This window comes from Strigops habroptila, chromosome 5 (assembly GCF_004027225.2).
Source record: "Strigops habroptila isolate Jane chromosome 5, bStrHab1.2.pri, whole genome shotgun sequence".
Taxonomy (NCBI): Eukaryota; Metazoa; Chordata; class Aves; order Psittaciformes; family Psittacidae; genus Strigops; species Strigops habroptila.
Window position 1 is genome coordinate 67,992,756 of NC_044281.2, and position 242,632 is coordinate 68,235,387.

The 242,632-nt window shown below is 45.3% G+C and overlaps 5 protein-coding genes and 1 long non-coding RNA gene across 23 annotated transcripts; 2 read left to right on the plus strand and 4 right to left on the minus strand.

Moving 5' to 3' along the window:
* The first annotated feature begins 1,767 nt into the window (after positions 1 to 1,767).
* Positions 1,768 to 64,254, plus strand: FBXW4 (F-box and WD repeat domain containing 4). 2 transcript variants are annotated; one of them, XM_030486122.2, is made up of 10 exons: positions 1,790 to 2,153; positions 7,938 to 7,970; positions 14,754 to 14,849; positions 17,647 to 17,832; positions 19,010 to 19,142; positions 21,707 to 21,801; positions 49,391 to 49,456; positions 62,795 to 62,935; positions 63,103 to 63,244; positions 63,487 to 64,254. In XM_030486122.2, the coding sequence occupies exons 1-10, from the start codon at positions 1,903 to 1,905 to the stop codon at positions 63,601 to 63,603; spliced, it is 1,260 nt and encodes a 419-aa protein (XP_030341982.1). In that variant the 5' UTR covers positions 1,790 to 1,902; the 3' UTR covers positions 63,604 to 64,254. The 2 variants fall into 2 exon arrangements, with proteins under 2 accessions (XP_030341983.1, XP_030341982.1); XM_030486123.1 differs by lacking the exon at positions 7,938 to 7,970 and having other exon boundaries at positions 1,768 to 2,153.
* A 2,102-nt stretch (positions 64,255 to 66,356) lies between these two features.
* Positions 66,357 to 78,942, minus strand: DPCD (deleted in primary ciliary dyskinesia homolog (mouse)). The gene is made up of 6 exons (XM_030486124.1): positions 78,845 to 78,942; positions 78,523 to 78,603; positions 72,471 to 72,595; positions 71,515 to 71,648; positions 67,704 to 67,806; positions 66,357 to 66,558 (listed from the first exon to the last, which is right to left on the minus strand). Exons 1-6 carry the CDS (start codon positions 78,906 to 78,908, stop codon positions 66,454 to 66,456), a joined length of 612 nt encoding a protein of 203 aa, XP_030341984.1. The 5' UTR covers positions 78,909 to 78,942; the 3' UTR covers positions 66,357 to 66,453.
* A 29-nt stretch (positions 78,943 to 78,971) lies between these two features.
* On the plus strand, positions 78,972 to 91,581 carry POLL (DNA polymerase lambda). Of its 3 annotated transcripts, none has more exons than XM_030486125.1 (9): positions 78,972 to 79,001; positions 80,409 to 80,552; positions 80,816 to 81,113; positions 81,749 to 81,917; positions 84,997 to 85,320; positions 85,875 to 86,048; positions 87,021 to 87,149; positions 89,200 to 89,368; positions 89,757 to 91,581. In XM_030486125.1, exons 2-9 carry the CDS (start codon positions 80,438 to 80,440, stop codon positions 90,119 to 90,121), a joined length of 1,743 nt encoding a protein of 580 aa, XP_030341985.1. In that variant the 5' UTR covers positions 78,972 to 79,001; positions 80,409 to 80,437; the 3' UTR covers positions 90,122 to 91,581. The 3 variants fall into 3 exon arrangements, with proteins under 3 accessions (XP_030341985.1, XP_030341988.1, XP_030341987.1); XM_030486128.1 differs by having other exon boundaries at positions 78,978 to 79,001; positions 80,819 to 81,113; XM_030486127.1 differs by lacking the exon at positions 78,972 to 79,001 and adding an exon at positions 80,256 to 80,286.
* Positions 91,582 to 108,152: 16,571 nt separating this feature from the next.
* On the minus strand, positions 108,153 to 118,336 carry LOC115608780 (solute carrier family 2, facilitated glucose transporter member 5-like). The gene is given in 14 exon segments (XM_030488103.1): positions 108,153 to 108,389; positions 108,621 to 108,748; positions 110,266 to 110,341; positions 110,890 to 110,991; positions 112,372 to 112,482; positions 112,608 to 112,795; positions 113,118 to 113,250; positions 113,331 to 113,476; positions 113,747 to 113,871; positions 113,952 to 114,112; positions 114,529 to 114,627; positions 115,512 to 115,670; positions 115,672 to 115,733; positions 118,204 to 118,336. Coding segments are annotated over 14 exon segments (1,860 nt in total).
* Positions 118,337 to 123,402: 5,066 nt separating this feature from the next.
* BTRC (beta-transducin repeat containing E3 ubiquitin protein ligase) lies at positions 123,403 to 240,639 on the minus strand. Of its 15 annotated transcripts, none has more exons than XM_030488907.1 (17): positions 240,452 to 240,635; positions 225,780 to 225,896; positions 223,939 to 224,007; positions 212,809 to 212,916; positions 192,072 to 192,149; positions 180,257 to 180,346; positions 148,857 to 149,088; positions 144,111 to 144,297; positions 139,739 to 139,835; positions 138,795 to 138,932; positions 138,210 to 138,328; positions 135,592 to 135,841; positions 134,781 to 134,899; positions 131,597 to 131,707; positions 130,903 to 130,981; positions 127,373 to 127,566; positions 123,403 to 126,377 (listed from the first exon to the last, which is right to left on the minus strand). In XM_030488907.1, the coding sequence occupies exons 1-16, from the start codon at positions 240,497 to 240,499 to the stop codon at positions 127,405 to 127,407; spliced, it is 2,004 nt and encodes a 667-aa protein (XP_030344767.1). In that variant the 5' UTR covers positions 240,500 to 240,635; the 3' UTR covers positions 123,403 to 126,377; positions 127,373 to 127,404. The 15 variants fall into 15 exon arrangements, with proteins under 15 accessions (XP_030344767.1, XP_030344782.1, XP_030344769.1 ...); XM_030488922.1 differs by lacking the exon at positions 225,780 to 225,896 and adding an exon at positions 227,950 to 227,993 and having other exon boundaries at positions 240,452 to 240,592; XM_030488909.1 differs by lacking the exon at positions 212,809 to 212,916 and having other exon boundaries at positions 240,452 to 240,634.
* On the minus strand, positions 232,993 to 234,493 carry LOC115609122. The gene is made up of 2 exons (XR_003991757.1): positions 233,695 to 234,493; positions 232,993 to 233,054 (listed from the first exon to the last, which is right to left on the minus strand). It is a non-coding gene; the product is annotated as an uncharacterized LOC115609122 (long non-coding RNA).
* Positions 240,640 to 242,632: the final 1,993 nt, after the last annotated feature.

Below are 242,632 nucleotides of genomic sequence, written 5' to 3' on the forward strand. Positions count from 1 at the left end.
GCTTTGCGGGATAGAGTTACATCCTTTCAGGGTGACCTACATTCTTTGTTCCTAGATGTGAGACTTTACATTTGGCTTGATTGAAATACATACGATTTGATTATGCTTAAACTTAACATAGGGTTATGCAGCCACAAGCATCCTTTGCCTCTTGCCCCATGCTTTGTGCCTTCTACAAAGCTTGGCTAATAATGATTTCAGATTTTTTTCAGGTTGCTAGTAAAAATATGTATATTTTTAAATGCTAGTGTAGGGTCCATAAGCTGTCTCTATGGGACCCTACTAGAGAAAGACCAACTTGATAATAAATCTGTCTTTACAATACCAACTGAAATGAAGTCATTCACATTTTAATAATTTCATGTTTCAGACATTGCTGAAATCTATTACAAAAGAGTTAAGTTTAATGTCATCAAAAAGATATTAAGTTGATATAAAACTGCATTCATACCAAGTTTCCATAATCTCATGTTAAGCAAATTTGTTATATTACCTCCCTTTCAGTTGGCTACTTAAGTCCTGTACCAGATGTGCTGTTATTTCACCTGAGCTCAAATTTAGGTTGAGAAATTTTTAATTACTTGGGCCATCTGATTCACTCATTATAAGTGCTGATAGAACATTTGCTGCCTTCTGGAACTTCCCTGACTTCCAGGGTGTATTGAAACTTGGTGTAAATGGACCACAGTTCCTCAGCCAGCAGTTTTGAATCTCTCAAACATGAAGCTTCCAGAGTTGCTGCTTTAGTTTTACGAATATTTGAGTGCTTGAGATTACACAGACAAGATGACCTTCTGGAAAGGATGCAAGTACTGTCTAAAATCCTGCATGCTATGGTAACCTCATTATATACTGAGATTTATTTTCCTACTCCACTGTGCAAAAGGAGATGCAGACTGCGGTGGGTAAGTGATACCTGTTCAAAGCATTCTAGGCAGATGATGATCTTATAATTTATCTATTTTATAATTTTGAGGGAGAAATTTCCCCAAGTGTTTCACGCTTCTGTGGAGTGGAAAGTACTATAAGAAGGAATAACACAACACTAGACTCATATTTTCCTGTTCCACTGTCTGTGGAGGGCTACTTTGCCATTTTGGACCAGAATCCTGCGTTGTCAGTGCTCCAGGCTCCTGTGGATGGCAACAATGACTCAGTTATTATGAACTGTTCTTTCGGGGCGGTATGCTTGTATATATGTACCCAAATGCGTGAAGTGAGAGCGCTTTTCAGACCCTGCTATGTGGAGCCCTGGAAGGCAGAACTGACTGTGTCAAAGGGTCCCTGTGAAAAGCCAGTCTTAAATCCACTGTAGCAGGGCCTGCTCTTATGTGGGGATGCGTAGCCCAGGAATTTGGGAGTGTCGAAAACTGCCATGCAGCACCAGATGACCCCTGCTGTCACTTCGTGGGTGACAGGCACTCCTGACTGCTCAAGGATAATTAATGAGCATTAATCACCTTACTGTTCCCCTTCCTGCGAAGGAAGGGGTGCAGTGCCTACTGAGGTCGCTCCAGGTGGTGGAGCAGATGCTCTGGTTACCTGGGATCACCGTACTCACCATCAATTATTCACGTTAATAATGAACACGTGGATCAAGCGATGTTACTAATCCCGACTCGGAAGAACGCGGACCCGAGTGCCGGGCTGCTGCGGGAAGAGTAGTTGGGCAGGGGGAGTCCCAGCGCCTCCCGTTAACGAACTAATTCTCTAACGAGGGTGGGCTCGGCAGCCCTGTGCCCCCTCCCGCCCCGGTAGCCGTCTCCTCCCCCGGAGTGGGGGAGTGACAGCAGCGGCTCCTGCCCCATGTGACTGGGGAGCGGCTGCCCCGTCCATGGCTTGGCCTCCCCCGGGCAGCAGCAGCTCCGGCTCCCGGGGAGGAGGGGCAGGAGCTGCTGCTCCATGGGGAGGAAGGGCAGCCCCCGATCCCCCCAGGCGGAGGGGGGATCCCGGGCCGCCTCCCCCTCCTCCCCGCTCTGGGCCTTACCCGAGGAGCTCTTGCTCCTCATCTGCTCCTACCTGGACGCGCAGGCCTTGGGCCGCCTGGGCCAAGTCTGCCGCCGCCTGCGCTTCCTCAGTAGCCGCGATCTCCTCTGGAGGCGCATAGCCCGTGGCTGCCTCAACTCCGGCTTCACCCAGCTCGGCACCGACCTGTAAGCGCGGCCTTCCCGGCGGAAGGGCGGGGGGGAGGCGGCCGCGGCGGCTGGGAAAGGCCGGGGATCTTGCGGCCTAGTTGGTTGCTAAGGGGCGTTCTGCGCTCCTGGCGTAGTCGCTAAGGGGGACTCCCCGCCGCCGTGAGGGGGCGGAGGGAAGGGGAGGCTATTCTCGAAACGCGGCTGCGGTGCCGTTAGTTTGCGCCAAGAGGGGAGGCGAGGGCACGGGAAGGGTCGTGGCGCTGTGCCCGCCGTGGGGCCGCCCCTGGGAGGGGAGGGACCGTGCGTGGTGGGCCCTGATCCCATCCCTGCCCTGGAGGGTTGGGGGGTTTCTGGGGAGGTGCTTCTTGTTCCGGCGAGGAAGCGGGCGAGTATGGCGGGGGCTTCCCAGGTCCCGCAGCGCCAGGCTTGGTGGAAGTGGCCCATGAAGTGTTGGGGCCTGAGGCCTCTCCAGATCATCTCTGTCCCCCAAACTTCTCCTAACAAAACACAGGGTCGGGGGCTTCAAGCTAAGGGAGTTGGGAGCATGAGGAGATGGAGGGAGCTGTCCTGTGCAGTTGGGGTAATTCCTGTGTGCCCATGCTCCCTCCCCGGTTCCGGGCAGTGGTCCCTGCCATGGGCTTGAAGACACCTCTGGGAAGAAGCTACAAGGGAGCAAGACCTGTGCTGGCGTCTTGAGTAAAGGCTGGGGAGTGGGCTTATGTATGTTACTAGGCGCAAGAGCCTTCGTGGTGTGGGGCCCCAGGCATACATTTCTTAGATCCTGTTAGTGGAGCAGCTTGCCGGTGTAGCTGGTGATGGCTGTCATAGAGAAGGAGACTCTCAGACTCTTCGTGGCTTCTGGGTTTTAAAGGTTTATGGGTAGGGGTTGTTACTGTTTTTTTCCCCAGTTCAACAGCACATCACAGGTTGAGAATATGTGCAAGCCCTCTTGGCTTTGCTGTGTGTGACACCAGCATCTTTCTGGATGAAGTGCTGTTGGGGCTTGGGCCTCAGCAGTGGTTGGTAAAGACCCAGAGATTGCCTTCCTTTCTCAAATTTGCTAGCTTATGAAACGCCATTCGGAGGCAGCCACACAATGTGAGCTTTCCTTGATAGTTTAAGGATACCAAGAGGAAGTTTGTGTTTGTAGGATGTATGAGTCCCTTCCTATGGTTTTGCTTTATCTGCCAGCCCAGCATCTTATTTGTCATCCAGTGATTCAGTATTGTTTCTGTAAATACTACGTTGACATGAATTGAAAGAAGGGATCTCAGGTTTTGAGCCCTATTTTGCTGTGTCATATTATTATCTCATCAATGGCACAGACTTCAGAGAAATAATTATGGCTTCTGCTAGCAGAAACAGAACTTCGGTGGTGCTGAAAATCCTTGTGTTGGGTTTTCAGGCCAGGACTTCAACCGATTCAGTCTTCACAGCTTGAAAGTTAAGCACATATTCCTTGGAAGTCAGCAAGAATAAGTGCAGCAGAATGGCTGTGCATTGGACTCTGTCTACTGTGATATATGATTTTGTCTCCTGAGGAAATGAAGTTCTGTATTTTTCATTAAGAATAAGGTGATACTATGCTCCTTCAGTTGCAGGAGGGATCAGGTGTACAGCAGAGCAGGTGCAGCATGTATAAGGACCACCACTTCCTCCTGCGGAGGAATGCAGGTCTATAAACAGCTATAGAAGAGGTTTGCTAGGTCAGAGGGTTTAAGTGAAGGAAAGGCTGCTTGAGTATCATAAGCTCCCAGGGATTTCAATGCTGTTAGGTTTGCTATGAACAGGGTTGGGTTTTTTTAGTAATTCTAGGATGTGCTTTTGTGCTGAGTCCTAATTTCAAGTTTTCTTTAAGCAACTGTAATACTGAGTGCTGCTTTTAGTACTGGTCAGCGCTACCCTGGTTCTAGGGAGTTCAATCATGGGTAACTCACAGAGTGACATTACAAGCTGGTTATGCAGGAACCTTGAGATATATCTGGAGGATGAATCCTTTAATTACTTTTAACTTCTTGGAAGGCTTGGACGATCTTCGGTTCTTTGAAATGGCATGCCAGGTCTTAGGAAGAGTGCCTGAAAGCCAAACACTTGTGTTCCCTGTGTGGAGTTCCAGCATCTGGGGGCAGTTGCAGAAGTTCTGATGTAGTAGTGTAGACAGTTCTGGCAACAGTTAGAAGACAAAGGCATATCGCTGCATCTTAGGGGTCTGGATATCTGTACATCTCCAGAAGAACCAGCATGAGTGCATGTGTTGAGTTGTACTTTTGTAAAATTTCTGCTTAGCCGAAGAAGAGTTTCGTCTTTGTGGCAGCTTGAAGGTTTTAAATAGCCATGTCTCTTCCATGCCACTTGCACCTCATGCATGTCTCCAAGATGAAGAGCAATCTCCAAGATTGCTGCTCTTGCAACCGAGGGAGTAAGATGTGTTATTTGACTAGCCAATACAGGTTAGGAAGGGAATGAGGTAAGCTTCTGGGCACGCAGTTTTTCTTGATAGTAGTTCTAAGCAGGAACTTGTTAGGAGGTTAGATTTGAGCTGAGTAGCCATTTAAGCTAAAATATTACTGGGTAAACAGAATGGTGATGAGGGTGATGGATAGCTGAACCTTCTTGATAACTGTGCTTTCTTAGTGATATGACATAAATCTTGAGTTTGTCAAGCTTGGCTTTGACTTGCTCAAGAGCTGAAGCTTCTGTTGCACATTCTGGATAATGTTGCATGAGGTGAATACTGGTTTTTGCTTTTAGGAGGTTTTTGTACAATACTGTCCGCAATTGAGAAAGCAAAGGCTGGAACCGTTTATGGTAAATGTACTTAATGATGTAGCATGCATGGTTCTAACATTAGATCTTAAACTGATGGTCCCTGGGAGGCTGGCAGAAGTTAAAAACTAGCCTAGGGAGTATTTACTGTTTAAAACAAAAAACCATCTCAGAATAGTTTGATCATTTCTGCTGTTAAATGACTTCTGATAAGCCATCTGTTAATGCTTTGTAAATAGAGATAAATTTGAGCCTGGAGTGTAAGATAGCTGTGAAACTTATCCCCCCACCCCCATTTCTCCATTTTTTAAAAGGGTGATTAACTTGAAAATGACACCATTCCTTTAAAATGTTGCTTCTGTTAGGTATATCTTCAGATAATTGTAATGAGAAGATCGGAGGGAACAGGCTTTAGCTTGCATGTGAAACAACTGTTTGCAGAGTCAGCTTGCTTATAAAACTTTTTATGCTGAAATAGAGAGGTAAATTTATTACTGTTTGCAAAACCTTGTGAGCAGCATGGAAAAGAGAAATTGTGGTATACCTGGAGTGATTTGATTTTAATTTTTAAAATTACCTACTTCTCATCCTAACTATGTACCTTTAAATATTGCCAGTTTGGTTATCTCGGGACACAGGCTTAAGCAATTTTAAATGGAGTTGCTAATGTTGTGAAAGGAAGATGTGGACTTAATCCCAGACACTGGCTGTTATGCTGAAAAAACATATTCACGACATTGACAGTCTTTCGTATTTGCCCTTTCTGATAGATTCAGCTAATAGGGAGCTGCAGATGTAAGCAAAGTTAAGTATTTAAGGTATTGACTTAATTGTGCACTTGCAGAAGAGGAAAGAAATTGGATTTGATCGATGCGTCTGTATGCTTCATTCCTTTGGGGGGGATCACTAGGTTCACATCAGTGTGAATTACTGTAGGATAGGGAGAGCAGGGCCTGACTTGGAAGGGTTCTTAAAGCACATTCTTAGAGTTAAAAATGTGCCATTTTTTCTTTGAATCAGCAATAAGTAAATGCTTAATAGGATGCTGTGTCACTATTATGGAAGTGTAGAGTGGGTTTAGATGGATGTGGTTCTTGGCACTTGTCCTACAAGTCTCTGTATGTCAGGCTGCCACTTTTTCTGTATAGTCATGTTAATTTAATGTATTGTTAATTTAATTTAATTCCTGTACTGCAGCAAGACCTTGTCATGGGGATGGTAAAAGGATAGTCCCTACGCTGAAGATTTTTTGCTTCACTTGCTTGTAAAAGCAGCTGAAGCAAGAGTCGAGCCGTGTCTTCGTGACATAAGGCGAAAGGAGCATTTTTGTTCCAAAAATGCATGGCAGCATATCACAGAAAAGTTAAGGCTTAAGAATGCCTTCAGCAGCTAAACTGTAGCTGAGCAGTAGCACAAAGGCTTTGGGGTTTTTGGTGAGCGTAGTGATATTACAGTTGTGTCTGGTAGCCTGTGTCTGTTTTGCCAGCTGTTGTACAGGCCCAGCAAGAGCAGTCTCTACTTGCTGCCTAAATAGCCAGGGTGAACAAGGGTTGGGAGGGGAAGAAGAGGCAGAGAGATGTCAACCAAGATGCCCTCTGTGCAGCAGGTCAGTGTCAGAGCCAGGAATAGCAGAGGGTGCTTTTAAGTTTTCATCCAGCGCCTGCCTGCTGGACCACCTTGGACTGGAGAAATCGGAGAGGCAAAGGGCTCATTGCAAGGTGGTTCTTTATTTAAAGCATGCAAGAAGGGAATAAAGTTGCAGCTGGGCTAAACTTATTTCCCCTTAGTTACAAAGGAATTTTAGAGGGCAACTTAAAAGTTGCAGCCTAAATAGCCTGACAATGTGCTCTTTGTAATATATTAATAGCTGTTGTCAAAATATAAACGTTCCACTGCATGTCTTCTCTCTCCCTGTCTCCTGTCCTGCCTTGCCCACTAGGAACATGGTATATTCTCCAGTTCAGAGATAGAGATTCATTAACTTATGATTTTATCATCTTTGAGTATTTAAGAGTTTGTGCAAGCAATTCTGTGAGTTAATAAAAGCTGTGTTTTCTCCAGATCTTGGAAGAATATATACACCTGCAGGAGCAGGAAATGGCCAACCTATGCAAGTCAAATCCTAATGCAAACTGCAGCAATCATAGGAGACCTCTGCCTCCAGTGCTGGCGGGGGAGGGAGTGTGAACGCCTGTAAAGCTGCTTCAGTTTCCTTCATCTTTTAAAACGTGTTTTACCAAAGTTTCATTACTTCGTCAGAAATGAAGTAGGCAATGAACTGGTGCAGATGATGCAAAGGAGAATACTCTGGGGAGGATATTGCAATAACGGCAAAAGCCTGGAAGAGGGCACACAGCTATTGCTTTGTGCTGGAAAAGTCAGTGGTTTTTAGAAACTCCTGTTATATTCGTTCCTATTGTGTCTACAGCACTTAGTTCTGGGCAGGTCAGATCTGCCAGGACAGCTCCACAATATTGAAACTGCTCCTTGTTCTGGGAATGCGAAATTGTTTGTAGGAGTTTCATCAGGCCTGCCTACCCTTCCCTTAAAATCTTCACGAGTTCAAAGGGGAGGAAGAATTTTATCTAGTTCAGGGCTTAAAAAAATGTGTGCTGTGCTTGCTGCTATTATCCCTGTAACCTGCATAAGTGAGCTAGCTATGGATTGTTCCACTCTATCAAAATACTACCCTGACAATCTACTCTTTCAAATCAGAATATATGTGACAACCATTGAGCAGCTGCAGATTTTCTCAGGTCTTCCCAGGGCCATGCCTGTTTTGAAGCAGCCCAGATTTCATCTCCAAAAAGCCTACGTAAGTTCACGTTAAAGGCCAAGCCCTGCCTGGAGTTTCCAGCCATGATCCCATTTCAACCACTTGTAGGGGAGAGGGCATTTGATGGCAGGATGGTCTGGCGAAGCCTTGGTGGTGATGTTTTTTTGGGAAGCCTATGTGAAGGCACGTATCTTTACTGCATGTACGGAATTTTTTCTGCATCTGTGATTCTGATTCGAGTTTTTGGCTTCTTCATGCAGCTGGAATCGTTCACCAGAGCTTGAGGTGGAGAGGTAAATCTGCACAGACTGGTAACTGCCTGAGATAGCATAGACACACTAGAGGAGGCAAGAAACAGCGAGAGAAGTCTGCAGAGCTCTGTTCCATCTTGGAGTTATTTGAACCCGTGTCAAATAGGAAGGGGGGGAGCACAGAAGACAGGCTGAACCTGGCAGTAAGCTAAGTGTGGGTCACGTGCTAAAGGAATTCAGGTGGAATTTTTGTCGTGGAAGAGCCGTTTTGAAAGCTGGCTGACTTGTTGAGGACAGCAACAGGAGCTCCTGACAGAAATAGCTTTTCCCTCTCGGCTGTCTGTTGGTGGCCTGTGACTTGTAACTGCACTGAGACCCTGCCACTCAACAGGTGTGTCCCCATTACACAAATAAGTGCAGTTGGTCCCTGTGTTGGCCATCCCTGCCACAGGGCCAAGGCTGAAACTGGGGCTTAGCTACTGTGACCTATTTGTTCCTCTCTATGACCCTTCCAGTCAGGCCTGAGGCAGGCTGGTGACAGCTTTTATGCACACAGCAGATTTTGTCCACAGAAGAGATTCGGTCTCAGCAGGTCTCTGCAGATTTGCATTTCCAGATGAGCTTTTCAGCACCTAAAATGTAGCAAAATGTGAAGGACTTTGATGGGTTAGGATGCCCCATGCAGCTGGGAAAATACACAGTATGACATGTTGGTGTTACCTTCGGTAACATGGTATGTGGTGTTGCAGGCAGCATTGTTTTGGCACATGCTGAAGTTGTAGATGGCTAGTAGAAACCTCCCTAGGATGCAGTAAAGCACAGAAGCTCTTGCTATTGCAGAAATAGCATTTCTGATGGCAAAGGACTTTGGCTTGGGAGGGAATCAGTGAAGGCAAAAGCTGTTGGAGGTGAAGCTTTAGGATGAGATGTGCTTAGTCTCTGGCTGAGTGATTCTTTCATTGCTTTCTGCTGGGGCCCAGGCCAACAACTGCCATGGTGGCTGAGGTCACCTGGGTCAGTGGTGCTGTGGGGGGATAGTCCCAGTCTCTCACTTCAGCAGCTGGGAAGTGGGTTCCAGAAGGAATATTACATTTCTTTTAGTAACTCTGCCAAGAAAGAGAGGAAATCCATAATTTGAGCAAAATACTTTTAACTTTTCTTGTAGGGTGGGGTGAGGTAGGAAGGGGGAAATGAAAAATCCTGTATGATGGGTTGCTTGGGATGGCTTTTATCCTGGAACACTCTCTCGGGCTGTAAGAAATGTTCAGCTTCTCTTTCGTACTGTGACAAAGTCTTTGTAAAGGGAGCTTCCATCACGAGTGCATGCAGTTGGAAACATGCGTTATCTCAGGTCATGTATCGCACTTTATGATTTGGGGTCCTGATAGAATGCTTTTGGGGTTAGTTAACTAACAACAAAGATAGCCTTGCTCTGATAGGCTTTAAGAACATTTTTGTAGACTCATAGAGCGGTTTGGGTTGGAAGGGATCTTAAAGATCTTATAGTTCCAGCTGTGGTGCCATGGGCAGGGGCACCTTCCACTAGACCAGGTTGCTCAAAACCCCATCCAGCCTGGCCTTGAACACTGCCGGGGATGGGGCAGCCACAGCTTCTCCAGGCAACCTGTTCCAGTGTCTCATCACCCTCACAGTAAAGAATTTCTTCCTAATATCTGATCTAAATCTACCCTCTTTCAGTTTAAAACCATTCCTCCTTGTGCTGTCACTATATGCCTTTGTAAAAAGTACTCACTGACTTTCTTGTAGGTCTCTTTTATGTACTGGAAAGCTACTCTAAGGCTCCCTGGAGCTTTCTCTTCTCCAGGCTGAAGAAGCCCAACTCTCCTAGCCTGTTTTCATAGGAGAGGTGCTCCAGCCCTTTGATAATCTTTGCTGCCTTCCTCTGTACTTGCTCCAACAGGTCCATGTCCTTTTTATGTTGGGGCCCCAGAGCTGGATGCAGTATTCCAGGTGGGGTCTCATGAGAGCTGAGTAGGGAGGAGAATAACTTCTCTTGACCTGCTGGTGACACTCCTTTTGATGCAGCCCAGTATATACTTGGCTTTTTGGGCTGTAGGTGCACATTGCTGGGCCATGTTGAGCTTCTCATCAACCAACACCCCCAAGTCTTTCTGCTCATGTCTGCTCTCAGTCCGTTCTCTGCCTAGTCTGTAGTTGTGTCTGGGCTTGTCCTGACCCAGGTGCAAGACCTTCGCACTTGGCCTTGTTGAACTTCATGAAATTTGCACGGACCCACCTCTCAAGCCTGTCAAGGACGCCCTGGATGGCATCTCTTCTGTCCAGTCTGTCAACTGCATCACACAGCTCAGTGTCATCGACAAGCTTTCTGAGGTTGCACTTAATCCTGCTGTCCATGTCACTGACAAAGATGTTGAACAGTGCTGGTCCCAATACTGACTCCTGGGGAAGAGCACTCATCACCAGTCTCCATTTGGACATCGAGCTGTTGACCGCAGCTCTTTGAGTGCAACCATCCAGCCAATTCCTTATATGCCAAGTGGTCCATCCATCAAATCCATGTCTCTCCAATTTAGAGACAAAGATGTCATGTGGGACAGTGTCAGATACTCTGCACAAGTCCAGGTAGATGATGTCAGTCGCTCTTCCCTTATCCATCAGTTCTGTAAACCCATTGTAAAAGGCCACCAAATTTGTCAGGCATGATTGTCCTTAGTAAAACCACATTGGCTGTCACAAAGCACCTCCTTATTTTCCATGTACTTAGCATAGTTTCCAGGAGGATATGTTCCGTGATTATGCTGTGCAGTGAGGTGAGACTGACCGGCCTGTAGTTACCTGGGTCTTCCTTTTTTTCCTTTTTTAAAAATGGGGATTATGTTTCCCTTCTCCAGTCAGTGGGAACTTCACAGGACTGCCATGACTTCTGACTAGCTTTAATTTAATTGAGTTTCCACATTCAGTGTTTGCTGTTTGCTTCATCCTGTGTTTCTTGCCGCCTTTCTAGGATGTTGGGCTGTGCTTCAGTTGTTCTCTGAGGCAGGACTCTAGGTCCTGGTAAAAATAGTAGTCCTTCCTCAGTGAGTCAGCCTTCATCAGTCTTGAAGTTCACTGTTGGGTTGCTTCTGTGTGAACATGAATGCCAAGATCTTGATTTCACAGTGCACTTAAGCACGTACTGAATTTTAAGCATGTGGCTTTGTATTTTGCTGGATTGCATATTAAGAAAGGTCAAGATATTAATTGGCTGGTGGATAGTGGTCCCTCCACAGCATTGTACAAAGCATTTGTGTTCATAAGGTAGTTTTATCTCCTGACTCTTTGGATGTTTAATCCAGTTGCTGAAGTGAGAGGTACTTAGTTAAGTCAACCACTTGGTGTGGATGTGTGAGGTCTGCTGATTATCTCAGGTCATCATGGAACAATTCCTTAAGATTTGCATGTATAGAAAGTGGGTTGATCATGATTGAAGCAAAATAGTCTTTGCAGGGGAGAAAAGGGTCTTTTTTTATCAAATGATTAAGTTAATAAGGTGATGCAATTTTTAACTGTGTAAGATTTGAGAACTGCTCTGGTGCATTGCAGTGATGCTCACCTCATTGATGTATTCTGGGAGTTGCTCCGGGAGATGCTGTTGAGGAAGCAAATCAAATTATATCTCGGCACTTGATTCCATCACTGGGCTTGATTTAACTTCTCTTCTGCTATAGGGGATCAAATGTATCTGACAGAAACGTGAAAATCCTTGCAGTTCAGCCTCTGCTGCCCTGATACCAGCAAAGGGGAAGGATGCCTCAGTCCAATTTCTACATTCCCTTCCTCATGGCCTCCATATGTTCCATCCCCTTTCTTGCCTCTATTGTGAATAAATGTCTGAGAAATAAGGGATCAGTGCTTCTAGGATATGTTTAAATTAGCTGGATCCAGAATTGCAATATGGCAGAGGCAGGCTGGATGAATAATATCTCTATTAACAGTAAAACAAACAAAAAGACAAAACAAACAAATAACCCTCCAAAACCCCACCAGCCTGCCATCATATAGTTCATAGAATGGTTTGGGTTGGAAGGGACCTTAGAGATCATCTAGTTCCAACCCCCTGCCATGGGCAGGGACACCTTCAGCTAAACAAGGTTGCTCAAAGACCTGTGCAACCTGTCCTTGAACACTGCCAGGGATGGGGCAGCCACAACTCTGGGCAACCTGTGCCAGTGCCTCACCACCCTCGCAGTAAAGAATTTCTTCCTAATATCTCAGCTAAATCTACACTCTTTCAGTTTAGAACTATTCCTCCTTGTGCTATCATTGCATGTCCTTGTACAAGGTCCCTCTCCAGATTTCTTGCAGGCCCCCTTTAGATACTGGCCTCCAGGTTTAGATACTGGGAAGCTGCATCAAGGTCTCTGCAGAGGCTTCTCCAGGCAGAACCTACCCAACTCTCTCAACCTGTCCTCATAGCAGAGGTGCTCCAGCCCCTGATCTTCATGGCCTGCTCTGGACTGGATCCAACAGGTCCACGACCTTCTTATGCTGGGGGCCCCAGAGCTGAATGCAGTCGGCTATAGTTCTCTCCACCCAACCCTTGTCCCTTCCAGGCAGGAACTTTTGATTCATGTGAATGAAAGAGGTGTCTCTTACAGGAGTAACTGCAGTAGGGAACTGGTACTGTGGGCCAAGCCACTCTGTGACTCCCTTCTGAAATTCCTCTTTCAGCAGCAGGAGGATCAAGGCCTGCCCCCCAACTAAAAAAGTGAGCAGCAGCGTAAGATGGAGGCTGCTTATTTTGACCTTGGATTCACCCTTCTTGGAACCTTGGAAATTACATCTAGGCTTAGTAAGGTTTGTGCATTGAGCTCAGGATGTCTGGTTGGGCCAGTACGTGTTGGGAGGGGGTTGTGGCACGAGTGTGTTTTCCATCACTGTGCAAGCTGGTGACTTAAAATCTGTACATGGGGAGAACTTCACTGAGGGTTGAGCGTGGGGAGGAGAAGCCTTTTGGTATAATGAATGGAATTGGATATAGGCGGGGAGCCTGAGTCCTGTCTGGGAGAGTAATAAGCAATGAGGAGAGGAGGCTGCTGGACCTGACCTGACTTTTCAGTGCTGTGCATTCCTCATCTCAGGCTCTATCTGGTCCCACGAGCTCCTGCAAGTGCTCCCTTTAAAAAAAAGGAATTCCTCTTCTTGCAGCCTAAGCTAACTCTATGGGTTTATTGATTTATTGATTTATTTATTTGTAAGGGTTAGGAGAAATAAAGACCTCGTAACTTCCTAAATTCAGTTTTATTTGGTGGAGCTCTACTGAGCATAAACTTAAATCGCAAAGCTTTCTAGGGGACAAGAAGCTTTTCTCTGTGTGGTTGCTGTTTTTGTTTAAAATGGGTCACATGCCCAGGAATGCAGTCAAATTATAATGGTGACTAAGTGCCGGAAAGCATAGAAAAGGGGAGGGAAGGGTGAGCAGAAAAAAGGAGCCTGAGGCTATGGAAGGAAGGCTGGGAAAATGAGAATCTGGCCAGACCCCAGGGCCAGGTTAGAGATTCCTACACCCATTAACAACCCCAGGAGATGTTTATTTACAAGGAGGTAATCTTTGTTTTAAAAATGACAGAGTGGCCAAAAATCCCACTTTTGGGAAGTGGGTCGAGGGCATAATAGGGATGGGTAGAAAGGAACTGGTTCTGATCTCTCAAGGATCTTCACTTCATCCCTGTAAATCTGGGAACATTGGATCTTGAGAAATGAATGGGGGATAAACTCTTATAGTCTAGTTAGTGGTTCACAACCCCTAGTTACAAAGGATAACTTCAAGAGTTTCTTCTTGTACTTTTCTGATCTTTCCTACCTAAGCAGCTCCACCAAGGATATTGAATAATTGAGTTTATGATATGAGAAAGATGGAAGTTAATACTGCCTTTTCCTTCCCTCCCTCTTTAGTCCACCCTGGATCATGAAAGCAAGACAGATGTTGAACAGCTGCTTGAGCTGAATATGTTCATGTAGAATCTGAGACCTTTGTCCCACGTCTCGGTGGTACCTACCTTTTGTCACTTTGTGAGCTGTGTTGATCTTGGCTTTTCTCAGCTTATCCCAATAACTTTGGTTTATATCCCAGCAACTGCTTATGAACTGTAGTCTCTCTTTTAATAAGTTTGACTGTGAATAGAGAATTTTCCAGCAATGTGGTGGAATTCCCTATCCTTTGGTGAGTTGCTGCAAAAGAAAGTCTGTCTTGGCACGTGTGTGCATCAGGTGGTTATACAGATGAATGAATTTTATTTTTAGTTTGAACATATCTTGAGTTCTAATTATTGTATCGGGCTATGTGATTGTCAGGCAGGTCAGGGTCTGAAGCAGTTTCTGTACTGGTCTTCTGTCTAGACACACTCTCCTGGCTTTTAGTTTCAGTGTTCTCCTGATTAGTGTTTCCTCCATCTGTTCTTGTGTGGTGGTGTCCTTACGTTAACCGGTTTAATTTAGTGTCTATTAGAAAAGTGATGTCCTCTTTCTCCGGTTGTTCTGGTAGTTTGTTTCCATGTCATCTTGCTTTGATTACATTTTGTCTCAACCTGTGTTGCATTCAGTGTACTAGATCAGGTCTTGATCAGATTTAAGGCTCATACACTAATGATCATCAGGGATGGCTTTCCATGCTGATAAGCACCCGCTCTGCTCAGTGTTCCTTTCTTGTCAACTCTTAGGAGTGTACTTGCTCTACTGTGGCTCAGGCACCACCCGTGTTTGACTGCTCATCATTTGTGGAACCTGTGAGCAGCTTGAGTGTATTTGTTGTTCATACAGCATCAGTCTCAGTTGTTAATCCCATCTCTCTTCTTCTGTCTGCAGAGCACCTGGCATTCCAGTGAAGGAAAGGGTGAAAGTATCTCAGAACTGGAGGCACGGACGCTGCCGGAGGGAGACAGTGCTGAAATGGAAATGCAAGCAAGTGGCTCCTTTGTCTTCTGCTTTGTTCTGTGTCAGCTGCTGCAGGGTCTTGGGTTTTTGTCTGTGCCCTGAAATGAGATGTTTCCTGCTCCTTGTAAGACCCCATGGATCACAAGTGATGTTGCTGGCCTGTTTTGGGTGTTGCTGGCTAGCTGTATGTGGGGTAACTGGAGTTTCTGTCTTGCCCTAGAGATTCACTCTGATAGTTGAGAGTTACTTTCTTACTAAGAGCTTGAATTTATCATTATTCTGATCTGTGCAGTTCTAGCTGGATTTAGCAATCTTTACTACAGGCTTTAAGCTATTATGTTCTTATCTGTTGCTGTATACCATGAGCAATTTTCTGTCCTGCTCTCACAGTGAGCATACCTTGATCCCAGATGTGAACTTGTCCCATCAGAATACTTGCTTTGTCTCCTCTGCTTTATCATGGCCCCTGATTTGGATGTACAAATCTGAAATGCTAATTGCTGTTCTTCTATGTTCTGCTTCCTCCTTCACTAAAAAAAAAGTGTATTTGACATTAATGAGAAGAGATTGTTGTTAAATTCTTTCTCGCAAAGGTGTACTCAGCTTTCAAAGCAAAGCATAAGATAGGTCTCTTGTCTGAACAGCACATCTACATTTCCAGCCTTCACATCATCAGACAGAAGAAAAAATGAGAAAGACTATGGTTTGTTAGCTGCTGAAGAACAGGGACCTTCTACTGAGCTTTTCATGCTTTTTGTGCTGTGTAGATTGAAGTGGAGGATAATGTGCCACGGCTTGTCTGAAGTCCTGGGAACAACTGTAATGAGCAGAGTGGGTTTTGGTGCAGGTTGTATACCTGCCTTTGAAGTGCTTGCAACCATCTGTGAAGACAGGCTCTGTGGATGTTAGAGATCATTACTAAACCAGCTTCCCAAGTGAAAAAGCAAGGACTGATTTAATGAGGCCGCCATCCAAATGGCATCCTCTAATTTTCATTTGTTCTGCTTCAAATTTGTTGCTTCTCCTTATGAAAAAGCCATAGAAAAAGGTAAAAAGCTAAACTGCAGCAGGAGGAGAGCCACAGAAACTGGCTGTAGCCTACGTAAGCTGGATATTCGCTTGCTTTTAGAGGACTGCGTAGGAGTGGAGGAAGGAAACGGAAATCAAAGCTTGCCTAAAACCAAAGCTGTTGCTCCAGAGATGCCTCTTACTTTTTCCATGCATATGATCAAATCTCAGATGAACATTATAACCTATCTTCGACTGCTTTATGTGACTAAAAGCCTGTTATTGGAGATAAATGCAGGCAAGCAGGAACCTTCTATTTGATAAGCAATCTTGCCCTCTTGCTTGTTTGTAGTTCCAAATTGTGATGTTATGAGGAGTGGCTGTGTGTAATGGCTCTGCTGACAAAGAAAATCGTGACCTCTGAGGATGAATGATCTGCAAAAAAGAGGGAGACAGTTTTTTGAGAAGCCCCCCTGCCTTCAAACCAGTTTGTTCCTGAAGAGTTTGAAAATTGACAGGCTGCTCTGTGGAAAGGCTCTGATTTTGCTCAAAGTTTACATGGTTATTGGTGCACTCGGCAATGTCTGCAGAGTGGAGACAATTTCACACATCCATGCCCTATAGGACATGCCCCATGACTCTTTGGATATGGCAAGGCCAGATGCAGAAGGCATATTTGCTGATTCTCTGGTGGTTAAGAACAAAGAGCTCACTGCCTAAGGGTGCATTGTAGCCTGTTTTCTGTATTTTGATTTTGTTTCAAGAATAAATAAACAAACTTCTTGTGATGACAGACTTGATTCAGACATTGCTGGAGTGTCTCCTTCTCTTCTTGGTCTCCCAGGAAGTGAAGCATATTTTCCACTTGTAATATCAATCTTCAAAATACTTTGGAACAGCTCCTTTAGCAGTCCACTGCCCTTGGCCTGGCACCTGTCTGTAGGAACCTGCCACTGTGCCATAGATAGCATGGGGCAGAAGGGGTGTATGTGCTCTTCTGAAAGACAGGCAACAGAAATCAAGAGGTTGCTCTGCAGTTGCTTTTGCCTGAGAGGTGGGAGAAGTGTAAATGTAGAAAAATACCTCCTCTAAGTGATGAACACAGTGCTTGAATAGCTTCAGGGTTATCCTGCAGCTTTACATATCAGCATACAGGGGATGCAAGAGGTGGAAGGCTTTCTGCTTCTAGGAAGGTGTGTGTTATTTGATGTGACCTGCTCAGATGCGTGTGAAACACTGGCAGCTTTGTGGTCTCTGCTGAGCGTCATTAAATAATGTGCAGAATCAAGACTGACTGACTGCATCAGGAGCCTCATATTGAAGGCTCTGTTAGAAATGCTCAGCAGAGCTCACAATGCCTGATAGCCTAGTTTCTTAAAAAGTGCAGGGCTCATGAAGAGGGGTCAGGGAGCCTTAAGTATTTCCTATCTGAACTCAGTAGACACTTGGCCATTCTCTTTCAGAGATTCCGTGCTTCCTTTTCCTAAGCTCTTGGTTAGAAAAATGCCAGCTATGTGATCTGCTTTGTATGTTGCTGGAGAAGCTTCACTTCTTAGCTGTGCTACTATATTAAGCCCTGCTTTTGCATGTGACCAGCAGCTCCAACTTCCCCGTTTTCTTGAGTGGGCATTTGCTTTTGTCGATATGTTTACATATGCAGTCTGTTTGGTTTTTTCCTTTCTGTGTGTGATGTGTGAAGTTGTTTTATTTTCTTCTGCCTGCTCATGCACCCCCTGTCCTGGTTTCAGCAGGGATAGAGTTAATTTTCTTCCTAGTAGCTTCCTAGCTTTCTTCCCAACCTGCTGTCTGTTTGCAGTTTGATGCCCTGGATGGAGCTGGATGGCGAGTACCTCTACCTATCTCAAGCAGAGAACATCCAGGCCTACAGGCTCTGTCCCGACGGTGCAGGTTTGCAGCGTCACCCTCAAGCTATCTTCTCTGGCCACCAGGAGGACGTATGTCGCTTTGTTCTTGTCAGCTCCCACATCGTCAGTGGAGGGGGGTAAGTTGGGTGAACGAGGAATCCCAAGGAGTGTGGCAGTGAAGTTGGAAAGGCTTTGTGTAACTCCAGCCCAGAGCAGAGGGGTCAATATTGCTACACAGTGTCCTCATGCTTGGCTGTGTTCAACTTCCCCTCATGAGTTGGTTCTGTCCTGAAAAAGCTTCTGCTATAGCAGCAGAGGAGCCGAGTCTTGTGCTGTTGACCTTATCAAGTGTCCTTTTTTCTTTTGAACTTGTGTATATGTCTACAGGATTGTTGAATCAGGATTGACTGATGAGACAATCCCGACTGATGTGCAGTTTTCATTTCTGTCCCTGTTTTAGAGTCAGGGTAGCCTGACTCTGTTCTGTTACTCAGAACTGCTGGTTAACTGGGACCACAGTGGTGCATAAAGCTTTCTAGAGACAAGTGTATGTTTATTAGAAGTACTGATACAATTGTGGAGAGGGGGAACACTGCCAGGCATTCCGGCACACACACACTTCTCCAATTAATTTTGCATTTGACTGGCCTTTTTCAGTTACAGCAAATGACAGAACTGTTATTTACAAAGTTTTAGCTATTAATATACATGACACTTAGCACAGAATTGGGAGATGCAAGCATGGCTGTCTGCCCTGGATATCTTGAGGCTCTCCCCTATGAACTGTAGCCCAATATTCAGGTGAAAATAAAGGCATGCATTTAAAATTCCAGTAACTGTATTAGTTGAAAAAAAGAACTCTAAATGTCTTTCTAGTTAATCCAAAGCACAATACCCTGCACGGCTGCTCTGGAATGAATGAAAAGCTGAGGCTTGGACATGGGTGAGAATGACCTCTCACTTGTTCCCTTATTCCAGTCATTGAGCATCCAGCCAGGATTCTGGCAAGCTCAAAGCAGTAGGAGGAGGAATGGCTGCTCTGCTAGTTTCTGCAGCTTAACACCAAGTGGAGGGTGGAAAGACAGCCAGGAAAATTTTCATGTGCAGCAGATCAGGCTTTGACTGGCCAGATGTGGGATTGTAAGAGAACAGGTGATGTGTGAGGAGTGGAGAGTTAATAATGCTGCATGACTTTCAGCTCCCATGAGAGATCAGTTCTGGTCTTTCTGTGGTACTCCTAAGCACTAATGGAAGGTGCATGTCCAAGGGAGATGCAGCTGATACAGACTCCCTGCCTGGGGATTTGTTTTTCAGAGATGGAAATATTGTCCTTCACAAGATCCGTGGCTCGTACAGCATCAAGTTTTCTGCACATGAACAGGAGGTGAACTGTGTGGACTTCCAAGGTGGCCTCATTGTCAGCGGCTCCCGGGACAGAACAGCGAAGGTGAGCAGTGATGTTCCAGCAGCTGCAGGTGCCACTGCAGAGGTGACCTCAAAGGTCCTGTGCCATGAATGCTTAAGTGTCAGCAGAACTGTTGTGAGCCCTGCCTTGTGTGTCTGCAGGAGGAGTGCAGGGCATCTTGCTGTAAGCTCGTGTCTCTGAAAAGCTGCTTACTGTGCCAAGCTTTTAAGAAAGAGATTTGGCACTTCATGACATCAACTGCTGGTTTAAACTAGGAGGTGCAGAAGGTGGCAGCTCATGTTTTGCTTCTTTTGCTGTACATCTGTCTAACACTGCAGTGGAGATCTATGCCAGTTACTCTGAAATTTGCTGTATCTATCTCAAGCACATCCTTGCTTTGTGATGCAGTTCTGCCTCACATGTTCTCTATTGTATATTCAGTCTCTTTAAGGGATAGCGTGATGTCTTTTCCAAATCTGCAGGGTTGTGTTTTATTTATCTGTGGTTTGTGGCAGTGTGGTGGGGGTTTTTTTTTATTGTTATTATTAGTGGTTTGGGGTTTTTTGTTGTTTGGGGTTTTTTTAATCATTCTTGGTTTGCAAACCAGGAGTGAAGTTAGACTATGAATACTGTTAGCTTCCATTTTTCAGTTCCAGCTGGAATCACTGAATCCTGTCACAGAATTTTTGACTATTTATTTTTGAGGCAGGACCTTGTTGATTTTTGTCCTTCTGGATCTGGTTAGGAGTGCTCTGTTCCTATGTGGACCTGGAGAGTTTTTCTCCTGCGCTGTAACCAGCTCTGTTTTAGCAGTTTAGGAAACTCCATGTAGGTGTCTTGCCCTTGTTCTGCTTGCATGGTGCAGTACCTGTAGCATCTTCACAACCACTTGTTTCATTGTTGGAAGCGGTTGCTATACGTTGAAAGCTTTGGCTGTTGCTCATGCGAGGCTGATGGATACTCTTGGTCCCTGGTACATACAGTAGAGTATTAATGGAGGGAACAGGAAAATCTGCTATTCCTGTTTTACAAAAGGGGAAGGTGGGGCAAAGAAAGACTTAAATGTCTCTTTCAAGGATTTATAGAAGTATGGTAGTGGGCAGCTTTCTGACAGGCTTCTGAGCAACACGACCCTATCTATTGTGTTCACCCTTCTGTATGGGTGTACTCCTGGATAAAATCACTCCCAGGCAGAGCAGTGTTCAGATGCAAAGGGCACTGTTGGGGATACTGCTTGCCTTCTGGGAGCAAGGCCTCAATGCTCCTTTGTCTCACACTTAAGCAGGGCTGCTTCTCTATGTTCTGTGGAGCCCCTTTGCTGGGAGAGTGCCTTCTTGCTGCTTCCTTGGCAGCCAGAGGACAGACCTCCCCGACCTTGAGAACAAATTCCTGAAGGCCAGAGAGGAATTTAAGGCTGTTTTTCTTGGAGCTAGTGTGAGATCTTGCCCACCCAGTGCTCCCCATAGCATAGGCTCTAGGGATGTTCACTTCTTATTTTTTATCATCTCTTTTGTAGGCTGCCTTGTTTGCGTGAATGAGACTCTTGGAGGGTGGAAGGGAATCCCTACCAGCCTTTTAAAGGGGCTCTAAGTGTCTAAGCTATTGAGGGCTCTGCTGAGTGTTGATTAGGACTAAGCCCTGAAGAGCTGCTAATGTACATTCCTGTGTGATAGGCACCAGATAGTGTGCTCTGAGCAATATTTTTAACCTGTAGGAGATAGGGATGCCTTAAAAGAGTTAAGCTTTTCTGCTGCCTTTGCTGACACTAGGTGCTAAATTCCCCGCTGACAAGAATAGCCTGCAATCCTGGGCATTATCAACAAACAAACAAATAGGGCACTCCCAGCTTTGAAGTCTTGAAGTAAAACACTGGGGGTGGGTTACAGAGAACTGGGGGTCTCCAGCCGTGTGGGCCAAGAATGAAGGCAAGGTGGAGAAAATGAGGACCACAAGCAGAGGTCCCAGCAAGAACCTGGGGGGGTTTATTAGGACCTAGAAACAAAGGGGTGTGTGGTGAACTGGTGGAAGGGGATGTGCATGTATGCACTGATGGGGGAAGGAAGAGATTCTCTCCCATTGTCAGTGGCAAGGGGAGTCTATTTGAAAATAGCCTGGGGTACATGTAAGAAACTTGGTTGAAAGGGGGTGGGTTTATAAAAAAACTATTTTACAGGATAGCAAATGATTGGTTTTATAGATAATATGAATGGAAATTTTTCAGGGCTGGTACAAAGTCTTCCCAACTGTTCAGTCGAACAGCAGAGATTTAAACAAATCCCACTTCTTGTTTATGTAACTACAGAAGATAAGTTGCTGTGGTGAGTGCTGCCCTAGAGAGCATGTGGTGATAGGGGTGCTCTCTCTGTTACACGTGGGATGGAAAGTCATACTCATAAGCTGAATCTTTGTGTGACTTTAAGTGCTTTTTTTCTGCAAGTAATAGAAGGCTCTGCTCCTCAGAAGTAAGTCATGGGAATTAGGGAGAGCCTCTCAGGGAAGGTGAGCATGGCAGTTTTTGGCAGCTCTTCCAGCACAACATTAACAGTGTGCATCCTACCATCTGCATCTTCTGGGTGATGTGGCATAACATGCATCTCTTTCTTTAGGTTTGGTCCCTGTCCGCGGGCAGAGTTGGGCAGTGTCTACATACAGTGCAGACAGAGGATCGAGTGTGGTCCATTGCTATCAGCCCATTGTTAAGGTAACTGACATCTCTTTATTCTCAATTTCCACCAGAGAGAAGTAAAGGATTTGGATAGGCTGTGTCCACAAATCTCTCCAAGGCACCAGTGTGATGCTTCCAGGGACTTGATTTGAGTGGAGGCTGATCAGGTGCTTGTGCCTGCAGTGGGAGCTCAGGGAAGAGCATGTGGTCTTTGTTCCCATAACATCAGAGTGATCCACTCATAAAGAGGCTGTCAAAACGGCCCTAAGTTCCTTTTACTATCTGAGGTGGGACTTGTTTGTTCTTACTTGCAGAGCAAACTCTCTGACTTGCTAATTAGAAGCCATGAACCGGATCCACTTGAGGTGTTCTGTGCTGAAAAGATGCCAACTTGTATTTCCATTCTCTGGCAGAAAAGACGCCAACCAAAAAGGTCCCCAACTGGGAGCTGTGTGCAGTGGTTAGGGCTTGGTTTTCTTTGAGCATGTGGAACTGGGAAAGATTGAGGTAGAGTTCAGGGTTGAAGTGTTCTAGCCTGTATTGCCTGTAGCCCTGTGCTTCTAGTATGGGCATAATGCTACAACTGCAACTTCAGCATGGGAGGCAAAAGCAGTACCTACACCAGTGTCTTCTACGGTGTTTTTCAAAGTCCTCCCATTCTTGAAGTGAAAATCTGAGAAACTTGAACTCTCACTGTAAAAATCTTACACTGACCAGCAACAATCTGTCTCTTCAGTTCATGGTTAAGCTGGTCTTCTACATGCAACAGAGATTCTTCCTCAGTCTGCCTCAAGGAAGAGGGAAAGAAGAGCTATTGTTGCTGCCCATGTGCTGGCTGCAACTAGTTCATTTTAGGCTTGTGCAAAACCAAAATACTTTCCCACAACTGCTGTCCTCATTAGATTTCCAGGCTCGTTTTTCAGTCAGCAGAAACTTAGTGGTACAGAGCTAATGGCATTATCAGGGAAATGACCCTCGAGACCTGCTATGATTTTGCCATTCACTCATCCCATTGCCGTTTTTGTGTGCATTAACGCTGCTGCAAGTTGTTAGTAGCCCTTTGCTGTCTTCTGTGCTGCAAGGGCTCCTTTTCTAGCAGACAGGCTCTGGCTCTAGCACCGTGGCTGGTTAAAGCCCAGTGGCATGCTGCTTCCTACTCCTAAGTGATGACCTACTGAGGTGGCCTCTTGTCAGGACAGTGTTCCTCTCCCTGGTGTGCACGCTTGTGCACGCTCTCTGTCACAATATTTACCCACAGTCTCCCCACCCCCCCTTTCCTCCCTGCAGAGTGATAAATGGGAGGTGGTGGAACAGCTACCCCATGGACAAGTGGGCTTACATTGTGCACTCCTGTTTTCTTATGAGACTGTGGACTGTACCAGCCTCCCCTGTTAGCCCTCCCTAACGCCCCACCCCCCCACCCCTCTGTGTTTTGGGGGGGGGCCAGGGTGGGTGGAGAATTAGAGCCAATTAGCCACGTCATTAATTCTTCAATTTGACGGCTGATATAGCAGGGCCTGAAACACGCTGCTGACCCCATATAATGGGAACCCTGCTCCTTCACGTATGGACGCTGGGAGAAGTTAATTAAAATTCCACAGAGAGAAGGTGTCGGCTAACCTATAAACCTGTCGCTGCTCAGAACAAATCGCAGCCATCCCAGAAAAGAGAGAGGATCAGAGCAGGAGGGCATGTGGTGGGGGAGGGCCAGGGCAAGGGGCAGGGGAGATGAATTTTTCACTAATAGGTTTTATTGCTTGCTGTCTAATGAGGGTGAGTATCAAAAAGATAATATCTGGTTTCTAGCAAGGTCTGTTTTGGGGAGCTCTGTGGTTTCTGTTTTATCTGCAAGAGCCCATATTTCACCCGTACACTTTCCCTATGCACTTGTGTGTTAAGCTTTTCCTCCCTTGCAGTCCCCATCCTTCTTGCCAGAGCTTGGATGCATTTGTTTCTCAGTGAGGCTGAACATGGCCTATAACCTCCACTTCCTCCTAAACATCTGATGTGTCCTCCCAGTTCTCCCTTCTCACTTGTGCTGGTGTAAACTGAGAGCTCCTCTGTATGAACAGATAGTTCTGCTGGTGTCAAACTGCTATAGAATCAGGCTCCAACCACTTAAGTATTGCAGCCTGTTGTTGCTGAGAACCCACCACTGTGGACACATACTGCTCAGGAACAGCCCAAAGCAGTTGTGTGTGGTGGGGCAGGAGCAGGAAGGGCTCCACTAGCTCTAGCTATTCAAAAGTGCTTTGAAGAGGCTGCAGCTTCCTGACCTGAAGGTTTGCCACAACTAAGACTTTCTAGAGTAGTCAAAGTTGTAGACCAGAATTTGCTTTTCAGTGATATCTTCTTCTCTGTGAAGCTTTCTTAGAAAGTATCCCACGTGCACCTGACCCACAGCTGGGTTTTCTGCTGTAGTCCTCCTCTGCTGGCTGCTGCTCTAATGGACGATGTCTGTACACCCAAGCTAAACTTGTGCTCTTAAAATGCAGCTCCTCTGGCTTCTGGGATCTTTCTTGGCTGTTCTGCTTTGATTTGTCCATAGTTTCCCTGTGTTACTACAGAGATCCTTTTACAGATGTGCTGAGCTAAGGAGGAGGCTGCTTTGTTCTTCATGTAGTGATTGGCGGGCTGGATGTTTGGAGGGTCTGCAGCTGAATGATGCCCATAAGGAAGATTAAGTAGGGTAAAAGGCAGTAAAAGGGTAGTACTGGATCTCCTCTTCTTACTGTGCAGGGGAGAACTGCACTTAGTCCTTTGTCTAATCTCTTCAGCCATGGAAGTGCCTTGACATCCATGTGTGTTACTGGAGCTTCATTGCTTTGGGGATCCCTAACAGTGCCCTGCAGGGTAGTGGGGATAGGGCGGGCATTGTGCTGCTTCTGGGTTTTCAAGAGGTCTTCTGCATAGCTGTGCTGGTTGATGTGCTTGGGCCAGCAGGTCCCACATTGCTTGTCACATCAGGGACTAGAGAAGAGTCTGAGAGTATATAGGATACTTAAAACAAGGGTACCTCAACTTGTTCTGGTTTAATTGGTCTCCAAAGCTGTCCTTCTCCATGGCTTAGTAAAATGCTGTGCTTACAGAGAGGCTGTGTACCCTAAAGCATGTTTCTCAGCTGCTTGTAATCCCCTTCCCCCCCGAGTTCATTTGCCTTCTGAACCCTGCATCATGCAGATGTTAAACTTTCATTTACTGGTGCTTACTGCAGTGACTTATGTGTGCTCAGGGACCAGGGCAAGCCTGAATGCAGCAGACCAATTCAAATGTGCAAAGAGAGGCAAACCCAGGGGTTTCGTGTGGAGTAGTGGCACCTTCATGCTTTGTGATTCCCTGAGGTGGCAGTAGCCAGGGAAAAGAAGTTACCACTGTACACAGTTTAATTTGAGGGATAGGTTTACGGAGAGGATGAGGTCTGATTGCCTGGCATTTATGGCTGCAGAAACATAAGGCTTATAATATATGTTGTACTACTGAAATGTTCCTTTATTTAGGGGAAAAATAGTTGCAAGGTTTTTTTCCCTAATGATAGAGAAGCTTTTAAACTGGAGGGGGAAGGAAGAAGTGGACCTTGATGTTAAATTCATTATTAACCTTGGATTCAGAAATTGTTTGGTGTTGGATTAAAGTCAAATCCAACTTCATTCAAATCTGAGATAGCTTCTCCTGCAGGGTCTGGCCATAGACACTTGCTATTTAGATTTACAAATACTTATCATGAGAGCTGGTCTTCCCATGTGGTACTCAAAGTATATCAGATTTTAAACCAAGAAAAGAGATGATGGAGGCACAAAAGTGGTTTTCAATGTGCAAGTATAGATAAAGAGCTAGGAAACCTTTGGTGCAATTTGGGGCAACATCAGGCAACCACGATGTGCCCTATTGTGGCAGAGATATGCTTTGGGTGTGTAAGCCCAAAAGATGGGCTCTCCTTTTCCAAATGTGTCATTGGTTTACTGCAGTGACCTCTCCTTGTGAATGTTGCCTTGGTGAAGTGCAGGTTTACTCCAGAGAGGAGGAAAATTTGTGCCAAAGACTAGGTATCTGCATTGGATGTTTAAATTAAAGGAAAATGAGTAGTTCTGTGAGCAGTTGAATTTAAAAAGCCGGGCTTGCTCTCTCTCTTCTGCTTATGCAGCATTGTAGTTGAGACCTGACTCCTATTTTAACATGCTAATTTGTATCTCTGTTAACATAATTGCTTATCCCATGGAATATTATGGGGAAGTAATATCTGGGGAGACCTCTGCCCCTGTGGACAACCTCAGACAAATTGTAAAACATACCCAAAACTTGCTGGGGAAAGGAAGGAAGAGAAGGGTTACTGACAGGCACCTTGACTGAATGGGCCTCTCTTCCACTGGGGACAATCAAAATGATTAATTTCGAGGGCTTCTTTTTAATGGTTATCTGGAAACTTTTTGTGAAAGTGAAACAATCTGATCTTGCAGATTGCATTAGAGCAAAACAGTCCACTTGAGTCAGAGAAACTTTGCAGTGGTTTTAACTATAATTGAAGCCCTAACGTATAGCAGTTAAAATGTTTGATAATGTTCCCCCCCCACCATTCGCTGCTTCACTTTTATCAGCAGTTATCCCCTACCGCATATCAAGATGAGCTGTTGGCTGTGGTGGTGCTCTGTTGTGACCTAGCTTTGTGCAGTTAACCTCTCTGAGTCTGCTAGGAGTTAGGACAAGTAGCTGGGGTTTATTCTGGTTTGTGCATTGCCAGCAAAATATCAAGCAGCAATAGCTCTGCTGTCCTCGGGGATCCCTGTAGAGCCTGCTCGGCTTGAATAATTGAGAGGGGACTCTGACCTGCAGCTGTTTCTTAAGCAGGGGCAGGAAGAACCTGCTCAACTGTGAGATCCCCGGGTGGACTTGCAGAGTTAGTGGTGGCATTAACTACCATCTCTTGCTGACCTCGGGGAGTGATCTGGATGCGGGTTTCTAGGTATATGCAATAGTCATAACTGACTTGGTGCTCTTTCACCCCAAAGCTGAAGAGCAGGAAATGAGTATCAGTTTCTCCCCTCTGGAGCTAAAATGACACCTGTGTCTTATCCATGTGCCCTGACTGTTCCCTTGATGTTGGGAGGAAGACAACTTTGTTTTACCTTCTCTAATTGTGTGATAATGACTCTGGTCTTCTTCACATGGGTGAACACATGGACACACATGTGTCTCTTCCCACTCATCTAGAAACAAACACTTGTGCAAACACTTCTATAGGTTGAAAAACTGCAATTTACCTTTCTGCACTTGAGTTTGTTTCCTTTGCCCTCTAAAGTCCACGACTGATGACTTGCTCCCTTTTTGTCACTTTTGGCCAATAGCCTAATGTTTAGATTCTCAGTGACTGAATTGGCTCACTGGTGTTTGTGGGCAGGTGAGCAGGTTTCGGGAGGCAGTAGCTAACTGAGTTAGAACCCAGACATCTGTTTCTAATCCTATCGAGCTGTGTTGCATATTGAATTTTTGTTTTTTCTTTCTCCCCCTGCAGTTTTTTCTCATCTTTCCCTTGCTTGAGGGGAAAGTCTGTCTCTGCAAGCTTGGAGGAAGCATCTTTCTTGTGCTGCTTGGTTTGCACAGGAGAATCCAGGTCTGCTTAATCGATGTGACAGAAGAAACTTAGTTGAGGGGGCTGGCTGCCTTACAGTTTGAGGTTTCCATTTCCAGTTTGCGATCATTTTCTCTTTGCTTTTTTGCAGGGGGAGAAGGGAACTTCACCAGACCTTGGCTGCTGTTTACCTTTGCTCAGTTGTGCAGCGTGCCTTTGTTTTTCCACCTTTGATCAGTGTCCTGCCAACAGATAATTTAGCAATTGCATCCCAGGGTGGAAGTGTGGAGTTAATGTTAAAATTAGGGTTTTTTTCCTTTCCTAACTTCTCTGGCTGATGGAGCAGAGAAGGGGAGAGGGGAGGTGAAGGGGGCCATAAATTCTAGACCTGGTGATTCTGCTCCTTGTAGAGAAACCAAAGCCTCTGATGTCTCTTCAGCACTTTCATTAACATTTAAATTAAGGGTTTGTTTTTCAGGCGGCTTCAGTCACAGCCCTTTCATAGCCTGACACATGGAGGTTGTTCTCTCTCTTTCTTTCTCTCTCTTTTTCCAGCTTGCAAATCAGTGTACAATAGTAATCACTGCCATAATTTTTTCTGATCTCTCAGGAGGGCAGCGACCTGACAAGCTGTACCAGAGGTTCAAAGAGAATCGGGAATGGAGTGCAAAGGTAGATGAGCAGGAGGATGCCAGGTTTCACTCCTACAATTAGAGTGGTGTCTGCTCCCTCCCCTGCCTTTCAAAGGGCTGCTTTTGGGGGCGGGGAGGGCCAGAGAGGGATGGACCTCTCTTGCACGGTGAGAGCCCCAGGTGCAGATGCCTCTAACCAGGCTCAGCTTCCACTCTTACTCCTCCCAGATGAAGCCGGAGGTGTCACTCAGAGGATGTGAGCTCATGCCCTGAGGTAGCAAGTGGAGCTGTAGTGTCCTAAGATAGCAGCCTAGCCCCTCTAAAGAAGTGTTTATTCACTCTGAGGACAGCAGGAGGTTGGTCCTCAGCCTGCCATTGACATTTGAAAGGAGGGCGATAGTGGAGGATATTGCCCTGAAGTAAGAAACTCACCTCTGTCTTCTGTGCTGCAGCGCTGAAGTAATGTCTGCTCTGATCACTGCAGCTTACTGTGACATTAGAGCAGACAGCTGGTTTGAAGCGTCCATTCGAAACTTGACTCACAGCAGCCTAAACCAGACCGTGCCTTTCTGTTGCTAGGTAATTTCGGGTGTAAGAGCTAGTTGGTTTAACATCAAGAAGAAAAAACTGTCTTCCACCTGCTTCAACAATTGTGCAAGAGCCAAAGAACAAGGGGACAGTTTTAGGAATGGCAGCGACTTGCAGTGGAGAAGCAGTATAGTAGGATTTATGTGAACACGTGAGTCTTTGTCCCAAAGCTCTTTTGGAATCTTCCACTTCTCATTTCTCACCCAGTTGGTTATGGCTGGTAGGCTGTTATCTTCTGCAGGCTCTCTGATGGGAGTTGGGGGACTCAGTAGCACTGAACTGCTGTCTTTGATGAGCTGAAGGTGAATTAAAAGACAGATGAAATGAGCCAACACATGAGCAAAGTATTTAGCATAATGATGCCTGCATCTTGGTGGTTGTGATTTTCACACTGTTCATGTCTTCACTCTCCCACCACCCCAAATTTGCTTGCTTTTCGCTGAGAGCTTGATCCCCGTGGGCTTTGAATGGTGCCAACAGGATGAGAGCAGCAAGCTGGCAATAAGATCGGCAAGGGTATTCCCTGCATGGTGCATGAAGAGGTGTACCATAAGTTTCTGTTCTTCAAGGTTGGTCTTAGATGTGTCAGTGGTGGCCATGATTTTACCATGTGGCTCTTCTGGAGAACCTAATTCAAAATCATGCACTTGCAGAAGCCTCCTATATATACTGAAAATGTTTCTCTTCTGGGGTTTGTATTGTTTCGCTTTTTTGTGTGAACTACCAGAGACTAGTCTGTCACTGTTGTCAGGTTGAAGTATTGTGTCTAACTGTTCTGTTACTGAGTGTATGGTGATGACTCAGTGAGTGATACAGAACAGCTTTTCAGGGGCAGGTGATCTTGTCCATATTTCAATTACTCTGGAGCTGTGTGGTGGGATTTGCTTCTCTGATCCCATCTTGACCCATGCTCTATTTTGTACCACCCACCTAATTGCTCTGTCACTGCAGGTAGGTCCTAACTCCTCTCACTGATAGATTTCTGCATAGTCCTAAGAACTGACACTTCAGTGTCATACTGGTATCCTCATCCTGTATAATGCAAGGGGGATTCAGAATGTCTGCTCTGCACTGCTAAAATCTATCCACTCTTCCAGGTGCTTCAGCTTTTGGAGGCTCATAGGTTCATGCCCACTAGGTTTCTCTTCTTCAGGGCCCAGTGCTGGATGTTGCTGAACATCATGTTTGTGAACAACATGTTCCGTGAAGCCCACAGCCTGCACAAACCAAAGCTATTGGGAATGGGAAAGAGGATGCTTGGTACAAGTCACATAGAGTTCTTGATCGTGACTTCTAAGCCACTTCCAGCATTGCTCAGTCTGTAACTTTTCAATGAGGAAAGCTTTTAACTTTAGCTCTCCTGAGGCCAGATGCCAGCACGGAGCCCACCTTGGCTGTCCCAGTGGTACTTGGGGCAAGTGGGCTGCGGCACTAACTGGGGTAACTCCTTCTAAATTCTCTTTGGAAGCTCCACTGTATTTATGGGTGGGGAGGGCGGGGGGGTGCCTGCCCTCCCACCTTCTCCTGTGTTGTCTCAAAAGGCCCTGGTGCATCTTTGATTAGGTGTAGGTCAAAAGAATTTCCACATCGTGACCTTAATAACTGGGGTTGATTGGCAGGCGGTCTGCAGAGAGCGAGCAGCCTGTCCCTTTCATCTCCCTTGGTGCCGTGCTGGGACAATGGGCCAGCATATTTTCCTTGTTGTTCCTCATTTGAAAAGGGTCTGGTATCTCTACTAGGTACCTGTGACATGGGGGTCTTGATTGGGGTCTCATAAAGGGCCCTGTCAGTGTGTCCAAAGGCCAGGAACACAAAGGCGGTCAGTGGGTGGGGGTCTCAGCTGACCACTGAAGAAGGGAGGGGAGGGTCCTGGAAGCAGTGGAGGGAGAAGCAACCCCTGATGGGAGACCTTAAAGGGGGAGGGGGGGAGGAGGCGGCCCATTTTTGTCCCGAACTCATCAAGCACATCTGCAGAATTGTCCCAGCCGCTGCCTCCCAGTTTCAAAAGAAAATGATCGTTTGATAAACCGTCCTGATTCACCACTTTCTCACAAGGGAGGGAGACCCACCTTTGACCTCTATGATTTCACATTGGGCCCAGCTCCCCCCCATCCGATTGCTGGAGAAACTTTGAAATGCATCCCTTGCTCTCTCTCCTTCTCCCTCTTTCCCTTTACTCTCTCTTCCCCCCTCCTTTTTTTTTCTCCCCCTCCTCCTCTTCCCACCACCCCCATCTTCCCTGCTCTCCCTCTTTGTAAAAGAGCAGGCGTACTGCTTTGGAGTTTAGGCAAGTAATTAGTAAAATCTTTTCTGCAGCACAATAAACCCGCAGCCCTTGGCCTGCATATTCCCACAATTTACATACTCGTGGGCATTCGGGAAAACAAGTGGCATTCCCAGTGCATCACTGCCTATGAAAATAATTTGGAAGGCAGGGAGGGGAGGGTGCTGGGACCCACTCGCTCCTGCGAGCTATAGGAATGTGCATGAATATATTAAAATGTTTTCACACAATGCTTGTATTTTCCAACGGGAAGAGGCATCTTCTGGATGAAAGGCGGCTGGCCCAGACACAGGCCTCTTCCAAACGCTCTTTCCCACTCAAGGTTTGTTTGCATGGACCAGATAGAGGAGGGGGCCTGGCAGGGGGGGTTGGAGGAAACAGCAAGGGTGCTGTCTACGAAGAGTAAATCTTTGTGTGCCTCCTACTCTTTCCCTGTTTGTGGTCCCAGAAAGTTGGGTTTTGAGGGAATTGTGTCTATGGAAGGAGGGAAGAGAGGAGGTCATCAGGACTTTCTGCAAAAGCTTTTGGAGGCATTGCAAATGTAGAGAGGAAATAGCTTGTAATGGAGCATATAGCTCTGACTGACGGGATTCAGTGGATGCAGCAGGAAATGGCTGAGAGGAAGCTAGCTATCTTGGGCAATATTAGCAAAGTGGCTATTAATAACAGAAAGTACTCTTGCAGTATGTTTCCAGCTTCATCTTATTGTCAAGAACAGGCTGCTCAATGTCAACCTGGGCTACGTATCCAGCTGGTCCTCTCCTTTTACCAAAATGGTAGTTGTTCTAGGCTGTGCTACAGGTGGAACCCAGCAATTCCCACTCTGTTTCAGTTGGGAACTGCTTAGCTGTGTTGCCTCCAAAGAGATTCTTTGGGCACTTTGAACTTGTAGAGTGTTGTGTTGACAACAGATGTGTGGTGAAACTTGTGTCTACACAAGTGTAGGTCAGGGATTTCCTTTCTAATGGACAGGAATTGAAGGAGAGAATTGAAGTGAAGGGAGGGAGAGGCTGAACATAAGTAATGAATAGCTTGGCAGGGTGGTGCATGTAGGGAAGACCCTGGGTTCAGCTCCAGGAATGCTGGTTTGTTTGAGAATACTGGGGCAGGCTGCAAAGGGGCCTTGTTGGAGGAAATGGAGGTAGGTTGGTGGCTGGATTTTATTCTTTTAAAATAATATTCTTTTGGAGAAAATGCCCTTTGAAATTTCTGTGAGAAGTGGTGTGGCAGCAGCACGGTGATCTGAGTGCCTGTCTTGTATGTGCTATTGATACAGCCTTTGTAGAAATCTTGTCTGGGCAGGTGTCCCGTCCAGATGGGTTCTGCCGCTGTGGATGTACAAGCCTGCCTGCAGCCAGCCAGAGCCATGGTAGCACAAATTTATGGATGCCATGAAGAGCTGTTCCAAAGCCTGCACTACCCAGCTCAAACTTCTGCTCTCCTGGAGGAACTTTCCAAAACACACAGGCTCCCAGAACAAGGCATAACCCATTTGGAGAGGAGTGGGAAGAACTTTACGGAGACTTTCTACTCATCTGAGCCAGCTTTCCTTGTCCTTTCTGACCAGGCTCTTTCTGTGACAGGTGGGAGAGAATGTATTCCCCAGCCCTGCAAGAAGCTAAACAATTCTGCATCTCAGAACCTTTGCAAAAGGGTCTACTTGCATGGCAGCTGTTCCTAAAATGGATCTGCAGAAGCAGCAAAGCTCTGTAATGCTGACTCTCCCAGCTGGCCTGCATTGGTAATACTGGTGTTGGTCATGGTGCAAAGGTCTCTAACCTTTTGTTCGAAACAGCCAACAACCACACTGGCAAGAGGGCTTACTTTTTATTTTTAATTATTGTCTTCCCAATTCCCTGCTCCTCCCCTTCATCTTTCTGCATTTCTTAAAGAGGCAGTGGAGGGAAAAAAAGCTTTGGTTTTTGTTTGGAAGGGGGTTAGGAAGGGCGACGTGGCCCCTGCAACCTCTCATAGGGGTGTCTTGTCAGGGCGCGGCATGGAGGGCACAAACAGATCATAACCTTTAAATGAAAATGTGATGGAGGGGAGAGATGAAAGCAGTGAAACAAATTAGATACATCTAGAGGGGGTGCTCAACTGGAGAAAATTAGCATTTCTTCCTAATTGGAGTGCAGGGCATTCCATTACAGGGTTTCATTACAAGGAGGGAAGCACTGGGCCTCTTTGGGGGATTCCCCCCTGCCCTCAGTTCTTCTAAAACTAAAAAATATATTTGGGAGAGAACTGAGAAAGGACTGAATGTATCAGAGTGAAGGTTTCAGACTGCTGCAGGAAGAGGAATAATAGTAAAGCATCAGTTCTCTATTTGTTAAGGGAAGGAAGCAACGACTGTGTGTACACGAAGTCAGGTGCTAGTCCTAGTTTTCCTGAAGAAAACTAAGAAGTTTATAGGAGGCTGCAGGTGATGGTAACTTTTTGATGCTAGTACTTGCTGAATCAAATTTGTGGACTTTATCCAAAATGCATTAGTTTGAAGTATAGGGATACATGTTTTATGACTAAGATCAGTGGAGTTAATTCAAGCCTGCTTTACACTGCATATCAAGTCCATGCTGTGCAAAGTACTTGTTAAAGACATATCTGTCTGATTCTTTCTCTGAACTAGGGCTGTTGCATCCAACAGGAATCTGGATATATCCCTGGGAAGGCAATGACCAACTTACAGCACAGAATGTCTTGTGGCTGCAGTGGCGTTTGTGTGTAGATTTGTGGTCCAAATAGCCTGTGCCAACTTGAGAAACAGACCTGCATGGTTGTTCTTTCTAAGTGCATCTTTACTTATAAAGGAGTGTGAAGAATAACTTAGAGGGAATTCCTGGGACAAGGTTTTGTATTGCATCTCTAGATTAGGAGTAGGGGGAGACAGTTTGTTTCTTCCAAGCAAGGATTGGATTATTCATCAGTCAGTGCTCTCAGGAAGGAAGAAAAGAAGAAAAGCAGACTTGCTTCAGGTGTGTGGTGCACCATGTATGTTGCTCTGCCAATCTACAGTGACAGAATTTCCTGTTCCAGCTCAGGAGAGAGAATGTATAGGAATGTAGATTGTAGGATACTCCTGAATGACGGGTCCTATCTGCACATAAGGGTGGTTCCTAGCAGAGTGGCAAGATGTTTATAGTAGCAGTGCCTTCATCCTGGGCAGGCTCTGTCGTCTGTGTGCCCTCAATAAGGTTGGAGATGATATGAATTTATAGAATTCATAAATGTAAATCTCTGATTTAACCCTTGCTGCTGAATTCTGGTATTTTGACACAGAGCATAGCACTGCCCACAGGAATATCTTCAGGCCTAGAAAAAACACTGTTAAAAATGAAAGCAGGGCTCAGAGATGGGCTTCTCCTGTCTTGGGTCAGGCACACATCAGGATGATGATGTCTCCCCTCCCAGCCTTCTCCAGTCACTTCAGTTCTCACAAAAGATGCTTGGCAGATGGTTTAAAATGAGCAAATGCATCACTCTAGCACTAGATTAGTAAAGCAAACTGCTTTTGAAACACTGTGGGAGGTAAAGAGGAGATGGGAGCAGGACCAGAGGGGCTGGAGTTTGGAGAGGAGCAAATGACTAGGAGATAGTCAGGCTTGAAGGGAGACTGGTTCCTCTGAAGAACAGGAATTTCTTAGCATGTGCAGTTGTGCATCTGGCTTGTATGCTACTATGCTTTAAAATACAGCATGCCAGAGTGCTTCTTGCCTGTAGCTGAGCTTCAGCTTCCCTGAGTAGCTGGCATCCTGCGTCTGTTGTGAGTGGAATCGAACACTGGAAATGTGTGAACAGAACTGTGTGGCTGTGACTCTCTCCTTGGCTCTGTTGCATCTGGTTTCTTTTCAGAGCATTGTGAGACTGCTCCAGACTGGAAGGCAGATTGGAAAGTCTGTTCTCTCTGTGTAGTGTTGGCCTGTAGTGTGTTCTGTCGTTCATTATCAAGGATTTGTCAGATCTTCTCTACCTACCCTTCCACCTGCACAAAGCACAACCGCTGCAAACACTTTCTTGCTCTGAAGAGGTCTTGTGGGTTCATGAGGCTCCATTCACCATCTCTGCACATGCCCTGCGTGTGGGATGTACTCTTACTGCTGTGCAGCCATCCTGATACTTCACAGATGCAGGGCTAATTTGGGGCCAGGTATTAAAACCAGCTTTTAATGTGCATTGCCCTGTCTAATTAGTAAATCCTTGTTCTCTCTCCTCTGAGACTGAGGTACATATTCCTCTAAGTCTAGCCGTCCATCAAAGAAGACTTGAAATGAGGCCCTGCTATGGTTGATAGACACAGGCAGCTAATGAAGAGAGAGAACCCATTTCCTTTGAGAAGAGAGACTTGTATCAAGGTGATTGATAGTCCCAGAGGTTTATTAGTGTGGGGGCTGCATAGAGGCTTCCAAACTGGAACCCAACAGCTTGGTTTTTTTCAGGGGGAAAAGAAGTCTGGTGGTCACATGTGTGTGTACCTCTTCCCCCAGTGCACCCTCCCCACCCCAAAAAAAAAAAGGGAATTAAGAAGCAATTATAGACTAAGCTGGGCCAAGCAGCTACTATTGCTGCGCTTGGTCTCTGCCTCCTGGTATAGCTGTCTTGAGCTTTGCACCTGCGCTTTGTTCAGTGACCTGCTTCGCCTGTCCAGGCTGATTTAGTCCAGGCCGAGGGAGCAGGATTATCTGATGGAACAGTTTTTCTCTTGCTTCTTATTTTCTGTCTTGAACAGAGTATTGATTAGTGCATGTGGCCTAGAGCACATTTTTCTTTCCATATACTCTTCCTGGATTTTTTTTCCTCTTTGACAGTGGAGAAGCAAGGGAGCCTGCTCCAGAAATTAGAAAAGCAATAATATTTCTCTAGCATCTGTCTTCTGATGGTCTCAGAGCAATCTGGGAACATGGATTGTGTGCAGACTGCTCCACGTAAGTTTGTGGCCTGGCAGAGCAGGCATATCATGTACTTCAGCAGTATTGAGTACAGGTGAACAGTACTGTTCCCACTGTGCAGTGCCTCTGTCCTCTGCTTCCCGAACTGTGGTTTGCAAGACCGTGATGGTCCTCAGGCCTGTACTGGCTCTCTAGCCCTCACAGTGAAGCCAGTGATACGGTCTATGAGTGACTGAGACTGGTTTAAGCCTTAAAGCTTGGAGCACCTGCCTCAGAAAGGGGAAAGAACCAGCAGGGTCTGAAGAGGAGATACACCAGAGGAACACTGCTCTGTACCAAAGAAATGGCTGCGTTACTAGTCTGTGTCTTGGTTTTGTGGTCTTTCCCCATATTTGGTCCCAAGTCAGACACTCTGCAGAACTTATTGATGTGCTGATATTTGGCTGTCTCCATTAGGCAGTTCTGGTAAAACCAGCTTGAAAAGAAATGTGGAGAGTAAGATGGTGATGGGTAAGCTTGAGTTACTCACTAAATCCTACAACAGTAGAACTAGAGGCATTTAAAACTACTAGGAGATTACTTTAAAATGGACAAAAGATAGTATTTCTTCACACAGTGTGTAGTGAACTTCCTATACCAGAAGGTTATGGAGGTGGGTGATGCCAGCAGTTTTGAAAGGGATTTGGTAAATTCATGAATAGCAGGTCCATAATAAAGGACTATGTGGGAATACACTCTAAAAATCCTTAGTGTAGCAGTTGTGGATGCTGGGGCAGTACAAAGTGAATGACCACATAAAGTGGCCAAGTTTACATGTGCTTCCTAAATGGCATCTGCTAGTACTACTGCTGGAGACAAAACAGTGAGCTAGGTGGGCCATGATTTGACCAAGGTGGGCATTTCTCATGTTCTTCTGGCCAGTGGGTTAGTCCAGCATTCATCTGCCGCAGTTTTGGTGTCCAGCAGTGGTCAGTGGTAGATGTCTTATGAGAAGAATGAGAAACAAGGCAAGCACAGAAAGATCCATTCCTGCCTGTTCCTTCCCAGCTTCCAGTGATGGGGAGGTTAGGGTTTCCCTGGCTGGAGTCTGCATCCAGACCAGTGTTTCTTTCATATTTGCAGAGGCTAGCTCTGTGAGAAGCTCATCTCTTCTTTCTGAAACTGTTCTGGTCTTTATAGGCTCCTTTCCAATTCAGTGTTGTGTTCTGAGGAAGAAACACTTTGTTCTGTTTTTAAACCTTTTGCCTGACCATCTTATAGGAGTATACTCTGGATACCCTCTGCTCTGTTTAGGATTTTAGTGTTTTTCCCGAGCCACCCCAACTGTTAATAGCATTGTGCAAAGCAGCAGCAAGCCATGATTGTTGAGTACTTGCTGACCAGTTGTTACTTAGAGTGGACTTTGCGTGTAGCATCTCTGAGATGTGGTAAGCTCCTAATTTCCTCCCAGTGCAGCTCCTGGCTGGAGTCCGTAGAGATGCAGCCTAATCTGAATTGGTGGTCATGTAACTGGATCTTGCCTATCAACACAATGAACGTCAGTAACAGCTTTGACTGGGAAACTCCTAACTTGCTGCAGAATCAAATACACTTTAGTAATGTGTTCATTTCAGTGGAGGACATGTGAGCTTGGTTCTGGCGTTTCTTCATGTGGGTGTTTGACTTGCCAAGTAAAAATGGTTCTTTTAATAACTGTTTTTTGGATGAGACTTCCTAAATCTCAGAGCGCATGGGAATAGGGCAGGCCATGGAAAGGAAAGGAGGAAACTGTGGTTTCACACTCCTGCCCACAAAGCTGCTTGTGCATCTAAAGCTTCCAGACTTCTGTTCCTTGAAGTGTAGGACTAACTGCCAGCAGGTTGTCCTGCTTCACCTAGACAGCGACTTACTGAGGTGCAGGAGGCAGTGTGGTGCTTCATATCCCTTTCTCAGTTATTTCTTGACTTTGACAGAAGATGTGTTTTGGGGAATCCTCTGTTCCATTGTAGACTTGGGAGACATGTGCCTAAAGGGGCTTTTTCACAGTCTTTTCAGTGCAGTCCTCTCTCTCCTACTCCATTTTCTGTCATCTTTTTTTTTTCCAATATACTGACATTAAGTATCATAATAAATTATTTTTTGCCTTCTTGTCTTGTTCTTTCCCAGTCTCTGCAGCATCTATTTTGCCTGATCCCTTTCCTATCTTCATCTGGCTAACCTCAGTTATCACTAAAATTCAATATTACTTGATCTGCCTTGCAGCCCAGCCTGTTTACAGGTACTGAAGATGATAGCTTGTTCTGAGAACCTCTGTTTTAGTGTATGTTAATGTCAGGATGGTTTGAGCTCTGGCTTCTGCAAAAGTTTTTCAGCAGTTTTTTGGATAATTCAGGATCTAGGGGGGGTGCGTGGTAACTAAACATTCTTATGCCTTAGATATGAGTTGTCTGATCATTTAATGATATCTTGTGTGCCTTTATCTGCATTCAGAGCTGGGGCTTTCTAGCCTGACTGGTGGGTTTTCGCTTTCTGGTGCTTGCTGACAACCAAGTACGCCCTGAACCTGCAGATGGAGAGCAGGGACTTTATTCTATATCTTCGCCGCTGAGGGGCAAACAGTTGATATGCTCCAAACACTTAGCATGAAAACCCTGAAGCAAATCATGTTGCATAGAGTGGAGAGCTGGGGAGGGGGAAGCTGGCCAGGGCTTTAAGTGCAAGTGAACTGAGGTGGTTGTAAGCGTGTCCGTGTTGGGGCTGGAATGATCAGAGTAGAAAAGCTCTAGGAATCATTTCATGGCTGAGTTAAACACAGATGAGGCTTTGCTCGCCTCCTCCACAGAGCACCTGTGTCTCCATGCCTCAGTGTCCTGGACTTCTCTTGTGCAGCATGTGCTACACATACACGCTTCTCCCCTTTCACCTTTCCTTGTCTTTAGCTTTTTAAAACCCTCTGAACAACTTGTTTAGACTTAATTTGGAAATTGTTTGAATATCATAGAGCAGAGAAGGAAGACCAACCACTCTGGTTTTAAGTGATGTGGTTCCTTTACCCTAGAAGTGTGTACAAGTACAGCTCCTGCCTCTGCATGATGTGGAGAAAGAACTGCTGCCCTTTGTGGAAGATGTTGGAAGTTTTTTTTGTTGAGAAGTCCTCATATCCCTCACCACCTTCATCATTTTTCAAAATTCTCCTAAATTGGGAAATCTGAATTTGGTGTATGTGTGTGTGCGTATGGCAAAAGGAGTAAGAGAAAAATAACTCGTGGCTTGTGGCACCAGAAGACCAGATTCCTTCCCACCCCTGCTTTTAAACTGAAACATTCTTGGGTTTTAGTTGTTCTGGCAAACCTGAAAGGCTTTTCCCCTCCCCCTGACCTCACTGGCATGCATGGATTGCTGGCTTATTGAAAAGTCATTCATTTTCAAAAGTCATATGTACTAATGGAAAAGTTTAGATAAGCTGCCATTATATATATATGCATTTTTAAAAGAATACTTGTTAACTGAAAACCCTGCCAGTCACGTCTGAAATATATTGGGATTGGCCTTGGCAGTCCTGAAGCTTATAAAATGGAAAGGAGATATTTTTGAAATAGGGGAGGTTTTCTTCCTTTGCATCACGATTCTTTAAGCATTTTCTACACATGGGCATGTATTTAGACTTTTGTCCACAGCAATGACAGCTGGATTACTTACTTAAATCAATTCTGCATGTCCCTTTGTAGCGTGTGGGGTTGTAAGAAGAAAAAGCCCTGGACACTGTAAGGTTTGTGATGAGGTACGAGCATAGGTAACATACCTGTTCCCACTGGTGCTGGGAATGTTTGCTGTATTTCTGTCTAGTCTTGAAACTGGCGTGGTCAGTTTGGGTCTGATTATATTTATTCTTGGTATCTGCTTCTCAGATGCTGGCATTGATTTCATGGCAAGCATATTTTGTTCAGCAGTGTCCAAGGTTGCTTTTAAGGAAAAAGTTTTGAGCATTGATGAGCTGAAGGCACACAGTATCTAGCTGAACTCGTGTCTGTGGCAAGTAGTTAAAGCAGCTTGTGCGAGGCTGCAAAGAAAATGGGTTGAAATTAAAAACTGGACCTTTCTGTGGGAGTCCTTAGTAAAATGTGAAAGATTTATATGATGTGAAGAGAAATCAGAGTATTGTGGGGTGGAACTGGGCAACCTCTCCAGTTTGCAACCTGTGTTGCAGCACTGGGCCATGTTTGTATATTTTGGGCAGCTCAGAAATGAGTCTGTGCCCTGGGAGTTATGCTGCCCATTTCCTTGATACATATGGAGTCTGTGGTGATCTCCTTTCTTTCTTATCAGAAGGTAGTGATTGTCATCTCCTAGGGCTTGCTCAGCACTCCTATGTGACTGGTGCTCTGATGAAAGTGATGAGTATCTTTTCACTTGCCTTCCTGCCATTCAGTCTAAATTGCAGAATGAGGATCAAGCTTTTAGATTGTGACAATTCTGCTTTCCAGTGGGATGCTGCAGTCACAAAGGACACAAAATGAGTTTTTTCAAAACATAACATAACAAAAAAAGACCCCATTGCACTGGAGCTGTGACCATCAAGTCAGCTGAGCAGGTTTAACTTGTCTACAGGCCTGGAGCTGACCAACCAGTACAAGGATTTCTATCCTGAAGGCAATGGTGATATTTCAAAGAAAGCTAACAAAGATGCTAACAAGTCCTAAGAATCTGCAGAAGCACTGAGCCACAGGATGCTGGTTTCTGGCTTTTGGAACAACTGATGCCAGTCTGATGTGGCAGAGGAGCAATACACTGGGAGCCAAGTGGTTTCGTTAACCAACAGGCAGCAGATTTCCTGGTAGGTTTTGCAGAACCAAAGGCTTGTAGCAGAAAGGGAGGTGGAGTGAGGCCCCAGTATGATAAGAAGTTTTGCTTTCCTAATGGGAAATGGCTCAGCAGAAAAAGAACCTGGAGCCTTTGTTGCTGTTGTCCTGGTTCTGCTTGTTCTCTAGCTTTTGGGGCAGATGCTGGAGGAGGTAAATGATTATTCCCTGATTCTTTTTTTCTCAACACTAAGAGTTCTCACTCTGTCCTTGGCACAGTTCTTGCTATCCTGTCTGGGACCTGCACTGTCCAGTTTCCTCTATCCAGGTCCATTGCCTTAATCTCAGCGCAAAGGTACTAGACTAGAAATCCTGCCCTGGGAGCGTAGGCTACATCAGGCCTTCAAGAATCTGTCATGCATCACACCTTTTCACATGCTCCTCTTGTGCATCACTGGATCTCTTTTCTCCTTTACCCCATTCTTGGCATCCTGCACTTCCCTCTTCCATGGGCTGGGGGAAAGATACTTGTCATGAGTTGACCTCCTCAGCGTGTGTCCCACCGCTGACCATGCCCCTGCTCTGCCAGGCAGGCTGTCCCGCTCCAGCCCCCTCCTCCTGTCACCCCAGATTGGAGCCCCTCAGAGGTCTTTGTCCGCCTGTTGAGAGCAGCCCCTGTTCCGCCATTCCCACATGCGCACCCTCCCCAGCAGCCCCCTCCCCATTCAGCAGTTTGGGCTGAAAGAACCTTGGCTAATTACGCCAGGCTGAAAATTACCACTTTGCTGCGTTCTCCTGCTGCTGGGCCCATTTGTGTGGGGCCTGTAGTTAGAGGGAACAAAGTCCCCCCCGTGGAGCCAGGCAGGCCCCAAGTGTGAAGCTACAGGTACAAGCAAGAGGGGAATGAAGAGAATAATTACCAGCTTCTCCAGGTGAAAGCCCCGTTAAAACTTCAATAAGCCAATTAGGGGCCAGGGTGTGTGTGTGTGGGGAGAGTCTCCCCCACCTATAACTGATTCCCACCAGGCAATTAACAGAAATCATTTCACGGAGGGGAGAATAAGAAATGGCTCTTAGAAATTGTCTTGAGTTGGGGGGGGCCTGAAACAGCACGACTGCTGCAGTGGTCCTCGTGTGCTCCAACCTCCCGGCTCACTGTGTGGCCTGGAAGTGTTGGTGGGGCTAGAGGGAGGAGGGAAAATGGCAAAGAAAAAGGAATCGCTGGAGCTTTACACCTGGGCAGGCTTTGAGAAAGCGAGGGTTGGAGTCCAGAGCTTCTTGTAAGGCTGTGTGTGGGCCCCTGGCGCTGAGCTTGAGGGCGCTGCTGGGAACTGGGTGAGGGTTAGGCTCAGGGTGTCATCCCTATTGGGGTGAGGGGGAAGGTTCGTGGTGTTGAGCCTAGTAGGGAGGACATAGGTGCTATGTTGAATGTGAAGGCTTGAAGTGGGTGTGCAGGTGGATGAGAACTGAGTGCCAGGCCTTCAGAGATCTGCCTGAGATGTGTGGTAGTCTGTAGATGGCCTGCCTTATCCCAGATGGTGTCCAATGCCTCATATCTTTGGGACCATGTTTCGTTGTTGCTCAGCCAGCAGCTTCACCTGTTTCTTCCTTTCAGTTGGTTCCAAAAAGTCAGTGTATTTGCTCAAGATGAAGATTTTATGAAGTCACCTTGCATTCTGTTGGTGGGTACCTAGCAGGAGTCCTGCCCATCTGTATTTGAATGACTGCTCTGTTGTGCAAAGCCAAGAGTAGAGTGTAGGATGAAGTTCCTGCAGATGGCTTGAGATTGCCCTAGTGATGCTGGAAGGGAGAATGCATAGTGTAATTAAAGAAGTCCATATACCAGCTGTGGTTACTTCACCTGCACTTGCAAAAGAGGGGGGAAAAAAACCCCCAACAACCCAACCCTAAACTCCTCAAAACCTAAATGCAACCTTAGTAACAGCTTTCTTTTCCTTTCTAATGTTATAGCTTCTGAGAATTAAAAAAGAACCTCCTGTGAGGTTTTGTTCTGGTTACTGATAAGCTGAAATAACCCTACTGTAGAGGTGTTTAGCCACGTAGTCTTGGACTGACATGGAACTCTTTAGACTTTTGCCTTTTCTTTTTTCCCTCTTCTCTTTCTCCCCAGAAAGCTTTCTGTGGTAGGAATAGAGAGCTGTACCTCTTGCACAGCCCAGCTTTGAGACTCAAAAGTGGTTTCTTAGCAGAGTCACATTTCTTTATGATTCATCTTCCAAGATGTAACCCCAGTGGATGCCTGCAAAGAAAGCTGTGTTCACAAGAAAGGCCTCGAAAGCATACACGGGCAAAACTGTTTTGGCCCGGGCTTTTGGGCTTTCTGTCCCCCTTGGTCTTTGATACACGTTATTCAAACCAATGTCTGGCTTACATACTGGATTACAGTCCTCCCTCTCACAGAGTCTCTTTTTTTCCTGTAATAACAGTAATAACTTGAGCATCAGTTGGGGAATAAACTGAGTCTGGAGGAAGCTAGGGATGCAGGAGTTATCATAGAGATCTTTGTCTGTACAGCTGCTCCATGAGTGGTAAGCCCATAGGCTGGGGAGTGAGGACTGATGAAGGATACACAGGAACCTCAAACAACTTTTACAGAGCTAGTCTGAGTGTGGTCCTGTCCTGGACATTTGCTGAAACCAGGCTTTAACAAAGTGCAGTGTGGGTACCCTCGCACCTAGAACAGCAGCCAACAACACGGATACAAAATGTTTAAGTCAGTTTGATGGACCTTGTCTTCGCCTTGCACAGAAGGCCTGGAGCAGAACATTGTATGGCAAGGATTCAGGAGGAACATGGTACATGAGACTGGAAGGATAGGAAGGCTCTTGAGAACTGAAGAGTGTGTAAAGACTTAGTCTGGAGCCAAAAGTCAAAAGGATATTGCAGACCTGTAGTAAATTGGATGCAACCTGCATTGTTTTAGATTTTGGACAACTATACCATGTGTCATTGGCTTCTGCAGCTTTTCCAATCTTATCTTCTAAATAGCCTTCCACTGCCCATGTTCCCTGATCTGAAAAGATGTAATTTCGACTCATTAGCAGCGGCTGGACTTTTGTTGCAACTCCCTTACCTGCTGATTTTTGTTCAGTTTGAGGTTACTGAGTTGTTAGCATATAACCCAGCTGTCCTGACTTGCTTTTGTGATACTGAAGGTCATCCTGCCAGTTCTCTGGTCATCCTGGAAGAGGCACAAAGTAGGACTAAAGGGGCAGTGAAGAGGCAGCACCAGCCCTGCATGACCACCCCAATGCTGGTTTTGTCCAGCATTGCCTGAATCAAAGGCAGGTGGGACTTCTTACATGTTCGTGGTGCCCACTTTCTCATGGAGAAGAAAATGCTAAACTGATGCTGTGAATCAAATGCCCCTGGGGAAGGAGCACCTGCTTCTCCACACTGTCTCCCTCCCTTTGTGTGTATCTGGTCTGTTGGAGAAGCTTCACACTGGAGGTGCTGAAACTCCCTGCGCTGAGTTTCTGACCCCCTCCTCTCCCCTTCACAATGTTGTTACTGTTGCATCTGCTCTTCAGCGGGGGCTCCATCAAGTTTGTGTGACCTTAGCACTGTATTCATGCTGGAGGAGTTACCTTCCATAATGATGTCAACTGATGAGGTTAGCAGGATGGTGGCGGCCGCGATAAGACATGACATGTTCTAATGATTCGCCTTAGCGAGCTGCGTGTGTGTGTTGGGGGGGGGGGCACAGAGGGGCTTAGAGAGGGGAGGTGGGGGCCCCACAGGTGCCGACAAAGACTTTGACCTTTGCTGCTATAATATCAGTGTTTCACAGGCAGGGCGGTTCGGTAACCCACTTTCAGCCCATCAAAAATTGATTTAATTGCAATTTTTTCCCCCAGTTAGGAGCACTGGAGCTTAACTAATTGGAGTAATAGAGAGTAATAAGGCTCTGATAAAAAGCCTTCCTCTGCCTCCTTTGTATCTTGTGTCATCGCTTGTCAGAGGTCAGAGAGCTTGCATATTCTATTAGGCAGAGTTGCCTTCATTTGTACAAATTAGTTTACCCAACAGTAATTAAAATGCCAGTGCGGGTCGGGGAGAGCTGAATACAATTGATGGGCACGTTGGTGAAGGATTTGACAGCTCCGGTGGCCTCCCTTGCCAAAGCGTGTCAGTGCTGAATCAAAGGCTACACAAACCCACAGACCCGTGTGTTTAACCCGCAGCACCGTCAGCACCAACTGCTTTCTCCCCTCAACTCTCCATCCTGGACTTGCTTTCTCTTCTCATCTCACTTGAGACTTTTTAACAGATATTTCCCATCTTTGAGCTGTCCTTTCTGTTGATAGCTTTCATAATGCTGCTACCAGCCCCCCGCGTCCCTGTCTCCCTTGGTGCTCCCCCTTCTCTCCCCCTGCCTTCCACATTCCCAGCTGCAGGGCTCTGTCAAGTAATAACTTCTTTGTTTCCCAGTCCGATGAGTCTCTGTATATAATAGTCTCCAAAATGGAACAATGATGTCCAATTCCAGGGGGCGGGGGAGCGCGAGAGGAGGAAGGAACAGGCTCTTGCACGCGTCAAGCAGATTCAAGATTTGAAATCCCCAAAGAGCAGAATGGGACTGGAGAAGCAATCTGTTTACAGTACAGGGGAAGGGCGCAAGCTTGGGGCACAGGGGAAGTTTAGAGAGAAGAGGTTGGAAAGGGCCTGTTTCACCCAGGTTCCTTCAATGACTTTGCATTGCAGGATTCCCAGCTCAGGCAGTGCCTGCTCCGAAGGCTGGGTTGACAGTGAATGTGCTGTAGAATGGGATTTGTATCTCTGGAGCTGAGGCTGTCTCCAAGCCTCATGACAAACAGCCTCTTCACAAAAAGACTGATGGACAGCTATCTCTTTCCCTCTGGTTCATCCACATCTGGCAATGTTCAGTCCAGGACAGGATAAAGAGGGATGCTACAGGTGGGGTGAAATGGTGTACTTGGCACCTTGCGAGCAGGCACGGGATCATTGCAGCTGGACTGTAGCCAGAGCACTACTGCTGTTGCCACATATGCCATGGGATTCAACAACCACAAGTCAGTCAGATGGACAGAGTTCTTGTGTCTCTTCCAACAGCACTGCCAGGATGTGTGCTCTCTCTCATCCCCTGGCTCAGCTTCTATAGCAGGGGGATGATCTCTAATGAAATGTCTCCTCTGTAGCATAAAGAAGGTCTGGCTTCAGGAGAAGCAGGGGGTTTTTTTGGTTTTTGGTGGGGTTTATTCCCCCCTCCCCCTTCTCAGTAGGGAGTTTCAAATGGGAAAGAGAACATCAAAGTATTGGATGAGTTGGAAAATGCCTTGCTTTGGACAACAAAAACATGTTGTGTATGAAGTATGTGTGTCTCTTGGTCTGGTCTGCAAAAGCCTCACCTTCCTGGTACACCAGAGGTGGAAATGCTATGTTGGCTTGCTTGTTTTTACCTCCTAGGAGACCCCAGCAAAGACAACATGCCCTGTTATGGAAGCTCTGCAGTGGTGCTCCTCATTTTCCCATTAGAGTCTTTTGGAGGGAGTTTGTAGTCATGGTGCCCAACAGCTTTCACAGAGCAGAGAAAGCTTAGCAGGGAAAAGACCTTGCATCTCCAAGGCCATCTGAAGCTTGGACATAGCATTTTTTATGTAGCATGTAGATATATCTGGGCAGTGTCTGTGTACATCAGTAGTATCATATATACATCGGAGAGATGGGTCATCACTGCAGTAATATATATAGGGTATCTTCTGCTCTCTTCTTCCCAGTCTTGTCTCTCCTCAGTGGCTCTGACTCCTGAGAGCATTGTAGGCAAAATAAATGACACTCACTAAACCAGTAACTCAGCTTGAGTTGTTTCTCTTAGGCAGCTGGCGAGAACAGTTGTGGAGAGGTTGCACTTCTCTAGGTCACAGGATTTTGGTGTGTGCTCTGTGCTTCCTAAGACACAAAGCTTGCGGAAGGTAAACTGAAAGAAGCAAGCCTGGTAGAAAGCTTCAGTTCTGCTGAACAATGTTTCACAAGTGTTGGAGCCAAACTTTACATGCTTAGTTCCAATTGAATATTGTTTTAGACATACCAAAGCTGACATGTATTGCCTTTTTGCTTGGAATGAAACTGTCACCTTTGAGAGGTTCCCAGTTATGAGAGGCCTGGGGGTTGAAGATGTATTCCTGCAGACCAGACTCAAGGTGAGGGGCCCTGGGAATCCAGACTTCCAGGTCAGTTTGCTCCAAGGCTTTGGGAATTTCTCATTGGCACCACTTCTTGTGCATGTCTTGTGAATGCTGCTTTCTAATCCAGGCAGTGAAGGTGCCCTGCTCTTCTGAGAGAAGTCTTATCTTTGCTTGCTAATGGGCTCCAGCCTGTTAAAGATAAGGCCTGTGAACCTGATCCTGCTGAAGTATGAGACAAAATTCCTGTTGACTGAATGGAGTCAGCTTTACCTAGAAGAAACTTGTTTGTGGCCCTGAGGCCTGGATGTGATGCTGGAGACAAATCTCTGCATCTAATGCTATTTTTCTTCTTTCTTTGGAGGGGTGGGGGGTAAGAACCGAGGAGGGAAAGCTGAAGTCCAGAATTGACAGCATGAGCAGGGATTAGACCTTGCTGTTCCTCCCACCTTTTTCTCCCTGTTGGTGTGCCTCCATGCTAATTTAGACCTGTGGCAACCATCAAAGCCTTGTGCATACCTTCTGCACAAAGGGGCCTGTCTCCCACGTGAGGGCGTTCTCTGCTGGGGCAGAGTCAGTTTGTCCCCCAAAAGAAAAATCTTAAGCACCCAATTGCCTGCTTGACTGAGTCCCTGACTGCTATTATGTTTCTAACCACGGTAATTGGCTTTAGTAGTTATTAATGGATTATGTTTGGGGAGGGAGGGACAGAACCCAACACCTAGCTTTGTAGCTGAGGGACTCCCTGACCAAAGTGCTGCTTTCCAGACATGGGGTTTGACTGGTGAGCTGTCAGAGTGGGTGTCTTTTGCTTGTTTTCCTCTTGAGATGGGACACATTGGCCAAAGGGATATCTTCCCTCTTGTCCTGCATTATGGTGGAGAGAAAGCAGGTATTGAGCAGAAACCCTGTTTCCAAATATGAAATGCTGCAGGCTTTCTTTGTTGGTCCTCATGGCTGTTGCCTTTGGCTTTTCCTTAGACTGTCAGATTTTAGTCAGACTTCCATGGAGAAGAATGTGTGCACCCTGCAGCATCTGAGCAGAGAGCCCTGTGCTATAGGTGCACTGGGCCAATTGCATGTGCACTGCTAATGAACCTGGGATTTTGCATGTTAGACAACCTGGCTGAAGAGACTTTGAAATAGCTCTAGTGCTGCAGGCCTTGTCTAGGCCTAATGGGCAGTTAAGGATCACAGGACTTGTGGAGAACTCCAGATATGTGAGTTTAGATAGGAGAGATAAAGCCAACAAAAAAGAGAGCTTTCGTAGCTGTAGGTCTTCCTTGGTTCCCATTAGCTCTTTGGGGTAGCTTGATGTATCTGCTTGCCTCTCTTGCAGAGTGTATTGGCAGTGCTGCTTTGGCCTTATGATTTGGAGAAACCAATTGCTCACCTAAACCACAGAGCTAGAAGTCCTGACTTCTGGCCCTGCTTCCACATGGCTCTTCTCTGGCTTTGAGTGAGTGTCATATTCACTACTTTGCTGCTGGGTGCCTTGTAACATCAGCAGTAGTGCTTCTTACAAAAGTCAGGAATGCTGCAAGAATCCATTCCTGGTACAGTAGAGGCTTGGAGACACCTACTGATTTCCAGAGAAAGGGTGTTTTAGAGGATCAAAGAAATGTTTAAAAATGCTATTCTTAAAGATGTGACATTGTTTCCTTAATTTGCTTTCCTCTTTTAACTGCCAGACCCATGTCATGCTGCAAAAGATGTTTAGGCAAAGCATAGAACTGGCTTTTATTTAAAGCAGGTTCCTTTTCCTGTATTCGTGCTATCCTTGTTGCAATGACTTAAACATAGTTTTGACATTTTATTCTTGGTAGCTGCAATAAATGTGGCTTTGTGAGAGGTCATTTATAGCTTACTTAAAAACCTTTGTGTGAGCTGCTTTCTCTTATTTGGACTGAGGATAGGAAGTTGGCATAAAACCAGAAGTGTGGTGTGGAGAGCCACAGCACTCATGTTCCTGCTGCTGATTTTGAGCGTTTGTTCCTGTCCTATCAACTAGTTTTAGGCCATTGGCTGTCAGACAACCTCTGGAGCCAGCATGTGCAGCAGGGACATAACATCACCAGAGAACTTTGGAACGGACCCTGCTGGAGAATGTGATCTGAGCCAAATGTTGCTGCAGGAGGGCCGTCCTGCCTCTGATAGTGCTTGAGTGCTGGGGAGAGCAACCTGATCCAGTTTCGAAATTGGCCCTGGTTTGGGCAGGCTGGACTGGAGACCTCTATCCTATGATTCGTTAGGCCTGTGATGCTGCAGCCAATTCATGATTGTGCTCAGAAGTTGCCAACAAACAGAAGCAAGTCATGAGTATGAAGTACCAAGGGATTTTCCATGAGATCTTTCTGGAGCTTACAGCACTGACATATATTCACTCATATGAAACATGCTGAGTACTGTGCTAACTGTTTTGAAAATGTCATTGCAATTTACAGCTGCTCCTATTTTAGGTTTTCCCTTTGCATATGCAAATACATTTTTGTGTCCTGCCAGTTCTCTGCAGTTATGACCTGCTGCATCTGGGAAGCTCAGCTACTGAGAGCTCTGGAGCACTTCTCCCTTTGCTGCTGCCTGCCCCTTGTGAATTGTGATGGAACATATTGACATAGTCTTGGACCAGAATTCAGTCTGTCTTGTAGCCTGTTTTCTGTCTTGCTCATGTGCTATTTCTTCAGAACATGAGGATTAGTAAGTGTTTTGTTTTGCTTGGTTTTCTTTAAACAGCTCATTTGTGACGGGGACAGCCTGCTGTGGACACACCTCACCTCTGAGAATCTGGGACCTTGAGAGGTAAGTGAGTTTCCAGGTGATGGGGAGGGACTTGATGGGGAAAGTGAATAACATTGAGAAATGCAATATTGGAGATGGTACAAAATCATTCCTTTTGTCCATGAAGGCCAGGGATGTTTAAATGTGAGATGTAGGATGGATTGGGGGATGGAACAAACTGGTGTGGAAAGATGCCTGGGGGGGGGTTGTTTGGTTCAGTAGGGAGCAGCTTGACTTCCCAGTGTTTCCAGTTCTCCACAGCCATCCTGGTTTCTTCCCATTACCTGTGTACAGTCAGAATATGCCCATGACACCTTCCTTTTCATTGGTCTCTCAGTTGATGCTTCAGCCTGGGCCAGAGGGGTGAGGAAGGTGGTCTTCATCTTTCCATTCACTCACTTGTCTGTGGTGCTCAGAAGCCAGAGGCAAACACAGGCTCTATAAACATCTTGTCTTGGCTGGTGTTTCTAGTAGCTCAGGGAGGTGAGGGGTGGCAACAGGTTATCTATGGAAGTGACTTAGGCAGGTTGTCTTCTCCCTGTCTTAATAAGCATTGAGGAGGTTAATTGCTGTGGCCTCTGATTTGGGGCCTTTGGGTAGTTCCTGTTTGGTGAAGGTGCTGACCTTAGCAACTGGGAAAATGTTGGGCTCAAATCCTGACATGAGACTCAACTGCTGACAAATTTGAAACTCTCAGCCTGGGGGTCTTTGCGTAGTGATGGACAGATAGCAAATATTTGGCAGGATTATTGAACAGCAGCTCAGCTTTCCAGGACTGGTATGCTCTGAGTAGGAGTGGCACAGCACAGATTATCAAGGGAGTGTCATCAGGATTGAGGTGAGCTGGTGGGCTCGGGGAGGGGAGAGAGGGGCGCAATGGCAGAAGGGGCCTGAGGGGTGTTAGCAGAGCTGTATTTGGGGAAAGGAGGTAGAGGAGGATTGGTGTGCACGCAGGGCTTGTCTGAGGCCAATTGCCTTCTAATCTATAGTTTAGATAGTTCAGATTGTCCGACTCAACTGTATCAAATACAAACCAGTTCAGTTTTCTCTGAAGTAACAAAAATAAAGACTTTGCAAAGGATGCATCCCACAAAGGACAAACTAGAGCAGGAAAAACAGCACCAGTGAATTCAGCTATGTTGCATGTTTCTTGGTGACCTAGTCTAATGGTGCCTTTGGAGTAACCCAGAAGGATGCAGGCTGTGCTGTGATACCCCTGCCCATCAAGTCTTCCGGCTGTTCTTGAATAGAGGCATCTGACAGGGGTGAGGAGATAGGCAACCCTCTCCCCCCTGCCTCAGCCTCTCTGACAGCCTTTCCCAAGGAAGCCTGAAGAGATAATAAAGCTGTGTAGAAAATAGGATTAAGGTAATGAACAGGCACAACGGAGTTTGATCTTTCAATAACGTCAAAGCCTGAGTGACAGGCAAATAAAAAAGCCAAGGCAATCTAGGCCACTGGGCCTCTGTTGCAATGGCTGAAGTGTCAAACTTATTCTTCCCTCTTCACCTGTCACAGCTGGAATGCACCATGCCACTGGGTCTTTTCCTCTCTGGGGGCCTGTGTGTGAGCTGGAAGTCTCGTCAGCACGTGCAGGGCAGGAGGCTGAGTAGGGAGCATGGCTGGGAAACCAGCACATGAAGCTTGCCGTGGTCATTCCTAGTGAGGGAGTACAGACTTGTCCTTCCAGGTCTTGAATTCTCCATAAACTATTATTCCCAGAAGACCTTTGGATTAATTTTCAAAGGCTCCAGTAGTTTCTAGAAGAGATCTCACAGGGAAATGCTATTTCTTCCTTTGAGGTTTGTGCATGTTTTCTCCCTGGTCAGACTCCAGAAGTGGGTGCATGGCATGGAAACTCAAAATCTTAGAGCTACCAGGACTGAAAAGCTTCTCCTGTGCCCAGTGTGTCCTAATAACATCTGGCAGACAGAGCCAGGCCCCCTGAGTTTGCTGCTTACCCATTCCTTGTGGCCACAAAGGGCCAGAGCCTGGCCTGCAGAGCCTGAACATGGCAAGGATCTTATCTCCAAGAGCAGAATCCAGGCAACTTCTCTGTCAAAAAAATTAGGGGGGGTAGAGTAGTGCTTAAGACATGTTCTTTAAAACTACAGGATCCTTAGCACCGCTTAGATGTTTAATGCTGCCCAAGACCAGTTAGTGCAGTTAGCTGGGTACTTATTCATGGAGGGTGTGTATAAGTAACGTTGCAGCAGTTTCTGTGGCATTGTCTTCCCTTGGTGTAGGTGGTCTTTTTCCCCAACAGCTGAGAGCTGGAACATGCTACAAAAGGATTTAAAGCTTAAATAACCTTTTGTGTACTGATCATCTTAGTTCCAGGCCAGATAAGTCCTTGGCTGGTGCTTGTAGCTGTTGGTCATGGTATGTTTCGTATTTATGACCTTTGCTGTTCCCTGACCCTGGGGCAGCCATTCTCATCCCTCCAAGAGGAAGGGGATAAAGTCTTCACCTGGAAATATGTCCTGGGCTTTGAAAAGGGCTTGGTTGGGTTTGGCAGTGAGGAAATTTTTATTGGGGAAAGGAAACGCCTCTTGCTGCATCCCACCCCCACAACTGTCTTTCATTTCTGACTCTGCTGAGATGATGGTGTTGGATCAAAGCCGCAACAGGCAGCAACAAGCAATTGTCAAGAGGAGTCTAAAGGAGGGGAATGACCGCGTAATGCCAAGACACTGTCTCTGATGGCTGAAATTCCAGCTGCTGCTACACCTGGCCCTTTCTCCTGTAATGAAGGAGGATTTTTTTTTTCTTATGCTTTTGAAGCTGGCTAGCTGCACCTCTGCAGGACATACCTCATCCCACAGATGCTACATTATGCCATCTGATTGCTTTTAGATGTGGGGAAGTGGCTGTGCACTTATTGCCATTCAGGATTAAGGTGTGTTCGTGGAGGGGGGCTATGAATAGGTTTGGTGATTAGAGGTCTCCACAGAAAGGAGAGCGATTAGCAGTATGGGACACTGGATACTAACCCGTGTCCTTGCATCTAGTATCAGGCCTTGCTGACACCTTGGCCTCTTGGCAGCCCCCTTGCCCTTCTGTGCCAATGAGGAATATGATGGCAGCTGCCCCTCGTGCAGGTCAGGTATCTCTGCTCCCTTTTGCCTTTCTCTGCTCAGACCTTCCAGTTGCATCTGCCAGTGCTAGTGTATGGCTCAGCAGAACAGCCAGTTAATGGCAAGCAAGAGAAAAGGACACTTTCTTCAAATCATGTTCTTTCTGTCTTTCTTTTCCCACCTCCTGCCTCCTTTGGGAGTTTATCTCCCTGGGAGATGAGGGTGATGCACCACTGGGAACAGCTCCAAGGTCAGCATTTGTCATTTGCCTGCAGAGAATTGTTGCTCCCCAGCCTATCGTGGTGGTCTGCATGTCTTTAGGTGACACATGCCCCTGCCTCAAGGATGCTTCTCCATAAGGTAGGATACTCCAGAGGCCGCTTTGCAGCAGCTCTACCAACCCTGGTATTTGAAATGGACCAGTGATCTGTCTGGCATGATAGTCCTTATGCTATAAACATTTTGAATGCACAAGTCCTACATTGTCCTTTCCTGTGACACAACGTGACAGATACAGGGCACGAGAGCTGTTTTGAAAACTAAGCCAAAGTTAGCTGTGCCCTGCAAGCCACCCAGATCCTCCACCTTTTAAATATCCAGTCTTTGTCCATCTCCTCTCCCCTTTTGAAAGCATTTTTGGCAGAGTGGTTTTTTTGTATTTTTTTGTTGGTTTTGTTTTTTTTATTTTTTAAGAACCCTCTAATTTCTTGTTCGGTTTTTCTCCCTCTCCCGGGTCCTTTGAAAGTGGCTTTACGCCGTCACTGACACCAAACTGACACTTTGCGTTTCCCCACTTCTTATCCCTTTATGGCAACAGATGTTGAAATTTTGTATCCCTTTTATCTGTCCCTCTTTGCCCTCTTCCTGTAATTAGGTTTCCCTTGTTAGCAGTACAAAGTGGCCCGGTTTGCTGCCTGGCCTTTTGAGCCATTGTGTCTGAGCACATTTTTTTTCCTCCTCTTTCGGAAGAGTTCCTTCCCCCTTAAGTAATAGGCAGGGTGTGGGCCAAAGCTGTGGCTTTTTCTTGTTTCTTTGTTCTCCATTTATCTCTGCCACCTTTTTCAAAGGGATGAGGGAGAAAAAAAATAGAGAGTGGATCGAAGGGGAAGATAGTTGCATTTCTTGACCGTCAGGCCCCTCTGCTCTTCAGGTGTTCAAGGCAGGTGCCTTTGATGTCTGCAAGTTTTGGGGAGGTGGGAGGTAGAGGATTCATGAGAGTGGCTTGGGAGTGGAGGAGAAGGGAGATTCAGGTGTTTGGCTGGTGCCCTCAGCAGAGGGGTGGGGATGAGGCTTCCAGGGTAGCCAGGCAGCTGCGGAGCAGGTTGGTAATCCGTGTTTACCTCCAGTGCTATCACATTGTGCTCTTTCTTTCTGAGAGCCAGCGTGAGCATTACTGTCATAAGCAGCTGGCTGAAGTTTGCTAACTTGCTGCTGCTTGATCTCTGGTATGTGCTTCCATGGCACCCTTGCTAGGTTCCATCTGTGCGGTGGGGTGCGCAAGAATTAGTTGCTGTCTTTCAGATTTCAGCGTATGTTGATCTGCATCCACTTTGGTGGCTCTTAGAGCCATTGAGTGAGTGAACATGAGTAGTTGTCAACAAGGAGGGAGAGCTTTAAAACTTGGGTTCCCTGTGCTGTTCTTAAACAGCAAGTGCAATTTGACAGTTGCAGTATATAGCACTGAGCACCCTGGTTAGCTGATCACTACTGATGCTTTCCTGTTTAAATCCAGTCCTTCTTGGCTTTGCAACTTGTCATGCTCAGATCTTTTTATGTGTGGAAGTAGATAAATGAAATGAGAATCTGCAGGTCTAGTTCTTGGTTATAAAGCTTGCTATATGTTTTCAACAAAAGCTTTTAATGTCGAAGCTTGGCCCAAGATGCACAACGCTTCTTAGCATTGTGTTCTAAAACAAGTTCTGTAGGAGATCATTCTCTCCACAGCTTTGAACTCCAAGGTTTAAACAAGTTTGAGACCCTCTAATTTAATAACAAAAGGAGTTTGGGATGAAGGGCGCCAATGGATTCAGAACTGAAGTTGCTAAATCGAAAGGAAATGTAACTGACTCTAAGAATTGTGGGGAGTCTGTTTCACCAAGGTATTTAAACTGCATTTATCCAGTCACAGAGAAGTGAGTGGGTATCTCTGGTAACAGGAGAGACAAGCAATGGCAAATATTATCCTGGCAGTGATAACAGTTTTACAGGATTTGGGGGGCAGAAGAATCATAATACCACACTGTAGATGCAGAATCTCCTCTTCTACCCTCCTTTTCTATAGATTCATTATGCCAAGTATCTTTTTTTTATACCAAGGAAGCTCTCTTCAGGCTTTGTGGGGAAGAGGCTTCCTGCTCTTTTCAGGCTTGGGTTTCTTTCTCAGCGTCTCTGTCTTAGCTGAACACAGTTTTAAATCACAATAACCAATCCAAAACTTGTCTAAGAGTAAGCTAAACAGGTTCCTAGGCTGTGCTTACATCAGGTAAGTGAATGCAAATGGGTGCCTTCTGCTGCCTCCGCTCACTGCAGTGGGATGTTCCACAGGTAGTTGCCCTTCCTCAGATGGCTGCTTGTTCTCTGTTTCTGAGGTTCTCTTGCTTCTTTTTTGCCCTCTTGTCCACAGATGGCTTTGGTTACTCTTTTTAAAGCATCAGTTTTGGTTATTCCACTTTATGTGTCCTTGGGTGAATCAGGAACACAAATGTCATGCCTTCTTCCTGAAATTCAAAGGAAAAAGGGGTTGGTAAAGTGTCAGGCTGGGGTTGGTCACAGGGGAATTCTTGTCTTCAGGCAAACTCTTTCTTGGTCTGTTTGTATTAAATCAGTTTTACACAACGGCTGTCTTTGTATTTCTAATTTGGTCCTTGGGAACTATTCCCTCTGCAGTAAGGTAGATAGGATGGAGACTTTGGATGTAGATCTAGGCAAAGGGAAAAGCAGGTCCTTCTTCGTGGAGCTGACAATCCCACTTGTGACTTGAGCAGCAAGACTAAATATAAATAGGGTTCCTGCCTTCGGGCATGAATTAGTCACTTGAAAAGGCCAGGAAGAAATTCCTACGTCAGTTCTGCAACTCTGAACTGCAGGGTTTCATTCCCTTGCCCCGAGATCTTGGTGGTTGTTGGAGGCAGAACATCAGTCCTATGGCCAGCTACTTGAGCCATTGCTGGAGAAAGCTTGCTGCAGCCTCTTAAGTGGTGTTCTCTTGGATTGTTCCTTTTAACAGACTTTGTTGTGTTCAGAGCTCTGTCTCTTAACTATAAATGGATAGCTTCAGTCTTCTGTGCAATGTATTTCCCATGGTATGCATGTGTTCTCAAAACCATCTGGGGCCTTGTGGTCCTTTAGTGATTTCTGGGGTTTCTTTTGACACCATCTGTCTCTCACATAAGCTGGGCATCTTCTGCTTTCCTTCTGTTAAGAGGGCTCTGATGCATCTTAACCTAAATGTAAAACCATTGTAAAAAGGAAGAACATACAGGTGTTTATCCTAAGTCCTCCCCTCCCTATGGCAGTCTGGTCCTGTCTCACTGCAGAAGAGCATGAGGCCAGCTACTGCCCTTTGGATGTGTGCATGGTCCAGGGCATGCTGTGGCCTTTGCACTCCTGTTCAGGCGTATTTATGACAACTTTACAAGGCCCTGAACAATCGGAGAGTGTGGGGTGGGGGCTGGACACTCCAAGCACATCAATCAGTTTCATCCCTCTGAGCCAAAGCAAAAGCAATCTTTATTTTTCCCTGGGTTGAGAGAGAATCAACAGTGGCATGAGAGAAGAATGGGAAGGAGTGAATGAGGAACCCCCTCTGCCACTGGCTAGCAGTGGCTCATTTAAACAGATGGCTTTGTTTTGATTTGGACTCTCCATTTTTTTGTCTCCCCACTAAAGGAGACCTGCAGAGTTCTGTCCAGAAAGGGAGCAATACAGCCGCCTGTTCCCACACAAGTGGGGCGAAAGGCGAGAGGCTTTGAGAATTCCCTGCTTCTTTTCCTCGCCTCCCTCTTTTTCTCTTCCCCCAAGAAATCACAGTTTGAGAGAATTCCCCCCTACTCCTCCCGTTGGAAAGAAAGACAGAGAAGACATTCTTGACATTCTTTGCAGAGAAAAGGGGTTAAATGTCTGAATTTGGGGGTCACCATGTTATACAAATTGCAATCTAATCGTTTTTACAAGAACACACGTGTGCTAAGAAAGAGAGCCATGGGCAAGAAAGAAAAGGGGACAGACAATCTTTTTTTGTCTTATCTTCTTTTTTTTCTTTCTTTTCTCCCCCCAAGGTTTTGGACTATTGTCATGTCCTGTCTCTCTCCCCTCCTCACCCCCGAGAGGGAGAACATTGGTTTTATAGTTAAATTGGTTCGTAAAGCAGAAGGGCTTGGTGCCATTTCTGTTTGTTTTCCCAAATAAAAGCCCCAGCAGGGTCTCTTTTGCACCGTTGTGGCTTTATTTGAAGAAACTGGCTTTTTCCCATAGCCCAGCGTGTCAGTTTATCCTCTGAACTTAACCTTACGGGAACCCGAACAACAAAAACTCACAGGGTCCCAGAGCTGGAAAGGTAAAGAAATTGTATCTTTTTATTGGACCATTTAAAGCGTGTGTGGGCCAATTCAGAGAAAGCAGAAGAAAAGAAGGCAAAACTCCCTCTTCTGTCTCCCCCTGACACAATCTCAAACCATCGTTGGTGTCATTGCCCCCTACTGCCTCGAGTCCCTTCAGCTGCGCTGAGGAAGCAGAGAGAGGCATTTCTTCTGAAAACCACTTACAAAAGCATCTCTGAGCCATTTTACGTGGAGGTGCTCCCTCAAAATTCCCCAAGCCAATCTCACATCTCCCTTCAGGAATTAGTAGCCTTGGCTAAGTGCAGGAGTAACCTTGGCATAGGATAAGTCTATGAAGAATATTTTTGCCAAGGATCTGTGCTTTACCCTATGTACATTATAGACACTGGCCAGGCCTTTCCCTTCTTAGCATAAGCTGCTGCATCCCCTGGGCGTCTCAGCTGCTGTTGCAAAGACCTGGAAGAGGCAACAGCTCAGCTCTTCCCTTTGGTTTTGGTGCACTCTTCAACTTGAATGACAGAAGTTGTGCAAATGCTGCACTCTGGATAATGGTTTTTAAATGGATTTTGTTTCCTTCCTGTGCTTGATACTCAGCTTAAATATCCCAGTGTTTTGAGCTGAATGGTGCTCTTTGCACTTTTTTTAAAGTATATGCTCCTCACCTGGCTTGTTGTAAATAGTTATTGGGGCTAAAATAGTGGTTTAGAGCTCTGCTCAGTTTCTGAATAGCCACCTGCTTATGTGCAATGACTTCTCTTTGATGGATGATCACAGTTTACAGATGAGGCTTGCAGAGCAAATGAGTATGGCCTTAATTTCACATGTCTCTGTTTTCAGCAGATGCTCTGGATTCAGCAGTTTCCTAGAATTTGCATATTTGTGTAATATCAGGTTTAGGGAATTGGGGTCACCAGAAATTGAGGGTGGGGGGAAACAAGTTTATTGTTTCATTCCAGCTTTTGGGGCGTAGTTCATGGGTATTGGAGACAGCTGGCCAAGACCTGCAGCAAATGGGCAGGGTACAGGGAGGGAGGCGCAGACTTCTTTTGGACTCCAGCTATCAGCAAGGTCTTGGGGAAATCTGAGCTTTTATGGTAACACAAATAATCAGTGTAGCTTGGGAGGCTGTATATAGCTTTAACTTGGTGATAGCAGCATCCCATGGGTTATCTGGAAACTAACCATCTGGGTTCTGCCATGACCGATCTTATTTTGTCTGCATATTGCTGGGGTGAGGAGGAATAGAGCCTTAAGCTGTCTTTAAAATGGCAAAAACAACCTAAATCAGATTGTTTCTGACATTCCTTTGAAGTTCTCTTTGCTTCCAGGGTAGAAGGCTCCTATCTTCTGGAGGTATCATGATAGCAGTGCTCATGGCTAGATGGCCAGCATGAAGAGAGTGAAATGTGGAAATCCTGAACAAATAGCTTATTTTGAAAAGTAATTTTTTAAAGTCTTGTTTTCTGAAGAACATGGGAATTGATGGAGATGAATCAAAGGATTCCTTATAGTTCCTGAACAAAATGCCTTTCATTTTTGGACTCGTGGGTTTGATACATTTCCCAGGCACAGGGACTTCGTTTAAACATCTTGTTCTACCGGCAACAAGTCCAGAGCCTGTTGCTAACACAGCTTTCCTGTGCTAGGGACAAAACAGGCTGCTGCATTTGCACTGGCTCTGTTTCCTGTGGGCTGGTACTGGATGACTGCCAATATGATTTCAGTCTGTCTAGATGCTTAAGAGAAAGTGGAAGATACTGGGAATATCTGTGAGTTTCCTGCTGAGCCCTGGATGCTCAGCAGGACCTGTGTGTCTGTAGGCTGTGTGTTGGCCCAGGTGCTTTGTGGTTAAGGTGCTGAAGCCAAGAGCTCTGGCTCTAGAGTGCTCTTTCTAGGAAACCTGTCATGTTTGTGATCCTGGTGAGAAACAAGGTTCAAGGTAACTATCACATCTTTTTCTATCCCTCATTGAGTAGATATTTTCTGCCCATCTAAGTTGTTAGAAAACAATGAGTGATGTGCTGGTGTATCTACTGCTTTTCTATCTCCCCTTGATGGCTTATCTTGATCCTTTATGGATTATTAAGGATTAGCTGTGGGTTTTACTCCCTAGGATGTGGAAGCTGTTGGGGACTGGGGTTTGATGGCAGGGAGTAGTTGGGATAATGAAGACCAGACAATTTGTGGGTACTAACTTGTGATCCTAAGGCTGGGAGAGTTGTGGTGGCAGAGTTCCTTTCCCAGCATGGGCTCAGCATGGCCGTGTGCGCTGCAGGGACATGGAGCTGGCCTGGCGTGGTGGTAGCTGCTCCAGAGACACCTTAATCTGCTGAAACATGGGGGAAGTATTGTGTTCTGCATCTTCATCAGTTTAAGTGTGCCTGTGCCAGAACACTCGGGTCTTTGGTTTGTGTGCACAGTGTACAGCACAGTATGATTTTCCCCTGGCGTCAGATATAAGTGCTTCACTGTAGCAACTAATGTGTTGTTTCTGTAAACTGCTTAAGGACCACTGCTGTACGCAGGGGCTGGACCTCCCAGTTGAAAGCTGCTTTGGCTGACCTATTCTTGGAGCAGGAGAATTGAACTGATTAACAAACCTGCAAAGCAAGGTTTGCTTTGCTGCAGTAACTTGCAAGTATCTGTGCTCCTTTCCTGCTGGTAGAGAAAAACTAATCCTTTCCCCCCTCACCCTTTTGTTTTCCTTCTTTTTTGTTGCCTAGGCTGTAAAGGGAAGTGGAGGGAGGAAAACACTAGTGACTCTGGGATACTTGGGTACCACTGCAGTGGGGTGTGAAGGCATGGAGGAATGCTGGGAATGAGGCACGTGTGTGGTGTTCCGTGTTGCACAGGAAGCTCTGAAAGTGGGAATCCAGTCTGGTTTCTCCTGTCCCTTTGATGCTGAAATTTTTTGCTTGGAGAAATCACCAGCCTGCCATGAAAAATCGCTGCCATCTTGCACCGTTACAGACTGAGGTCTGCTCCGGGAGATGGAAGACAAGCTGTAGCGTGGCCAGGCTCACTCTGGGTGTGATGAGTGCTTTTTCAGAGGTGGGAGGTTGTGAGGACATCTGCTGTGATTTGTTTCAAGCATCTGAGGAGAGGAAGAGGGCTGGTTCCAGTGAGTAAAAGATCACTGATGTGCTTCTGCATCCTGCTACCTTTCCCCAGCATAATGCTCCTCTCTCCCTGAGCTCACTTAGTCCTTTACATATTAAAGGTGTATTAGCAGGGAAATGGTGGAGGGAAAGTAACACCAACAGGCTTCAGCTAGTGAGCAGGATGTGCTGCTGGGATGCATGGCCCATGTGCAGCTGCCCATCCTCGTTTTCCCTCCCAGACTGCCACATGTTCAGGACACCAGCCCGGGAGCTACCCTGCGAAACAACCCAAACCAATGCAGTAGCATGCAGAAGTGGGGAGAGAGGTCCAGGCTGCTTGTGCTGCTGAGGGCTCGCTGAGATTGCTCATCTCCTGTAACTCTGCTCCTGCCTGAGCAATGGGCAGAGGACTCTGCTGGTTGGACAGTCTGGCCCCTTATGCATCTCACAGGTAGTCCAAGGGTGCTTGTTTGGGAGAGCAGCTGACTCCTCATACTTCTGTTGTATGTCTCACAACTCTGGGTCACACATATAACCTATCAGATGAAGAAAGCTTTGTGGAAACCTTGAGAAGGGTTGTGTGCATGTCCATCTGTCCTGCTGGCTTTGCAGAATGGCAGGTGGAGGAGATCTGTGTGCTTGGAGGGGCAGGGAAGTGCCAGAGCTCTGTCAAGAGCCAAAGCTCCATCCATGCCTCTCTCCATGGTGGAGCTGAGGACCCATCTGCCCCAGCCAAACCCCACAACTCTTGCGCCCAGTGCTCAAACTGCAAATGCTTCAGCCTCTCGACCTGCACACAGGTGCAGAGTTGCTGCTGGGTCAGTTTGTAAGTAACCTTCCAAGGGTTAATGTATTGTGAGAAGGTTGCAAAGGGCTGAGGGCTGGAATCCCCTCGATCCCTTGCCTGCAGAAACACAAAGTCCAATAAGCCAGCACCCCTGGATTCGTGTTGGGGGGGATTAATTCATGCACTTGATGTTAAAGCTTGTCCGAGAGGTTTGCACGGGGGGGCCATCGCTAGGGCTGGTTGGCCTCTCTAAATGGTTGCTAGGGCCCTGGCATCAAGGGCCAATGTAGCTGCCCACAGCCACGGTCACGGAGGGAATTACACAGCCACAAAGAAATTGTTATTCTACATAATCTGCTCTTTGGAGAGTGACTGTGGGGAAACAGGCTGGCCCCAGCATGCCGCCAGCTCTGTGATCATAGAAGCGTGCTGGCTGCAAAGATCGGCCAGGGCTCGCCTTCTGATCTGGGGACACCAGGGCTCGAGGCGCTAATCTGCTTTATCAGCGATTTCTCTCTCCTGACACAAAGGTGTTTACTTGTTTTACATCTCCCGGGACTCTATTTCTCCTTTTGTGTGGTCTTTATCCCCCGACGAGGGCTTTAGCCCAGATTACAGACAGAATTAAGGCATTTGGCGATGTGCCTCAGAACTGTGTGATGCTGGATCAAGGAGCAGAAAGTAACAAAATAATGGGGGGAGATGCTGGGAGTGACCCCACTGCGGGATCCGTGCTGTTGGCTTTCAGGACCGCTTCATTGTCCTGAGAACCAAGAGCCTGTTGGAGAGGGGTGGCCGTGCGGCAGGGTTTGAAAAGCAGGTGCTTCAAGGTTTATTGTGTCCAGCAGTTTTGATTTGGAGAGTATGAAGAGGAAGGAAAGGAGGGTTTGCAATAGGTGGCCCTTTCAAGCAGCTGGGCAGATTGCCCCCTCCAAGAGTCTACTATGGCTGGGTGTTGCTGGCTGCTGGGCAAGTGGAGTGATACTGGGGACAGGCTGTGCCATGTGCCTAATGCAATTTCATATGGCCCAGGGAAGGGTCTCAAGCTCCTTCTTGCAGTCTAGTAGGGTTTGCCCTTACCAGGCATCATCCACCTGGTTTGCTGCTGGTTCTGCACATGAAAAAGCAGCAGAGTGATATGGTGAGAAAGCATCTGGCTTAGAGCTTCATGGAGATCTTGCTTTTGCTCTTTCACAGCAAGCGAGGAATTAAAAAGGAGGAGGTTATTAAAAAGAAAAGCTAGCCTTTGCAAAGTCATCTCCAGAGCAGCCTTGCAGTGGTTGCTCTTGACCTGTCATGTTCAGCCCCAGATAACAGGGGTTGCAGTAGCCAGTGTAACTGGAGGGGACTGAGGAGAGCAGCCATGGCAGACTGGGCCAGGAGAGTCTGACTTGCCTGTGGATCTGAGCTGTGTGTCAAAGACGTGGGGAAATAGCGCAGTGGGCAGTATTTTGAAGGACGGAGTCTGAGATGGGTTGGGACTGACCAGGTAAGTGGCTGTTGCACAAAAGTGCTGGAGTTTGACTAAGGTGATAATTGTCTCCTATGGACTACTGGTCACTTCTCCCAGGGAGAATGACCCTGTTCTGCCGGGGGTCAGCTGTGCCTGTTCTCTTATAGTTGTGACTCCAGCTGGTCACCCTCCATGACAGTTAGTGGCCCAACCAGCAGCAGAAGCTGGGGGAGGGAGAAGACAACTGTGCAGACTTTTGCATTCTGTTAGATCACAGAAACAAGATCTAGGAGACTCCTGTGATGCCATCTCTGCTGTGGCCAGCTGAATTGGAAGGGCACTTTGCCCTGAATGACTCTTCCCCTATTGTGTTTCATTGCAGTGGTCAGCTGTTGACTTGTTTAGGGACTGACTTCCACCGTGGAGCTGGAGTCCTTGACGTCTTCTACGAAACGCCCTCCCTTCTCCTTTCTTGTGGGTATGACACCTACATCCGCTACTGGGATATACGGACCAGCACCAGGTGAGCCTACCCTGCTGGCATCTGAGGCCCACATGGGGATCCTTGGCTTTCCTTGTGCAGTATCTGGGGACTCACCTGCAGCTGAATTAGCTCCTTCAGACAAAGTGAGGCTCAGCTCCAGTGGTGGAGGAGTGGACGCTCAGCTCTGGTTTGTGTTGTCCATGCAGGAAGTGTGTCCAGGAGTGGGAAGAGCCCCATGACAGTGCCCTGTACTGCATAAGGAGTGATAAGAACCATATGATTGCCAGTGGCTCTTCTTACTATGGTGTGGTGCGCCTCTGGGATAAGCGGCAGACTCGGTGCCTGCAGGTGAGAGCTGGCTGAGGCCTGGCAGCAGCAGAGCTTCTGAATTGTTCTCTGGCAGCCCAGTGCCCATGTCTCTCTAGAAGAAGGGAGAGGGGCTGCTGGGCTGCCTTTGGGGTGAGCCCACTGTGGGGAACCTAACCTCTATGCAGGGAAAAGTGGCCATCTTGGCCACTGCGTCTGTAATACTGGTTGTGGTCTTTGTGCTGACCCTTCTTTGAAAGGTTGTTTCTCGTGTTTTCTTGCAGAGCTTTCACCTGTCCTCACCCACCAGCAGCCCAGTGTACTGCCTCCGTTTCAGTACCACCCATCTGTACGCTGCCCTGGCATCAGCCCTGCACGTCCTAGACTTCACAGCGCCGTGAAAGGGCACCACAGCTGCTTCTGGTCACCCCAAAGCAGAGTTAACACTTGGCTCAGGGAACCACAGGGCAGGAGAGGTGAGAATGGCCCCCAAGGCTTTTGAAGGGATCTTTTTTTTTGCCTACCAGAAAGCTACAATGAAGAGTGCACAAAGGGCCAGACTTTCTCAACCTCACCTGCCTGTTAGTGGAAATAACAGCCTGTTGTCCTTTACCTTTTAACCTTTTTATTTTGTGTAAGTCAGGGTTTGGTTTCTTAACATTTTTATTTTTTTCTTTTTTATTCTTTTGTTTTCTGGGGATACAGCATTTGAGGGGCAAGTTGAGCCGGGATGCCCTATCAGCTATGTGTGTTGGTCAGGCTGGGGTCAGCCAAGCTCTGAGCCATGTGAAGGAAGCCTAGGCTGTGTGTGGGGTGGATGGATTTGGTGGAAGGGAAAGGTGCCTGCAGCCGGGCTCACCTTTCACCTGCGCTTGCTCTCCTGAGCTGCTTGTGTTGTCATTTGCAACCAAGAGCAAGAATTGAACTAAAAGGCAGAGCCAGCCCTGCTTTCAGTGTATGCCTCCCCAAGCTGGCCGTCAGGTCAGCCTGTGCACTTGGCAGGGCTGAAATGTTCACGTTTTGCTAAATAAAAACTCTGAAGGGAAACAAAAGAGACTGTATGTGTTGTTTCAAGTTCAAACTGGGCTGGTTGCAGAGGCCTGGCTGGGCGGAGGAGGTTGGACCTATTTTCAGACGCTGTCTTACAGTTCTCTCTCCCTAACTAGACCCTGTGATGCTGCTGCATTGAAGGCAGTTTTTGGTATCCTGGATCTCAGGTCGCTTTTTCAAACAAGAATTCAAAAAGTAGGATCTGCATTTTGCTTGCTGTCTGCACGATGAAACAGCAGACACCAAGGCCTTGATGGATCTTGTGGGCACACGGAAGTGGGCTCCACTCCTTTTTGTGTCAACCATCTCAACCCAAATTGGGACCGAGAACAACTGTAGCTTTCAGCGTGCTCAGTGCTGTCTGGATGAATGTGGATGTGTGGGGATGAATGTGCTGTGGGTGAATGCAGTGGTGTCTGGGGTCTGGTCCTGTTTGGGGGAAGGTGTGTGAACCCTACTTGCCTGTGAGTTTGGGAATCCTGGATAGGTAAAAGGAGAGGTTTTGTATCGCAAAGGGGGAGCACTTCTAGGGCGAAGCACCCAGCATGGTGCTTTGTTAGAACTTAATGGGTAATTTCCACTGTCAAGAGGCTGCTTTTCCCTTGTGATGCACAAAAATTGGAATGAGATGTTTGCTGGAGCCCCTGCAAGAGCAGGGAGGGAGTGGAACCAACCAGCTCCTCACCTGGGAGGGAGGGATGGAGATATTAAATGTCTTTGGCAGTGTCCCCAGGGAGAGGCTGTGAAGGAACCAGAGTAACTATGGGGTGGGAGGAGAGGTTCTTTATTACAGTGGGACTTGGGCAAGGCCCAGAGTAGGAATGAGCATGTCAGCTGAGCAGGTGAACAAGTATCACTGGTGCAGGAGACTCCTCCCGTGACAGGCCTGCCTGCAACACTGCTGTTGCTAGTCCTGCTGTTTCTTTCCTGCAGCCGAAGTTGGTGGGTCCTGTTCTCTCCCAGCTGCTTTTAGGTGCTTCCTGGCTGAAGCCTGGAGAAGAGCTGCAGTCCAGTGGTGGTGCCAGTGCTGGTGGGTAGAAGGATGCACCCTCACATCCTAGGTGACATTGGGGAATGCTGGCTCTGATGAACTCTGCCAGTCAATGGTGCCTCCATTGTCTTAGGAAAACCATGCCAGTGGGTCCTGGAGCCACCCAGCAGTGAGGCTCTAACTGGGGATGCCACCCAGGCTCTAAGCTTTCATTGTTTGAAAGTAGTACTTGTCAGGGGAGCTACACTAGGAGCCTGTGACTGGCTCCCTTAAAAGTAGGGTTGGTTTGGGTAGGAGCTGTTCAAATATGAACCAGGATGGAAGGACATTCAGAAATCAAAGCACAGGATGCTGGTGCAGGGGAGGGACAGCAGCTGGTTGGAGGGCTAGTCACTAAAGCAGCACTGCAGGGGCTGTCCCTGTGCTGTGCATGGGGTTTGTGTGGCGAGGTTTGTGTTTGTGCCTTCATGGATGGAGTGTGCTAATGCTACTCAGGAGCTGGCCAGCAGCCCCTGTCGCTGCTCTCCCCTCTGTGCCATGCAGATGAAAGCAGCTGCATTTCAGTTCCTGCGCTCTGCTCAGCAGCCCCTGTGGCTGCTTTCCCCTCCATGCCATGCAAATGAAGGCAGCTCTGCACAGCACACTGCGCATGGCTGGCATTAAGGAAGCAGTTGGGTGTCCTCCTCAACACCCTGTTTCATAGCCTGTGCCCAGTCAGGTCTAAGCATTGATGTGTGCAGAGATACCAGAGCATCCTTCTAACTGCATGGAGGACCTTGCACTACAGCACAGGAAGGAGTTGCTTCCAAGCACATCCCACACAGGTAACGGGTGTGAGGAGGGGGGTGTCTTGTTTTCCAAATGTTACTGCCCTCAGCGATGGTGGCAGACAGAGGGAATTCCCAAGGGGAACTACCCAGCTTTCATGTCACTTCTGCTCACAGAGGATGGGGAGTGGGCTGCTGGCTGTGGATGTGGTGCTCTTCCTTTGCGTGCTGCAGCTTCCCACAACTCATAGAAGGATCATAAACATCTGTGTAAATCAGCGGGCCAGGCAGTAAAGAGATTGACCACCCTGCCATCTCCCTGGGCATACAAAGATTCCTCCAAATGTCTCTATTAACAACAGGACTAATTTTTATTAGAAAAGGCAAAATAAATACCATGAAGCCATGCCAGAGAGCTGCTTCAGCCTCTTAGCAGCCACTTCCTACTGGGTCTTACAGTCGCCATCTCCACTGTTAGCTGCCTTTACCTTCTTCAGCTCCTTCTGCAGCTGCTCTTCTGCAGCCAGGATCTCCTTTGGCTTCTGGTACTGTGGGACAGAAAGAAATGTCTTTAGCACTCCTCTTGAGCCTCTGCTCCAAGCAGACCAACTGGAGCCATGTGCTGCCAGCACAGCTGGGGCCCTCCTGCCAAGTGAGGCCCTTCTGTTACCAGCTGCCTCCAAAGCCCGTTTGGAGAGGTGGTGCCATCAAGCTAGGCACATCTGCCAAATCTGGGGTGTCTTACAGTGCAAGTAAAACTTCACAGCTGGATGTGGAGTCCTGGCTCCCACCAACCCCTCTGGAATATCCTGGCAACCTGTGTCAAGCAGATCCCTGGTGTGCTCCCTGACTGTATGCTTACATGTGTAATATGTGTGTGTGTGATAAGCATGTATATAAAATATGCTTGCTTTTTTTTTTTTTTGAGGCAGATGCAGAAGAGTTGCAGTTCCTCTGTTCTCAGAGGCCTCACCCAGCTGCAGTTCAGTGGTGGGTGCAGGTGCTTTTCATCAAGGGTTTGGCCTGTAGCAAACAGAAGCTCAGACAGACTCAAGGTGCTCCTCTTGGCCTATTTCCTCTGCATGTGCACCCCCAGCTCTGCTGCAAGGATTCCCTCAGAGGGGATGCTCTCTGGGTAGCTGGCTTCTATATTTAAGACAAGCACCTGCTGCTCAAAAGTGTCTGTCTGCCTCCGTCTGCTCCTTGCCACAAGAAGGAAGTGCCCGCTTTGCTAGTTTCTCACTTCCACCACGTGTGTGGAAGTGTGTCCTCTCTGACACAAAGCAGCAGGCGATTTTAAACTTTAAGACTGAGACCTCTAAGTGCAGCAGGTCCTTGGACTCTTAACCCTTATTATGCTCTGGGGCAAGAGAAACTTCTTGTCACTGAGAGTGGAGGCATGCTCAGGTTTGAGCAAGGGAATACATGGAAAATGGGCCACGGCAGACACTCTTCCATCTGTAAGTCACCTTGAGCAGCAAGCAGGGCCCCTCCTGCAGCCTGGGCTGTCCTGGCTAGTGTCAGCACTCCCAGTGTAATCTGAAGCTCCCACTGACCATGTATAGAGAAGGAGGCTCATCACTGATCAGCACATCACCCTTCTCTGCCTCGTTTCCCCACGTGTAACAATTTTAACTTCTTTGTGGACATAAAGAGAAGGGCAAAGTGCTGTTCTGCATGGCTAAAACCTCACCGTGATGATCAGGGTGTTGTTGGCATGGGTGAAGCTCAGAGCAGCTGAGTCCAAGGGGAGCTGGTATCGGTCCAGGTCAGGAATAGAGAACTTCTTGTAGTACCTACAAATGAGAGAGGAGACAGAAATGAGGAAGGTGGGGTTCCTATTCCCTGTTAGCAGTGCTGAACTACAGAGTGCTGTTCTGCAAGGCATAGACGAGGACAACCAGACCTCTCAGGGTTGGCAGGAGAATGCTGTGCCATGTTGTGTGCCTGCTGGTGCCCCCAGGCACTACAAACAAAACCTCCAAACTGGAAATCAGAGCAGGCAAAGTCCTGAAGGGTTGTGGTGTGTAAGAGCAAGCTTGGTCCTTCCAGCTTGCCCTTGAGTAGTGCCAGACACGGTTAGAGACAGGTGTCCCTTGTCTTTGTCCCTGCTCATGGCCTCTCATTCCCTCTAAGTATCAGCTCCCATTAGCTCTTGTCCAAACAGCTGTTAAAGCTCTTGTGCCCTGTGACACAGGGCAGTAACTTTCCTGTGTGATGAGCCATTTTGTGTTGCAATTCTTTCTAAACCTGTTTTTTTTGCCCTCTTGCTATGCAGAGAGGGTTTTGCCACCTCCCTATCCAGCCTGTGTCTCTCTACTGGCCAAATCTTGGGCTTTGCTCAGTATGAAGGAAAGGGAATATGTCTCAGAATGGGAGGCGCTATTTGCTGTCTAGGTAACTAAAAGATTTCCTAAGACTTGGGGACCGGAACCTTGTAGGCCTGTGTCTGTTTGCCTGAGACCTTTCTTGCTTGGCATGGCTTGCCCTGCATCTGCTGCTTCTCTCTGGGGCTGCACCAAGTACACTGGTGGTCCTATTCCCACCTAGAGGCATGGCTGGGTTCTTAATCTCTCACAGCACTCTCGTGGGCAATCATCTTCCCCAAGAACTTGGCCTGGAGCTAGTACCGAGTTGCCCAGAGCAGAGTGCGAACAGGCAGCGGCTGCTGTCATACCACGAGGGGTTCTTCTGCATTCAGCTGGCTGTGTGTGAGGCTTGGCTTCTCTAGCTACCTCTGCCCAAATTGCAGTTTATTTTCCAAGTCACGGTGAAAACAGCTACAAAGGGCAAATGGCTCTCCTGGTGCAGTGGGAGGAATGTACGCAGCTTGTTACCGCAGGGCTCAAACCGTTCTGTGTTGTCACTGCTGTCGGTATTTGGAAAAGGTGGCAGACATGGATAATAAGGGAGATGTCAAAGGTTAAACAGCAGAGATTAGATGAACACAAAGACATGTTAAGGAAGTGTTAACTTCTTACCGATTAGACAAAAAAAAAAAAAAAAAAAGAAAAAAAAAAGAAAAAAAAGCAGTACACAGAAAAAACCCCACTGTTTCAAAGGGCCTTGGGAGTCATCAATGAAACAGCAGCATTCTGCTGCCCCAGGACTAAGGAGAAGGGGAGAAGAATGGCTTTGGCTGGCCTCAAACTAAAATCTGTGACAAGATCAAAGGAAACCAGATCTGCCTGGCCACCCCCTCCTCCTCCTAACATTACCACTGCCTCTCGCTACAATAATTGAATCAGGTTTGGCGTTCGGGGAGGTGGCTTTCTGGGTTTGTTTTTAGAGTTTAGTTTAATGGATTTATTTTACAGCAAGAGGTTTTAAGCAAATCCCACTTGAGCAGCCCTTGCCGTGGCCAGAGGGAATGGGAGTGACTGGTGGAAGTGAAGAGCTCCTGTCTGAGCTAGGGAGGCAGCAGATGGGTGGTTATCCCTGCTGAGGCAGGCAGATTCTCTGCCCTCGCCTCTCACCCCATGGCCAAGGACAGTACTGCACTCTGAGCATGGTTCCTGACCCGAGATCCACAGTGCGTGTGTGAAGTCACCTCTATTATTTTTCCTACTGGAAACTCACTTTTTGTCGGCCTGTAGGGAAAACTGCTACTGGTATGCTGAGAATTTAGAGCTGAGCTACTCAGTAGTGACTTGGCAACCCACGCCGTTGCTGTGCCTCTGGCTGGTGGTCAGCACAGCTCTGCTGCTCAGAAGCAGCGTGGCCGACTTCCAAGGGCTGGAGAGGCTCCGAGGTTTCCTTCCTCTCCCGTAGTGAGCTGCATGCTCTCTGTGCACTCCATGCCTTTGTTGCTATCTTGGAATTAGTTGCTGAGTGTGCCTTATCCTGGCCAAGACCCAAGAGAAATGGTATAAGATATCCTGGAGCTGGTACTAAGTGTTCTGGTGCTGGAGTCTGTCCCTGCTCTCTACTGACAGCAAAGTCATTCTTGTCCCCAGTGAGGTGACTTTCAGCTTTAATTCCAGAATTCCTTAACTGTCATATGCAGGCCGTGAGCCACTGCTGGGTCCTTCAACTCTCTCTGACACTAGCCTACAAGTGGGTAGGTGTCAACTGCTTGTGGGGGACTCTACTGTTTTCCTGAGAGGGGTACAAAAAAGCTTGAAGTCAGGTAGGATATGGGTGAAGCCTTAGTGGTACATTTTACCTTTACAGCACCTACTTGGGCAAGGAAGTTCCCACATACACGCTACTATTATTGGACTGGGAGTAGCTAAACCTGTCTGTGATAGTATGTGGTTGGACTTAGGCTAACATAGTCCCTTCCTGTCCTAGCTCCATGCGTACCCATGTGTGGCTGATGGCAGTCTCCTTCATCTTTCCTACACTGGTCTCCCTACTAAAGCAACACTCTTCCTGTGAATCCCTCTGCGTGCATCTAGGCCAGCATCTTTCTGATTTAGAGCTGTAACTGCTTGCTGTTTTCCTGGGGTGGACTCTCCCTTCCTCCTGTCTAGCCTCCTCCTGCTTTTGAGCATGCAGGTGTGCTCATGTGCAGAGCTCAAACATCCCCTTGCCTCAAGATGTGCGGGTTCTGCGATCTGAAAGGCGTTTAGCAGTCAAAGCGGAGCAGTTCTTTGCCAACAGCACCACCTACAGCCAGCTACAAAGAGGGCAGGGTGGGAAGCGGGTTGAGTTTACCCACGAATCTGATCTGTTCTGCAGCAATGTCGGGAGCGAAGGCGAGCAGAGAGCAGCCTGCCCATGCTGGTGTATTATCCCAGTTTGTAAATAGCTTTCACTTATCTTCCAATACCCTCCCTTGTTCTAATACTCGTTTCTTGCTATCTTTTCCCAATAATACTGTTCATTCTGCCTTATCTCACGGAGGCTGCAAATGCTTTGGGGCACAGTGTATCTCATGCCATGTACTGACAGAGAGTAAGATAATACTTAAAAGCCTTTTTTCTTTCTAATTCTTTCTTCCCTCCCATCTCAGATTTCTTTTGGCAGAATATTGTGGTGCTTCCTTTCCAGATTCAGCCTTTTTCTTGCTACCCCTAGATCATGTCATTGGCACTGCGACTACAGGACAGGTTTATGCAGGGAGAGCTGTCTGCCTGAGTGCCTACAACTTTGCTGTACCTGGTGAATCCTGCAGATGCAATGACTAGATCAAAGCATCATGTCAGGGAGAGGATGGAATGGTCTAGCTGCATAAGGTCTGCAAGGCTCTTAATTTATTTTCCTAAAGGAGTAACATTTGACAGGGAAAGAACAGGGCAAACACCATGCTACTGGAACTGTGAGGTAAGTTTGCAAAGGCCAGCACAGAGCTTGAGGGACTCTACCGTAAACATGTCTGGGGCAGTTGGGAGTGGAAATTGGATGCCAGGAGACAAGCAGCTGCAAGGTGGGACCCCTCAGCCCTTGTATACTGGGGATAGAAGGCAAGAGAGGACACCCCCCTATGCAGTCACTGGCCTGCCCTCTGTGCCAGCCCACCCCGAGGGACTGTCAGCACTGGCAGTGCTGTCCTTACTGACTTCTTGTTGGTGGTCCGGATGACACAGCAGCGCTGCTCCTCCTCCACAGAGACGCTGTAGACCTCCTTGGGGTAAGGCAGGTTACGGATCCGCCACTGGAAGCTGCTTAGGGTATCCTTCCTCATGAAGACAGGCTACAGCAAACAAGTACCTTTAGCAAGGCCCCTCCACCTATCTCCTCTCCTCCCTGTCCTCTTCTTCCTGTACTACCTTGAGAGGCTCCACGTGGGAGTAGCTCTTCTTTCATACAGGAGCACTAGGGAGTAATTCTATAAACTGCCTGAGCATCACTTTTCCAGAGAAAGCACTGCTCTGCCTTTACCCAGGGCACTACCTGCCCTGCTTATAGGAAACTGAAAGTGTTCAGCGAGGCAGTCTTTCAGTACAGGCTTACAGGGAAACTGGACCTCTCCCTCCCAGGCAAATGAATACTGAGCTCTGCCTACTCTAGGGACCTGCTGGATTCAAACCTGGCTCTCCCCCAATTTGCTGTGCAGGGTTGTGCTTGCATTTCAGGTCTGTAGAAAAGACGGTGAGAGGCTAAAACCTCTGCCCCCTAAGTTATAGGGATGTGAAGATGAAACAAGCCATGCTATGCTAAGGAGCAGCCTGCAACACACTGCCGGTGTCAGCCTTTCATTGTCATGATCTCTGCTTTCCATCCACTGACTTGTCCTGGCACTGGCGTTCCTTTCAGCCTACTCTTTCAGAAGCCAGAATATTAGCTGGCCAACACAGCAGTAGAGTTTCTCTACTTAAGAAAACTACAAACCTCTTGAAGACCTTAAAAGAACCTAACCTGTGCTTTTTTTTCTACCAGCCCCACAGATTTGGGCTGATTTCTAGTAAAGTGCTGGGCAGGTTAAGGCTGTCTTTTGGGGCTTTGAGTGATCTACTGATGTAATCACAAGGCTAGGTAGTTTTAGGTGCAGTCGTGCTTGCAGACCCTTACATACATTGGAGCTGCTTTCCTTTATGAGCTCTGATTCCAGTGCTCCCAAGAGCGGCGAGGTTGGCTCTCCCACTTCAACCTGCCACTTGCCAGAGCCCCCGAGGGTATTCTTCTCTCTCCATCTTCTACCTGTTGAAGGGAGAAGAAGGGTTTTCATTATTCTGCTTTATAAGAACTCCTCCAGCAAATGACTAGCAAAGCTGCGCAGTGCACTGAGATGATATGGAGATACACGTATTCATTCCAGCCACTTTCACTTTGGTGTGAGTGGATCTCTTAACTGGCCTACTCCTGAAGTGCCTTTTTTTGCTAAGTGGTTGTCGTGGTTTGAGCCCAGCCGGTAACTCAGAACCACACAGCCGCTCGCTCACTCCCCCCCCCCCCCCTTCTTCCTCCCTCCGCTCCCGGAGGGATGGGGAGGAGAATGGGAAGAATGTAACTCCCACGGGTTGAGATAAGAGCAGTCCCGCAACTAAGGTATAACACAAAACCACTACTGCTACCACCAATGATAATAACGATTAGTGAAATAACAAGGGGAGAGGATACAATTGCTCACCACCCGCCGACCGATACCCAGCCCGACCCGAGCAGTGATCTGGGCCTTCCGGGTAACTCCCCCCGGTTTATATACTGGGCATGACGTGCTGTGGTATGGAATACCCCTTTGGCTAGTTTGGGTCAGGTGTCCTGTCTCTGCTTCCTCCCGGCTTCCCCTCCTCCCTGGCAAAGCATGAGACTGAGAAAGTCCTTGGTTGGAATAAACATTACTTAGCAACAACAAAAAACATCGGTGTTATCAGCGTTGTTCCCAGGCTGAAAGTTAAAAAACACAGCACTGCACCAGCTACTAAGCAGGAGAAAAATGACTGCTATAGCTGAACCCAGGACAGTATCCACCCCTTGTTCCATACCATTCACGTCATGCTCAGATCCCACATCTCTCAGCACACCATCACCCCTGTCCCATATATACACATATATATACACCCACACCCACACACAGAGAAAGATATCGTTCCCTAGTCCATGGACCAATCCCTGTAAAATTGCTGAACTCATCCAGTCCATGATGTCAGGCTCCATCTCTTGTAATAGTCTTTCAGGGCAGGAGGGACGGTACATAGTGTTGGATTGTTGCCTGCTGATGATACCGCCAAACTCATCTGGTCACTGCTGAGCTCGTCTGGTTTCCTCAAAATTCATTCTTTGTTGAGGTGATGATCGGAGGGAAGTCAGGGTCAATGGCTGGTGACCTGAAGATATCTAGCTGGTGGGCTATAAAAGTGTTATAGAGCAGGCAACAGCGTACAATTGAGTTCATTGGCTGTTTTCCCCCAAAATCAAATCCCCTTGAGGTACACATCGGACTTCCCCATCTTCCCGCATTACCCACCAAGTATATCCAGGTCCCTGAGCAAAAGCAACCCCACGAGTGGGTTTGCCTTTACCTGAAGCAGGAATAACCCAGACTGTCTTCCCCAACAAATTCTTTATGTGCACCACAGGAACTTTATCCCCCTCTACAGTACGTAAAAGTTCTGATTGGGCTGGGCCAGCCCTGTTGGCAGATCCCCTACTGTTGACCAACCAGGTGGCTTTTGGTAAATGTGTATCCCAGTGTTTGAAAGTCCCACCACCCATTGCTCTCAGTGTAGTTTTTAACAGCCCATTGTACCGTTCGATTTTCCCAGAGGCTGGTGCATGGTAGGGGATGTGGTATACCCACTCAATGCCATGCTCTTTGGCCCAAGTGTCTATGAGGTTGTTCCGGAAATGAGTCCCATTGTCTGACTCAATTCTCTCTGGGGTGCCGTGTCGCCACAAGACTTGTTTCTCAAGGCCCAGGATAGTGTTCCGGGCAGTGGCATGGGACACAGCGTATGTTTCCAGCCAGCCGGTGGTTGCTTCCACCATGGTAAGCACATAGCGCTTGCCCTGGCGGGTTGGTGGGAGTGTGATATAGTCAATCTGCCAGGCCTCCCTATATTTGTACTTCAGCCATCGTCCTCCATACCAGAGAGGCTTTAACCGCTTGGCTTGCTTAATTGCAGCACATGTTTCACATTCGTGAATAACCTGGGCAATAGTGTCCATCGTTAAGTCCACCCCTCGATCACGAGCCCATCTATATGTTGCATCTCTGCCTTGATGGCCTGAGGTGTCATGGGCCCACCGGGCTAAAAATAATTCACCCTTATGTTGCCAATCCAAGTCCATCTGAGCCACTTTAATCTTAGCAGCTTTATCCACTTGCTGGTTATTCTGGTGTTCCTCAGTGGCCCGACTCTTGGGTACATGAGCATCTACGTGGCGTACCTCGTATATTTTCTTTCTCGAGCAGTAGGGCGCCTTCTGTTGATAGCTGAGACATGGGTTGGTACGCGTGGAGAGCTGGATAGATCGGATAAATCGTCTCTCAATTGTTTGAACTCCTGGGACAGTTTTTCCACAGCTGAAATGATGGAAGGGGTGAGATTGTCTTCGAACTCTCGGAGTTGACGAATCAGGAAATCCACTGTTGGTGATACTCCGTCATTCCAGGTCATTGATGCCAATGTGTGGGCATATGATGATGGCGCACTCCGTGTAAGTTTCCGCCACATGGGTTGTGTACATTCGACTTCATCTGGGTCTACGGATGTGTTCCTGGAATCCGGCCTACGATAGATCATCTCTATAATGGCTGATTCCCTCAGGGACTGGATGCCTTTCTCTATCGTGGTCCAGTTGGCTGAGCGATTCGTAATATCGTCTTTGTAGGGAAACCTTTCCTTCACAGCTGCCAGGAGCCGCCTCCAAAGACTGAGGGCTCGCTTCTCTCTTGCAATCGCTTTGTCAATTCCTCCTTCCTTAGCAAGTGATCCCAGCTGCTTGGCTTCCCTACCTTCTAGTTCATGACCGTCGGCCCCATTGTCCCAGCACCGGAGCAACCAGGTGACAATGTGCTCCCCTGGAAGACGGGTGAAATCTTTTCGCATATTCCGTAGTTCGGTTGAGGTCCGGGGTCGAGAAGTGACCTCTTCTTCTTCTTCCTCTTCCTCTGACCCACGTAGTAGTAACTCTTGTTCAGGTGCTGTTGCATATAGTAATGGCACTGGGTCTTCATCTTTCTTCGCTTCGCGGGTTGCTCTTTGTGCCTTTCGTCTGCTTTTGCTTACAGGGGCAACAGACATTGTCACAAACTGGACATTTGGTTTAGCTGCAGTGTTTGTCACTGTGGTTGGAGTGGCTGCAGTGTCTGCCACTAGGATTGGAGTGGTTGCAATGTCTATTGCTGGGGTTGGTGCAGCTGTTGTGCTTGGGAGTTGAGTAACACCAACAGCTGCATTATCTGTTGCTGTCGGGGTTTGAGTAGCTACTGTGCTTGTCACTGGGGTTGGTGTAGCTGCAGTGCTTGGAGTAGCCATATTGTCTGTTGCTGTCGGGGTTTGAGTAGCTACTGTGCATGTCACTGGGGTTGGTGTGGCTGCGGTGCTTGGAGTAGCCACATTGTCTGTTGCTGTCGGGGTTTGAGTAGCTACTGTGCTTGTCACTGGGGTTGGTGTAACTGCTGTATTTGAAGTTGGAGTAGTTGCGCTGTCTGTTGTGGTCAGGGTTTGAGTAGCTGTTGTGCTTGTCACTGGGGTTGATGTAGCTGCTGTACTTGGAGTAGCTGTGTTGACTGTTGTGGTCAGGGTCTGAGTAGCTGCTGTGCTTGTAGTTGGCATAGCTGCGTTGTCTGTTGCTTTGCCATCAGATCCAGAGACATTTTTTTCCCTTTGAAGGTGCTGGATAGTGTTGAGCAGGGCTCTGTAGGCATAGGCCAAGCCCCAGCACGTTGCCAAAATTTGTCCCTCTCTGGTGTAACCAGGACGACAGCACACCTCGTTTAAGTGTTTTACTAGTTTTTCCGGATGTTGCACTTGTTCAGTGGTGAAGTTCCAAAGCACTGGAGGGGCCCGCTGGCCTAGGTACTTGCCCATACTATCCCACACACCCTGCCACTCATAACTGTCCAGCCTCAGGGAAAATCTCCTGGTGGTCCTCCTATATCGTCGTCTAACCCTAGACCAGATTCGAACCTGATACTGCTGAATTTTTGACATTAAACGAAATAGGATGTTCCTACGACGGGATGGCCGTGGGTAAAACACACTCCGTATGTTTGCCAACATGCTGATCCCCAGCACAATCAGCAGGCAGGTTTCAAGGGTACTCAAAGGCCATCTAAAACCTTCAGAACTCTCAATTGCTGTTGCAAATAGGCTAGTGGGGGAACGGGGGGTGAAAGAGAATGCTTCCTTCGTAAGTTTACCCCCCGAGGAGAAAAAAAAAGATATGCAATTGCTAAAATATTTCATTATATACCTCCCAATGTATAGTGGTGATGGCCACGCTGGAAGCACAAACCAGACCAGTTTCATGATCAATGAGTCTATTGTATTACAAGTCATTACCATGAAGTACAGTGAAACAAGAACCTTAGCCCAGGCCCCCCAGCCGATAAACGCTAAAACAGCAAATAGTGGCTGTAAGTAAGGTACAACATGCTGAAACTCTGAGATCAAGCGCAACACGTCTGAGAGCCAAATAATCACCATTGTGACGATTAGTAACAATGAATGCTTATCACAAATATGATTAAACACACTCTGGTCAGATCTGTCGTTATCTCAACCTTTCGAGCCCCACGTTGGGCGCCAAAAAGAACTGTCGTGGTTTGAGCCCAGCCGGTAACTCAGAACCACACAGCCGCTCGCTCACTCCCCCCCCCCCCCCTTCTTCCTCCCTCCGCTCCCGGAGGGATGGGGAGGAGAATGGGAAGAATGTAACTCCCACGGGTTGAGATAAGAGCAGTCCCGCAACTAAGGTATAACACAAAACCACTACTGCTACCACCAATGATAATAACGATTAGTGAAATAACAAGGGGAGAGGATACAATTGCTCACCACCCGCCGACCGATACCCAGCCCGACCCGAGCAGTGATCTGGGCCTTCCGGGTAACTCCCCCCGGTTTATATACTGGGCATGACGTGCTGTGGTATGGAATACCCCTTTGGCTAGTTTGGGTCAGGTGTCCTGTCTCTGCTTCCTCCCGGCTTCCCCTCCTCCCTGGCAAAGCATGAGACTGAGAAAGTCCTTGGTTGGAATAAACATTACTTAGCAACAACTAAAAACATCGGTGTTATCAGCGCTGTTCCCAGGCTGAAAGTTAAAAAACACAGCACTGCACCAGCTACTAAGCAGGAGAAAAATGACTGCTATAGCTGAACCCAGGACAGTGGTGCTGAAGCCGTGATGGGGTTCATGCTGCAGCTGATGTGGTTTCGGACAAGACCTATAACTGACACCTTGTTTGTTTGTGGTTGCAGAAGCCACCAGAAAGCCTATTTCACCCCAGCATGTGCTACAGACTCAGTGCCTGGCCATGCAAGATGGTAATCCCATTTAGTGTATCCAAGTCTGTTGTGACAGAATCACAGAAATCAACTAGGTTGGAAAAGACCTTCAAGATCATCAAGTACCCCAGGACTGCTAAGTCCACCACTAAACCATGTCACTGAGGGCCTCATCTACAAGGTTTGTGAACACTGCCAGGGACGGTGACTCTACCACTGCCCTGGGCAGCCTGTTCCAATGCTTGAATGCCCTTTTGGTGACGAAATTTTTCCTAATCTCCACTCTAAACCTCCCCTGGCGCAGCTTGAGGCCGTTACCTCTTGTCCTATCACTTGTTACTTGGGAGAAGAGATCGACCCCCTCCTCACTATGACCTCCTTTTAGGTAGTTGTAGGGAGCGATAAGGTACCCCCTGAGCCTTCTCTTCTCCAGACTAAACACCTCCAGTTTTCTCAGCAGCCAGATGAGCTGTTTGGGAGACATCTTGGCCTAAAACAAGGTGCTAAGCCATGGAAGTCAGAGAGCCCTGGGCCCAAACCGAACCATACTTATGTCCCTACAACATTCTGCTGCAGGCATGCGTGTGTCCAGAATATTAAGGGGCAATTTGTTCCTGACCAGTCCCAAGAGCGCAGCCCCGCTGCTGGGGCCAGTCGAGAGCACCACTTACCCACTAACTGACCGGTCTTCACGTCGTACTCCTCAGCCATCTCCTTCCCATCCTCGAACAGGTAGTGGATCTTCCGCTTCCCTAAAGGCAAGGCAGGGGTGAGGATAAGTAGGAATACACCTATCCCTGGATGTATGGACTATCCCACTGCCTGGCGCCGCGTCCCCGCGCTGCTGGCCCTGTGTCCTCTCCGGGTGCCCTGTTCCGGGTGCACGGCTGTCCCCGGGAGCGCTTCTCCTTCCCCCAAAACCCCTTTCCGCCCGCTTTGGGGTCACCCCAAAGCACATCGTGTGGCAGGAGGGGGCTCTCCCGCCGCGGTTACCGTCCTGCACCAGCGCTGTCTTGCTGGCAGCCCGCAGCCTCTCCAGCCAGCTCGGCACCGCCATGGAGGCTGGGCCCCGTCGCCACGGCAACGCGGACCCTTCCGGCCGCCACCGGGAAGTGCTTCCCGGCGCGGCCCGGCGCGGCCCGGCCCGTAGGTGAGCGCGGTCCCGGGGCCTGTCTCCCCCTTCACCCCCCGTCTACTTGTGGGGGGACCCTTCCCCTCTCGGTCGTGGGGATCCCCCGCTGCTCCCCCGCTGGTTGGGGGGGGGGGGTCTCGCCCTCTCGCCGCCCTCCTCAGGCCGGGGCGCCGGAGGGTCCCGTTTCCTCCCTGGGCCCGGCCGCGGGGTTCCTGGGAGTTGTGTCCTTCCCCCGGGGCTCTGGGCGCCGCTGGGCTGCGGGTGTTGAAGCCTTCGCGGCCTGAGGATGTTGGCAAGTAACCTGGCATGTGCGCTTGGTCTTAGGCAGCGAAATACTACCTGGAAAAGCGTTCTTTTAAGTCCTGAAAAGGACTGAGACAGTTAGAAGCTTGAGAGGGGTTTACTGTGGGGCGTATTTCTTTAAATATTACTGTTTTCAGAGCAATTTTTTGGTCAAAATGTCCTGAAAACAGGAACATCTGTGTGAAGCTGAGTTATAGAAGCGTAGCAGGGTTTCTTCTCCCTTGAAGCTAAACTCTTCCTTGCAGAAGCAAGGACTTGAGTCCCGTTCTGTGTTGGTCTTCCAGGGGATTGTGTTTAATGCTGGGGTGAGGAGGAGACTGCAGGGAGAAGATACAGTCAGATGGGACGATTTTCAGCTCTTCCAGGCTTAATGTGGTAGGTTTGTGCTGGTCTGTGTGTGAGAAACCGCTAAGCAAAACATGAGGTGCTGCACGGAGGGGAAGCCAGGCTGGCGTTGACTTGACGCTGCAGCTATGTGGAAGGTGCTGTTGGGATATGCAGTGATTCAGGGGGGTTAGGCTACAGTAGCCTGGGATGGTAGTTAAAGCTCCAAAGTTTGCCTTTGCAAGGCTTGTGATGGTAAAGCTGCAGTTGTACCCATGTTGAACTTGGCTAGTTAATCTTTATTAGTTTGCTGTTTCCGGCTGAAGCCATGGTGGGGGGTTTCCTCCTGTGGCTGTATGAAACACTTGGTGTCAATCAGCTGCTTTACCTCTTCTCATCAGTGACTGGATTTCAGCCCTGGCAGGAGAATTGTTTTCCTTCTGGGCACATGCTTCAGAAATATCAGGGAAATTAAGTTGCTTCTGTTGGCTGAACAGAAAGGAGCTCCAAAATGCTGAAGTAGTTGAATACTTCCTATTGTAGGAACTCAGCTTAAGTAGTCTTGGCAGTGTCTTCTTAAATGGCTTTTTGGTGATTTCTAACTTTGATTTTTCTGACCTTGGGGGCTGCAATTCTTGTTTCCAGGTATCTCCCTTGGGGCAAGTGTTTTTGGAAGGTGAGAACAAAAAAAAAACAGAACTCCAAATCAGCAAAGAGAATGAGCAAAATGAGTGAAGCTTAAGTCGTGCTTGTGTAACACTGGTCTAAGCAACCTCCCTCTTTCTTATTGGTATTCAGGAGCTGCAGCTAAACTTTCCACCAGGCCTATGGAGCCACGAGGCATTGTCAAAGCCTTTCCCAAGAGGAAGAAAGTGAGGGATGACTTAGGGAAAAGCATCCCTCCAAAGATCCCAAAAGAGGAAGGAACAGAGATACCCGAGGGTAAGTTCTGCATGCCCATGACATGGAATATAATATTCCTACCTCAGCTTGTTAACTAGAGCTATCCTCAAAGGCTTTTTCTGGCCTCTGAGTGTGTTTTCTGTAGAGATCATGGCCAGCCTGCTTTGGTGTGTGCAGGTGGTGCCCCCCAAAGACTGCTTTCCACTATGGATGCCATCAAGTCCTCTGTCAGATATGTAGCCCCGTTGGTTTGGGACACTGTTTCTCTTGTCACTGAGCTCCTGCCTGTGTGTTTTCCTCAGCAGAGTGGCTGAATCCAGTTACTGCCTACGTGCTGCAAGCTGGCATTGGCCAAGCCAGGGCGGAGATCTTCCACAAGCAGATTGTCCAGAATGGAGGTGTTGTACACAACCAGCTCTCCTCGGAGGTGACACATGTCATTGTGGCTGAAGACATGGACTGTGATCGGGCTTTTCGGCTCCTTAAATTAACCAAGCTGCCTTCAGGGCTGCAGCTAGTGAAGGCATCCTGGCTGAGTGCTTGCATTAGAGACCAGAAGCTGCTGAGTACTGCTGGCTACCATGTCTTTATCCCTCGCAGGTATGCAAATGCCACGTGTCATTCCTCACTACAGCACTTCTGTCCTAAACTGAACGGTACTAAAATTTGACCTCTGCTCAAAATCTCAGGCTGCAACTCCTTGCAGCTCCTGTGGGCATGACTCAAAGTCACTTTTCCCCATACAGAGTGTGAAATTTAGTGACTTTGTGACCAGTTGCCATTCTGTGGCATAGCAAAATACATATAGCCCAGAAGTATTAACAGGAGTCCTGTCACTTGCTACAGGTGCTAAAGGTACCTCTTCCTTCAGTGATACAAGGAGATTTGTTTAAAAAATGCTGGAATTAAGTATGTTTCTTACTTATTGCAGAGAGAGAATTGACATCTAGGCACAAGAGGAAATAAGAAATGGAGCACCAAGCAGCCACAGGTTAGGATTAAAATGTTTTGGCAGAGTTTTGGAGGAAGAGTCTTAAGAGTGAGGTAGATAGGAGTTGCAGGTCAGCGAGGTGGATGAAAGTTGGGGAATTGAGCCAAAACCAGAGTAACTGCTCTATGACTCAACTCATGAGTTGTTTGCTCCATCCCAAAACATGCAGAACCATCTCTCAGTCAGTTTTCTAAGGGCTGAGAAGTTTTCCGTCTCCTGTACTAAGGCATCTGATTCATGGCAGGTACCTGGAGGAGGGAGAACTCCAAAAAGAGGAGCAGCAGCAGGTCCTGGGCAGTGAAGAGGTTCAGCCTCCAGCAGAGGGGGGAGCAGTGAAGCCAAATACTGAAGCACAGTTGGAGGATTCCTCGCAGCGAGGCCTGGGCACCCTTGGACAGCAGCAGCTGGCTGAGGTGAGGCTTCCCACACACGCCCTTCTCATTGTGAACAGATCCTGCATGCTGCTTTTCCTGGTTAAGAGCATCCCTGCAAGGGTCCAATGCCAGATTTTTTCAGCAAAGGAAAGGTTTTTGGATGTTTCAGTGGGTTGGTGCTGGTAGGCTTGGGCTGTACACATGGGTACTGCTTCTCTTTGTCACTTTTAGATGTTAAAAGTAGAAACAAAACCCTTTGAATTCCTGTCCCCATCAGAATATTTCCAGCTGGAGTAGTCCTGGTGCTCTGATCAGGCCAAGGCTCGCTCTGGTGATCATGTTTTCCCTGCATCTTTTTGCGGAATATTTCCTGGCTGACAGCATCTCCCTTTTAGGAAGCTGTTTCAGATATTTCATACCATGAGCCTGCCTGAGCCATGCTGACCCATTCTCCACTCCTTGGCCAGCACCCTGTTCAGACACATGTGCAGTGGGTCAGGTTGCCACTCTAACAACTGCCGTGCTGTGCTTAAAATATCAGTGCTGGGTTATTAGTGACCTCTGCTGTGAGTCAGCTTCTCCAGCCTGCTGTTAGCTTACTTCCTTTTCTGTCTATTTTTGCTCAAGTTTGCTGAATTCTTTTTTGGCATAGGCATCATTCAAATCCATCTGCAGCAAAGTTACCCCAGACCTCTTAGAGCAGCAGCTGCCATGCAATGCTGGTATCTGTTCTCTAACACAGTCCCAAATTTTGTTTTATAAACCCCTGTGGTTACTCCCTACCTGGCAGCACACTGAGGGCTCCTTTGGTTTAGGTTTTCTCTTGAATATGTGTGTGGGGGGAATATTTTCTCCCCAGGCTAACTATCCAATGTGCTGTAGGCAGAGCTGGCTGCTTCTTAACTGCATCACCTTTGCACTTACCCCATCTTTGCTGTGTCTTCTAACTCTAAATTTCATGGCAATTGTTATTGACAAATCTCAGACTTAATGGGGGAAAGGATCTTTTGTACTGCTGTGGATTCTGTGGTATCTGCCCTGCTTTGTGCTCCCATTTACTTTGGGTGGTCAGGCAGCCGCTAGTCTGAAGCCTTGTTGCCTTATTTTCTCTTAAATCCCCTCAAGCAATGATATTTCCTGTTAGTCAGTGCACAGAAGCAATATTTGTAGACACTTCAGTAAAATCACTTGTCCCAAGTTCAGGACTGTGTGAGTTTGGGGAGGAAGGAGAACTCATGGGATATGCTTTAAAGACAGTACCAACCACTTTTAGCTACAACAGTAAAGCTGAAATCTCAGCTTAGAAGGAGGCTCCATTTAAGCACAGAGTCTTTCCTAGCTTGAGTGGATGCTTTTTCTCTAGGAGGTGGTAAGTGTGCCAGTGTTTCATACTGAACAGCGGCTCCTCTGCGTTTGAATGTAAACTCCTGTGAAGAAACCTTGTTACCAGACTGTATCAACAGCTTTGTGACTGGCATCTGGGTGCAGTAGCTTTATGCAAGGCAGCTTTTACAAGCAGTGCCAGTTACTCACTGGCTGAACCCTGGAGCTGTTACTCCAGGCTGCCTCCTTCTCAAGTGGCATATTGCCTCAGCTACTGGGCTTCAGCTGCTATCCTGGCTCCTGTGCTGTGCTCCAGACAGACCATGCACGTCCCAGCCTCACCCAGCTCTAGCAAGTCAGTGGCTGTAGGATGCTGGAGTATCTTAGAAGCTAATGGGACTAGTTGGTTTTGCACGTGTGGTTGTAAGGAGCCCATCGGCTTTGTTGATGAAGCTTAGGGAGTCAGAGGTTTATGTGCTCTTTCACCTTATGTGACACTGCTGGCCAAGAGGATGGGGATTGCATGCTCCAGCTGCAGAGTTCTTTGTGGTGTTGTTGGATAACATGCTACTTAGATGCTTTTAAGGGGCGTACTAACCAATCCGAACACTCTGAGGCTTTGCTGCCCTTAGAGGGATCAGTGTCTTAAGGGAGTTGTGTTTCAAGGGTTTCAGGGAGAATAAAACTACTTTAGTCAATCAAATCCTCAGTATGACCCAGTTTTCAGAGTTGCAAAACAAGCTTACAGGGAAACATCCTACCTCTTCTGCCTAAAGGCTTCAGCTCTGTATCTTGCAGGAATTGTGCCTCTAGACCTGCTTAGCCAGCAGAACCACAGGTTGTAAGTATATGGCTCTGATGTTAGGCTGATGCTCTGCAGAAACTCATAGCAGGTCTTGGTGTGCCGGATGTAATTGCTGGATTGATCCCAAACAGCCCTGTGCCATTCAGGGTTACTTCCACAGCACAGAAGCTCTTGGATCATTGTGGGCTCCTGTGTTTATACATCAGGAGAGAGGAGGACCCCAGTGAGCAAAGCCTCTGTGGGCTTCCCACTTCTGTTCCCTTTTGTTCATTACCTGAAGCCAAGGCTCATTGTTTCTTAAGTCTACACAGAGGCATCCTAATGCTGAGGGTATCAGCAAATGTATACATTGGTTCTTTCTTCTGTCACTGAGGAATGTGGAGTCCTTTGTGTCTTTCCTTCCTCTGCCTTTTCTCTTGCAGATAGCCATGGGGAAAATGAGGGGGTTGTAATTTACTACCCTGTTAAGATTTTTGTGTCTGTAATGTGAAAACAGAGTTCAGTGCCTATCTCCTGTCATCCTCATCATGGGGTGGAAGGTGTGGAGTCTGAATGTGAGAGGTGTCTATGCAGCCACCAGACCAGCACAAGGTTTCCCAGGGGGAGTAGGGAGTCAGGATCTCCCACAGCCAGGGATTTCGGCATTGTCATACAATGCTGCTGGCAGCAGTTGCTCACTTAACCAGTGTCTTACCTCAGTTAGGTCTCGGGGGCTTAACTTTGTTGGTGCATGTGAGCTTGGATCACAGATGGACAGCAGTGTCTCATCTCTTGTGCTCTGAGTAGCTTCAAAGGGTGCAGTCATTGAGGCATGAAGAGCTATGGTGTGCATATAACCAACCACTTACAGAGATGGCAGTTTGAGCACTGCATGCCTGGGAGGTTGGTTACTGCTCTGACTTCCTGCTCTCAGGAGCAGCCTGTGCCAAGGAGACATATGTGAGGCATGCATTTATTCTCACATAGCTGCTTTTCTACCTCTCCCTAAAGAAAGACTCTGGTGATGAAGACAGTGAAGGAGAAGATGCTGGTGTCACCCAGGGAGATCTGGAAGCATTGATTTCTGGCCATTACCCTGTGAAATCATCCGAGGAGACCAGTGGCAGCTCTTCCACAGTGGCCCAGCCTGGCAGCAAGTGGGTTTGTGCCCAGTCCTCCAACAGCAAGAAGGAAAATCACAACCAGTGCATCACAGAGAAGCTGGAAGTACTGGCAAAGGCCTACACTGTCCAGGGGGACAAGTGGAGAGCTCTGGGCTACTCCAAAGCCATCAATGCACTCAAGAGCTACCACAAACCAGTCACCTCCTACCAGGTAAAACACCTTCCCAGAGTGATGGAGCAGGGAGATAGACCCAGCATCCTAGCTCTGTTATGAGCCAGATCCCTTCCTCTTTCTGTACATGGAATAGCTTGTCTTGGGAATTTCTTCCTGTGCGGGGACTTCAATGGAAGTTGTGTAGCAAGTGCGAGTTGGGATTCATTGACCACCTGCAGTGTTTTCAGAACAGCAGAAAAGTGCAGTCTAAGCCTTTTAGGGCCAGATCTGAGCACTCATGAGATAAATAAGCAACTGGCCACCATTCAAGATAATATATCATACCAGCTGGATCTGAGTCTTACTGACTGTGACAGTCCAGCCATTCAGTGTATTAATGTTTCAGTCCTGTTTTGCATGCATGTCCTTTTCCACTTGGCACTGAATCAATGTAGCCTGTGTAAGCCTGGGCTAGAGAGGAGACCATCAGGTAGAATTAGTCCATTTACCAATCACTGATCAAATGGCTAAACCAGGCTCTGGGTGGGTAACAGCTGCCCAGCTTGTCTCTGATCTTCATTTTTCCAGTAGCAGCTCTGGTTTCTTGCTAGGAAGCCTGTAAAATCCCTGGGATTGGGAAGCGGATGGCAGAGAAGATCCTGGAGATCTTGGAGAGCGGGCATCTGCGCAAGCTGGATCACATCAGTGAGAGTGTGCCCGTGCTGGAGTTGTTTTCTAACATCTGGGGAGCAGGGGCTAAGACAGCTCAGATGTGGTACCAGCAGGTGAGTTTAGTGCCTTACACAAGAGGTTCTCAGGCTATGGTTTGAAGACTGCTGCTGAGTGTAGGAGACTTACTTGCACAAATAGTTTCCAGTTGCCAATATCCACAGATGGGATTTGAATCTGCTTTTAAGGGAGAATGAAGCTGGCTCCTATCGCGGGTGTGTTTGGGGTGAATGGAGTGCACCCAGTTAAGACTTGAGTTTCGGTGGGGATAGAGGACAAAGTTGAATGATAGGAGGAGTGGGGGACACCCTGCTTCTTCCCTTAGCGTCACTGCTTGGAGCTCTCACACTGCTCATGGCAATGGCACTGCTAAGAGCCAGGCTTGAATCAGGATGTCTTGGCCATGAAAGCTCCTGATCCAGTTGCTGTCCTGTTGGCTCAGCTGGCTCTTGTAGCTGTCAGAGCAGCCATCCACCTTGTCTGGAGGTTGTAGAAATTAGATTGAAGTGATGGTGCCAACAGAAGCAACCCAGCCCACTGGGTGGATTCCTTCTTTAAGAACAGTTTGTGTCCTGAGCACACAGCTAATGGAGCCTGATTTCCTGTAGTGTTTGGTTTGTGACTGGATTCTTTGCTGTCTTAAACATAGGATTGTATTCATGCTGTAGGCTTTCCTTTGTTGGGATATTCTGGATGTTGTTCCGTTACCTGTGTTACTGTTTTCCTTCAAGCTGTAGGAACACAGTGCCTTAAGAACAGCAGCCTTCTGTCAGGTTTAGTTAAGATTCCTAGTCACTGTAGGATGGGGACTAGAGGTGTGTGTGAGTAATGGGATTGCCTAAATCCCTTCTTTTGGAACCAGGCCCTAAGTCTGGTTCCAAAAGAACAGGGTCTACATGTGAGCTCAAAAGCTGTGGCTGGCCTGAACTTGAGTCAGGTTAAATACAGTCTGCCCAAATCTTGGTTGAAAGTATTTGAAGAGCAAAGTCTTGGTAGATGTTTGCATATCACCGCATGTTCTGCACTAGGGTTTCCGGACACTGGATGATATCCGCACCAAGGCGACCCTCACCCACCAGCAGGCTGTGGGGCTGAAGCACTACACAGATTTCCAGGAGCGCATGCCTCGGGAGGAGGCTGCAGAAATAGAACACACTGTGAGTACCTCAGCCCTGGGTCCTCAGCGTGCAGTACCTGTGCCTGCTGGGACCTGGCAGGAGGGTGTGTGCTGTGGAAACATCCCTCACTGCTATAGAGCTCTTCAGCCTCTCCTCGTGAGCAGGGTCGGTGCTTGGGGGATCCTTTTTGGTCATGGGCACACAAGGTGCCTACTTTGCCCCTTAGGAAGGTTCAGTTTGAATGCCTGGCAAGGAGAAGGATGACACTCACAGGTTTCAGTTCTACACACTGCTTTGAAAAAGGCTGTATGTGGCATGGTGGGATGAGTAGGTTCCCAGCTCTTCTTTCCTGCCTCTCATCTTTTCTGAGATGTGTGCTTTCAGCCAAGGCCCCTGAGATGTTTCCCTGGTGCTGCTTCTCCAAAGGGAGCTGTGAGCCCCCTGTGATCTGGTTGTCAGTGGGGGGACAGAGCATGGTTATCATTGCTGGAAGCAAAGGGGATCCAGGCTGCAGATGGATGTTGCTTGCTCTAGTTGGGGTGAGCGCTCAAGGATTATGGGGCGCTAAGTCAGTGTACCCTAATGTACCAAGCAGAGAGCTTGGAGAGCACACTGTCATTGCTACCCCTGTGCTCTCTGATCACCATGGAAGCAGCAGCCAGCGTGACCCTGTCACTCGGCCACAGGGCCTGGCCACGAAGAATACACTGCTGCCAGGCTCCTGCTGGGGTGTCAGTCCCGTGTGCCAGATTAGCTGTCCTGGTGGTGAGTGGTCCTTTTCCCAGGCAGGCTGGGTCGAGGAGCTGGCTCTTGGGGGTGGGTCTATTGTTATCTTGATGGGATTATTGCGCTCCCCTCCATACACACGCACACACCTCTGATCCAGGCCCAAGAGAGAGAATGAGGGATTAGTCACTGTCTGTGCTGCCTGTCACAGTGAGATCTGAGGAGCTTTTAGGCTCTCAGGTGGGGCTGAGAGTTTTCTAGAAATCTTCATTTAAAGCCAGAAGAGGGGCAAGGACACCAGAGGAGGGCTTGCTCCGCATGAGAAAGGCTTGTGGCTTCTTGGAGCACCTCTGGGGCAAAGGTTAATGGGTTTATCTCTTGCTAATGAAGGATGATCCCCAAGAGTGACAAGGGGCTGTGGGCATGGACACTACCTTCCTGAACCCCAGCCTCTATGATGGCCTCGTCACCGGGGATTGCTGAGCCCTTAATTATTTGCTGCCAGCAGGGTGATTGGCACAATCAGGCCAAGAATACTCCTGTCCAAGGTCTTGGGAGCCTTTCTTAAGCATTTAATGAATGAAGCCATCAGAATTAGCACTGGCCGCACAAAACAGGAGCTGGGGTCCAGCCCGGAGGTGTCTGCATTAGGAAAGTTCTGGTTGTATGTGTCTGATAGCTGGCAGCAGTGTGTTGGCATCTGTTAGGTCTAAAATGTTGGGACATTTGTGTTTTTTCCGGGTCAGGAAGCCCAGCTCACGTGCAGGGGCAGAGCTCCTGGCAGGAGTGAACTCCAAGGGACACTTGCAGATTTTTCTGCTACCTTGGGCCCTGCTGAGGAGGCTCCATGAACCCATTTCTGCTTCTGAAACGTGACCTGTGACCATGTTGAACTGATCCTCTCTCTGGGCAGAGCTGGTTAGCTTTGCCCACTCTGGCCCAAAAGAGAGCTCATACACCTCTTCTCTCATGCTGTCTCAGAAACCAAAGGCTCTGAAAGGTTGTGCTGTATTTTGCCTCCTCAGCATTGCTGCATCTCGCTTCTGGTCCCTACCCAGCTCTAGCCCAAGTGCCTCCAAGAGCTGATGACTGGTGGTAGCACCATGGAAGATGATTGTATTGTGTGGCAGTGTGCTGGGCATTTCAGGACTGGGTGGATATCAGCCCAACTCACGTGGCTCCTGACAGCAGGCCAGCTTGTAGGTGGTACAGTTGCCATGCCTGCCAAGTGTCTGCTCTGTATCAGACCCAGGAGGTGCAGGGCAGGCCGCAAGGCAGGCACAACAAGATCCTTTACTGTCTTGATGGAAAGAGCATGAAGAGACAGGTCTCTGACTATGCATCCCTCTTTCTCTTCTTCGAGGTCAGACAAGCTGCCCTGGCCCTGAAACCTGGGCTTGTGTGTGTGGCATGTGGCTCCTACCGTCGGGGGAAGCCCACCTGTGGAGATGTGGATGTGCTGGTCACTCACCCAGATGGGAAGTCTCACCGTGGGGTGTTCAGCAAGCTGCTTGACAGCCTCCACAGGAGTGGTAAGGGACCTGGGGGCCGGCATATGCTGCTCCAAGCCGTTCTTAGCATGGGCAAGCCAAGGAGGCAATGAGGTGAATGGCATTCATTGAAGGGCAGGTGAATATTTTTCCAAAGGACTGGAAGTCTTCTAAGTCCTTAAGAGTACTGCCCCTGGTCTTGGCCCTGCTCCAGTGGCAGCTCCACACCCAGTGTTAAGGAGAGAGTCTTGCTGCAGCTCAGCATGGCTTCTCCTGTCTGTGTGAGGCTGTCAGGGCTGAGGCTGGGTTGTCCTTGGGGTCCCACAACACATTGTGAGACACCTCAGCTGCTGTCTGGGCAGTGGGTAGTTTGGGGTGGGGATGTCACTCTCTACTGTTCAGCTCATGTCTGCATCTTCTGTCTCCCCAGGCTTCCTTACGGATGACCTCGTGAGTCAGGAGGACAACGGTGAGCAGAAGAAGTACCTGGGAGTGTGCCGCCTGCCCGGGCCAGCCCGGCGTCACCGCCGGCTTGACATCATCGTGGTGCCCTACAGGGAGTTTACCTGTGCCCTGCTCTACTTCACTGGCTCGGCTCACTTCAACCGCTCCATGCGAGCCCTGGCCAAGACCAAGGGCATGAGCCTGTCAGAACATGCCCTCAGCTCGGCCGTGGTGCGAGGCCCTGGAGGTGTCAAGGTGGTATCTGGTCATACTTTGCCCACTCCCACAGAGAGAGATGTCTTCATTCAGCTGGGGCTGCCTTACCGGGAGCCCTCTGAACGGGACTGGTGACACCTGCTTGTCACCCAGCACCCTGGGCCCATTGCCATGCTGCTGTTATGAAGGGTGCTGGTGTCCCCAGTGCTGCTCTGTGGTGACTGCAAACTGGAGGACATAGCAAACTGGGGCTCCTTGCAAACGTGGGGCCCTGCTGCTGGCTGAACTGTCTGGCTTCACCCAACAGAGGCCATGGGCTGGAACCATGCTGGATCACCGCCTGATGCCACAGGAGCCCCTGGCTACCAAAAGCGCTCACTGCCCATCAGCTATTCTGGCCCTGCTCTCCTTGGGGAAGCTTCAGAAGGCTGGGCTGCAGAGCCTTGTGATGCAGCCCCTCCCAGTGCTTGGGAATGGGAGAAGTGGGGTGTATCTTCCTCTGTGTCTGAGCACAGACACCCCAAAAGCTCCGTCCTGAGCTATGCATGAAGGCAGCAGGGGTCTGGCTTGGCTCTGGGACAGGCCTTTCCTCTTCTCACTACTGCAGGAATCACAAAGGGTTCCCCTGTGCTGCTGCTGTGTCCTTCCTCCATCTGAGCTGACTTGGATCCCCTGGTGGGTCTCACTGCATGGGTCACTCACTGAAGTTGTGACTGCCACCAGCTTCCCCTGGTGCCCGGTAAGCTTTGAAGGAGGTGTAGGGACCTGATGTGCTGCTCCTGCTTGTGCCAAGGATTGTCCAGTGCAGAGAGCTGTGATCCCCCTGGTCTGGCCCCAAGGGCTCCTTTCCTTTCAGTGCAGGAACAGAGCAGACCTCACAGCTCAGGAGCTGTGCTCAGGAGGGGTTTGAATGTAATGGCACAGAATGTAACCCAGCTGGGCTGTGTGTGCATGGAAGGCAAGGAGGCAGAGAGTTTAGTTCTAATTTGGGGTGAAGTAAAGCTTTCCCACTGTGTTTGTGTGGAAGCCATGGAGTCATCTGGTCTTTGATCGGAGAAGTGTGTTTTTGCGCATGCATGTAGATGTGGCTGGCCTCATCAGTTCCATGGGAGTAGGTTTTATTTCTCAGGAAACCTCAACTATTTTATGTTCTGAAGATGAATTTCCCAGAGACTTCCAGTGCTCTGTCTCTGTTATGGGTATTGCAGTGGTTCCTCCTGGCAGAGATGCTGCTTTACAGCATGGGCTGCCAGGAACACCACGGTGGGCATTTCTGTGCCAGGACCCCAGGGCTCCCTCTGGCTGCCCTCTGGGCCTGGCCTGGCCTCCTGCTTCCTTCTCTTGCAGTGACAAGCTGCGTGTTTGCTGCTAGGGCAGGCACAAGGGCATTGAACCCAGTGGGTTTGCACAGTTTCTTGCTACACTTTCAGCTGTGGGTCCTGGGCACCAGCAGTGGGGCTGGGGAGGCCTTGACCCCAGCAATGTCATTTGTCAGCCCAGCTTTTGCTGAACACGTGGTGGAAATGAATGTCTTCTGGCATGTCTTGGTGCTTTGAAATTTGAAGTGTAATAAATCCCTTCTCTTTTTTTCCTTGGCATCTTTATCTTTTTGTTCTCTGCCCTGCAACTGTTGGGACTTTGCCTTCTGGCTGACCAGGAGCCCCTCCTGTGCTGGCCAACTTCCCTGTTTTCAGTACGGACAGGGAGAAGGCATTGGAGACCTTCCTGCAGTTGGGTGGCCACTTCTGGCTCTCAGGACAGGGAGTTGCTGGCCACCATCCTCCCATGGCAGAGCAGGACCTGGCTCTGTCCTGGCATCCAACTGGCCACGTGGCTGAGCTGGGGCTGGCTGTGCCCAGAGAAAAGAGCAGTTCCTAAGCTGTGAGCCTTGGGCTGAGTTCTTGCTTCAGGTGTGGAGTCAAGAAGGGATTGCTGTCAGCTTTTCCATATTCATCAAACAGTAGGGTATATGGGAGTTGGCTGCTGCTGTGTCTCCTGTTCTGTGCCTGGAACACAGCTCAGTCTCCTGAGCATGGAATTGCTTTGGTTGGTCCAAGGGGAATCTGAACAGCCTGGAAGCCAAGAGAGCAAGTGGAGGTGAACAGCAAGGATGATTGGCTCAAAAGGGAGATGGAGAAGCTGGAGAGGGACAGAGGCTGCTGGAGAAGAGCCAGTGAGGACTGGGCTGGGTTATCCAGGAGTAAAGGGGAGTCAGCCTCAGCCCAAGGCCTGGGAGGTCCAGGGGGAGCACGCTCTGACACGGAGGGCTCTGCAGCCCAGGGACCAGCCCCAGAGAGGAGGGTGTCCCCGTCCTTGGGGTCAGCTAGGCTTGTCCAGGCATGGAATACTCCTGCCCCAAAAGGGGGTTGGGTGGGGGCTCCCTCTCCCTGCAGTGCTGCTGGGTTGATCCTGAAGGATTTTTCCTAGAGCTTTATGGCTGGCAGCCCTGGGCGTGGGCCTATTTCTGCCTGTGCTGGGGCAGGGAGTAGGGTGTAGCAGCTATTCCTGGAGGGCTCCCTTTCACCAGGGCCACATGCTGGGGACATCACTGGAGGTGTGGGAGATGTGGCACTGCTTGCCCCTAGCTCCTTCCCGTTTGTCACCCCACATTTCCAGGGCCACAATTCACACCCTGGTGCCAAATGGGTGCTGCAGCAGCGCATCAAAGCCCTGGCCCTGCTGTTTGTGCTGGGGAGGAACACAGGGATGCGTGGGGCTGCTCAGGAGCAGGATTGTTTGCCCAGTCCCTTGGGGAATGGCAGTGAGCGTGGCCCTGGTGCATACATACCATGTGGAGGCTGCTGTGGCTAAGTACTGCCAGCCCCTTGCTCTGTGAGGGAAGGGGCGTGATGCCTGTCCCCTCCTACCTCACAAATCCCTGCCCGGGAGCTTTGGAGGGCTCAGAGAGCCCTCCTGTGGCCAGCTGCAGCCAGGTGGGCTAAGGATGGATGGGGACCGTCTCTGGATGCAGAAGGGTAAGAGATGAAGGAGCACGGCAAGGAGATCGTCCAGAGCAGTTGGAGGTGACATTCTTGGATGCTGAAGTCTGCCACTTCTCCCTCATCCTAGTGCAAGGGAAGAAATGTGAAGGGCTGGACTGTGCTGCACGCTGTAACTCAGCCCTAGGCTGGGCAGTGCCCCCTGCCCTGGACAGAGGGGACAGAGCTTCCCCACACAGTTTCGTCTTTGTGCCCTGAATCCTGCCCTCCATCATCCCAGTCACCTGCAGACCCCAAGCCAGGGGCTACCTCCAGCCCAGCATTCCCTGAAGCCATGTGCTCCTCTGAGACCTCTTTTGCCCTTGCAGCAGGGCAGGACCTGGCCACCCTCAGCACACCTTCTGCATCTTCTAAATCCCGGCATGCCACACTTGTGAAAAAGGTACAAGGGATGGGCTCCTGGGGTGCATGGAAGGAGGTGGGGGCCAAGTTGCCAGGGTAGGTGCAGGGTGAGGATGAGCAAAGATGGTTTTTAGCATCTCTAATGAGGTGTTGCCTGGTTCCTGCTTCCCAGGAAGGGGCTTTGGCTCTTCCCCCTCCCCAGCACACCCCCTTCCTCTCTGTGAGTCTAATCATCCTGAAAACTAAACATAAACCTAAATGCAGCAGCACTTAGAGACTGAGTGGAAAGTCAGGGAGGCGGGATGGACACTTGGCTCCTGTTGCAGAACCCCACCGTCTCTGCACCCCCAAGCTATGTCCAGACTGGGGGCTCAAGCAATTCCTGTCTCCCCTCCACCTCTCCCAGCCATCCGTGCCCGTGGGGTGAAAGGAAGAAAAACACCAAGACAAGTCACTGCAGCTCTGAGCATTAGGCAGCTATTCCCCCCTGCTCCTTATCCTGACCCATCCTTAGCCATCATGCTTATCCTCACACAGAGGTGGGGGAAAAGGGGTGCAGAGGGGCGCGTTTGCCTCCTAACGCTGCTGCTTCGTATTCATGAGTAAATATTTGCTAATGGCAGCAGAGCCGGGTGAATGTGAGGGAGCTGCTCCCCCCGCTGGAGCAGGCAGGGAAATGAATATGAATTTATCATGATTAGGTGAACCCAGCAGGGAGAGTGGGAGAGGGAGGGCTCGGCGGGGAGGGGTGGGCGAAGATGGATCTCTGCAATAAAATTAAATAAGGACACCAAATAGAGTCACTGCTCAGGCGCCCGCCCGCCCTCCCGCGAGCAGGGCCTCCGCCGCCCCCCGCGCTCCTCCGGCTTTGCTGATTTCTCTCTTTCCTCAAATTTATGAGGCCAATTATGAAGATGAGGTTGGAAGTTCTCGGAAGTTCACTAAATGCAAAGTGCGGTCCCTGCTGTTCCCATCAAATTAATTAACCAAGCGCTATTGATGGCCGGGACGATGTTGGCGCTGTGTGGAGCGCGAGGGAAGGGCTGCTGGGGTGCTGCTGAGGGGGCCTGGCTGGGGGCAGAGCACCCTGTGGGGCATCCTCAGGGCCAGTGGATGCAGAGCAAGAAGCCTGCTTGGGCAGCCAGGGGGCAGGAGGAGTGTGGGGTGCAGCAGAGAATGCATCAGGTCCCACATCGATGCTCTGTATGGCAGCCCCTGTTTCCAGCACTGGTGGTCTCTGGCTGGAGAAAGATCCCCCTACGTGGTGGCAGGGATACCCTGGTGGAGACACGGCATGGCTATCACCAGAATGCTGCGTCATATCCTGCGGTGGACACCATGGCAGAGGCTGGTGGTCAGCATGAGCCTGTGTCTGGAGGAGCAAAGCCTGCAGCTAGTACCCTCTGGGGCACCCCAATATCATCTCCCCAGCTGGGCAGGGGGATGCTGACCCCAATGCCATGGAGGTGCTCTGCTCATGCTTGGGAGGCAAGTGACTTTCCCTATGGCTTAGCAGCGATGGTGCTAATGATAGGCCCACTGCGTCTTCCCCTGTTCCCCGAGTCCCAGCAGCCCTCCCTGCCTCGGTTTCCCTACTTTCACTATGGGAAAATACCTGTCTGTGACTTATAGGTAAGATCTCATGAGCACCCTGATTTGACACAGGCTCTTGGCCATCCCTTACCTTTGTGTGGAGCAGCCCAGCTCCATGCAGGGCTCAGGGAGAGGCTGGTTGGTTTAAGTGGGGGAGCAACCATGTACCTAAAGCCAGGTCTTATGGGACAGCTCCTGTGCCTGGAGCAGCCATGTCCTGCTCCACCCCTGCCAGGGAACAGCTTTTGGGGAAAGTACAGAGTGACCCCCATGTCTGCCCTGTCCCATGCTGCTGAGATGCCTCCTCTGTGCTCACATCTGGGATGCTGCTCTGGAACTGCTGAAGGCTGGGGGATGTGAATCCCCAGGCTGCTCAGGTTCACTGGGCAAACAGCCCTTCCTTTGCCTCTCTCTGGGGGGACATTCTCTCAAAGCAGGTTATATGTTGCTCAAATAAGTCTCTCAACACTGTTCTCCAGTGAGTGCTTGAGGTTGTAAAAGGGTCCTGTAGTGAGGCCCTGATATCTCCACTTGCTACAGTGTTAGTCTGTGCCTCAGTTTCTTCCTTTCTTGCATTTCCTAAGGCTGTTTGCTCTTTAGAATCCTGGAATCATAGAATGGTTTGGGTTGGAAAAGGTCTTAAGATCATTTAGTTCCAGCCCCCCTGCCATGGGCAGGCACACCTCACACTAGACCAGGTTGCTCAAGGCCCTGTCCAACCTGGCCTTGAACCTTTGGTCAGGGTCTGGTTTTCACTGGGTACAAACAGAATCCCAGTTCCTGAGGATCCAGCAAGGATGCTACCAGTTCCTGGTAGCATGAAGGGACTGCAAGATGTGGCCAAAGGCTCAGTCCTCATCCCCAAACCAGTCTTGTTTCACGCTGAATGTATGTGCCATAAGGCTTCCTCCTTTTTACCACCCTGGCACAGGGCCCTTCCCCTGTAGCACCCTGGGGTCCTGACCTAAATGCTTTTGCAATCACTGCCTGGGTCCAAGCAAACCAGCTTGTTCAAGGGTGAAAGATGCAGGCTATGTCCTCAGACCAGGGATATCCCAGAGGGGAAAGGACATGGAGGTCTCAGGGAAGGCCAGAGCTGAGCATCCCTGCATGGGCCAAGCTCCTGGCACGGCTCTGGCCATTTGCCTCCGCTTTTCCCACTCCTGTTTCTCTTCACTGGCTTTACTCCTGCTCCCAGTGATCAATGGGCTCTGATCGGGCTGGAAAACAGCACAAACAGAGACATTTACAAACCTGCTGTCTCTCCAACAGGGCTATAATTCAGGCTCCCGTCACTGCAGGGAATGGGAGGTAGGCGCTCCTGCTCCTGCTCCGGCAGCAGCGCCGACGTTTCTCCTCTCGTGGTAAATGTGTTACTTGGGGATAATTTACCTGCTTATGTCAAGTTTTAAAAAGAAATAGACTGGCTGCTCTGCAGCTCCTGACACTCACAGAGTATGTGCACGTGTGAATACCCGGAGAAAAAAGATCACCTAAGCTGAAAAGAGCAGGTGTTTACAAACGCCTGGACCCTGGAGCTGCAGTCCCTGTGTGGAGTCTCCAATGTCTAGTACTGAGGCTGAGCTCTCGCCACAGATGACTGTCCCTCCTTGGGGTCACCAGGGTCTGCCCACTGCACTGGGGGCTGCTCAGGGATGGGTGCCCCGTGTCCCCCGCAGCATCCCCTGCCCGCACTCCTTCTCCAGGGCAGTGGTCCTGGGTGGTGGGGATGCTGGCGCAGCCACCCTGTCGCTGAGGACTTCACTGGGGACCCTGGACGGCTGAGAAGCTGCTCACGGCCGGCCCAGGCAGCCCCGATGGGGAGTGCTTTGGCCGCCGCCACCCTTGCAGGCAGCAGAGGGAGCTGGAGGACCGGGTATGGGCAGCGACGGGCAGGCTGCAGGAGGCCGGGCCTGCGCTGGGCCCCCCGGGCTGGGCAGCTCAGCCAGCCCCATTTGGGGAGACCCTCTCCCTCTACTCAGGCTCCCCCCAGCATGAGGACTGCCCCCTCAGCCCCGCGGTGCCACCCCTCTGGCTCTGACCCATCACCCTGTGGGAATCCGGCGCTGCTGCGGACACCTCCTGAGCTGGTCCTCCATCCCTTCGCTGGGCTTTTAGGGGCTCAGCCCTCCTGCTTCATTTTGGGGGACCATGCAACTTCTCTATGGCTGTAGCCTGCTTTGTTCTTTGTCGCACCCCCCCCCTAACCAGCCAGGGAGAGTGGTATAGTGCTTCCCATCACCCTGAAGACTTGCTGGGGGCACAGCAGGGTCCCCAGGGAGCCTTGCAGGATATAAAAGGATATAAGCCTCCCTCCCTGGGCAGCGTCCCACAGCCGAGGGGGAGTCCTGCAGTTCTGGGTGCCTGTCACTGGCCATCCCCCAGTCGCCTTGCCCATAGGGAGCTGATTTATGTCTGGGCCAGCCTGTGCTGACCTCCTACTTTGGCTCAGGCATTATAACTAATGGCAGGTCAGCAGAGCTACAGCGAAAGTGAAGTGGCTGGTAGAGGGGCGGAGGAGGGAGGACACAAGGCAGGGGGGCCGCTGAGGTTCTGGATGCAACGGCACAGCTACCCAGAGCCAGGGCCAGCGGGGCTGGAGCAAACATAGCTCCCAGCCCGTCCCGCTTCATGCTGTCCCTCTTCCACACTCCTGAGGGCTTTTCCTGACCGTGCTCTCCTTTTTCAACCGCAGGAGGTCCTGGGTCAGCAGCATCAAGCCTGGAGGGGTGGCTCCTTGTGTTTCAGCAGTAAGCCCAGTTTGTTTTCCCAGCTGGACTGGGTAACCAGCCCAGTAACGCGGCCAGACTAAGGGAACTGAGCTCTAGGGACAGCTATATCAGCTGCCATCCCAAGCTCTGCCTGCAGCAACTGCTGAGGTGGGACCTCAGCACAGCTGGAAACCTTGATATTGGTGTATCCACCAAGCAGCTGCTTCCCATCCTGGGATGATGCTAACCTAGGTGGTATGAGTGGGTTGAAGGAGCCTATCTATCTGGACACTGAGAGCTCCCCACTCTCCAGCATTAAGGGAGAACATGCTTTAAAATTACAAAAGCACAAGAACAACTCTCTACAGCTACCTGAGGATGGAGACAGAAGGCAGCTGATCTCTTCTCCCCAATAACAAGCAATAGGACAAGAGGTAACAGCCTCAAGCTGCACCAGGGGAGGTTTAGACTGGAGATTAGGAACAATTTCTTCACCGAAAGGGTGATCAGGCTTTGGAACAGGCTGCCCAGGGAAGTGGTGGAATCATCATCCCTGGAAGTGTTCAAAAACCCTGTAGACGAGGCCCTCACTGACATAGTTTAGTAGTGGCTTTGGCAGTCCTGGGGTAATGGTTGGATTTGATGATCTTAAAAGTCTTTTCCAAGCTAGTTGATTTTATGATGTTATCATTCTAAGAACAAGGTTTCTGACTCCTGAAGGTCTGCAGGAGCATTTGCACAACACAGTGATTCTCTTGCTGTCCTGCCCTTGGACTGGACCCAAGTGTCCCCCAGGGGTGGCACTGCCATGGCTAATGTCATTGATGTGCCCTAGGCTGGGGTTTTCCTGCCCCAGCAGGAGCCCAGCTTTGCCCAGGCAGTGTAGGGGAAACTAGGAATAAACCCAGCCACGGTCCCATTCTTTGGAAGGCTTCCACCCCTTGGCTGCACTGCAGGAGCTCCTTGCTTGCCCAGTCTCCTGATTCTCCCAATTTGGCTTTATTTTGCCTCTTGCCAGTGCTTTTTCCACACAGCATGTGCTGGTTTGGCTGGAGACTCACCCACAGGGTGGCATGTGTGATCCCAGCAGCAGAGCAGGGTCCTGAGGCTAGGACAGTCCCTGGGGTGAAAAATGCATCCCCACAAGATGTCTGCAAAAACCTCTCCCTTCAGATCACCTCTAGACAGGGCTGGTGCCAGGTTTTTGGCATATGTTTGTGCTGCTGTTGACTGCAGTTAAACACCTCTGGTTTTACCCAAATTTCAGGTTGACGCTGCATGTGTGACACAGCCTTGCTGACACCCTGCCTTTGCTCTCTGCTAGGGAAGGATGGGAAGGTAGCAAACCATATCGTGTAAGACATTAGGACTTTGCCAGAGATAAGCAATATCTATCTGTCTGTAGTGGGAAGGGCTCTTTTTTGGTGGGCTCTATTGAGAAGGGCTGGGCTGTCCTGGCTGCGAGCTTCTCCTGCCACCGCAGGGCCGCCCCACAGATGAGTGGGTCTGGTGCAGTCCCATCAGGCTCCCTGCTGCTGTTTGCAAACTGAGGGGTCCAGACTGACACATTTCTCTTTCCAACTGATAACACACATCTCTGTTCCCTGTTTCTCAACCAAGGAGTATTAACTTTACAAGGCTGCAGTGAAAGCTTGCACCCTTGCACGCAGCCCTCCCCAGCAAGTTTACCAAGTCCCTCACACAACCCCATTGCAGGTTATTTTGCAACATTATGGGTGTGATTTTTGTTTTTTGTAGGGTCTTTCTTAGAGCTAAGCCAGGTTCAAGCAGCAGCAGCCTGTAGCTTGCACCACCCTGGACGTTGGCCACTAACAGGTCCACGTGCAGCATTCAAAGCCGATCCCAGCTAGGGAAGCATGTCCTCTGGTCTGAACCCACTGCAGCAGCAGGAGCTCGGTGCATTCCCAGCTGGCTCTCAGCTGAAGTGATTTGTCTGAAATAATTTCCATGGCCTCTGCACTTATTTGGCTGCAGGATCCAAACATACAGGTTGAATCTATGCTGCTAGACAGCACCAGAGGCTGAGCTTCCTTCAGAAGAAGCTGTTGGAGGATGTTGATCAGCTCTCACTCTGAACAGGCCTAAAATTAGATCTGGGATGTAGAAGTTGATGCATACAGACAGGTGAGCCCAGATCCAGGTTAGCAGCTTTTACTACAGAGCTGGGATGCTCCTACTGAAAACGGTTGCCATTCGGGATCGGTTTTGCTCCAGCAATATTTCAAGTTTGTCAAACCCCCTGTAAAGGCCTGGGCAGGTAGAAGGAGCATGGGGAGCTGTAAATAAGTGGGACGTTTAAAAAACTCCCTGAAATGGCCAATAAATCCCTCAGAACATGACAGGAATCACTCATGATCCCTCCTGAAGAAAAAGCAGCTCTACACTGAAAAGTACTTCCCAAACCATGGCCAGAGCAGCACAATGCGGTGCCTGGACAGGGAGCAACCTGCATCCGAGCATCTTCCTCCATCACCCAAGGACAGTGACATCCCCCGGCAGGTCCCTGTGTTACCCATTCCCTGTGCTTTGCGGTATCTGGCCTGGAGCTGTGGGGATGCACACTGCAAAGCAAAAGAAATGGAGGGTCTGAGACACAGACTGCCTGGCATAAGGTAAATAATACGCACTGGATCCATCCATAACCCTCAGCAGGAGATGGCTGCTCCATGCTGGCCTGTGGGGTGCAGAGTGCTGCATCCCCTTGGCATCACCCACATCAGGTCTGGCAAGGGCTGGGGGCTGCTAAGATGCAGAGAAGATGGCAAAACCACTAGTGTGGCCCCTCAGCAAGGTGTCTGCAGGGCCCAATCCAGCCACATAGACAGACCCCATGGCAGCACAATGTTCTTCTCACAGCACCTGGACTGAAGGATCTGGGGGGTTATCTAGAGCCTACTGAGACACTGCACAAGTCTGATGCTCTTCAGGTCTCTAAGAAAAGGACAGGGATGCACAGGCAGGTGGGTGCGTGGCAGAGGGGACTTGTATATGGGGGTCTGTTGTGAGACAATGACGTTGGTACCCACTGAGCATACCGATGGCTGTGCCCTTGGTTACAAGGAGATGACTATTTCCCAGGTGGGGGGTGGTGTGAGCCCCCCACCCTGCAGCTGCCTTCTCCCACTCCTGTCCTAAAACAAATCACTGCTTCCCACAAGCACCCCAGGAACCCCCAATGCACTGTTCCCCCCGATGACCACCAACTCCCTGTGGCCAGTGTTGGTCTCCCTACGCTGCAGCGCCGAGCCTCCTCCCAGGATGATGCTGTCCCAGCCCCTCTCCATCACGCGGCGCTCCCCCCACCACTTCACACGCTGCAGCAGATGGTGAGGTGACATTTGTCTGTGAGTGACGCACTTGATGGTGGCCGTGTCCCCCCCTCCTCCCTTCGCCCTGGATGGAGGAGCCTTGAGCCCACCCAGCAGAGGTGGGATGGGCAGGGGCAGGCTGGGAGGGGTCCCCCACCTCTACCACAAGCCCCTCCAACATCTGCACCTCTTGTCTGCCCGCATCCCCACCAAAACCCCTCTCCAAAGGGGCTGGGGGACATAATCCCCAAGGGCGAGCACCCATCACCACAGGGTGCTCGAGGGGGGGCCGGGCACCGGGGACTCCTGTTCGTTCTCCGTTTGCTGCCTTAATTAGAACCCGGAGAGACCAGGCGAAATCGCATTAGCGCGGGGCCCCGGTGCGCTGAGCCATCCATCTTTTTTTATTACAGCGTAATGGGGCTGCTCGCGAGGCGCCGTGCGATTTGTCACAGGCCTCGTTCCCTGATAACGGGCATTTGTCATCACTTTCTTCCCGTGTTAATGTCATCATCGGCGAGCTGACAGGCAGACCCGTTGAGGGAGCACTGGCGACAGACCACATCCGTCAACCTAATATTTCCATGGCTGTGGGGATCAGCCGGGCTGCGAACACACATTAAAGTGCTTATGAGGGGAGGGAAGGAAAAAAAGAAGGGAAAAAAAAAAGCTGTTCTCATTAATTAAAATGTTCGTGCGAGCGTGTGCGGGTGGCGCTGCATGGGGATGGGGATGAGGATGGGGATGGGGGCTGAGGCGCAGGAGGACGCGGGGCGGCGCGGGTGCGATGCGGTGGCCTTTTAACGGAGCGCGCATCAGCTCCTGAAACCCATTTAAAGGATATTTGGGGCTGGGGAATCAGCGGCGAGCATGGTGGAAAGGTCATTGTTAATAAGGGAGAGCATGCAGGAGGCAGCAGGCATGGCTGGTGGAGGACAGCGGAGATGGTCCCCCCCACCTTAGGGGTGGTGTTTGTCCCGTGGGGTGTATTTGAGCCACTCGTGTCATGAAATGAGCGGCCTCAGCCCTACCTGGCAGCAGGATGCGGTAAGGGGGAGGTGACACTGCAGTGGGGCTGCCCCATAGCTGGGCAAGGGCAGGACTGGGGTGCGCTGGGGTCAAGGGAGAGTGGGATGAGCACCCCACAAACAGGGCTCTGTAGCTGCAAGCCAGGCATGTAGGCAGAAGTCCAGCAGTCCAAACCTGTTTCACCCCCTACAAGCAGCCAGTGAGGAGACCTGCCCCAGGCCCTGAGGCTGGCTCAGCAGCAAGGGGGTCAGGTCCACACCCCATAATATTTGGCTGTTGCCATGGAAACAGGTGGTAGTGATGGGGAGAATTGTGGACACCCTTGGTTTTCATGATGGGGGAGTCTGTTTTCTGTGCTTTTCTGGGGTTCCTGTGAAGGTTTGGGTGGCTTCTTTCTTTCTTTTTCTCTTTAATTAGCTCTTGGTGCGTTTGGGAGGGTTTTGGGGTGGGTGTCTCAGCCCAGCTCGACCCACTGCCCTCCAGCTCCCACAGTGCCCTGGTACAACCCCTATTTGCACAGCAAAATGTGACTTCGGAGCTCGTGCAGCCCAGGGGAGCCCAGAAACGCTTCTTCCTCTGCTCACATCCAATCTGCAGGTTCCCCAGGAGAAGTCCCTGATGTTCCTGACCTGTGGCTGGACTTGCCAGAAGATCTGGCACTGGCAGGGAGCAGGCAGCCATGGGCGGTGCCCAGGCAGGTGTGGGCAACATTCAAACCCTGCTTATTGCAGAAGGGGGGGCATGAGATTTGAAAAGGTATCTGTGCACAGACTTCACCCCAACATCCTCCGTCCCAGGGAATGGCAGGGGCAGGTTGTGAAGAAAGCCAAGTGTCCCATGCCCCAGGAAGGCTCCCAGCACTTACTTTCATTGCTCTTCATACTTTTCTTCCTCTTTTTATGTCCTTCCTTGTTCTAGACACAGCGTCTGTGCACAGGAGAATCAGGCTTGTGGGAGGTGAATGGCTTTTTAGAGACCCAGCCCCCTTATGTGTGTGCACATGGACACATCCTCGTGCACACACAGACACCCACATCCCCCAAGTAATTTCTGTGGCTCCATTCAAAAGTTAGGCTCCCCAGCCAGCACCAGGAGCTGTCACCCAGGTTGGGAGTTTATGCTGTGGGAAGAGCTGGGAAGAGGGTAATTACCTCCAGGTGCTGATGGTGACATTGAGGCACGGAGCAGGGAATTGCGGTCCTTGTCCGTGCTGTGTTTACAGATCATCCCATCAGTCACCCCATCACCAACAGCATCTGAGAAGTCTGCAGATAACAGGGAAAAGGTGTCCAGGCTCCAATCCCTATGACACCCCCAGCCAGGTCACCAGCCCCCCCCCAGCAGCAAACCCTGCCACTAACTCCTCCCTCCACCCCATCAATCACTGCCCTCCATTGGCCGAGGACCTTTTAAAAAGGATTTATTAGGGGGGATTTAAGCACAGGTGGCGATAGGGTTCCATAAATCGAAAGGCAGTAGTGCTCATCACTACCGGTCCATTCGGGGGGTGGCACCCCCACTCCCCCCATCCCCATGGCCCTGCTAACAGCCTCCTCCCCAGCACCGCTGCCTCCACTGCTCCCCTTTGCCTCCCTGTCTGTGGAGACCGCGAGCGTGGAAAATCCCCAGACAGGGAGTGTAAATGCTTGTTCTTTGTAAATGAAGAACATAATTAACATTAAATTAAGGTAATACAAATGAAGACAACACAGAGCCTGACAGGATGAGTGTTTGGGGAGGCAGTAGAGAGAAGTGATTCATATTTTTAATTTACTGTACAAATAGACTAGCAGGGCTGGGGGGAAAAGGGCCATCCAAGTGGAGTGGGGATTTCTTTTTTTTTTCCCACTGTTGTTTTGCTGTGCTTTAAGCACACAATGACTATTAAAGTCAACTGCCCATATAATAGGACATCTCCTACATGACTGCTCTCCGAGAGGCAGCTTGCTGTAGCAATAAATTCTGGGAGTGCCATCTGCTGGCGTGCACCCACTGACGGGCACCCTCACCTCGGCCACCCCGACACTGGGCACCCACACCCGGACCAGCCCCGCAGATCATCGGCCTTGGACCTGCAGGTGTTTGTTAATACAGGAATTGTTATTTTTTCTATAGAGTAAATATATTCCTCCAAATACACCCTTAAATTGTTCATCATATTCTTCTTATTATTTTTTCAGGGGTTTGAGGGGGTCTGTTTGATGCCAAGAAAATACTTTAGCCTTTTATAAGAAACAAATCACTGTTCTCTACCCCTCCGAAGTGCTGGGTTTCAGCTGAGTGCCCATTCTCCAGAACACAGTGAAAAAAATCACCTGTTTTAGGTTTTTCCCTGCAAAAAGACTCTTGAGCAGTGCCTGTGTGAGCTGCAGGCTCAGCTGGAGCTGGTTCTGCACTTTAAGGAGATGAGAGATGTGGTCTCAGCCCCCGCAGAACCCCTGCAGGATGACTTTCAGCCAGGAGCAGGCCATGTTTACCATAGCACCAGGGTGTGTGTGGGGCTGTGGTGCCTGGAAAAGGCACACTGCCACCACCACATCCTTGTCCCCTTCCCTGGGGGACTTCTGCCACCACTGTGCAAGGGAAAAAAAAAAGAAGGCACCAAAGGGACCTATTCCTGGCTGGAATCACCCTTCCCAGGCAGAAGGTGCCGTGGGACTGTGCCAAGAGCCTCCCATGCTATGTCCAGACTGAAGTGTTTCACCATCTCAGGGGGGAATCCTAATTTTGGGGTTGCAACCTTTGCTCTCTGGGTCACTTGTGTCCTGGCAGTTATTACCGTGAGCAGTACCCATGGAGCCAGAGCTGGCCAGGCTGGTGGTGGAATGGGGCTGGTTCCAGCTCCTTGCTCCATCATTTGCTATGTCCTACTCTTTTGATGTCTTTTCCTCTTCCCTTCTATGTTCATCTCCTGAACCAGCCCCAGGGTGCCTGGGAGCAGCTCCAGCCCATCTCCAGAAGCTTTGCCATCCCCTAAGTGCAATCAGGACCTCTCTAACCCCTGCTTTGTGGCACTGGGGAGGACAGAAGGGTTGATGCAGGACAAGCCCTCATCCAAAGGGAAGAGATCACCCCTGTTTTTCCCTCTCCATGCTTTTACTGAAAGCAGGTTTGCACACAAGGCTGTGACTGGGGAGATGTGGAGTGCCCTGGTGTGGGCACTGGGAGATGGGCAGGGGGTCCCACCCTGCAGTTTCAGACCCCCTGTGAGCACTGATGTAGAGCTTTGGTGGGGGCTCAGCTGTCCATCAGCCTGGGCTGCACCACCTGATGTGCTGTGCCAGATGCACCATGTCCTTGCAGCAAGGCTTCAGCCTGAGAGGCTTAGTGGGTCCCCATCATTCTCAGGGTCCATCCCCTGGGACTCCACCCTTGCTGGAGCCATAGGAACTGTGAGCACTGGCAGGGTGTAAATGCTCCTTGGATTGTCCAGCCACAGCCCAGGGACACTTGCTGCCTCACCAGCCACCAGTGCTGGGCACAGGGACACTGGGGTGTACCCAGCAAGCTTTCATCAGCTTCCCAGTCAGGATGTGACCATTCACCTTGAGCCAGGCACCCTCCAGAAGAGTTTCCCTGCAGGATCTGGAGTGATGGGCCATGGCCATTTCTTTGCTAAGCCCATTTGGAAGCATCTGGAGACTGCAAATGGGGCCTTTTTTCCCATTCCAGTTTGGCTGGGGTGAGCTGCAGCCCTCCATTTGTATACCTCAATGCTTAAACTCACCGCCCCTTTAGCACTGGGTACCTCATGAGGAGGCACATATGCATTTGGAGAGTCACCTTCATCTGAAAACCTTAAGAGGATCAGGAGCATTCCCAGGCATTAAAGTCATTTCTTGGACTCTTCTTTGCACCTTCTCCAATCTTTCATGGCCTGTTTGGACACTGCTAGAGGACGCAGCCTTACCCTTGCCAAGCAGAACCAGTGCTTTTGGAGGCCTGAGTCTAGAGAGCTGCTTTGGACATGGGGAAGCAGCTCAGAGCTCTCCCAACCATATCCTTCCTGAGAAGCCTGCAATGGAGTGGCTGGGAATGCCGCCCTCAACAGGGCAAGCAGAAGGGAAGCCCAAATCCTGCAGGAGTCCAAGCTCCAGGCAGCTTGGGCTGACAGCCCCAAACAGAGATCCTGCCCAATAGCCTAAAGAAAGAGCTGTTGAGAAGTTAATGTCCTATGAGCATGGGGTTTCCTCCCTCCTACCCTTCCAGGTCCTGCTGGAAGGAGGATGGACATGTCCCTTGGCATGGTACCTTCAAAAGAGTCCCCAGGAGTGAACACACCCGAAAGACACCATAGGATTTTGCCAGTGACCTCCAGTCCTTGGAAAGATGGGAACTTCTGGCTCTGGTGATGTCTGAAGCCCTGGCAGAAATGGGTCCTACCCCATATTTCCCAGGTCTGCCCCATCTCACCACCCAGCACAGAGTGGTCCTTGGCCATAACCCAACACCCTGGCTCCCTGGCCATGCCAGAAGCCCAAGATGGGGAGCTGCTACCAGGGGGGCCATTGCCTCCTACACAGAGGGCAGGGGGCATCTCCTCAGCCACCCCACATGCTGGGTGGGAGAGACAAATAAATACCAGAATAAATAAATACAAGTGGCAAAGAGGCCTGAAATGATGCTGTCGTTTGCTGGGAATGAGAGACACAAGTGTAATTTAGGTTTTGATATTATCAAAGTCTCGCTGCTCTAAAACAGCAGGGCACTCAGTGCCTCATTAATAAAGGATAAACTTGGAGTCTATTTACAATGCACTTTTTGGGGTTATTTACACTCCATTATACATATGTAATGCTGCACATATTTACCGCTCTGTTCTGCTGCCGAGAGCAGCCGAGTCGGGAGGGAGGCAGAGTGGGAAGCGGCTGATGCTGCGGAGCCATGACCCCCCTTGGACTGTCCTTTGAATGGCTCGAGATGCAGGAGAGCCCCAAGCCAGCTGCTGAGGATGGAGGGATTGGGACCAGGCAGTGGGAACCAGCGGGCCCAGCACTCACCTTACTCCTGGAGGCACCCTAAGGCTTTGCCAAAGGATGCAGAAAGGGTGAGCTCCTCACCAAGTGGCCACAGACATGGAAGCTGTGGCTGTCACAGAGTGGCCAACTAGAAAAAAAGAGGGCTAAATTATCTGCAATAAAATAAGTCATGCTTGCATTGGCAGTTGAGGGTTTGGGCCATACAGCGCTCCCCACTGCCTGGCTTTTACCTCCAACCACAGCAAAATATCCTAGTTTCCCTGCAAACCTCAGGCTTTCCCTGAGGGTCTGTTGGCCTGGGAGCCCCAAGCCCATGGTGTTTGTGGGAGCTGCTGTGAGGGTCCGGGGTCATACATAGCCAGGAAAAAGGGCAGCCCCTAACACAGCTCCCAGGATTCAGGACAGAGACATGGGAGAGGTCATGCTTGGAGTGCATCTTGGGGGCACAGTAATTCATGGGGTGCAGCAAAGGGACGTGGGTGCACCTGGGTCCCCTTTGTCCTCAGCAGAGTTTGGGAGGGTGCAGGGGTCCCATGAGAGCACTCTCTGTGGGGCCAGCACACAAGGCCAGGCAGCGATGGGTTTCCAGCAGGCTGTGGATGGACATGGTGGCTGGAGTGTCACCCCCAGCTCTGAGCTGCTCTGTGTCCCTTCAGCCACAGCCTCTGGGTTTGCATGAGCACAAGAGTCCAGTGGCCACGCCACCACCCTGCCTAGAAAACGTGGGGCAACTTGGACCTTTCCAGACAGGCACAGTGGGGAGGAAGACAAAGCTCCCCATCACATCCTGCTCCTTCCTGGCACTGGAGGAGCACCCGCCTTTGCCAGCACACTCAAGCTCGCTGCTGTCCCAGCCTGGACTTGCCAGATGATGGCTCTGGAGGCAACGCTTTTTATTAAACTCCGCATGAGGGCGGCTCTTGGAAACTCCACATACCCAGGAGTGATGTGAACCTCCCCAAGGGGGTCTCCTCCTCTGGGAGAACATCTCTTCCAGCACAGGGGTGGTGGGCGATGGTTGGTGCAACTATGGTGCAACATCAGGGCTCATCCTGGCTCCAGGCTGCACCATGGTGAGATGCTCTGGGAGAACCACAGCTGATCGAGTCCAAGCAAACTGGCCCCCACTTCATTCCTCAGCCCCAAGCCTCCTCCACCACCCCTGTCCCCCCAGCCCACCCTCATCAGGGGAGGTTGGAGTCTTTGCCCTCCAGGGAGCTGCTCTCCAAGGCTCCGTAGCCATCGAGCTTCTTCATCCCAACGTAGGCTGGGATGGAGAGGAAGGAGCGGTGGGTGTCAAACATGTGGCTGATCTCCATGAAGGTTTTGTTCTTGGTCTCAGGGATCACAAGGTAGACGTACAGGGCCACCAGCAGGCAGACACGACAGAAAACCAAGAAGCAAAAGGCACCAGCTGACATCTGGGGACAACAATGGAACAGGAATGGGGCAGAGAGCCAGGCATCCCCAAGCTGGGCACGGCACGAGGCAGTGTCTCCTCCCATCACCCCTCCCTGGGCTGGTTCTCCAGCACTGAGCTGAGCCAAAAGCATGGTCATCCCCTGGGTTAAGCCTGGCTTGGCACCCTGTCATGGGGGAGCAGCAGAGATGTGTCCATGCCCTCTCCTCCCATGGCCCCTCCAGACCAGTACCTGCAAGAAGGGGAAGATGAAGCCAATGGTGAAGTTGCAGAGCCAGTTGAGAGACCCCCCGATGATGTAGGCAGCCGGGCGGTGGGACTGCGTGAAGAGCTCTGCTGTCATCAGGAAGGGGACACCGGCTGCAGAGGAAGGGGACACATTGAGGACAGGTGGGACAGGCTTCCTCAGGCACCCCTGGGGTCAACAGGTCCTGCCCATCTCAGCCCTGTGGCCAAAGGGCTGGAGCTCAGCAAGACCCATCAAGATCAAAGTGGTGGTGGTGGGAGCACTGGAGGAGATGGGGAGCATGGGGATGGATGGACCAGTGTCCTGCCCTTGGTCTCCCTTTGCGATCCATCTACAGTGGGTGGATGATGCCCCCCCTGACATACCACAGTTGCACCTTGCTGGGTGTTGAGGTCAATGTCACAGGTTACTTGATTGGAAAGTTTTAGACCAAGTCAAAACTGAGGATCATCTGGATCCTCATTTTGCAGTAATCTGCCTAAGTGCTGATATATTAAATCTCATGTAGATCACAGGCATAGAGAAACATGTTCCTGGCACCCTCCATTACATTCTTTCCATCCTCCCTTGATCAAAATGGTTCAGAAAATTTACTTCTATTGATTAGCTTCTATTGATGCTGAGGTTGATTTAGGCAGGAAAGAAGCAACCACATTTCCGAGCATCAGAATTCCCCTCAGGACACAGAAATGCCATTTTCCAACCTGTTTTTTTCCATGTACAATTTAAAAACCAGAATGACTGAAAATGATTTCTCTAGCCAACTTGGCCACTAAAACTGGACACAGGTGGTAGCCACTTCTCTGTAGGACTCAAGCCCTCCTGCCAGCCATCACTGAGCCAGCAGCCTTGGATCCCAGGACTGTCCCTTTGCTGGAGGGCGGGATCGAAGGTCCAGCACACATCCCAGGGCACACAGGTATCTGGCAGGGAGCTGTATTTGATGTAGTGACGTGCCTGTGATTCTACTACCTGGGGCAGGGCTGACTGGGACCTCCTTATAAAAGATGCTCCAAGGGAAAAGAGAAACCAAAACCAAGCGCTAGGAAGTGAGGGAGGAGCGGAGCCCCTCACGGACTCTTACTCACAGCTCGCCCAGAATAGAGATATATATTTTTTGGTTTTAAAACTCCTATTCATCATTGTTTGTGAACAATGAGCCATTAAAATCCTAATTAAAGATGTAATTACAGTGAATAAAGTCTGGGCTGAGGATGAATTATAGATCTGTTAACAGCTCTGCTAATACATCAACTGGGTAAACCAGTCCAGGTTTCACTCCTTGCTGTTCAAGCCTGGGCTCGGTTAGGGGCAGGATGATGCTCCCCACCACACTGTGATGGGAGCAAGTGACACCTCCAGAGAGCCTGGGAAAGGCTGCCAGGGCTTTCTCCCTGCTAGGCCTGGGAGCAGGGATGAGGAGGAAGAGGTAGAGTGTGCCCCAGACATGTATGGGGCTGGAGGAGCTTGTGGCAGGGTCTTGCTTGTAGGGTGCAGTGTGATAAACCAGAGCCTCGCTGCAGGGAAGGGGCCAAGGAACTGATCCTTCTACCTGCCTGCAGCAAACCCCACTGCTCCCTGCTTCCCTGCAACCCCCATTCCCACCTACTCCCACTGGCCCCAGTCCCACCTGGTCCCATGCAGAAGCCGGCGATGGTGCCAATCACACAGACGACGCCAACGTAGCACATCCAGGGCAGGGTGGTCTGCGAGGAGACACGGGGCTGGAGGTGTTACTGGGGTGGTGGTCCTGAGCTTCATGACTGCCCCTCAGGTTAGTGGTGGCCCTTGGGGACAGCGGCCATGCAGGACACATGGGGGAGATGCAGACAAGCAATGAGTGGTTTGGGGCAAAGCTGGTGAGGGTCGGCCTCAACCCAGCTCAGTGATGCTGAGGCGTCCCCAGAGTTGTGGGAGCATCCCCCAGGAGGAGACAGCAGAGGAAGGACCCTGCAGATCTCTCCACCTCCCCTGGCACCTCCCTGGGGACAACTATTTCTGCAGAAAAGCTACCACAAGTGGCAGGATTTTTCTCATGCGGATTTGGGGTTTCTTCTTTGTCGTTCTTTTCTCTGGCTTTTCCTTCCCTTTAACTTTGAAGGGAAAACATTGCTTGGATGAGCCAGCACACGCCTCATTTCCATGCATGCTCCCTCATGGGGGGTGATACCCACCCCTTCATCATCCAGCCCCCATTAATGCACCAGGGCTCCAGCCCCAGCCTGGCCTGGGGAGGGGTGGCTTCAGACCCTACCTGCAGCAGCAGGGAGATGGTGATGCCAGCCAAGCAGATACCCATGGCACAGAAGCCGGTGATGATGAGGGGCCGCCGGCCCAGCTTCTCAATGGTGAAACACTGCCAAGGTAGAGCAGAGACTGACAGGGTGGTGGGGAGCTTCCCACCAGGACGGGGGAATCCCCAGATCCAGCTGAGGGTGCAAGGATGTTCTCAGTGGCATCTAGGACTTGGGGTAGCCCAAGCTCAGAACTGAGGCTTGGGGCCAGTATGGGAAGAGCCAGGGCTCTTTACAGGCTGCTGAAGGAAGCTGTGGCTGCCCCATCCCTGGCAGTGTTCAGGGCCAGGTTGGACGGGGCTTGGAGCAACCTGCTCTAGTGGAAGGTGTCCCTGCCAATGGCAGGGGGTTGGAACTAGATGATCTTAAGGTCATTTCCAACCCAAACCATTCTATGATTCTATGAGTCTGAGGTCCTGGGGTGAGCATACACTGGGCATTAGCAGGGTCCTGCAGAGCCCCATTAGGGTGCAGGGTCAGGGCTGGTTGGGGTGTTCCCATGGCCGCATTCACATTGGTGTGGAGCGGAGGTGCTGGTCTGGGCAGGGGGTGTTTGCGGGGCAGAGGAGCAGGGTGCAGCAGGCAGTGCAGCACGGCTGGAGCAGGCGGGGTATTGACAGCAGAACAAATGCCTCTAATTTTATAACCAATCTCGGCACGTCCGTCGGGGGCCATTTGCGGGGCTGCTCCTGAGCGATCTGGCTGCGTGCCGGGCAGCTGCCGGAAGCTGGGGCAGCCCCACGGCCAGGGCAGGGGAGAAGGGGGCACCCTTCGGAGGGGCAGGGGGGTGAGCAGGGAACCCCACTCTGCTGTGGGTTGAGCTATAGAGAGAGGGGAGCAGCCCCCTCTCAGCCCCACTTTTCTGCGAGCAGGCACCCGCCATCCATCTCTCTAATTGTCAGGGAGTGGATTTAGTGCCGGGTGGCTCGGGCTGGCCCCGGGTGACACTCGCAGATGGGACAAGGGCCATAAATCTGCCTGGCCCAGTGCTAACTCTCCAGCTAAATAAGGCCTGGCTGGGGGGGAGTCAGGGCTGGTAGCCTGGGGCCAGGCCGGTGCTTGGCTGGGGGGGCAGATGGGGACATGTGGCTTTGCTAACAGAGTGACAATGAAATCAGGAGCCAGAAGGAACCACTTAACCCCCTCCACCAGCTCCAACCTGCTCCTTACCTGGTGTCTCCCCCCAAGTTCCCTGCTACCCACTTAACTCAAAATTCTTCCATCCTCCTGGATGTGATCCCACAAATTGTGCCCCTCTCATCCCATCTTTCCACCTCATTTTCCTGCCAAACCCTTTGCCCCCCAGCAAAGCGGCTGTGCTGTGGCGCAACTGGCATTTGGGGCCCATCCACACCTCCCCACTCCCCATTTGATGGTGCTGGGAGCTGGCAACAAGGCTCTGGCACTGAGGTGCTGTGTCCATCTGTCCATTCATCACTCACCCCGATCAGCCCAGCAACAACTTCAATGGTGCCGGTGCCCACAGTGGTGTAGGGGATCTGGGATACAGGGATCCCGGCGTTCTCGAAGATGGTGTTGGTGTAAAACCAGATCTGTCGAGGAGAGGACTTGATGTGAGCTGGGGGGACAGACCCATGGGGCACTTGAAACGAGCTGCTGGGTCTCAGCTCAGCCTCTGCAGAGCCAGGTCCCAGGGTGAGGACCCCATAGGACTTACAGCATCGATGCCCGAGAGCTGCATGCCGGCGTTCACGACCACCACTGACAGAGTTTGCCAGCGCACGGAGCGGTCCTGCAGCAGCTGCCACACAGAGACCATCTCCACAGAGGAGAGTGACTGCTGTTCCTCCTTCATCTCCTCAATCACAGCCTGCACATCGGGTGTCCCCAGGAACCGGCACAGCGCTGTGGGGAGAGCAGGGGTCATGGGTATGGTGCTCATAGGTATGGCACAAGGGAAGGGGGGAGGGCTTTGGTCTGCCTTGGCTCAGCCTCCCCGTGCGACTTCCCTGACCCATGGGGCTGGGAGTCCATAGGAACTGAGGAGATGCCTCACACCACAGTGAGGCATCTGGAAATGCTGTGGTGCAACTGGGTGGGACAGAAGGGGTGAACCATAAGGACTATGGTGAGCTGCCAGGTCTGGATGTAGAAGGATGCTGTGAGTATGCATCATGGTCTTGGAGATCTTGGACCAGCACTGGTCTCCCCCAGGACACCTCCTCACCCTTGGTGGCCCCGCAGATGTCGTCCCTCTCTATCAGCAGGTACCGTGGGCTCTCGGGGAAGCAGTGCAGCAGCAGGAGCTGGAGGGAGGCGGGAATGACCACCACGGACAGGGAAAGGGGCCAGAACCTGTCCTGAGAGGAGTCAAAACAGGATGTGTCATGGGGAGAGCAGAGCAGGGTGCAGCACACGTGGACTGGGGCACTATGCTCACCTCACCCAGCAGCTCCGGGAGGCCCAGAACCTGTGCGGAGAAAACCCCCAGGCAGATGAAGATGCTGGGCACAAGCCCCAGGAAACCCCGCAGGTTCTTGGGGGCGATTTCTCCCAGGTAGAGGGGCACCACACTCAGACAGATACCTGGGGGTGGAGAGGAGGGACCAGGGTGGGAGAGGCAGTGGGGAGAAGGGTACCTAGCCAGGCTCTTGGTGCACCTCCTCCCATGCCCAGCATCATCCACACCTCCCCTCCACCAGGGAGGTGGCCTTGTCTGCCCCATGGAGACCTCCACAGCAGAGCCTGTGGCCATGGGGAATAGAAAGTCTTCTCCAGCTGCCTGGGAATAGGCTCTAGGGCACAGAGCCATTAGGAAGGGGCTTTGCGCAGTCCCACAGCCCAGGCAGCACCTACCTGAGTGGATCCCTGTGATACAGCGGCCGATGATCACCATCTCGGGGGACCCCAGCTCCCAGCTGAAGCCCATGAAGCCACCAGCCAGGAGGACGAGGAGAGCGCTGCGGCTCAGTGCACCGCTCCTAGCAGGGCACAAGCAGCAGGGCAGCCCCTCCAGCCCCATCCCATCCCTTGACGACCCTGTCCCATATCACCCCCTTACCTGCCATAGCGCTTCACCAGCACCCCCACCAGCAAGGAGCCCACCAGCCCACCCAGGGAGAAGGTGGAGACAGTCAGGGAGTAGAGGAGGGTCAGGGGACCAGGGGCCAGCCCATGCCCATACCGCTGGGACCATGTGGTGTTGTAGAAAGCCTTTATGTGCTGCAGGGCAGAGAGACACAAAACAGGCACCAAATGTGTTGGGAGAAAGAGGAAGGCATGGGATGACAGCCCCCATAGGGAAAATGCCATAGGCTTAACAGCGCTGAAGGAGATGCAGGGCAGGATGTGACTGGGGCTGACTGGGATGTGCTGGTCTGTTTGCTCAACCAGCCTCAGCACCAGATGGGTTTAAGGACAACTTGGAGATGGCACAGGCAAAGCTGGAGCTGGCGCACGGAGGCTGTGGGAAGCTCCCATGTCCCTTCCATGCCATTCCTTTCCCCAGACCACTTCCCACGGGAGCCAAGTGAAATGCCAGCACTTTGGTGTGGGGCTGCTGGGTAGCAGTTCCTCCACCCTCCCAGGGAGAGACAGAGGGTCCTTCCCCTGCTCCTGAGAGGCTGCCTGTCCCTTACCGCTGCCGGCGAGTTCACCACGGCCAGGTTGTAGCCATAGAGCATGGAGGAGCCAAAGGACACCAGGAGGGTGACTGACAGCAGGGGGAAGGTCAGGTGCTGGGAGAGAGGAAGAGGGATCAGCACAAGGTCACTTGTGGCATGAGCTGTGTTGGGTCACTGCCTTTTTCTAGTAGGGATGTCCTTGGCCCAGAGCAAAGACCCCAGCGTGACAGTGCCCTGCGCTGAGCACTGCTCCATGCCACTGCCCACCACCAAGCCCAGCTGATCCGGCTTCCCTGTGGCTGGTCTCTTGGCTGTGGCATAAGGCTTTACCCTGGGGCTGGGAGGGGGCAGCGCGCAGAGAGCGGCAGGTGGAGGAAGGAGAAACACCCTCGTCCCCCCCTGTAGATGGGGAAACCCAAACGGCGCTGCTGCGAGCTGCCCCACACATACCCCAAAGCCGGGAGGCCCAGCACCACTGCAAGTTCCAGTTCCCTTCAGCAAGTCCCATCCCTCCCCAAATGCCACCACATGCATGCACCTCCTACACCCTGACCCCCACCAGCACCTCTGTCACATCCTCTGGTGCAGGGGCGCTCTTGCCCCCAGCCCAGCGGGGTCCCGGGGGGGGACCGGCCGGGGTCCGCAGCACGACCAAGAGGCATCCAGGGGCCCCCCCCAGCCGCAGGTGCACCCCTAGGTGCTGCACCCGCTGTCTCCCCTGCAGCAATGTGTCCCACGGCCACCCTAGCGCTGTGGCGGCGTGAGCCCGCGTCCCCCGTAGCAACCCCGCCCCACTCACCCAGTGCCCGCCCCCCCGCAGCTCCCCCCCAGCACAGTAGCCGGATCCGTAGCACCCAGCTCCCGGCTCACGCTCAGCAAATCCCCGCTAATCCCATCAGGAATCTCAAGCCGGGAAAAGTGGCGGAGGGGCCGGGTTGGGTGGGGGGGTAGACAGGGAGAGGGGACGGGGCAGCCCCCCCAGCCCGCAGGATGCTCACCCCAGGGATGTCCCCGCCGGGCCGTGGGGTCTCTTTCCCGACCGTCGGGGCGAGGCTGCAGCCGGAGCAGGGGGAAGGAGGCGGGGAGGGAGAAAGCAGCCCCGGCCCGGCGGGCTGGCTCGTCTCTCCCATTTTTAGCTGGAAGCAGGAGGGGGAGAGGGAAGGGAAGGCAGGTCCGGGCAGGGCAGGCAGCCTGGGTGCCCCGGGGCTCATTGGAGGCGCCTGAGCGGCCGGAGGAGGAGTCCAGGGACCTTCCCCCTCACCCCTCCCCGCGCCGGGGGCAGTGGCAGGCCGGCACCTCCGGGCTGCCCAGCCCTGGGGACAGCGGGTCCACCGGTGTGATGCTCTGACACCGTTGAGAGGCCCCACATATCCCCTCCAGACCGAGCTGGCCCCGGGGACCGTAAGCAGGGCAGCATCCCTGCATCCTCACCGAGGCTGGGGGAAAAGGGGCAGCCCCACATCACCCAACACCCGCGTTATCCCCCCGGCTCCTCTCCCACCGTGGCAGACATGCCCCATTCATCCCCTGTGACTCGGGTAGGAGGGCTGGTAACCCACCCAGCCATGGCTCAGGGCAGCTGCCTTCCCCTGACACGGAGGGGGACAGCCCCCAACCCCAGAGATGAGAGATTTGGCTCATGGCAGCTCAGAGGAATCCAATTTTGCTGCGGCCAGGAGCTGCCTCCCCTGCTGCTAATGAAGTGCCTTTAATTAGCAGTCTAATAGCAAGCTCTTAATTTGCCGAACAGCCAGTTGAAAGGATGGGGACCCCACTAAGCCAGGGCTGGCAACAGCTCCAAGGGCTTAAAAGGGACAGGCCCTGACTTGGCCCCACCATGGGAGGGTTCCATCCATGATCTCCTTCCCAGCCTGCCAGCATTCAGCTTTTCCCCGGGCAGGCACCTGCTGAAGAGCTTCTACGTCTTGCTCAGGCTCAGTTTATCCATGTCTCATCACCTTTACCTTTGTGCAGGTGTGCTGGGTGACTGTAGAGACCTCGGCAACAGAGCCACAGTGGAAACAGACCTGCAGGGAGCCATGGTCCCTCAGGGGATGGTCCCATTTCATTCCTAGAGCAGCAGGATGAAGATCCATTGATCGGACATGCCCTTGGGTGAGATGATCTGGCAGGAGGAGGACATGCAGCCTGTGGGTACCAGCCATGCCCAAAGCACTTGCCTTCCTGTAGGGCAGCCCTAAACATCCCCAGGACTCACCCCAAGCCCTGTGCTAAGACAGGGCAAAGCATCAGACCTGGGACAGGACGATAAGCCAGGCCATGCTGTGTCCTGCAGACATGCTCCCACTCCTCTCATCCAGGTACATGGCTCATTTCTGGGAGCAGCACCTGGAGGGTTAAATGTGCCCAGTACGGTGGTCCCTGCCATCCTGAGCCATCCCACCTAACGGCCCTCCTGAGCTTCCCAGCCTCTCTGCACTGAAATCCTTACCCATCCTCAAGCCCAGTGCTCGGACCAAGCAGGGACATCCTCAGGATGTTGCTCCAAGCCAGGGGGGTGGCCACTGCCTTGATTTAGGGGATAGATCTGGGTTACTGCCACTGGTTGCCAGCAGCAGCTAGGATGATGGGAGCAATGGTTTACCATCAGACGTACAAGTGAGAAACACGTGCTGGGGGAGGAAGGGGGAGGAGGAGGAGGAAAGCCTGGGGTGCCAATTCAGGGTCACCAGGGAGCTGGGTTAATTGGAGACACTCCTGTGACCTGACCCGGTGACAGTGACACACGGCAAGACAAGTGCTGGCGAGAAACACCCGCTGCTCTGTGCTCCGAGGGAGCTTGTCTCTGCAATTTACAGGTGTTCCTGTTCTTCCCCTGCCTCCGTGCAAGGGCTCTCTGGCTAAAACACCCCCTGTGGCTGGGAAAGCGTCTGTGAGACCACAAACCACCCTCATTCCTTCCCACTGTCACTCCCAGGAGCTCCCATCCCACTCCTGCCTCACTGCTGCCCTGGTCCCCAAACTGTCCCAGTCCCAGCATTCCACGCCATGGGATGGATGCTCATGCACCTCCTCTCCTCAAGGCATTGCACGCACAGCACCTGGGGCATGCAAATAAGCCCAGGAGCACCAGGAGAGGCAGAGCAGCAAGAGCCAGTCCCAGCACACATCCTGCACAGAGTGATGGCATTTGCCAAAGCCGGGAGGATGGAGATGCTGTTGGGAGCCCCGAGCTGATGGTGTGGTGCTGTGCAGGGTCGCAGCAGAAACCAGCTGTCCATGGTGTGGGCAGAGGATGGATCCATCCTTCCCCAAGGAGTTTGTGCGGAGAGGAAGGACAGAGCCAGCCCCATTGCAATGGCAGAGAACCTGGTGCCTCCTGCCTCCCTGCCCAGCTCCCCAGGGCCAGGTCCTGGCAGCCATGAGCCAGCCATGCAGGACCCCCCACACCAATGATATGAAACACTCACATAAAATAGTATGAGGATTTCTGCTCATAACTCTGTGGAATCTGGAAGGAGTGAGGAATGCAGCAGCGAGTAAGACCCACTGGGAGAGTCTGTCCCCTTTTCCAAGATGAGACGGAAATCCCTGCGGGGGAACATGGTCTTCAGTGCTGCCTCTTGACATTGTGCAGCACTATCTAGTCCAAACTAGAACAAAGTCCACAAGGAAGCAATAAGCGGCTCAAACGTAGGCAAAAAGATGCTTTGCTTTGCAGCCACTAACCCGTTTCCCTGCGCTGGAGGAGAGGGAACTCGGCAGCACGGGCAGAGCTGCTCGCAGACATCTCCGCAGCTCCAAAGGTCAGAGCAGTTTGCTGGCGCTGCCCTTTCCGAGTTGACACTGCAGAAAGGGACATGCTCCGGTAAACTCCCTGCCTCGCTGCCCCCTCGGGGGACAGGCCTTGCTTGATCTGCCTCTGTAAATGCCAGCAGGGTGCTTTGGGCATGGGACAGGGGGTTTTGGACACATCCGCTGCGTGATGTTAAGCAGGGGAGTGAGTTTCTGCAAACCACAGTGGCCTCCAGCAGAAACCAGCAGTGCCCCTAGCGAAAGCACGGCTCAGGCTGCTGGCTCTGCCCTGTTGCACTCCAAGCCCATCTGACTCCGTTCTCCAGCTGCAGGAAGGCTGTTTACGTGTACAGGTCCCAGGTTTTGCTGGTCATACTCCTTATTCAACTCTCTTCAAACCAACACAGTGCCACCCAACTGCTCAGTTCATCCTAAACATCTTTTGTAAGAATTACGTTAATTCTAGCCCCACAGGTCTAAACTGGCCAATTTCCCCTTCCCCCAAAGTAGCTTAATATACTCTTGAAAGCATGTATATAAGAGAATAAAAACAAATAAATGAGAGTAATTTCATTTTAAAGCTGTAGGTTGATCAAACGCTGTTAATTTGAAGCTATGGCAAACATTACTTTCCTCCTTCATGTGAAGTGGAAATAAGGCACACATTTTTAAACAAAAAGGGTAATTAACCACTGAATCTATTTAAGATAAGCTGTCTGGTGTTTGTTCTTTTCCAGTGGAAATTTACAACTGAGATTGCTTTTCTCTCTCAAAGACTCTCTTTAGTACCTGAGATTTTGGATGCGATGCCAGAATTCCTGGGAGAAGTTTTCCAGCCTGTGCCCGTGCCCTGCAGCACAGCACTGTCCCAGTATTAGAAATCCAGAATACTCTGATCCTCATCTTTAAACATCAAGGAGAAGAAGGAGAAGGACCAGCTAGAAATAACCCACAAGGAGAACCTGTTTCTCGCAGGACTGGGTAGTATGTGTGTTGTTTGGGTACACACAGAGACCTGGGCCTGTGGGTATGAAAAGGAAGGAGTCTCATTTGTGTGTGTTGGCAGTCACATGTGGTTCAAGCCAAGCTACACACTGCATTACAGACTGATCTGAAACGATGGATGAAACCTGTCATTGCAATTCCTCTTCCAAATCTATTATTCGACGGGAGGAAAGAGCAGGGAGGGAACAGAGAAGGTTAAAGTGGTATAAATATAAATATATATACACACACACAACCCCCAAACCCTCAGCTAAACAAAGCAGGCAGCTGCTGGGAACCCTATCACAAGAAGAGATGGGGATTGGAAGCGATGGGAATCCTGCTCCCAGTGTTTCAGAAAAGCAGGAGCCTTCGCAATCTCCAGTCCCCCGCTGGCTCCCAAGAATGGAGCCAGCAGGGAGAGAGGCTGCGGAGCGCAGGGGTTGGTTTGTTTCCCGGCCACCCCAGGAGTCAGGATCTTAAAACTGTGGTGGCCTTTGTTTTAAAAGGGGCTGTTAAGTAGGAAAGATCCAAGGCTGCTGTCTGAGGAGTGTTTTTAAGAGAAAGGTGTTCTGAGGGCAAGGGTGCTTGTGCTAAAATTTGGGCGCGCTGTAAGCATGACAGCATCCCGAGCCATGGAGCTGCATGGTGGTGCTGCGATATGTCAATTACTCACTCATTATTGAACAGCAGGATTCTGATTAGCTTATAAAACAAATTTGTGCTTCTCCTACCAGGATCTTGCAACGGTACCCAGAAAAACACAAAGTCTTTATAGCTTCTCCCCCCACTTTTTTAATGGGCAGGATGGCTCCTGCTCTTGTGTTGTCAGTCACATCCATTCTCTGGCTTACAGGGCGGACTCATTTGCCCCAGCCAGAGGCCATCAGCTATGAATGGAGAGTTTGTTAATTAAAAAGTATGCTGTGGTTTTAGGAATGTTTTTTTCTGACTGCCAGAGCAGTCTTTTATGCTGCTTCATCAACGAGCAGCAGCTCAGAGGTGGGACTGGCTACTGCAGACTCTATGTGTGCCCTGTGAAGCTGCATCTACACAGGCCTTGGGGCAAAGCCATCCACCTGATGGCCACAGCATTTCAGGTGTTCACACTGCAAATGTCATGTACAGCGCACATGTAGCAGGAGCGTGACTCACATACATGGGGCTAGAGGAAGATACAGGCTTGATATTTTGACCCCCAAAAGGAAAACAGGAGAGATTCACAGCTTAATCTTTGTATTTGTATTTAAGTTATTTTCTGAACAGTTAAAAAAAAAAAAAACCCAAAACAAACAAAACCACACTGTTACCATGATCCTAGCTCAAGTGGACATTAGTACATTAACTACACATCACCGTAACATAATCACAAAATTCAAAGCACTCATTACTTAAGAATCCAGATAACAAATATAGCAGAGTAACAAACAGAAAACTCTGGAGAAACCATGTTCTTTTTCACCTCTCCCACTTCCACAGCCGCCTCAGCCTGAGCAGGCAGGAGTGACACAGCACAGGCTGGCCTGGCAGGCACGCAGCTCTCCTGAATGCAGTGATGGAAAATGACTGGGAGAAACGGGATCTGTTAGACTTTGCTGAGGTCCACATTATTTTTCTGCCATGCTAAAACTGTGGCTAGGCTGAGCCTGCAATGCCTCACATGACAAGGACAAAGTAGCTGAAAGCAAAGTTTTACGCTCAAAAGCAGCTCTAGATTTTCACTTTGAATTGTCCCAAATTCCTCACAGCTAGCTCCTTGTCCCTGCAAGTAACCCAGGACAGCCTGGCCTGCCTTTCTCCTGCATGTGGAGCTTTGCTCAGACTAAAAACGATGCTTGAGTGCGAGCAGATTAAAAACATTGCCTGTAAAGGCAACAAATTCATGATACAGGTATGAGCAGACCTGCTCTGTGATGAAGACTGGTATTTCATACTGATTTTCTGGCCACAGCTGCACTTGGCTCCTGCTTGAGCAGAAATCAGGATATCATTTAGGGTGATAGGCTATTGAAACAAAGGACCTATTTCGGAGTTGGCTACAATACCTAAAGGGCTTGTTGTACATCCACGTACATCAGCATCCCTCTGATTAACATCACTCAGGTTAACATCACTAAGGATTAACCAGTGTTGCTAACTCCCATGGGATAGCCGTTGGACAACAAACGTGGAAACCCAGGGGTCTTTGGGAACACGCACAAAGTCATGGAAAGAGTTTTCTGACAAGACAGAGGATGACTTATCCTGGCAGCGTGCTAAGGCTCACCCTGGCAGAGACACTTTGGGAATTTGCCAGTAGTTTGGCTACACCTCATTTAAAAAGAAAATGGGGTGAGGGAGAAAGGAGGGGAAGCCAAATGCTCAGCCCCAGCAGGCAGCCGTTCCTCTCAACCCGCTGCTGGGGTTGTGGAGAAGGAACCCACCCAAGGGACCTGCTGCTTCTGCAAGTCTCTGAATTAAAAGTGGGAACAAAAAGACTGTGCATTCCTCATGCTGATCAATCCAGTACGGATACGCCAGCAGGAGAATGGAGGGATTTCATATGGAGACCTCCTTTGGGGACAGCTGGGTCACTTGCTCTTCCCCCCTCTTTCTGGGAAGCTGCTGCTTATTGCTTCAGGGGGAACAACAATAGGGCAAGGCTCAGCATGTCAGATGCATCATGCATGCCGCTTGGAGACCCTGGCAAAATTCATTCTTCTCTTGGCAAGTGTAGTTTAGACCATCCCTTTCTCCCTCAGCATAACCTAAGAGGGGCATCGACTGGCAAGTTCCACAGTTGGAGGCCTTACTTGATTACCTTCTCACGACTTCTGATGTTCTCATAGAAAACCTCTATTCTTCTGAGTCAACTACACTGGCTAAGAGACCTATTTTCGGCATCGTCCCCACTTCTGTAGAGATCCATCTCCATCCCCACACCCTGTCTTAGCTTTCAACCTTTTGGGTTGTCTCCTCTTTTTCCTCCCACAATCAAGAGCAAGCCTGCAGTAGGAAGGCTGGCTGCTCCTTCTTGTCCACTTCTCTAGCTAGGAAAAGCTGCTAGTATTTGTGATTTATCAAACACAAATATGCCTCCCTCAAGCGAATTTAGGAATCATCAGCCACAAAACACAGATCTAAAATGGTGTTAAAGGAAGCTAATAAAGTTAGGCAAAGAGCCCAACCTGGAGATGCGCTTCCCATTGGAGCTGGGATGCCAAAAAACCCCTCGGAACCAAGCCTGGAGCTCTGCTCAGACTGAGAAAGGAACATGTGGCAGTGGCAGGAAACACATACCTGGGAGTGGAGAAATGCACATGATACTCTCCAGCTTTTTCAGCATTCAAAAAAAATTAAGAAAAAGAAAAAAGGATCCTTTGGAGCAGGAGCAGGAGGTGGGCAGGTAGGGCATGGTGGTCCAAGTCAGCTTCCAGTTTAGAAACAAGTGTAAAGCATTTCAACATTTCTGATGATCAGACTTCTCAACTTATCACCTGAACCCTTCTGTTCCAACAGCGGATGTGTCTGTCCCTGAACGTTAACAGGGAGCAGAGGGAGCTGCTCCAGAGGAGACAGCTGCAGAAGTTTCCTTGCTGCAAATTCCTTCATGCCATTTTCTATTTGCATATTTTAAAGCAAGCTGTATTCCTTTGAGGATGAGAAATATTTGCAGCAATACAGTGCCCTATTGCAAAGGAGTCATAAGCAGGCGATGGTGTGGCCATAAAGGATTGTCCTGCTCTGAATACCCCACACCTCCAATACTTTCCATCCCATAGTCCAAGGGGGAAGGCTAGCGTGAGCTTCCTATTTGTGGGAGAAGTGACAATCTCTACACAGCAGAGGTATTTCATTTCATTTCAAAGCGATGTGCAACACTTAAAGCCCACAGACACTTCCAGCCCTTTTTAATCTCCTTTCAGCAGGCATGTCCTAGTTCTTTTCATTATAAACTCTGCAATTACTCCAACCTGGCTGAGGGATTATCCACCCAGTTCATGCTGAAACCTCTCTCTTACATGCACTCTTGCACACTCACACATGCATACACACATATCTTAAGGGAGGGAGGGAGAGTTTGAAAAAGCCACTTTCTTCTGACATCGGGAGATCTACTTACCAGATTGCTCCTCCCTGGGTGCACAATAAACACCACCGAATGTCAGGCTGTGGCAGTTTCAAGTTCAAGTTAGATCAGTTAACTTCACTTTCCTTCTTAGCTATCAGAGAATTTGTACAACTCAGGGAGTGGGGCAGGAATCCTCACCCTCCTGCAGTTCTGATGAAGTACCCAGACACAGTCTCTTCTTGAGGGCAAGATGCTATTCTTACCATGTGCCTAAAATGGATTTCAGCTGTTGCTCACTAATTGTACCTTAAACAGCTCTATACAGCACAGTCTGAACTACAGTACCACTTGGAAGACCCAACAGTGCTTAGAAGCTACAGAATACCAGCATGGAGCAGCAGGGCAATGACAACCAAGGACAATCTACTGCAGTGTTGTCTCTGTGTTTGGCCAGCCAGTCTTCCGCTTCTTCAAATTCTCTCAACTAGCAAAATAAAATGCATCCTTGTAGGTGCTAGCCACAAAGACGCAAGGAAAATATTAAGAAGTTCTGCAGCCTTCAGAGGCTGGCGTAAGATCCCCATTTTCTACAGTAATCTACATGTAAAAGACAGAGGATGACCAAACTGAGGAAAAGAACTATTAAATCTGAAGCCAAGGTCATATAAACTCCTGCTGATGTGCAACCATGCTGCAGACCTTGTAATAACTGAACCTAGAGGAACAGTGTTCAAATAAAATTAAGACTCAGAACTTCAGCAAAGTCTGGGATGTAAACTTTGATTCTCTCTGCTCCCTTGCCGCTTTGGCTTTGGGACTGCAGTATGCTTGACATGTAGAGCTGCCTGAAATCCAAAACAGCCTTCCTAGACTTAAAAGTAGTGCCAAAATTAGTTGTGGATGAACTTAGCACTGTGGCTCAGAACTTCTATGACTCTGCAGCGGTAAGTCACACTGCTGCTGTTACCTGAACAGGGTCAAGCTGTTAACCTGTCTGACCGTTTAACAGTAATACTTCAAACAGAAACCAGGAGCGTCACCACATGCTCCAAGACTCTCCTTAGAACTGATGTAGGCTCCAGGCTCAACGAAAATCCAGGGAGCTCAGTGCTCAACACTGCTGCCCACATGCTTCAGAAACTGCACTAAGTACTCCCCAAGCACAAGCTTTCCCTTCCTCTGTAACTCCACTGCCTTCTTGTCTGTCCTACCTGCCACCAAAACGATTTAACCCCTCTGGACTGCTCTTTGGGGACTCCTGGCCCAGCTCCTTGCAAAATTTGATTGGTGGAAAAAGCGCATCCCAAGCAATTAGAAACAATGCAACTGCTTCCCCAGCAAAGTGAAGTTGATGAGAATAGCTTGAAAAAATTTCCCACTTGCTAAGTTCCAAGTTTAGAGGTGTTAATAAAGCCTGTTTAAAACCCCTCCAGCCCAAGATGAAGGGCCCTGATTTCCTACTGTGGCACTGGAGCAACCCCCTACTAAGGCAGTGGGGGTTATTCAAAACCTACAGTGGAATTTCTGGGCCCAAACCTGGAATGGCCAGGGACTGATTTACAAGTCTTTCCTGATCTAAATGCAGGCCTGCTGCAATTCCTTCCAGCTCTGTAAAAAAAGCTGTTTTCCCCTAGACCTCTTCGTCTAGTTCAGACACACAGAGAATTGTTTCTCATGCCCCTCCTCTTTAGGGCTCTTTTTATCTTCTAAACAATGGCAATTTGCAAAAGTCTCATCTAGAAAGCAAAGATCCAGCTCACCTATCAGCAAAAGGACTAATCAGCCCGTGCCCCTAGACCGCAATGCAGCATGCACACAGGTTAGAGAAGCACACCAAAGGCTCTCCCTCCAAAGGCTTTCTACCAAGGCCTGTCCCAGAAATGCTGCAGAAGTAGCCTCAAGCCACCGCTAACTGTACTGACTGTACTGAATGTGCATTTGCTCATTCATGTGAGCAAAGTCTTATTGTCATGGCCAGGGGGTTTGGGTAGTGTCTCGACTCTAGGGTGGCTAGATCTTGAGAGCTCACAAGGTGTTTAGCAGCTCCTTCTTCCAGCACCCAGCTGAAGCCTCTCTAAGAGGAGAAGGCATGGAAAGAAAGGTGCAATGTCCAGCTTTCCTCCTCACCCCAGCCTCAAACTTCCTCCAATCTACAGAATGATTCCTAAGCCATCAGCAACACACTGTCTTCAAGGAGAAGCGCAGGAGGAAGATGGTGCAGACAACCCCTTTGCTAGTGAAATACTGCCCTGGGCCAACATTTCATCTGGGGTGGGAGTGGACGGGATCTCAGACTCAGTCCATCATGCTTGGGACTTCAGCAGAAGAGAGTTTAACTTTTCACTGACTAGCATTCCCCAGCCAAGCAGATGCTAAGGGAGTCTACAATACACATCCAGCTTCCGAAGGGTTAGCATAGCAGGCAGGAGAGGAAAGAGATGGATTTGGCTCATAATGGTAAAATTTCAAGGGTCCTCTCTCCACAAAAAATAGGTCTGCAGTCAGAACAGCCAAAAGCCGCAGGGAAGTCGAGGGGGGAGGGGATGGTCTGGCTCTTTATAAGTGTTTCTGTTGCTCTTCAAAGCTGAATGCTTTTTCAAAGGCCTAGCAATGGATATTGATTTCAGTCTGAGAGTAGCAGCCTTCTCCCCACCCACCCTCCCACCCACCCTGAAGTGACTTTCTCAGCAGGATGCACTGTGGCTATAAGTCTTCTGCTTAACAGCAAAGCAACACATTCTGGCAACATCTTAAATATATTCATAGGACATCTGTGACTGGGTTTGGAGGGGAACCAAACAGGGTAAAGGGAAGAGGAGTGAACAGGAAGAGCGGGACAGGGGAGGAAAGGTATGGGAAGGCTTAAAAATGTTAACTGTTCATGAAAGATAAAAGACATCTTCTGATATAGCAGCACTTTAGCAGTCAGCCGCGCTGAGTAGACCCTGTCTGAGATCAACCGCATGCCAACTTTGTTCCAGAAACAAGTCTGAGAGCCTCTCTCTTCAGCAAGTATTGGTTACGTGGATAGTTCTTTTGTCCTGGCATTTAAATACTGCAGCTTAAATGAGTCCTGGGAATGAAAAACAGAACAAACCAAACAAAGCCCATTCGCACTAAACCTTTTAATGATTTAAAAGAACAACCGATTGATCAGAGTGTTTGAGAAAATCAAGACAACTGATCTGACAGCTCTGGAGCATCACTGTACATTTACCAATCAAATATGATACAGGATGTGCCCCATGACAGAGCATTTTCAAGGGAAAACGTCATTATGGACACCCCCTGTCAACTCTTCTGCCATTTTTCTTAAGCTATTAAAAGCAATTGTGCATGTACCCACCAAAGTGGGCAATCATGCTATCCCACTCCACTCACATACATCAAATCCACTCTAAAACTGACTCAAACATATGAAACATTACGTCCCCCCCCCCACTGTGCAGGCCAAGACAAAAGGGTAAGGCGATGAGCAAACCAGCAGCTCTGATATGAACAATTTAACAGCCGTGCTATGCTAGAGAGATCTAGGGCTAGGCCCTATGAATAAATGATTTTGCACATTGATGCATCTTGATTAAATTCACCTGGGCTTGTGCCTCAGTGTCTCCTCCCCTAGCCAAACTGTTCTCCTGAATCAGGTTGCTGCAGAGTGAGAAGAATGGTCACCACTTCAGAGGGAGAGAATAAAGCTGATGCTTCTTAGCAAAACCCTCCTGCCTGGCGACAACTGCCCAGGGTCATGCCATCTGCATCCCCTTGTTAGGCAGCAGCTGCTCTACTCACTCTGCAGAAACCCTTCTTCCTTCTGGACAGCAGTGATAGCTGATTTAATTACTGATGATGATGGGCAGAGGAGGAGGAGTTCTTCAGGCGAACTCACAGGCACCACATGCCACAAATCCTAAAATAAAGTCCCTATTCTAAGGTTTCAAAATCATTCCTGTTCTTTTACAGGACACTGTAATTACTGTCCAACCAAGATGAGAAATATTGATAGACTCAGCTAGTTATTCAAGCAGCATGCTTGCACTACATCCAGTGCCACCTCTGAGCCTCTGTTACCTGTGCGAGTGTGAGGTACAGTGTAGTGTTATTTATCTTGAGATGTAGGTGTATGTTCTGGACGGGGAACGAGTGGATTCTGCTTGGGCGGCTGGGTCATTCAGAAAATCCCAGATGAGGATGGTGTCATCATGTGAGCTGCTGACGATCTGGAACTCATCAAACTGAAGTCGAAAGACTCTTCCAGAATGCTCCTAAATGCAAATGGGAGACACAGCATGTTACCTCACAGATTTGCTGGCACCTGGGATGAAGCAGGGAAAATGAACTTGGCCTTGGATTCTAGCGTTACATTCATTTCTCAATAAACCCCACATGAAACACTGTGCATCACCATCACATTGTGTAAATTGAGTCCTCTTTCAGTGAAAAAGAGTTGCCATATCTGAGTACTTGGCTCACAGGAAGTTTACATTACAATTATCCCATTACTCTTTAAATCCCAGTATTGGAGACGTACTGTGTAGAACAAACCAAGCTCCCTCCACCACACAACTCAGTCAGGTGAGGCTGACAGGAGCACCATTTTCCTTGTTCCATGGTGAAACTCTTTCCCAAAATCACAGATTTCCAAATGCAGTAGGTTACAGGGGAGAGATAAGACCTTTGCACTCAAGACTTGGCACCACTGCCACTGCTGAAAAGGAAAGAGCGTAATACTGCAGGACACTAAGAAGCCTGTTGTAAAGCCCAGTGACACAGTAATAATTCCTCTTAAGCAGTCCTAAAAATATGAACTAGAAAGGGCATTCTTTATAGGCAGTTTGCATTCTGCTCTGAGGCTGAGTGGAAATGGCACGATGATTTGGCAAGAGTTCAGACTGTAATTAACAGGAGGTAACGGCAAGATCGTGGATATCACAGAGCACATCCATGGTACTTTCCCTTTTGTGTTGCTTGTTTTTCTTGGTGCTTTCACTGCTGTAAGAGCAGTGGCCTCCTCCTCGGTCAGAAGGGAAGAGAAACCATGCAAATAGGGTGAGCCCTGTCTCTTCCATTAATACAAATTTCTCTTTAGTGCTCACATATTGTAAGGGGCTTAGGGTCAGGAAAAAACCATTTCTTAAAATACTTTAATACTGAAAAGACAGTTTTCTCAAATATTTAGGCAAAAGATAATTGTTAGCTACTCAATGGGGAGCCTCTGTCTTATGGCACAGGATGACAAAAACACAGCTCGGTTTGCAAAGAACAGCAACTGCTTTAAAGTGAATCTCTGAATCTTTAAAATTAACTAAAAATACACACACACAATATCCAGATTCTATTTTTAAGATAGATTTTTAAAAAAAGTCTAATCTTTGGAACCTTTCTGATCTAACTATAACTTGAATTTGTCTTAAAAACACCTTACGGGTTTCTGCCTTCCCACCTAGAGTTTCTGTCTTCCCACCTATTCCAAAAAGAAATGTTCTCCCAGAATCTGTGTTGTAGCAGCGAAATAAAGAAACTTTTTTGCTAAAAAATATCACTACAACAGTCAGATCCACTGAGGAACTGCTCACAGGGACACAGAGAGAGGTACCTCCAAAAACTCCAGAACTCCCTTTTTTCTCCCAGTCACTGTGGGCTACGTAATGTTGCCCTAGAAGTTCCACACAGCACCTGCCCTTTGCTTTTGCAGAAGCAATAAGCACAATGCACACCCTAAGTTGAGGCCAAAAGGACCTGGACTCTTTAGCTTGTAAGGAAAGCTGAACTATGTGCTTATTCTGTGCCTCGAAAGCTTCTGACAAATTAATGTGGCCGCCGTTCCAGCTAACAGAAGACAAAACTGGAAGGGACCTGGCATGCAGCGAGCATTTGTTATCTGTGCACTTTCCTCCTACTGTTTGAAAATTGAACACGAGCAGCAGGAGACTCATGATGTTCATTGTGCAGCCAGGTTTAATTTTGGAGGCCAAGGGAAGAGAAAAAACACAAAACCATACTATGGGTAAGTGGGTATAAGGACACCCTGTTGTCATAAAACTCCTAAAAGTGCCACACCAGCTTCCTCTGTCTCCCCCATCTCTTTTGGCCCCCTCCATTGCTATCAAATGGGGATTTATGAGTATCTGTGTGTTGAGATTCCTACAGTGTTTCCATCCCACCGGATCTGATTTATAATATAATTAGCTAGGGCACTTTGGCTGTCCACTGCTGGAAAATGCAGAGGAAATCACACCAGTTAAATTAAGTCTACAGGTTACTAGGCACACATTTGTCTCAGGCTGGAGCAGGAACACTACTAATACCAAGCTGAAGTCTTAGACTCTCAGGATATGTGCTTATGGTCACAGAGTTGTTCCACAGTTTGGAACTGGGTGGCTGATCACAAAGGGTTTTTCTGGGTTTCAGCCATGAAACAATTTGCAATTCTACTTAGCTAACAAGAAGGTTTTTCAGCATAGTACCTGCAGGCATTCAAGGCTCTCACAGACTCTTACTCTGCAGCTTATGGTTCAAATACATGATTGGAAAAGAGTTAGCATGGTTTAATGATCTACTGCTTGTCAGCTGAGTCACACTCTGCACCAAAAGTGAAATCTACAGCAACAGTAGCAATTCAGGTGGTGGATGAGAGTGCAGAAGGTCAGTTAGCACAGCTCAGCTGGTGAGAGCTAACCACATTTCTAGAGAATCGGATGGCCTCAGTATGATCTTGGTTTTGAGCACAGACTGCAGTCACATGCCACAGCAGGAAAAGGTCTAATGTGTACCAACCCAAACACTTCCTAGCTAGAAAAGAAATACATTTAGTACTTCTTTTTCAAAGATAACTTCGTACTGGATTGAAATCTTCCTTTATCCCCAGCAACAGTGCAAGTTTCTTGGGGTGAGTGTGATGGAGGAATACTTACAGGAACCATCCCATTTTCCTCACAACTTTCCCACATTATTAAAAGACCAGTGCAGAGCCACTGTTAAGCATGACTGTGAAAGTTGCTAACATTCACACAATGATATTTTAACCACACCATCATCAGACCTGACCTAAATACCGATGGACAGTATGAAAGTAGTAGCTGCTGTTTAAGGACGAGGCAACTAAGGATGAGGCAAATTTCACTGTCTGTTTCAGTCCTCACCTGCTTTTTCCTTAAACATACAAAAGCCAGTCAAAAGCAATCCCGAAGGTGTTTTTGTTCTTGTTCCTCACATTTGGAATGTACTACTTTTCTTTAAGAAATTTCATGTCAACAAATCAGACAACATACTACTACAACATCAGGTACACACAGGTTACAGTAAACCCACTGGCACACAGACTTCAAGAAGGACAAGTCTCAAAAATGAATTTAGCTAACAACTTCAAATCACAGAGCAAAACTGTTAAACAGTGAGTGACAATTCCACAGGTTCCAACTTCTAATGCCTTATAGCTTGCAACATTAAAAAAAATAAACAGACACACAGAAAGGCCAGAATCTAGACATTTCTAGATCCTGTAGACTGGAGCTAAGCTGACTTGAGTTTTCATGGCTCAAGATAGCCCTGATCAAGCACATTCTTCTGCTCCCTCCAACACCCCTGTCAAAAGCTCTTACCACAAGGGTTCGCAAGCAGAGGGTCCCTGCTGGAGCACGGGGGTCCAAAGCAGCCACGAGATCCCATACTTTAATTTTCCTAGTAGTGAAAAAACAGACAAAACCACAGCTCTGTAAAAGAGAAAAGAGCAAGTGCTCACAGAAAAAAAATAAAATTAACTGTTAGTACATCTTAGCTAATACACCAGTTCAAGGAAAATTACAGCAATCCTTCTGCTCTTGAGAACTGGTTCTCGCATTTCCCCTTTGTAAAGCTTATAGAGTTTAATGGGAGAAAAAAAAAAATACAGTGTCAACAAAGTAAAACCCATAAAAAGCAGGCGGTAATAACTAACAGAAACACGTGGGAGTGCAGACACCTAGTCTGTAATGGCAAATGGTCCAGAAGCCATAACCACAGATGGGAAAAATTGTTCTTACCAGCAGTTCAGCTAGAAGAGGTTTCAGGCTGTGTTGGTCAGACATTCTTACAAAGTAAAGAACTGGACACACACACTGAATCACACTGACTTATTGCAAAAGAAGAAAAAAAAGTATGCTTTGTAACATGGTCCTGATTTACTGGCCATGAAAAGGTCCTCTTAGTATGACAGACAAGGAGTCTAAGATTTATAAGGAAGATACAGCAAAGTGGGATGTGAGACACTGAGACAGGCAGGAAGATGCAAGGTATTGACTGCACTGATGGCCTCACCCATCATATGCCCCACTGACTATCCTCTTGTTATCAAAGCGTATGCATCTCACCAACTCTTCATGGCCTTCCAGTACTCGTAAACATGCCCCACACTCGATATCCCACAGTCTGGAAGAAAGAAAACAAAAGAAATACTTAAAACAGTTATGAAGTTAGTTTACTTGCTTTCCATGCTTTTGTCAGCTTTTTGTCATGACTTCCAGTTACCATGGATAAAGAAAGATTATTTTCCTACAAGAACTGATATTTTTTGACATGCATTGTCTAGAAGTGGTCCATCTCTGGCTGAAATGTGCTCTGCTCATACAGGAATCTTAATAGCTGTATCTGCTGCATTTCCCTGACACACAGCTGAAAGAAAGCCATCACAAATGCTCTTAAATGCTCATTCAATTAGCATTCAGGCTGATGTGAACTTCACAGTAGTGAGAAATACAGGTGGAATCTCTGGGTGACACATCTCAAAGCAGCACAACTGCTGAGGGGTCAGGTCACTTTTCCTGAGAGACAGACAAAGCAAGAGAAACACTGTCCCCACATATTTTACTCCTGAGGTCCCCAAAGAATAATCCAGATCCAGTGGATTTGTGCCCAAAGTTGGTGGATAGTGATTGCAGCTGTCCTGCCACGACAATCTGCTCTCACTTTGGACAACAGAGAAATGGACATAACTCTTTCATCACTGTAGAACTGAGAAAGAATTTGTCTATGCACAGATTCGAGGCTGATGAGGAGCACAACGTGATTCTTCAACCTGTGAAGTTGATCTTTCAAGAATATAACGATGAAGATCCTAATAATTTTCACGTAAGAACCAGCACACCAGTCAAGGTCAGAGCAAGCAACGCCATGGCAAAGGTCAGCCAAAGGCACTCTGGCTGGTCAGAGAGCATTAAGTCTCCCAAGGACTGTAAAGAGGATGGACAATGCCAGAAATGAACTGGTGCAGAAAGGTTTGAAAAGCAATCTTGTGCCAGGAACTTTCGTGCCATGTGTCTCCATTCCTTGCCATTAATTCTGAGATTGCCAGCAGCTCTGGGAGGCGGCATCACACTAATTCAGGCCTGTATTTTCAGGTCCCAGTTTGAGGTTTTACTTGAATCTGAATGGGCTGAGATGATTATGTCCCTAGCCATGCAGGGAATGAGCCTTCCTGTACAAAAGAGGTAACTACTATGTAAGAGCAGAATCTCCTAACAGAATAGGTGTCAAGGGCATCTTCCAGATTTGATAACCTTCTCAAATTTCTACTTCTTTAAATAGCCAAAGGATGAAACAGTAAGGGAAGCACTTTTAAGGCTTAAGAACTAACCAAAACAATTTATTACAAAGTGTACACAGTCAAAACCACTACCACTCTTCCTTCCTATAGCTTTGGGAGAGTTTCTGGAAGTAGAAGGAAGTCTGCAAGCCTTTAATTCACCTGAAGTCCTGGCAGAGCTGGAAGATGTACAGAACGCAGGTGGGCCTGAATCCCCATCTCCTAGAGAGAATGCTGTGTTTAAACAGTCTGGTATCAGAACCCCATGTGTGCACACACTGGAGGTTGAATACACACATGCAAATCAACCATTCAACTAAAAATTAACCCAAGATGATGTAGTCTGAGTCTATTTTCTTGTTCTAATTATCTTTTTTTTTTCTGTCTTATTTTTTTCTATACCATGTTTGTCTGTAGCAATTAAGAACTTTGACCCTGAAGACTAAGATACTGAAGTGGTTGGATTAAACTTGATGAACCAGTTTCTAGCAGATAGAAATCACAATGACAGCATGCCTATGTAGCTGTGTTCTCTTACACTGGTGAAATATCTAGCCTACAACAAAACCTAAATGATTTTTATACATGGCATCTCTCTACAGAAGATACTGATTTCTCTGCCACTTCACATGTCCTTGTGTTTTCAGTTGCAAAACTAGAAATCACAGTTATCTTTTGGAAAAAGTTTCCCTGAAACTGAGGAACATCAAACTTCAAATTCTGTATCAGGAGACAGCCTCTACCAAAGGCCAAGACACAACACCTGGCATTTTACAGTGGATTAAAATCAAACATACAAAGCACCAAGCCACCCACAAAGATGATTTAGTAACCTGCCCTTTCTTCATCACCTTTCCACTGACTTGTGCCCCATGCTAATGGCTGGGAGAAAGCGATGTGACCAGGTAAGTCTTGTGCCTTATCCACACAGCTGCCAAACTTGACTTAATTAAGATTCGCTGCCAACATTCCTGAAATTCTAGCACAATTTATCTGTCAACTAGGGATTTTGTCCAATGTAAGCATAAAAGTAACTGTATTCCTCTTTAGCGTTATCACTATCTTGACATCTATTTTTATTAGCATTGCAAGTCATATTTCAGATCCTTCCCTAACTGCTGTAACATTTAACTATTTCTTACTCTAATACTGAGACCAAGCTTTAGAGTACAATTGCAGAGGGTTATTTTTTCCTATTTGAAGTGCAGGAGTTCTCACCATGTGTAAGTGGTGCTACTCTTAAACAACGCCTATAATACTTCTTCCCTTGATTTAGAGACAGAAGTTCCAGCTCTCTTGGTCATGTAAACTACTATTCAAGCTTGCTCCATACGTCCCAAGATTAGTGAGACATCCCTCTGCCAGCAGCTGAAGTATGTAGGGAGAAACCTTGCCTCATGATACCAGAAGGAGTTAAATCTCAGACTGCAACCAAGGCAGCTGGAGAAGTGCAAAAGGCAGTAAACTGAACTTCATCCTCTAAACCAGCTGTTCCAAAGTTAACCAGGTGCCAAGTACCACAAGAAGAGTTTGGCTAGAGCCCAGGAGGATTTCTGCAGAGGATTAAATGCCTCTTACTGCAAATCTGACCCCTTTAACTAGACACATAGCCCAATTAAAATATCACAAGAGGACATCATAGAAAGTGGTACTTGCCAGCTCTTTCATACACCAGAATTGTCAGAGCAATGCAACTTGTTGATTAGTATGAGACTCTTGAGATACAGAGGACGAAAGACAACACAGTAAACAGGCTTCTAATATCTCTTTCCAGTAGTTCCCAATGTTCTATACCAAAGAAAGCATTTTTCAAAGACGACAAGAGTACAGAACACTTCAGTTGCCTAACCTCTGCACATCCCAGGGAATCAGAGACAACGTGCTGGCACAGAACTCTGCAATGAGGAGTGTGTCTCTCACCTGATAGTATTATCTGAAGAGCCGCTCACTACTAGCCTGTCTCTGTACTGCAGACATGCAATGCCTCGTTTGTGGCCATTTAAGGTGCGCACAAATTCGCAGGTACTAGTGTTCCATACCTGTGACAGGAAGGAGGGAGGGAACCACACAGAGACAAAATTATTAAGAAGAGACTAACAAAAGCTGGTATCTGTATGATATATAGATGCATCCAGAATGCTCTTAATTGAAGATGCTATCATTAAGAGTGGGAAGATTACCCCTCCAACGACTTGTGATTATATCCTGCAACTGTTAGCAGCTTGGGCCACTGTACACAAAAGATTTTTGCCACACTGTGTAAGAATTAGCTTCCAAAATCAGACTTTTTAGCACTCTTAGGCTATGATTTAGTATACACAGGATCTTGATTTTCCTCATTTTTAAAGCTGCAGATTTGGATCGTAGCAGTAACATTTAAGAGACTCCCATCCACTCACCTTCACTTTTGCCCCCATGCTGCCCTCTGACAACTGTTCGAATGACATGCTGAAACAGATCATGGAAGTGATCAAGTTGAAAAAGAACACAGAAAAAAAAAGTCCTTTTTCAACTGCATCTGTAGCTGGATCTGATTTGCCATACAGCTCTCTAAACAAGTTGTGCAAGCTGAACAGAGGAGGGACAAGTAGAAATAAACAGCAGGAAGAACACTGCTTCTAAAGGAAGATCTGTGCAGTAACTGCCAAGGACCATCTTCCCTCTCTGATCATCTGTTCTTGGTTATTAAATACCCCAGTGCTGCAAATAAAAAGCCTCTGAAACACCTCACCTTTATAGTTCTGTCACCTGATGCTGATACAATGTACTTGTCATCAAAGTCCACTACGTTGACAGCAGCTCGGTGCCCTACTAGCACCCTCCTCAGGGTGATGTCTGTTGGTGAAGCCATGTCCCACACAGCAATGGAACGGTCTTTGGAACATGTCACCATCATGCCGTTATTGAAGCGGAGGTGCAGTACTGCTTCGCAGTGGTGAATCAGTGTGTTCAGCATCTCGCCTGCATTCACGTCCCACACCCTGCAGTTCCAATTTCAAACCAGAGAGAAGAGAGTTAAACACCTGTACAGTGGATTTTCTGCAGAGCAAGAGAGGGACAAAGAGAGGTAATTGACTCTCTAGCAATATTACAGAGGCAAACACCACAAGTTATATCTACATTTATTAAATAGTTCATTAAAAGACATATTATATAAACCTGTTGATTATGCATACATTGAGACAGCAGCCAAAAACCCTGCAATGCAATTAACACCATAAAAATAACCCAGCCAGGAAAGAAGCATTCTTTAATTAAGGGAATTTAGTGCTGAGGAAAGGTATGAGATTGATGGCCTTAAAGACTGATGTTTCCTGGTTGTATAAACCTACAACACACTCCATTTCCAGTCAATGAGTACTTAATCATAACCTGTGGAGAAGCAAGTTCAGTGACAGGTTTAATTTTTGACCTCTTTCACAGGACTATCAACTCAAGGCATAATTTATAGAGAAGCAGAAGACAAGATAATGCTTTTCAAACAAACATAAGTAATTGCCACAAGTTGTACCATGAACTGCATTTACCCTGCAGTGCATCTGCTACACAGCTACATTCCAGGAATGTGCTGAATAGCCAAATTAAGACAGAGCGTTTATGTCAACTTAATGTTATTAGAACCAACTGTTCCAGCTGAAAGATAATTTAAGATGAAAGTTAGACAAAGGCTTCATACAGAACTTCTAGGAATTGAAATGAAGATTTTAAGTCTTAAAAATGTTTCATTTGGGCTATTCTGTTGGCAAACTTCTTCTACCTTCCATGAAGAGATTTCTTTTGGCACTATTACACCTGTATCCCAGATATATTATGTGAGAGCAGAAAATGGCTGTATCATCAGGCACATCAGACATTGCAGAAGTTAAAACTTTCCTCTGCCAATAAGGCAAGCAGTAAGAAAAGCTAAGATGTGAGAAAGACTTCTAATGTCTTATTTTCTAACTTATGGAGGCTGAAGTGCATCAACTCATGGACTATAAATGAGAATTAAAAGTACATTCCAATTACAAAACGCAAAGGAGAAAACCTGACAGAATAAAGACCTGAGCTGCTAACATATGAGCAGTTTGCAGACAGGGTTGCCAAACTGAACAGGAGCTGGAGACCTACTGACTTCTTTGGACAAGTGCATCCCTGAGATCTCAGAAGCATTAAGAGCCCATCTGTACTGCCTATTGGATGAAGCCCCTCTTCCTGAGGAGACCCAAGGATAAAAGTGATGCATCCTATGTGCCTCTGGGTTCTGCACAAACATTTATAGATACAGTGGGAAACAAAAGTATTTCTGGGCAAGTAGCCAGCCTGCAATTTGGCCTGCCTGGCCCGATAGGGAAGATGATAGTGCTTGTTACAGAAATCAGCCTCTCTGTTGTGATATGTTTAGTACAGCGCAGTTCGCACATGGTCTCCAGGCAGGCAGTATTGCTGAAATTCTGGATTCCTACCAACAATAGCACCCCAAAATCTAGCAGCACCACAAGACCACATGCATCACATGTCACGAACTAAATGTAATATTTATTAGCTTAACAGTGGTAGCTTACACACATGCCCACTGATAACCATAAAGAGGTTGCAGCCATAGGAACACATGCTAATAGCTTCAGAAAAGGCCACTGACACAGCTTTTTGTTGTCTGTAACTCCACTTCATGGGCAGTGTTTGTACTCTGACAAGAAGAGAATATATAATATAACATACATATGGAGAAGACAGACCTGCTCCTTCACATCCAAGTTCATATTGTAATTCACTAACTCATGTGTGCCTGCATTTACACTACAAGTCTTAGACTCTCTGGGATCCTGTAATACGTCTAGTGTACTTCACATCTGCACAACATGCACCACAAGTGCTGACTTGAGGTGTTCAGCCTTTTGCTGGAGACTGGCAGGAAAGCAAGGTTAGAAAGATTGAACGAAAAGAAACATCATACTGCAATTGAGTCACAGGAGATCTAGTCATACATCTTTTGTTAAAATTAAGTGACTATGAATGACTAAACCTTCACACTTGCTTTGAAAAACTTCAACCAACTTTTAAAAAGTTCTCAGGGAGAATTTAAAACATTCTCAGGGAGTGCCGAAACATGCAAAACCTTGGTGAAAAGCCAGATGGCCTTCCTAAGTCATCTTGACCTTGACTGGCCTTTGCTTACGTTCTCACTTCTCCTTGACAGCCGTTCACATGGACATCTGATAAACAAGGGACAGTACACTCCTGAACACATATGATGAACTACTTCATGGAACTGACTGAACAGCACACATTCAAGAGAAGATAATTTCAGCAGCTTGCAAGGCTAAAATCTTAGAGGCAAACAGAAAACTCCAGATCATAAGCACACACCTGACTGTTGAGTCTGAAGATCCAGTAATGATCACCCGTTCATCGTACTGGAGGCACAGGACAGAACCCGTGTGTCCGGTGAGAATTCGCTTGCATTCCAATGTATTCTTATCCCAGATCTAAGGTAGCAAACATTCAAAACTAGACAGCTCTGTAAGGTTTTAATCTTTCAGCACTTACGGGTTTGACTAGTCTAGGTTTTACTACAACACATCATCCACAGTGCAGTATAGAACATCTTTAGTGGCATCTGCAGAATCTTCTACAAGGCTCTTTGGTGCAATACATTAACATTTTTGATATTACTGTCTTTACTATGAATATTGGTTTTACCCTTCTCATCAAGGTACAAGGCATAGTAATTACATAGCCTGTAATTACTGATGGGCAAAAACTCTGCTAGGGAAGCCTGTTTGTAAGAAAACAGGGTCTCTCTTGCCAGATAAAAGATGCATAACATGCTCTGAAGGTGTGAGGTGAGGGAAGAAGAAGCATAGTTTGCTAACAAGAGACTGAAATTAGGACACTATTATTTATGGCATAGGCACTACATGCCATTACTATGCTCTTCTGGAGCATTCTCACCTTGATAGTATTGTCTCGTAGGCCACTTACTATCTTCTGGTCATCATACTGTAAACAATAAACTCCTTTGCTTGTCTCGCTTCGGCAGTGGATCCTCTGTAAACTGTGCCTTCCACACCTCCAGTTTGACTCTATTGTCTTGAGAGACAGAAAACAGAGTAAAAATAAAGCATGGAACTATCTCCCCTTTTTCTGTTTGTTTGAGAAGACAGCAGATACTTTTCTTCACGGTTTTTTCTGCAGTGAGGCCCATACAATGACATAACTGCTTTCTAAAAGAAGTAACACACGTAATAAAACCAATTAAATGGACAAAAGCCTAGGAGACATACTGTGGCTAAACTCATTTGTGTTATGTGGAATGGTGAGAGAGAAGCAACCTAAAAGCTTTTTTCTATCTCCAACCTTTAACCCCCTGTGACTCAACAGCTAAACAACTGAAAAGGACGTCTCAGTTGAGCTCTAGCTAAGCACTTGTACAAATTTGCCACAACAGCACCTGAGCACCACTCTTGCCATTAGGAAAGTACCAGAACATGGCATTTTGCTCACACTAGATAGAAAGCAACCATGCTCAGTTTCTGCCTGTAACATCTTAGTAGGTCTCATGTGCACCAGGTGGAGCAAAGTACTGTGGAACATAGAAAATCAAGCTGACATGGTGCTGCTGTGGCATCTGACCTGCAAGGGGTAGAGACTCCCTCTGCAAACAGCTCACTGAACAATCCAACTCATCCCCTGTACAAAGGAGTAGTGAAGCTTGGGACTTTATACAACTATCCCAGATCTACAAAATCCAGACAAACACAGACACAACAGACTTAACGAAGTATTTCATCAGAATGAAATATTCTCAGAATTTTTGCATTGTGAATAAATCAGTGAGATTTAAAAATAAATTAAAAATCCAACCAAACACACCACATCTGGAAGCTGTTTCTTACCTCTATGTCCTGTATAATTTTGGGGTAAAGTGCTCTATAGAATGAGTTGGGTGGTGCAGTCCCATCAGGAGGTTTATTTTTAAACAGATATTGTCCCCTAGAAGACAAAGAATACCCCCCAGAGAACACAAATCATGTTTCAGCATTTTGAAGAAAGGTCCTCTTGGCATTTTACAAATGAGTAACCACTGGTTAAAAGCACAGACAGACTGATATTCAAACTTAATTTACTCGGTAAGACGGGGTGGATCATTGTTTGTTTGCCCTGCAACATGTCAGTGTTGCATTTTGACATTGAAATACTCATGAAAAATCTGAGCCTAGTCACTCAGGGAAGGGAAATATATTATCTATTATGGACAGGAGCCCATTCAACTCAATAAGAGGTGAGAATGGCTCATGCCTGCAATACACATACCCATATCAGAGGTCACCTTTAAAATAAAGTGTACAAAGAAAATGAAAGAAGCTAAGGAACCCTCAAACTCACTGCACATTCATAGCTTTTATCTGCATTAGCAGGAACAGTATCAGTTTTGGTACATGGACATTTTACTGCTACTACTACATTTTGGTAAGCAATACTTCATCTGCAGTGCTTTCCTCATTCCAACACTGATTTGGAATACTCATATCCCAAGCTAGATTTTTGCTACCAAAAAAATTCCGTAAATGGCAATCACTACCTGCTGTGTAAAAAACTTTAATTCCTCATCCTGAAGTTAAGAAGCCACCAAACACGGTGTGGAAGCTAGTAAACCCCACCATGGGCGTACTAACTGCTGTTCTGCCTGGCAACATGCCTCACAAAATGGAGAGAGGCACAAATGCCTCCGAGTGTAATCCTGGCATCAGAGGCACAGAGTTTACACCGGGCCAGCTCGCCACTTCTCCCTCCCTTGCTCCATTATGGCATAATTAATTGTTCAATACTTCCTTGTGCATTTCTTTCTTGTCCTTTCCATACAGTAGGCCTTGAAACTCATTTGAGACACTGTACATTAGCTACCCTGATGTACTTGAACCAGAAAATCGCAACAATAAACCAAATACTTTATAAGGCAGTAGCAAACTATAGGACCGAATAAATTAAATAACAAATGCTCAAGAAAAGAACTTTTGATAATTCTTTAAATAAAGTATTTTAAGTACGACTTGAGAGAAAGGTGCTTTCCACTTCGGACAGAGCAATCATCTCAGTCTTCAAATCCAGTGACCAGCTGCCACACATATAGGCCAAACACACATGAAGAAGGGACACATGGAGGTAGGCAAACCATTAGTTAGATGGTTGACTATTTACTGTGATCCAGTCTGGAACTGCATACATGAAAATTAAACTTACTGGTCCAGGGAGACAAGGAATGCTTTGGAGATGTACAGAACACCTAGAACACATCCTGGAACACTTGGGTAGGTCTACAACAATCTGTATACAAGCCTATGTGCCTGAAAACCTGTCTATTGTTTCCAACTTTACTAGCTGATCTAATACAAGGACTTGATGCTACTATAAGCCCTGCCTTGATGCCTGTAGAGCCAGTTGTTTACAGTATAGCTAGAGGACTGCTTGGAATTTCCATGGCATCTCAGTGGCCGTTGCGCTGTGGCTCTGGGATAAAAGGAACTATTGTTTGCAGGTTTTGATGACTGGTCAATTCAATCAAGTATTCAGATGGACACAATCATGCCCAGATTTTGGGCTTCTGTTTTGTATTTCTCTAAATCTGTGTAACCCTTACTGCTCCCTGCTAAGCTGCCAGTGAAGGCTACCATGCTGCAGAACTGGGGGGTTTCTGCTGTAAACCACAAGCTGCAAATACTGAAATCAGGCAGCCCATGTGCAAAGCGAGAAGCTATAAGCAAGTAAGACCAGTCATCTATTGTTCTGAACTGCCCAGTTAGTCAGCTTCTTGTGCTATACACAGCGTTAGCACTGATTACAAGCTATAAAGCTCTATATGGCAGAGATGCAATTACACTGGATATTTCTTGTCTGCCTCTCTTAAACACCCCACCATGCCTGGAGTTACATCTTCTAGAGCTAATCATAGGGCAATCTGAAAGACAGAGCACAACTTGCTCCTGTTCTGCCAAAGCAATCTACAGGACACAGTGTAAACTTGAAGAAGAGGAGCAGTAACAGGGTGTGACTATCCTTTGAGGTGAGAAGCAGGATTTTGCAACTGTTTTTTAGAAATGTCGTAAGTCTGTATGACTAGTAATTGGTGCTAATGTTATTTCTAAAATCTGGAGGGGCCATCCAACTCAACTTTGACAGCTTAGCAGTTCTAGAACACACTGTCAATCAGATGACAAGGTGACAAACAACATGTAACACTGATCAATCCAGAATACACCATGTCAAATGGTCACCTGACCTGATTTCTTCTCACAGGCTATTCTCATGACTTAGCAAGAAGAAACGCTCAAAGGTGGACACACAAATGGCTGGAAAGCACAGTTTACCAAATGTGCACTGTTAACAGGATGGCAACTGGGACCTTGCATGGAGTCTGTTCTAGATGTGTCATTATTGAACATTTTCATTAAAGACAAAGTATAGAAGAGGGAGTGCATTTATTACCTGGCCAATGATATTAAAGCTGGGAGAAGCTACAAGCACTTTGGAGGACAAGATTGATTTCATAATGCTCCTGACGAAATGGAGATATACCAAACAATAAATAGAATCTAATTCAATACGGACAAGTGCTAGTTCACCACTGAGGAACAACATAAGCATGCAAGATGAGGAATAATGGCTAAGTAGAACTGCCACAGAAAGGGTAACTGATTTTAAAACAGTGTTATTTCACTGTTAAAAAATAAAAAGCACATGTTCCACTGGAAAGCATAAAATGGAGTGTCCTCCATTAGACATGCACAGAAATGCTTCCCACAACACCAAACTCTGGTGATGCCTTGGCAGAAGACACCATCCACCAAGGAGCAGAGTAACTGTGGAGGGTCTAAACTGAGAAAACCAAGAATGGCAAGAGGACAAGGCAACATAGGGTTATAGTTGGTCAGTGCATCCACAATCTAGGAAATATGATCATCTTCCAACATGGAAAAGATTACTGCCAAAAGGAGAATGAGAAACTGCCCTGTGTGTTTGCGTACGCTAAATATAATATGCCAAACTGTAGCTAGGAATACAGCCTAGATTTTAGGAAAACCTTTCTAACACTAAAGTTAGTGAAACAGTGAAATTCCTTGCATCAGCAAGGCTTGGGGAATCTCCATCAGTGAAGGTTCTTAAGAACAAGTTAGACAACCATCTGGGATGACTTAGTAGAAACCTGGCTCTGCCTTTGGGAAACAGGAGAGACTAAAGAACCTCTCAAGGTCCTCTTCAGACTTACTGTGACCTCAACAATACAGAAGAAAAATAGAAGTCCTGGAGAGAACAAGGTACTAAAAGGAATGCAGAAGTTACCACTGCCATGCTTGTGTTTATTTTACACTCTTTATAAACACTATACTATTGGACGCAGATCAAAATAGTATTTATTTTTAAAGGATGTTTCATAATCCTGATTTACTTGCCTTTACTGCCTGAGACAAACAGTATAACAAAATTAACCATAAAAAAGGAGTCTTTTGTTTGCAACTCTGTATCTTTCTCTTTTTAATAGCAACCAAAATGCCTGAGCTGTCACTTTTATCTTGTTTATGAAATATTCATACCCAGCTTCCTTTCTGCCAACATCCTAGGGACACCCTTGGAAAAGAAAATTATGTATTAAAGGACGTACCCCTGAGAGGGAAAGTTCTAATGAAATGTTAACAGAGCAGCTTCAAACTTGAGTGAGACCCACATTGTAGTAAGGCTATTCCAGATGATTATTAACTAATCTATCTGCATTTCTAAAGTCCCCTATTCTCCATGGTACCTACCCTCAGCTTCCAGTTTGAAAATTAAACAGATATCTAATAGTGAAAATCTGCTGAGGAAAACAAACAGACCTATCAGGAAACAACTAATTCATAGCACATGCTACCCCACTGCCACCCCTAAAAAAGCTCTTCTGCTCTGAACTGCTGACCAGTTTAGTGTTCCCCTGGGGTGTACACAGCTTCTTAATTTGAACCAAATGACAGCTGAGTGTAAAAACCTCAGTCTGTATATCACACTTGTCACAGTGGGAGAAGAGCACGAACAAATGAAGAAGGTGAGGAAAAAGCCCCCACACTGCAGGCATAGCCAAATGATGCCCTAACCCCCAAATTTTGATTTAAGCAACTGTCAGGTTTGGAACCAACATGATGTTTCAGGGTGCTAAATAACCCTCTTCAAACATGGTGTGAAACACAGCACCTACTGTCGTGAATGAGGGCAAAAGAAGTGAAGATGCAGTTTCCTCACCATCCTCTCCTCTCTGACAAGCCCCTCCACAGGGAGTCTGTCCTGACCATTCTCTCGATGAGCTTCTTCCACAGCATGCCGTCCGACGTCACCCGGTACCACTCCTTGCACACCAGCTCAGCAGCACACAATGATTTGGCATCCAGGTATGACAGAATGTTCTCAGCAATGTGATCCAATCCCCGAGCTGGGGGAGAAAAAAAATAAAGAATAATATTATTTTCTGGGGAGACATGAAGTTTAAAACCACCCTCCCTTGCAAGTACAAAGAAACCCTCTCATTCCATCTCCTCTTCTGCATGCAGAGCTGGACTAAATGCACACAAGAGCATTTGCAGCTAAGTTCAGGAGTGAACAGCGTTCTCCAACTTCCTTTGGATATAACACAACAAGTCATTAAAAATAATAAAGAATCCAAGAAGTCATTCCAATCTATGTCGATGGGTTTTAGCACTAGGGGGATATTCTATGGATGGCATTTCCAACTCAGCGACGCAGCCCCCAAAATCTCTCTATATTAGGACCATTTCTCATCTCACTGCTACAGCTGTTCTCATGTTGCAACGGCTCAAAAGCTGTTTTTGCTAAAGCAGTAGCTTTTAAACGTAATGAAGAAAAAAATATATATTCCCAATGTGTGCCCTGAAGGGTAGTGGTACCTTTAGACATGGGGGAGGGAGAGATATGCAGATGCACAGGGAAGTCGAGAGAGAAGGAGAGGCTGTGTAAAGAGAAAGTGAAGCAGGTTTGCTAGTTTCATTTGTTTTAGTGGGTGGAGGAAAAATATGCACCAAAATGGTATAATTTTCAAATATTTTCTGGTGTGAATTCCAGGACTGGCTTTTTTTCAACATGGCTGGAGTGAAATGCAAAGCAATTGCCTGGTTAGCACCAACCAGCTTGATGTAACGTCTGTGAAGCTGGGGGCCAGGGAAGGTTATGCTATGTTTCTTAACTGGATGGATGCATTCAGTAAAAATGTGCTCTTACCCGCTCAGATTTTATCACCAGCAAGACTTCAGGAAAATAAGATGCCTTTTAAATGACATGTTGCATAAACACAGCATCTCTTGGAGGCTGTTTAAGTCACGAGTGACACACATCATCAAGAGATTATCTCACTTCACAGGTCAAATTTCAGAGGCTTTGTGAAAGTTGTAGTTTAGACCCCACCATCCCTCAGGCATAATGTTCAGACCAACCAAAAAGGAAGCATGGCAGATTGGCATTACATGCATCTTCCCTCTGATTCACATTTAGGACAGAGTTAAAGAAGTCTTCTTGTTTTTAAAACAACAGTCTCAAAGACCAGGCCCTGCTTGTGACATAGAAAGAAAAAGCGGCAAGTGCATTTTTACAGTCATGTGGCCGAACTTCTGCAAACCCAAACTGGGTGCAATCAGCTGACTCTGATTAGAAGTTATGAAACACAAAAGACCCAACCTTTGCTGTTGGTAACTGAAAGATTTCAAAATCATCTTCTAATGCATGAAAATGAGAAAATTCAGCATGCCTCCTCTTGCTCCTTTCAAATATCCTAAATTTATAATACACTTTGGGTGAGAAATTCTGCCCAGCGTTTTATGCTTCCGTTCATAAGTAGAAAAAGCATGTGAATGATACCACGCACAACCACAGAGTGCAGAAAGAGGTCTGACATTTCTTATCTTTATAGATGCAAAATTAGATGTCAACCTGCAAAATAAAAGCATCAGCAGCCTTTATTATGCATTTAATCTGAAAAGATATATACAGCCACTACATAAAATTCTTTAAAAAAAGGAAAAGTGTTTGTAAGTTTAGATTGGCTCTACAGCAATTCGTGGAAAGAGAGATACAAAGTTTTAGTGAATGTGAACTGGAATTTGCAGGAATTCCACAATTTGGTAGGGCAGACATGGACATTGTGTCCCCCCTGCTTCCCCACTCTGACAACTGCAGCCCTGAGCTCTCCCCACTGGGTGCAAATGGCATATTTGTTCCCCCAGTCTGTGTTGCTTCCAGTGGGCCCACAGACATTTACAGACCCATCAGGGCATTTGCAAATGCCTGTCTGTGTAGTGTCCATACTGGTGGCTTTATGTCAGCAGTGTCACAGCAAGGAATTGTTTTATACAGGGTATAACTGGTGGCTTTAAGAAGCAGGGCTACACTTCTGGAACTGTACACAGTAATCTTCACCCACAAGCCTGCCTCTGACCCACCTGCCTTTCCTGGATCATCAGCAGCTGCACTTTAGATCTTGCTGTAATGAGGTGTGGTAACTTTCATGACCATAAATAATCCCTTGCCATTGATGCAAGACCCTTTGCAGAGAAGGAAAACTAATGTTTTGGCTTCTCCTCCTCACATTTATAAATGAATGGGCAGAGCTATTTTGGCCTGGCTGCAAACTCAATTTTATTATTTTGTTTCTGAGGAACAGCACAACTCACTGAGACATACATCTAACAAAGCACTGCTTCCTTAAAAAAAGAAATCTCTGCTCACGAAAGTTTTTGCTAAATCAATGTGAAACATGATTAGCCCTTCAGTCCTCCATACGAACAAGAATGTTTCAGTTATTTCACACATGAAACCCTTATAAAAATGACCTTCCTCATAAAAAATGTTAAACAGCTTGGAAATGCTAAGCAGAGACCTTATTTTTCAGAAACAGAACAAAGTTTTTTAAGTACGCAGTTAAGTCGTATTTTTCAAATCACCTTAATTCTGTTCAAAGTACAGGGAAGATAATCTGAGTCAATTTTATTCTGTATTAGCAAAATGTGCTCATGATCTAAAACTACCTTTAATTCTGGTCATTCTTTGGGACAGTGCTAGGAGGACAGAGATAAGATGCCTCATGATACTGAAGTAGCTTTATTGTTTTATTCACTCAAGGGGGAGAGCAGGAAAGGGAATGAAGGAGTAAAAATGAAACCAGAATACTGAACACTTGAGAATTTCAGAAAGCTAAAAAAATACTTAAAGAGTATAGGTTTTTTTATTATTCCACTTAATTTAAAATTTTAGGTTCATTACTCTTTCTTAGGCAATTTCTTACCTTTCCCTTTCCCATTCCACTCATTAGAAACCTGCTGGTACTCAGGACATCCTGCACAGACTGCAGAGTCTGCACCAGTGTAATTCCTTCCCATTAATTTTCTCCCTTAGAGCTATATTCACTAGGACATTAGCACTTTCAAATATGCAAACTGATGCACATACATTATTTAAGCACACAGTTCCCACAACTATTCAAATACTCACATATTAGATGCCTGATTCCTGTCTGTTCTGCATTCTGAGATAGCAAAATTAGCTGCTTCCTGGGTAACTATGAAAACACTACTAACAAATATGGAATGGCTACAAATATGGAAATTTTGAATGCCTCTGAAAGTATTTGTAACATTTGCCTAAAATTTTCAGAACAAGACTGTAGGATGAAATTAAGCAAACACAAATGAGATGTGTTGTCTTGCTTTGATGGAGTTCTGTGAAAAAAGACCTGGAAAAATTGGGTATGTAACTATATGTATGCTTCCACTTTAAAAGTGAAGAAACCACTGCACTTTCAACATATTCTCTATTTTTCTGAAATAGAACAGCTCCACAAGTTATAATGCTGCTCTAAGTACACAAGATTATTGCCATTGGACTACTAAAAACTAACATAAAGCAGGTACTTAGCATAACTAAGATTGTTTTTTAATGCCAGAACAGCCATTTGATTACTGGGCACAATGAGTTTAAAAACCCAGTGAATCTATGTATTTAACCTCCTAGCAAAACTCCTGCAGTGCCTTTATGCTTTGTACCAATTCACAGCTAAACATGCTTTTTTCCGTCCTTTAACCCTAGAACTTAATGTTGAAAAATCCCTTCTGAAGAATGATTAAATAACTGGAACAAATTGTTGAAATTAAGCAGTTTTCCAAAGATATTCACAGAAGAAGCTTTTGGCAAGAAACTTCTCTTCAACTAGCTACTAAGAGACACGTGTAGCACTTTTTGGTCAGGTCCATCTCAAACTAATGCTAATCTATTAATTACCTATGTACAGAGGTACGATCTAACGGTCTGAAAAAAAAAAAAAGACCAAAGAACCATGAATGTCTTTCTGGTTCTGAACGTTTATTGCTCTATATATTTTATCCCCCACTGCCCCAGTTTTCCCATCTATAAGACAGGGCCAATATAAAATGCACTTACAATACTACTTTATGTCTGCATTCTGTGAGATACACCCAATGCCACATCTGAGAACAGTTGGGATACTATTCTCAATGGAAAGCACTACAAAAGTACAAAAACTAGACCATTTCTATCCTTTGATCTTACGTTTTCCATTCTCTATTAGCAATAAACACATAATCAAAGTGATGGCTTCAAGAAGGTATTTTAGTAAGAAAGCAAGAAAAAACCTCAGCTAAGAAAGAGTAGTAGTTTTAATTTAAAAAAATCTGTTATTCATGCATTGTTGTGAGCATGAGTACAACTACCTGCCCTGTGGCTTCAATGACTATTCTTACAATACATATATGAGCTATCATTTACACCCAGACAAACCTTGGTGGTGTTAGATTATGCCTTTTAAGATGGTAGGAATACAAAATAAAATACTACATTTCGTACTGGCATAGAGCTTTTCATTCAAAAGCTATCTCCTATTTTGTAAACTCTTCAGCAGGGTAGGCCAGAATGGAACAGTTCTGTGAAAGATAAGATGGAGGAGCAAGCTCCCTCTGCCTGCAGAAATACCTGGCAGTGCAGTGATGAAGTCCCGCTGTAGCATGGGTTTGAGGTATGAGTTTATATGTCCATGCTGGTAGTGACACATCTGGGAGATGAGGTGCTCCACAAACTCCACCTGGTCAGACTCGGACCACTGCTCAAAATACTTGACGCAGAGTTCCTTCTCCTTCTCATAGCTTGCAGACAGTTTTCTTTGCTTGGGCACGATCATACTGGAAGTGCCATTGGCAAGTTTTGTCTGTAAACAGGAAGGAGAGAAACAACTCAAATCACACATATGAAAAGCAGCTCAAGCAGTTTTCTAATTTCTTTAGGAGGAAGAAAATAAAAGGGAAAAAGCACTCTGATACATGCAGTTGGCTGAGACCACATATCCCATTTGGTGCTGTCAGTCGGAGTGCAGCCAACATGAGCTGTAACCCTGCAGGACAATGCATGGGCTGCACACAAGGGACTTTGGTTAGATGGGAAACCTTGAGTGCCAATTTAACATAAACACAATTTTATTTACATTGTGCGGACAGTAAAATGCATTTGGATTCCTAATCTACAGTCACCAGTTACTTCAATGCACCAACAGAAAACTGCATTTGTATTTTTTTTTTTCTAAAGAACAAACTGCTGCTAAAAGTCAGAGAATGCATGAAATGGGTGAGAAAAAAAAAATAGTGCTTCTTTTGAGTATAAAATTATACCTTGAGAGCAAAGCCAGCTAAACCCCACCCCGGTATTTGGTACATACTTCTTTCACAGAATAGAAGATTTTCAACTTTCTGAGCACTGTTAATATCTCGTCAGAAGGACTCAGCTCAAAGAAGATTTTCAGGGACAAAACAAAACACTGACATTTCAATTTACTACTCAATAGCAAGAAATAATTTCTGCTTTCTAAACGATTTAACTGGAAGAAAAGTGCACATTTTGCATTGCAAGGGTATCCTTTGTCCAAGTAAGATTAACTGTTTGCTGGGAAATCACTTTTCCCCATACTCATCAAATAGTTTGTATTAAATGCTGAAAACGTGTGATTTTCTCTCTTTCACTGCAATGGTTTAACACCAGACAGCACTATAGTAACAGTTAATATTATTTACATGGGTTTTATTTACAAAATACATTTAGAGGTTATCTATTAATTATCAAATAATTAAAACCAAATTACGGATACAGATTAAAATCAAATACACAGATATTACAAGATACAGATATCAGACTACATAAGACATTGATGCAGGGATGCCATATTTCTGTTCTATGATGGCAATTCCAGTCAAACTCACCAGGAGACTTCCAGAAACGTTTAGGGAAAAATCAAGTACCTAAATCTCTTTGCAAATCTATCTAATGATGTAGAAGGAATGCATGGATTAACTGATTTTACAGAAAATAAAAAACAACAAAAAAGCCTTTTTTCAGCAAGTGCCAAAACAGCAGGTTATTTAGAGACCACAAAATCTAGTTACCAAAACTGGGGTTGGAATGCAGGAACTTCTCATTTCTCAGGGATAAATAATTCCTGCACTTGAATACCCCCCCCAACCCTGACAGCAATCCTGAGTTTGGAACACCGAAAACCTCATTAATTTGAAAATCTACTCAACTAATCACAATGTACATTTCATTTTCCAGAGAAAATCCACCTAAATACTCTTTTCAGCATTTCCAGCAGCTAGAAATTTTCCTCTGGTAGAAAAAGACAACAATTAGCTGTGATTTTTAACAAGTAGTTTCTTCTATTTCTGAATTATGGTTTGACTTAAGTTTCTTTGAGAACATAGAACACGGAGATCACACCATCAGCGCTCAATTCTGTAGCTCAATGTTTTCAACTTTACTTTTATCCCCACTTCTCACCGTGAATTTGTGTGTGTGTGTGTGTGTATGTGGTCAGTAAGACCATGCAAGACAAGGGCTATGACTGAGCTACACTTTCATCTAGACATCACATGGACAGCACTGACTGCAAGCAAGTTACAGAGCCACTGGGAAGCAGGAAATATTCTCTTTTGGGTCAACTTTTTATGGAGAGAAATCTCTAAAGGGACTGTCAGCATGAAGTCCTATGTGTAAAAGGCTGAACTTTTCCTAGCAAAGTCCACAGTAGGCAACAGCCCGGCAAAAAAATTATTACCAATGGACTGCACTGAACATTGGTCTTAAGGGATTCTGGTCATTTTGCTGCAGTTAAGCTGCCTGCAAAACAGACAACCCTGTAAAAATGCTGGATTAAGACAGTGGACAAATGTTGTATTCTACAAGCTTGATCTCATTTCATTTCTCATTTTGCTTGCTGTGCATCTCACAACAGGCTGTCACTACAAAGCATTTTTTGAAAACCTATACCTCTGCCTTTTAATTTGAGAGACTGCAAAGCCTGACTGATATGCTGAGCTGCAGTGGAGTAGACAGCTGACATGCAAAGACCACAAAAGGGACAACTCCTTTCACACGTTGGCACCACGTTCTGGCCTTTCCTTGCCTCCTGAGCACTCCCAGCAGCCTTCAGCTCCCCAGTTATCTCTAAAACATCAGTCTGGGGTATCAAACAGAAGTTGCAACATCTGCAAAAACAAGTAATGGCTTATGTGTGTACAGATGGCTTAGATGGGACAAAATCCATTTTGCCTGGATCCCAAGTGAACATAGGCCTCTTGGGCAGGAACAAAGAGTAAATTAAAAAGTCCACTGACCAACACTTGTCACAGCTTTTGAAATCCAACTCCAGGTTTATTTAGTGGTTCTGCTAAGAAAAGCACTATACATGTTACAGTGTTTATGTCCAAATTAGTGGACAGGGGAATGCTGTATGTTTTAGGTTCATGCATATACTTCAGCCGCGTTCTGACAATGTCAACTTGAGACCCGGTTTGCATCCTTGCCTGCTCTGGTTTCTCATTAAAAGGAGCAAGGACAAGCCCAGAGGTAGCCATGGTGTGCCCAGCAGGTCCTGTGGTCTATGCAAACAGGGAACCAGGAGGACAGGGCAAGCCACAAACACACCCCTTCTGCACAGCAGAGACAGATGAACTCACAGGGCTCCCAAATCACTCCATCGCCATATGTGCTCACATGCCCTCTGAAGACTACCTGCAGCTACAGTTTAGAACGAAAGTCCAGAATTTCAATTTGATGATTCCTGAAAATCCACTGGGGTTTCAGCGAAACAGGCCTGTTATTAAAAAAAGCAACAACAAAACAACAACATCAAACATCTGTATTATTAAAGCGTTGGGGGGAGGGCGGTTACTATCAGTAAGAGAATCAATTTGGCTTCCTGATGACTCGACCATTCTGATCAACTGCGTCAAGTTCACCACAAACAACCTCAGAACAATAACAGCAACTATTTCCTGGAGCGTATAATTGTCTACCCTCTCCTGGTTCAATAACCAGGCCTCACCTCAAAAAGAAAGAATTGTCCCACATGCTTTTTATAAGCTTCACTTCAAAAATCCACAAAGAATAAGCACTGGTTGTCCACCACCTGGGAGGAAGTTTGGGTATAACAGAGCAAACTAGTAACTCGGAACAGATAAAGCTTTTCTGACTCCCTTTTCACAAACCCCTGTGAGGGTTTGTGGTGTCCCAGCTGGCTCTCGGCACAATTGCAGGAACGGTAGAGGTGTCCTCCTACCACAGTGTGCCGAAGCTAGTACGCTGTGCCAGGAAACCCAGGGGATTGAGTGCCTCAGGTTGGTACTAGCTCAGGGATCTATGTACTATGCTCCATTGCAGCCCATAATTACAAGACCATTTCTCCAAATGGCTACATTTAACACAAAGCACATTTGTATGCCCAGTGAAGTAGAAGAGGACTAATATATGAGAGGACTTTAATCTAAATAATGACTTGGAACTATAGGAAGGTGCAATATTTCAACACAGATAAATAAAGCCTGGATAAATCTACTGCTCTGCATATAAAACAAAAGAGCCACAGTATATCACAGCTGTAACCCATATATGACAACCAAGGTTACTTTTGTTGTTGTTCAGTACAGGCTACCAAGTAGCCTCCTAAAGCACAGAAAAAAACCCAAACAAAAGCACAGTTCTCTTATTCTAGCATAGGTATAGTGTTTCCCCAAGCACATAAGCAGCCACAACTGTTAAGTATTTTTAAAAATCAATACCAGGTCCTCTAATCATTGCAGAGGACTTTGTTAAGGCACTTTCCACAGGGTGGATGAATTTAGATCATACGTTTCTTATGTCTAAGAAGACATCTCTTAAAGTCAAAGAGAAACTGTCTTCTAGAATAGGGGGTGGCTTAAATGATCTCAGCAAGGTTTGGGACCTTCTGAACCTTCAAGACATCTTCATGTTGAAGCTCTGAAAAGACTGAGAGCTTAGACCACCACTGCAAATTTCTCAGTTTCTCTCTATACAAAAAGAAGGGACTTCCCTTTGATGTTCTAGTGCCCACAGGTCATACTGGGCTTCTCCCCTCCCTCCTGGACTCACTGGGACCATAGACTCCGACACAGAGAAATGTCTTCTATTGTTTATCTGCAGCCACAGCATTTCACCTCCAACCTGTACCACCAGTCGTGGTTAAGTCACTGATCTAGACAGAGCCACCTTAACAGCAATTTTGGATGGGTCTTAGTGAAGGGGAGGAAAAAAGAGGACATAATGTTTAATTATAAGAAATGATTGAAATAGGCACAGACATACCCCGGGTGCCTCTGCACTGCAGCAAGCTCTAAACTTGTTATCGTTAATGGTTTAAATTTCACTGTGCTAATCATTTCAGGACACAAGCCTTTCTTGATAATCTAATGAATTATTCCAACATCCTTCAGCAAAAAAAATCCTCCATGACAGCACTAATTACAAGACGTTTTCCCAGTGCTTATGTAAAATATGACAGAGCAGCAGCTTAGGGAATTGCAGAAAACTGCTTCTAATTTCCACTGAGAAACTGACAAACACCTCTCTTTCATCTCTCCCAGCTCTCAAGTAAGATTTAACTTTCTCATTTAGTTAATTACCGAGTGAGGATCATCATTTTCCCGGATCGGAGCGGCACAGAGCCTTTATCGTGTTAACTTGTGAACTTGATCGATGGCTGCTGCTAAAACTTAATAACTTCACCCCCTGGCAAATTGTAAGATAAATATAATAGGAGAAACTCTGACAGTAAAAACCTGCCAGAAATGAGCGCTGTGTTTATGTTTCTTTGCAGGCAGCAAAAAAACAACCGACAGCTTATTACTGGGTGCGTGTTACTTATATTTAAAAGACTCCAGGCAGTTAACTTTCTGCGTACTGTTCAAACTTTACTCACAAGATAAAAGACACTGGGGAAAAAATACAAGCAATGGGATGACAAAGAAAAGAGCCATGGAGGTGTATGTCCAGAGTGCGTGTGTGTGTGAGACAGGAACTTCACAATGAAAGCGAAGACACACTTGTCTCTATATCCTGCATATTCTTCAAGAGTAACCACATTAAAAACACCCACAACAGTGAATGCAGACATGAAACTAGTTTCAGCGGTGGCATGAACTCAGGAATTTTGGAGCGTGGTAGCAGCTGTGTGGGAAGAGCAGAAGGATTAAAAAGTACCAGTGTGGTAGCGAGATGATTCGGTTGATTCAGTTTGATGTCTGTGAAGCTCCTCTTAGCCAGAGAACCTCAGTGCAGTTGGCTCTTCCAAAGCTACTTGTGTGGCCATGAAACTGCTTGCTACTGTCCATGATGAAGAAGTACCACTCAATATCACTCTAACGTAGCTATGGAACAAAGATGGTGAAACAGCTGAGAACGTGTGCCAGACCTCCATGCTAAAGGGCAGAGCTAGTTATTTGAGAATCCTGTTGAAAGGGTGTTGTTTGCATGGCCTAAAGGCAGTAAAAGCATAATGAAGAGGATCCAGGTTCAATTTCTATGGCTGGCTTCTTCTTTTTTAGGCTTGCAATTACCAAATGCTGCAGAACTGATTCCCAGACTGCCGAGGCTAAGCAAAGAGGAAAGAAGTCTTTTGCAGCTCCTTATTGGCAGCTTCCTATTAAAGAGCTCCTTTGCTTTGAGTTTGGGAGGGTGGCAAGGGGGTGTCTCACCATAAAGAGCAGGGTCTCGTGAGTCATAGCACCTGAAAGACAGGAGTAGGGTAACCAGCTCCTCATTCTCCTTTGCAGGATGAACCTGCTTTTCTAGTGTTTGACTTGACAGCAAGGCTACAATGCTAGGTCATTAAACAACTCACTCCATTTACTTTTATTTTAAAAGCTCAGTTTAGAATCTACCCATTTCTTTCTGCCTCCATCTCACATAACAGTCTCTGTGAGGTTAACCATGGGTTTAGCACATATATGGACTTACTCGCTCAGTACTGAATTAGTTTCCACGCTGCAAAGCTCACTGAAACATTCTGAAAAACGAACATAACCCAGAAGTAGATGATCATCAATCACATCTGAGAGTCAAACAGAAAGCACCATGAAAGAAACCACAGCATCTTTACTATTTATTTTCAAGAGAAAATTCAAAATACACTCTCACACTGAAATTAACAGTCCCCTGGATACCCAAGGAACTAGCAATTTTGCCTGTCTGGAGCTTTTAACTCCTTGTCCACATCTGGTTTCTAATCACACTGCAGAAAAATTTTTATAAGAAAGGATACATCTAGATGAAAGATCACTGGAATTATGCTGGACACAGCAGCCCAACCTGCTGCACTCTCTGAAATCCTGGGGGACCAATAGTTTTCAGAGATACCATCTAAGAACCTATGATATGGTGTCAGCCTGGGGGGCACCTGGCTAAGGATATTACCTCAGACACAGAAGAAAGGGAGAAGGCTGTTTTGGTTGAGGGCCAGAGGAAGCTGCAGACACCAGAGAAGTAACATCCTGCATCTCTCCAGGGACTGGGGAGGCAAGACTGAGCCATGGGCACTTAAATACCGGCTATACAAAGCACAGCAATAGTACCTTGCTGGAGAAGCTGCTCCCCTCCCACACTGCTACACAGTAAACAGCAACAGGGAGAGGAGATTAAAAAACTATTCTTTTAAGCTAATACTTAATGTTTCGGGCAGACTAATAAAGTTTAATTGTCTGGAATCTCGTAGCTCTTACTGTAAACTTTCCTTTGATATAGGTCTCCCACCTAGATTTTAAGTGTTAGCAAAAACCTCCAAAATAAAATTTCTCTGATGCCAGCAATGGATGTGCATTGGGAGTCCCTCTCCTCCTCCTCCCTTACCTTCAAGTTGTCTTTGCAAATAACAAGCACTGATGGGAAATCTGCTTGCATCAGCACGGCACTGGCATATGTTACTTTCCCAAACTACAATCCCTGACCAAATGCCTATCTAGACACATGGGAGGGGAGGGCAGACACCATCACTCTTAAAGAGCTAGATTTCAGAGCATACCTTTTATTATTTGTAAAGCAATCATACATAAATTTCAAAGCAGATCCTCCAGTAACAATAAATCACTTCCAGTGGAAGTCACCAAAGGACATGCTTTCTTCCTCAGCATGGCTACCAGAACCAGAGTTGAACTGCTGGGACCATTACATGTTATTGCTGTTAATGGAAGGAAGGAATATGCACATTATCACTTGGAGAACCAAGTCTACTAAAGTCATTGGGTAATGGCCAGTAGCAGCAAAGGGCTCATTTATGGTAGGGAAAGGCATAAGCTATGCTCTAAGCAGCAGTTTCATAGTTTTCTGGAACAGTTGCTTCTGTTTTTAAAACACCCAAGCATGATCTACTGCCTGAGTGAAGTTACTCTTCATGGGTGTTACTGTTTATTTTCTTTTTGCTCTAAGTAGTCCCTTAACTCAGAGAGAAAAGCAGCCAGGAACAGGTAGGTGGACTCAAGTGATTCAAAATATGGCTGGACAGTGAAGACTATATCACCAGGAACAACACTCATGTAGAGGGGAAGAATGACCCAAAAGACCAGTTATCTGCTCTCAGTAACACTACTGAGATTTCGAAAACATTGTGGTTCTGTCTATGTAAAGTTTTAATCATCAAGAAACACAAGCCCTCCAAGATAGTTTACCCTGTATTATTTTCGATGAGTTTCCTCCTTGAAGAAGCATATTGCTACCAACAACAAAGAGGGCACAAGCGCACCAAACTACCCGGCCAAAGCAAAGTCAGCAATTCAGTCCTGGAAGTCATGGATATACATGCTGGACATCATATATCATTTCCCAGCTACAGGAGTATTACATATTTCCAAGCATATGGGAGAGATGCAACAAACCAAAAAGCAGCAGCGTTCTGAAGAACTGCAAGACTCACGTATGTGCTTTGCTCCTACTGCAAACATACTCATCTGTCGGCAGAGCTGGCTACATGAGCACTCCCTAACCTATTTCAGTCAAAATAAGCTTGTTAGCAAAGACCTGCTATTTAAACTGTCTACGCTAAAACACCTCATCTTAACTGAAAGCAGGTTTGCAGTTTTGCTGACAGATCCTGGAGGGCAGCAACCTGCAGCAGCCAGACGAAGGAGGAGTGGTATTCTTTTCCACACTACAGCTAGATCTAGAAGAGGACTTCTCATCAGCTCACACTGGCTGATACCAATACTACTGCTGTTAGCAGCTACCACAGAGGCAGATCTAAGAGGAAAAGTCAATGAAACACTCTTGCACAGTGTCAGGTCAAAGCTGGTCAGTAGGTTGCAGCCAAAATCTTGACAGATTTTGCCTTATAGTCTCCTATACACCCTACAGGATCACCCCATAACTCTCACTCACTAATGAGCATTGTCTTCTCAAGATGAGCTGTCCTGGAACCTTGCAGCTGAATGTTACCTTGCTGGCAAACTGGAGTGACTCCCATGGATAACCACTAAGATTTCTAGGGGACCTGGGATGTGTTAGGCCTAGAGAAGGCTAGGGGTATCTACTAGCTTTCCATTACCTAAAGGGAGGTTATAGAGGAAAGTGAGACAGTCTTTTCAGAAGTGTGTAATGACAGGAAGAGGGTAAACAGGCAAAAGCTGTTGCAAGCAAAATCCTGGACATTAAGAGGGAGATTTCCAAAATACGAGTGGATGAGATCCCAAGCAAAATGAGCTGGTGTGAAGGTAATCCTCCTCTGAATAGGCAAGTTGGACTGGAGAGCTCCAGAGGTCCATCCTAACTTAAAGTTTTCTATGTCTTTATATCTTAAGATTGTGTTGGTCCATTCTTTCACTGGTACCCGGCATGAGATTCAGGACCTGAGGAACAGACTCCAAAATAAAATCTAAGGACATTCACTAATGAATTCTGTATCTTCAGAAATTTCATTAAGCTGGGTTAGGCCAAACACTGTTGACATGTGAACGTATGTGACTGACAGAAGAAAGGCAAGAAATAGCACCTTCTGCAATAACAAGTGACCAGCTCTGCCCATAATAGAGCTTCAGGAAGGCATATTCAGTTTCACAGCTGAGCAGACATTGTCCCTATCAGTTGACACTCAAATTGCACAATTCAGAAGCCCAAGTCACAGACCATCACACCAGGGATTCCTCCTTGGCTCAGTGCTTAGCTGCCAATAATCTTTCAGAAAAAAACCCTCAAACTAAAGGAGGGAACCTTTCAGTATCCCAGTCGCTATAGCAGGCTCAACCAAAGTGGAACTGTTTGAGAATAACGTATAAGCAATATAAAACTCCCAGTAAATTGTGGCAGAACAGGACCGGTAGCCTCACTTGGTTCTTTAACATATTGTACTTTCGACGTAATGTTCTTTCACTCAAAGGTATGATTCTACTATTCCATTTAACAAGATTAATAAACAATGAAAATAGTATCAATCTACCTGCATTTCTGTTTCTACAAATACAGGGTAACTTCTCTTCTTTTCACCCCACTTCTGGGAGTTACTTTCCTGTCATTATCAAGAATGTAACTGGTATGGAGCATATCATGTGAGAAATTTCCATCCTCATGCACTGATGCATCCCATTGTAAATTTATCTAACAATCACCAATCCTTTCTCTAACTTCTACTGTAATAGTGGGCTAAACACCTAAGAACCAATTACATGCTGAGTGAAGCAGCTTTTCCTTCCAACAGTTTTAAATATATGTATTCTCTTTTAAATATCATTAGGTCTTCTATTGCGAGAATTGTCCTCCTTTGTGAAAGGAAGGGAATATTAGACTTTACCACTGCATGCTATTTGTGAAACACCTGTGTGACACCCCTGACTTGTTTCCTGTATTTTCAGTCAGCTCACAATAGCCTGTATTAAGTCTAGTATTAGTACACCCAAACCCATGCTATTTCCATCTTCTCATCCAGGAAGAGCAATTTGGGATCACGCCTGGAAAAAACATGCAACCTTCTGATACAAAATAAAATGAAACATCAAGAGAATTCAAGGTTTCCTACCACAGACCAAGCTATCAGATGCACCATTCATAGCCTGTTCCTTTGATTGAGGGGTTAGAGCTCCCTCTAGCACTCTTGAAACAGAAGAGCCATAGACGCTAAGCTGTGACTATCTGGTCTCATCCAAAACAGTCCTGGGTAGGGTTGTCCGTAATTTTTATTTGATTTACTTTTTGCTGCAACATGAATAATTAAGAATACATCCACTAGTCCATCTGAAATTCAGGAGAAACAAGTGTCAGGAGAAATTCTCTCTAAAACTGATTAAAAATACATTGCTATAATTAACTGACCTCTACTTTAAAATGTAATTTAGAACCAGCTGAAGGATTATCAGCTCAGTTATGTGTACAATGTGAAATGTAGCAAGAAATTAAAGGAAAAAGTTTTTGAAAATTTTCAATTTTCACAGCATTAAAAAAAAAAAAAGTGTTAGTGTTACTACCTCACCCCCCCTTGCAGCTGACAAACGTCCCAAGGAGCTGACATGTTGCCTGCAGTTGTGAATTACGTGTTTCTATTTCAGCATTAAATATTGAGTAATGCTGCTTAAGTAAAACTCAAAAGGTGTAACTCTGCTGAGTTCTGCACAACACTGAAGACAAAGAAACATCTCACGACAGAAGGAGTGTCAGCCCCTTTCAATCATATGCTATTATTTATTAATTCTTGATGAACTGGAAGTACAGGCAACTCCATTTCACAAGTCTATTAGTTAAATAGATGTATCCTAAAACACTTCACACAAAGACAAAACACAGCTTAATGAACGCCTTCAGAGGCCTCTGCAGGAAAGGTGCTTGGTGAGGGCAGTGACACTACAAGTGCAAACTTCCCCTCAAGCACCAGCACAAAATAAATTTTCACTTAAAAACTAAACAAAACAGACCTGTTAGAAAAGGCACAGCCTCGACTTCACCAGTTAGAAAAAATGCAGCTGTACTAATCCTTTCAGCAGCCTTCAAAAGCAAAATCAGAAGTCGAGTGCGTTAAGAAAAAGCTAACCTCGAGTTTTCTCAAACTGAGGCACTGCATCAGGTACCACTCTGAAAATCAATATAAACGTGGAAACAACTCCTACACCCCTGAAGGTATGCCCCAGGGAGGGTGCGCTTTAGTTAAGTTCCTTCACTCATCACAGCAATTTCAATATGCAACCACCAGGGGACTTCTGAACATTGCTTGGGTTTAGAAGTTTGCAATTTCAATCTTAGTATGTGTCAGAGAGGAGGAAATACAATAGGATGTGCTAGACTATCCACAGCTACGTTTTCACGTCTCTGACAAGTCCAGGAAGAAAGACTAGAAGTAACTGGACCCGAGTAGATGACAGAAGCACCTGACCAAACCGTCCCAGCTTCGCCCGCCAGTGTCCCTTAGTCAACAGCTGTCCTTGCCATTCTGGGCCGAATTCTATACACAGTCCTGCGGCTGCACCCAAATCCCGACACACAGACCTTCCCTCCCATGGTACAGACGGCATCCAAGGCTGTTCCTTTTATCCCCTTAAGAGGACTTGGAGAAAAGTGCTGGCAATGACTTCTCTCTCCCCACACCTCTCACATGTGGCAGGAGAGGGTTACAGTCCAGTATCTGACCTGTCCAGTGGGAATGAAAGGACATGTGAAGTGAAAGCAAGACCTCTGCAGTTGCAGATCTGTTAGCAATGCTGGCAGCCCTCTGGGCTGACTCTGCAGTCCACCTATTTGTCCCTGCATCTCCACATAGTTGTGGCTTGGATCCAAGTCAGAGACAGGTAAGAGGGAGGTTGAGCTGACCAAACTGCAGTAAAACACAGCATCAGCAGCACTTCCCCACACGCGCATGACCAAGTACTGAAACTTTGGAGATCTCTGATCACTTCTGTATATTAAAAGCAATATATCTCCCATCTTCATTTAGGAAACAGTTTGCAGCCGTTGTTTTTGTGCCTTTGTTACTTCCAGACTGCGTAACTTGGTGCTATCTTAGGAGCTAAAGGGAGGCAGCAGCCAGTGCCAAATGTAGCCCTTTTCATACAAACACATTATGTACTCAAAGCGTTGGCTTCATTTCTGAGTGCAGTGGGAGATACTGAATTGTAAAATAGACGTTCTGTGTATGTAAAACTTGGGAGAAGCAGGTACCGAGCCATGGAGGTTAACTGGGACTAATAAATTCAATATTGACCCTACTCTGAGCCAAAGGTTGGACCTTCTGAGGTCTCTTCTAACCAAAGTGACTCTGTGTTTCTAACCTCATAGTCAAAGCTCATCTACACTTCCCAGGTGTTTGGAGAGAAAAGCAATTTAGATTTTGACTAAAGCCAAGTTTTAGTTGTCTGATGTTGATGTATTTCATTTATCATAAGCAAAACCTGATTTTTAATTTTTTTTTTAAGATGCTGAATAGATAGATAATTAATTTTTTAAAAGACTTTCCAACTTTGGGCTTCACAAGCCTTTGCTATTGCATCATTCATCCTTTCTAGCAACCAAATAGCAGGTTCTTCAAGAGTACTACAGATATACCTGCTATCTGACTGCAAGTTGAGAGCATGCAGTATTCAAGAGACCTGTTTGGACATCCAAACCTGACTTTCAATTCCATCCCTCCAACTATTTATATTTTTTTTAAACCCTGTTCATTTTGCTATGAGGCCTGTGTTCTCTAAGAACTGCACCTGATTCTCCCCACAAATTATTAAAATCCAAACTTATCTTCACTTATGACCTGAACCAGTCTCAAAACTCATGTCTCAAACAACACATTAATTGACTGTGATGCCTAATCATCTGCAATCTTCTCAATCAAATCTCAAAATACTCCCATTACCCACCTCAGAACTGCCCAGGATTACAAATTACCATCCAGAACTGGGCTGACAGATCTAAATTTAACACAGCAGGTGAACAACCTGATTCAACTCTGTAGTTCACGCAATTCTGTAAAATCCAGTGACTTGAAAGAAAACAACACATGAATGTAATTGCCATTAATTAAGCAACATTTTTATTACCTACAATCAAAGACTTATAAGGAAGGTTTATTTGTCAGAAAGAGGGCTTTCTTTGTTGAGAAATCAGAAGTCTTACTTAATTAACTATGTAATTTTTTTGTAGTATAGCTGTTAAGTATTTTTCACTTTTATTTTCTTCTAAATGACTGTTAGTCTTAGCACAAAAGCTATTGTTTAAATTGACAGAAGTGTGGTCAGAAAAAACAACACTGGAATGTTTTAATCATCATGTATTTTAACTGAATTCTCAGTTTGTGGTCACTGTTACAAAGGGTTTAATTTTGTGTTGAGAAGCAACAAGAGGATCTCAGACTTTATGGCTATGAGAAAACAGTTAAATCTGAACCTGCGCACACAATAAGGACAGAATTATCGTATTTCACAAATTCAGGACATCATGAAGGCAAGTTTGCCTGTTGGACACAGGACCCAAACAGACTGGCTACATACAGCGCCCTTTTCATTCCCTCCTTTACTCTATGAGCTGAGCAGGTAAGGACTACTTAGCCTGCCAAGATTCACTGTTATGGTAAAATAAGTAATTGCAGCTACCTTGAACACTATTTTCAGGTCTGTGAGAGCAGCCACTCAGTGGTTCATTTTTAATTTTCCTCAACAATAAGGGTCAGCAATGTATACAGCGACTATTGCTGTCTGTCTCCAAGCTATGGCCTCAACTAAGCTGTCAGTCACATGCAACAAGGGACTGCCTGCCTTGTTGAAGTTATCTTAGATGTAAGCTTCCACAGGCAGACTAATTCAAATCTATTTTTGTAAATTACAGATTGCGTTAAATATACATGAAAGAAAACATGGAACGGTTTCTTTTACTGCACAACATGAGTTATTTCCCATTCCAGGTTCCCTCCGAGAAAACTCTAAATTTTAAAATCTGCCAATTAGTGGCAGTGACTACTGGTAAAACCTAATCCAGTCAAGCAGTAGTATTCGTTGAGTACTGCATAGGGCAGAACAATGTTCCAAGAGAACAAAAGGACCAGGATACCTGAAAATAACAAGAAGCAGCATACAGTCATTTGCCCAAGATTCCTCTTCCTTTCAAGAAATGCAGGTTGGGCCATTGCCTTAATATGACAGTTAAACCATAAGCTTCATATCAGCCAGAAGAATTAGATTGTTACATATACTGTTAATAGCTGCAGCACAGTTTAGGGCAATCATTTGACTATTTCTGTATAAGAAAGAGCAATCAGAAAAGGAAATATATATAAATTCCTCCTAGAAAATAAACTCAACTACAAATGCTCAAACATCTTCACTGTTTCTCTTCCCTCATTTCTTAAATTAAGCCACTTTGCAAGGACCATTCACTTTACCCTAATAAAATCAAGAGGATATGACTGCTCTCTAAAAATATATGGGGATAAACACTAAAAAGGGAAGAGGAACTATTAAAGCAAAAAGAAGAAGCAAGCTGGAGAACCAGTAGTACTATCTCTCCATGAATAAGCCAACTTGGAAACTCGGAGAGGATTTCCAGTCTTAGAACAACTGGGTTCTGGAATCATCTTCTGATGGAAACAAACTGGAAAAAAGACCTCAGACCAACCTTTAACCAGCTATAAGATGAAACTCAGTAACTCCACTAATGGGACTAAGTAGTATCTGCAAGGCAAGAGGCTGAAACCAGTGACCTGTGAAGCACAGATGCAAACCTGTTGACTGGTATCTGAGCAAACTGACTTTCAACAAGTGGAGAACACTGCTGGGACTATGGGCTCCACTCTCTTTAATATACAAAGGTAGGGCTTCACTCCTCTATCATGGATGACAGGCATCCGCTTGACCCACAAAAAGAGCTGTCAATTTTCAGTCTGGCATGTGCCCAGTGAGCTCGATCACACCTGAGATTTATGAAATGTACAACCTACACCTTTCCACTAGGTGCCGAACTGCTGAGTTGCATGTGACACACAGGAACACTTATTCTGGTATGCTTTTATCCATCTGTCTCAGCTCCAGGAGACTCATAGGTAACATGAGACTGCCCTGATGCTATATTCACTGTGTTTGTAGTTGGTTCAACAGGATACCCCAATTGTCTCCAATGTATTTATAACAAATTTATTACATGGGAACAGAGAATATCTCTTTTCATACCATCATTGCCTCTGGGTAAACTCTCATGGGACCTGGGGCAAACCTTTAAGCTGTTCATTCATGTGATGTTTGGATGTTGAAGATAAGATCTGAATGTTACTAAAGCAAGTGACCTCAGAGTCCCTGATATAGAGGCACTTTTACTGGAAGAGTTACCTTCAAGTCACTTACCACTGAGTGGGAAGATTAGGCTGTGACCTGCTGGGCAGTCAGCTGTTGCAACTATGAACTCTGTTGCCTCCAGGGTCAATGGTCTATTGTCTCCATAATTAGAAGAGCTATATGGCTGATTTCAACATTGTTGTTGTCCTGTGCTAGCTTCTATCTTTAACTGACCAGTTATCTGGGTATAGTTTGCAACAGGTATCTGACATTCTCAGGGCCACAAAGAGGAGAAACTCAAGACAGGTACCAGCTGGAGCCCGGTATGACTCCAAATCAATTCTTATGACCATCAAAATCAAAACTTGTCCTGCCAGTTGATAGTGATCTACTTTGAGAGATAGAATGATGGAGGCAAATGTCTGACCTTCAGGCAATTTCTGTTGAGTCACTTGAGGTCTCACATAGATGACAAGTTTTTTAGTGCAGTATCAGGAAACTCTGAAAGTAAATGTGTCTCCACCTAAGGACAGGATTTGAAGCCCGCTGATCTGGTCTTTCATGTTAGAAGGGATTCTACATGTCAGCACTTGATCCAAAGAAATTACAATGGTGACAAATGGTCAGAAATGAAGGTGAAGACAATTACATATTTGAAAGTAAACAGAGGGTAAGACACCAAGTTCTGCGATGAAAACTGTTTTGTTCTATTAAACATTACTGCAGGATATGAGACTGAGGACTCAATAGTGCTGCTCCCATTTCCCAACCGATAACATATCTATGCAACTTACACATTCACATTTCTCTGACCCCATCTTCATGGGAACTACAAAATGTATTTTAAGGACTAGTACTTCAATATACGATTTCATTAGTACATCTAAGGTTTTATAATGTAAAGACAAATTACATTCTGTAATAGTTTATAAATAACTGTTCAGCCATTAAAACTTTAATAGGTGAACTTAAAAATGATTTGTCTTTAAATAAATGTTGTTCTTGTGTTTTTATATTATTCACAAAGAAGTTTAATGTACTTACATTTTATAGATCAGATACTACGTTTCACTACTTGAGAAAGAAAGTTCCCATGTATCACATGTTGACTCATGCTGTATATGAAAATGGGGTAGTTAAAATCAAGTGAAAACTTTGAATCTTCCAAAGTTTAAAGTGTTTCACCTATAAACAGATACTACTGTAATTTTTAAGGTAGGAAAGATTTCTGGGGAATGGTAATACTGATTATACAGCTGGAAAAAAACAAAACCAAACACAGAAAGCCTTTAGATATATGAGACTTGATTTACTTTTCAAATACACAAAAAAATCTTCCAAGTTGAACTGAGATTGAAAATTGTGACTCAGTTTAACCCAGTTTTGTTGCGTGGGGTTTTGGTTTGTGGTTGTTTTTTTAAAGGAAATGTTGCTGGTGTTCTGTCAAAAGCTAGTGTTCTGTCAACAGTCTGGTAGCTCTCATAGAGCAAATAAAGAAATGGATAATGAAATAAGTAAAATACAGAGAGAGTATGCCTAGAGGTTGGAAAATTCTAACATGTTATACAAACAGGCTCAGTTTTGGCTTCACCAAAAGTATTCAAGGCGGCTTTTGGTGTACCGGACAAAACATACATATTCTAGGAAGTGCACAGGTGTAAGATCCATGGAGTCTAGGATTCTGCTTAGGGCCATTAGAGGGGAAAGAAATGCTTTGGGAACTTTCATTACTTAAAGATGGTCTGGTTTGTGCTTGGTTGCCTGAGCATTTGTTTGTTTCTAGCAATGTGTTTACTGAGGTTGCAGGAGCTCTTTGAAAGCTACAGGGCAGGGTGAGAGAGAGGGAAGGGTTCTGGGAAAATTTCTTCCTGTATAGGCTCTAATTACTTAATGATTTTCTTTATTAGATCCAAAATAGGCTGGCTTGTCCATATGACTTGCCTTGCAACAGTATGCCCTACAGCAATTTGTACAGGGATTGTTGGTAGCTTATTCAAAGATGAAAGCCACATCTCTACAGAGGAGTCCTGGCTGGGTGAGGATCTTTTTAGATCACAGAAAGTGATACGGCTGTAACCTCCTCAGAGCACATCCAACACTGCCTGAGAACCTGGCTGTACATCAAAGCCTTTGTGGTGGCCTCAGGTCATCACTAGGCTTTACAGAAATAGGTATACTGCTCTATGGGATTCCCTTTTAAGTCAGTCCTGATGTTCACAAAGTTACATTCATACCAGGTGTATTTCAAAGAGAGTTTGATGAAGAGGTGATAGTTACTGAATTTGTGATTAAAATTGGTGGGAGTCCACCAGTCACGAGAAAGGGAGCAAATACCTCTGTGAAAGGCAAGATAAATTTGCAGTTAAAGCAAATTTAGATAGTCTAAGTTAAAGCTTAGACTATCAGTAGAGCTAGAAGATGACTTTTACTCCTTGCTTTCCACAGGTTTCCTTTTAAGCCTGACTAAAATGCCCATTTTCTCCTGAGATACTACGCAGATACTTTGCAGGGTGTTGCAGAGCTACATTCATGTTCCCTAAGCTGGCTGAGCCTTAGAGAAGACACTATGTAGTAACCCTCTACAAACAGCTCTGATCCTGAAAGATGGTAAAGAAAAAAATTCAGAGATCAGGCAAAAAAGCTGAACAACCACCCTCATCACCCTTCCCAAGAATGACTCTTTCCCCAGGTTGCTGGGGAGCAAATGTCCCCCAGTCTCAAAGAAGCTCTCAAACTGAAGGGGCAAGAACAGGGAGAGCCATGTGTGGGGTCGGGAAGAGAGAGGCAGGAAAACTACGTGGAGAAAATGCAAAATACAGACAACTGAATGTGAAAAATATGTAAAATAAATTAAATTAACAGAAAATAGGATCAAAAAAACCCCAAACAAAACAAAACAGACAAACAACTTCTAGCACTGATAAAATCATCCAGTTGCAAAACACAACCAGGAGCTGAACCAAAATGATTTTATTAGGTTAAAAAAGAATTAAGATTAGCTGTATGTTCTTTTTAACATGTATGTAAACATTAACAATCCCTAGGCTGCCTATTAATTCACATATGCCATATTTACACTATTTATGATATTATACCCCATGCTGGGACATCCCATTACAGAGTCACGGTAGTGGCTCCATACTTAAGGTGAATTCTGCAACACATCCCCCCTTTACTGTTATTCTCTTGCAGTAAGATTACTTTTGGGCAAGAATTTACCATTTGGTTTCAGCCCACAAGGGAATCTCTTTGGGAACTGGCAAACTGATTTAAGCAGCTGTGGAATAATTTACTGGGTTTTGTGTTTTATTAAAGGAGAACAAAAGGCTTTGAGAGCTTTCAGTGTTTTATGCAACAACAACAAGAATGTTTGGCTTAGAAACTGTCCACTTGTTCTTAGACTTTCCCCTTGCCTTCCATAAGGATCATATTTGATTGCAAATTTGACTGCAACCATTGGCAAGCGTATCTTTCCCAAAATGCATGTCTAACACAGCCTTTTAAAAATGCAGATGGACCTGGGGAGAGAGAAGGTGCCAGAGCAACAGAGCCCAAATCAACATTAGGTGAATATAAACAAAAATAACACTTAGGTACAAAACATGCTTCAACCAGGTTTCCAGATCCCCAAATGTCTAATAAGGAAATGTTAAGCAGCATTATCCCCTTCTACAGATGGAAGAATTGAGATGGAAAAGCAGAATATGACAAAGACAAAAGATGTCTCAAAATCTGGAGCCATAATTCCTAATTTAACATTCTTCCTGTGAGGCCTCGTTGCTTACTATAAATAAACTATTTCCCTCCTAGATTTCAGCTGCAAAAGTAACTTCTTAACTTCTCTGCAAGAAAAAAAAAGGGGGCCAGCCCTCATCACAAGAAACACTGGAAAGCTTAATCAAGGTTTGTGAAGCACTCAAACTACAGGGGAACCCCCAGCAGGAAGTTTGTATTTCCATATTCTGACCAGGGTTTGAAAGGCATGCAATAAATACAGCCTGGGGGACAGAGCAAACAACACGAATAAAGTAAAATATTGAGCAGCTGCTCCTTAAGTGAATACTGTTCATCCCACACACCAAACTTCATTTCTGCCTCGGGCTGCAGGGAGTGGAGGGGAATCAGACTGAGGCCAAAATAAAAATGTACTTCAAAGGGTTAAATAGTAGGCAAAGTTATAAAAAACTGAACCTGTTTCTTATAAAGGAAAATATCAGAGAGTCTTTACAGCCAGAACTGGAAGCCTCACTCATTATTATATTAGAAATACAACCGGGTTGGATAGTAAAAAAGGTCAGTGATTGACCAGGTTAACTTTTTTGCAGAGATGCAACATCTTTCAAGCTACATGGATATCTCCAAACTCATACAAAGCCGCCTCATTTTTACAGGAGGAGGAGGGAAGAGGTTACATCACTGCTACGAAGTAAGAAAGTTCAAAATAGTACAGTAAGCAAAGATGGTGAGATCTGCCTAGACTAAAAACCAAAGAAACCCAACCTCATTCACACAAGTTTTCCTTTCTAGCACATCTAGAAATGTTTACTGCTACCTACCTAAAAGTAAGCAATGCAAAGTTGATGGGTGGGTGAGAGCTTACAGCACGGCCCCACAAACAGCCTGTACGGTTTGGTTTGCTGTCTGCGGTGTGTTGAGTCGGCTCCTCTTGTAAACTGATCAAATACTATTTACTTTTCAGTATCAGAAAGCAGGATACTAGAAGTGAAGAGAGCCCGTGTCCTGCTTAGAAAAATGAAAGAAAAAGCAGCACGGACACCGTATGCAGAATGACGGGGCCTCACTCTTCAACCACTACAACTTCTTTGGGAATTATGGGGAACGAGAAAAGATGCCTGGAAAACACAACGCAGAGAGCAAGGAAGAGAGAAGAGGAACCATGTTAATCAGAAGTAGCTGGATTCCCCTGCACTGTAAACATAAATACTATTTCATTACATGTCTTATTTTCCTTTCCAGAAATTGCCCCCTAATATCCCTCTTTTCCTGACATTATTTTTTTTCCCCTTTACAAAAATACCAGTTTTACTAAGACTGGTATTGAGATCTGACAGGCATTCATTCCAGCATCTATTTTTAGAATGTATTGAGAAATTTGTGATTTTATCAAACCACTAAGAAAAAGAAAAAAAATCAAGTGAATCTTCTTAGCAATTACAGCAGCCAAATATTTCAAATTATAATTCCTTGTTGCAAGTGAATAAACTGAAAAATATTGGTGGGGGGAAAAGAAAAAAAAGACAAAAAATACCAACAAAAAGGAGCATTAGGGAATCAACACAGTATTTGCTCTCTCCTCTTTTTTTGCTGCTGAAAGCCACATGGCACACATAGTATTTTTAACTGAGGAGTCTCATTTCAAATATACGCCAAGGAATCTTATTTCAAACATACACTAAATAAGGAGGGGAGTATTAAAACAGGCAGTCCCAGTCCCTTACTCTAATTTTATCCATCTCCCTCCTCTTCTTTCCTTGATGCAGTGAAACTTTAAATCTAACACAGAACCCTGTGCGTCTCTCTTTTTTTGTAAACAGTGATCAACATTTTCCTAAATGACCCCCGAAAGGACCTACGTCGAAACTACTCATTAGTAACAGCCACATTTGCAATATTAACCTGGATGCGGCTGTTTATTAAGATCTTTTAAGGGGTTTCGAATGAAGACACACTGCCAGTGTACAGGGAGCACAGAAGGGGTAATTTAAAACCCATGTTTTTCCTCCCCCTCACCGAAAACATGCCCAGCATTGTGCAGCTGTGCTGCCAGCTTCATCACTCCCTCCATCTCCACTCTTGCTAATTAAAAGGTTGATCACAGAACAATGCTCTTCTCATTAATTTCGGCTTTCTGATTGGGCAGGATTCCCGCTCGCTCCGCCTGATCTTTTCCACACTGCTGAAGTTAATGTGACAGGAGCCCGAAGATGGATTACCCGCTGCCATATTGCCCATCACCTCCAATCAGCAGCTATCTGGGTAAACTGATTGTTCTAATTTGCTCTCATTATTTTTACAATATCAGGAGAAAATAACGCACACAGCTCACTGTCAAAGCTGTGAAAATCAGCCATTAGTTAAACCCAGACACCGAGTGGCTTTATTAGAAGCACTGCAGTTTATTGATGCAGCTTCGGTAGACTAAGATAATACCTGCCCTCTTCAAACACACTTTTTGGGGTGTATTTATGTTGAAAGAAAATATTTACTAGGACACTTTTGGAAACGCTCACAGTCTCAGCTGTTATCTTGATATGCTTGCAGACAACGAAGATTAAGAACAATGGAGGCTTCACTTCCACATAAAGAAGGGCACAATACGCAGCATTATCCACACGGCAGCCTGCACATCTCAACTATTATTTTACAGTTTAAATAAAAAACATCTCAGTACTAATATGACAGGTGAAAATATAAATACACCCCAAAACCACATAAAACATGGTACTATCATAAAGGCAAACATGGTATGGGTGTAATCGTGTGAGCTGAATGTACAAGGTCAACAATTTAGTTTTGGGTTTGGTTATTTTACTAAGTGAAGGAGGCTGCATAGCCCAACATCAAAACACAGGGACTGAGAGCTGGAGCTCCAAATGGTAAGGGAAGTTGTTTTGTATAGCTGGGAACTATTTTTTCCCTACAAAAGGCATTGTGCTGCCACAACTTGGGAATGAGTCAAAGCAGAAATGTCACTCCACGCTGAAGCCTCACAGGATCCCATAGCTAAGAAATGAATGAAGTATTGTTAGTGGTATGAAGTCAGGCATTTTTACATCACAGCAGTGGTAAGAACTACGGTGAAAATCTTGGACCTCTGACAGTTTCCATGCTGTATATAAAGGCACCTACATTATTTTGCCTGCTGCCTATCTGCATCTTAGCAAAAGGAAATGCTAAATAGAGGGATTAACAGAAATATGATACCTTATATCTTGCTAAACATAAACCTTAAACTGGTGTCTACTATGCTGTAACTCGGAATGTGCTCTAAGAGTGGCAGGCAGAGCACAGCGGACTGATTTTACTTTTAAATAATATCTAAATCAGATTAGTTCTTTGTGTAGATCTGCATGAACCAGAGGGGACATTCATCATTGTGCCAAAAAAGTTAAATTCACTGGGGTACGCTCAAAGTGAACGGTTCTAGACCTACGTTTTATCTCTCAGACATATCATCAAGATGCTGTGCCAATTTGCATGAAGCCAGCTAGGAGCTGCAAGAAAGACAACAGGAAAGTAACTGGACACCAGAAGAGGTTTAAATTTTCCCTTTGTAGATTATGAATTGTTTTGGACAGGATCTGTGGCTTCTCTGTCTTGTAAGCACAGAGCATCCCTTTCAATACTTGAGCTTCTTTCTTAATATTTAAACAGCTTAAATATAAGGAAGGATATTCTCCCCTTTCCCCTCCAAATGTAATTCTAGTTCTCCACCCCTCGCCAAAATTTAAAATGCTACAATTTCCATTACTGCTTTTTAAATATTTTTAAATCCTCATCAGTCAGAGCCTTGCATTTGAGGGTTGATTTTTCCTCCCTTCTAGACAAGCCACCTCCCAGCTTTGTTTGGTATCTCTTTTGACCCTTCCTAATGGTTTTCTCTTGGAGGGGCGTGCCATGCTTTTCTCCTTAAAATTCCTGCACTGAAAGACTGCACCACACCACACTCCACAAAACGTGCTGATGGCACAAATTACAAGCCCCCAGCCGAACACTCCAGCCCCCACCATTCGGGCAGATTTATGTGGGCTCTTGCCGACGTTATTACAAGTCAGAGTTTATTGGGAAATTGTTACATTATGCGGAGTGTCTAACAAATTGCTTATGCTGCTATAATTGGATTACAACAGCCGCTTGCTCCCACCGGTAAGATTAGGCAAGTAGGACTCCTGCCGATCTCTGAACGTTAGCAGTAATTTTATTTGCCTTGCCTCTCTCTTTCCTAACAACATGCCTCTTTCCCTGCCAGCTGTCTGCTGAAAAGGCACAGGCTTGTTCCTTGGCCCTAACAATGCAATTACAGCCCTGCAGATCGCACTGTTTGTGCATTAAGTACAGAGCCAAAACGAGGCGAATTGATCGTTTGACTTTTGGAGGAGCCATGTGATCTCTGCGTGCGGGTGATCCGGCATGCATCGCTGGGCAATGCTGCAGCACACGCCTGCCGATGAACTCGCTCCACGCTGCTTCCCCTCCCCTGGCTGCTCCTAACAGCAAAGATGCTGGAGCCTACCCCATGTTAACCCCCATCGGTCTACAATCAGAGGCTCATTTTTAGCAGCTCTCTTGCTAGGCTAAACTCAGAACTCACTGTGCCTTCTGAAATGTGAGCACTTGGCCACACCAATGGCTTCCCTGCTGTGGGCTACGCTATCAAATGATTATTCCAGCGTTTCACACCACAAGCTTTAGTGCAAGAAGTGGACACATTTTTCAAACCACTTTTTCAATTCATGCATTTGAAAAATATTGAAAACAGATCTAGTTAATGTCACATTAATGGTATTTGTATTCTCTACCATCTGAGGGTGCTGCCACTGCAGGCGACTACTAAAGAAGCGATGCTTCTCTTCACATTTGCCACCATTTACCACTAAAGCCACCAATGATTTGTATTCCAAACCATTTCACAATTCCAGCACAAAAGATCCTGAAGTACAAGTCCAATTTGTTTCATAATTTACCCAGGTGAACACTCCCTACAAGTTTGACGTGACAGGACTTGAATGAAGACCTCAAGGCTGTAATTCTTTATGCAGAGTACCAATCACTAAACCAGCAAACACTTGGAGTGGAACTACAGCATGTGACACTACACAGAATAGAGGTGCAGGGGAATTTTGATTAAGGATGCCAGGTCAAGTTCTAAATTTTACAAGATTTCTGCAACATCTTCACTGTCTGTATATGGAGAGGATTCCAGGATGATTCAGCTTAGAAGGGATCTCAGGAGTTCTCCAACCCAACCTCCTGACCAAAGCAGGGTGCACTATGAGTCAGACCAGGTAGCTCTGGGCTTCATCTAGACTGGTCTGGAAAACCTCCAAGGACTGAGGCTGCAGAGCCTCCACAAGCAATCTGTTCCAGTTGACTGTCATCATCACAAAAAAGCTTTTCCTTAGAACCAGTCACATCTGAGGAGTTTGTAGGATCTGTGTGGGAGCCCTTCCAATATTTACTGAACTCAGCTTCACAGGTGAAACAATCTGCTTTCTCATGATTCCAAACCCAGGGCTCCAAAAAGTAGAAACATCTCCATTGAGTTGACTGAACTTTGGAAATGATTCTTCATATCAAGATTTTGTATATCACCTGACTGACCATCCCTACTGCAGAGCTTTGAGACCTGATCTCCAGAACACACTTAGAGACCCTCAGCTGCAAAGCAATTTATGAGTTAACCCATAATTACTATTACATCATATTACTATTTCTTTAAAGTCTCTCTTGCATTTAAAAAACCCAAGGGTTATTCTTTTTTTAATTCATAGCTTCACTGACATGCAAAATCATTTTGGGTGGTAAGAGAAGCAGAAACGACAACCACTGCACAGCATTCGTGTAACTGAAGACTAAAGAAGCCTGTTTACATGTAGTTTAACACGCAAAAGAAACTCTGAACAGCTGAAATGCCTTATAAATAGCTCAGACCCAGAGGAAGTGCAAACGTCTGCATTGTGAATTGTAGATCTTAATTACAGACAATGGCTGGTACAGCAAGTAGCACGGAAAAAAAAAAAGTGAAACAGTTGCACTGTTCATGGTTGGCAATAATTCTTCAGGAAAATATTTACTATCAATCAGTTATGAGAAAAGGGACTCTGCGCTCATAAAACAGCACGTTGCTTCTCATACCAGGACCATTTTGCTTCAGCATAATCTGAATTTAAACAGCTTGTTTCCTGCGGATATAATTTTGGAAATAAATAAAACAAGTCTATCAAAATCTGGAGAATGTGTATGGTGGGGTGGGGGGAGCAGGAATATCACATTTCTTTCTCAGTCATTTGCAAAGAGGTTATTAGACCGAGGGGAAGCAAAAACATAAAGACTGTCTTGACCTAAAAAATAATATATATATAAAAAATTAGAAACTTGCAATTAAGATAAAAGTAGACATATTACTAAGAAAGAAAGATCATCATTAGGCTGAAGCTTTTAGATACACCATCGATGCCATTTTCTACTCGTGCTGTCTAAATACTGAGAATTATTTACAGTTTGAAAGCACCTTTTGAACATTAAGCAATCCCAACAAAGTCCCTGCAATACCCATCATTCATACAACCCTCTTTTTATGGAGAGAATACCTACAACAGAAGGGTAAAATGACATGCTTAAATCTCTAGTAGCCAGTGGCTGAGACAGCATCTATCCAGTTTGGAACAGCCTCAGAAACTGTTGTCCCAGAGGAAGGTATAGCCAAGCCACAGAAGGGGACGCTGCTACTGAGGGATCTGGAGCTGGAAGCATGGCCACTGACAGCCCTCTGCATCATTACACAGAAGCTTAATACTAAAAATTAAGGTATGGAGGAACATACATTCTAAGTAAAACAGTGGAAGAAGTTATGAGGAAACTGAATGTAGCTAGTCAAATAATAATTGTTCATAATTAAAATGCTCTAACTTCAATCTCAAAGACTGGTAAGGCTTCAAAAGCACTGGAAAACTGCATTATCTGAAGATATACTGACTCTGGTATATCACAGCAGAACTCGGCTGCGTTGTTCATGCAAAGTAAACACAGGGACACTCTCAGGGAAGAGGAGCCATCAATCTGTGACATAAAGGGACTTGAGAGTACAGGAGGGACACTCCTCAGATCAATTTGTCCTACTGCCAACTGGAACATCCAGCCTGGAACCCTAAATGTTTGTTTATTAAAGAGTACTCGTGGTTTCTCCTTTTAATTCACGTAAAGATTCTGAGCTCAATGTTATTATTGTGCAGACTATTTTTATTCTAAAAATTAGGAAGTAGCAATGCAGAAAGAACTGACAAAGGAAGGTCAATTTCAATTACCAGCTACTTCCACCACTCCTTGCTTTAGCTGAATCATCCTTGAATGTAAAATGTGTAGCTACAGCTAAATAATTCTATGCATCTTTGAAAGAAACTTTCTCCTTGCATTCTTGAAGAACCAAGCCTTGTTCTGTGTTTCCAGAATTAAGCAGAACACAGCCCTGTCCCCCTGTACACTGCACCGGCTTGCTAAGCAGGCAGAACATCACTACACGCTTAAGCAGGCCTTCTCATCCAAGGGTCCAAAAAGCATCACCCAGTTAAATTTCACAACATTTCTGCAAGGAGATTATTATTCAGTTCCCTTTTTGAAGGGGAGCAAGAAAAGCCACCAAGGCCATAGAGAATAAAATCACAGTGCTAAAAGTAAAGGGTAGAAAACCATTCTAGATTCCTTGTTCAATACTGTAACCATTGCAGCATGCACATTTAAAATGATGATGAACAGCACTCAAAGATTCCCTAGAAGATACAACATGCTTAAAAGGCCCTGAGAAGTCCCTTCGTTTGCCAGGACCTTAAAAAGCAGGACCAGTTATCACATGTGCAAGGGGTGGCCTGAAACAGAAGTCTAAGTTTTCAAGGATGGTGTGTGTGACTGTATTTATCTAAATGAAATTAGAGGAAGACAGAGGCAGAGAACCTCTCCCAACTGCTGCTGAGTTCAGAACTTAGAAACCTGGGGATGCTGTATGCCATTTAGAAAGTGTCTTTGTGCTGTTTCTGGCAAGTATGCCATAGGGTGCCTATCTCTGGCACAGGTAGGAAAGAATTCAATGTGCAAAATGAAACTGAGAACATTTCTTTATATAGCAGATACAGATGAACTGGAACTGACTGCAGGAGTTAATAAACAGTAAAGACCTATCTAATGAATGCAGGAAATGGGTATTGACTTTAGAACTCTGTGAGATCAGCTGTACACCAGTCTCTTGCTGGGAAAGAAAAGAGCACTTTGAATCGAAAGGGTATTTCCATGATCCAGGGAAATGCAAAATCTAACAGACTCCAAGCAAACAGCGAAACTCCAACATAATGCAGCCCACATTATCAAAGCGTGAAAAGGCAAGACCTCTGTTTTAAAACAGTAATATATATAATCCATCCAAGCAAAGACACAGCCAAGGAGACTGGAGACACACCAGAGCATCCCTCACCACACAGCAAATAGAAAGTGTGAAGGTCACCACAGAAAGCAAGTAGTCCTGGGTGCAGTACAGAAGAGAAACTTGTTTGCACACCCAGGAGCATCACAAGAATCCTAGTGACATACCAGATGCCAGGGGATTTTTTAACTGTGCCCCTCTCTAATTGAGGATGAAGCACACACCAACACCATTATCTGGCCTGAAGATACTGGCTTACAAAATATGGAACAAACAATAGGAACAGATGCTCATTTGGCCAGATTTCAATAAGCCTCATTAAAACCAAACACCCTGTCCTTGGAGCTCAGGTTCATGCAACATTTCTACCTTATTTAAGCACCTAACACCAATTCCTGAGAAAGCTGTCCGCTGGTGGTTGCACACCAGTAGTAGCATAAAAAGAAATCAATCCTCTTGAAGGCATTATTTGGTTTCTAAAGAGACAAACAGAAGGAGTTGGAAAAAAAGATGCCAAAAGATTAACAAAAAAACTCCTGAGGATGGAAGAGAAACTGATGCTACAGATCACACAGGTGACATCTGTGCATTACAATATATAATTTTTAATTTAAGATCCCACTTCTTCAGTCAAAACATGTGCATACTTGAAACTATTTTTATTGTTCCTTATTTGCTTCTATCCAAATATGCCTAATTCCCATCAACAGAGTTTCAGAGGACAAATACCAGAAGAGCAGGGCTAAGAACAATATACAAAGATTTATCAGAACATGATATTCTAGTTTTATTTTTAAATGTTTTAATAAAACTAGATAATCCACAGGTTTGCAAAAGCCACTGTACACCTGCCTGCACACACAATGTGGTATCATATAGAAAATCAGGCAGACATAGTTTCCTAACAAACACAGACTTCCTTGAGTAGTCAAAAAGATAGTGACCCTGTGCTACCTTCCATACTTGAAAATGCGTATCTGTTTATTATAAACTTCTTTTCCCTCCATTTTAGGAAGAACGCCAGTTGTTAGGCTGGTAATTTACACCTGGATGTCCTGTACAGAAGCGTTTGTTCACAAGAGAGCTTGATGGATGGACAGTGCTTCAGCATGAAAAAAAGATATCTCAATATTGATGTGTGTGGCCTCAAGGGAAACTGCTTTTCATTCTTTGAACAAACTTTAGAAACATCAAGCACACAATAAGTAAATGGCATTAATACAGTCGTAACAGAGCACAGTTTTCTTCAAGTAGGTGCAGAATCAGAAATTCTGTTTTCAGAAAAACCATCGTTTCTTGCAGACTGGCTGACATGTCTGACACGCATGTGATGATGCTGACTGGGGCTCCCAGTCAGGGCTGATGCTGCAGTGCAGGATCAGGAAAGGTGTATCATTATTTCCAAAGTAATCCTTTTTTGTCTTTCACTGCCAGTTAAAAAAAAATACCAAAAAAAAAAAAAAGACCAAAAAAACCCTACAATACTTATGGAAAAGTGCTGCAGATAAAGAAGCCCGCAGTTATACTTTCCAGTGTTCACTCTCTTGACAAAACATGCTGAAGTCCAAAGCTGTAAGACACATCAATCATAGAGGATAAAACGCACCATGTGCATAAGGCTAAGAGAAGGCCTCTGAACTCCTTAAATCCCATTTAAGCCCTTCACCTAGGGAACATTTAACAATTGTGCCATTTGCCTGTGCCATTACTGAGCCATCTGCATTTAGCTAACTGGATTTCTCAATGCTTCAACACTTTGGAATTTGAAAGACAAGCTTTCTTAAAACCTATTTAATTTTGGTTTGTAGCTGGGAAGGCAAAGGAAAGGAGTACAACAGCCAGGCAAGCTAGTACTAGAGGAGTCATATCCCCAGAAAAGTCCATATACCTTTTCATACATATGTATGTATGTGTGTGTATATATAGGCATGTATACATGTGTATATATGTATGTTTTTTCACATATTTACATTATGGCAGACTGTCCTACAGCATATATATTGTCCTACAGCATACAGAGATACAATACTTGAAAACATATACTTTTTCATCTCCATGGTGATGGTTCAGATTCATCCTTAATAACATGAAACAAATCTTGCTGTTCCTGCCTCGGGTCCTACCCACGCCTCTTACCATGATCCCACCAAAAACATTACTTTAGAAGAATTTATTATTTAGGGCAGTAAGATGTTAAAGGTATGCCTCAATTCATTTAAAAGAGGCATCGCTTACATTAAGTGCAGTTCTTGCACATCTTTGCTCCTTTATAAGATGATCAGGTCAATCAAGATGCTATAAAGCAGATGGGGATCAAATGGATTTACTCTAGTTAGCTTGCTGTAAGCTGCTTCATGGCATCAGAATGATGTTGTATGACAATATAATTCAGTTAGAGCTGCTCTGCTGCCTTGTTTAAAGAATTTCACCTACTTTGTATCATAAAGCACTTTAGAAAGTGGTGTGCAATAGCACTCAATTTAGGAATGGAGGTGTTGGTATTGAATATTAGCCCTTTGTACCAAGATTGGTAGCTTCTCTCAGAAGTGCTTCTCCAGTGGAAGGTAACCTGGTACATCAAGCAGAGTTTATGAGCACTAAGCCACCTTCAAGCACCATGACAAACTTTTATGATGGCCAATTCCCTGACAGGAATCAAAGTAATGGGACATCCAAATTTCACCAGCAAAATCCCAGCAAAGATTTAGCTGGGAAATTATCTTAAAGGTCAATACAAAAGTGGCCCCCGAAGGGACAAAGCACCTTTAGCAACCATTCAAAGTATGAAAAAAAAAGGACTTTGAGAAGATCAAGGAATAAATAACTGAAAGAGAAAACAGTCTTTTGAGTGGTCAGGTTTGTGGTGACAGAGGAGCAACAAAATGCCAGCTGGTTTGGTTAACAGATGGCTGCGTGCACTGATCTGTCCTGCATGCTCATTCTGAACTTCCCTTCAGTGGAAATACAAAGCTTACACAAGGCTAAACGCATCCTTCACACAGCCTTTCTATACATATTGCACCATGCTCCAAATGTTTTCCATTCACAAACAGCCCTGCACGTATGTTGTTTTACTCTAGTTATGCTGACTTTTAAGAAAAGAGGGTGGCTAATGGCACGTCATCTTTTCCAATCACATCCACTACAATTCTCAAGGAATGAATTTTCTCTCATGGGCTAATATATTCCTTTTCTTACCATTCTGACTGCTGTATCTCTCTCCTCCCTTTTCCTTAAACACAGCATTCACTGTATTTTAATTGAAAGGTCTTTCTTTTTGCGCCTCCCCTCCAGTAGCTAAGAAAGGGAACCATGATACGAAGAGCTCTCATGCAGTATTTTTAGCATGTATCTGGACATCTATCATTTGAAGATGCCACAGCTAATTACATGGCAGGCATAGGTCATCCTACTGGAAAAGCCTATTACTTGTATAGCAGAATGAACCCTTCAATCCTAGATAGCTCAAGACTCAAGTAATCATTGCCAAGAGAGAAAAACAGCAAGTCTGAAATCTCTACACTGAAGGACAGACAAGCCAACCCAAAATACTGGCTTTCTGTTTAAATATTTTTTCCTAACTTTGATTTTTAACAAGAACTTTCCTTTCATTAACAATGAACAATCTGCAAAAAAAACCTCAAAACCAAAGCCGGTCTCTTACTTACTTTGGCCACACAATTTTCAGTCTTCATAGCAGTGCTTCCTAGACATACTGTTTCCTGGTTTAAGCACAGTCTGGCACAGCTGCTGTAGGTCTGCAGAAAGATTAAAATGGTTACGAATAGAAGAAAATGATTTTCTTTCGGGCATCACATTTTTGGCACAGGAACCCACAACAACTCTACTATATTTCCTTTTTCCTAAGGTGTAAATGTTTTGAACCAAAATGAACTAGCTTACAGCAAAAGCCTATGTTCAGGGCATGCATGTCCTCTGAGAAACTATGTAGAATTTTATTGTTCTGAGATACAAAGAAAGATTTTCTCCTCTTTCCCTTTGAAAAATGAAAAAAAAAATACCTGTCAGTTCTCTCCCAGTAATATTCACTGGCAATCTCTGAAGATTCTTCTTTCAGAGCTTACAACAGATTTCTGTTTGTTTGATTTGAAACTATTTCAACCCCAAACCTGCCATAGGTTACAAAACCTGCAGGCAACAGTGGCATGCTAAGGCCTTCTAAACCTCTCCCTCTGCTCCAAAGCTATGTCAGAGCCAGATTCCTTCAGTGCCAAGCACCAACAAATTATCTCCCCTTTTTGCCCCTCTACCACAGGCCCAACTCTGCAAACGATGTAGTCAGTAACAACACACAAACCAGCAGAGGAACATAATGCAAAGGACATCAGAGGCAAGAATGCAAAGAGATTAAAAGTGTTACACTGAGAGTGATAGGAGATACATCGACAGACCCAGTGTTCATAACAGTCTCCAGCTCAGGAGGACAGTAAGAACCAGCTGATGGGAACTGAGTGCTCACAATCAGTTTATAACATTATTCACCCAAGTTCTTATGATCCTCATTAAATACTTCTTACTGCCCACCATGGGAAATCAGTATACTGGCTCAGGTGGATCTGTACTGGTCCAGCACAGTACAGGTGCTCCTGGGGAAATTCGGGAAATCACAGTCCTTTCCACCTTACTTTTTACAGACCCCCTTTAAAGTTCACCATAAGACAGAAACAAAAAAGAGCACAGAAGCCCTATGTTCTCCATCGCTTTAGCAGTTCGTTTTATTTCTCAGTGAGCTCTCTAACCAGAAACCAACCAGTGACAGACAGGAATGCAGAATATCCTGGCTCCAGCAGATCTCCTTACAAGTCATAACATTGATATCTGCTGTGACTAGCAGCCAGCTAGCAACTTCTGACTCTGGATCCAGAAGGAGAAACTGAAAAATTCAAACACAAATCCTTTCAAAGTGCCGTGCAGATGAACAGAGTGCGTCTTTCAGCAGGGGAGGTTCAGATTCAAACTGGGATTAAGCCACGAGCATACAGAGTCTGATGGACGCGACTTAGCCTCCTGCAAATATTTGCCAACATCATAAAACCATCACTCTGGTATGCGCAGAACTTTCTCTCCAGAAGAAAGATCAGAATGACATAAACTATTATAAACTGTGGCTGAGATGTAGTGGCCCAACTGGTGGACAGAAAGTCGACACCATCTGCTTTGCACTGACCTTCAGACAATACCACGCAAACTTCATTTTATAAGCATCATGTAAGCTAAATTCAACCAGATTCTGAAGGCGAAAAATCATGAAAAGTTGGTAAGACTCTTTGTTCAGTATTTATATTTGTGTAATTTAACCCATTTATTGTAAATCTGTGATTTCTTTCATTTACAGTTTAATTCCTAAAGTTCCAGTAGCAGTATTTTTTGCACAACTTACCTGCTACATACTGTAAACTTTATGAGGAGTTCTGACTCAAAGGAAGCTACTACTCCTCAAGCAGGCTACTACTAACTCCACTTTGCCGATGAAAAGCTCAGCCACTAAAGCATTTACTGAAAGCAAAAAGGAAGCCTGTGGCTCCATGAACTGAACCATGAACTGAAGTCAGATCTTGTCAGTCTGTTTCCTCCCAAGACAGGTATGCACAAGCCTTGGTAGCAAGCCAGCTTTTAAAAAGCCCAGCTTACAACAGGTTTTATCTCACTTTTACAAATGGGAAAGAGCAGACAATCCAAATACACAATGTGAAAAACTAAACGCTAAGTCTAAAACTCCTAGAACTTCCTGAGAAGGAAGGAGGCTCACTATGCACTATTCAAAGGAAGGAAGCTCACTTATGTACTATTGAAAAGTTGTGTGCATGTCAGCATGTAGAGACAAATAATTATTTCAATGTATTGCTCGAATTTTATTACTTTCATCCACACGTTACATGTCAGTGTGAACGGTACCAACTGAACTTCCAGTATAACTTGTCATCAAATCCCACAATACCAGGACTAGCGACACTTGATGGAACTAGTACGGTAATTTAAAGCAGATAAATTAAACACTTCACACAGCAGGCAGCGATTCTGGAGCCTGCTGTCCCAGGACACCATGGAGAGAAACAACATCAGCGAGTGGAAAAACTGATTTATGGATAGCAGGTCCATAGAGCACACGACAGAGAGATTCCCCAGACATCTCTGGTGCAACGGTGGTAGATGCTGCACGAGCAGGTAATAGAGCACAGGGAGCAGCCAGACCCATTTGCTGTCATTCAACAGCATCTTCCACTGACAGTGCTGGAGTCAGCACTGGATGAGCAGACTCAGGGTCTGACAGACCTGGGCATTCTTATGCTACCAGTACCTCTCTGCCCTTTGACAACATGCCAATGATACTTAAATTCCTTCTTTCCAACCTTTTCAGCCACAGAAAGGACAGAAGAACATGCTTTTACTGTGAGAATCAACTTTTACATAGTAATTTTATTACCTAAAGATCTATGTAAATAGCAGACTACCATTTAGTCCTTCGGCTCAATATAAAGTAGTAGGGAAAAAAAAAGAAAATTAAAAGGTGCATGTATAATGGGTTCAACCCATCAGGATGCAGATTTGAGAATAAAACACACAGTGATCTTCAGTTTAATGTCCATTACTATGTTTGCAAAGCTACAAAGTTCTTCTGTTCTTATTTTCACATTCTCACAAAAGAATGCATTATTAGCCTTGTGGGATGAATAAAAAAGGTAAAGAAGATTCATGTACATGTTCTACAATATGTTTAAAAAAGTTTAAAGCAAAAATGCAGAAGAAAGTCTAGTTCTCCTTAAAAAAGAGGTAATGTCACTCTGCTTAAGAGGTCTCAGTGGAAATGTATTGATAATGTTGCAAAGAAGCTGCATCTGGCTCACGAAGTCAAGTCATAAGATGCTGCAAGAATATATTGTGACGGTTATACTATATGGTTGCCTTCTAATGTTTCTCTGTAGGCAGCAGTTACTGGCTACTGTGAGACACAAGATTACTGCTGGACATGGAGATTTGATTTAATCTGATATCGTATTCATACTAACAGTTACTAGTGAATAGACCTAACTGAAAGCAGAACGAATGTCTTATCATCAAGCAATAATGCAGAGCCCTACATTTTAGGTGAAACATTTGATGGTGTCTCATGCTACACTGCCACATCAGAGCACCTCCTTTCATTCATTCCGATGCCTGTGGGAACATCAAATAAAAAAACCACGAAAAGCAAAACCAGAGCCAAGCCTCAGAAAAGAAATTTCTCAAGCTCACCTTTAGAACTCAACCTTTTTATGAATCTCATCTAATTTGTACCAAAACTGTTGAAGTTTCTCCTCACCTTTCAACAAGATAAGAGGTTTCTTCACCAAGCAAACGCAGTCTGAAACGGTAGCCTGGTTCAACACCACAGGCAGATAGCTTTGCGTTGGAGTGCTTTAGTATATTTTTATATTGCATATAAAGCATGCAAACATAAACCAGTTTGTTGAAAACTACCTTCTTTGTGGAAGCTGGCTGTAATTCTGAACAAGTTTTCAATTTTCACACTGCTGCTAGGGTAAAACATTTTAAAGAGTTTAATTTTTACAGTGGCTTCAATGACACAAGATTATCTAACAAAGTAATGGTTAATCAATAGAGGGTTTAGTTGTCAGGTGAAACACATAACACACTAAAAGGGATTGATTGCAAGGCTCCTCCTTATTTACTGGGAGGTATATATTTAAAATGACACAAACTTGTTACCAAGCTGCATTCCTTTAACCTTGCAAAAGCCGTTCGAGAACGGTGTTAAGCAGCCCCATAGCAAAACAAGCTCTAATGAAAAAAAATAAAAAGAAACCTACAAAGATATGGGAGCACCAAATCATGTCAGAAGCAGGGGAATCACTAAGCTGTACTCACTCTCAGCCAAAGGCTTAAAAAGCCACAGAGACACTAGACTATGGTTCACTAAAGATAGAGCTGTATCTGATCTCATTCTGTAAGTGTCTTTGGTTACATTTTTCTTTTTAAAGAAAATATGATCCTGCTCTTTGACACAAACATATAAACATTTCTACTCTTGTCCACATAGCTCTGGACAAGCACTGGATGCCAAGCTGAAGCCTCAAACTCCAGACAGAACTCTGTGTGTGTGTAGCTTTTCCACTGACTGAAACCCATTTCTTTGGCCATTTATTCCGAGAATCCCCAGTCCCTGAACAAAACTCCACTTTTTAATAGAAGCTGCAACCCAGGAGTTCAATAAGATTTCCCCCCCCAATGGTTAATAATTACATGATTTATCAGAGAAAGATAACACTAATAAAAACCCAGCAAAAAGACAAAACCCATACCCTCCCTTCAAGTCATTTTCAGGGAAAAGATTATTAAACTGTTCTTTTTGAACAAGGGCTTTTGTAGCTAAGCACAAATTGCCAAACGGTTAGAAAAAAAGTTATTAGACTCCGAAGAATTCCACAGAAGTGGGAAGTTATATAAACAAATCACTCCAGCAGATTCGGAAAGATCGCTTTCATCGTACTTAGCGTCTTCGGAGACTTGCATTAATTACCCTTTAAAGGTCTTTCACATGGACAATTTAAAATAAATGCAATTTATTTATTTATTTCAAATGAGGTGCTTCTTGTGAAAGAATTAAGTAATCTCAACAAATTTAAAAACGTTTTTATAATCAGGTAATTAAAAAGAAGGCTTGAATTAAGTCAAGCTGCAAGACATTACCAAGCATTCGCCGCAATTATTTTCTTAAGACGAAATCTTTCTTATCCCCAGCCCAGCCTTGGGAAGGGCTGTCTCCATGGAAAGTCGTAAGGCAAAATAAAGACCAGCCAAACAAAAAACTAGATCATTTACAGGATTTTCCCTAAAGCACAGTTTGTCATATTGCAATTACACCTTGCCGACTGTGAAAGCCAGAGTCCTTAATATTGCCACTAGAGGGAAGACGTGTCTCAACACATGGCAATGGTAGTTGGGGAGTGGGTTTTCTTGAGCAATTACCATAACAAAGCTCCCTTGGCTGTGTGTACCTTCTAATTACTCAGTACAATTAAAATGACTTACCTAAAACAAACAGAAAAAAAGAAAAAAAAAGGAGAGGCCCCTAAAACAAAAAACCTCAAGACAATACAAACAAAAAGCCTAAAGGCCTTACTCCAATCTGCTGTTATCTGAAATTACATTAAAGCTGAAGATCTTTTTTTCCTCATCCATCAATGCACGGGGGGGGGGAAACAAAAAAAAAGAGCATGCCACAATGCCCCAACACCACGGGGTTGTTCAGCGATGTAAAACCATTAAAACAAACAAAAACAAAGAGCAGGGAGAACTAGATCTCTTGTTAAAGAAGACAAAAAAAAAAAGAAAAAGGAAATGTCGTGGTATTTAGCCATCTGGTAGCTGCTTGAAAACAAACTGTCCTCAAAAGAGCAGAAATACAGTATGTCTTCTCTCAGCTCACTGGCTTAGGAATCAGACCTCTCAATCACCCCCCTTCTTTTTTAAATACAGGCATGGTAACATTAGACTTTGCTGCTGCTGCTGCTGCTGCTGCTGCTGCTTTCACTTCCCTCTTGTCCCACTGTGCAAAGATAACCATGGTCATCCCACTCAGATCTGGTTATTCCATCTTGGATGCATTATTTGCAGCCTTTCAGGATACATCTTGTTGGGCCCATTGTTCACAATCCCTCAGGATTTTTTTTTCTCCCTGACAGCTACTTGCTGATTTTTAAACCCTTAAATCTTTCATTTTATAAGGCACATCATTAAGGGAAGATGGCAGCCAAGTGATTTTTCTTTCCATTGACAATTTGTGACATTTTTCCAGCAGCGTGCAAGGTGTTGAAAACCTGGCAGCTGTTACCTCCCGGGATGAAGATCCTTTTTTATCCTCCCTTGACAGTTTAACTCAATGGGTCAGCACCTTTAAAGACTGCAAAGTACCACTGAAGTGGATGGAGGCTTGAATTACTGCTCCCTCCCTAATCAATGTAAACCCCCACTGCAGGTGAAACTCTTCATCTATAGAGGTGCATGGGGGAGGAAAATGTAATGCCCTGAGCCAGATGGTTTTCATCTTGTTTTTTAAAGAAGAAAGGAACAAGCTAACAAGGGGACAGCTACTTTTGTTAGCTTCTTGGCCTCTCTCATGGCTTTGGATCCCCAGGGTTCCAACCACACAAGAGAAAGAATACAGAAAAACATAAACACTTAAAGAAATATAACTAGGGGGCTGGCAACACGCTGCTTTCAAAGAGTTGGGAGCCCTGTTCAGCACTTTATTTATCACTGCCCACGTTCTTGGGATGGTAAGTGGACATGGACACAAAGGGCGGGGGGGGCAGACAACACTTGCAATTTACTCAATTACAGAGGAATGCAGCAATGCGGCGGGGTGACAGACTCCTATTAGCACTAGTGCTGAAAGAGCCCAGTGGCCTTTCCTCCACAAGGCAGCATTCCCATTGTAGCTTAGACTCCGGCACAACCCGCCTTGGCTAGCTTTTTAACATGCATTAAGTGTCACAGAGGAATGGAAATTATTTTTTTCTTGTTGTTAGAGAATAAAGGAGAAAATAACAAAACTGAAAGAATAATCTTTAAAGTAAGCCTAAGGATGTACTTCTAGCAATTTCAGAAGGGTTTTCAACCAGCAACTCCTTACTAGCAAGCATTAATAACATAAAACATGAGGTAACCGGGATAACTTCATAGATATGGTGGTACATCCTGTCCTGGCCAGCTCTCCAACAGAAGGCAAATTCGAACTGCAGCATCTTCCCCAGAGGTAGGGAGGAAGGAAGGAAAGAAGGAAGGGAGCTGAAGGACCCTCACTCCCTCCCCATCGTGCAATCGTCCTCACCAGTCAAAAAGAGGGTTTCAATTTTTCATAGCAGAAATACTTTTGGAGAGGAGAAATACGCCTGGAGAGGAGCCCGAAGCAGTGGGACCAGGCTACCAACTGGAAGTAAATGGTTGATGGTTGCTACTTTTTGTCCTTCCTTTACTACACTTTCTATAACTGCTTTCTGCTTCTTATGGTTTGCTTGAATATTGGCTTTAAAATCTTAAGATCAGACTGTGCCTATTTTAACTTTGAAATAGCGCCTATAGCACATTTTAGGTGCTATTTGTAATTTTACAAAATGATCTCAAATCCATAAGACTGGATTGAGGTAATACTCTGTGCCAAAATGGTAAGTGGGAAGATTCTTGAAAATGCTAAGGGGCCTGTTCGAATGGGGTAACAGACAGGGAATTTTTTCCCCCGGACTTCCATCTGGAAGCTTATAGAAAGACAGCAGAGTCCAATGTGAGGTTTGCGGGAGGTACGGTGCAGCAGCCTTGCTGCTGCCAGCATTTCCCCACAAGGCACCTTCACTCATAGACAAACCACGGCAGCAAAAGGCACTTCATTATTGCTACACTGAAGAGAAGGGAGGGAGGGTCTTAAACAACCTGCATTGTGCCCGTCTTCTTTAAAAACCAGCAGGGTAATCAAGTTCAGGGCAGCCCCGGACAGCTGCCCTGTGACCTATTCATGTTGACCCCCACTATTCATCACTTTCCTTAGGACTATGAGGGCAAGCTCCCCGGGAGTGACCACCACAATAGACAGATACGAGCCAACAATAATACGGTTCCTGCAAAAAAACCAGATGGCACTGCAATAAATTTACAAATCTGCATTCATGGCTCCGTTAAAAACACCCAGAAGCTAAAGGCTGGAGGGGCCCCCAGAGAGTTTCCCCTTCCCAGTTTCTAAAGGCCAGCTCTCTCCCCAAGACTATTCAGCTCATGTTCTTCATAAATGAAGAATGGAGACATAGCCCTTAAAATAACAAATGTCTGACCTAATCAATCTAGTGTTTGGGTCTAACGCTAAATGATAGGCACTGAAAACTAATTATGTTTTTTGGCAAGGAAGTTGAATTAAAATGGAAACACACAGGTTAAAAAGGCACTGAAGCATTTGCGAGTCCCTTTGAAAGGGCGGCACACACACACACACTCTCACATGCAGGGCTTGAAACAGGAACCTGATTCAATAACTCATGCATTTATTTTTAAAATGAATCAGATTAGTCCCATGTGTGACCTGCCGGTCCATCTGTATGAGCTGGGCTTAATGGGCACTCTTCTCACGCTTACTTCAGTTTGAAGTATGAGAGAGATAAATTTAGTTTAATTTTCAACAGATCAAGCTATCCATTTTCCAAATGGACCATCTGGATCAGCCTATTAAAATTAATTTATAACTTTGCAGTGTGAAAATTCGTTTGTTAGCTTAAATAAAGTTGCCAGAAACTTTTGCCACTTGTCATTGTTTTTTCTGAAGTTTGTTTTCATACTGTGATTTTCAGTTTACCCCTTCAAAATTTAATTTTGTCAGGTCAAGCACTCAACGAGAACTGAGTGCTTGCATCCTTACTTCAAAGCTTGTCATGGCTTAGATCTTTTCACTGGTCCAGCTAACAAAGTGTCAAGTTCATTGCCTTTTTCTGTTTCCTTACCCAGGTGTGTCTCCTGCCTTGCTGCCCTTCACGCACCTACATGTGGCCATGCCTCCCACTTCCAGCATGCCAACTACACAGCTCCACTTGTTGAGGCTTCTGAAGACATCCTTCTCCAAAAAACATTTTTATCAACAGAAGATATTTCTCCTAGTAAAATCTCCATAGCGCTGAGTAATGAATGTCCTTCAACCTCAACTTTAGATGCTTAAGTAACCGTTACATCTCCTTATTACCTCCACCCTCTGGTATGTCTGTTCCACAATCGCACCTAGGAAAACATTTATGGCTAAGGCTGCACAACTGCACCACAAACAAGGCAAGAAAAGGTAATGCACCTTTACTTAAACTTTTCAGCAGCTGGACATGTCAAGACATCATCCTTCCCTGAAGTGGTCTGATGCATCTCATTAATTTTCTAAAACTAAAAGTACTAAATATGTGGACACTTTCACTGGAAAGACCATTTAAGTAAACAGACTTCTCCTCTACCCACATACACATATCCAATTCCTCTGTTCATGTAGGTCCATGTTCCCCAATAATGAAATTTCAACAGTGGTGTCTTCAGGGAGGGACAGAAAATATGAAACTGTACACTCGATATTTACCAAGTTAGCATCTTTCCACTAAGGTGGAAAGTATTTTTTGTCTGTTACTGGTTTGACAGCATTTGCAGGTCAGATCTTTTTGGTTTTACAAAGTATAGATAGATGTAAGAGAGGGTAGCCACACTACATACTTTCCTCCAGGAGATGTGGAACTTTCCAGTAAGCATTACTCTACTGATTACTTGTAAGTATCTGGGCACACGGCTGCATGTGTGTCTGATTTCTGCAACTGGAGTTGGAAAACTCCCTGTTGCTTCTTGTCCATGACTAATAGAGAAGAGGAGCAATCAGAATTTCCAAAATGCTCAGACAGCACTATTTATGTCTATGTAGAGAACCAAAATTTCTTCTACAACAGGCACAAAATCATGGTCAACCACTTCCTATGATCTAGACGTGAGGGCTTTAGACCACATTTTGAACTTGTCCACAAACACTGCTCTCAACACAAAAGGCCCCAGATAGCAATCAGAAGACCCAAGGATTTTCATGCATCTGTCATTGTAAAGACTGGACAGAAAGATGGAGACTGACACAACATCTCAACAATATCCTGAAACACAACTAACCACCTTCGATGTAAACAGTGTCCATGTGAATTACTTCCAATACAAAATATTTGGACAGTACAAGTGTTTTTTTAAGTGTATTCTTGCTACCTAGTCACCTTGGTTATGATGAATTGCAGGCCTGCAGGCAAGAGCTTTCCCTGGACACTAAGAATACTTCTGCAGATTGAAATACAACTCTGCCTTCTTGATCTGTATAATGCTGCTCAGGAATATTTGTCTCCTCCTTAATAATCATGACGAAAGACTCAGTGTGATGAGAAGGCAGACAAAACAGGTAACTCATGTTCCTTTTGATTTAACATCTCTTACTATGAACCTTTTCTTGGAGAAGAGACATACACCTTTTCTTGTTGAACCTGAAGGCTTGTCATCAATAAGATAACTCTAAGACAAGGAAAAAATTAATTCTGGTGTGCTGGGGACGTTGTTGGCTACCCTGGGGATACACAGCAGGGACCTAGTAGCTTTGCCCTCTTCCTCTAGTTCTTCTTGTTCGTTACTGAATGACAGAAACATTTTAAGTTTGGTGTAATGTATATAATCAATTCTACAAGGCAATCTTTGTCAGCAATATCTAGGACCGCATTCATTATCCTAGCATATTGTCTCTTGTCTGGAAGACTTATGTGGACTACATCTCTTGGATGGACCTGTCTTAGCCACATGTAGTCCTTCACATTACACCTACTCCCACAAAATCAAACACTCTTAACACAATACATTATTTTAAAAAAGCCCAAACCAGCAACAAAACAACAAAAAAAACCCACCAAAAAACCCCCAACCAACCAATTCTGCCCCCCATAATAACTCTCAGCTCTGAGCGCAAGCACAGTATATAAAAAAAAAGTAGTTGTTGTTCTACTACAGTTCCGACCCACAATTTCTCTTGGAAATAGCAGCAGTGGGGCAGTGTAGTACCACCCTATTCCTCTGCCTGAGACTGCTGCTCCTACGGCTGAGATGCAGAAGGAAGTTGGCCAACTCCTCAGCTGTTGCAATGTGTGGCCTGGGGTATTCACTTAAGTCACGTTCCTCAATGGTTTTACTCCGATACACCAGGCAGCAACCTTGGGCAGCTGAAGCACAGACGTATTTTTGCTTCTGCTACCTGAAGGTTGCAGTGGGGAGGAACAGCAAGGTGAAAAAAGATCTGAAATCACTAAAGCTAACTTAAGTCCCCCAGAAATCACAAACCAGACTCCCCTTGCTGACTATGGGGATTAAAAAAGTGATTCCTTTGCACTGGTAAGAAATTGGCTTTACTATATATAAAAGGCAAAGAGATTATGTTTTATCAGACCACTCTTTCTCTTTTCTGCCCATTAGTAATTTATACGAGTGCAGAAGAAACAAGAACAGGTAATTTTTCAGGTTATTAACCTGGACATCACCTCCAAGAATATTTACCTTCAAGGGCAATAAAAAGCATAATGGTTGTAGAACACTTTGAGACTTTTGATCTGAAGCAAGACAAAATATACTCAAACAAGACAGGAACAATTACAGAAGAAAAGGCTGAAGAGGTCTTGATGAACACCAAATGGAGAAAGGCAAAACTAGGGAGTCACAGCTGACTGCACTATACAGAAGCCTAGATTTCTTTAGAAAGAGTCATCAAATTCTCCTGAAAACTATATCTCTGTGTCTGATTTTCCTGGGTACAACGTGAGTTGTTCAGACTTCAAAGGAGAAAAAATTTCCATGAGCGCAAGTCAGCCTTCAGCTTCCAGAAGCATTTAAGGATTCAAATAGCTAGAAAGTTTTATCGCATTTTTAAAGAGACTGATCACATACCTGTCTAAGTGAATTCTTCTCGGGAATGATCTTCCTAGGGGGCTCATCATTATTACAGTCTTCTCTCTCAGAGGAATTCTGTGAAAGAAAGTAAGCTTTAATTCAGTTCTTATCCCTAATATCACTCTGCGAGGAGAAAAGAAACAGAATACTTATACTACACAGGCTGTAGTATTTTACGTATACCGGAGGCTAACTTGTACTTTTAAGCCAAACAGTTTGTTATGGCAGAGAAAGAATTTCTCCTCCTCAACACAACAATGCACCACTATGCAGGTCTTTACCGAAGAAGCCTGTGCTTTGGGGATTTATTCTTAAACCACCAGTAATAGCCACTTTGAAAAGCTGGAATGGTGGTTAGATCAACATGGCAACACCAGTGTTCCTGAACACCCCAGAATAACTACTTAAAACAGTGGAACCTGTTGAAAACAAAAGGTAGTTAATGGATGCAACTGTTATTCTCTGTGCCCCTATGCTTTTAATCTGTCTAACAATTATTAATTGCACCAAGTCTGCTTGGCTGCCTAAAATCTTGCAGAAATGATGACAGAGCTAAATTCTGGTGAAAGAGGTTGTCAGGAGATCCTTAAAAAAAAAAAGGTGTAGGTAGTGTATAATATTAGGGCCGGTTTCACTCCTGACCTCTGACTCTACATACATGTACAATTTCTATAAAGACTGATGCTCCAAAACTGAAGCTGCCACCTCCAAAAAAAGAGCATCAGTAAGACAAGAGAAGCTGCACAAGAAGAAAAAGGAGGGCTTTTCCAGCATAAGAAAGACCACCAGGAGACTTTTTTCCCATTAAATTCATGATTAAAACCAATTATTACTTGTTTTAAAGGCAGGCTATAGTTATCCCAGCACATGCACAATATGTAGCAATCATTTGGTTAAAAACTGCTGGGCATATGGGGAGAATCCTGTCCTCATTGCCGAAGTCAGCTACTCTGGAAGACAGCATTCCTTCGCATGGGTTCAGCCACTGCCTTGACAGAGTAATGACAGCCAGCTTTGGGGAAATCCCACACACACATCTAAAATCAGTTTGATCACCACAGTTTTCATAGCCTTAGGCCACATTCCCATGCATTCAGTAGCAAGCAACTAAACAGGTTTTAAAGAGATACAGAAAAACTGCTTAGGGAGAGCTCTGCCAGGAAAAGGGTGGTTTTTCAGTTACTTGCAGACAAGCTCAAGAGCGTGTATATTCAGGCAGAAGTTTGCATTCTGCATCTCTCCCCCTTGTTCCCCAAATAACTTGTCCTTCACTGAGCATGGCTTCTCACAGAGCCAGCTTCCAGCACACCACCTCAGGAGACACAAGTGGCATCTGTGGGCAGAGGAGAAGCTGGGTCCTGCAAACAGCCATCATGGCAGAGCAGGGCGAGCAGAAAGCAAGCAGGCTGCAGGAAGCCATCAGAAGAGCAGTGTGCTCGCGTGCCCACTGCAGTGCTGCGTGATCAGGCACTGTCTAGGCAGCTCGGTTTGCTGGGCTGGTGAAGGAGAAGAAAAGGTACAACCAGGAGGTAGGGTAGGAGCAGGAGCTGTTTGCTGAAAAATGGCAGATGAGGGAGACACACAACAAAAACAAACACAAAACACGTGGGATATCATAAACTGGTCGGGAAGATCCTGTGTAAATCAAGGCTTACAGACCAACTAGGGATTTGGGATTTTTTTTAAGCAAGATACAGAACTCGCAAGGCACCATGACATCTTGGATGCTGTAACCAGGGTTTTATAATGGAAATCAATCCTAAACAGGCCTGACAAATTGCTGTAAAAGGCCAGCTTTTAAAAGTTTTCATATGAGGTCTCAGCCAGGACCAACTTATTACATTAAATCCAGCTTAGAAAGGACTGATCGTAAAAACATACAAGCCAGAATCACATATCTCCAAAAAGGCAGGTCAGATGTTAAAGCTGCTTTTTTTTCTGCTCATGAAATACAGTTTAGTAAGTAGTTAATTCAAGCGAGGATTTTAATTTCTGCACCTTGGAGAAAAAGACCAAGTGTGTGAACCATCAGCGTCTGAGGTGAGTTACGACACCTTTCCAGGAAATCCATTCTGTTGGGGGGTGAGGGGGTTGTTTACTATTTCTGGATGCTTTTCCAACATCCACCGTCTTCCCTACAATAAGTGCCAAAATGACTTCCCCTTCCAAATAATCTTTCTACAACAGTGAAATCTTGTATTCTTCTCTCCTTTCAAAGCCATTAAGGATCCTCCCTCAAAAAAACATCCAAAAGCAGGAAAATCAGTGCTGCTGGCAAACTGTCAGCCCTTATTTTGAAATTTCTAGTTACTACAAAGCATCAAGTTACCTTCTTTTCCTTTAAGCTGAGCATCTCGTTTTAAGAGCAAGCAGAGGACCATTTTGCATTCATTATCTTTATAGGTGGCAAGGCTAAGAGGTTGGCTGAACAAAGACCAGACAAAGACTGCCAAGTGCATATGGTGGTTCACAGCTTGGCGTCTCACCATTCTCCAGCACCAACACAGCAGCTCCGATAGCAGACTATTAAAGAGGAGCGCTGCTCGTGCACTTTTGTCGGCAAGTAAGTTACGCTTGGTGAAGACAGAATGACTGGAAAGCATTGCACTTAAGAAAAAGCACAGATGTTTATAACTCCCTCTCATTTCTCAGGAATAGGAAACCTATCAATCCAGGTGCAGGTACAAGACCCTGAATATTTCAGGACTAACTGTAGCTGCGTAGAAGTGAATTTCACCTGATAGGGCAACACTTAGCCATGGTCATGGGAAGAGCATAACGTAATCGACTGAAACGGTACACCTATATATTTCTCCTTGCTGAACGAGGTGGGAGGAGGGATAAACATGTGTGAGGTCAGAATAAGGTTTGCTTCAGCAGGACTTCAGTGATGCTCTCGGCCGCAAGAGAGGCAGACAAAGGGAGGCACTGCTCTGAGCACCCTCTCGTGGTTACTGAAATGCACATATCAGGCACAGACCTGGAAAGAAGCATTTGGTATCCAGACGGTAAGTTGGGTGTACACACTGGGAATATTAAAGATCTGCAGTAACTGTACTTGATATGTAGTAGAGGAACGATGGAATTTGTTAGGGTGAAAGAAGTGAAGAAAACCAGCATACAGAGAGCTGAAAAGCCATACAAACTCCCTTCCATCAGGGAAAATGTTCAAATCCTGCAGGCAAGCCTTCCTTCACAGACTGTAGCCAGACTCACCAAAAGTGCTTGTGCTCGCATGCAGGGGTCTCTCCTTTGAACAAGGTAAGATGTGAAGTGCTTAAGTCTCCAAAGCACAAATAGATCAATCTTGGTGAGATAAAAACTGTGTCTATCCCCCCCCACCCCCCCTCCACAAACAGGTAAAATATTTATTTGCCCAAGGTCACATAATGACATTGGAAGTGCTGGGAAGAGAAGCCAGGAAACCCAAGCTCACAGCTCTTGTAACCTTTAAAATTTCCCTCGAACAGGAGATTCCTGTAAAGGGGCTCTGCCTTCCGTAGCTGATTTTTCCTAAAATGGCTACTGTCTGTAACGAGATCCTTTTAAATCTGATTTTCATTCAAAACTTCAGCCTGTAATTAACAGAATATAATTCCATGGCAGGTTGTCTTAAAGACCACTATGAAATTATTACTATTTAACTCTCCCCATGAAGCCTCCTCCACCATTAAACACAACATGCTACGACGCATACCAAATCCCTGGACTGAAGCGTTTGACAGGAGATGACATGCAGTATTTTGCGTACACAGCCCAGCAAAACACTGCTGCGGACGAGATATAATACACGGAGAAATGCACTCCCAGGGACTACCAATTGGGCAGAGCTACCTTTAGTACCGCCTCACTCGTCGTGGTGGAAATCAAACCCCTGCCAACTGGGGGAGGCTTTCTTTGGTGTTGTTCTGCCCTGTACTAATTATAAGAGAGTACAGACGCAGCCTTATTCCAAGTGTGGGGAGGTGGGGGTGGGGGAGAAGCGTGTGTCTAAGCGAAGAGCACAACTATTTTTTATGCTTTCAAATTCTTAATCCTGTTTGGAGCTGTCAGTGGGGGTTAATGGAAGCCTTGGATAGGAGAATTCCAATCTGGTTGGCAGATGGATAGGTTGGTTATAGCTGCATAACTATGTCTTGCCTGCAGGCACAATTCAGAACACTGTTAAAGCAATATAAAGTCTCTGTCAAGCTGAACCATTTGGATCAGTAGCAAGGAGAAATAATAATAAAAAAAGGAGTTCATTTCTGGGCCTTGCGCGTTTATGCTAGTATGCAGAAACTGATTAATTGTCATCGTGTGCTGGTCTGCTATACCTCGGATTTCTACTTCTGGAGTAGATTTTGCATGCTAATATAATCATTCTCCCTCTTGAGACATTAGCAAATAATCAAATGAAAAACAGGATCATAATTTACTGAGATTCGGGCAATTCTCTATGCAAATTTGACTTGTTATTGCTGCTGCCTCGTTAATCTGAATGCCTTTGACAAACTCCTTTGATTTATGAACTCATGACAACTCCAATGTGTATATATTTTGCTAGATTGACATTATCATTAAGAGTGGGTGGACTGAGCTCACATGAATGGCTGATTTTATTCGCTGGTGTCTGCTGCTCAACAGCTGAGCATCTCCTTCTCACAAAGCCCCTGAGCGCCAGGCTCTTCCCATCTACCCATCCATTCATCATCTCGATGTTAATTGGCCCAGGCTTTAAGCAAATTTTCAACACGATTTAAAGGCACGATGACACTGATTACTGACCCTCTGCCATACGGTGCCTATTGATTAACCTGACAGAGATGATGAGCTTGAGGGAAACTAGGTGTGTGTGGACCTCAGGGGTGGGGGGGTGGTGGAAATAATATTGTTTATGCAGGCAAAACACTTGTCATTATCCCAAAGGCCAAAATTTGTGCTGCACTGGCCCTTAAAACACACTATTGCTTTAAACACCTGCATCCAATACAGAAAATGCTTGCTTGCTGTGGAAAAATGATTACAAATTTGATGTCATGTGCAGTCTGTATTTTAATCGAGTTCCCTGATAAATAGAGCCCCTCAAGCCAATCAAGTCTCGCTCTAGCCATTGAGTGCATACACATCAGTTCGAACAGAAGCTTGGGCAGGGTGTGTTTCTAGTGGTATCAGCAGATCCAACCGCACGCAGGAAATCTACTTGGGTATTTCAGGTCTCTAAGCAAATAATACAGTGGGAACACAGTGTCCAAACAGTTACAGTAGAGTAAATGTTTCAAGGGCAAACTGGATGCCAGAGGTAGCTGCCTCAGTATTTCTGTTGCCATGTTAAAGCAGATGCTTTAGCACACACGAGGCAATAGTGTGTATTTCCCCTTTTCCAGGGCAAACTGTTGATACGACCTGACCCTCAAGTTCCTAGGTACACTGAATGAACGCAGCATTTTATCAGAGCTTGAAAATAACTGACATCCTCTTTCACATTTCTTGAAGTGTCCCTGCACCACACTTGGTCCTTCTCACCAAGGACAGAGGGGTAATGTCTCAGCTTAGAGGGAGCTACTGAATAAAGTAGGTACATCAGCATTCTGCCTGCAGACTGGTGCTATATGAAAGGAAAAGGAAGCAGAAGGCCTGTTTAACCCCCACCCAGCCGCAGGTTACATCTGTCAGTCAATTCACACTGTTCTTCTTTCCCAATTCAAGCCAGCAGCCTGTCAGTAGCCAGGATGTTTCTCTTGAGGGGGAGGGAGGGGGGGGAGATTTAGGAGGAAAGGGGTGTTACCCCAAGGCCCTATGAAGTTAGTTGTCTTGTAGTTTGCATCAATTTCTTGTAGCAAATAGGACAAGGAATCACTGGTAAAGGTATGGAGAAATAAGCTGCAATGGCCTGATGCCCATGTCAGCCAGAGCAGACTGAAAAGTGGAGGGGGATGGAATAAGGAGAGAAAAAGAGAGAGAAAGATGTGTGGAAATAAGTGCCAGTCTAAGACTAGAGGCACATATAAGCCTTATGTTCCCTTTCCAATAACCTTTGTAAGTGATAGATGAGCCCAAGTCCATTGTTATCGTTAAGGGACTGTCAGCATCCTGATTTTATAAATGCTGTCTGTCAGTTTATAAATATCTCAGCCATTTCAAACAGTACTAGGATGAATCCTGGCATAGCCAATGTCAGCCTGAGAGCAGTATTACCGTTAAAAAAAAATATGGGTCTAACATCCACTAAAAACATTTAAGGATAGCTTTTCCTTTTTCTCCTGACATGAGACCCCAAATATTCAAATTCCTGCTTATTTGGCTAATCGCTACAATATATAAAAGCAATCCTTAACACTGGTAATCTTCTTTGAGGAAAAAACAAGTATGAAAGCTGCAAGTTTGAAGGCAATTCTATGCCTCTTTGGCAGATAAAACAAAAAATGACAGCTGTAACACACAGGGAGATCCACAGCAATGAAAATGCAGAGATAAGTATCAGACCCCATTCCTCCTCGGCATTTGCTGCTCTGAACATTCACCAAGATTAGATCCTTTTAGAGAACACCATAAATTGCAATGTGTAGGCACAAGGGGGTGACTTCAGCCCGGAATGAAGGCACAGACAAGTTTCCCAGCTCTTACAAGTTTAAAGTTAAATGGTTCTTTTGCAAAGGGTTTATGGCTAAGCATTAGAATGACGGAAGGAGAGGGCAGAGAAACTGCAGCCTGCCTTGCAGTGATTGATGTCGGAAAAGGATAGACAATAAGCTAAACGGGCCGTCCAGATCAGTGCCTGCTTTGCAGACTGGTATGCACATGTGTATCGTGTTTATATACCTATTACCTTGCTGGCTGCACAGAAACCTGGCTTGTTTTCCTCCAATACATTTATAAACTCCCCATGACAAGGAAGTCTCCACCCCCACCCTGAACATTCATATGGTGCCTAAAGACATGAAGTTCAAATTCATGCCTGCGCAGCTTAGGTACCCACTATAACCTAAATGCTTAAACCTAAAGCTCTGACAACAGTGAAAATGGAAAAGCAGGACACTGCCCCTCCAACCAGGCATGGACACGCATGTTCACACAAGTCCTAGTTTGGTCTGCACCTATGTTAACGCTGCCCATGACAACAAAAGTTTCAACAACCTTTTCTGCAGTTGAAAACCAGGACAAGATGCTCGGTTTTACGTCTGCAGAATGGATCTTTTCTATTTTTCCTTATTTTTCATCCATATCAATAATCAGAAAAATACACATTTTCAAAGCAATAAGACGTGATAATGGAACTTCATGATGACATCAAGGAGAGTTTCTTATCAAGTTATTTAACTTATTAATTATTGCTTGGTTACGAAGGGTAAATTAAGGGTGTGGGGAGCCTTAGCATTACTAAAAGAACAGTAAATTCAGTTTAATGTTAAAATGCCAAAAGCCAGCACAAAGAGCAGAGATCTGATGAAAAGATGCATTTTGAAGAGCATGAATCTAGTTGTAGTTAAAAAATAAACAGAAATCCAGATGCTGGGAACAAGCCATTTAGGGAAATTTTAAAAAGCTAGCTTCGCTTCATACACATTTCTCAAATGAGAGTAAGAGAGACAGAGAAAGAGAGAGAGAGAAAATATGGCTAATGAGCACAGTCTTTCCACGTTCCCCGGGAAGCAGCCCTGCTTAACATTTCTGTTCTGTGAATTTAAGAGAGTCAGCAGTGGTAAATTCGTTTTTAATATTCAAGCTTTCAAGCCTTGCAAGCTAGTTGGCCAATGGCCCTTTCTATTCCAATGTTTGTTGGTGCCTTATTTACACAAGCATTACATCCGGAGAGCCTTTGAATATAATTTCACGTGGATTAAGGGAAGAACATTTGCTTCTGCTAATCAGGACATCTGGTTATTTTTGTAACTCACAGACATCTGCATTAGGCAGTTCAACTTCCCCATTCCTCATAACAAGGTTAGAGCTTAAGGAGCCTCAAGGACCTCTAGCTGAATTTTATTATTTGCATTTTCTCACAGCCAGGTCTGTTTCAGAATTTCTTTTCCTAAATAACACAAATTGATCAGCACCTTCACAGGTATACAAATGCTTTTACAGCTAGCACTTTCTATGCACGATTTTATAGCATACATCTTGTACGCCAAGATTTTATAGTAGTTCAAAGCTATCTACATCTTTTTAAGGAACAGAAAGCACATATTCCCCAAAAGCATGGATGAAAATATCCAATTAACCTTATGATACACATAATGTGTATGCATCCAAATATCCAACCAGGCCACTTATGTAAGACTGGTGTCAGGACTTGTTCTGAATCTTATTATCACTGCACTTTGGTTTGTCTCTTACTAGCGACTTACAATGCATATCTGCTCCCCTCACTGAACAAAACAGTACTCCCTCCCTGTTCTTCAGGACAACCTTAATGATTTCTCCGATCTTATAAATTTGTGCTCATATTCTTCTTTAAACAGCCTCAGCTGAGGTTAAATTTCTCTGCCAGACTGCAGAATTGTGCCACACATTCAGGAAGAGGGATTTCATATGCAACAGAAGCCTTTCAGAGAAGCACTGAATCCATCAGGGCTTGGCTCTCACTTCTTTGCTGCTTTCATCTTGCTACATTCCTTTCACAAGAATTCATTTTCAACACTCATCCCACAGTGTTAATGTACTATGGTTTGAAATTATACACTCTCATTCTCTCTTCGTAGGACTCTTCCTTCCCCACCCACAAATCATAGCTTTTATCAGTGCTTCTGTATGCCGGAGTAAGACGGTTTCTTGACTTTTTTCCCCCCTACAAGTGGGGGTGGGTGGGGGGGTGGAGCACAAAGTCAATTCTTACAGGCTCTAAACATAAGCCAACATCCTAAAAAGATGTCAAAAACATATTTCTAGCACTAACAAGAGTCAGCAATAGCCAGTGGATCCAGGGAGAGGTTTTTAAAACTTCTTATTTATTAAAATTGTCTAGATACAGATTAACTTTTTTTGTACAATATTTATTACAGCTTCATCTGCATAGGAGCTGCAAGTGCTCTGCAAAATGGGTTGTAAAATTGGCCAGGTTTGCTGTAGATTTCAAGTCCTTCGTGAAGCATTATTTTCTAACTTTTTATAACTATTTCCCTCAAAGGAACCTATGCTGCCTCACTATAAAATCCCTTCCCATCCCATCCCTCATCATCAACTACACTTACTATTTTGTTGGGGTTTCTGTCCCCAAAACCTTTCATTCTGAGATTTCTTGTTTAGTAGACAAAAAGATCTCCACTTCTCATCACACCCCTTCCTGTGGCTTTCTCACTCCCAAACATCTAATTCAACCACACTGTTATCAACTCGATGTACTGGTTTACACTCTCCTTGGTTTTTCCTTCCTATTTTTCACTGCAGGAAAGGGGAAAAGGAGATACAAAACAAAGGTATGAAGCAGAACCGAAGCTGTTTACCCAAGGTCAAAATGACAGCATGGGGGAACAAACCCCAAATCATGTGTTCTACACTGTGTCAACTTTTTAGGCATAGTTCCTTCCCTAAAATAGCGAATGAAAGCAGCTCACTTAGAAATGGCTACTCAGTGATCTCACTGCAGTATTACAATGACGTGAATTCACAGCATATTGTCTATGGCACAGTATGCAGAGGCACTCGTATCTTTATGTCTTGGACAACATGAGGTGACCCTGCAGCCAAAGGGACTTGGCTTTCAATCTAGAAGAGGTTCAAAGTACCTACAGGGTCACCACGGAGCAGTTCAGGTAACATAGCTGCACCTCCCCAACATGCTTCACAGTAGTAATTTGTCCATACAGGCCTCAGTGCTTTTTCCAGCTTCCAAAGCTACATTCACTACAGGGAGCATCACCCACCACTGGACTATGGGGCAAATTTAGTTAACTTCCAATACATGGTGCAGTTACTCTCATACAGAGCTGCTGAAAAAACTCATTGCTGATACAAATAAAAAAGCACAAGTCGAATCATGTCCCAACCTTCCACTACATCAAGCAAAAAAAATTTATAATATTCTAATAAAATAATGGAAAATTACAGATTAGACACTGCAGCCTTTTAACAGCTGCCACCCAAGAATCCAAACCCTGGGTCCTCCTCGTTTGGCTAGACCAAATTTAGTGTGGTAACACAACAGCCCCTCCTGTAACATTTCAATTTAAAAGCTCAGGATTAGGTTCTGCTATTACAAAATAATTCCAACTCCAAAACATCATCTCCTTGAACCAGAAGGAGTTACCAAATGTTACTGCAAATCTCACTCTGCTGGGTAAGGAAGAAGAGTTGGACCTGCTATGGAGACCATCAAATGGGGGGGGGGGGTAGTCAAGCAATCAAAGAAGAGAAGATAAAGGTGTATATAGCATCTCACATTCAGATACCTTGGGGCTAGCAAACATTTTGTTCCTATAGGAAATTATACAGCTCTAGATCACTGCCTATTGAGATCCACTATTCACAGCTTTTTGCTACAACATGAATGGCTTATTAAACCTACAACATATCTGTTTTAGTTAACTTCTTGGTAGAAAGGGGCTAGGAAAACAAAATGTACTTAAATGCTGATTTTTTTTTTTTTTCCCAAGGCTGAATGCCTTTCATCCAGTAAGACATTCAAAGCAGTGACCCAGCAAATGGATTGAAAAAGCAATCTTCCGTCTCAGTGCCACATTATCATTCCTATTCAGTATTCTCGGTGAGATATCTCAATCAGCTGGATGTGTGTGTAAGTGACAGCGCAGCCCATTGCTGGGTTAATTAAACATTTGACTTTAACACCCTCCCCGTCATTAAGCAAATAAAAACAGATAATTCAAACTGCACTTCATCCACGGGGTACACAACATACATGTCAAAATTAAGAGAGTCCAAGGCCCTCAGGGAGTTCTACTCGGGGAGGTAATCAGTTTAAATCTTATCTGGTTTATCAATTATTCTATTGATTAAAGCAGGGTGATTATACAAAACTCCCTCTTGCCACATGGGATACATGTCAGCAGAGCAGGACAACACAGGGAGGCTCAAAAACGATTTAAAGAAAACACAGACAGATGAATAACAGTCTATTAGTACATGCCAGTAATCCACAGATGGAAAGCCTGAGTCTTCTTTTTAAGCAAGTGAATTAAGGTCCTCCCAAATTAGAGTGCCAATGTTGTTACCTCATCTGCTTTAAAATCAGATCTATATGTTGAAAGGGCAACATTTCTTCATTTTAAGCAGATGATTTCTTGCCCAGTATTTGAGACATGTTTTATTGCTACTGGTCTTGGAACATAACAAATACACCAAATACAAGAAATCCTGGACTTTTAAAAGGCATTATACTTATCTATCAATGACTGAAAAAGTGGATGGAAAGGGCATTTTCAGTATTTGAACTCTCCCACATACATACATGACATAGCCAGAAGTAAAATGTTATATTTTAACGATTAAAGCATGACAACTCATCTCAGACATAAAAAGATTGTGCTTTTGAGTTTTGGAGATTTTTTTTTTGCCTTGCAGCCCTCCGAAGTGAGACATTAGCAGCTGTGGGAGCTGCCACTGCCACATTCTCCTGATTTTCAACAAGCCCTCACCTCACACAAAATCCCACCACAGTGATCCTTATTGCAACTTCTCTCTTGTATACAGCCACAGGACACAAAGCAATTCCAGTTACTTCTCATTTTTTGTTTCCAGGTGAAGAAAGGTTCAAAGTGTCTCTGCCTCTTCCAAGGTCTGTTGATGTCCTGAGTGTGTGAGCACAGTCCCACCTCCACTATCTTCCCAGTAACGTTTTAAGTTTTATTGTCATATCCTAAACTGGCCTATACAAGACCTTGTATTGCACATACAGGGACCTTTTAAAAACGAAACACTGCAGACTAGGAAAAAACAATTGAAATTTGTCTCTAAAAGTTCCCTCCAAGCAAACAATTAGCAAGCAGAAGAAAGATCAGCTTTAAACCACGGACTTTATTTTTTCCATAACCTCTCTTACAGTCTGTTTCATAATGGTCAGACTGGTAGCACAAACTATTCATTAGTCATCTCATCACATCTCAGTTTTTAACCAGGACAGAGGGTATGAACCACAGTGGTTCACACCCAAGAGCCTGAATGCCCCACTGGCCAGTGCTGTTGGAGTTGCAGTCACCGAAATTTAAAGGAACAAGGACAGCTAAAAAGGAGGCCTGAGGTATGTTCCTGCCCTTCACCTTCAGAAAGGGATTATATGCCACTCCGCACTGGTACAGCATGTGCATCCAACCATACTTCAGCCTCTTCTTCATAGATCTCTTTTCTTCTTTGGAAGCAAACTAGAAGCCTGCATTAGCATGCTGTATTTTACTCTCACCACTAGAAATACTGAGGGTGCTATTTGTAATTGTATTCTTTTAAGAGGTTTGTTCTCTGCAGCTGTTTTCTGCTTGCAGTGTATTTTGTGTAATCAGCACATCATCATAAATACATTGGCTGTTCCCCTGAGGGAAGCTGTCACTGTTTAATTTACAGAACAACCTGGCCAATGTGAATTCTAACACTACAGCACTATGGCAAGAAGTTACCACACTCAGAAAAACAGGTTTCTATGAATTTTTATATCAAGAGCTGGTCCCAGGACAATTTAGGTTCCAGAAATAGATTGTTTTTAAAAGCACTTTATATACTAGATAGAATGGATTCTTTCTCACTTACACCTTCTTAAGGCAGCACCAAACTCACTCCTACATTATTTTAAAGGCGAGAACCCCAATCCCCCCAAGAAGAACATCTTCACTTCTGACTTCTACCAAAAGCAGGCGCTGTATATAGGTATCTTATGCTACACACCAATTTTTTAATTTTATTTTTCTGTAATGAAGAACAACCCAAAACATCAAGGTGTTAGTTGTCTTCATGTGCACAAGGGAATGTACTCTGTCGCAAGGTCAAATGTTATTACCTACATCAAAAGGGTTGCTGCACACTTTATTACTCTGAAGATGCGATAGAGGAGCACGGCATATTCCTGAAAGAGTAAAAACGTATGCAGCTTTATAGGCTGAATGAAGAGTTGCTTCCTTTGTTTGCTGGATATATGGTTGTATTTTGAGAGAACAAATCACAAAGATTTTTGTAGAAGGTAGGCAAAAAGCAGATGCTTGATCTTACTGTATATAGACACAATTTAGAAAATTCCACAGTGGCACAATATTATACTGGTAATCATTTAAGAACTAAACATGAACCCCAAATAAACATTTGGCCATGACCAATGAGTTGCTTGGATATTTCATTAGCAATGGCTACTAGAAGCAGTCTACCTGACTACTTGGAGAGGGAGCCAGGCTGACAACCCAATTTCATTTCTTTATACTTATATATATATACACACACATATTTATACACAGACATACAAAATAAAAATGCTAAAGACAACCACAAATGTAAAAATACCCAAAGCCAATTTAATGGATAACTTTGGGAATTCTCCTCCAAAAGCAACACAAAACTATTTAATGTATTAAAAAAAATAAAATAAAATCTGCTTTCTATTTTGGGGGGCAGCAGGTTGTTAAACAAATTCCAATGAAACTGAAAAATCCCAAGTTCTGTGTATAGCAGCATTTGGCTAATTCTCAGTGGTAATTAGAAGCCCTGTTTAACATCACGAGACACTGGGCAGGTATACAAACACAATACAAAAAATCATGCACATCACAGAGTATTGGTTATGTATTTTGACAAGCGTAGTTTAATTTTACTTAGTTTGCAGAGCATTCTAGGAAATTATTTTCATCGATTTGAAAAGTAACAAAATCTAAGGAACAACCACTGAAGCAAAATAAATACCATCTAATCTCTGACATGGTTTATGAGAGTGATCCACCAAACGCACAGAAAGCTGAGTGGAAATGGCTGAAATTTTATGGAAAACTGAGTCATCTGGTTCTCTACAGAAGAAAGAATAAAGGAAAGGGACTATCTGGCTATTTTTATGCACCATGTACATAGTGGCCAGCAGAAAGCAGAAGAAATAAAAAGAAATCCACACGACACAGTGTGGTGAATCGCTCTTCGAGCTACTAATTTTAAGATATAGCAAGTGCATTTCTACTCAGTGTTTGGGTTTGTTGCCCTGAAATTTGCATGTGGTCACATAAAAACCTGATTTCAGAGAAGAAATATGTCATTTTGTTCTCCCTACATGTGTGTGCCTTTAAAGTTTTCCAGAGCTGCCTTTGCATGCTGTATTTCCTTGAGAGTTGCTGAATCCTGGCTAACATTGGCCTAAACGCTGGATGATAAAGTACTTCATGACTTGTCCCAGATCCGTGGTGAAATTTCACATTTTCATTTATAAATTATCACTTGATAATTTATAAATGGCACTAGCTCCTTGCCAGTTCTGCAGACACAGGTAAACTGGTGTGGTGCAGCTGGCTCACTCCGAAGCACTGCCCGCAGAGCCTTCAGGTTCGGAATGATAACGGAGCCAAGTGATTTATTCACAGTGGACTGTGCTGGCGCTGAGCACCCAGAAACCTTCACAACTGCTGCAAGGGGCACTTAGTGCCTCCGCTCTCCAGACAGAGCAAGGAAGGCCGAGACTGGACACCGGGAGAGCGCGGAAAACTCGCCAAGGCATTGGTTTGTAAAAAGTAATACATTAAATAACGGGAAGAGGCGGTTTGGTGGGAGATCTGGAGGAGACCCCCCCCCCCCCCCATCTCCCTGCAGTACCAGTCGTGGCCGTAAGGGCGCAGCACAGCACCGGGATGCCCGCGCGCCTTACCCCGCTCCACGCGCTTTCCCGGGCGGGCACGCGCGCGGCGGCGGCGCGCACGCGCGGCCTGATCCTAATTCAATTAGAACTCCAGGAGAGAGAAAAAAAACCCAACAAGAGAGAGTAATTCAATTAGTGCGTTGTGGAGCTCTACAACATCTCCAAGCAGATGTTCGCGATCCTGAGGAACGCGGAGCTAGCTTTAAAAATACCTGTATGGCTCCAAAGCACAGCACCTTCCCGACAGCTAACGAGGGGGAAAGAGAACCCACAGGACTTTGGGTTTGTTTATTTTTTCCAGACTCATCGGCCCAACTAATGCTGGTGTGTCAAAGACCTTACCCCCTCCCCATCAGGAAGGGTGTGTTATGTAGTGACAAGATCACTGCTGCAGAGGCTGAAGGAGGGGAGGAAGCCTTTTAGCCACAATTCAGTTTAAATTAATCCCATGCTGGGCATACTGGGGTGGTATCTCTCAGTGATACACACCGTCACACTTCTTGATACTCAGACTGAAGGACTAATAAAAGCACAGGCAATTCTGGACAATCAATATGGGTGCAGAATAAATGTGATTTCTAATTATTAAGCTGTAATGTACTACCAAAAAAAAAACAACCAACCCCAAACCATCTCCACAGATCCACAGAGAAGGACTCTGCCACCTGAAACGAGGGAAGTGTCTCTTGCCACTGCTATCACCCAAGAGCTGAGATCTTGCAGCATGACCCTGGGGCTCCCTGAGTTCGGTGGGCTTCCCAGCATTAGAGAGTAATAGCACAGGTTATGCCACCAGCCAGACAAGACCATTAGATTTAAAGGGCGATAAACCCTAAATATGTCTAACAACACTGTTTTGTAGTCACCGGGCATTTACTTTACTAGAAAAAACAAAATTCCCAGCTAGCATAACCCTCTTGGTTCTCTTTACAGTGAAGCTCCCAAGTCTGAACCACAGATGGGGGGCCAGGGTGAAGCGCAAAAACTACATGATTAATTTGGCTTCATTTCTGCTCCTTCTCATATCCCCTCACATGCCTTTATAATTGCCCCTGCCAGGTGGCAATATGAGGAGAAACAGGAGGAACTACTGCCGAACACCTCCAACAAGAAACTTTGCTTAAAAAAACAGGTGTCGCATTGTGGCAGTTCAATATTTCATAGCCAATACAAGGAATGTGCAACAACACTGCAACTTTAAATCTTTGCCTCCTGTGTCAGTCTCTCTCCTCTCATTGTAATGCCAAAGGGAACAGCAATCAGAGTGGAGATGTTCAACGTGATAGAGGTCAGGACACCAGTGGATCAACGTACCAGAAACACGACCTTGTTTATTTTTTTCCCCGGTATTATTGTTTACAGGGTGCTTTGCTCATGTACCTTGTGGTTCTTAGCTAAAAGATGAAATTACAGCCCAGGATGAAGCGCTCAGGCACACATCCAATTTGTGTTTCCATCTCAGAAAACAAAAAGCTTCTGAGGCCCTCGGGCTGCCATTCAAACTTGGAGAGGCTGACATTTTTAACAGCATGAACCAGAGACTGGCAGAGGGAATGATCTAATGCATTTCTGACTTGTCAATCAAAGATCTCACCTCTGCTGTCTTGTAAACAGTTGGGGGCCACCTAACTACATTCATAACCAGGGGAGAGCCGGCCGCCAGCCGGGGGGTGCTGCAGCCACACGCTCTGGCTATTTGTCACCAAAATTATGGTTCCGCTTTAGAGGCAGCATCAACAGCCCACGGGCAGATTTCACACGGATGCCGGGACAGCGTGAGGGGGGACACAAAGCAGTGCTTGGTCAAGGGCAGCCACATCTCGACACTGGATGGAGTCTGCTGACCTGGACACCCCATCTCTCTCCCAATTAGAGACAGAACTACACACACCAGCAAACACTGGCTCCAAAGCCAAACAATTTCCTTCAGATGCGTTTCTCACAAACACGATTCTGAGCATGCACAGTCTGCCCACCCCAAGACGTTAACTTTAACCTCCTGTATAACCATGAACAATGTACTACCTCTCACATTTACACCGTACTTCCCAGCAATAAATGTCAACTTTAAGGCAAAAATGCGTGAACAGGCCAAAGGAAATTCAGAGAGACAACTGTTTCTACAGTTTACTGACAATGCCTTTTTAACAAATATTCCACTTCCTAACACAAAAATACAAACATCAGGAAAACCAAAAAAAGACATAAAAATCATTTAGGAAATGAGTTTCTCTCTTCCTCATGGGTACCGCAGGCTTCCATTACTACAGACCATTTACATCTTTCCTACACTCACCTCTCTCCAAAAATGATCTCAGTCTAAAGACAGACACAGTATACATCATGTCTGCACTGCACCACCTCAGGTGTGCTCCTGTTTACTTCAATTTGCCTAGCACAGTCCACCCGTGCTTTCCTCAACCAGGACAGAGCTTCCTGCTGAGACCAACAATGGCAAAACCAAGCAGAAGGTAGTCCCCTTCATCTGACAAACCCTAACGTGCAGTTTTGTATGAGCAAGACCTTCAGTTCAGGTAAAGCAAAATGTGAATTTCAGGCATTCCAAAGAGACACTTCTGTATTTGGCAACATGCCGCTACCTCTGCCATAAAAGTTAATCCTCCTCTTTGACTACTAGAGCCTGCTACAGAAAGAGAGTTTCAGATCCGGCAAAGTCAAGCCGACAAGACAACTCTGCTTTTTCAGTGGTGCACAAAGAAGTAGAAGCAGGACTCTTGTCCCAGAAAGTCTGCAATCTAAACTGAAGCTGATATTTGTGATGGGTGTCAATTAGGTGAAAAGGAAGAGCTGGACTATTCTCTGTGCTGACCCTGATACATAACCTTTGGCAAGACTTTTAAATTGCTCCATAAGTCTCCTCATTTATACAGTAGCTTACAGAAGTAAATTCAAGGAAATACCATGGTCTTCTACAAATCTGGAAGGATTAATACAAAATCATTTCCTTGACATACTTGATGGGTGTAATTGTAAATTAGAATTTTCATAGAACTAAGACTATTAAAAGTAACATGAATAGAGCCTTGTGAGCATGCATGGAAAATATTTTGAAAGGGAAAGTAATTATGTTCAAATGAAAAATGCCATGAAAACAGGAACTTGTTGGTACATCTGGAAACTTCCAAAGCCTGGATTTCTAGGAAAAAGAATATAGTCTGCATAAATTTATTATTATTATTAAGAGCATCTACATGCAACCTAGTTTTCAGTTGCTTTGCAGAATAACAGTACAGTAAAATTTGGCATCAGAGACACTGAAAATGGAACAGCTGGCCTTTTTCTCTTGCTAAAATATCCTTTTTGACCCCTTCCCACAGTGCCTTATAGAAGTTCATGTTCCAATTTGCTGCCATCTTCCACCATGATCTCTATGAAATTCAGTTACACAATAGACTATCAGTAGCAAAGCCCTTTGAGATAAAGATGTTAAAAAGAACTGTTTCTAGCTCCTTATTCCCCTATTCATGGGTTTAGCCTTAAAACCTTTCCCACTGTGGGAGGATTACTAAACAGAGCTGAGGAACCAGAAGATCCTGTTTTCACACAAGCGTCTCCAATAATAAAAACACACAAAGAAGAAAAATGAAGTTATCTGACATGTTTCCAGAATCATCTCTAAATCGACTACCTGCCAATGTTTCCCATGAGGAGTCAGCAGGGCTTTAACTGAGCTATTCAAAAAGAGCCTCTTTCCACATTCCTGTCTGAGCATCTGAAGGTAAGCATGTAAATAACTAGACAAATTCAGCAGTGACTAAGTAGCCTTCCAGATGGCATCTTCTCTTTTGCCACAAGCAAAGAACATTGATATGCTTCTCCAGTTACTACAAGCTTGCTACAGAAAAAAGAAAATAACTTAATATGACAAAATTTGCTGGGCTGCAAGAAAGTCTTTAATGCTTTCCTGAAGATTCGATACCAAAACCACCATTAAAGAATGATGAAATATTGCAACATCACTGCTTCAAGCAGGCTCCAAACCACTCCCATGCAGACTTGTGCACTGTGAAATGCAGAAGCCATGCCTCATAGAGGGAAATTTTCTTCAAACCATGCAAGTTAATGGGGAATCAAAGCCCAGTGAAAAAAAAGTGGACTGAAGTATGGATGACTCATTGCTGCAGAAGCTGTTACCGGCAATTTAGTTTCTCTCTCAAATGGCACTAAATATGTTCCTCAACATAGCAGAGTGGTATGAAGAGTACCAGTACACCATTTTAGATGGCAGTGGGGCAGACTTCTCCAATTCCCACAGTTAGTAAATACACATGGAAATGTCTCTCAAAATCTTCAGGACTGCAAATGTCCAAGCCCTACTACTCTCCCAAGAAGGCAGTACATGGTGAAGGGTTGTGCAACTGACTCTTTTGACCCCAAATATCAATGTGCTGCATTAGCAGAAAAGTTATTGTTTATATCTATCATTAGCAAGAACATCTTGAGCTAAAAGAGGCTAATTTCCCTTCCCCTTTGCAATATATGCTTATTCTGAGTAATCAAAAATAATTCAAGTAGAAAGAAAGGAGTCCCAATTTGAGTTTATAAATTGCTTTCCATATACTGCTAAGGTTCTCTAAAACCTGAGCTTAAAGAGATCCGAGATTTATTCAACAGCCAAAAGCCCAAAAATGAGGCCCATCCGATTTAGTCAAATTATGCAAATCAGGATTAGAAGTAGGAGTCTAAACTCTGCCTGTTGTCTCCAGAGTCCTCTTAGACTAATAAAAAAGTCATCTTCCCCCTCCCCCACGGAAAGCTCTGCTAAAAGCTTGCTTCAGCAAAGGAGGCCTGGCAGGACACCTTCCAGAGTCCATCAGCGCTACTGCTGGGTCAGCAAAAAGAGTTGCAGCAAAATGATGCAAGACACTTAAGCCTCCCCTGAGACTGAGAGGATTATTTCCACAGTACTCTCCTAGCCCTGGGAGCAAGAAGTCAAATTCGAAGTAATCTTTGCATGCTTTTAGAGACAGATAATGAAAATGATAATAAAATAACCAATATGACTGAAAATTTCAGAAGGATTCTAGTGTATTCATTATGTCTGGGTTTGCAAAATGCTGCTGAATAAAACTCTGCCACAGGTTAGGTCAGCGGTAGCATAACCCAGCAGCATAAAACTTGAAGTAAACGTTCATGCTACCCTGAGCTCCAGTAAACACATTCTCTACAGAGATACTCCTAAGGCCCTTCAATCTCTGCAGTTCGCACATCTCTGCTGCCCAGTCTCTGATGTTTATATCCACATAAAGTGCTTGCAATGATCTTGAGAACTTTGCCTAGGTTTCTAGATGCCTACCCAATAGCTGCCTCACTCTCTACCCATAGGAGTGTGTCTGCATTTTCTAAGATTCACTGGTCACCCAAAGTGCCTGAACAAACCTGTTTGGCAGAAAGCTGTCTCATGACAGAGAAAAGCTTGAACCTTATAAATTCAGAAACTAAAGGGAAAAAAAAACAGGTTTCCTTTATTTGCCTTTTGATTGACAGCTTACTTGTACAACAGTTTTCTGTAGTCAAAACATCCAGACTACTGATAATAAACCTGAAGTAAACAAATGCTGGCATCAGTTATCACTATGGCAATGAACCCACCCCCTCCGTCCTCTGAGTGGCATACAGAAAATTTAGATAGGAGGGGAATCACTGCATGAATAGCCAGATTGGAGACTGTGTGATGGAGACCGTTTGCCAAATATAATTAAGTGGTATATTTTCGACACAATTGAAAGTCAATGGAAAAAGATGATGGTGCCAAGCCAACTTAGACAAAATAATCATAGTGAGGTAATGGAAATGCCCCAGCACTGAGCTGCCCTGAGTCTACACAAGATGGGTTTAAATACCAGAGATCTGAATGACATCGGAGAGGCATACAGTATGAAGCAGAATAAATGGAGGTAAAGCAAGTAAAGAAGGAGATGCACACGTACACAGATGGTAAGAAAAGGAGTAGGGAGAGACAGAAAGTACCTGGAAAGCTGGGAGTGCGCCAGTCCCTGGGTTATACAGGCATCGCAGCGAGGGCATGCTGTCCGCCAGGCTGGAGCAGCCCAGCCACAGAGATCTGGGCATAGAGCACTGCAGAGAAAGGACAACTATGAGATGGGACTGTATGAGACAGGATGGCACAGATTACAGGAACTTTCAAGGCTTAGCCAAATGGCATCAACACAACTGCACCTGGCCTTAAAGACTGAGACATCTTTTAAGAGAATACAAACTGCTGATGAGTCTTTTCCTTGAGAGAAGCTTTACAGATGTCATAGTAGCAAGAAAAAGGCACTACAGATCAAGAAACTCATTTTTTTAACCAATTTTCTATACCAGTGTGTTTTTCCAGTAACAAAAAGTTTCTTTCCAATTAATCAGACCTCTTCTCCATGCACAGCCATGCTCCAGGCACGACACAAAGCAAGCAATTTTGCAAGGGAACCAGAACAGGAAATGGCAACTTTAAGTATAATACTGGCAGGAAAAGAAAAAGTTTGGGGTTTGTCTGTAAAGGGATTAAAAGGAAAAACCTGCAATCCAAAGTGAATGGGAAATTGGTGACACTTTACAGGAGTTTCATGTATCTGCTTGCCTTGTTATTTGTTAAATATGTATTTGTTATATTTGTTATAGTTATTACAATAAATCAATTCTGTTCCTCCAAACACAAATAAAGGAGCCAAAAGCAACGAATCAAGGAAAATACTAGCCATTTTGATAGTTAAAGCCATTACCCCTGAAATACAACGAGTTGCTTGCTCATTTTACACCACTACTATTAAATTTAGGGATGCATTATGATAGCAATTGCTTTCACCAGCCACAGAGCTTTTGATGCCACAAGCACTGCTGCATTTGTCTAATTACTGGCAAGGCAGAAAAAAAAACCCACAAGGATATTTTAAATTGGCAAATAGCTGTGAAAACTGTAGGATGTGATAGATTAGATGCGAGACATTTCTAACCCTCATATTATTCTTTTTTGTAATTCCCCCCCCCCCTTTTTTTTAAGGGGGGATGGAAAGAAATCTGAGCAGAATGGGCAGCTGGAATGGGGATGTAGTGACAGCTGCCTTTTGAGGCACAGTTTCTTGCTGCTCTTAAGCGGGTTAGAAAACCTTGCACAATCTTGCACTAAATCAGTATGTAAGAGCAACATAACCCATCCTTGAATGAGCAGAAAGGTGATCACCAACATCCATAATCTGGTACTGTGCAGACAGCCACAGAGAGATTAACCCTGTCTATCACCACGTTCTTCGCTGTACTTTGTTGCAATTCACACTGTTGTTCCAGAAAGAATATTAAAAAATTGCTGGGGAACATAGCCTATACAAATGTGCTTATTAGAAGTTTATGATACCTCAGAGTAAATTCCTCACCTAATTTTCACTAAAGAAAAAACCTCTTCATAAAGATAGTGAATCTCGAGAGCTTGAGTATTTCACAGTATTACACTACATAAGTCTGTAGATAATGCCCCTTCTGAAGACAAAAGTAAAATAGACCCATAGTATTGTAACAAGCAACAAAAATCTGAGCCATACTTCCTTGTCTGCCATCCTAACCTCCCAGAAAACAAACACTCCCACATACAAAAACCTTCCAAATGCCAGCAATCTTTTCTTTGTAATGTAATTTGTATGACTGCAGCAATTAAAAGCTGTTGTGACAGTCAGCCTTAAATATATAGACATACACATATATATCTGTGTGAAGTGGACATCTACGATTAAACACTTCCCCAATTGGATAAATTTACTTAAATCAAGTTATTACTTTCCAAGAACATCACTGTAACAAGGGAGATTAACTACAATATGGTACCTCTGGTGGTGCAGAGCAAATTCACTAGGTAAGCATCAGCTGCTTACCATTACCCATCCTGGATTTCTAACTTAACACAAAATAAATATAGGATGATTTTTTTCCCCACACAGACTTATCAAAGCCTTGCCACAATCATTTATTCCCTCGTCTCAAGCTTTCTCATCCCTTGGGCTGTCTCAAGTTTTCATGCTGTGATAATGAACTCAAAGAACTGATTGCTATTAAGTTTGATTGACAAGATAAAAGAAGTTACTTTAAATATTTGTACTGACCACAGAAAGATACGGAGGCAGAAAAATGAGGCCCACTCTGTTAGTGGGAAGGCAAGCGTATGCTGCCTCAAAGTTTATGTGAGATTATGGCTCAAATCAGTCACTACAAGCTGCAGGTAGGGCACTCCATTGTGCTAGGACATTTACAAGTTAATGAAATGTCTTTTTCTAAAGTTGCCACGATAACAAAGGGAAACATTGGAAGTCTATTCTGGAGAACTCTCTGTACCTACGGAGGATATCATTACTCACCCAAGCACTCCCGCTGCTTAGAATTATTCCAGAATTAGGAAGTATGCAGTAAAAAATTGCCAACACCTTAGATGACTTCTGAATCTGCTCCAGTATATAACAAATTTATATTACTGATACAGTTCTGTTACCTATCTTGAAAAATAAGAGTGAAGCTGCACACAGTGTGGAAGAAAATGTCATTCCTGTACTTGCCTTTTACCTATTGAAGGAAGCAGAGACGCTACATTACTGTTGGTGACTGAAAGAGGCTTATTCACAAGCACGAACAAAAGGCCCCAGGTGCTTCAATAGAAACAGCTTGTGTGTAAATCAGATGAGTGACCCAACAGAACAACTTCATTTACAGCCTGATCTCTGAAAAATCTTAACAGCCTCTATCCCCATCCACTGAGCAAGCCTCCTGTCAAACACTCACTTTTGTACTGTCAGCTCCACAAACAAGGGACTGGCCTCAATGTTCCTACTTGAAAGCTGACTGACAAAATCCTCTCCTGAACTCAAGTCAATCTACATCGATTCTTCAAAACAAAGATACAGAGGCACAGCATTTGGACTACAGCCAAATGGGAATGCTGATATTGCCTGCTAAGTACTGGGCCAGGATGCAGCAGTCTCTCTACCTTCCTGACTTCCCATTGCATTAATACTTCAGATGTCTGCACAACTTTCAGACCCAGAGATGCAAAGCTTTTCATTTATAACAGCTAAGCATTCTTAATACACATTGAATGGCATAAGATAGGGAATTATTTGGCAAAAACACACAATATCTTTTCTCAAATGATTTTTAAGCCCCATTCCCTCATCTCTGAAACATATTTTCCCACTAAAGAAATACAGGGAACACAGTTCCAAACAAGATCAGCATCCTCCTCCTGACAGAGGCCAGCACCAGCTGCTCCACTGGTGATTAAAATGGGCTTGCCTTATTTTGAATTAAAATAGGCTAGAAGCATTCACAGTCACTGCCTGATTTGAGGGGGCAGTAACCACGAGCTGAAGGGGAAGCCATATTTTAACCTATTCAATTATTCTTGTAACTATATTGCAAGAACATTCTGACTACATCAGATGTTCTGCCTCTAATAGCCTACCCTCTCTTCCAATTATCTGGTGTCCTAAAGACAAATCTCAATACACACTCAATGGCTAAATTTTTGCCAGTGCTAAAAATCGGTTATTTACTTTATTTGCTATTGCATTACAAGGTTATACATTATCATTTCAGACTGGGTTGGGGCTTTTTTTATCAAATTTGTTCTCTTCTAGTCCTTCAGCAAATACAATATACTAGGGGGTAACTAATACAGTTTTAGCAAATTGTGTTACAGGTCAGAAATACATCACCTTGTCCTGTAAAACTAAGTGGCTCTACATGGAGAAAAAACTAACGTTCTTAGACTACTACAATTTGCAACTATAGTGCACAGGTATGAAAACACAAACTTGCCTTAAAACAAGAACCAAAAAAGAAAAAAAAACCCAAACAGTTGAAGGATGTTTTCTTTATAAACACTTTTGAGAAATTAATTAGACAGTAGTACAGAATGACTGTCTTTAACTGTGGTGCATTTTAATATAATGAAGTGTAATAACTTGTTATCCCCATCTGAACTCTACACTCAACCGTATGATAACGTGTGTGCCTAAAATGCCTTTGATTTACAGGCAACCTAACATATTTTTGCACATCTTCACAAGCTAGTGGCAAAGCCAGAAAGGAAACACATTTTTCTTAACAGGGCTGGGATGTGGCCAACTGTACATAATACTAATTTGAGCTTCTAACCCCATCTATTTCAATCCTTTTCCAGTTCAGGATTATTTCTCTTCCAGTACAGTGGCCAGTGCTTTATGAACTCTAAAGATAAACCAATAACAATTTCTACTTCTCTTGGGAGATGGGAATTAAGATCCTGTTCACGCAATATCTTTATTAATGAGCATAAATAGAATATGACACACTTTGACAAGAGCTGAAGAGTTAAACAACTGAGAGAAATGAGGCTTTTTCTGGTCCAGCTGACCAGAAGCCAGGGAACTGGATAAGGTTGTACAAATTAAAACAGAAACAAATTGTAACTATTACAAAAAACAGCATAAGAGGGGAAAAAAAGTGTTAGAAATTCTACCACCCAAACTGGAGCAGATAAAACATAAGGGATGCTCTGAAGAGTATTAAAACTATATACACCAGATCTGAGCTTGATATGAGGAGACAGGTCTTTTCCCACTTCTTTTTTTCATCACTTCAGAAAGCGAATGTGGGATGTCTGGCAAGTAGAATTCTCCTGAAAGTCTCCTTCACAGTACCATTTCCTGCATGGTCTCTAAAATTTAATTCTCAGGAAATGTGCCTCAGGAATTTCGATCCTTTACGACATTTTACGAACACATGCTCAGATGTTACTAGGATTCCTAATATTCACATTTATTTTTATATTATAACACAACAAATGGGAGAACAAACCCCAATACTTTTTAATCCTACTCAGTTCCTCTTAAACTCCTATTTGGCCACATATTTAACCAAGCCAATGCCAAAAATGTAGTACACATCACTTTCACATTGTGTCCAGTGTGCACTATTCCTGTCACCACAGAATGCAGCACCTTGTACGAAAGGTACCAGACAAGGCAGCTGCTATTTACGTTACAAATGTTGGCTCATGACACTTAGTTACAATTTCAGAAATTTACTTCTGGCTAAAAAGTTATTTTGGTCCCTTTCTTTGGTCCACTTTTCATCCTTTTGACCTCTCACATACGTATAAAAATGAAAAGGTATCCTTTATTCTTCCCCCTCTACTGTTCAGAGAGCTGTTCTCCTTGGGTTTATATATATATGATATAGGTATAAAAATACATATATGATATAGGTATATAAAAAGAAAATAAATTCCCAGTGCATCTTATGCACTTTCACAATTAAAAAACCTGCCACACATATTTCATTTTTTAGCTTGGCTTACACTTGATCATACAGGCTTCTTATCTGAGAAAAAGATGTGTATGATACAACTTCAGAAACCCCTGCAAAAGTGGAATGAGAATTTTTTATTATTTTAGTAGGGTTTTGTGGGGCTTTGGGTTTTTTCCCTTTCCCCCCCTACCCCAACAGTGGATACAAGGCATACTACATACATAATTACATGAGAGAGCCACCCAGCTTTCAAAGGAGCCATTTCAGTGAATTGTGTAAATAATATGCCTTTAAAACCCCTAACATACGAATACAGATTTACCAGTTATGGAGCAGTTATATACCTGAGAGACAAGAATACCCATTTAAAAAAAATAAAAAACCCTGCCTAATTATGAACTTACCAAAGAGACTTGCATGGCTCAGAGCAAATTAATACTTTTATAACTTTTGGAGAAAGTTTTTTGCCTGTTTTCATTTGAAAAATATTTAAAGAAAAATGTTAAAATCTGGAAGTCTTAATTAAGCCAAAAACAATGGCCCAAACCCATACACTTAAAATTTACACCTCCTTCCACCCCAGGAAGGTGTGGTGGTTGCTGTCACAACCAGTGCTTCTCACAATTTCTCAGCTTCTATTACATTCAGACATTTTGGTCACATTTCCACAAGCATGTATGGGGATGATTAGAAGTGGTGTGTGCTCCTGTTTTGCTATAATAGAAGTAATTGAGCTATAAGCTATCCTCTTAAAGACCCTTGAAGCTTTTTCACAAACTGCAAATCAAGCAATCCAATACCTCGCTTAGGAAAAGGTGAGAACATGTTCCTGGGACAACTACAGGATCTGTCCTTAAAACAATTAGGTCTCACAAATCAGAGGCCGAGCCACGCTACCAGGGTTCAATTATAACACTCTTCCCAGATTCCAAACATAGGGACTTCAGTGCAGTGGTCTTCCCCTTCACCCTATGGCAGCTCAGGGGGTTACTACTTCCTGCAAGCTTTGCTGTGCACATACAGCTCAAACTGCTGTAAATGAATCCTTTTCCTTCAGCCTCCCACTTCTCATTTAATTGCTCAGTAAATTTTCCTTAACATACATATTTGCAAACTCTTCTCTAATCTTCTGGTAACTCCATAGCTTACAGTAACTTTTTACAAGAGATTCCAGTTCACCAACTACTCTGAAATATCAAAGATAAGGGACACAGAAAAGGGTTTACATATTCAGATTATCCAAATAATTTCTTACCTGAGTGGAATCCGCGAGGATCAAATCACAGCTTTTAGGTAAATGTTTGTGAAGAAATGTTTTCCCCAAAGAGTGGTTACTGGAGTTCAACCTCCCAGATTCCAAACCTACAGAAATTACACGCCCCAGTAAGGGGCCAACTTCCCATCTATAAGGTGTACAAGATCCTCAGATGCCAAGTGCTTGAGGGAACTTGTGTAGATCATATCTGAACTAGACAATAGTAATGTTTTTATAATTACAGCTCTTTAATCCATGAAGCTGATAAATCTAAACCAGTGCACCTGTGGAGCTTTAAGATTCAGATGCCATTCCCTTCTTTAAGTATAACATGCAGAGACTTGTGTGTGCTGCTTTAAGCAACACTGAAGACAGTGTTGTTAAAAGCAAGCCCTACCCAAACTTACTAAAAGCAATTTAACCAAGGTCTACAGCATGAAACTATCTGCAGGCTAGATGGAGATCTCACAAGACCAAGAGCATTAGGCTCTTTCATAGGCAAGAAAACAAAGTTGTCATTAAGCTCCACCATGTCCCAAGCCTGGTTTTGCAGCAATTCTGAACAATTTAAAATCTTATTATGCTATAAGAGATAAATCTAATTCTTTGACACAGGCATTCTGCATGAGTTTGGGCAGAGTATCACAGCATCTCATTTCCACATCTGCACAGCACGGACAACAGAACTACCTTGCCTGAGAGAGGTGTCAGAGACTGTCCCTAATTATGAAGCTCTGACATATAAACACCAAAAACTGAAACAACAGGGAACAAAGATGAAGAGAACAGTGAATCATCACCTTTACAATAAAAAGCAGAAAGAACAATATACCAACTGCCTAACCATTGCTGAACCTGGACAACTATGAAGCTTTAAAAACATACCTACTCCTACCCTAAGAAATGGCTTGAAACCTTTTCAGTTGGGACATTTCTACAACTCTGGTCTAGATTTTCATCAAACAAACTGTGGATTACAAACCTATGTTGGTTGAGAGATGAAATGGAGGTTTCATTAGCTTTTCCCTCATCTCTAGTTTTATTTAATTCCATACAATCTCTCAGGATTATTGTTATGTGACCTACCACAGAAAAGTGTTTCAAGGATAACTGATATGTCTGCATAGCACTTTGTGTTCTCAAAGTACTATGCAAGTGCCAAGTATTAATAATAAACTGCAGAAAGCAAGCTTATTCCTACTTTCCACTGAAGGAATAAGTACTGAATTTTAAAAAGCATATGGATCCACTGGAAATAGAATATATGGTTTAGCAGTTAAGGAGGAGATGCTAAATGACAAAATTACAAAACTAAAGTATTTCCAGAATCATTGCATTTTTCTCCTAGGGAAGTGCAATTCTAGTTGAAGAATCCTGGTTTTACCATAGTCATGGTTTTACACTCTCTTTTCCAGCTGACTTGAATGAAGTGCCGACCATTAATATCTGAAGTGCCTTGGTTTGATTATACTGGCCTTTGCTGGTACCAATCTAGTTAAGGTAGCATCAAGGATTTCCAGCATAAAACACACTTACAGGTTTATAACTTGGCTCTAAAGATTCTACTCCAAAAGCCAGTGGGAGGCAGAAAGGCTCAGATGAGTGCATTATATTATACCCTATGTGATGTGTACCTGCTCACAATGGTATGTGAAGGGGAGGAATTAGCTTTAACTCTGAATTACCATGTTTCACTAGCCACCTAAAATGATACTTTTAACTTCCCTGTTTATGTAATCAAAATAATGTTTTGTAAGTGTTTCAGCTAATTAGGTTAATTTGCCCAATTTCACAGTTTGGCTTAAATCATAGGTGTCAATACAATACAGGAATTGGAATGTCATGTCTATTGATCATATTTATACACAAACAGCGTCCCCCTCCCACTCCTCAGAAGTCAATTGCAGCTTGTCTTCAAAGGGTCAACATCTAGGTGATGGGATGTTACAGACTGCTAGCAGCACAATGCTGCCATTCAAAGAAAGGCTTAAATGAAGATCAAGGCTTAATAAATGAACTGTAGGTGTTTGCCTTTTTGTAAAAGAGGAACTCACAGGAAACAGCTAGAATAGAGAGCTTTGCAGGTTACTTAAAATGCTATTCTTAAAGCAACATAGATTTCTGGCCACCAGTATTCTATTTCCTCTAGCCCACACAGGAAAACAACACACTGCAGCACAGCAACATTAAATATAAAAACCTGCCATTCAAGGGCAGAGGGTAATGGCATCAGTGTGGGCGACCCATGCTCAGGTAGTGTTCAATGATTATCTCCAGTTTAAGTAGGCTGAAAATATGCAAATCCAGCCAGCACGGCTTTTAGCTAAAATTGTCAGGTTTATGGATATTTATAGTATATGTCCAGTCTTGCAGAACTCCATCTTCCTCCATCTCATCTGTAATACAAACTGCTTTTAGCCCACATTAATACAACGTGTTACTCGGACACTTCTCACACGCTGTATATGTCAGGCAGCAGCAGATCAATACTCAGCTATGCTGAGGGAAAAAAAAATCATTACCTTAGGGTCCTGTTTAAAAACACAGACAACAGGAGGATAAACTTAATGCACAGACAGCATTCCATCGGGATGCATATGTAGATTACTGCCTTCAAATACATCAAAAGTGTCTTTCTTTCCAACATGCGGTTTTAAAGAATCCTACAGGTAGGACCTTTGGTATATCTCCCACAGCAAATCAGTCTCGCACCAAAAAAATGTAACTTCTCTGCTTCTCAGGAGAGCTTTCTCTTGATCAAAAGTTTCCATCCTTTGTATCAATTCCCTTACGCACCTACTTCCTGTGGTGAAATCACAGCCCTGAAATTGCATTAGCAAAGCTATTTCCATGACAGCACCTGCTGATGACACAGCTCAGGTTTATAACATCTCCTTGGATCAAGGAGGAGTAAGAAGATTTAAGCTAAAGACTTTAGAACCAAAACTAAAATCAAAAGGAAAGCAGCCACATGGAAAAAGATGAGTGTCAGTTCTTCTGCTATTTGAGGTTGCCTGATGTGAAAGTCTCCTTGGAAAATTCACTAACTGAGCATTTCAGGTTTGGTTTGGTGTCGCCCCCCCCCCCGGAATTTTTCAGAGTCAAAAAAACATATATCTAACCTGCATCAGAAGATTGGTAATAACAGAACATCCAAACAATGCTCTTCCTATTGTTCTCCCAACCTAACACATAAGAAACAGAAACTGATGCCATGGGTCAACAAACTTGAGTTCTGTGAGACGATAACTGCAGAGTTGAGATTCCTCTGAGACACCTTGCCTGCAAAGTTTAAATCAAGAAAACATCCATTTCAATGTCCCAGCTGACCCTCACTAGTGTGGACTTGGAAAGAGAGAGAAATGGTCTCTCACAGAAAAGCTCCAAAGCCTGCTTCACCTTTGCGACACATCACTCATCCAAAGAAATTTGCAAATATAACACAGGACCCAACCCTATCACCTGATAGGTGTTCACTCTCTTCCCAGTTCCAAAGTCAATGTAAGTTGACAGCAGTAAACAACTTGTACAAACAAGCTACTACTTACTAAATGTAAGATAGTGAGACATGACTGGAGACAATCAAAGGCATCCTGTTAGCACCTGCAATGAAACTCTCATGTTTTAAGGAGTTTTGCTGCTGCAGTTTTTCATTCTCTCCCCCCCCACTCGAGCAAGTTGGCTCTTTGTTTCTGTTGGGCTCTTGGTACCACAGATGCCTTCACCACCATGTTTCGTCATTTCAAAACACCAGTTGCCATGACAACAGGATGCAGCTTATCTGTGCTGTTTTCATACTTCCAGTTTTTGTTGCCATAACAACACAACCATTCTGGCTTTCTACAAAAACAGCAACTTTAAGTCACATATTCTCAAGGCCTCAGGATTCATCACACATGTATCTTCATAAAAGAAGAGACTTGTACAAGCAATTTGTAAATTAAGCTATTTTTTCTGAAGGGAGATTTTTCACTCACAAAAGTGAAAAGCTGACAGCAATTGCTGGAGGCAGACTGCTGAGACATCTAAAGCCTGGCCTTTAATAATAGCCAGAGTAATATAGCACTAGGCCACTTCTGAGTAGGGACTCCCCACAGTGTCAGACTATGTCAAACTGCACAACTGTTATGTGATGTGAGTAAGTGTCCATACTTGTTTCACCCAGGCAGATCTGAATTAGACGCTAGATGCAATTCTCTTGAGTTTTAACCCAGTGGCCTCCCCATTATTACCAGCACCACCACCACCACGCAGCTTTGTGTTTGAAGGCCCATTTTAATTCTGTAATTCAAGCTGTTGTTGCAGATTTGTTTTCAGACTCTGACCCTTTCCATTTTCAGGTGACTGCATTTTGAACTTTTTATTCACAGGTAGTGCACATTCATAAGACTGGTGAGAAAATGTTATACAAACACAGCATGCATAAACACAGAACAGTGATGGCTATGAGGGGTATCAGCCAGCATGGCACCGTAACTTCATTACACCCTCATTTATGTACTTCACTAATGAGACAAGCACAGGTGTCCAACACGGTCCCTCACATGAGATGAATAACAATAATACAGTCCAACCTGCTTTAGCCATGCTTGGTATCCAGAAGATATAAGTTGGAATCCATCTTTTGGCATGTGTATTCGGGGCTAGGAGAGAATAGACATAAAGAGAGAGCTCCTTTTACACTGGGACCTAGCTAACCTAAATCTAAATTCTGGAGCATTTTAAACAATGCAGATTTTTAAGCCACGTATGAAGGTTTCATCCCCCTTGATTTAGTTCTTGTTTTCTCCTCTGGTATCAGCTGCTTTAAGAACATTTTTCTAATAAAGCCACCACCATCTTTATGATTTCCACCATTTTACATTTAAACTCAGTATATACAAGAATTTCTACAATTTCCACACAAATGCACTCGGATAAGCACAGCCTCTGTGGTGGGTGCAGCAGCAAAGACTAACGGTCATTAATGCTTTTGCCACTACATAAAGCTAAATGGTGTCAAAACAGCAGTAGCCAAGCTATGAGAGTGTTTTTACAGTCACCATCCTCAACACAGCAGACCAGACACTGGACAACATGGAAAGATTAAGGAAAATCCCTGCAGAGGTGCAGCCTTAATACCAGGGTAACAGGAAGCTCTACCCACACACAGCCATAAATTATGCCTCAAACTGATAGACAAATATAAGTTCCTCCCCATTTACTGTTGTCATGCTTTATTGGGTTGAAGAAAAAGGCAAGACATCAAAATGTTCTGGAAGCACATAACATATATAGCATAACTTACAGATAGAAAAAAGCATGGAACAAAAAAAATGAAACACTGCCATTCACAAATGTCATTCATTTGCAGTTCAAAGATATTCTCACAGTCAACTGGATTCAACTGTTCCCCCCCAAAAATTAGGAGATGCTTAGAAAATCACATCTAAGCCACAGGACCAGCCAGAACATCCACAGACACCAAGCCCAGAGATCTTTTTTACTCCTGGAAACTACTTCACAATCCCTTTCTTAATTTACTGCACTTCCCCTTCAAACCAGATGTGTGCCCCTACCACTCCTCATTTTCAGAATGGCTTTATTCGAGGTGAGTTTACCCCCATTTGTTCTTGAGTCAACACAATATTTAGTGCATATAGACTGTGTCTGCCATGGTACTTGTAACACTAAAACCCACAACTGATTGGAGAGGAGAAATGTATAATCAGTGAATGACTAATCCTCACAGCTACGGTGGGGAGGTAGTCCAGCCTTGGAATTTGAAAATAAAGTAAGAACTAGAACAGACTGAAATTTTGCCTCTCAAGTGAAGTACAAATACAGGATTTTACAATATACTTGGAACATCAGTTATTTTTGCTTCCCTCCAGTTTGACTTTAAATCCTCCTAAATCTTTCCAAGCAGTACTAAGATTATGCCCTGGTGTCCTAGCCAGTAATCTCAGTTAAACATGAATTTTAATAACCACCATTGTGCTGATAAATTAAAGTCAAGTATATCTGGTTACTGCATTCACCTGCTGAGTTTGGACTTGCAATGCTTAACACATTAACAAACTATGTTTTAGGGGACTTCTCACACAGCTAGAAGCATCGTGCTTCGAGACCTAATCCTTACTTCAGCACTAACTTCATGGATGGTTAGTCTCTCTACTACTGTAAAATGAGGACAACACTCATTTAACCCACCTCACAGGTTCGCTGAGAGGAACTGCTGACATTTCTATGTGCTCTGAAAATGGAAGAAACTATATGAAGTGCTACGTATCTAGCAAGAACGCTACAGAACCCCACATTTTACTCCTGGCTCAAGTGCTTCAGTTGCTTTTTCGAAGTAGCACAGCACAGTATACTTATCAAGGAGGGGAGGAAAGGAAAATAAAAGCCTTCATAAACAAGCAGAAAGAATGACCTTTTGAAATCGCAGTGTCAGGAGTAAAGAGACCTGAATACCAGTCTTGTATCTGCCCAGGCTCATACAACAAATTGTGAAAAATTGCTTCATTTCTTTCTGTTTCTGGCACCTAACCTACAAATTAAAGGATAACAGTCAAGCTTTCTCTTAGGACCCACAGGCTGCTTAACATTTGTAAAGCCCATCAGTCTAAAGCAGTTTGAGTAATTGATTTAAGTCACTGATTTAAACCATTTAATTTGAAGACCCTGGTCCTGCAAATATGTAAGTGTATTAATAGATCTGTCATCATCAACAGGATTCCACTCATGCAGGAGTGTCTCCAATATCAAAGATAACAGTGTATTTCTATTTAGACCACTCTTACCAATGCAAGTACTTTGTGAATTCAACATAAAGTTGCTTGAGTATTAGCAATAAAAGCAATCAGGACTTTCAGCAGATCAGCAGCTACTGTAAACTCAATTTATTTCTCAATGCTGACAAGTTAAATATACAAACAGGAGAAGCTAAGACTCATCACTCAACACCATATTTGCAAAATCCTCACAGCGTCTCCTCTACATTTGATAAATCTACCCTCACCTAAGAAAACAAGCCATACGGAAGAGAAGCAAATTTTACTAGTATGTGGTATGTCACTACCCACATACTGTTGCTTATGCCATTAAAGTGGGATATTTGCACAAGTGAGCCCCCATACACATCAAACACAAGCATTGATAGAAAAGCATAATTTAATTAAAATCTCAGAGATTCGCCATTGGCTAAACTTTTACAGCCAATTTCCTCAATTCTGAACTCCTGTGGTCCTCCTGGGCACACTGTGAATGACCTCAGGAATGCATTCTTCAGCACAGACAGGCAATTAAGTGAGTACATCCGGTTAAAACGGTCTGAATTTCAGTATCTGAATGACAGCAGACACAACCTCAAAATGATAGAAGAGGAACTGATACATGCTTGACAATTTAATAAACAAAATATTGCCCCTCTTCCCCCAGCCTGTAAAAGATGTCAGACACAGACAACTGCCTTGTTTGAAAGCTGTAGTATTTTATCAATCAACACTAAAATCTCCACGATTATGATCCATTCAAAGCAATTCTATCAGCAATACAATTAATTGCCCAGCAACATCTACTCATTTTTGTACTTTCATGAGCACATACTGTTTATGCTCATGGTTCAATATCATTTATAAGCATAGTATTTTCTCTTAGCATCTGCTCCAGCATTTTCCATGACTGGAAGTCAGGCTTATAGGGTAATTTTCTTCTCTTTTTCAATAGCCATGACAGTGTTTGCTTTTCTCAAAAAGTAACTCTGAAAGCACTCTAACTGCTAATTTCTATCATGCCGTTTTGTGAATATTTCAAGTTCGTATCTAGGTGAGTGACTAATTTGTAATATAACCCTGTCTACTTCCTTTTCCAAGACATCCACGTTTATTATTGAGGACTTGCTTTAAAAATGAGCCTTCCATCAGCCCAGATGGCTTATTCCACAACCATCAGCAACTTATTCACAGTTCTGAAATGCAATTTTAATCTGTATAAAATGCCTACTTTCTCTGTAGTCTTTTTGGTGGCCACAGAACTTATCATCTATATATTACCCATACATTAAAATTATTATATATATTGCAATTGTCTATAAACCCATGAGCCAGAATAGCTTACGTTGCTCATCTTTTTTTCTGCAACCCCTGCCTTTTTTCCTTTAGTAGTCTACTCTTCCATTTTTAATCCATTTGATTTCTGCAGTTCCTAGCAAGGCCCAGAACAACAGAATGATTTCTGAGAACAAGTCAGTAATTTAAAATTCAGTGGTACCCTCTTTCCCTTCCCTACAAAGGCTGATTTTTAGAGGACATTTAATTACAGGCCTGAGTTCCTATATTCTAAGCCTAAACACAACCCCTGAAGGCTTACAATATTTGACTCACAGCTGGAGCTGTGGTTACTATACAGTTTAAATATAAGCCTCTTTACTGTGCAATTTGTTTTGAAAATCAAATCAGATGCCGTGTCATAAACAAGTGCTAATTAAGTACTGAGCGGAAATTGGGCTTTTTTGTGCAAGAAGGGTTCTTAAATATCTGCATCTTCACTTCCATAAGAAAGGATAAATACGACAAGAATGATAATTATAAAAGGAAACCTACTGTGGTACTTGCAAGGCAGTACTGCTGCTTCACCATTTCAGCTGCTTCCATGTAAGAAAAAATGGGGGAGAAAAAAAGTTGAGACCTGTATGAAATATATATGTACTAAGAAGCTTATGAATCCGATCATATAACCCATAATGCTTCCTTCCTTTTCCCTCAGAGAAGACATTCACTCTGGGTTTCCATCACATACGATTTAAACAGGCAAGCTAAACCCATCTCTCTGCCACTGCAAAGCAATAATGAAGCTACTTGTATTTTCAGCCCTTTTAAAGTTATGGTCTACACACAGTATTTATTTGACGATAACACTGCATTCATTAGCTGTAACACCTTGTTTGATAAATATCAAGTGAAGAACAGGAATAATGCATTTTAATACTCTGATGGTTGCCTCTGAGTAACAATATTCACGACTCCATTAACTAACAGGCTCTCGGCTACAAAGGCAGAATTAGATCTGTCAGTCACTGACATGAGGGGGCATGGCCAGTTGCACTGAAGATTGTCCAGTTGAGATGACTTCCATCGCAAAGGAAAATATCCCCTGTGGCCCAGAATTTGTTAATGAGTTTGTATGCATTACAGCAATAAATTGCATTCCTACTACAGAAAATATAGCCTAAACTGATACCTTACTCCCCTGCCCAAAGCAACACTCAAAATAAGGCTCAGTTAGATCTGTGGACTCTAATCATTCAACAAAACCAAAGACATGATTTCAAACTCTTATTATTAGGGGAGAAACCCATGAGCTCTCCAATTCTAAGACCCTAAGCTGCCAATATTTTAAGTGTGCTCTTAGTGAGATTTTGTAGATAGAATGAACAAACATTGAGCCTGTTGACTGTCGAATCTCAGTTTGATACCAACCCCTTCAGAAGGACACAGTGCTCTCAAACAGTAGGCTCTGACTGCCTGCAAACTGCATCTGGAGAACACGGCTACTCTAGTTCTTCAGTGAATCTGTTTGGGGTATGTTGACCGAGACCTGCTCAAAACCAACTCCCACTGGAGAATGCCTATTTATATTCCTTGACAGATAAAAAGACACAAGTTTTTAGATCCTTCAAGAGCAGCAGTTACCAGGAAAACTACTTTTGTAACATGAAACACCTGGATACCTTCTTAAGGGCTCACAAGAATACTAAGACATAGTATTCAAAACCAAAAGGAGATCTGTAACAGCACTCCATTAATCTTCAGAGTAACAGTAAGCTCCGCAAACATGCTTACCATAGCAGCGTAAAGAGATCCTCTTTGTGCCCATAAGTAAAAACATGCTTGATTTCACAACCACTTGACATTTTAAGTCTGAAAATTCAAGCCTATATCCAGCCTTCTTCAAGACTGCAAGATCTGTGGTGAAAAACAAAGAAGCTACATTTCTCATGCTACTGTCTAAACCTGTGCCAGGTAAGTATCCAACAAGGACAGTGGCATTCATAGTGCAAGCATTATGTATACAACAGAAGCTGGAAGCTTCTCTAGAGATCGATAAAATCAAGCTGATGACTTTTAAGTATCTTGTCTGGTTTTTGTAAGTACATAGAAAAGTCAGAAAGCTGACCTGGACTCTAATTTTTCACTGAGATTCAGAGCATCAGGAATAGAGAATTATGTACTTGGGGAAAAAAAAAAAAAAGTCAGCCAAGGTGAACAAAATTAAGAAGTCTGGAAAACTACGATCTCTGTAATCAGCAGAAGAACCTACAGTGCTTTCATCTTCCTGATCTCCTGCTGAATTTTAGGGAGCAGACAAAAAGCATACAGAAGAGATGGGTTACAAGTCTGTGCCAATCATCCTGGAAGGAAATCTGCAATTCACACATTAAGCAGACAAATTTGTAAGAGGAATACTGGTTTATTTTTCCCTAAAGAAAGGGAAATGCTTTCAGGAGCAGACTCCCACACTCAATCTCAACATTTTCTGTTTAGCTACTGAGCTCTCATCTTCGGAGCTGACCCCAGTACTCAAGCCTAACATTTTTCTGTTCAACATAGTAACCAAAAAACTTCCTCTTCGCAGGAACGGCTATTCTATCCTAATTCATTTCCCTCAAAAAGCACTGCGCTACAATTACAATGTGGGACCTATTTACCTATCACAAGTAAGTTAGAATCCGTAACTAATTGCCCCAAGTACTTATTACCAAGATATAGTAAATCTCTTTTCCTGATCTAAATGCACTGTACTGAGTTCAGCTCTATGACAGTTCTCAATTCCTTGCAACTGGCACAAGATGTAAATGCTCCTTTACTTGGCTTAACTACAGGAAATTCCTCCTTAAAACTAGAAGTACCAAAGCAGCCTGCTGTCCCCAGAATGAAGTGGGGACAACAGAAGCAGCTGAAGACACTTAACTGGCAGCCTCTGGTAGCATTCCCATGCAGAACAAGTATCTGTAAGAAGACTAACCAAAGTAAGTGTAAAATGTTGCAGAAATGACTGGCCAGCCTGACCTCTAAAAAGGAAAAAAAAATAGCAAAAACCATAACATAAACATACAAACAGTATGTCCTGTCTCCCAAGAAAGGTAATCTGCTGAGTACTGGTAACTATTGCCAAAATCAAGCAGTCACCATGGGAGGCGTAAGTAAATCTACTCCCGATTTAGAACAAATCAGAATTAGTGCTAGACTAACCCAATCTTCTTCTTTAAGAAGATCACCGAAGTCCAGACAAATTAGAAGTAGTTAAGATTTGATAGATGACATGTAGGAAGTTACTAGTTAAAATGGAGAGGATTAGGATTAATACCAGAGTTGTAAGAAGGATAAGAAACTAAAAAGGGTAGAGGATCGCAGGCCACTGTGAAAAAGGAACTAACAAGCTGTACAGAGATTGATCTTTGTTGAAATCCATTATTAATCTTGAAATTAGCATTAAAATACTCTAATAGCAAAAAATACCCAACAAGAATTACCAATGTGCTAACAAAATTGGCTGAAGTTCAGAGACATCATAAATACACAGGACACAGCACCTTGAAGATGTGGGTAACAAAACCAACACAAGATACACATAAATTAAAAAGTACCATTATTTCTAACATAAACTAGAAACTCAGTAACTGAAGAGAGGAGAAGAGGCCCTGGGATATGTTACTCATTAGATAATGATGGTTTGCTACTAAGATGCAGCCATGAAGATGGCAAACACTACTATTGAATATTGTATAAAGTGAAAAAAATCCCAGAAGAGAGAAATTGGGATTACTGCTTTTGTACAAGGAACCAACAAAACTTTTCCTGGAATCTTCTGGGAGACCAATCAAATTCTGCAGCTGTTTAAAAAGCTCTGCTAAGATGATCAGAAGTTACAGGAAATGTCTTATTATGGAAAAAAATAAAAATAAAAACTGCTGGTTTAGCCTGACCAGATCCAGCTCAGAGAGCAATAGGATTGCTCTCCACAAATACATGCAGATGAACACAGGGGAGAGCTGTTTAAGCTCAAAGACCACATTGGCACAAGAACAAATGAGAATGAATTAGCCATGAACGCAGTTAAGCTGGAAAACAAGAATGAGGATTCTAGCTTTCAAAGCAGTCAAATTTGGAATAGCTCTACAATGGCATAGCAAAGAAAATTCCACTCATTTAAGAACTCCTTTGAGTAGCTTGCAAAGGGGACTAGAGAGTACACTGTCTGCCAGTATCAGACTTGAACTCATGCTCCAAATCCATGCAGATATGTTTCCTTTCATTGATGAGCTCTGTACTGGTTTATGCCTCTGCGTAAGGTCTTATTTCCAGGTCAGTGAGATATGGATATATAGGAATATCTTCTTGTCAGAAAAAACCTCCCAGGACACTTACACTTGCTTATAAACAAGAGTTGTGACTAAGTAGAAGAGCTACAGACTTCACTGCAGTCATCCCAGACAAAAGAACAAAACAAAGGAAAAAAGTTACAAAAAGAAAAGTAACAGGGAATGCAAATTTTTGTTCTTTGGAACCTATCAGCAGCAGAAAACACCTTCTGTCATATTTGAAAAGAGTGTTAATGTTGTTTGGATTTCTTCAGAAAACTGTTGGGATGCTTCCAAGACCCACCTTCTAAAATAAGATCGATCCATAGTTTCTTGAGACTACACCCACTTCTCATTGTTCTAATTTGCAGCAGATGAATGATAGCTGGCTCTGTTTCCTAATCCCGCTGAGAGTTTTGGCACATGAGGAAGGAAGGGCACTGAGCAGACCCAATGAACAACCCCCTCTGGAGAATCGCCAGCATCTTCCTAACAGACAGAATTCAAGGCCAACTGTCCATAAACTAAAAGCAACTCCCACATAAACACTGCTCCATTCTGCATCGGTCTCGTAATAAATTACAAATGATGTGTGTAGAGAGGGAGAGTGACTACACTGTATGACAGACTTCCATGATAGACCATTTTTCTCTGAAACAATTAAAGACTGTTCTGGTTGCTGTATGGGCAAGCCTGGAAACATTAAGATTTTCTTTTCTAGTCAGAATACAGTCTATCCCTGCTTTGTATCCTAGCAAAGACAGCCATCACCTTTCTCCCAAGTATTTAATCCATCCTCCTATATTTGGAAAAAACCTCAAGAATAACTATGTCCTTAGCTGGAAACATCAAGAGAGAAGACTCCTGTGAACAAACCGAAAGAATCTACATGTAGGCACAAAGCCAGCTGATGGAAAAACCAAACCAGAGTTCTGCACTGGCTGCTATTTCCCAAAGTCCCTTTCTACAATCTTTTTCAAATGTGCTTTGCTCCAGGTGCTTCTGAAAAAGATGGGCCATCTAGACTACACTTAGAAGGACACTCATTACTGTCCTGATAACATACAACTGCACTTAAGAACTTCATTCCTTCATAGTATATCCCTGCGACTTTTCCATTCTTACCACAGGATGGAGGAAATTAAACCAGCGCTAAAGCTCTTTGCTTCTGCTAGTCCAAACTGGTTACTCCAGTGGATTCTGCCAAGAGGTTGCATGGCTCCTGCTCGCAGTCTGTAAACACTTCTGTCCTTCCCTCAAGACAACTGGAAAGACCCCTTGCTGAGCTTTCCTATTCTTCCTCATTCTCTCCATCCTGCTGCTCTCATTGAGATGAATGCACAGACCCTGTTTCAACAGTGGGGGGGGGAGGGAAAATTAAATTGGATGTTTCTCAATTCTTAGTAAAGAGGAGAGCTAGAAAGCGAAAAATTGTGATCAGTCGTTTGTTTCCAAACAAAATCACTGTGGAAAAGTGAAATCATTTAAAACTGAAAGTCGTCTTTGCTGCTTCTCAAACCTTCTGCCACCACAGCTAACAAATTTGGCTGTGCACATGCAGCTGCAAGCACGCTGAGCACCCATTGGTTAATGGAACCACAGAACTTGCAGATGAAAGAGAAAAAATGAATTTTAATGCAGTTTTTAGAAATACTTGTCATTGTTTCAGCATTGCCATTTAGTGAATGGGACCGATTTCTCTCTCAGTAGGGGATGATATTTTAATGATGTAACAATGTACTTCCCAGAAGAAAGACAAGCCTCATGAGGCAGATTAAAACTAAGAATATTCAGATCCCATTAAAATCAGACAGTTTCAAGCCATTTTTTAAATTAATTTTGTTTAATGATAAAATGTGTTATCTTAACAGGTGGCTAGCCAATTGTAAAATTAACCAAAACATGGTCAGAGGCACAAGGCTATCCATTAGAAGAACTGATTTCTTTTTATTCTGTCTTTTACCATCAGTGTACTGTATGACCCTACACAAATTCCTCCAGCCCATGACCCCAGGCAAATTTCTGAGCTTCAGCTTTCTCTTTCTGCAAAATAGGGGTAGTATTTGTCCAATACCAGAGCTCCTCAAGACCTCGGATCAAGAGACATCAGAGAGTGTTGCTGTTTAACCAGCAGGACATATTTAATGCGACTCCCAGGATGTTTATTTTCCACAGTTTCTGTGGGATCACGAAGTTTTTCTCAGCACTACTCAGCATCCTGTCAAGAAAACAGCTTCATGTTTGATTGCTTATTAATTGTATTTTAAGCACTTACTATTTAGCTGCAGCCACTGGACTCTGCTATGCTACAACTCATTTTCAGTTTCCACAGCTGAACACACACTGCATTCAGCCCTTCTGTGCAAAACCACCTCAAATATATAAAAAATACACCTTGTGACCATCTCCTGAATTGTAGAATGGGGGAAATGAGGAAGACTGAAGAAAACACTGAGTATTAGAAACACCAGTTTAAGCTTGCCACTGAGAATGCTTAAATATTACACAAATCTCACAGCACACATGGAGGTTAGAGATGAGATAATGTAAGCAGACAAGGAAGTGAGAAAACAGCTCATTCCATCTGCATTGATGAATTTAGCATGAAAATTTTCATACAACAAAATCCAGTTGCTCAGCTTGCTGGTTTTGCTGGTCTTACGCACGATTGATCCCTTACACCCTAAGTACTGCAGCAATCACTGAGAAAATGAATGAGACAAGAAATGCATCTATGCAGATGAAAAAGTGTCAGTGGAAGCCCTTCACTCAATTCTCAATGAAAATTCATAATTCCAAGGTCTGACTCTCCTTGTAGAAGAAAGTAAGTACTTTTCATTAGCAAGTTTTAGGATACAAACAAACTACCAGCACAGTAAAACCCAAAGAAAACAAAATAGTGGATGAACACCATTCACTTGACAAGCATAACCAGTCAACATTTGTATGTCGGGAAATACCTTCTGATCCCACTTTAAACGTTTGCAGAGTATGAAGTGAATTCTAAATGAGACCAGAGCATGAAGTTTCTTCTGCCATCTAACTCCTAGACTCAAGTCATTCTTTCCCCTACCTCATTAGCTGCTAACACTGAAAATAAACAAGAAAACAATGTAACTTCATATTTTCATCTCATTCATGGCCCAGAGATTAGAGTTTGGTTGGCTATTGGAAATACTCCAAAGATTACCATTTCATTCTTCCTTCATTAAGTATCTCTTAGAGAGGTGATCTCCAAACACTGCACATTCCTACCTTACCTCTGGAGATAATACACAGCTACAGAGTAACCTTATTTTCTTCCTCTGAAATCTTCATTACCTCTTTCCACATTTCAAACCACTACAGGATGTTGAGAACATTGAGGCCACTGTGCATATCTGGTATCTTCCAAGGATTATTCAGGAAACCCTTTGCCTAACCAAACTTCGTGGTTAGAACAGTCTGCTTTATCTTTACTAATGAGAATGATAATTTAGTACCAAATACTCTTGAGGAGTTATAGCTCTGCTGACTGGCAAATAATTTGCCAAGGCAGATTAGTTTAGCTGCATAAAATAAATATCCACCTGCACATACTAGCACTAATCAGGGCGTGAAATTAAACTTTTTATTCAGTGGGAAATAACTGCTGCAAGGCGGCGATTTAGTCTGGGAAGCAAATATTAAGGTCAGCCTATTCTCTCTGATGTTTATAGTATATATTGCAGTGCGGAGAGCGCAGAGCAACAAATTCTGCTTTTTAAGTCTATGAAACTAAATACTTCAGTGATGCGACAGCAAATTTGCCATTTGCTTTTCTAATTGCATAAATTTAATGGAGCAAAGTGGCTGAAATGAAACGTTACCAAAGAAGCAAGGGTGAAGTTACTGAAGTACCAGAGGCCTGCACCAAGAGCAGAAAAATCTGTGGCACAAAGTTTGGGGTAGAACAAAATATTTTCTTTACAATGTGCTAGTCCCAACAAATCCTCAAACATTTCAGTTCTACTGCAAAATAATGACTAAGCATACATTTAATATTCAAGCTGGATTTTCAAACCCCGATTTAGGAGGCAACTCTCTCCTATCCCAGCTGTTCTACAAAACTATTTTCATTGCTTTCATGCCACCATGATTCTCTGCCACAATGACCACAACAAAAATATGTTATTAGGAAGACTATAAGGTTCTCAAAGCAGACTTTAAAAACAATACCTAACAAGTCCCAGGTTTTAAAATACAAGTCCTAATGACACCAGAAATCATACAGGTTCACTGCAAACAGAACCACTTTTAACATATAAGCTTTTGTCCATCTGTTCCATACAGACACACACACAAATAGAGAGAAAGGAAAAAAACCAAAACCAAAAGAGATTCCAAGTCTGTTACCCTTCAGCCTCCAATTACACTGACTATTCCTCAATATATTCCCTGCCAGTTATGTGGAAGCTCCTACAAACAGGAGAATATAAAAATTAAGGAAGTTTAGCGGTTTGTATCATTAGAAAAAAATAAAAAAGCAAACAAAAAACACACCCACAGATGCATCTTAAAAGACAACCAAAAGGTTTTGGTTCTCCTGTGAAACTGAAAGGCCATCAGGACCTCCTAGAATCATGTCATCCAGGAAAAAGAAGCAAAAAGGAAAACAGTAATTTGGGGATGAAATAGAAGACAGACACTCATGAAAAACACTAGTGCCAACATCTTCCTGTTCACAAGCCAGGAAATGAAATGAAGTTCTGCAACTTGATTCATTTAGAAAAAAAGAGAAAGTGAAACTTCATTAAATATCATGCTATTGCATCCCAAACCATCCTAGATGGGATCCCAAACGGGCCAGGTACAGCTTCAAGCACTGCTAATTAAAGAGAACGGAAGTTGTCACTAGTCCATTCAGGAAAACAGATGTTGCTTCATAGAGCTTTGATATTTTTCTTAAATACCTTTCAAAATGAGGAACAAAAAATATGAACTCTTATAAAAGGGCTTTATTGTATTTTTATAGCATATTACATACCTTGTAACAATCATTCTGTTAAGTGTGAATGTCAGTTTTATTTTCTGTCCCTTTTTTCCTGGCTATTTACAAGCTTTGTAAGAATCGTTCCTTAATTAAGTCTAAACATAGTTTTATATAAATGGATTCCTGGAATTAAAAACGTTCAGACTTAAGAAATGATTGTTACAGAGACTGTAACAGGCCGTAAAAAAGAATGCCACTTTAAACAAAGATTTCTCATTTTAATTAAAAAGATAATCATCAGAACATTCGTATACTTAACAGAACCATTTGAAGCTACTTTGAAAAAATATCTACTATTCTATGCAGGCATATGTAGTTTATATTATATTTAATCAAAGTCTCAGTTGAGCCTATTGTACTCATCCTTTAAATACTGTATCTACAGTTTCACAAACACTTCATTCAAATATGAAAGTTACTTATTGAGCACCTCATTTCTGGTAGTTTTGTAAACAGTTATGACAACAGAAATCCATATTCTTCCAGGCATAAAACCAGAGCTCAAAAGGGTTTTGGGAGGGGGGTTTGTGGTGGGGTTTTTTTTAAGCTAATGGGCACATTCACTTCTCCTTTTAGCTTGTGCATCAGTCTCTTACACACTGTACTTTATGAAGACTGTAGTTTTGTATCTGTAGTATTGGGGAAACATGAAGAGGGGCTGAGGTGAACTGAGACAGGATCCACTTTGGTAAAATCCTTGGTGTAGCTGCAGGACTATGTAATTTACAAGATCATATTTTAAATACATGAACTGTCTTTTATTAAAAAAAAAGAAACCAAAAAAAAAACCCCACCCAAAAAACCCTACAAAATAAACAAAACAAACCTTTGGGATGACATGTATCAGACACGATAGAAAACACTCATTCACCAGCAATACCAGCCTTCCCTGGTGAGCAGTTGCTCAGTATTGCATAATGCTAATACACAGCAATTTCATATCAGAAATAAATTTGGCCTTCTTAAAACGCAGAGGTAAATTAAGTAGGCAAATGAAGTCAAATGAATTACTTAAACCTGAAAGTATTAGATTACACATATTGTAGCTGACCACAGATAACGAAGAAACTGGTAGCAGATATTAGCTAAATAGAATACTGTTTCACTGGTGAGTAATCAAGTCAGTGCCAGCCAGAAAAGAAGGTGGCCTTCTTTTACTGCTATCAAAAAGTTGCATAGACATGAGCACACAGAAAAAAACCCAAGAAAATGAAACAGAGTCCAGTTTGTCCTTCAAAGCATCAAGTACAGATACTTTAAAGTAATATAATTTTATTCATAATACTGGTGTTGGGTGAAGTCTCCACATGACATTTTTCTATTAGACATCAAAATAAAAATCAAATCAGCAGGTCTGTCTTGCCCAATACCTCGTGATTCAAGAGAGTCACAAGTCAGTGCTCAAAGCCAAGGCCAAAAATTAGGTACTGACATTTTTTAAGTGGACAAAAGCATTATTTTCTAAAGATGCACAAAAACACTACCACAAATCCACACCAAAAAGAAAACTATCGAAAGCTGGAGAGGTGACAGGGCTTGCACCTCCAAGAGTTATTTGAGTATTTACCTACAATGGCATTTGGGAAACCCTCAGGAAAAAATCAGTAATTAATAGCAAAGCCCACCTCAACCATACTGTGAGCCACCTAGTAAGGAAGATGTACATGAAGCATATCACACACTTGGATGAACAAGATAATACACTGCGAATGATTCAGCATTAGCTGAGAGGATGCATAAGCTGATCTACTACCCCATGTAGATAATTGCACCAATGCCATTACTGCAGTAACTAAGCACTTTCTTAGTGCTAACAGGCAGAAACAAGGTGCTCCCCACGAAGGCCAAGCTGACACTTTCAACTAATACCTCACATATCAGATGTGCCTGTGCCACACCTTCAAGAACACCAGAAGACCCCACCAAGTCTGACAAACACTTTATCAGCATAACTAAAGCAAGAGTCATGTTCTAGACAGACATGCGCTACAGAAAAAGCCTGAGATGTGTTTCTCACTCTCCCCTCAACCTGTTAGCAAAAAATACCCCAAAAATATTCAGAGTGGACAGAGGGAAGCCACATCTTTCACTGAGCTTTTAACAAGCATTTTGCATACAAGAGGCATTTCAATAAAACATTGAGGAACTTGATTTAGCTTTTAGTTCTTAGCGCAGCCTGATCTTGGTAATTCCTCCCTTTATCTGGTGCTCTTAACAGATGCGTCTCCCGTAAGAGCAGCTCGCTCACGCTCAGGTCTCTCCCTAATGTCAGAGAGCTTTATTGTTGGAGTGGAACACAGCCAGCTGCGAGATGCACAGGGATTCCCTCAGCTCCCAGGCCCAATCTTACAGAAGAGCTCAAAGGCCCGGACTAAAGCCTTGGATGGGAATCTTAGCACAGGAGGTGAAAAAAGCAGCATATGAGAAATCAGCGCAGCAACGTTCACAGTGGTGTTTGGCAGAAGAGAAAAACATCTCAGCAGAAACTTTTCAGAATATGAAACTCACTATCTAGAGGCAGGTTGTAATTACCAAGCTTGGCCAAACACAAGTGCAACATGATCTGAGACACTCCTTTGGCCAATCACACACCAAAGAGGGTAGTTTATTATTACTAATTGCTACCTTGCCCATTTAGGTATCCATAGCATTTTCCCACTTCATTGAGCAGAGGCTCTATAAATCTGATGAACTTGGAGACTACAAGCAAAAGGGTCAAAAAGTCTCAAGAGAAACAAGTTCTACAAGATTAAAAAACAGAAGCCAAACAAGTGTTTTGAAGCTCAATTAAAAATTACAATTTGCAACTAGTATTTCCTCAATTTCATTTTGGGCACCTGTTCTGAAGGTTTAATAGAATTGTTTCTTCCTGATGAGCTTAGATTTAATTCTGTACCACTGGAAGCACTAATCCTAAACTAAACTTTTAGCAAGTGTTGCCAGTCATTTAAATCATATCCCTAGGGAAAGAAAGGTTTTGGGCACCCAACATTTACATTCAATTCAGTTGGCAACTGTGTTCATTTCTAACTCTTATGTTTCTAGCCAAAACACTTAGAAATATCAACAAATGAAGAGAGAATGAAACTACGGCTTAAGTGCATCATGCCTTAAACCTAAATAAACCAGCCACATATGAAGAGCATCTTGGATGCGAGTACCCCCAAGGCTGTTTTCCATGGCAAAGGCCAACTCACAGACCTAAAGAATGTAAGTGCTCTTCATGTTCACTATCAATGATATACTGCTGCAGCAGCAGGTGAAGGATTTAAGCACCAGTATTTACAGCTCTCATGGCAGAACGGAAGGAAAACCAGCACGAAATCGCAGAGAGATGCTGTGCAGTACAGAAGGATAGTCTAAGGTGCATATATAAAGAGAAAACCCCAAGAATTACATGCGCGACCCCTCCCGGAGCCTGCGGGCCCCTCTGCCAGCTCCTGCCTCTCTCCAGTTTAACTTCTCCCGCTCCCAGGTGCCACCCGCAGCCCCCTTCCCCCCTACACCACAATACTACTGATTTGGGGCCCCGCTCCCGGCTCTCAGCCCCCTCCCCGCACCCCGCTGCTCCTCCGGGGCCCCGCTGCCCGCCCTCCCCCGGCCCAGCGCACCTCACGGGCCCGGCCTCCCCCAGGGCACCCGTCCCCATCGCCCCCCTCTGCCCCTCCTCGCATCTCTCGCCCCTCCCCACACACGCAGGTGCCCACCGCCGCCAACGGCCGCGGCCCCTCACCATGAATTTGAGGGCTTTCTCCTGCAGCACGGCCTCGGCCGGGTCCATAGTCCTGCGCCAGGGCCGGGGCCGCCCCTCGTCTCAGCGCCAGGCCGCAGCCAGCGCAGACAGGAACCTGCGCTGCCCCGCGTCCCCCCCCCCCACCTCACCCCGCTGCCCGCACGGCGCATGCGCCGCCCGCAGGCCCACGGGAAATGGAGTCCCCGGCCGAGCCACCGGCCAGGGCCCGTTCGGCCGAGAGGAACTACAAAGCCCAGAAGGCCTTGAGGCAGGAGGCACGCCGGGAGCCGGCCGGCGCATGCGCTGCCGAGGGAGAGGGGGCCGACGGGAGTTGTAGTAGCGTGGGGCTGGGGCGGTGTAGCCGGAGGGCAGGGGCGGGAGGGAGGAGGGAAGAGAAGCCCCGTTCCCCGGGGACCGTGTGGGACATTTCCACCCCAGACCCCCCAAGGCACTCATCAGCACCTCACGTGTGGCTAATGGCGGGGTGCCGGGGCAGCAGGCTCCCCAGGCAGGGCCTCACCCGCGGCCCAGGGGCTGGGCTGCTCCCTAGTTCTGCCCCGGTTACACTTCGATTTTCAAGTCAAATGTTACTGGTAGAACATCTAAAATTAAACGTGTGCACTGAACAAGTACCAAAAATGTCTCTGACTTTTGTTTGGAGAGAACTCTGGCCCAAACTGTGCCTTGTCAGGGGTTATGAAACAGGGAAACTTCGTCGCTGGAATGGATCAAGTAGACCTACATCATTCTTGAGGGATGTTTGTTCAAATCCATCCTATAAAGAACACTCCTTGTGTCAACAGTCTTCCGTGGTGCCTCAGTGCCCTTAAACTTAGCTTTTTCTTTTCTAATAATGTTTCTAAAACAATTTCCCCTAAAAATTGGGCCAAATTCTCTTTATTGTACCAAGCAGCAAGCAAAAGAATTGATCAGCATCCTTGTAACAGGAGCTGCATATAAACCAGAGGGTATTTACATATCCCCCCCGCCTCGTCCTTTTATCTTCTCTGTTACACACCAAACAAGACCAGCTCACTCTTTGGCAGCCATCGCTTCTAATCCTCTTGGGTTTGTTAAATTTGTCTAATCTCTGTCCAGTTTTCCTACACTTTTCACAATGTGCCCAAAAGCTGAGGCCACCTGGCATGGAGCAGCACACAGAAATTACCTCCAGTGTCTTTAGTACTAATTATAAGACACCAATAAGTTTTTCCTTTCTCTATAGCAAACATGACACTGACCTCTACGCAGTTTGTCATCCAATAAAAAATGGCTTTTCCTTGTCATGTTTATACATTTGATTGCATCTTAAGTGAGATAGATACCTTGAATTTCTTCCTGTTTAGGAGAAAAGGAGCCAACCACAAACATCAGCACTTGCTTGCCAACATACAGCTTAAACCCGTTGGTTTTGTTCTGTGTTTGACCTATAAAGCAAAGCTTCAACTCTCAGGTATGAAACCAGCACCTCCTGTGCACCAGCCCCTTCCCTCATTTTCTCTAGACACCCCATCCTCTCCACATTCTTGAACAAGATAATCAGAGGGACAACAATGCAGAGAATATGCCCATTACTGGATTCCTTGCAGGGACATATGACCTAGATGGTGCCTCATGACTCAGCACCAGGAGCGTGTCCTCCAGCCAATGACCCAGTAGAGGTGACAGGGAATGTCAGCCCATGCGGGGTGTGATTCTGGGATATGCTATACTCCCAGAAGAGTAGCTTGAGAGAAGGACACAGGAATAACCTTATGTCCTCCCTTTACGATCCCAAGGCATAGAAATCTTCCAAAGAAAGCTTTCAAGTCACCAGGACATGGGCTGCTATTCTTGGGCTGGCCCAGCTACACTCTTGGTCATCATACTTTAAGCCCAGACTCTTAACAGTGAAGCACCTGAAATGCTTGGTATAATGGGGCTGGGCATTTTCCAGACTGCTGACAGCACTGAAAACACTCACCACAATTATATAAATAACAGTAATTATAATGAGGGAGTCCTATAATTACAAAGAGACGGCTCCTGTAACAGTACTGCAGGCAACCGGGGGCTGCCGGCACTTGAGGCATGGCTCTCCTGCGTCTCCTCCCTGCAGGCATCCTGCAGTTGGCTGGGATGTAAATGGATCCTCTTCATAGCAGCGTGACGGGCTCAAGGCTTTGATTGCATGGTTTATTT

What these genes read in the sequence shown, in the direction of transcription:
- FBXW4 (XM_030486122.2), top strand. Translation starts at nt 1,903, where the DNA reads ATGGGGAGGAAGGGCAGCCCCCGATCCCCCCAGGCGGAGGGGGGATCC. An exon ending in CCCGGGACAGAACAGCGAAG is followed by an intron (nt 19,143 to 21,706) that starts GTGAGCAGTGAT and finishes CTCTTTCTTTAG; the next exon opens with GTTTGGTCCCTGTCCGCGGG. An exon ending in AGAATCTGGGACCTTGAGAG is followed by an intron (nt 49,457 to 62,794) that starts GTAAGTGAGTTT and finishes GTTTCATTGCAG; the next exon opens with TGGTCAGCTGTTGACTTGTT.
- DPCD (XM_030486124.1), bottom strand. Translation starts at nt 78,908, where the DNA reads ATGGCGGTGCCGAGCTGGCTGGAGAGGCTGCGGGCTGCCAGCAAGACA. An exon ending in ATCCGGACCACCAACAAGAA is followed by an intron (nt 67,807 to 71,514) that starts GTCAGTAAGGAC and finishes TCTCATTTGTAG; the next exon opens with GTACTACAAGAAGTTCTCTA. An exon ending in ACAACACCCTGATCATCACG is followed by an intron (nt 66,559 to 67,703) that starts GTGAGGTTTTAG and finishes TCTGTCCCACAG; the next exon opens with TACCAGAAGCCAAAGGAGAT.
- POLL (XM_030486125.1), top strand. Translation starts at nt 80,438, where the DNA reads ATGGAGCCACGAGGCATTGTCAAAGCCTTTCCCAAGAGGAAGAAAGTG. An exon ending in CATGTCTTTATCCCTCGCAG is followed by an intron (nt 81,114 to 81,748) that starts GTATGCAAATGC and finishes GATTCATGGCAG; the next exon opens with GTACCTGGAGGAGGGAGAAC. An exon ending in CTCAGATGTGGTACCAGCAG is followed by an intron (nt 86,049 to 87,020) that starts GTGAGTTTAGTG and finishes GTTCTGCACTAG; the next exon opens with GGTTTCCGGACACTGGATGA.
- BTRC (XM_030488907.1), bottom strand. Translation starts at nt 240,499, where the DNA reads ATGGACCCGGCCGAGGCCGTGCTGCAGGAGAAAGCCCTCAAATTCATG. An exon ending in GCGCACTCCCAGCTTTCCAG is followed by an intron (nt 192,150 to 212,808) that starts GTACTTTCTGTC and finishes TTTCTTTCACAG; the next exon opens with AATTCCTCTGAGAGAGAAGA. An exon ending in TACGAGACAATACTATCAAG is followed by an intron (nt 138,329 to 138,794) that starts GTGAGAATGCTC and finishes TTGCTACCTTAG; the next exon opens with ATCTGGGATAAGAATACATT.